This window comes from Oryctolagus cuniculus, chromosome 13, assembly GCF_964237555.1.
Source record: "Oryctolagus cuniculus chromosome 13, mOryCun1.1, whole genome shotgun sequence".
NCBI classification, from domain to species: domain Eukaryota; kingdom Metazoa; phylum Chordata; class Mammalia; order Lagomorpha; family Leporidae; genus Oryctolagus; species Oryctolagus cuniculus.
This window is the reverse complement of record NC_091444.1, coordinates 87,915,564-88,157,039: the sequence shown is the minus strand read 5'-3', so window position 1 is coordinate 88,157,039 and position 241,476 is coordinate 87,915,564. Positions and strand designations below refer to the sequence as shown.

The following is a 241,476-nucleotide window of genomic DNA, read 5'->3' as shown; positions in this document are numbered from 1 at the left end:
CTCAATATCATAAATTATTAAAGAACATTGAGGAAACCCTGCATAGGCAAAGCCTTCTTGGAAAAGACCCCAGTAGCATGGGCAATCCAAGTCCAAACTGAAAAGTGGGATTACAACAAATTGAAAGCTTCTGTACTACAAAAGAAAGGCTCAGCAAAATCAAGAGGCAGCTGACAGAACAGGAGAAAATATCTGTAAATTTTCAACTGTTAAAGGGTTAATATGCAGAATCTATGAAGAGCTCAAGAAACTCAACAATAAACAAATAAATCAGTTAAGAAAAGGATAAAGGAATTGAATAGGCATTTTTTAAGAGAGGAAATTTAGGGGCCAGCACTGTGGTATAACGGGTAAAGTGCCTGCATCCTATATAGGCACCATTTCGAGACTGGCGCTCCACTTCCCACTCAGCTCTCTGCTATGGCCTGTGAATGCAGTAGAAGATGGCCCAAGGCCTTGGGCCCCTGCACCCATATAGAAAGAAGGTCCTGGTTCCTGTCTTCGGATCAGCAAAGCTCCAGCCATTGTGGCCATCTGGGGAGTGAATCAGCAGATGAAAGACCTCTGTCTCTGTGTGTGTGTGTGTCTCTCCTCTGTGTGTAACTGTGAGTTTCAAGTAAAATAAATCTTTTTTTAAAAAAAAGAGAAAATTTATATGTGCAATAGAACCATTAAAAATTCTCAGTATCACTAGCCATCAGGGAAATGAAAATCAAAACCACCATGAGGTTTCATCTCACTCCAGTTAGAATAGCTCTCATACAGAAATCAATAAACAATAAATTCTGCAGATGATGTGGGGGTAAGGTACCCTAATCCACTGTTGGTGGAAATGTAAACTGGTGTAGCCACTGTGGAAGACATTATGGTGATATCTCATAAATCTGAATATAGATCCAGCCTTCCCACACCTGGGAATTTTCCCAAACCAAAAGAAATCAGCATATTAACCAGTTATTTGTACCCGCATGTTCATTGTAGCTGAATTCACAATAGCTAAGAAATGTAATCAAACTAGATATCCAATAACTGATGATAGAATAAGTAAATTATGATACACACACACACATACAAACACACACAATATAGTATTGCTTAGTTGTAGAAAAAATGACATTCTGTTTTTTTCAAAAAATAAAAAAATAAAAAGGATGCAACTGAAAACAATCCAGTCCCCAAAACACAGATATTATACAGATTCCTTAATGTGGGGTAACTGATAGAGTATGTAAAATGTAATTTATTGGAGTGAAATTGATGCTTTGAAATTTGAAGATTGATTACAGCTCTTGTCTCTTCTGTTGAGGGACTGTGTTTTTTCCGTCACACCATTTGTTGAACTTTTTTACTTAGTATAGCTTTAATCTTACTGGTATTGTGTGAACTGAAAATAGATCTTTGTAAAAATTAATAATAGGAACAAGGTAGGGGAGAGGAAGAAGAGTTGGAGTGTGGGTGGGAAGGAGGATAGGGTGGGAAGTACCAATATGTTCCTAAATCTGTTATATAAAATCATAAAACTCACGTAACTTAAGCAAAATTTTTTAAAAGAGAAAAAATTCAATTATCAATAAAAGGTATAAAACAAGTAAAAAAAGTTTTTTTCAGAATCTTAAACTACAAATGGGGACTGAGATGCAAGTGGCTTGAAAATATCTAAGCACACATAGCTGCTGGGCCTGGGGCACCTTCATCATTGTGTGGTTGGGATTCATGCCTTGGATAGAGCTAAATAGTTTTGGAATTTATTAGTGAAGAGTGAAATCTAGTTATGTAACAAATTTGTGTTGGCTGATAGATTATCAGTTAGGGATGAAAGATTACCAGGTTAGGGATATAAGGTCTTGTAGAGCCAAAATGAGGATATTTAAGGAAAAACATTACTAAATATACAAGGGGGTGGCATATGTGTATTTGATAAATAAACATAAGCATATGCATATGCTTTTTTTGAGTGGTTACTTGTTTCAGGAAGTATTAATTGAAAGGCCACTCATCACAAAACATTGCTTAGATTTGTGAAGGGCAAAAAGAGAAAACATGTCTCTCCAGTGGAATGATTTCTCAAACTTATTGGATTGTGTTTAATGAGTGATAGTTTTCCCTATGTGTTCACTATAGGTGCCACGTATTTATTCCAATAATACTCATTTCTCTAAGCTCTTCTCTAGCTAGTCCTCTTGAATTCTTTATAGATTTTGTCTTGGATAAACTCCTTGTGGTTAGATTGTTTTTTTAAGGTGATTCTGAATATTGAAGTCCCAGTAGAATGGAGAATACTGTTGATTAAATTCAATGAGTTATGTCAGGGTGAAGAGAAAAAAAAAACATTATTTTGTGTGAAACCAAGTGTTAGGAGTCATATATTTGTTCAATAAAATGAGACTCCACTGACTCCAAGTGAAAATAATTAAGATGGCCCAGGGAGAATTAATTCAAATCCTTCAAGGATTTAAACTTACCATGCACAATCTAATTAACCAAGGGAAGATTATTGCCCCTGTTTTCCCAAGCACATATGTTCTCAGCCTAGATATAGATTTTAACCTTATAGTTCATAATACTAATGCTAATACTATGCCATAATTATGTCCCCACACACCTTCTACCAAACACTAATAATTTTTAACCATCCAATAAAAAATGAGTAAATGTCTTGCTATGTCAAATCAGGGCAAAACACTTTCGTTTTTTTTTTCTTTTTTTTCAGTGATTTTGTAGAGGCCTCAATCAGGTTGCCTTCCTCTTGAAAGGACACAGTTACACCTTTACAATTTTATACTTTGATACCTCAACAGCTTTACCATTATTTATAATCTTTGCAAAGACATTAACTAAACTTAAATTTCATCAGGAGTATAGATATGGCATCAGATTATTGTCATACTTCCTCAAAGTATTCATTTGGCACAATCAAAAAGAACAGACATGTCTAATACCTTTTTGTCTTGAGTTTTGATGGCAATGTGCTCATGTTTGCAAATGAAGATTAATCGTGATGATGCTACTTTAAAAATCAGCACATACTAAAGCCCCCTTAAAATTAATGCCCCAAATCAGTTAAAATGAAAATCAAGAGGTACTGTCATTACTGGTGTCAATTACTTGTTCTCTGTAAATTTCAACAACTTCCTCTCATAATTTTTGTATTCCCTGAAATACCTATGATGGCCATCAGTTCTCAAGGGATGTGATGCAAGAAACTGCTTCCTTGTAACAATGATGCACACAACTAAAGTAAAATTGATTTTAGGAATAGTCTCCTACATGTCTCAAGCCTATCTTTCCATGCACAGTTGCCAACTATGACTTTGGCGACTGAGACAGGAAGCAGAAACCTTAACATGGTTACTGAGGTTTCCTTAATATATGATGGAGCCAAATCTGGGAACTCTAGAATATTCTACCTGACAGATATGATGGCCTCCAATGTCTGATGTCTCTGCTTCATCACCCAACACCCAAAAGCAAACATCCTTCAAAAACAGCTGCACACCATGTTCTGGTCTGAAAATATGCATTGACTTGCAATAAAATGACCCAAGCATTAAAGGAAAGCCATGAAATGAACCAAAGATCACAACCAAAAGCAATTAATTTTGGCAAATACAAACCTCATCATTCAAAGATTTTGTGACTAGACTAATAACTTCAAAAGCCAGAACAACTAGCCTAATGTTGTCTATCAGAATGTCAAAGATTTAGTTTTTGTTTTTCAAAGATTTATTTGCTTGGAAGAGTTAGAGGGAGAGATGGAATCCTATATCTGCTGTTCACTCCTGTGATAGCTGTGACAATGCATGTTAGCTCAGTCTCAATCTGGGAGCCAGGAACTTCAGACAGGTCTCCCACGTGGGTGACAGGAGCCCTAGCACTTCTGCATTTCCCAAACCATCAGAAAGCAGCTATATTGGAAGTAGAACAGCTGGGACACAACTTGGTGCCCATATGGGTTGCAGGTGTCACAGACAGTGGCTTTACCTGCTATGCATCAATGCCAGTCCTGGCAAAGTGTGTTTTTTTTTTTTAAGATTTATTTATTTGAAAGACAGAGTTACAGAGAGTTAGAGACAAAGAGAGAGGTCTTCCATCTTCTGGTTCACTCCCAAGATGGCTGCAATGGCTGGAGCTGGGCCAATCCGAAGCCAGGAGATTCCTCCAGGTCTCATGTGGGTGTAAGGGCCCAAGGACTTGGGCTATCTTCTACTGCTATCCCAGGCCACAGCAGAGAGATGGATCAGAAGAGGAGCAGCTGGGAGTAGAACAGGTACCCATATGGGATGCCAGCGCTTCAGGACAAGGCTTTAACCCACTGTGCCACAGCACCAGCCCCTTGGCAAAGTTTTTTTTTTTTTTTTGACAGGCAGAGTGGACAGTGAGAGAGAGTGAGACAGAGAGGTCTTCCTTTTGCTGTTGGTTCACCCTTCAATGGCCGCCATAGCTGGTGTGCTGTGGCCGGCGCATCGCGTTGATCTTAAGCCAGGAGCCAGGTGCTTCTCCTGGTCTCCCATGTGGGTGCAGGCCCAAGGACTTGGGCTGTCCTCCACTGCACTCTCAGGCCATAGCGGAGAGCTGGCCTGGAAGAGGGGCAACCGGGACAGAATCCAGTGCCCCGACCGGGACTAGAACCTGGTGTGCCGGCACCACAAGGTGGAGGATTAGCCTATTGAGCCATGGCACCGGTTGGAAAAGTGTTTTAAAACCTATTTGCAACAGAATTCCTCTCATCACATCTTTGGACCAAAATTCCACATTATGGCTTCTCGAGTCCTGAGCTACAACAGTAACACAGACATCAATATTGGCTTTACTAGCTATGTACACTTAAAGCCACTGGATTTCAGAGTAAGTTGGAAAACAATCTTCCAGATTCAATATTGCTTAAGTTTTACAAAATTGTTTAAGGTCTTGGGATAGTTCTTGAACTCCCCCAAAAATGGGAATCCTATTCTATGCCTAAAAGATAAACCTTGCAGAGGTTGCTACCATCTGTGCCCTTCTAATGACCAGTGAAGATTTTTTTTTCACCAGGAGTCAACTCCGTGTTGTCTGTGAGTGACTCCATTCCCTGGGAATTTATGTTTCCTGTTTTTCTCTTGCTGTCCTATTGTAGCTTTTCATCATGAACATCCACCCACCACGGCTCAAACAATTATCACGACAAATGCATCTTCCTGTAAGGTTATGGACAGAATGTTTATATCTCCCATAGTTAAATACATTTGTGGAAAATGGAACAAAAATATAGGTTTACTATGCAAAAATGTTAAAAATATATGGGGTTAGGGGCCGGTGCCATGGCTCACTTGGTTAATCCTCCGCCTGTGGTGTCAGCATCCAATATGGGAACCGGTTTTAGTCCCGGTTGCTCCTCTTCCAGTCCAGCTCTCTGCTGTGGCCCAGGAGGGCAGTGGAGGATGGCCCAAGTGTTTGGGCCCTATACCAACATGGGAGACCAGGAAGAGGCACCTGGTTTCTGACTTTGGATCAGTGCAGCGCCGGCTGTAGCGACCATTTCGGGAGTGAACCAGTAGAGGGAAGACTTTTTTATCTGTCTCTCTCACTGTCTGTAACTTGTCAAATAAAAAAAAAAAATATGGGGCTAGTTAATAAGTATATGTGAAAATATATTATGAAATACTACATGTAGTTTCATGTTTCTTTGCATCAAAATAATCTTTAATTTGCACAATACATCATAGCATCTCCATTCACTCTTCCATCTTCCTCATCTCATTCCTGAAGTTTGCAGACTCAAGAACTGAGACCCAGAATTGAGACTATACTCTTACTCTCTTAGAATGTTCCCAAGTTCACTCAAATGCACACTTCCATCCCTTTGTGAGCTAATTCTCATTGGAATTTGGAAGTCCCCTGACTACCCAAAGATGACTCTATGTAGAAAAGTGTGGTTACTGCAGCCAGTAAAAGCCTACTCTTCTGGAAAGAAGCTCCAGGATGGGACCAGTAATAGACCCAACACATAATTCCCAGGGTTGTACAGAGCATGGACTCTGGCAAACTCTCATGTATTTAGAATTTAACTTCTCCTTTAATGTGGGATACTTCCTGTGTTTATGGATTATACTTTGCTGGCTTGGTGGGAAAAAAATCAACGAAAGCAAATATTTGGAGCTTGTACTTTGATAATAATTGACATGGTTGCATGTCCACATATTAGATATCTGTCTAAATCCCACAGTGAGAGGTGACTGTGTCTCCCACTATGATTTGTCTACCTCATTACACTACCCAAAATCATTTTATTTATGGTAGGATTCAGCTGGGTCAGCAAACACTGTTTATAATACTTAAATCATCCTGATAGTTTGAATCCTTTATCAATACTGAATGTTCTGTTTCTAAAAATGCTTTGATGTTAAAGTCAACACTTTCTGGAATAATATTACAATTTTGCCATTATTTGGATTATATTTTCAATGCAAGCATAGGTTTCCCTTAAAATGTTTATTTTTGGATTTGAGGTTTGCAGTTCATGAATAGCATTAGAATATCCCCATGGGCTATGCCCAGGGCCAATGCAGTGTCTCAACTTGTTGCATTTTAAGTGGAGAGAATCACTTGTAAGACTGTCCTCAGGATACTAAATAAAAAAGGTAGAGATGGGGCTGGTATTGTGGCGTAATGCATAAAGCTGGCGCCTATAGTGCCAGAATCCCATATGGGGACTGGTTCAAGTCCCAGATGTTCCACTTCCAATTCAGCTCTCTGCTATGGCCTGGGAAAGCAATAGAAGATGGCCCAAGTGCTTGAGCCCCTGCACCCATGTGGGAGACATGGAAGAAGCTCCTGGCTCCTGGCTTCAGCTTGGCACAGTTGTAGCTGTTGCAGCAATCTGGGAAGTGAACCATCAGATGGAAGAACTCTCTCTCTCTCTCTCTGCCTCTGCCTCTCTGTAACTCCGCCTTTCAAATAGACAAAATAAATCTTTAAAAAAATTTTAAAAGGTGGACCTGCCAACAGAGCATCTGTTATCACATTTGTACTCCAGTCACCTAGAAATGGCCTTTCCATATGGTTGAAGTGTCCACTTTGAATGGGCACAAGATGAGATAGGAATTGAATGTAAATCCAGTTAGAGTCCAGCCAGAAAAAACTTTGTGAGTTGGGAAATTCACAGAGATTAAAAAAAAAAAAGACAGGGTCACCTGGAAGGGAGAGGATAATGAAAAAGTAATGAAAAAGAGAAACAGAATCTGAAGCTACCATATCAGACAATCCTGAAGCTCTGTACTAGTGTCTACATTAAAGAAGGAATTCCAAAACTAGATTGTGCTCCAAGTTCCTATTGCCAAATGTGAAGAAATTCCAGGAACAGAAGTAAATTAATGATAAAAAGGAACGGAACACTCCCAGATAAGAGGGTGAGCAACCTAAGAAGAAAATGATTGTTGCAATACAAGATTGGGCATTTTCCCTTTCTAGAGTTAGGATGGTTCTGAGGCAATTCCTAATCAGATATTCAAATGAGTTGGAGTTTTGGGTGGGATTTGAATGCTGCTCACATTTATGTTCTTTTTGGGAAAATCTCAGGACTGCAAAGGTATTTAGTTGATGTGTTCCTATAGAACACATGGAGACTGAACAACATGCTGCTGAAAGAACAGTGGGTAACAGAATAAAAAATAAATAAAATTTCTGGACATAAATGAAGGTGACAACACATATCAAAACATATGGGGTACAGGAAAAGTTTGTAATAACTGGTGTAACACTTGGTGCCTACATAGAGAAACTGGAAAAGTACCATATAAAGGAGCTATCTATGCATCTCAAGAAACTAGAAAAACAATAAATTGAAACAAAAAATACAAAAAAAAATCAGTGAAATGAAGAGCTGTTTTTTGAAAAAATGAACAAAAATTGGCACACCATTGGCACAACTAACCATAAACAAAAGGAAAAGACCCAAATCAACAAAATCAGACAAAAAATAAATATAACAGATACCACAGAAACAAAAAGTGTCATCAGAAATTATTATGCATGCCAATAAACTAGGAAACCTAGAAGAAATTGATAGATCTCAAGAAACATACAACCTATGAAAATTGAGTCATGATGATATAGAAAACCTAAACAGACCAATAACCAAGATGGAAACTGAATCAATAATAAAGACTCTCCCAATAAAGAAAAGCCCAGAACCAGATGGTTTCACCACTGAATTCTACCAGACATTAAAGCAGAACTAATCTCAATTCTTCTCAAGCTATTCAAAACAATTGAAAGGAACCCTCCCAATCTCCTTTTATGAAACCTGCATCACCTTAATATCTAAATCTGAAAAAGATGCAATCTTACACCTTAAACAAAAATCCACTCAAAATGGATCAAAGACCTAAATCTATGACTGGAAACCACCACATCATTAGAAAGCATGGGAAAAACTCTACAGACATTGACACAGGCAAAGACTGCTTGGAAAAGGCACCCAAAACATATGCAATCAAAGCCACAATTGACAACTGGGATTACATCAAGCTGAGAAGCTCCTGCAATAAAAAAGAAATACTCAGCAAACAGAAGAGACAACCCATAGAATGGGAGAAAATATTTGCAAATTATGCAACTGAGAAAAGGTTCACATCCAGAATCTATGAACAGCTAAAAAAATTCAACAAAACAAACAATCCCATGAATAAATGGGCAAAAGACTTAAAAATGAGTTTCTAAAGAGAGAAAATTCCAATGGCCAACACATTTTTGAAAAATGCTCAGGATCACTAGCAACAGGAAAATACAAATCAAAACCACAAAGTCCCACCTCACTCCAGTTAGAATGGTTTAAGTACTGAAATAAACAAATGACAAATGCTGCAGAGGATGTGGGGAAAAGGTACCCTGATTGATGCTTGATGGGAATGTAAACTGGTGTAACCACTGTGGAAAACGGTATGTAGAAACATCAGAAGGCTGAATATAGACATACCATATGATCCAGACATCCCTCTCTGGGAATTTACTCAAACCAAAGAAATCAGCATCTGAAATAGTTATCGGTAACCCCACATTCACTGCAACAAAACTCACAATAGCAGAGATACAGAGTCAACCCAAATATTTATCAGCTGTGGAGCGTATAAAGAAATTATGGTGTATATACACTATGGAGTACTACTTAACTGTAAAAAAATGTGAAATCCTGTCTTTTACAACAAGATGGTTGCAATTAGAACCTATTATAATTAGTGAAATAAACCAACCTCAAAAAGACAGATACCATATGTTTCTTCTGATCCAATGTAACTAATAGAATAGTTGAAATATAATGCATTGGAGTGAAACAGACATTTTGAGGTCTGAGGACTGTTTATAGCCCTGCCTCTTCCATTGAGTAACAGTATTTCTTTACTTCTGTTTGTCGCTCCCCCTCTTCGTGGAGGAACGACACAGGACCCTGCGCTGTTCTTTCGTCTGCTCGGCCCTCCCCGGGTTTGCTGCTGGTTCTTCCCGGGTTGGCTACTATCCCTTCCACCTCCGTGGAAGGGCAGTTCCCCCTGGCCACATTCCCCACTTCCGCAGGGGAGCGGCACACCGCCGGCCGGCTTTCTCGGGGGCTGCACAGGTGTTCCTTCAGCTAGATGTTCCCCTTAGATGTTCCCGGTGCATGCCGTCTCTCTCCTCCTTTAAAGTCCTCCTCCGCCAATCCTAACTCGGCTGCCCACACGCCGAGTACACTGCTCTCCAATCAGGAGCAAGTCCTACAGTTTATTGGTTGAACTGGAGGCAGCTGTGCGGAAGTTGTTTACTTCTCTCCCAGCGCCATATTGTGGGAGAGCAGATGCATAGAATAAGTCTTAATCCCAGTAACTCAGTCCAGTCCGGGCTGCTCCCCACAGATCCCCCTTTCTTTTTATTTTTTGGCGTTGATACGCGCCTGTCTTCAGTGTCCCGCGGCACACACTCTGCTCTACTTGCTAGAGTTGCCACAGGTTCTTACAAGTCCTAATCAGGCAAACCGAATCCGGGTCCTCTCTTCGCCATGTTGTGAGGAGGTTTTTTGGCGCTGATGTGTGCCTGTGTTCGGTGACCTGCGGCTCACACTCTGGTCGAGCCGCCTGCTGGCGCTTACCGCCTTAATCAGGCAGACCGAATCCAAGCTTTCTCATTGCCGTATTGTGGGGGAGACTTATTAGTGTTGGTTCGTGCCTATCTTCGGTGACCTGCAGCTCATACTCTGGTCGAGCTGCTTGCTGGTGCTTACCGCCTTAATCAGGCAGACCGAATCCAAGCTCTCACATTGCAGTGTTGTAGGGAGGCCTTTCTATTTCTCTATTTCTCTATCTCCGGGCATTCCTATTTCTCCCATTTTACTTCTGTCTGCCAACATTCCTATTTCTCTTTTACTTCTAAACTTCTGTTTCTCTTATTCCTGCGGCTTTCTGGCGCCTCGCCCCGCCGGCGGGTTCCCGGCTCTGCGCCGCTTCAGCCCGCGCCTCCCTCATCTGCGCGGCTCGGCTTTGCGCGCCTTGGCTTTGCACGCTCCGCGGTCTCCATGCCCTTCGCGTCTGCACCACGGCCTCGCGCCAGCCCCGTTCCCTATCTACTTGTGCCCCGCACGCTCTCTCTGCGCACGGCAGCCTCCGCGAGTCACACAGCGTAGCTTACGTGTCCGCCACTAGCATTCAATCTAAGTTCCCCGGGCTAGCCTGGCGAATTCAACCCAGCATATGTCTCCGCCCCACGGTTTGGCTTCCCGTCCTTTGCTCCCCGGGCTAATCAGACGGATCCCAACCAAGCTTAAGTTTCAGCTTCTGGTTTCAATTTTTCGCCCCCTATTCCCGGGCTAACTTGAGAACCCCAAAGTGGCTTCCGTTTCCGCCTCGGCCTGCCCCCCGCGGCTTCAATTTCCCTAACAGTTTTCTCTACCCGGTATGTTTCCCCAAGCTTTCCTCCAACAATACTCCTCCCTCATTTCTCCTGGCCTCTCCCCACAGTCCGTATCCGAGTCTGTTTGTTCTAGCTTTCACTTTCGCTTTCGACCTTAGAGATTTCTCCCAGCTTCCCCCCGTAGTCCGTATCCGAGTCTATGCCTAGGCTTTCAATAGCTTCTTCCGGCACCCTTTTCGTCCGGCTTTTCCCTAGGCTGTTTGCTAGTCTCTCTCTCCGATATTTTCCACTTCTTCCCATTTCTTCCCTCCTAAGTTTCCTATCCGTCCTAAGTTTCCTATCCGAGCTAGGTTTCCTATCCGAGTCACGGCACCATTATGTCGCTCCCCCTCTTCGTGGAGGAACGACACTAAACCCTGCCTAGGCTTCATATCCGAGTCACGGCACCATTATGTCGCTCCCCCTCTTCGTGGAGGAACGACACAGGACCCTGCGCTGTTCTTTCGTCTGCTCGGCCCTCCCCGGGTTTGCTGCTGGTTCTTCCCGGGTTGGCTACTATCCCTTCCACCTCCGTGGAAGGGCAGTTCCCCCTGGCCACATTCCCCACTTCCGCAGGGGAGCGGCACACCGCCGGCCGGCTTTCTCGGGGGCTGCACAGGTGTTCCTTCAGCTAGATGTTCCCCTTAGCTGTTCCCGGTGCATGCCGTCTCTCTCCTCCTTTATAGTCCTCCTCCGCCAATCCTAACTCGGCTGCCCACACGCCGAGTACGCTGCTCTCCAATCAGGAGCAAGTCCTACAGTTTATTGGTTGAACTGGAGGCAGCTGTGCGGAAGTTGTTTACTTCTCTCCCAGCGCCATATTGTGGGAGAGCAGATGCATAGAATAAGTCTTAATCCCAGTAACTCAGTCCAGTCCGGGCTGCTCCCCACACTGTTCTGTATTGTTTCTCTCTCTCCATACTACATGTTGAATGCCTTTACCTAGAGCAGGGTTAACTATATGATCATTAAGTATACTGGAAATAGATTACAGTAAAATTAAGACTGGGAATCTCAGAGGCAGGGGCAGGAAGGATTGTACTGTGGGGGGAGGGAGAATGCAGGGAATCCTACTATAGTTCTCAATATGTACAATATGAAATACATGAAACTTGTTTAACAAATAAAATTAAACATAAATAAAAAAGTAGAAATAGGAAAAGCACAGAAGCTGGAAAAAGCAGCAGTCTAGAAGACATACACAAAATAAAGATTGGGATTCTGCTGGCTTCAGAGACTCATGACTACAGGAGACTCACTCCCTACCCTAGGCAAAATACTCATTATCCAAAGCTAAGAATAGAGCATTATGGCGTGTAAATGAGTGAGGTGATGTGGCTGTGATCACAACACTGTTCTGTACCAGAATAATGTAGGGGAAAAATCATAGGCAGACAACACAACATCTGCATCAAGTAACTTTGTAAATGAGAATGGCACCTTAAGTAAATATTATAGGCAATATTTATTAACACTCACATGTGAAAGCAGAGCTCATTTCCACTGTCCTACGCACAGTAGGGAAGCTAAAAATGCAGGTTGTATGACACAAAGGAAGATGATTTTGAAGAACATATAGCAGGTCTTCATACCTTGTTACTTCCTCCTGTGAAAACCCTAAAATCTGTTGAAGTTTGATTTGCAAAAACATTTTTTTTCACATCCAATACATATATACAGTGCATTCTTTGCAAAATTCAGTAACTTTTGCTGAAGATTGCCTTTGAGTAAATGGATTTTCCACTTCCATTGCATGTGTAGAGATTTTCCTCTGTAAGTTCTCTGATAGATAATAACAGCTGGCCTATGGTAGAAAATTTTCATCTATATCCATGTATCTTTTCTCCTGTGATTTCTCTCATGTGTGCTGAAGACTTCTGTCAAAGTAATTGTTCACAAAGATTCCATTACCATGGTTTTCTTCTTTGTGTGAATTCTGTCATATATGCTGACATGTATTCCCGGAAAATATGTCCTTTTTATATTTAGTCAATTTAAAATGTTTCCTTCTGTGTGAATTTTATGACTACTGAGCCTTGAATTCTGGAAAAATGTTTCTCCACATTCTTTGCATTTATAAGATTTTTTTTTTCCCTGTGAGCATGCTCTGATGAAAAATTAGTTGGGACTTCTGGCAAAATGCTTTTCCACATATATTACATTCATAAGGTTTCTCTCTTCTGTGAATTCTGATAGTTAATGAGGGCAGACCTGTGGCAACATGATTTTCAACACGTTACAATCATGGTTTCTCCTTTGTATGATTTCTCTTACAGCTAATGAGGGCAGTCCTGGGGCAAAAGGGTTTTCCACAATTATTGCATTCATGAGATTTCTCCCTTGTGTGAATTTTCTGATGTATAATGATACTTGACTTCCAACGAAAGGCTTTTCCACATATATTGCACTTATAAGGTTTCTCCGCTGTGTGAATTATCTGATGTTTATTGAGGACTGAACTCTGGGAAAAGGCTTTTCCACACTCATTACATTTGTAAGGTTTCTCCCCTGTGTGAGTTCTCTGATGCATAATGATATGTGACTTCCGATAAAAGGCTTTTCCACATTCATTGCACTCATAAGGTTTCTCCCCTGTGTGAATTTTCAGATGTGTACTAAGTTGTGAATTCTGGCAAAATGCTCTCCCACATATCTTACATTCATAAGGTTTCTCTCCTGTGTGGATTCTCTGGTGTTTAATGAGATATGACTTCTGATAAAAGGCTTTTCCACACACACTACATTCATGAAGATTTTCCATTGTGGCAATGCTCTGGTCTTTAGTGATGTCTGACTTCTGGTAGATGCTTTTCCCACATTCAATGCACTCAATGAGATCTTCCCCTATGTGAGTTCTGTGGTGGATAGTAAGGCAGGATTTACAGCTGAAAGACTTCCCACAGTGCTTACATATATGGACAGTTTTCCCCATATGTGTTCTCTGATACATTGTAAGATCTGATTTGTAATTCAGAGATTCATCATACTCAAAAGATCCATGGAGATTCTCTCCTGCTTTTTGATATTTACTGAGATAGACATTTTTATGGAAATTTTTACTTTCAACCAGAGTTTTGTTTCCTGAAATGACAGTTGATTTATTAGAGGTGTGTTCCACACAGATCCTCTCACATTCAAAGGATAGTCTCTTCCTGTTATAGCATTTCCCTTGGCCACTGTGTTCAAAAGCCTGCTGTATATTCTGAATCTGGTGATGTTGACTAAGATGTTCCAAGTATTGGAGTGAGTTCCCAGTGACATTAGGTCCATGAGGTTTCTCTCCAGCTGGTATTTCATCAGGTCCCCTAGAGAGTAGAACATTCAATAAGTCATATACTTCAGGTTTCTTTCCTAAACTATTTTCCTTTTATATATTCAGGTTACAAATATGTCCTGAGGTTAAATTAAATCTTTTCTTTTTTTTTTTCTGAATTCAACTCTGTTGGGAGTTGAGATACTTTTGTAATTACAACTTGCCTCAAATTTACTTCTTCACTTTTCTGGTTGGTTTTGATAAGGTCATCCTTTCTGTTAGCAACTGCAATGAGAAAAAAGTAACCAAATTCATGAACCATATCAAACTGTTTCTTTTGGAATGCTTGTTGAAAAGCAAGTTTATTGTTATCTTAGTTGCATGGATTTAACATCAGTAGAAGTTATTCATTTATGATCATTTGGTGGTTTTTACAATAGTTTTCCCAATATTCAAAAATATTCTTAACTACCTTAAATATTTATATACACTTGAAAAGTCTAGATATCATTGCAGACATTTTGCTTCAGACTGGTCTACTACTAATGGTTCAGGAAATTTGGCAGTAGATCAAAGAATGGAAGATATTACTCTCTCCTGCTCTCACTGACATTCTTTCAAGTGGATGAAAATAACTAAAATAATTTAATTTGTATATTTTCAGATTTATTGGGGCTAGCATTGTGGCGCAACAGGTAAAAACACCACCTGCTATGTCAGTTCAAGGCCATGCTACCCCAGTTACAATCCAGCTCTCTGTTACTGTGTCTGGGAAATCAGTGGAATATAGTACAAGTGCTTGGGTCCCTGAACTCTTAGCTTCACCCTGGCTATTGCAACCATTTGATGAGTGCACCAGTAGAGGACATGATTCTATCTCTTCCTCTGTGTAACTCTGACTTTGAAAATTCAAACTTTGAAAAGCAGTTAAAGAGAGAGAATAGGAGAGAGAGAGAGATCTTCCATCTGCTGGTTCACTTCCAGATGGCCATAATGCACATGGGCCACACCAGAAAGAAGCCAAGAGTCAGGAACTTTGGGTCTCCCACATTTGTGGCAGAGTTACAAACACATGGGCCATCTTCCACTACTTACCTAGGCACATTAGCATGTAGATGGATAGGAAGTAGAGCATCCAGGACACAAACTAGCCTCCAAAGGGGATGCCAACATTGCAGGTGGTATCTTTACCCACTACGCTGCAAGAATATTCTGATAAATAACCATTTTTGAAGGTGGAAAAGCATTTCATAAAAATATCCACTCACTTTCTAAATGGAATAGTATGTTGAATACTTTCCAGTGGACATTACTTTTCCCTATTATTTTTCTTCTATACACTGCTGTTTGATAATTTGAAGTTTTGAATGTTTTTGATTTCTGTGTTGGAGGATTTCTTGTCAACTCCTTTCAAAGAAAAGCTGAGTCCCTTATACATTTATCTCTTTCCCATTTCAGAATTATATTTTAAAAAAAGAGAGGGTTATTATGGCACAGCACAAGCTACTTTCTGCAATACCAGCATCCCATATTTGCAATGCTAGTTTGAGAACTAGCTGCTTTGCTTCTGATCCAGCTCCATGCTAATGGACCTGGGAAAGGAATGGAAAATGACTCAAGCACTTGGTCCCCTGCCATGCATGTATCAGACCCAGATGGAGTTTAAGGCTCCTGGCTTCAGCCTAGTACAGCCCTGGCCAATATGGCCATTTGAGGAGTGAACCAGCAGAATGAAGATCTTCCTCTGTCTCTCTTTCATTCTGCCTTCAAAAAATAAAGTATATCTTTTTAGAAAGAAAAAGAAAGAGGAATTCTAAGTTCAAACTCTCCTCCCAAACAAACGTGAGCTGCTCAATAAAATTCACAGGTACACTTGTCCTTAGATGTCAATCTCCTGGTGAGCATAGGACCACCAATTTTCATGTTCCTATGTAAGGTCATGCTTAGTATCATGATTTCTGATGTCACAATACAAAGGCTCTTTTTTTATTTACTTATGGGTCAGAGAATGAGAGAATGAGAGCCAGAAAGAATAAGGACAGAGCCATTTCACCTTTTAAATATTTGCAAAACCTATTATTTTCTTATTTATTTGACAGAGACAATGAGAGAGCTCCCATTCACTAGTTTCATCCACAAATTTGAGCAATAACAAGGCCTGTGTCTGTTCAAAGCCAGAAGTGGAAATTCAATTTCAGCAAGTAGTAAAATATTGTCTATGAGCTGGCCAATTAATAAGCACTGAAAGAATGAATAAATAATTGAATAAATGTCACAGAACAGGCTTTGAAGGTAGGAAGAAAGAAAAGTTAGAATTCAGGGGATGTATCAAACTGAGAAAACAGCTTTATAAAAGCCAGAAAACACTTGCATTTTGGTTAATCTAAGAAAATATTCAGCAAGAGCAGGAAAGCAGCTAGATGGATATACGCAAGGCAGCCTTACTTGGAGGCTGTAGAATGACTTTGTTGCATGTATGATACCAGCTCGCAGAAATTCTGGGATTTAGGAAAAGTTAGTGAGTAATGCTGCAGTCAGCATCTGCTGAGCTTTCTGTCCCAGTCACCCTGACCAACATGTGCTCACTTACTTGAAAGGCTCTGGTTCAGGGGTTTTTCCACCATCCATGGTTCTGCTCCTTGTTCCAACTTGAAGATCACCTCAGGCTTGTTTATGCAGTGCCCTTTTAATAGGAAATCATGTTTGACTTTGTGAAACCACTAACTTTGGGTTTTGAGGGACAACAGCTTGGGCCCAGAAGCAGTGCCAGAAAAAGGCCAAGTTGAATTGCTTTCTAGAGGGAAGAATTTTTCACGGCCTGAAATCCTATACCAACCAGATATGAAACCTTATAAATTGTTGAATTCTCAACTGAGAAAAAATAATTCTACCTGGGTACAAGCTGGTTTTTACTTACCCAAGGACAGTAGGATGCTATAGATTTCTAGCATCACATCCCTGTATAGGGTCCTCTGAGAATGATTCATGTTCTGCCATTCCTCCTTGGTGAAGTCCACAGCCAGGTCTTCAAATGACACCAACACCTGTAACAGCACATTCATCTTCAACATATCAGTCCTGGATCACTAATCACAAAGACTGGAAGTGGATTTTTCTGAGTGTCTTATTTGCTACTTATATATAACAGTTTCCTCTGTAATCTATATGGCAACAGAGAGCAAAATCACAATGAAACTACCCTACCCTTAAAATAATTTTAAAATTCCAAAATCACAATAGAGTTTCCCTTAATATTCTAGAACTGGGGTTTCTTCTAATGATTCTGAAAGCTGTTCACATGGTAATCAGTAAACATAAGTATAAATGCAAAACAAAACTAGCATGCTAGATGAACTAAAAAAGACACATGCTCAAGATTGACCAAGGTGAAAAGAAAATTCCTTTAAAATAGATTTGGGGAGGGAGCAATGTTTTGTCTCAATGGGTTAAGTTGCTTCCTGTGATGCTGGCATCCCTTAAGGTCAATGTTTAAAGTTATGGCTGTTATACTTCCAATCTGGCTTCCTGCTAATGTGCCTGGGAAAGGAGAAGGAGCTGTTGCAAGTATTTGGGACCCTACCACCCATGTGAGAGACACAGTTGGAGCTTTAGGTTCCTGGCTTTGGTCTGGCCCAGAGCTGGCAATTGTGGTCATTGGAGTAGTTAACCAATGGATTGAAGATCTCTCTTTAATTATGGTTCAAGTAATATAAATCCTTTTTCAAAAATTTAAAGCAATATATTTGTCTCTATTATCTGATTACTGTTCATTGAAACACCATAGATGGTGACATCTTATGCAAGAATGTGTTTATGTTAAGATGCAACAAGAATGGTGGTAAATAGCAAAGAACACAGGCCAGGTACTGGGGAAAAAAAAAAAACTCCACTACATCTAGGTGAGTGGTCCTGGGCTATGATGAGATGAAGACAGTGAAAGTGTTCAAGGAGAGCCTGGCACTATGATGTAGTAGGTCAAGCCTCTGCTGTCAGCACTGGCACTCTGTATGGGTGCTGGGTGGAGTCCTGGATGCTCCATTTCTTTTCCAGCTCTCTGGTGTTGGCCTGGGAAAGCAGTAGAGGATGGTCCAAGTGCTTGGGCCCCTGCACCCATGTGGAAGACCCGGAAGAAGCTTCTAGTTCCTCATTTCTATATTGACCCAGCTCCAACCATTGTAACCATTTAGGGAGTGAACCAGTGGATAGTAAACCTGTCTCCTCATCTCTCCCTCTCTCTGTAACTCTACCTCTCAAATAAATAAATAAATCTTTTTAAAAAATTGTCCAAGGAACTGATAATTAATATTTATATACTTGACCCAATAAAATTTTTGTGCTACTTTTGTAAACTTGTTTATAAAGTATGTTCATAAGCATCATAATGTATCCTGCAACAATTAGAATAATTATTATTTTTACATGAAAATGAGTACTCACTCCCTCAGGCACAGGGTGCTTCAATAGAATGTGGTAGTTACTTAAAGATATTTGCACTCTAAAGTGCAAAGAAGACTCCAATGGAGGCAAATGGGGCAGGACTAAATGGCTATTTAGAGGGGAAGAGACCAAAGAGAAACATTGCCAGAGGCCAGGTGGAAAATATCACTGCAGCCATTTGAGGAATGCAGCAGAATGAAGCTGGGAGTTATGTGAACAGTCTAATCTGGGATGTTGCAACTTGGAAAGCCAGCAGTGGGGCACGGCCCACTCACCTCCAGGGATGTAGCAAGTTCAAGGAAATTTTTTACTCAAATGTTCTATTCTCTTCCTCTTTCTGGGTCAGGTGGTGATCACATGATATCTGGTCAAGATCTGCATGTAGAGAATGCTGTTTTTAGTTAAGCAGAGGCTTGTCCTGGTGTCACCAAGGGTATCTGGCTGAAATAGGGCCAGCACCATGGTTCACTTGGTTAATCCTCTGCCTGCAGTGCTGGCATCCCATATGGGCACTGGGTTCTAGTCCCAGTTGTTCCTCTTCCAGTCCAGCTCTCTTTTGTGGCCCAGGAAGGCAGTGGCGGATGGCCCAAGTGCTTGGGCACCTGCACCTGCATGGGAGACCAGGAAGAAGCACCTGGCTCCTGGCTTTGGATCAGCACAGCACCAGCCATAGCAGCCATTTGGGGGGTGAACCAATGGAAGGAATACCTTTCTCTCTGTCTCTCTCTCTCACTGTCTGTAACTCTACCTGTCAAATAATTTAAAACAAAAAGGGCAAAAATAAAAGCCACAGGGCAAGACAGAGAGAAGTTCCTGCTCCTTGCTTGGAGAGAGTCCTGCTGGCCCCTACTTTTCTATAATCTTTTGTTTTCCTTTCATTGCACACCATCACCTCTTCAACCTGCATAGTTGCTGCATGGTTCACAGCAAGGGGCACCTGAACAGGGACCTGATGAGGAAGGATCACCTCAAACAAATGAAAATGAAAAGTTTAATGGAGAAGAAGGCTGCCCAAACATCCAGTCATGACCATAACTTTTGTGAATGGAGATTATCTTTACCCAGAGTAATGGGGTAGGATTTAAAGATCAAGACTAAACAGTATTGTAAAGTTTTAAAACAATTCTTGAAAGGGAGAGGAATCATTGTATCAGAAAAAGTTGTACAGGAATTTTAGTCAACAGTAATATTATATATTCCTAGATTTCCAAAGCATGAAACTAGATATCCAAGGGAAAACGTTGGGGATATGTTTAAAAAGGAATAGAATTCACTTTTGATTTTTTTATGCAGTGGATGAAATGTGAAATCCAATGAATTAAAGAAATCCATATATAACTTGGAAGAAAAACATATCTGTGAAATAGAGATTTAGAAGAGAAACCAAAGAAAATATTATAACTAAAGAAGTTAATGTCAAATAAAAAATACAGTGGAATTCTTAACAACATACGTGTAAAGCAGAGTAAAAAGTATCTGAGTGGGAAGGTAAATCTTAGGAAATGTCATGGATGAGAAAAAAGCATGAAATTGTAAGTTAAAAACTTTTTGATGGGATACTATCAAACGACCCAACATAAATAGATCTTTGGATTTTCTAAAAGTATGGAAAGAGAGATTACATTGGAAGGTGTATTCAGTGAAGTAATTATGGAAAAGTCCCCTAACCTGGAGAAAGAAAGGGACACTCATGTACAGGAAGCACACAGAACTCCTAATACACATGACCTAAAAAGATTTTCACCATGATACTTTGCAGTCAAACTTTCAACAGTAAAGCATTAATAAAAATTATAAAATGTACACAAGAGAAACATGATTACGTTCAGAAACATATCCAATTAGACACAGATGATTTCTCATCAGAAACTCTACAGGCTAGGAGAGAATGCAGAGATTGTCACCCCTGAATACTATATCCTGCAAAGCTCTCATTTATGAATGAAGGTGAAAAAAAAAACTCTCCATAACAAACAGAAATTGAAAGAATATGTCATCAGGGGCTGGTGCTGTGGCATAGTGGGTAAAACCACCATCTGCAGTTCCAGCATCCCATATGGGTGTCAGTTCAAGTCTTGGCTGTTCCATTTCTAATCCAGCTCTCTGCTATGGGCCTGAAAAAGTAGCAGAAGATGGTTCAAGTCCTTGGACCCCTGCACCTGTGTGGGAGACCTGGAAGAAGCTCCTGGCTTCAGAATGGCTCAGCTGTAGCTGTTGAGGCCAACTGGGGAGTGAACCAGCAGATGGACAACCTCTCTCTCTCTACCTTTCCTTCTCTTTGTGTGTAACTCTCATTTAAAGACACAAAGAAGGGTACTATGCAATAATTAAGGGATCAATTTAACAGGAAGACGTGACTATAATAAATATCCAATATATACACCAAGGCCAGAGCACCAGGCTATTTAAAATAATTTTTAATTGGCATAAAGGGAAACATGGAGTCCAATAATGGAGGACTTCAACATCTAGTTTCATCAATCGACTGATCAACTTGACAGAAAACCAACAAAGAAATATCAGAGCTAATCAACACTATGGGCCAGGGCCAGTGCTATGGCACAGCAGGTTAACACCCCAGCATGAAGTGCCAGCATCCCATATGGGTGCCAGTTCTAGTCCCAGCTGCTCCTCTTCCAATCCAGCTCTCTTCTGTGGCCTGGGATAGCAGTAGAAGATGGCCCAAGTCCTTGGGCCCCTGCACCCAGCAGAAGCTCCTGGCTCCTGGCTTCAGATTGGCACAGCTCTGGCCATTGCAGCCAATTGGGGAGTGAACCAACAGATGGAAGACTTCTCTCCCTCTGCCTCTCCTCTCTCTGTGTGTAATCCTGACTTTCAAATAAATAAATCTTAAAAAACAAACACTGTGGATCAAATGGACTGAACAGATATCTACTGAATATCTCACAGTTGCAGAATACACATTATTTTCATCACTATGTGGAACCTTCTCTAGGATAGACCATATGCTAGGCCATACAGCAAGTCTCAGCAAATCCAAATTATTGAAATCATACCATGTGTCCTTTCTGACCACAATGGGATAAAGCTAGAGATTTAGAATGTAAGAATCTCTAGAAAATATGCAAATATATGGAGACTGAATAACACAATATTGAATGATGAACAGTGATTCACAGAAACAATCAAATGGGAAACCAAAGAATTCCTGGAAATGAATGAAGCTGACACTACAACATGCAAAACTTATGAAATGGGGCCAGCACTGGGCTGTAGTGGGTAAAAGCTGTCGCCTGCAATGCCAGCACCCCATATGGGTACCAGTAAGAGTCCTGGCTGCTTGTTTTCTGATCCAGCTCTCTGCTGTGGCCTGGGCAAACAGTGGAAGATGATCCAAATCCTTGGTCCACTGCACCCACATTGGGGACCCAGAAGATGCTCCTGGCTTCTGGTTTCAGATCAGCACATCTCCAGCCATTGTAGGCATCTGGGGGAGTGAACTAGCAGATGGAAGACCTCGCTCTCTCTGTCTTTCAAATTAATAAATAAATCTTAAAAATAAAAAAGAAAACAAGAAAGCAGAACTGAGATTCAAAAAACAATGATACAAAATTGAAAATAGATCTACCACATGACCTAGCAATCCTAGCCCTGAGAATTTACCCAAATGAAATGAAATTGGCATATGAATAGTCCATGTTTACTGAAACTCAATTTTCAACAACCAAGATATGGAATCAACCCAGATGTCCTCAATTGATGACTGTATTAAGAAATTGGGGTACATATACAGTATGTAATCTGACTTAGATTTAAAAAAGAATGAAATCTTATCCTTTGAAACAAACTGGATGAAACTAGAAGCCACTATAACCAGTGAAATAATCCAGTCCCAGAAAGGCAAATGCCATATGTTTTTCCTGATCTGTGGTAACTAACAGAGTAAAAAAGTAGTGAAATTCACATTTTGAGATTCAATGATTGTTTACAGCCTTTGTATCTATTGTTGAAAAACAGAGCTTTTGTTCTTCTTACTACTTATTGGATTCTTAGTGTAGGGTTAATCTTCTGAGTATAAAATAAACTGAAAATAGATCATGGTAAAATCATTGTACAAAGGTAATTGAAAATGGACCTTAATGCAGAATGGGACTGGCCAGGGGAAAGGAAGAGGAGGAGGAGAGAGGGAGTGTGGTTGGGAGTGTGGGTGTGGTGGGAAGAATCACTATATTTCTAAAGGATACTCATGAAGTGTGAATTCCTTAAATAATAAATTTTAAAAAAGGGAAGGAGAAGTAAGTGCAGAGACATGAAAGGGAGGGTATAATGAGAAACATCACTAAACTCCTAAATCTATACATACAAAATATGCATGCTCTAAAAAGTGAGAAAAATTTAAAAGCCAAATGTATATATACTTCTTTATAATGCATCAGTAAATAACACATAAATAATAAAAATTAATAAAACAACAAATAAATACATCTAGCAAGTATTACTGTGATGTTTAAAAAACCTACAAATAATCAAAATAAGATAGTAATCTGAGTAAATACATATAGTAGAAATAGTAAATGAGGGTACAAATACTTTGCCCTTGCATTTTCAAACACTGTATGTCAATGACCATTTGAACAAAGATTAAAATGTGTAGGGTCGTTTGTCATATGTATGAGAAAAATATACTACAAGCATAATACAGAAACTGGAAAAAAGATAACTGAAAATAAGATACTATGAAGTTATATGGTACATGAAGAGATATAATACTTCTTGGAAGTAGAACACAAATCAAAGGTGATGAAGAGAAACAAACAAAAAAAAAACTATTTAAAAAGTTATAACAGGGGCTGGCACCTTGGCTCACGCGCTTAATCCTCTGCCTGCAGTGCTGGCATTCCATATGGCACCAGGTTCCGGTCCCAGTTGCTCTTCTTCCAGTCCAGCTCTCCGCTGTGGTCCATAAAGGCAGTGGATAATGGCCCAAGTGCTTGGGCTCTGCACCCTCATCAGAGACTAGAAAGAGGTACCTGACTCCTGGCTTTGGATCGGCACAGTGCCGGCCATGGTAGCCATTTTGGGGGTGAACCAATGGAAGGAAGACCTTTCTCTCTGTCTCTCTCACTGTCTAACTCTGTCAAATAAATAAATAAATAAATAAAAATTATAGCAGTTAGCCAATAAAGGTGCCTACAGGCTGTACCAAACAGGAACTGCACTAAATCTGATAGGAAGAAGTGTTTCTATTTTCTGTAAATTGTACCTATATGGTAATGACCTGGCTTGCATAGTAACATACATACATACATACATAACACAACTATCTGAAGTCATATCCAGGATACAGAAAATGAAACAAAAGAGTTGAGATAAAAAGAGTAGAAAAGAGATTTTCTACCATAAGTAACTCAAAAGTATCATGATCATGACAAAGTATTTGAAAAGATGAACTTTTGAAACAAAAGAAAGCTATGAAATTAAAAAAATATATAACACATATATTTGAGGACTGGAAAACTGTATAGGAGAAACTCACTGATTTTGAACATTTTACAAGTGGATCCTCTGTTGCTAACACACAAATCGAGTCAATAAAAGCTATACATTTGGTAAATCAGGATGTTACAGTAAAGAGTTTATGAAGTAGAACAGAAAATAGGAAATGAGAAAGATATGACTCCAACATAGTGAGCCAAAGAACTTAAACCTTAAATCATCATTGAAAAACCATCAAAATCATTGGGTGACTTCAACACTACACATGCATGTAGGAAACTTCATCAGGACCAAAAGAAAAGGAGTCACTGGAACCTAAAGTAAATAGTTACTGGTCATTCAAAGAATATGAAGTTGGAATTTGAATGCATCAATTAACAATCTTGTAAAAAAAATCATTCTGATCTTTACTTAATGTATGCTAAACTGATCTTCTGTATATAAAGAGAATCGAAAATGAATCCTCATGTGAATGGAAGGGGAGAGGAAGTGGGAAAGGGGAGGGATGCGGGTGGGAGAGACGATATGGGGGGAAAGCCATTGTAATCCATAAGCCGTACTTTGGAAATTTATATTTATTAAATAAAAGTTAAAAAAAATCATTCTGAGGAATATTAGTATCCACAATTTCTGTAACATATGCTTTACAATAGTCATGATAAAAAAGGAAAATTTGACTCACACTCAAGGGAAAAAAATACCTAGAAAGAAATTTAAGTCATGTGTTTCAGGAAGACAATATGGTTAAACAGTCTACAAATTTCTTCCTATAGTTAAAAATTATATGCAAGTTAGATAAAGAATGCACCCATGTCAGAGACCTGGAAGAAGATCCTGGCTCCTGTCTTAAGCCTGGTCAGTCTCTGGCTGTTGTGACCATTTGGTAAATGAATCAATCAGTGAATGGGAGATATTCTGTGTGTGTGTGTGTGTGTGTGTGTAACTCTGCCTTTCAAATCAATAACATTAAAAAAAAGAAATAAAACCTACTTGTAGGCTAAATCAACATACTGGAAGTGGAATAAAAATAATCTAATGGAACATGAAATATGGTAGAACCTTAATATAGCTCCATAAAGCAAGCTTTGGAAACTTAATCCTCATTCAAGTTTCTGTCTAAGATCTAAAGCTATGAGTTTTACTTCTTAGTTTCTCTCACCATGTGATGTCACTGGCCACATTATGATCCAGGAGGAAGGCCCTTTCTGGATTAGTCCCCTTAACTTTAGACTGCCCAGCTTCCAGACTCTAAAAAGTAAGATTTGTTTTCTTGGGGTTGGTCGTTGGCACAATAGTTTATGTCACCATTTGTGAAGCTGAAATTTCATAACACAATGCTGGTTGGATTCCTGGTTGCTCAACTTTCAATTCAGCTTCCTGCTAATGCACCTAGGAATGCAATGTATAATTGTCCCAGTACTTAGATTCCTGCCACCATGTCAGAGGTCCAGACGGAGCTCCTGGCTCCTGGCAGTGGCCTTGCCCAATAGTAGCTATTGTAGCCATTTCGTGAGTGAAAGAATGTTAGAATCTCGAGCCAGCACCATGGCTCAATAGGCTAATCCTCCACCTTGCGGCACCGGCACACTGGGTTCTAGTCCCGGTCGGGGTGCCAGATTCTGTCCCGGTTGCCCCTCTTCCAGGCCAGCTCTGCTGTGGCCTGGGAGTGCAGTGAAGGATGGCCCAAGTCCTTGGGTCCTGCACCCCATGGGAGACCAGGATAAGCACCTGGCTCCTGCCATCGGATCAGCGCAGTGTGCCGGCCGCAGCATGCCAGCCACATCGGCCATTGTAGGGTGAACCAATGGCAAAGGAAGACCTTTCTCTCTGTCTCTCTCTCACTGTCCACTCTGCCTGTCAAAAAAAAAAAAAGAATATTAGAATCTCTCTCTCTCCTTTTTCTACTGCTCTGCCTTTCAAGAAAATAAATTTTGAAACATTTTTTTCTAAATGACCTATTGTATTACATATTTATTACAAAACAGACTGAGACAGAAAATAGACCAACAGTTTGTTTTTTAACTTATGAAAAAGAAAAGATGAATATTAAGCTATTTAGAAGCCCACAAAACAATTTAGAAAGCAAAGCATTTTAAATTAGAAAGCTTGAAGAAATTGAAATTGAAAAAGTTCATGGGGTCAGCATTGTGGTGTAGTGGGTTATGCTGCCACCTATGATGTCAGATTCCCATCTGGGCACCAGTTTGTGCCCCAGCTACTCCTGATCAAGTGCTCTGTTAATGTTTCTGGGAAAGCAGCATAGCCCAAGCATTTGGGCCCCTTCCACCCATGAAATTACAGGCTCTTGGCTTCAACCTGGCCCAGCATGACCACTGCAGACAACTGGGTAGTAAACCACTGGATGGAAGGTCTCTCTGTCTCTCCTCTCTTTCAAACAAATTAATCTTTAAATCAGAAACTGAAGGAAGTCAAATGCAAAAAAAAAAAAAAAAAAAAAAAAAAACCTAAGAAGTAGTTAATGAAACAACAGCCTATTACATACTGGCTGCCATTGCCCATGAATGATGGCATGCTTTTCAGGAAAAATTAAAATAAATTTTGAGTGTCTTGAAGGAAAATATTCATCCCTGGTTATCTAGTGAAATTCTAAAGTATGAGATAAGCAAGGGCAGACATTTTGTCTCATTGTGATAAGCTGTTTCTTGGGATACTCACGTCCCATATCAGAGTACCCGCTGCTGCTTTTGGCTTAGTTTCAAGCTAATTCACACCCATGGTGGCAGCAGGTGATAGCAATTACTTGGCTCCTGGCTGGATAGACACATGGGATTTCTGAATTGAGTTTCAGCCTCCTAGTTTTGGCCTGGCCCTTCTGCAACTATTGCAAGGATGTGGGAAGTGAATGATCAGACAGAAGATCTCTCATTTTGTCTTTCAAAAAATTAATATATAAAGGTGGACAAAAGACAATTTTCTGAACAAAACACTAACAACCACTAACATGTAACAAAAACCTACTATGCTATATGATGTTAAGTTCTCCAGGCTGAAAGAAAATGATTCAAGATGATTATTTGGATTACCAGGGATTGGGTACCATTTTTCTGCCAACCGTCATTTGGATATTTATAACATTATTTTAAGGCCATACAGAATTATCAATGTAAAAAGTAGCCAGCTATAGATTTACTGAATTAAGATTACCACCTGGGATTGTCTTGGCTGAACCAGATCAAATGATTTCATGGGCTGTATATGGGTAACAGGTCAGATATCTACCACCCCTGATTTACAGGAAAGAATTAGGACCACTAAAAATGGTAATAATATCTGTAAGTATAAAGATCTTCAAGCATTTTTATTCTCTTGACTGATTAAAGACATGATTATTTGAAGTGATTATTACAGAATGTCAAACATTCACATCTTGATTCAATATATAAAGAGACAAAAATAGTACAGTGTATAGGAGACATAAATAGAATTATTCAAATGTAAGTTGGCTGTAGATGTTTGGATTGATTTCTGGTGTTTCAATTCTGTTCCATTGGTCTATACATCTATTTATGTACCAGTACCATGCTGTTTTGATTATAACTGCCCTGTAGTATGTCTTGAATTCTGGTATTGTGATGCCTCTGGCTTTGCTTTTGTTGTACAAAATTGCTTTAGCTATTCAAGGTCTCCTGTCTACAACCCAACACCATCAAATTATTAGAGAACATCAGAGAAATGCTTCAAGATATAGGCACAGGAAGACTTCTTGGAAAAGACCTCAGAGGGGCAGGGAAAGCCAAAATTAACAATTGGGATTACATCAAATTGAGAAGTTTCTGTACTGCAAAAGAAACAGTCAGGCAAGAGAACAGGCAGCCAACAGAATGGGAAAAAAATATTTGCAAACTATACAACCGATAACGGATTAATAACCAGAATTTACAATGAGATCAGACAACTCCACCACAACAAAACAAAAAACCCACATAAGAGATGGCCCAAGGACCTAAATAGACATTTTTCAAAAGCAGAAGTCCAAATGGCCAACAGACACATGAAGAAATGTTCAGGATCACTAGTCATCAGGGAAATGCAAATCAAAACCACAATGAGGTTTCACCTCATGACAGTTAGAATGGCTCACATTCAGAAATCAACTAACAATAGATGATGGCAAGATGTGGAGAAAAGGGGACACTATTCCACTGTTGGTGGGAATGCAAACTGGTAAAGCCACTATGGAAGACAGTCTGGAGATTCCTCTGAAACTTGAATATAGCCCTACCACACAACCCAGCCATCCAACTCCTTGAATTTTACCCAAAGGAAATTAAATTGGAAAATAAAAGAGCTGTCTGCACCTCAATGTTTATTGCAGCTCAATCATAATAGCTAAAACATGGAATCAACCTAAATGCCCATCAACAGTAGACTGGATAAAGAAATTATGGGGCATGTACTCTATAGAATACTATACAGCAGTAAAAAAAAAATAAAATCTGGTCATTTGCAACAAAATGGAGGAATCTGGAAAACATGCTGAGTGAAATAAGCCAGTCCCAGAGGGACAAATATCATATGTTCTCCCTGATCGGTGACAACTAACTGAGCACCTAAAAGGAAATCTGTTGAAGCAAAATGGACACTATGAGAAACAATGTCTTGACCAGCCCTTGTCCTGACTGTCGAGGAACAACTTAACTATTTTATTCCTTTTAGTATTTTTTTCTTTAACTTAATACCATTGGTTGAACTCTGTAATTAACACACAATTATTCTTAGTCATTTAAATTTAACTGAAAAGTGATCTCTGTTAAATATCAGAGTGGGAATAAGAGAGGGAGGAGATGTACAGTTTGGCACATGTTCGCTCAGACTACCCCTAATGGTAGAGCTAGAAACGTGCCAGGAGATTTCAATTCAATCCCATCAAGGTGGCATGTACCAATGCCATCTTGTTAAAGCAATCAGTTTAAGTTCATAATTGATCAAAAAGATAGGATTAATTGTCAAAGGGATTACATAAATAAGACCAGTGTCTGCAAATAATAATTGATAGAATTAAAAAGGAGAATAATCCTACATGGAAAGCAGGGTACACAGCAGACTCATAGAATAGCACATGCCTTAAACAGAACTCTGGCCTCAGAATCAGCCATTAAGGCATTCAGATCTGGCTAAAAAGCCCATGAGAGTTTCACTGGCATGGAAAGCCAAGACACTGTGGCAAAAAAAAAAAAAAAAAAAAAAAAACACTAAATGAAAGATCCCTGTGAGTGAGATCCCAGCAGAAAGAACACGTCAAAGAAGGAATTACCTTTCTCTGAAGGGAGGAGAGAACTTCCACTTTGAATATGGCCTTGTCTAAATAAGATCAGTTTCTGAACTCAAGAGGCTTCCATAGCCTTGGCAGCTCATGACAAGAGCCTTGGGTGATTACAGACATCATAAATAAGAGTGTGAACTGTTAAATCAACAACAGGAGTCACTGTGCACCTGCTCCCCATGTAGGACCTCTGTCGTTAATGTGTTGTACTATGCCAAGTAATGGTAAAACTACTACTCAAACATTACTCTATACTTTGTGTGTCTGTGTGGGTGCAGTATGTTGAAATCTTTACTTAGGATATACTAAGTTGATCTTCTGTGTATAAAGTGAAAAAAAAAGTGAATTGTGATGAAGAATGTGGTGGGTACAGGAGTGGGAGATGAGATGGTTGCAGGTGGGAGTGAGGTAATGGGGGGAAAAGCCACTATAATCCAAAAGTTGTATTTCGATAATTTATATGTATTAAATAAAAGTTGGAAAAAATTGAATTATTCAATAGAAAAATCTATATTCCATATGAAGCAGTACAGTATTTCTCCAAAGATATTGGGATAAATTATTTTCAATGTAATTTTTAAAGCTATGAGTAACAAAGCATATCAGTATTATGCATCAAAGTAAATTAATGCAACAAAGTAGTGTATTCATTTAACAGAGATGCTATAATACTATGCTATAGAGAGGGCAACTTAACAGAAATTTATTTTCTCATGATTCTGTAGAATGATGGTTTAAGAATGAGATACTGGGGTTGGCACTGTGGTTTAGTGGGTAAAGCTGCCATCTGCAGTGTGGGCATTCCATAAGGGCACCAGTTAGAGTTCTGATTGCTCCACTTCCCATCCATCTGCTATGGCCTGGGAAAGCAGTTAGAAGATGAAGATAGTCCAAGTCCTTGAGACCCTGTACCTGCTTGAGCGACCCAGAAGAAGATTCTGGTTCCTGGCTTCAGATCAGTGCAGCTCCAGCCATTGTGGCAAACTGGGTAGTGAACCAGCAGACGGAAGACCTATCTCTGCCTCTCCTTCTCTCTATGTTTAACTCTGACTTTGAAATAAATAAATAGATCTTTAAATTAAAAAAAAAAAGGTGCTTGCAGATTTAGTTTTTTCTGAGGTCTTTTCCATTTAAGAATAGCCAACTTCTCACAATGTCCTCATATGGCCTCTTCTTTGTATGCTCTCATCACTGGTTTTTCCCCGACAAAGACCAAGTTGAATGGGATTAAGGCACACCTATAGAATCTCAATCAACCTTAATTATCCATTTGAAGCTCTATTTCCAAATGCAGACACATGGAGTTTAACATATCCAAATACAGATTTGTGGAGGTACACTCCTTAGTCTATGACACTGAGTGAAACAATCAATAGGAGCACTACAATTAAATATTTAAAATGTTTTATGGATGTACACATTTAACATAGAATTTAGAGTATCAGTCAAGATGTCTATGAATCACACTGGAGGTTTGATGCCCACTCTAGTTCCTGATTCCCACTTCCTGCATGCGAATAACCTAGTGAAGATGGCTCAAGGAATTAGGTTCTTGCCACACACAGGAAAGATGCTGACTGAACTCCCAGCTCATGGATTGAGGCAAACCCAGCCCCAGCCATATTCCCATACATTGCAGTTATCTGGGAAGTAAACCCATAAGCAAGACTTCTCTCTCCCTCCCTATCACCCTATCTCTAACTATCTATCTACCTACCTACCTATGTATATCTGGAAGTGTGTATGTCTTCTCTCCCTCCCAAATCAATAAATTAAATTTAAAAGGATACACAATAAAAACACTAATCATAAAAAACTCAATTGGATGCCTTATTTAGCAGCAAAGTATCAAGAAGAAATAGAAGACCAGAGGTATTAAGAGACTTTTTGTCATAATAAATAATATTTCATGATAACATAATTATGTCAGTATGCCTAAAAACAACCTCAAAGGACATGAGACAGAATTCACAGAAGAAAAAAAATTTTAAAAATCAAATATTATCTGATAATTGATACTAAGTTTATAGTAATATATGAAATAATTGATAAAAAGATGAATCAATCATAAATGTGAGTGACAAAATGTTGACCTAATTAATATTTTTAGACCACCCTGTGGAGCACACACAAAGACAGCATATATGCTGACCCATAAATAAGACTAAAATCACAAATTATTCTACCTAATCACATGGAATTGGTTACAAATTGATAAGAAAAAAGAAATCCAGACCTGATTGGATGAGGAAAGGCTGGGCACCTATGCTTGTGCCCTGTCTGATGTACCTGGGCATTAACTTGAGGTGTTTTAGCAATGTTGGTTGGAGATTCTGGTGCAGTGTGCCCCTGTAACTACCTCCACCCCACCTTCCACTGTCCCCTTGAGCATGGTGGCTGGGTCATTAGGGATGACAAAGTTGCAGATCTCTCAACTCATGTCATGGATAAAGGTGGTTCCCACATCCACAGGGAGGTGTCTGTCTGAAATAGAAATGGTCCAATCATTTTTGCCACCCAGCTGTGGAGCTCAAGGCAGGTGATAATAAGGGGGAGGAGGAGATGGTGGCCCAGCGCCAGAGGTGGAAAACTGTGGGTTATGCAACTGATTGAGCATAATGACAGTGAAGACATGTTTGGTGATTATGACAGCTTTACTGAAAACGTTTTAGGTCATGTTGATGACCTGGAACAAAAATATATGGAAATTCCTGAACATAGGAAACACATTACAGACTTTGTCACTGGTGATCTTTGTTAAGAAAGTAATGAAAACAAACTCAGCATCCCCACTGTGGGCAACTTTACTGAATTAAAAACTGAGGAGCACACAAAGAACCAGAATAGACCTAAAGATACCCCTGTTAAAAATGGAACTGGTTTTTTGTCACATATGCCTTCCTCACAGGTTTTATACTTTGATAATTTGAATAACAGCTGAAAGAGATTCTCCTATCTGAAGAAATTAATGTTGCTAAGAAAACAACTGAATCATCATCAGATAACCTTGGTCCTTTCTATTCATTGCTCAGCAAAGTGAGACCTTTATGTTCAGTTCAAAGGAATTGAAAAGGTATATGGTAGTACTTTTTGCTGGAATGAAAGCAAGATTTCTGATTGCTATCATAGTATTAGTACACATCAATAGAAACAAAGGCTTTCAAGGTCATATTTCTTGAAAACAAATCAAAAGAGCAATTGTCTCTCAGCCTTCCATAAATATCCTGCTAGTACTAAAACCCTCCCTGTGACTCCCCTCAACAGTCACACTTCTCAAACCAGTTATCCTTGCTGTCTCTCATTCCTCATCTCAAATAATTCTCCAGCTTAATCCAGTTATAGGTTCTGTACTCTTAGGATATAATGACCAGGGCACCTAAATGAGTTTTTTTTATTGCATTTTTTGTCAGATTTCTCAATTAGATACCTGATGCTATTGACTGCACCATTCTTGAAACTCCTTTCTCAACTTCTTGACCCTCCACTCCTGTTGTTTTCTGATTATTTAGCTCTTCCACACTTTTGAAAACTGGTGCTTCTGTGACTGTCTCTGTCTTCTCTATCAAAAAGTTGTTGAAATTCCTTTGAACACTCATGTCTTGAGTGAAGTCAGGAATACTGTATATTAAAATAAACATATTTGGGGTGAGTGACACAACACTTAAGATTCCACTTGATGGGGCCAGTGCTGTAGTATAGTGGGTTAAATCTCCAGCTTGCAGTGCCAGAATTCCATATGGGTGTGATTCAAGTCTGGGCTCTCCACTTCTAATCCAGTTCGCTGCTGATGTTCCTGGGAAAGCAGTGGAGGTTTGCATAAGTGCTTACACCCCTGTACCCACATGGGAGACCTAGAAGAGGCTTCTGGCACCTGGCTTTGACCTGGCCTAGCCCTGGTGGTTATGGCCATTTGGAGAATAAACCAGTGGATGGGGTCCTCACTCTCTCTGTCTCTACCTCTTTCTGTAACTCTTTCAAATAAATAAAATCTTTAAAATAAAAAAAAAAGATGCCACTTGAGAAACCCACATTCTATATTTCAGTGCCTGGGTCCAAGTACCAGCTCCACTTCCAGTTTCATTTCCTGCTACTGTACAACCTGGGAAGGAGCACATAGTGGCCCAAGTACTTGGGTACTTAACACCACCTATGTGGTGGATCTGAATTGGGTTCCTTATTTCTGATTTCAATCTGGCCTAGCCTAGACTATTGTGGACATTTGGGGAATGAGCCACTGGATACAAGATGTTTCAGTCTCTACCTTTCAAGTTAAAAACAAACTAACTAAATATCCTTTTCTAAGATTTAATTTTATTTTTATTTGAAAGGCAGAGTTACAAGGAGGGGTAGGGAAAGAGAGAGAGAGAATGAATCTTCCATCTCATGGTTAACTCCCCAAATGGCTGTGACAGTCAGAGCCAGGCCAGGCTGAATTCAGAAGCCAGGAGCTTCATCCGGGTCTGCAACATGGGTTCAGGGGCCCAAGGACTTCAGCAATATTCCATTGCTTTCCCAGGCACATTATCAGAGAGCTGCAATAGAAATGGAACAGCCAAGACTCAAACTGATGCTCATATGGGCTATTGGCACTGTAGGCAGAGGTTTTACCTGCTATGCCACATAATACTGACACCCTAACTAACCACCCTTAAAGACAACTGTAGTTGCAGTACTTACTGTGGCAGCACATATACTAAAATTGGAAATATTTAAGTGAGGAGAGGTAGTAGTAATAAGAATATTATGTTTTTCAAAAAAATTGGTCCTTATTTATAAGAGGGCACTTCATAAAGTTTGGACAATGCATATTACTAAAAAAAGGCATGGACTTCAAAGTCTGTGCATCAAACTAAATTTGCCTTTTAATTCCATCTTTTATGAATTTTCTGAAGTACCCTCCCATTTCAAATACATTTCTTTTTGATTTATTTCGGAAAGAGAAGTCTTGTATCCACTGAGTCACTTCCCAGAGGTCCACAAAAAAGTGAACTAGCTGCAGCTGGGTGCCAAGAACCTAACTGCAAATCTCTTATGTAGATAACAGACTGGATTGCTTGGGCTGTCCCTAATGCTTACAGGAAGCTGGAGTTGGGAGCCAGGGACAGGTGTCAACCTCAGGGGGACACAGGCTTCTTAACCACAAATGTCCACACCCAAGTATGTGTCAGATAAACAAGATGGACTGGAAGATCAGCCCATCAACTTGTCATTTTATAAGTATTTCTAGAACTCCATTCAGAATCTTATGAACTTTGCAAATATGGTTCTTATCTCAGAAAAGACCATCAGGTTTAAGAAGTAAGACTACTGGAATCAAAAGTCAAAAAAGAATCTAATAAATTATGAATAGTGAAGTTCATAGTTTAATCACTAATGGTGTTTACTGACCTTGAAGTAGACATGAACTTTCTTCCATCTGCTTTTATTTTGTGCCTTATTTTTTTAAGCTGCATTTCCTGCCAGAATGAACATCTGAGTACAGGCCTCTGTGTAATTCATCTTTTTCTTATGTAGCTGACACTGTTCCAGGCACATTCTGGTATGTTCTCAACTGCTAGACTGTAAGCCTAGTGAATTATAGTCCTGTCGCTTAGCTTTGGCATGCTCAGCCTTAGTTATTCATCATGAAATAGGGTAATTGTCTTGCAAGTTACATTCTTTGACAAGGACATGCCAAATTAGATGTTGGTAATAACTGCCAGTAATCACATTGGTATTTCTAAGTAAAGACTTTAGTAAATAACAGCTTTCCGGTTCCTTTTTTACTTGTGAGATGGCTTAATAATATGAACAATTTAAAGCAGAAATATTTGTGCTACTTTTCAGAAAGCTAAAGCAGTAATTCTCAAGTTGTGGCTCCTGGACTGCAGCACTGACCTCTCATGCAAATTTGCTGCAATGCATTGTTAGGCCCTGTGCAATCCTGTCACTTGGAACTCCCTTATGGGATCTGGCTATCTGTTTTTCTTCTTTATTTTTTTTAAAGATTTATTTATTTATTTGAGAGGTAAAGTTACAGGCATAGAGGAAGAGAAAGAGAGAAAGGTCTTCCATCCACTAGTTCACCCTTCAACTGGCCCCAATGGCCAGAACTATGCTGATTTGAAGGCAGGAGCCAGGAGCTTCCTCCAGGTCTCCCACATGGGACAGGGGCCCTTGAACCTGAGCCATCTTCTACTGCTTTCCCTGGCCATAGCAGAGGCTAGATAGAAGGAGGAGCAGCCAAAACATGGATGGTGCCCATATGAGATGCTGTTGCATCCAAAAGTTGTACTTTGGAAATTTACATTTATTAAATAAATTTGAAAAAATTTTATTAAATAAATTTGAAAAAAAGAAATAACAGACTTCTAAATAATCTATGAATGAAAGGAGAAATCACAAAGGAAATTAGAAAATACATTTAGCATATTGAACCAAGCAATGACATTAGTTGTACATTTGTAGTGTACAAAATGTCTTCCCTATTCCTATCTTTGAGGTAGAACCTAATGCACATTCAATGTGGGCTGGGCTTAGCAATTTGCTTAGCTAACAGAAGTTAGCCTATTTGGAACAATGAGAAAGTTATTATGGGTAAAGAATAGTACTCTGACTGAACAGTTTAATTTATTTTGATTTTTAACTTCAAATAACAATCACCTCAGAGTTTATGTCATGATATAAAGTTATGATTATGAATTTAAATTGTTACAAGTAAACACTGGGTGGCTGGGGCTGCAGCTGTGGCTCACTAGGCTAATCCTCCGCCTGTGGTGCCACCACCCCAGGTTCTAGTCCCAGTTGGGGCACCGGTTCTGTCCCCGTTGCTCCTTTTCCAGTCCAGCTCTCTGCTGTGGCCCAGGAAGGCAGTGGAAGATGGCCCAAATCTTGGGCCCTTCACCCACATGGGAGACCAGGAGGAAGCACCTAGCTCCTGGCTTTAGATCAACACAGCAAGCTGGCCGCACCCGGCCACAATGCACTGGCCTTAGGGGCCACTTGGGGGGTGAACCAATGGAAAAGGAAGACCTTTCTCTTTCTCTCTCTCTCTCTCTCACTAACTCTGCCTGTCAAAAAAAAAAAAGATTCAGTGAATAGCACCTCTTCTTTTCCACACTGCATACAAACATTGAAATAAAGATTGAAAAACAGAAACAGAAATAAAAGTAGCAACATTTGACACCAGATGAAATTAAACATGAGAAAGTTGCAGGAGACCAGGAAAAATATTCTATTTTGTGATTTGGCAAAGGCTTGCTCATAGTAACCCCTTAAACAAGTAAATGGAGAAATGAATGATATAGTTTTTTGGGTTTTTGTGTGTTTGTTTTTGACAGGCAGAGTTAGACAGTGAGAGAGAGACAGAGAGAAAGGTCTTCCTTCTGTTGGTTCACTCCCCAAATGGCCACTATAGCTGGTGTGCTGTGCTGATCCAAAGTCAGGAGCCAGGTGCTTCCTCTTGGTTTCCCATGCAGGTGCAGGGCCCAAGCACTTGGGCCATCATCCACTGCACTCCCAGGCCACAGCAGAGAGCTGGACTGGAAGAGGAGCAACCAGGACTAGAACCCAGAGTACCAGCACTGCAGGCAAAGGATTGGGCTAGTGAGCCGTGGCACCGGCCTGATGTAGTTTTAGTTTTAGATTTGTTGATCTTGAGTTGCAAATTGCATAGCTACAAAGAAACATCCAACAAGAAGTAGAGACTATAGTCTGAAGGCTGTGAAAGAGGCCCATGATGGAGGGAAACAGGATTTTCAGAGTACAAAGGGTCAGATTCATTAAGGACAATTACAGAAATTTATTAATGAGAGATCACATGGGATACTTGCATGAGTGATGAGAAATAGAAGAATTCAAAGCAAAAAAGAAACCATCAATGGTATCATGACAAAGAGAAAACAATTTTCAGTAGAAGATCATGTACAGCAGTTGAGAAAAGCAGTTTAAATTAGAAACAGGAATTTAGCCTTTTGCTTATGATGTCAGTCAAGATAACCTAATCATATTACAGAGTGCCTTGATTTGATTTCCAGGTATAGCTCTTGATTACAGGTTTCTACTAATGCTGGAATCTTTCTACTTCTCAAATATCACAGTTCAAAATATGGCAAAGATTCAGTAAGGCAAAGTCTAGAGAATAGTCTTCAGCTTAGACAATACTTGACAGTATTAATACATTTTTTGGGGAGTAAAACATCTTTATTCCTTGTTACTCATTTCAAATTCTCATGGGTTCTTTATTTGCACAATAATTTATTTCTCAAGACTATATAAAATCAGCTATAAGTTAAAACAAATGATGATTCCACTAATGTGATAACATGATCTAAGCTATGTGTATTGAAGTTTTTAGACCATTTGCATTAATGTCAGCAGTCAGATAAATCAAAAACATTTCTCATAAAAATTTTTCCAGTTTGAAGTAGGACAAGTTAATACAGAATGAATATGAAATCTATCTATCTAATGGCATAGAACCAAAAGTATTCAGCACAGTCTTTTTCCATGTTCTTTAAGTTACACATTACATTCAGGGCATTTCCTATTTCTATGTATATAACAAGCATTGAAAACCAGGAACAGAAATAAAAGAATTGTTCATTGCTAGAAGATAGGTTGTGGATAATGTTTGAGTTGCAATGAAGAAGGGTGTCACAAAATTAGAAAAGTGACCTTAAATATGAAAACAATGGTGACTGTAAGAGAAACTAGGGAAAGAAAGAAAATAAGGGAAGGAGATGCTCATTTTTCAATTATTTTCTAAGAGAAAATTTTTAAAAAGTATTTTGACTTTCATGGAAAAGGAATTTATTAGCCATAGATTTGTCAGCCAATGGTCTTTACCTAATCTTACCTCTTACTGTATAGCTCTTAGTTGATGACAGTGATGGAAAATTAATTAAAATCCCCTGACCTTTGGGCTTCAGATAATGAAGAAACAAACTAGATACAGAGAAGCTTTCATATAATTCTTCTAATTTCAATTAAACAATCTTTCACTGAATAACTTATTACAGTATGTATAGTGAAATATTGACTTTCTAGAAGCATGTGAAGAAGTTAAATGAAAGCATAATTAAATTCTTTTTGCAAATGGAGAGAGAACTGCACATAATTTTTTAAAGGATATACTCCAGTCATTTCTGACTGTATTTGTTCTATGCAAAATCAAAAATGTTCAGGAAAATGTAAATTAAAGTTGAATACAGTGCTCAAAAGAATTAGAGTTTGAGGGAAGGCAATATGAGGATTCACTCTCTAAAGTCAGCGAAAAGGAAGTGTGTTGCAATTGTAAAAGCATAAGCGCCTCATGGATGGAAGAATATACTCATGATACTTCAGAAAACTAGACCTTTGGCTCAGCCTTGGGAGTAAATTAAAAATCAATATCAAGACATATGTCCACACAGCAACAGCAACAACAAACTTCAATATTTCTCTCAAAAACGTTTCAGGGACAGATTGCTCCAGAACAATATTTATAGCATTTTTCATAATAAATTTTATCATTTGGAAAATCTGAAAGTGAAGCTAAGAAACTTGTGTGATATCTATACTTAATGAACTGGGTAGATATACTTAGTTTATATATGTGTTAATATATGTGCTATGTAATGCAATATTCCACAGATTTATCAACTATTTTTAAAGTGTAAAATTATAATATAGAAGTGTTTTGTTAGATATTAACTAATATTTATTTTTTTGAAATTCAAAGAGGCAGAGAGACAGAGGCAGACAGATCTTTCCATTTGCTTGTTCACTCACCAGGTGCTTACAGATCCAAGCTAGCAGTGAGTCAGATCCAATGTAGGAGTCCAGAATTTCATTCAGGTCTTTGATGTCCTTGTAAGGGACCCAAACACTTGATTCATCACCACTGCCTCCTAGGGTACTCACCAATAGCAAGCTCCCCTTCCAGCGCCGATGTGTGGACTCAGAGCCCTGGACGTCCCAACTCTCCCCGCTGTTGTCTGTGTGACATGCACTCCCCTTCCTCAGTATTAATACATTTAATAACTGAATTAAGGGGCCAGCTCTGTGGCTCAGGGATTAAAGCAACTGCCTGTAGTGCTGGCATCCCATATGGGCACCAGTTCAAGTCCTCGATGCTCCATTTCCAATCAAGCTCACTGATAATGTGCCTGGGAAAGCAGAGGAGGACGGTCAAAGTCCTTGGGCCCCTACACCCATGTGGGGGCCCCAGAGGAAGCTCCTGGCTCCTGCATTTGGATCAGCTCAGCTCTGGCCATTGCAGCCATTTGGGTAAGGGACTAGGATGAAGATATCTCTCTCTCTGCCTCTCTGTAACTCTGCCTTCCAAATAAACAAATAAATCTTTAAAAAAATATTCAAATTAGGACTACTTTGAGTAGCTTAAAGTACACATGTAGAATGAAATTATTTGCCTGAGTATATACTTTAGGATAGTCTGCACCACAACCTGCTGGGAGAAATATATGGAGAGTTAAGAACATCCAAATACAGTTAAGAGTTAGGAAAGAGCTTGAATAGATATTTCTCAGAAGAAATACAAATAAATGGTCAATAAGTATGTTGAGAGATGCCAATATCACTTGTCATAAAGGAAATGCCTACCAAAATATACTGAGTGGGGAGGGTTGATGCCATGGTGTAGTGGGCCAAGCCTCCATCTGCAGTGCCAGCATCTCAGATGGGCATGGGTTCTAGTCCCGGCTGCTGCTCTTTCAATCCAGCTCTCTACTATGGCTTGGGAAAGCAGTGGAAGATGGACTAAGTCCTTGGGCCCCTGTACCCATGTGGGAGACCTGGAAGAAACTCCTGGCTCCTGGCCTCAGATCAGCCCAGCCTCAGCCATTGTGGCCATTTGGGGAGTGAACCAGTGGATGGAATACCTTTCTCTCTGTTTCTCCCTCTCTCTGTCTAAAACTCTATCTCTCAAATAAATAAATAAAATCTTAAAACATATACACACACACACACACACACAGGAATATCATCTTACTCCAAAAAGAAAAAAAAAAGGGTAGGGGAGGGGCCTAGTAATAATGCAGATTTTTAAAAGTCATTATATATTGTTAATGGGAATGGAAATTAGTACAGGAATTATGGAAAACAGTATGGTCCTTCGTAAAAGAAAAAAACTAAAAATCAATCTACTATAACATATAACTATTCTATTCCAGGGTAAAAAGGAAACGAAATCAGCATAGCAAAGAACTACCCACAATACCATGTTGACTAAACACTGCTGACAACAGCTAAGATAATACAGCCATAAAAGAATGAAATATTGTTTACTGCAAAATGAATGGAACTGGAGATCATTAAGTCAATGGAAATAAGCCAGATACAGAAAAAAAAAAATGTTCTCTACATTAAACAATAATGGATCAAAATACAGGATAATGTAGTTGGTACTATATGCACCTTGAGTTAAGCTGTTCCTGTAGCACCAGCATCCCACATGGACACTAATTCAAATCCTGGATATTCCACTTTACTTTTTTTAAAAAAAGATCTATTTATTTATTTGAAAGGCAGAGGAAGACACACGCACACACACACACACAGAAAGAAAGAGAGGTGTCTTCCATCTACTGGTTTACTTCCAGAAAGTCCACAATGGTAGGAGCTGGGTCAATCTGAAGCTAGGATCTTCTTTTGGGTCTCCCATGTGGATGCCGAGGCCCGAGGACTTGGGTAATCTTCCACTGCTTTCCCAGGCCATCAGCAGAGAGCTGGATCAGAAGAGAAGCAGCTAGGACTCAAACAGCTGCCCATATGGGATGCTGGCACTGCAGGCAAAAGCTTTACCCAGTATGCCACAGCACCAGCCCTCTGGCTATTCCACTTTTGATCCAGCTCCCTGCTAATGGTTTGGGAAGGTAGTGGAAAAAGGCCAACATATTTGGGACCCTGCACCTATGTAGGAGACCAGATGAAGCTCCTGGCTCCTGACTTCAATATGGCCCAGTCTTGGCCTTTATAGCCTTTTGGGGAGTGAACCAGCAGATGGAAGATCTTTCTTTCCCTCTCCCTTTATCTCTCTCTCTCTCTCTATAATTCTGCCTTTCAAATAAATAAAAAAACAGAATTATGATTACTAGAGACTGGGAAGAGTGAGGGCTCTGGGTAGAAGGAGTTTGAATAGCAATCACCAAAACAAAGTGAGACAGAAGTAACAAGTTCCAGAGTTTCATAACACAGTATGGTGCCTGTAGTTCACAATATGATGTTCTGTAAAAAGAGCTGGAAGAAAGGGGAAAAAAAGCACTGGAAGAGAGCAGCTGGTAAGACCTAAACACAAAGAAAAAGGTATTTAAAAGATAGTTCTCTGGTTTGTTCAAATCCTGTTGCGTGTATGTTTTCAAATCTAATATTATATAAGGAATACATGTTGGCTCAGTACTGTGATGTAGTGAGTAAACCCACCACCAGCAGTGCCAGCATCCCATATGGGCACCAGTTCAAGTCCCAGATGCTCCACTTCTGATCCAGCTCTCTGCTATGGCCTGGGAAAGCAGTAGAAGGTGGCCCAAGTCCTGGGGCCCCTGTACCCATGGGAGACCTGGAATAAACTCCTGGCTCCTGGCTTCAGATTGGCACACCTCTGGCTGTTGCAGCCAATTGGGGATTTGATTCCTCTTTTTTATGTTTTTTTTTTTTTAATTTATTTATTTGAAAGGCAGTAACAGAGAGGTAGAGGCAGGGAGAGAGAGAAAGAGAAGTCTTCTATCCACTGGTTCACTCCCCAAACAGCCTGGGCCCATCAAAAGCCAGGAACCAGGAGCTTCTTCTGGGTCTCCCCTATGGGTGAAAGGGCCTAATGACTTGGACCATCTTCTACTGCTTTCCCAAGCCACTGTAAGTGACTCTTTGTGACTTGTCAACACTGGAGAGAGTTGGATCGGGAGTGGAGGAGCAGGGACTCAAACCCATGGCCATATGAGAGGCCAGCACTGCAGGCAGGGGCTTTACCTGCTACACCACAGAACCAGCCCCTCCTTGGTATCTTAACTGAAGACAGAAAATGGACTCCTCCAGAATCCTCAATTAAAATAGGAGAGGTGTGGGCTTTCACATAGTGGTAAGGAGGTCATTTTGAATGCCCTCCTCTCACCTTGGTGTACTTATACTTGAGTCCTGGCTCTACCCCAAATTCCAGGTTTCCACTACTGCATACACTGGAAGAAAGCAGAATACTCAAGTACTCAGGTCTTTGCTAACATGATCTGGAATATATAAGTTCCTCCATTCTGGCCAGGGCCATCTCCAGATCTTGCAGGCATCTGAAGAGTAAAACAAGAGGGTAGATCACTGTCTCTTGCTTATTGTGTGTCTGCGCTTTATAAATAAGATAAATGAATAAAACAATTTAAAAAACAAAAGGCTGGAATTGTGGATAACTAACTTTGATTCCAGTATCTGATATCTGAACACCAGTTTGAGCCCTGGTGCTCAGCTTCTGATCCAGCTCCCTGGGAACATGGTCTAAGTCCTTGGGCCCCCATCACCTATATAGGAGACATAGATGGAGTTCTTAGCAGCCCTGGCCATGGTGACTATTTGGAGAATGTACCAAGGAGATAGCCTTTCTCTCCCTCTGTCTCTGACTCTCCATCATTCAATTACATATTAATTACACTATATCAAAAGTATTTAAAATATGCATTATCTAAATAAATCATTTAAAAGGTAGAGACTGACACATGAAAATTAAAATCGAGATCCAGCTTTTTGTTGTCTCCTGGAAAACCATTGAAATATAAAGAATTACAGAGGAAATCTGAGGCCATTTTGGTCAAAGAACAACAAATTTCTTTGGCATAGGAGAAATAAAGAAGTCTGTTGTACAACATGGTGGCAATATTTAATCACAATATACTCTACTATGGCAAATAACAAAGAGATTAGATTTTAAGTGTCCTCATCATTAAAAAGAGGTATGTGATGTAATGAATGTGACAATTGATTAGATTTATTCATTACCAGTGCATGAATATCTTTAAACATCATTTTATGTGCTGTATGTTCAATTCTGTCAACATAAAGTGAGTAAGTACGTATTTAAAAGGTCAACATGAAGGCATAGATGATTAAACATAAACATTCAGTCTATTATAGCACCTTTACAATGATATCTGGAAATTGAATATTCATTTCAGACTAATTAGTGTTTAAATCAGAAAAATTACAAGTGAAGCAGCAGCCAGTCCTCCAAGAAGATATTACAATGAGTCTACCAAAGTACCTAATATCAAACTACATAAGAAAAAATAGAGCATCAAACTACATAAGAAAAAATGTACAGAACTCCAAGGAGAAATACATCCACCACTGGTAATCAGTATAAATAAATACAATAGTATACATGCTTAATCAGTGGCTTTTAGCAGTTAGCAATATGCAATCATACAGAAATATCAATTAACAGTGGATGGAGAAAATAAATAAGGTCACCCCAAGTGTTGGCAAGTCACAAATAAGTAAACACATGAAAAGTTAGACAGTTAATCCATCTACTGTATCAACACTTCCTACAGAATCAGAATTTAACCACAATCTCTAACCTAACAATATTTTCCCATTATTTTAAATAATTTACCATAAACTAGCACTTGAGAAACATGAACCAGGAGATACTGTCAGGGCCAGCATTGTGGCAAAGCTGGTAAAAATTTTGTCTGCAACACCAGCACTAGCATCCCATATGGGCACCAGTTCGAGACCTGGCTGCTCCACTTCTGATTAGCGCCCTGCTAATGTGCCTGAGAAAGAAGCAGAAGATGGCCCCACTGCCTGTGTCCCTGCACTCACATGGGAGACTGAGAAGAAGCTCCTGACTCCTGCCTCTGACCTGACTCAACCCCAGCCATTGCAGGCATTTGAGGAGTCAATCAGCAGATGGAACATCTATTTCTCTCCCTTTGTCTCTCCCTTTCTGTCTATAACTCTGTCTTTCAAATAAGTAAATCTTGAAAAAAGAAAAAGAAAGGTGGGGCTGGCAGGGTGGTACAGTGGGTTAATGGCCTGGCCTAAAGCGCTGGCATCCCTAATGGGTGTCAGTTCAAGACCCAGCTGCTATGCTTTCTGTCCAGCTCTCTGCTATGGCTGGGGAAAGCAGTAGAAGATGGCCCAAGTACTTGAACCCCTGTACCCATGTGGGAGACTCGGAAGAAGGTCCTAGCTCCTGGCTTTGGATCGGCACAGCTCCAGGGGTTGCAGCCATCTGGGGCGTAACCATCAGATGGAAGACCTCTTTCTCTTTCTCTGCCTCTGTGTAACTCTAACTTTCAAATAAATAAATAAATCTTAAAAAAATGTATTGTCACCAATGTAAAAAAATTAATTTCATATTATTCAAGTCACATGTAGTGAAAGCACTAAATGAATTGGCAGAATCACACCCTCAGACTGTGGTATGCGTGGATGAAACTGAGGCAAAAGAAAAAAAAAGGAGGGGGGAGGGGCTGTGGCATAGAGGGCTAAGCGCTGTTTGCATTGCTAGCATCACCTGTAACCTTTGGTTCAAGTCCTGGATGTTACACTTCTGATCCAGCTCCCTGCCAATGTGCCTGGGAAATCAGTATAAGACGGCCCATCTTAACCACTGCTTTTTTTTTATTTTTTACACTGTGGTGTCAGGTAGGCATTCTTTGTTTCCCTAGTCATATGTAACATAAATAATATATATGTTCTCAGATATAAAATAAGTCTTTTAAAGAGTGACAGAATTTTCTTGTGGAAAAAATATTAATAATAATATTTTACCTGAAGCTGAATGAAATGTGACATAGGTTAAATACTTGGTAGTACCATGAACTTCAGAGGACAGTTGGCATTTGGCAACGTGGAAGATCTAGATATTTAGAGACTTTTTTTTTTTTTCCAGGCTTAATGCTTCCCATGAACACAGTTTATCCTCCTCAATCTAATGGAAAAATTTAATCCCAATTTTAGAAATTAAGAGGTGGGACCTCATAGGTGATGACTAAGACAAATCCATTCACGTGATGAATGGGGTAATGGGGTCACCTCCCGGAGGCTCTGTTCTGTTAGATACCTTGGATTGGCCTCCCTGCTCTCCCTTTATTTGGCCACGTGGTCTCTGTGCTACCCCAGGCCTCTGCCACAAGACCATCACCAGAGGCTGCCTTGGAACTTCAGAGGAAAAACCACAAGGCAAATACTATTTCTAATAACTTACCCAGTCTATGATACTGGGTTATTATCAACAGAAAGGAGACTCGGGTTCCCAGGAAGAACTGCACTGACCAGACTGGTTACCAACATGAAACCCTGTTTCCAACTCAGAAGAATCAGGTCACCCCGGGGCAGAAAGGTGGCACAGAGGACCCCAGGTCACAGCCCCCCCCCCCACACACACACAAAGGCTAGATGCAAAGTCTGGAGTCTAAGGACCCTCCTAGCACAGAGGACCCCCAGATCACAGCCCCCCCCCCCACACACACAAAGACCATATGGAAAGTCTGGAGTCTAAGGACCCTCCTGTCCTTTGCACACATTTGGGGAAGATGCAAGACTTGAGAACTGAGCCAAAGCCACGGACTGCAGTGATGGGAGGAGATGCCCAGGGCCCAGCTGCTGGCCCAGCTCAGAGGGAACTGGGCCCACACTCACCATTTTCCAGCTGTGAGGCGTCTGGTTGTCCTGAGAACTCGGTAACGACCCTAACGATCGAAGCTCACAGAGAGGCAAAGCGGAGCCACCTGGAGCCACCACCAGAAACAGCACCGGGAAGCGGAGAATGGCGGCTCTCAGAAGGAAGACGCATGCGCAGTGCTCCCCAGGTGAGGCTGAAGGAATGGATCATTCACACAGCCAGTGAGCATACGCAATGAAAGAGAAGACGCAGCCAATCAGTGTCGCCTGTGGTAGGAGGGCGCTCTATGGGGATTGTGGTGTCTTGGGAAACTAAGGGTTGTGGCTTGAGCGCACAGCTGCGGCTGACTCCGATTCTTTGGATGGATACTCCCAACAGTAGGTGGCGCTGTCACCTCCTGACGAGCTCCCCTCTTGAGATAGCTCCTTCCTCCGTTTTCTCTGATCCTGCTAGGCTCTTGTGACTTCTTAAGGTGAGTTATACTTGACAAATATTTACTGGATTCTGGGTCTTTCCTTTATATATTTTTTCAGGGAGTTTATTTAAGATTTTTTAATACCGACTTGAAGACTACTCGATTCATCATTCTTTGCCTCGTTTCTCTTACATTCATTTCCTACTCTATATTTTGTTCCTTAAAATTGCTTTCTATTTGTTTCTTGGTGGTGTGTAGTAACACCCCTGAGGATAGGTATTGCTGTCGTATCCAGTAATAGTGCTTAATTCTTTTTTAATAAAACTTTTATTTATTTAATTATTTGAAAGATAGAGCTATAGACAGGCTGAGACAGAGAGGGGTCTTCCATCCCCTGCTGCACTCCCCAGATGGCCACAATGGCTGGAGTTGCACCAATCAAAAGACAGGAATCAAGAGTTTCTTCCAGGTCTCCCACACAGGAGCCATCTTCTGCTTTCCCAGGCCATGGCAGAGAGCTGTACTGGAAGTGAAGCAGTGCCCATATGGGATGTCTGCACTGCAGGTGGCGGCTTTACCCACTACACCACAGCGTCAGCCCCAATGCTTAATTCTCTTATCAGCTTGTTTTTAATTTGATTGTATCTGATTATCCCTATGTATAATAGTGTCATATTTTAAAGATTTATTTATTTGAAAAGCTGAGTTGCACAGAGAAAGAAGGGGAGAGAGAGAGAGAGAGAGAGAGAGGTATTCCATCCACTGGTTTACTCCCCAATTGGCTGCAACAGCCAGAGCTGCACTGATCCAAATCCAGGATCCAGGAGCTTCTTCCAGGGCTCCCACATGGGTGCAGGGGCCCACGGACTTGGGCCATCTTCTGCTGCTTTCCCAGGCCATAGCAGAGAGCTGGATTTAAAGTGGAGCAGCCAGGATTCAAACCAGTGCCCATATGGGGTGCCTGCACTGCAGGCAGTGGCTTTACCTGCTATGCCTCAGCATCAGCCCCAATAGTGTCATTCTTGTATAGAAATTTAGTTGTGCCGCAGCTCACTAGGTTAATCCTCCACCTGCAGCGCCGGCATCTGGGGTTCTAGTCCCAGTTGGGACACTGGGTTCTGTCCCAGTTGCTCCTCTTCCAGTCCAGCTCTCTGCTGTGGCTCAGGAAGGCAGTGGAGGGTGGCCCGAATCCTTGGGCCTTGCACTTGCATGGGAGACCAGAAGAAGCACCTGGCTCCTGGCTTTGGATCAACACAGTGCGCTGGCCACAGTGGCCATTGAGGGTGAACCAATGGTAAAAGGAAGACCTTTCTCTCTCTCTCTCTCTCACTGTCAACTCTGCCTGTCAAAAAAAGAAAGAAAGAAATTTAGTTGCTTGGGAGACAGCGCTGTGGCATAATGGGTAAAGACTCTACCTGCAGTTCTGGCACCCCATATGGGTGCCAGTTTGAGTCCCAGTTGCTCCACTCCCAATATAGCTCTTTGCTATAACCTAGGAAAGCAGTAGAAGATGGTCCAAGTCCAGAGCCCCTGCAACATGTGGGAGACCTGGAAGAAGCTCCTGGCTCCTGGCTTCAGATCTGCACAGCTCCAGCCATTGTGGCTATTTGGGGAGTGAGTCAGCAGATATAAGATTGATCTCTCTGTCTCCCTTTCTGCCTCTGCTTCTCTGTAACTCTGCCTTTCAAATAAAATAACTCTCAAAAAAAGGTCACTTAAAAAAACTGAGCCTTGTACCTAATTTATCTGTTTCTTGTTTAGTTTCATTTATTACAACTTCAAAACAATATTAAGGAGAGATAGTGAGAGGACGCAGCCTTGCCAGGTGTGTGGGATCCCAAGAAAGCATCTTTAAATGTTCTGTGTTTATTATACTGTTTGTTATAGATCTATTGTAGACCATTTTAACCATAATAAGAGAATAGCTACTTCTGTTTTTTAACATTTATTTATTTATTTATTTATTTATTTGAAAGAGGTACAGAGAGAAATATTGATTTTCCATCTTCTAGTTCACTGCCCCAAATGGCTGTAGCAACATGGACTGGGACAGGCTGAAGCCAGTAGCCAAGAGCTTCTAGGTCTCCCAAGTGGGTGCAGGAGCCCAAATACTTGGGTCATTCTCTGCTGCTTTCCCAGGTGCATTAGCAGGGAGCTGGATCAGAAGCAGAGCAGTCGCATCCATATGGGATGCTAGCACTGCAGACAACTGCTTAATCTGCTGTGCCATGTTGGTGGCCCTAAGAATTGTTCTTTTTTTCTCTTCTGCTAACAGTTTTTTTTTTTGCTGGATGCTTAATTTTATTAAATACATTTTAACATTTAATCCAGATGATCATGTTATTTTCTTGTGTTTTTCATCCACATGATTTATTTTGGAATGCTAATTACTTTTGCATTTTGTGGTATATTTTGCTTGTTACATATCTATTATGTTTTCATATTTGGTTAAATAAAATGGTTTTCTCAAAATATGTGTATCTGCCTTTATAAAAAGTGATATTTTATTCTACCTTTTTATTTCATGTTGATATGACCATATCATCTATGGAATGCTGGATTCAGAAAAGAATTTCAAACTTAGTTCCTACTTATTGCCACTGTGGGTAAACCTGGGAAGTTGAGAACTTTTTCTTCCTCAATTATTTAGAATGCTCTGTAAGTCTGAGTATGAAACTGGACTCTTTTTCATAAATTTTGCCTTTAAATATTTCAGAAAATGCTCTTACTATCTTGTTGACACCAATCCATGCCTTTTCTTATGTATCTCAGACAACACCACAAGGGACTTCTGTGTCCTTATCCACTGTTGTACATCAAGTGCTCCCACGTTCTTTGACAGTTTGGTCATCTGTTCATTTACTGAAGTACATCATGATTTCATACGAGTGAGAGCTATTATAAATAAAATTGTTGCATGCATTTTTTTGCTCAATTGTACGTGGGTATGTTTTCACACCAACTGAGGAACTTTATAGGGACATCTTTTTTTAAAGATTTTATTTATGTATTTTAAAGACAGAGTTACATATAAGGAAAGAGAGAGAGATCTTCCCTCTGCTGGTTCACTCTCCAAATGGCTGGGACTTGGACAGGCCAAAGCCAGGAGCCAGGAGGTTCTCCCAGGTCTCCCACATGGATGCAGGGGCCCAATAATGTGTAACATCCTCTGCTGTTTTCTCAGGCACATTAGCAAAGAGGTGGATTGTAAATGGAACTTCCAGGACTCCTAACCAGCACCTATATGAGATGCCAGTGCTGTATGCAATGAATTAACCTGCTGTGCAACAGTGCTGGCCCCAGGGACAACATTCTTTTAAAGATGTATTTATTTGAAAGGAGAATTACAGTGAAAGAGATCTCCCATCACTGGTTCACTCACCAAATGGCTGCAACTGATAGGTTTAGGCCAGGCTGAAGCCAGGAGCCAGAAGCTTCTTCTGGGTCTCCCATATGAGTAACAGGAGCCCAAGTACTTGGGTCATTTTCCATTGCTTTCCCCAGGCAATTAGCAGGGAGCTAGATCAAAAGTGGAGTAGCCACAACAAAAGGCTCAGCCCATATAGGATGCCGGCATCACTTGTGGTGGCTTAACCCACCGCACCACAAAGCCAAACCCAGAAGGACATCTTTGCTGTGTTGCAAGGTGATACTGTTGGATGTTTTACAATATCATCACCAGATGTCTTGTAAATTGCCATTATGTGTTCTGACTGATAATGAATGAATTTTTTTAATATTCCATATTCACAAATTTTGGCACTACCACGTTTTTTGCTCTTTATAACCATTTTAATGTATTTGTCTAATTTCTTTTTTAATTTGCATTTTAATTCACAATTCAGTCTTTTATCTCATATTTTCTAATGTTCAGTATATTCTGTGTGCCTATTTTGCATCTGTGTGTATTCAATATGAAGATTATTCTTTATTAATTTGGTGTTTTAAATTGGAGAATTTATTGCTTTATTGCTGAGTTTTACAAGCCCTTAATAAACTTTGCATTCAATTCCTGTAAACAAGTATTTTGAAATATTATGTCCTAGTGTGAGCTCTAGCTTCCATTTTTTCAATGGTATTTTTGAGAAGGCATTTTTAATTTAACAGACATCACATGACATTTTTATGGATAATACATTCAGTGCATTACATAACAGAAATTTTCTCATGGTTTTCTACTGGATTTAGCATTTTTTTCCACTCTACATGGGAGTCTCTACATCGTGCTGAATGAGTTTATATGTTATGCACAAAGCATTCATCTTTTTTTTATTCACATGGTCACCCATTTGCACCATCTCCATTTATTGGAAAGACTACATATTCTAATATTCTCTAGGGACTGACTCTGTTCCTTTGACTAAGATCAGTTAAACATAAGTATTTATGCCTTTCCACTTATCCATATGTCTAATCTTTGTCTAGTATCATGTAGGCTCACAAAAAGCCATGAAATGAAGAAATGTAGATTCCTCAAGGTTTCTCTACACTTCTCAGTATTGTCTAGACTTCTGAAGTTTGGACAAATGTTTGTCATTTTCTCCAGAATAGCCTGCTATGATTTTTATTAGATTGTACTGAGTCTGTTGGTCCAAATGGGAAGAAGGAATATCTTAATAATATTTTGTCTGTCAGTCATTAAGAAAGCATCTATTCCATTTATTTAGATTTTCTTTTATAGGTTTTCATGATTTTGCCACACATAGTTGTATACATGGCCCTGAATTTATAGTTCACTTCTTATTCTTTACTTCATTGTCATCCTTGTTTTCTTTCTCTTTCTCTTTCTATAGATAGAGATGACATGTCCCCTTTTTCTCATTTTTGTTATTGTTAATGCTATTATTTTTCTTTTACACTCTAAGTTTTCCTTCCTGGTATTTATAATAGTAGTTTACTTTGTGTGTGAACATCTTGCTTAATTTCCTCCATCAGTTCTCATCATGATTTGGATTATGGACTCTATTTCTGCTTGAGTATCTAAAATGATATTATTATTTAAATTAAAATGATTTAGTGAAAGGACATAGAGTGAGAGCCCATGGCTACCAATTAAATATATCCTCTTATTGTCCTGCACTGTGCCTTAGAGCTAATAGAGGGTATAATAATATGCCTTTCTTGCCTGCCATGTGTTGCCTACAATTACCTGGCTTGAAACATTCACCTCATCCTTAGTCACTCCTGAACTGCTCTGAAGTAGAATAAAGATTACATCAGGTTTGAAATAACTATGTGCTTCATGTAAACTTGTCAAGAGTAATTGCTTTGGGAGGCTGTCACTGTGGCACAGCAGGTTAATGCCCTGGTCTGAAGTGCTGGCATCCCACATGGGCGCCAGTTCAAGACCCAGCTGCTCCACTTCCAATCCAGCTCTCTGCTATGGCCTGGGAAAGTAGTAAGAAATGGTCCAAGTCTTTCAGCTCCTGCACCTATGTGGGAGACCTGAAAGAAACTCCTGGCTCCTGGCTTCAGATAGGCACAGCTCCAGTCTTTGTGGCCAATTGGGGAGTAAACCATTGGATGGGAGACCTCTCTGTCTTTCTCTCCCTGCCTCTCCTATAGTGATTGCTTTGGTTCATGGATATGGAAATGAACATGTTAAAGTCACACAAAATTTCAGTGTAAATGCATATTCAGTCTCTTCAGATTTTAAAAAACAAAACCTAATATTGTACACAAATGACATGACTATGAGGAAAGCATGGTCTGAAATAAGGAAACATAAACCTCATTACTGTGTGGCACAATTTTGCAAAACTGTCATACATGTGTGCTGGGCATTGAAATGTAGAAGAATTATTGGGATAGAGTTGTTTATTGTTGGATCTGAGGAAGCAGTGGTGTGTGTTTAGAAGACGAGCTGTTAGCAGAACACTGTATATGTGAATTTTGACAATGTGTATGTGTTTGAGTGTAATATTGAGGTTTAACATTTGATTTAGGAGTCTTCATGGCCGGCGCCACAGCTCAATAGGCAAATCCTCCACCTAGTGGTGCCAGCACACTGGGTTCTAGTCCCGGTCGGGGACTAGAACAGATTCTGTCCCAGTTTCCCCTCTTCCAGGCCAGCTCTCTGCTGTGGCCCAGGAGTGCAGTGGAGGATGGCCCAAGTCCTTGGGCCCTGCACCTGCATGGGAGACCAGGAGAAGCACCTGGCTCTTGCCTTCAGATCAGCACAGTGCGCCGGCCACAGCACACCAGCCATGGTGGCCATTGGAGGGTGAACCAATGGCAAAGGAAGACCTTTCTCTCTGTCTTTCTCTCTCACTGTCCTCTCTGCCTGCCAAAAAAAAAAGAGTCTTCATGAAAATATACAGTAAAGCACTTTCATATTTGATCTAATGATGTGAAATATTATATATATATTTTGACAAAATGTCCAAATTCTTGAAAGAAAAGGGCAGATGTTAGAACACAGCAGGTTAAGCCATCATGTGGGATGCCTGAAACCCTTATCAGAATGCCAGATCATATCCAGCTATTCTGCTTCTGATCCAGTCCTTGGTAATGCACTCTGAAAGGCCACAGTTGATGAATTGTTTGAGCTCCTACAACCCCTATAGAAGACCTGGGTGGAATTTTAGGCTCCTTCTTTGGTCTGGCCCAATCCTGGTTATTTTTGGTTATTTACACATTGAGCTAGTGAGTGGGAGATTTCTACCTGGTCCTACATCTGTACCTCTCTGCCTTTTAAATAACAAAAAGAACATTTTATTGTGGTGTAACATAATTTTGAAATCAATTAATATGAGGATTCTTCAAAATACGCATGAAGTGCGTATTGAGAAAGGACTATTTATGACATAAAATTATATATATATATATTTTAAAAGAGAAAGAGAGACAAATATCCCAGTTGCTTGTTCACTTCCCAAACACCACAACAGCTGGATTAAGCCTGGCTAAAAAAGAACTTGAATCATCACCTGTTGCTTCCAAGGGTGCACATGGTCAGGAATCTGACATTGGTATCCGAGACGAGATTTGAATGGAGGCATTTTGTTATGGGATGCAAATTTCCAAAATACTAGATTAAATTATTTCCCTTAAACTTGTATCTCATTTCTGTTTTTCATGGGGATTTTTATGTGCCATCATACTTCCTTTTATGGCCTCTAATACACATCTTAATACTAATCTTAAAACGCAAATCTAAAATGAGTTTTTTGACATTTACTTCATAGAGATAACAAAAGAAGTTGAAGCAACTGAATAAATGCATGAGAATGTCAAGATAGCATATAATCAAAGGAGAGGATCATGGATAGGTGGAGTGTTTGGCTGTACCAACATTGTTGTTGCCAAAGACACTATGAAAAAATGTTGGATTACTTTAAAGAGCCAGGAACTTTGAGATGTCAAAGACACTTGAAAAAATGATGATCCCAAAGATAATCATGGGTTTTCTTTTGGTTAAAGTAAGAAACCCATAAGAATATTTGACAGAATTATTTATTTAGAAATAACTTATATTTTAAGATTTGCTAATAAAGAGACCCAGGGAAAAGTCACTGGTGATTATTTTAAATCAAAATATGAATGTATGAGGAAAAGTCAATTCACTAGAAACCAGCTATAATCCTGGACTGCCCTCTCTGAGGCAGATGCCTGGTGTGGAAGGGAGACTTATTAATGGTGATGTCATGCTCTCCATAACTGAGTATGTAATTTAAAGATACACAACCTAGGGTGAAGCACAGAGCCAGAGAAATTTATAAACCTAACAAAGGAATTTTCTCCCCACACAATCCAACCTGGACACATATTCCTAGTCTGGTGACTCCTCTCTTCCTTGCTTAGAGAAATTGGCTGCTCTGTTGAAAGCCAAAGATGAAGTGGATGGTAAATACCAGCTGGAATTAGGAGTTAAGAGACTCAATAAGGAGGCCATGCCAGGGACATACTCTAAATGGGATCCAAATAAAACCCAAGGAATAAGAAAAATTGGGACACTTTAGGGTCCTCTACCTGAAGGCAATGTCGCTGCTCACCCACCCACCCATCAACTGGCCTCAGCTGAGAGAGGTCCAGCTGCACCCTAGAGAATCTCCTCACCTTTTTACAGAGCCTGAAGGACCACCTCAGACCATATGCAGAGAAGGCATCTGAGGTCCAGGAAAGTGCAGTGGCTTTTTAAACAGACTTATTTATTTATCTTAAAGGCAGAGTAACAGAGTTAGAGATCTTCCATATGCTGATCACTCTCCAAACAGCTGCAATAATCAAGGCTACAGCAGCCTGAAGCCAGGAATCTGGAACTGATATAGGTCTCCTACATGGGTGCTTGGGGCAGATTCCGTTGATTCAGACACATTAGTAGGGATCTAGAAGAGAAGTGGAACAGCCAAGACTACCAAGTACTTCAATATGGGGTGCTGGTGTAGTAAGTGATGGCTTTATCCATTGCACCACAACACTGGCCACAATGTTTATATGTATTTTGTATCTCAGAGTATCCCACACATCTGGAGAAAGCCTCAATGATTGATGATAACCCTACTCAGTTGAGGTGCTCTTTAGTGTTTAGCAACTGAGGTGTGACTGAAGAAAAAGAAGGCAAAAAGATAATACAGAAGAATGCTACCCTGTTATCTGTGGCCCCCATTCTATTGAAGATAACAGAGACAGAAGAGATGCCAGGGGTGAGTGACCATGGCCTCCACCAAAGGATAACAAGGAAGGCTACTAAAAAGTTGAGAGATAATCAGGTGCTTATTGCAAACAAAGACAGTGGGAACTGAAATGCTCACCCAAATAGGTGAGGAATCAGGTAGGACTGAGTCATGCCAACTTCTTTTGAATGAAAAGAGATGTGACAGGGCTTTGGGACTCTCCAGTTGGCTCTAGACCACTAGATTCTCACCTTCTCTGAGGATCCGATGTAAATTTAGTGGGTAGCAAAGGTAAAGTTATGCTCAATACTGGTGCCATGTCAGCAGTGTTAAATACCTTAAAGGAATATCTCTGTGATAAAACAAATAATATAAAAAGACTATCAGGAAAATGAGAGACTAACAGGTTTCTGGAGGTCTTTACCAGGGAAATAAGGGTAAAAACATGAATGCCATCCTTCTGCATACACCGGAAGCTCCTGCTCTCTTTAAGAAAGAGACATCATCTAAGTTAGGGGACTCAATAAACTGGGACTAGGATAGCACTGAGATTCAAGTCCCTAAAACTTAAGGGTTTCAGTTCATGTCTATTTTGTGAATATACTGGTCTCTGAACAGGAAGAGATTCCTCCAAGCATCCTGAGCAGAATTAACTTGGAAGTATCAGCACAAGCTGTGTGACGAGTAGCCAGCTCCATTCCAGTAAGAGTAGAATTAAAAAAGATGGATTGGGACCGGCGCTGTGGTGTAGCCATTAAAACCGCCTCTTGCAGTGCTGGAATCCCATATGGGTGCTGGTTGAGTCACATGTCTTCCACTTCCAATCCAGCTCTCTGCTATGTCCTGAGAAAGCAGTAAATGTACCCATGTGGGAGACCTGGAAGAAGCTCCTGGCTCCAGATTGGCCCAGCCCCAGCTGTTATGGCCACTTGGGGAGTGAACCAGCAGATGGAAGACTTCTCTCTCTGCCTTTCTGTAATTCCACCTTTCAAATAAATAATAAAATAAATCATTAAAAATAAAATAAAAATACAGGGGAGGCTTTTAGCATAGTGGTTAATATGCTGCTTGGGGTACCTACAAGCTATATGGGAGTGTCTGGGTTCAAGTTCCAGCTTTGTTTCTAATTCCAGATTCCTGAGAGGCAGCAGGTAATAGCTCAAGTAGTCAGGTGCTTTCCACTCATATAGGAGACTAAGATGAGTTCCCAGCTCCTAGCTTTGCACTAGCCTAGACTGCACTATTGTATGGATTTGGAGAGTAAATAAGCAGATGGAAGATCTATCACAAATAAAAATTAATTTCAAAGGCTTTTTTAAATCCAGGAACTTGGCTGGCATTGCAGTACAGTGGGTTAAACTGCCACCTGCAATACTAGACCTCATTTAGGAGTGCTAGTTCAAGTCCCAGCTGTTCTACCTCTGATCCAGCTTCCTGCGAGTGTGCTTGGGAAAGCAGTGGTAGATGGCGCAAGTACTTGTATCCTTGCACCCATGTGAGAAGACCAAGATTGAATTCCTTACTCTTGGGTTTGGCCTGGGACGACCCCAAATGATCATGGCCAATGGGGGGAGGGGTGAAACAAAGGATGGAAGATCTCTTCCTTTCTCTGTCCCTTTCTGTCTCAGATAAATAAAAAAAAATCTTTTAAAATAATCCATAAATTCAAGAATAAAGATCTATCCAAGATCTTCGGAATTTCAGCAATATGGTCTTGACATACATCTTTTTGTACCTAATTCCTACACTTTTTTGGCAAGTCTACCCAAGGATAGTGAGTTCTATACAATGTTGTATTTAACAAGAAAACTTTTGTTCATACTTTTACATTCTGAATCCCAAAGGAAATTTGCTATAGAGTGGGAGGACCTAGACTCCCACCAGAAGCAATAGTACTGCTGGACTGTCTTACCCAAAGTGTTTGACAATTACTATCTTCAAAGAAATCCTAGGTTTTTCATTAAGAGAAGTAAAATACACAGAACTGGGGCTGATGCTGTGGAATAATGGGTAAAGCCACTGCCTGCAGTGCCGGCATCTCATATGGGCACCGGTTCGAGTCCCGGCTGCTCCTTTTCTGAACCAGCTCTCTGCTATGGCCTGGAAAAGCATAGAAGATGGCCCAGGTCCTTGGGCCCCTGCACCCATGTGGGAGACCTGGAAGAAGCTCTGAGCTCCCAGCCTCAAATCAGCACATTTCTGGCCATTGCAGCCAATTGGGGAGTGAACCAGCAGATGGAAGATTTCTCTCTCTCTCTCTCCCTCTCCTTTTCTCTCTGTGTAACTCTTTCAAATAAATAAATAAATCTTAAAAAATACAAAGAACTACATTTCAGTATGTAGATAATATCCTGAAAGCCACTGATACTAAGGAAATTTCTGATGAGAACATTGTAATCATGTTAGGTTTCCTGAATTAAGTGAAAATTCATCACCAAAGTAAGTAATGAAAAAAATACCTTTTTTTATATCTTCAAGCTGTCTCATATGTTGTGCTCTTTTTTTCTATTCTTATTATTAGTTTGTATATATACTTCTATTTAAAGATTGTATTTATTTGAGAGGTAGAGTTACAGATAGTGAGAGGGACAGAGAGAAAGGTCTTCCATCTGCTGGTTCACTCCTCAAATGGCCACAATGGCAGGTGCTGAGCCAATCCAAAGCCAGGAGCCAGGAAATTCTTCTGGGTCTCTCACACAGGTGCAGGGGCCCAAGTACTTGGGCCAACTTCTACTGCTTTCCAAGGTCATAGCAGAGAGCTGGATCAGAAGTGGAGCAACCGGGACTAGAACCTGTGCATACATGGGATGCCAGCACCATAAGTGGAGGATTAACCTTCTGTGTCACAGCACCAGCCTCTGTCCTGTATATACATTTAAAAAATAGGTAGGAGAAAGGAAAGAAAAAGATGGTTAGTTAGGAGGCACCCATAAATATGACCTCAAGTGGGCATCATAGATGATAGACTACAGCAGCAGCAGACCTCTTCAGGGATTGAAAATGGAAGACATCATGTGCCTGCTCAGAGCACTAGATCTATGTCCTAGCATCTCCAATGTCATGATGATTCATCTTGTAATGTTGCCATTTTAGCTTCTTCCAGGCAGAAACTACAAAATAGGTGAATTAAGATAGTGAAGAAATCCCGAGTGCTATGTAAGTGAATTGAGTGCAGATTAAAAAAAAAAAAAAAAAAAAAAAAAAAAAAAAAAAAACTTGATGATTATTAGTTTGGTTTGGAGGCACTACATTCTGCCTGCAATGCAGTGTTCCTCAATGGAGGAGCTATCGAATAAGTGGGATAATTCTTCCTGGCACATGTAACAGACAGTCCCCCCCAAAGATGTCCAAATCCCCCAAACCTGTTAATGTATATGGCAAAACAGAGTGCAGGGCCCAGTGCTGTGGCACAGTGAGTTAACACTCTGGCCTGAAGCACTGGCATCCCATATGGGTGCCAGTTCAAGACCCAGCTGCTCCACTTCTGATCCAGCTCTCTGCTATGGCCTCAGAAAGCAGTACAAGATGGCCCCCAAGTCCTTGGGCCCCTGCACCCATGCGGGAGACCTTGAAGAAGCTCCTGGCTCAGTTCCGGCCGTTGCAGCCAATTGGGGAGTGAACCATTGGATAGAACTCTCTTGCACGCTCTCTCTCTCTCTGCCTCTCCTCTCTCTGTGTAACTCTTTCAAGTAAATAAATAAATCATAAAAAAAAGAGTGCAAATGTGATTGCATTAAGTCTTTGGAGAAAGGAGGTTAGCCTGGATAAAGTAGGTGGACCAAATCAATTATGGGTGTCATTAACGGCTTTCCCTTCTGTAACTACAGAAGGACAATGAAAGTTATAATTTTTCTACCTTCAAAAATGGTGGAGCTGTAGCAGGTAAAGCTGCTACCTGCAGTACTGGCATCCCATATGGGCACCAGTTCGAGTCCTGGCTGCTCCACTTCCAATCCAGCTCTCTGTTATAGCCTGGGAAAGCAGTAGAAAATGGCCCAAGTGCTTAGGCCCCTACATTTGTGTGGTAAGCCTAGAAGAAGCTCCTGGCTCCTGGCTTTGGATCAGTGTAACTCGGCCATTGTAGCCAATTGGGGAGTGAACCAGCAGATGGAAGGCCCCTCTCTCTCTCTGCCCCTGCCTCTCTATAAATCTGATTTTTAAGTAAACAAATAATATCCTTTAAAAATAGATTAAATGCTCTCTAACAAGATAATATAGGAATCTTCTGGGAGCTGGGAAAAGCAAGGGAATAGATACTCCCCCTAGACACTCTCAGAAACTCTGAGAAGAAAGGTAGTCATGTGTGGTGGAATGAGAAGGCCATGCCAAGGTGGCCACTGGCAAGCGAGTGTCAGTTACTCAGGAATGGCTTTGAAACCCACCTGGTAATGGAGCCTGCCTGGCAACAGGCTGTGATTGGATGGCTTTGGAAACTGCCTGACAACAGGCTGTGATTGGATGAATTTGAAACTGCCTGGCAACAGGCTGTAATTGGATGGATTTGAAACTGCCTGGCAGCAGGCTGCAATTGGATGGCTTTTTAAACTGCCTGGCAACAGGCTGTGATTGGTTGGGACATAGACCACCCCTTGACCAGATTGGCTGGTCTTGGCTATATAAGATGTAGTTCCAACTGAAATAAATGAGACTGTGGGCTGCTCGCCTCAAGCCTGCTTTCACCTGACTCCTGGGGTCTGTGTGGTGACTCCGTGCCTCTTGCCCCCACCACGCTGCTCCTCTCATAAACTAATCCACTGCAACATTGTTCAGAAATCAACAGCAACAGTCATGCTCACGTCGATGTTAAACACATGAGCTCTCTATTGGACTCCTACAGAACTGTAAGAAAATCAATGTGTTGCTTCAAGGTACTCAGTTTGCATAACTGGTGACAGCAGCAATGTCCTGAAACACTGCCTGATAATGAGAATCTAGTGCTGCCAGTTTCCTCAGTCACTGCCAGGTTTTCAGTATCCCTGAGGTATTGCAACACTCGCCCCTGCTGAGACTCACTACATTCATGAATAGTGACTTGTCAGAAAAATGGAGAATGGGGCCTGCACCACAGCTCACTAAGCTAATCCTCTGCCTGTGGTGCTGGCAACCCGGGTTCTAGTCCTGGTTGCTCCTCTTCCAGTCCAGCTCTCTGCTGTGGCCCGGGAGGGCAGTGGAGGATGGACTAAGTGCTTGGGCCCTGCACCTGCATGGGAGACCAGGAGGAAGCACCTGGCTCCTGGCTTCGGATCAGTGCAGTGCACTAGCTGTAGCAGCCATTTGGGGGGTGAACCAATGGAAGGAAGACCTTTCTCTCTGTCTCTCTCTCACTGTCTAACTCTGCCTGTCCAAAAAAAAAAAAATGGAGAATGGAATAATTAGATTCTAAGATAGAAATAACATATTTTGGTTAGCATTAATATCATCTTTGATACATTTGTAGGCCTTACTTTCTACCATAAATAAAATTGTCAGGCAAAATAAGTTCACACTATATTATTTATATCTTTCAAATGAAATCTATGTAGCAAGCAGTTTGATTTCTAACTTTCTTTTTTTTTTGACAGGCAGAGTGGACAGTGAGAGAGAGAGACAGAGAGAAAGGTCTTCCTTTGCCATTGGTTCACCCTCCAATGGCCACCGCGGCTGGCGCACCGCGCTGATCCGATGGCAGGAGCCAGGAGCCAGGTGCTTTTCCTGGTCTCCCATGGGGTGCAGGGCCCAAACACCTGGGCCATCCTCCACTGCACTCCCTGGCCACAGCAGAGAGCTGGCCTGGAAGAGGGGCAACTGGGACTAGAACCCGGTGTGCCAGTGCCGCTAGGCGGAGTATTAGCCTAGTGAACCACGGCGCCGGCCTGATTTCTTTCTGAACAATATCAATTTATTTACCTGTATATCCATGCATGACTCATCACTAGCAGTAAATTTAATGGAGTCTAAATGGAAGGGAGGTATATTTTTGATTCTAAAAGAATATAAAAGGGTAAAACATGTCACAGCAGGTAAAGCCACCACTTGGGAACACTGAATCCCATGTTGTAGTGCTGTCTTGAGTTTCAGCTGCTCTTTTTCTGATCCAGCTTTCTCATGATGCAGCTTAAGAGGCAGCAGATATGCCTAGGCCCTTGCCATCTGTGTCCAAAACCCAGATGGAATTCCAGGCTCTTACTTTTTACCTATCCCAGTCCTTAGAGTTTCAAAACATAACTCTCTCTCTGTTATTCTGCCTCTCAATTAGAGGATTTTTTTTATTTTTTAAAGATTCTTTTTATTTATTTGAAGGGCAGATTGAGGGAGAGAGAGAGAGAGATCAATCTTCCCTGGATCACTCCCCAAATGGCTCCAATAACCAGGGCTGGGCCAGACCGAAGCCAGGAGCCAGGAGCTCCTTCCAGGTCTCCCAAGTACTTGGGCCATCCTTCCTTGCTTTCCTAGGCATATTAACAAGAAGCTGGATCAGATGTGGAGCAGCTGGATCTCAAACCAGCACCCATATGGGATGCCAGAGCTGCAGACAACAGCTTTAACAACTGTGCCATGTGGCCAGCCTCAAAGGAAATAATTTTTAAATGAAGTACAGATATTTATTTAAAATAACTTAATAAGAAATGTGGTACCAAAAGCTCAATTTTGTTATTGTGCAAATTCTTCATTTCATATATAAAACAAAAAATATTTATTGTATTTGAATGAAACAAGGAATCACACTTTGGTAATATTAATAGTATAGGTAATATTTTTTTAGGATATGAGTCTTCAGGAACTTATTGGAAAAATGCATGTTTTCCATAAACTTACTGATGGAAATTTAATTTATGCCCGTATATTTGTATAATTTTCAAGTAGTGCAATCATATGTTAACTTACATTAATGTGATTTGAGTGGTTTTGCAAATACTCAGACTTTGAGGAGCTGTAAAGAGGCTAGAGGGGAAAGGACAGGAGGCAGGATGAACATTGCAGAACACTAGCAAAGAAAGACTCAACAACAACAACAAACCCAACATTTTGGGCCTTTGATTGATACTGCTGAGTTCTAGTTCTAGTTCTTTCAAGATTGTGGTTTCTTTAATTGTTCTTGTTACTGCAATACTATGCTAACTGAATGTGGAGGTAGAAAACAGCATGAGACAGAGGACCAGGACATGAGTTCTCACCCCTGGCTACATGTTATATTTCAACTTGGAAGCCTTGGAAATATTCTGACCTGACTCCTCTGGCCAATATTGTAATTTAAATAGTCCGGGTGAAGGGCTGGCATTGTACAGTGCAGTGGATTATTTTGGCCACATAAGTAATTCTTTCCTTTTGCAATAACTGGTGTCTCTCACTTGAGATATAGAGAGAGTCAGGTGACGGATGCCCTGCATTCATCCAATAACATTGACTTTCACATTAAGTTCTTTATTTGCAAGATGGATTTCTTGAGGCATTTTCTATTAAGCAATGCAATTTATGTTTTATTTTTAAAATTATAAAATGAATTAATTACACATCCTGGCAAAGGGACAGCTTTGCAAGAAGTTTCTTGATTTTATAAAAATGTTTATTTATTTATTATTTGAAAGGCAGAGTTACAGAGGGGCAGAGACAGAGAAAGAGGTCTTCTATCTGTTGATTTACTCTACAGATGGCCACAATGGTCAGAGCTGCACTGGTCCAAAGCCAGGGGCCAAGAGATTCTTCCAGGTCTCTCACTCAGGTGCAGTGGCCTAAGGACTAGGGCTGTCTTGTACTGCTTTCCTAGGCCATAGCAGAGAGCTGGATCAGAAGTAGAGCAGCTAGCTGGGTCTCCAACCAGTGCCAATATGGGATGCCAGCCCTGCAGGTGGTGGCTTTTCCTGCTGTGCTACAGTGCCAGTTTCCTTGATGTTAACATCTAATTTATTGAGATATTATGTAACAAAATTCACAGATAGGCTGAAATGATTTCAGATGCTGATTTTTTTCTTCTGGAATCATATAGTTTTGAATATTTATTCTTTTTTTAAAAAATTTTATTTTATTTATTTGACAGGTAGAGTTACAGACAGTGAAAGAGAGAGAGAAAGGTCTTCCTTCCATTGGTTCACTCCCCAAATGGCCACAATGGCCGAAACTGCGCCGATCTGAAGCCAGGAGTTAGGAGCTTCTTCCTGGTCTCTCACACGGGTGCAGGGGCCCAAGCACTTGGGCCATCTTCTACTGCTTTCCCAGGCCACAGCAGAGAGCTGTATTGGAAGAGGAGCATCCAGGACTAGAACTGGAGCCCATATGGGATGCTGGTGCCACAGGCGGAGGATTAACCTACTGTGCCACAGCACTGGCCCTGAATATTTATTCTTAAATGCCTCAATTTGTTGCATTTGAATTAAAAATTTTATGAATGAATGGATTAATGCTGAAAAAAATTATATCAAAATGTCATGTTTGCATCTTTTTGGAAATAAAAATAAAATGTAATGAAAAATGATGCTGGCACTGGATGAAATCAGAAATTTTATACTTAACTGATTACCATGATAGTTTAGTAACTATATCAATAGCAAATTATCAAATTCCTAATGATTCTCCCTAAATCCTTGAAGTTTTTGAACACATCAGGAATTATACACCTCATCCACTGTGGGAGGCAACTTTGCAATGCCTCCTCCAGCACAGAACCGTGGAGGACCTATGAGGACAGATCTGTGCTGTCTGCAGGACTGGGGGTAAAGGGGATCAGCATTTCCTGTAGGGTGTTAACCCCTGATCATCCAATGATCATCTGCTTCCATACGGTCAACTCATCCTGAACAACATGGTGGCTGAGACCAGGGTAGCAGTGAGGGCCCCAAACACCATCAAGGCCACCAGATTAGCCTCCCCTAGGCTGGCTTCTTGACTTCAAACTACCTTCTTGACATATCTGTGGTAGAACAGCACCTGCATGGTGGGGGACTGACCTCATGATAGTTTTCCACCAGAGCTGAGGTGAGCCTTAGGTGTGTATCTACAGAGGTAGGGGGATTTGTTAAGGTAAGATAAGCTCACAACTCTTGCCACCATATATGCTGGGCAGAGATAGTCAAAAGCATGAACTTGGTCCCAACAGCAGGCCCCTCTGGAAAGAACAGCTGATTTTTTTTTTCTATTATTATAGTGTTTTTCAACTTTTGCTTCTGAAACCAAGGCACTCACTATTTTACAAGTGGATTTGGTTCTAAAACAGTCTTATAAACATCTACAGCCAACTTATATTTGATCAAGGATCTAAAACCAATTCCTGGAGCAAGGACAGTCTATTCAATAAATGGTGCTGGGAAAACTGGATTTCCACGTGCAGAAGCATGAAGCAAGACCCCTACCTTACGCCTTACACAAAAATCCACTCAACATGGATTAAAGACCTAAATATACAACCTGACACCATCAAGTTACTAGAGAACATTGGAGAAACCCTTCAAGATATTGGCACAGGCAAAGAGTTTCTAGAAAAGACCCGGGAGGCACAGGCAGTCAAAGCCAAAATTAATTATTGGGATTGCATCAAATTGAGAAGTTTCTGTACTGCAAAAGAAACAGTCAGGAGAGTGAAGAGACAACCGACAGAATGGGAAAAAATATTTGCAAACTATGCAACAGATAAAGGGTTAATAACCAGAATCTACAAAGAGATCAAGAAACTCCACAAAAACAAAACCAACAACCCATTTAAGAGATGGGCCAAGGACCTCAATAGACATTTTTCAAAAGAGGAAATCCAAATCGCCAACAGGCACATGAAAAAATGTTCAAGGTCATTAGTAATCAGGGAAATGCAAATCAAAACCACAATGAGGTTTCACCTCACCCCAGTTAGAATGGCTCACATTCCGAAATCTACCAACAACAGATGCTGGCGAGGATGTGGGGAAAAAGGGACACTAACCCACTGTTGGTGGGAATGCAAACTGGTCAAGCCACTATGGAAGTCAGTCTGGAGATTCCTCAGAAACCTGAAAATAACCCTACCGTTCGACCCATCCATCCCACTCCTTGGAATTTACCCAAAGGAATTTAAATTGGCAAACAAAAAAGCGGTCTGCAGCCTAATGTTTATTGCAGCTCAATTCACAATAGCTAAGACCTGGAACCGACCTAAATGCCCATCAACGGTAGACTGGATAAAGAAATTATGGGATATGTACTCTTTAGAATACTATACCGCAGTAAGAAACAACGAAATCCAGTCATTTGCAACAAAATGGAGGAATCTGGAACACATCATGCTGAGTGAAATAAGCCAGTCCCAAAGGGACAAATACCATATGTTCTCCCTGATTGGTGACAACTGACTGAACACCAAAAAGGAAACCTCCTGAAGTGAAATGGACACTATGGGAAACGGTGACTTGATCAGCATAGCCCTGTTTATGAACAAATTAATACATTATCCCTCTTAGTAGTTTTTTTGTCTGTTCTACTTAATATGACTGGTTTAATTCTGTAATTAATACACAGTTATTCTTAAGTGTTGAAAATTAACTGAAATGTGATCCCTGTTAAACATAAGAGTGGGAATAAGAGAGGGAAGAGATGTATAATTTGGGACATGCTCAAGCTGACTTGCCCCAAATGGTAGAGTTAGAAACATACCAGGGGATTCCAATTCAATCCCATCAAGGTGGCATGTACCAATGCCATCTCACTATTCCAAGTGATCAATTTCAGTTCACAATTGATCATAACGAAAGGACTAAGAGTCAAAGGGAGCACATAAACAAGTCTAGTACCTGCTAACACTAACCGATGGAATAAATAAAGGGGAGAGTGATCCAACATGGGAAGTGAGATACTCAGCAGACTCATAGAATGGCAGATGTCCTAAATAGCACTCTGGCCTCAGAATCAGCCCTAAAGGCATTCGGATCTGGCTGAAAAGCCCATGAGAGTATTTCAGGCATGGAAAGCCAAGACACTCTGGCAAAAGATCTCTGTGAGTGAGATCCCAGTGGAAAGAACAGGTCTTCAAAGAAGGAGGTACCTTTCTCTGAAGGGAGGAGAGAACCTCCACTTTGACTATGACCTTGTCTAAACAAGATAAGAATCGGAGAACTCAGAGGGCTTCCATAGCCTTGGAAACTCATGACCGGAGCATAGGGAGACTACTGATGCCATAGACAGGAGTGTCAATTGGTAAAGTCAACAACAGGAGTCACTGTGCACTTACTCCTCATGTAGGATCTCTGTCCTTAATGTGCTGTGTATTGAGATTTAATGCTATAACGAGTACTCAAACAATATATTTCACTTTGTGTTTCTATGGGGGTGCAAACTGTTGAAATCTTTACTTAATGTATACTAAACTGATCCTCTGTAAAAAAAAAAAAAAAGAAAAGAAAGAAATTATCAACTCCCAACTTGACTCTCACTGGGATTAAACATGACAATAGGTCTGATTTCATCATCACTTAAAAAAATCATCTATTATTTTTCACTTTATGTTTCTGTGTGAGAGCAAACTGTTGAAATCCTTACTTAATGTATACTAAGCTGATCTTCTGTATATTAAGATAATTGAAAATGAATCTTGATGTGAATGGAAGGGGAGAGGGAGTGGGAAAGGGGAGGCTAGTGGGTGGGAGGGACGGTATGTGGGGGAAGCCATTGTAATCCATAAATCGTACTTTGGAAATTTATATTCATTAAATAAAAGTTAAAAAAGAAAAAAAAACAGTCTTATAAATGGTGGTGAGTAGTTGAGCTGCTCATTTATGAAACCTATTTGATATATTCTGTACCTCAAGAGATTCAGCTTAAGAGAAAAATCCAGTCTGATGAAAAATTCATATGAGAGAACTTCAAAAATTTCCTAGAAAAATTTAAAAAAGGATAATTTTATTTTGGTGCAAAAATGTTTGAAATGCATGCATTTTTTTCATAATATGTATTTTCTGTGAATGCTCTGGAGACCTTATGTATTCAGGGCAGTCTTCCTTGCTTATTTATTAGGGCTGGACAGTTATGCAGAAGGTCATTTGGTCTCCACTCAACAAACATCCAACCAGCCCTGCTTGTTCACTAACCATCTTCTCACATCCTATATTGTCTCTTTTTTTATTTAGTAAATATAAATTTCCAAAATACAATTTATGGATTACAATGGCTCTCCCCCCATAATTTCCCTCCCACTCACACACCTCCCATCTCCTGCTCCCTCTCCCATTCCATTCACATCAAGATTCATTTTCAATTATATTTATATACGGAAGATGGATTTAGTATATATTAAGTAAAGATTTCATCAGTTTGCACCCACACAGAAACACTAAGTGTAACATACTGTTTGAGTACTAGTTATAGCATTACTTCACAATGGACAACACATTAAGGAAAGATCCCACTGAGAAGTAAGTACACAGTGACTCCTGTTATTGACTTAACAATTTGACACTCTTGTTTATGGAGTCAGTAATCTCCCTAGGCTCTAGTCATGAGTTGCCAAGGCTATGGAAGCCTTTTGAGTTCACTGACTTTGATCTTTTTTCAACAGGGTCATAGTCAAAGTGGAAGTTCTCTCCTCCATTCAGAGAAAGGTACTTCCTTCTTTGATGACCTGATCTTTCCACTGGAATCTCACTCGCAGAGATTTTTTTTTTTTTTTTTGCCAGAGTGTCTTGGCTTTCCATGCCTAAAATACTCTCATGGGCTCTTCAGCCAGATCCGTGTGCCTTAAGGGCTGATTCTGAGGCCAGAGTGCTGTTTAGGACATCTACCATTCTATGAGTCTGCTGTGTATCCCGCTTCCCATGATGGATTGTTCTCTCCCTTTTTGATTCTATCAGCTAGTATTAGCAGACACTAGTCTTGTTTGTGTGATCCCTTTGACTCTTAGATCTATCAGTGTGATCAATTGTGAACTGAAATTGATCACTTGGACTAGTGAGATGGCATTGGTGCATGCCACCTTGATGGGATTGAATTGGAATCCCCTGGCATGTTTCTAACTCCACCATTTGGGGCAAGTCCAATTGAGCATGTCCCAAATTGTACATCTCCTCCCTCTCCTATTCCCACTCTTATATTTAACAGGGATCACTTTTCAGTTAAAATTTGAACACCTAAGAATAATTGTGTGTTAATTACAGAGTTCAACCAATAGTGCTAGAATAAAGAAAAAATACTAAAATGGATACAGCATTACACTGTACATCAACAGTCGGGACAAGAGCTGATCATGTCACTGTTTCTCATAGTGTCCATTTCACTTCAACAGGTTTCCCCTTTGGTGCTCAGTTAGTTGTCACTGATCAGGGAGAACATATGATATTTGTCCATCTGGGACTGGTTTAATTCACTCAGCATAATGTTTTCCAAATTCCTCCATCTTGTTGCAAATGACTGGATTTCATTGTTTTTTACTGCTGTATAGTATTCTATAGAGTACATGTCCCATAATTTCTTTATCCAGTCTACTGTTGATGGACATTTTGGGTTGGTTCCAGGTCTTAGCTATTGTGAATTGAGCTTAATAAACATTAATGTGCAGACAGCTTGTTTGTTTGCCAATTTAATTTCCTTTGGGTAAATTCCAAGGAGTGTGATGGCTGGGTTGAATGGTAGGGTTATCTTCAGGTTTCTGAGGAATCTCCAGACTGACTTCCATAGTGGCTTAACCAGTTTGCATTCCACCAACAGGGGGTTAGTGTCCCTTTTTCCCCCAAACCTCTCCAGCATCTATTGTTGGTAGATTTCTGAATGAGAGCCATTCTAACCAGGGTGAGATGAAACCTCATTGTGGTTTTGATTTGCACTTCCCTGGTTGCTAGTGATCTTGAACATTTTTTCATGTGTCCGTTGGCCATTTGGATTTCTATTTCTTTCTTTAAGGTTTTGTAATTTTCATTGTAGAGATCTTTAATGTCCTTGGTTAAGTTTATTCCAAGGTATTTGATAGTTTTCGTAGCTATTGTGAATGGGATTGATCTTAGAAGTTCTTCCTCAGCCATGGCATTGTCTGTGTATACAAAGGCTGTTGATTTTTGTGCATTGATTTTATATCCTGCTACTTTGCCAAACTCTTCTATGAGTTCCAATAGCCTCTTAGTAGAGTTCTTTGGATCCCCTAAATAAAGAATCATAACATCTGCAAAGAGGGATAGTTTGAGTTCTTCCTTCCCAATTTGTATCCTTTAATTTCTTTTTCTTGCCTAATAGCTCTGCCTAAAACTTCCAGAACTATATTGAATAGCAGTGGTGAGAGTGGGCATTGAACAGCTGATCTTAACTACTAGGCAAAAATGCCTGCTTCACATTATCTTCATTAGAAAGCAAATCATATGTACACACATCTTGAAAGCTAAACTGTGAGTGGAAGTATAGGATCTAGCTATGTTCCTTCCACATATGGGGCTGAGAGTCTGCAAGACCCCGGCTCACCATTGATGCTGGGCCTGCCCACACCAGAGTTCCCTAGCCCAGGGTTGGGGACAAGTGGAGAGCAGTGGGCAAGGGCCAGGGTATTGCTGGATCACGTGACTGTGGAAGTTCCCCTGGGCAAGGCTGATGGAACATGTGGCTTATTTATTTTTTAGGACTTATTTATTTATTTGAAAGGCAGAGTTACAGAGAAGCAGAGGCAGAGGGAGAAAGAGAGAGAGAGCAAGAGAGAGAGTGAAGTCTTTTATTCGTTGGTTCACTCCCCAAGTGGCCACAACACCCAGAGCTGGGCCAATCTGAAGCCAGGAGCCTGGAGCTTCTTCCAGATCTCCCATGTGGGTGCAGGGACCCAAGGATTTGGGCCATCTTTTACTGCTTTCCCAGTCCATAGCTGAGAGCTGGGTAGGAAGTGGAGCAACAGGTCTTGAACCAGCACCCATATGGGATGCTGGCACTACAGGCTGCAGCTTTAACTGCTAAGCCACAGTGCCAGCCCAGATATGTGACTCTTGAGTCTATGTACATGCTCCACTGATAACAGATTCCCATTGCCTAGTAGCTGAAGACCATGCATAGCTGCACCAACTCATTGGCCAGTACTTCACATACCTTTGACACTGGTTGGCTGGCCACAGGCTCTGTCTTCACCCACAGCACAGGACAGTGAAGCAGCTACCAGAATGAGAGAGCAGATGTCACTCAGTGTAGCTGTAGGTGGAATGGAAAACAATAACTCAGGAAGCACCTATGAAACCAGGCAGCCCACAGCCCAACAGGAAGTCAGCTCACCAGAAGTTACTAGGCAGCCAACCATGCTCAACTTTAGTGCTTCTCTCCAACAAGCAATGGAGGAAAGAATTTCTGAAAAGTCAGAAGAGAGTTTGTATTGCTGGAATGAAACTGCAGAGAAAGTGCTTTTAGAGCACTTAATGACTTGCAACTGGGAGTCCTATTTTAAGAAATACCTTGAAAACAGTTCCCTATATAAGTATTTTATACATCAGAAGAGAGCCTGTTTCCCAGCTGATTTTCATCCCCATGTTTTGCTGCCTCCACATTACAGCCCCTCTGACTTTGTACCCTCTCAAATGTAAAGTTAATCATGCCCAAGCCATCTACTAAATACTAAAAATCATTCCAAGAGATATTCAAGCTTCTCACTTCTGCACCATTCAGAGGAAGAAAAGGGCCCAGTGTCTCACTCCAAATTCCACAACATTCAAGCCATGTGTGCTGCATTGTACAGCTGATGTCTACTTTCGAACCACAGATCCTCCCCAGAAAAAGCAGCTAGCATCTCCAACACCAAGCTAACCTCTTTCAAAGAGTCCACCTGAATACTGAGACTGCAAGAAAAAATACCTGTGCAGCTGAGTCATCACACAGACTGAGATGTGAGCAAAACAGTGGCAGATGTTGATGATAAAGTGGGTGCTGCCCTTCATAAGGTTTCTATGCCCGCCTCAGAGACAGGTGTCTGTAGGTCTCAGTCAGTCCGTGTCCCCACAACAAGTCTATATTTCTATCTCTACATGCAGCTCTCAGGTGCTCAAAGAGGTTGTCATGGTTGGTGTAGCCCAGGGCATTATGTAGAGCCCAAAGCTGCCAATGATGAGAGCAAATGATACCAAGATCTCCTCCACTTTCCCTGCTCCTGTGTCTCCCCTTAAGTAGTCAAAGTCACTACTCAAATTCACTGATCCAGAATAAGAAGCCCCATATGTAGCCTCCCAGGATGTAGCAAGATCTACTTTATAAGTTCTCATATGATGCCCCCATGAGAACACATAAAGGAGAAAAGCCTTTTTGATGTAGGTGGAAAGATTGTGAAAGATATTTTGTGTGTTCTGATGAACTGTCCAGACACAGCAAACCCACACAGGGGAGAAGAAATTTGCCTTCCCATGTGTGACCAGCAGTTCATAAGAAGTGACTGTTTGAACAAGCAGGCCTACCTCAATTTATCAAACAAAAAGCTGCCATACTGGCAAAATAAAATCAAGCAAGTTAAATGACATTATATGCCTCCAATCTCTGCTCCAGCATAGTGAGACAGAGGAAGCTGAAAAATTAGAACTAAATTTGGTCACAATCAGGAACCCTTTTTTATGTACTTTAATATAATTTTAGCTTATAAATAAGAATAATATTTCATGTTCTATATGAAGAACACTCCTAGGGTATGCTCTTCGACTACCATGGTTTGTTGTCAATATTTTTAACTCAGTCAATATTTTAGTTCCAAAATTCTTTTGATAAACATTTTCATAACTCCATTGAATTAAATCACACTAGGAAAGAATGGGACAAATTAGAATTGACTTATCTGCCTAGCACTTAAATCTATCAAAAGAAATTGCAACCTCCCCACCCAGCATGTGGCTCAAGTACACCTAGAAAGTGAGGTGGCATATAGATGAAATCCTTCCTGATTTGCTTGTTGAAAATGCAGTAGCCTTAATTAAACCAAGCAGCATTGTGGGTTGAGGAAGACAGCTCCTCTCTGCAACAGAATAAGGCAATACTCCCTAGTAAACATTGGGACCTGCCTTTCCTCAAAAGGTTCTGTGCATGTGTAGTGAAACCATTTTGCTCTATTAGAAATTGATTTCTATGTTCCCAAAGTTGTATTTATGAAGTGCATGAAGCTTGTATACCTTAATAAAATGCTTCTGGGAAAAATAAAACAACAGTCTTTATTAAAAGAAAAAGATATTAACTCCTGTGGGCAACACATATGAACTTATATTTAGTAAGCTTTTGCTTTAGAAGAATTTCAGACTCACAGTGCTAAAGAAAACAAAAAAAAAGCAAAAGATGATACAAATGTGAGCTTTTGTACAAATATCTATTTTTCTTAGATTGCATGTTTTATAAAACACAGAGATATACCACTGACAAACACAAGTCAATTGGACTGTTGTTTTGTGATTTGAAGTCTAGGAAAACAATCCTTTATTTTTCCTACAGACATTATCAATTATGTTGTGATACCAAACTCATTCTAAGTTTAGATACCCCATGGTAAAGTTTTTTGCTCTAGTGGAAACAAAATGAATACAATCCCTAGGACCATTTGCCACAAACATCCCACTATCTATAAAATAGTATCTTTGCCATAAGTCATTATACAGAAAACATAGTTATGCTTAAAAATGTAAGCTCAGCTATTACAATTTTTTTTCAGCAAAACTATTAATTCAAAAAATTGTGCACGTTAATATTCTGAGTGAAATATTTTTCTCTACTTCCCAATAAAAATGTGATAGTTTATTATCTTGAGAATAAGAAGTGAGAGAGTGTATAAAAAAATACATCTTAAGAATGTATTTATAATCTACATTTTTGAGAAAAAACAAGAAATTTTCACTTCTTGGTTTGCCTTTTAAATTTATAGCATTATTGATTTTTAAGTATTTTCATTCATTCTCACTGGTTAACTGCAATTTACTACCTACCAGAATTCATGGCTCCCCAACCATGTATGATTTTTTTCTTCACTTCAAAGAAAAATATTTGATTGTGTTTCTTTCTTTTTTTTTTTTGACAGGCAGAGTGGACAGTGAGAAGAGAAACAGAGAGAAAGGTCTTCCTTTTCCATTGGTTCACCCTCCAATGGCTGCTTCTATAGTAAATTACAGAGGTGGTGGATTTACCAACATCTATATTTCTAATTAATATCCACATCTATAATTATATCTATGGATGATTTGACAGAAATTTGTGACCCTTGGGAATCTGATGATATAAACATACTTGGATTTGATGAGTTCAGACCAATTATCACACCTAATATTTTAATGCAAAAATCAAACAAAGATAATAAAATTGTAAAGCAGCCCTCCCTGCACAATCTTATAATAATTTTATTTATATAAGTGTGAGGTTTCAAATAAATTATTACTAATCAAAGATATTTTTAAAGTACATATAATTCTATATAAAATAAATTAATAATATTAATGACTTTGAAACAAATTGTCTCTACACACAAACAATGTTCTCCAAATTGTTTTCAGCTTGCAAATTTTTTATGTAAAATAATTAATATAGGCAGGTAAATATTATGTAAGTTAATATATATGTAAGCTTTTCAATAACTTAACTTTTCAAATGTCTTCAATAAACTTTATTTAAGCAAGGCATAGAAAAAATATAAGAAATTACTATATCTCAGCAATTTAGAATAGGAATTCAGTGTGTACTACTTGTGTATATTCAAACAGCTAGATGTTTTTTAAATTTTATTTGGGCAATGTGAATTGAAATAAAAGTGGATAATTGACTTTTAGCATCAGAATGAATTCAGTTTGTGTTAATTCACCCCATATTCATCAATTATAAATGTGAAACAAGTAAATGAACTAAATCCTGAAGATCCCTGATCTAAAAGGACAGAGATAATAATTCCTTTATAAGGAAAATGTAAAAACATCACATTGATATTTATGACATAGTAATGTAATTAACTTGACAGCATTTATCATATACCTTACTTGGAGATTAAGCTATTTAGGTTCAAACATTATCTTATATTGCCTATTCTTGGGAATATAATTTAAATTTTCATTTTTCCTTTATTTTCTAAATGTGAGCAATAAACTATTATAATTTTTCTGACACTAGCATTTCTTTGAGAAAGCATGCTTGATTTAAAACCTAAATAAATTTTGAGTTGGAAAACGTAAGTAGGTAAATACATTAAATTTATTTCCACATAAAAACTAGTTTGGGTTTTGTATAATTTCAGTTTGTTTTACATTTCATAGAATGCAGAAAAATTCTTTGTGAACTTCTTCTATAATATAAAATTGAATACTTATGTGATCACTGAATCTGCTGCATTTCATAAAAACACATTTTGCTGGGTTTTTTTAAAGATTTTATTTATTTGAGAGGTAGAGCCACAGACAGAGGAAGAGACAGAGAGAAAGGTCTTCCATTTTCTGGTTCAATCCCCAAATAGTCACCATGGGTGATCCAAAGCCAGGGACTTCCTCTAAGTATCCCATGGGAGTGCAGGGGCCCAAGACCTTGCCATCTTCTACTGCTTTCTCTGGTCATAGGTTGGATCAAAAGAGGAGCAATTAGGACAAAAACCAGCATCCTCTGAGATGCTGGCACTGCAAGCAGAGGCTTAGCCTACTAGACCACAGTGCTGGCACCCATATATTGTTCTTAGTAAGTCTATTATAAACATTTTAGAATGAATAAATGAAAGCATTTTGAAATGGAAGGCATGGATTTGTGAATGAATGAAGAAAACAACAAAGGCACACTGAAGTAAAATATAAATTAAATGCTCTGTGTGCTCTTAAGATTATGTATTATGTCAACAGTGTAATAACTAGAATTTTAATTCATTTTGTGAATATAATATCAATGTTTTATCAGTTATTTTATGTTAAAGAGTACAAGCATCTTTCAAGAAGGTTGTAGAAAGTGGAATTAGGGAATGAATATTTAGCTTCATGGTTAAGATGCCCAAGTCCTACATTAGAGTACCTAGGTTTCATTTCTTTCTTCAGCTCCTGAATATTGCTTCTGTTAATGCAGATGTTGGGAGACAGTTGTGATTATTCAAGTAATTGAGGCTCTGCCATCCATGTGGGAGACATGAATTAAGTTCCAAACTCTCAGATTTAGCCCTTACAATACCAAGTGTATTGTGGGCATTTGAGAACCTAGCTTTCAGATGGAAGCTCTGCTCTGTTTCTATCTTTCAAATAAATAAATGAATAATTTATTTTGGTGAAAATAAATTCTGTTGTGGATGCAGCTTCATACTACTACCTCTATTATTTTTATGAATAACTTTCAGATAAGGACATATAATTCAATTCAAATAAGGAAACAAAATTTATAAATAATTCAAAACCTCACATATTTTGGAGTTTAAAATACCATTTCGAATAAATGTATTATCAGCATAAATTAAGAGTTAATATACTATAGATGTTGGTATCAAAGTAATGCTGGCTTCATGGAAAGTGTTTGGCAGAGTTACATCCTGTTTGATATTTTGTAATAGTTTGCAGAGTATTGGAGTTACTTCCTCTTTGAATGTTTGGTAGAATGTAGTAGTGAAGCCATTCAGGACTTTTCTTTGTTAGAAAATTTTTGATTACTGCTACAACACCATTACTTGTTTTGGGTCTGTTTTAATTGTCTTTATCTTCTGGTTTTAATCTCAGTAGGTTATATGAATTCAGGAATGTATTCATCACGTCAAGGTTTTCCAGTTCATTAGCATATAGTTCTTCATAGTAGTTTCTTACGATCCTTTGTGTTTCAGCAGTGTTGGTTGCAATGTCTCCTCCTTCATCTTTAATTTTCTTTATTTGATTTTTCTTTTTTTCTTTGCTAGTCTGCCTAAGGTATTTCTATTTTGTTTATCCTCTTTGTTTTATCAATCTTTTATATTACTTTCATAGTTTTAATTTCATTTATCTCTGCTCTGATTCTTATTGTTTTTCACCTCCTGATTTTAGTTTGTTTTCTTGTTTTTCTAAGTCTTCAAGATGCATCATTAGATCCTTAATTTGAAACATTTCATTTTTTAATGTAAGCATTTAATGCTACAAACTTCCCTCTTAATACTGCTTTTGCTGTATTCAACAGGTTTTGATATATAGTATTTTCATTTATTTCAAGAAGGTTTTTGATTTTCTTTTTAATTTTTTCAGCTACCTGTTGGTCATTCAATAGCATGTTGTTTGATTTCTAAGTAGTTATGAGTGTTCTATTGTTTTTATTATTGATTTCTAGTTTTATTCCTTTATAGTCTGAGAAGATACATGGTATGATTTCAATCTTTTTAAATTGGTTATATCAAAACAGAACACAATACATGAAATCTACAGACCTATACCCTTAATAAACCTAAATGCAAAAGATTCTCAACAAAATACTGCAAATCAAATAAAAAATCACATCAAAACGATGATACATCATGATCAACTGGGATTTATCCCAGAAACACAAGGGTGGTTCAACATTCACAAAACAATAAACATCCTCACATCAATAGAATGAACAAAAAGTGTATGGTCATCTCAATAGATGTAGATAAATCATTTGGTAAGATTCAACACCTCTTCGTGATAAAGACCCTCCATAAATGACGCATAGAAGGAACGTCCCTTAATATTATAAAAGCAATATATGGCAAATCAACAGCCAGTATCATACAGAATGGGGAAAACCTGAACCTATTACCCCTCAGATCTAGAATGAGACAAGGGTGTCCACTTTCACTATTTTTTTTTAGCGTAGTACTGGAAGTTTTAGCAAGATCAGTTATGGAGTAGAAAGAAATAAAGTACATCAAAATGAGAAAAGTGTGGTCAAATTTTCCATGTTTGAAGATGACATGATGTTGTAGATGGAAAAACCTAAACATTCCACCAAAGAACTGTGTGAATTGAGAAATCAAGTCAATAAAGTTACAGATTACTAAATAAACATTAAAAAAACCTCCATAGGTTTATTTTTGTATGCTAATGATGAACTCACAGAAAGGGAAATCAAGACAGAAGTCCCATTCACAACATCCACAAAAAATCGAATGTTTAGGAATAAATTTGAACAAAGAAGTCAAAGATCTTTATGATGAAAATTACCAAACATTAATGAAAAAATCATCAAGGGCACAAAAAATGGAAAGATGTTCCTTGTTCATGGATCAGAAGAAACACTATCAAAATGTCTACGCTACCTAAGGCAATCAGCAAATTCAATTGAATCCCTATCAAAAAATCCAATGATATTCATTACAGAACTAGACAAAGCAATCTTAAAATTTATATGGAATCACAAAAGACCCAAAATAGCCAAAGCAAAGCTTAACAAGAAAAATCAAGCTGAAGGCATCACAATATATGACTTCAAAGCATGCTACAAAGCTATAGTAGTTAAAACAGCATTGTGCTGGCATAAAAACTGATACATTGATCAATGGAACAGAATAGAGAGCCCAGCCCAGAAATTAATTCACATACATACAGACAACTGACTGTTGACAAAAGTGCTCAGACCATATGTTGGAGTAAGGATAATCCCTTGAAGAAATGATATTGGCAAAACTGGAGATATATGTAGAATAGTGATATTATATCCACTCCTCTCACTGTACACAAAAATCAATTCAACATGGGTCAAAGACCTAAATTCAAGACCTGAGACTAGGAAGTTGCTGGGAAAATGTAAGGTAAACCCTCCAAGGCATTGGTGTAGGGTATAGTTTCTTGGCAAGATACCCAAAATACAGGCAAAAGAAGCAAAACTAAATAAATGGGATTATACTAAACTTAGAAGCTTTTGCACAGCAAGGGAAATGATCAAGACTGAAGAGACACCCAATATAATGGAAAAAATATTTGCAAACCCCTATCTGACAAAGGATTAATATACTGAATATATCCACAACTTAAAAAATTAAACAACAGCTACAACAAAAAACAACCAAACCAGTTGTGAAATGAGCAAAGGACTTCAGCAGACAGTTCTCAAAATAATAAATGCACATGGCTAACAAATGTATGAAAAATGCTTAGTATCACTTGCCTTCAGGGAAATGGAAATCAAAAGCACCTCATCCATGTAGAAGGGCTAAAATCCAAAACAATGAGAGTACCAAATGCTGGTGAGGATGTGTACAAAGGAGAACACTTATACACTGTTAGTGGAAATGTAAATTAGTGAGGCCACTGTGGAAAACATTGTTGAGATTTCTTTATTTAGTGCATGTGTTGCCAAAGCAAGCACCAGTGTGGAGATTTCCTAAAAACAAACAACAACAGCAAAAACTAGAAACAGACTTGCCATAAGATCCAGCAATCTGATGACTGCGTATATACCTAAATTGTATTTTTTCATTGATACTACACATTTAGATGGAAAGATGAAAATGCCATGTTATAGGCAAACATAGTTTTGAGTCTAAGATAATGATATACTAAGAGAATAACTCTTTAAGTATAAAAGTACATATTTCTTTATAAATAATTTTTTACTTCAATGTATCACAAATAAGTAAAACTATTTTCTAATTACCAAAGTGATTATATTCCAGTAACAAATCTCTGATACTTGACCTAAAGTTATAGTTTTGTGGTCTGGCATTGTGATGTGGTGAATTAACCTGGCTTGAGTTCTGGTTTCTTCACGTCCAATATGGATCCTTAGTAATGTGGTCCAGGCCCTTTGGTCTTTGCAATCCACGTGGGAGACCAGAATGGAGTTCCTAGCTTCTTGCTTTTGTCTGGCCCAGACCTGGCTGATGCTCATGCCGCTATTTGTGTAGTGAACCGAGTGGGTGAAAAGTCTCTCTCTCTGTCTCTCTCTCTCCCTCTCTCTTTTTTCTCACTCTCCCCTTTTACCTCTCCATCTTCCTCTGTTTCTCTCTCTTTGAGAAGCAAATCTTTTTTGTTTTTTGTTTTTTTTTTTTTGTTTGTTTGTTTTTGGCAAAACCAATTTTAGAAATCACTTTCACAAAAAAACAAGAACAAATGTTTTGGCAAATAAAGCATATGGTTTCTGGTAAACAACTAAGTATATAAAAAGTTTTTAACATCATTAATAATCACAAAGACTCAAATTAAGTCCACAATGTGAAATTACTGTACATTTATTCAAATAGCTAAAGAAGAGGACAAGGAGGAAGAAGGAGAGGGAAGTATGGGAACAGTAAAAAGACCAATGATTCTCAATAGGTGAGGGTTGGAGGAATTAATAGGAAGAGAACAATTCGTAGGGCAGAGAAACTATTCTGTGTGATGATCAAATTGTGGGGCATGTCCACCCAAATGTGGACTATCCCAGTGCAGTCTATCAGTTATATCTAGTGTATCACATGGTACAGGATATGTGTCTGGAAGGAAGAGATATAAGGGAATAATTTTCTTTAGTTTTGTTATAAGCACAAAATTGCTCAAAAAATAAAGTCTGCCAAGTAAAATAGGAGAAAATATTTGTAAATTATTTATTTGGTAATGGGCTTAAATGGAATTCATGATATAAAACAATTTAAAATGAACAAAGATTTGAATACTTTTTCAAAGAAGATATACACATGGCAAATAAATATATGAAAAGTTGCTCAACACATTAGCCACAAACAAATGAAGATCAAAACCAGAGTAAAGTACCACTTCATACACACACACACACACACACACACAAAGTGTTGGTGAGGAGGGATAGAAATTGGAGCCCTCATGCAGTACTGGTGGGACTGTAAAATGCTGTATACATTTTGGAAAACAGTCTGACAGTTCTCTAAAAGTTAAATATAGATTTAGCATATCCAGCAGTTCTATTCTTACATAAAAAACCAATAGACACTAAAATAAATCTACTCAGCTGCTTGCATTCAAATTTTTGTTAACCAGTGAATGAACAAAACTGATATCCATACAGTTGGAGTATTTCAAGTCAAAAGAAATGAAGTACTGATATATGATATAACATGAGAATGTGGCAGATACAGTAAGTGAAGAAACCATTCTCAAAGAACTACATTATATGTGTCCATTTACATGAAGTGTCCAAAAGAAAACAATCCATATAGATATAATATAATTATATATTCTGTAGTAGGTGGTTCGGAGGAAATATATTTTTATTTGCAATGAGAGAGAGAGAGAGAGAATAAAAAAAACTTGGACTGGGCCAGTGCCGCAGCTCACTAGGCTAATCCTCTGCCTTGCGGCGCTGGCATACCAGGTTCTAGTCCTGGTTGGGGCACCGGATTCTATCCTGGTTGCCCCTCTTCCAGGCCAGCTCTCTGCTGTAGCCAGGGAGTGCAGTGGAGGATGGCCCAAGTGCTTGGGCCCTGCACCCCATGGGAGACCAGGAGAAGCACCTGGCTCCTGCCATCGGATCAGCATGGTGTGCTGGCTGCAGCACATTGGCCATAGCGTGCCTGCCACAGCGGCCATTGGAGGGTGAACCAACAGCAAAAGGAAGACCTTTCTCTCTGTCTCTCTCACTGTCCACTCTGCCTGTCAAAAAAAATAAAAACAAAAAAAGCTTGGACTGCAGTCAAAGGGGTTCTAGAGGCATAAGAAAGACAATGGTTACAGTAAAGGGTATGGAAACACCTGAGGGAAGATGGAACCTCAAACAAAGGGCAGAGAAATACCCAAAGGCTCTCATGAACCAGAAACACCTGTAACCACATCACTTCATGTAGCAACAAAATGACTCTGGACAAGGGATGCAGACACTTGAGAGAAGATCAGGCCTGGTGCAGAGGAGCTTCAGAATATGGACATTGCCATGGGATGCAGGTACAAGGAAGACATTCAAAGAAAAATTTGGCAGAGACACAGGACTGGAGACTTACGAAGCTGGCACATGCTGCAGGTGCAAGGACTAGACATTGAAAGTTGACATGGATGACAGAGATTTTACAAACTACAACTTATGAGGGAAAACATGAAGACTGAAGTGGCTGCAGGAACATGTACATTTATTTCTCACCTATCTGTCAATATATGGGGCAGCCAGGGCCTGAAAATAAAGAGTTTGGAAATGCACAAGGGAATAAAGGGAATGAAGACAAATCAGTGCTTGGAGAGAATTTACATACTTAGGTTAAAATTTTATAATATTGAAAACAATCATTCTGGCTTCTTAAACATGAAAAAGCTGGAAGAAAACATAACAGCAGAAATCAATGAAATGCTGGTAGTAACAGGAGTGCCCCAGAAGGAAATAAAGAAGGATAAAATGAATGTTAAAACATGCAGCTCAATTCACAATAGCTAAGACCTGGAACCAACCCAAATGCCCATCAACAGTAGACTAGATAAAGAAATTATGGGATATGTACTCTATAGAATACTATACAGCAGTAAAAAACAATGAAATCCAGTCATTTACAACAAGATGGAGGAATCTGAAAAACATCATGCTGAGTGAATTAAGCCAGTCCCAAAGGGACAAATATCATATGTTCTCCCTAATTGGTGACAACTAACTAAGCACCAAAGGGGAAACCTGTTGAAGTGAAATGGACACTATGAGAAACAGTGACTTGACCAGCTCTTGTCCTGACTGTTGATGTACAATGTAATACTGTATCCATTTTAGTAGTTTTTTTGTTCTAGTACTATTGGTTGAACTCTGTAATTAACACACAATTATTCTTAGGTGTTTAAATTTAAACTGAAAAGTGATCCCTGTTAGGAATTTGGAAAACATTATGCTGAGTGAAATAAGCCAGTCCCAAAGGAACAAATATCATATGTTCTCCCTGATCTGTGACAACTAACCGAGCACCAAAAAGGAAACCTGTTAAAGTGAAATGAACACTATGAGAAATGGTGACTTGATCAGCCCTGGCCCTGACTGTTGATGAACAACTTAATACGTTATCCCTCTTAGTATTTTTTTTGTTTGTTCTACTTAATACTTTTGGTTGAATACTGTAATCAATACACAGTTATTCTTAAGTGTTGAAACTTAACTGAAAAGTGTTTGCTGTCAAATATAAGAGCGGAATAAGAGAGGGAAGAGATGTGCAATTCGGGACATGCTCAAGCTGACTTGCCCCAAATGGTAGAGTTATAAACATACCAGGGGATTCCAATTCAATCCCATCAAGGTGGCATGTACCAATGCCATCTCACTAGTCCTGGTGATCAATTTCTGTTCACAATTGATCATACTGATAGGCCTGAGAGCCAAAGGGATCACATAAACAAGACTAGTGTCTTCTAATACTAACTGATAGAATAAAAAAGGGAGAGAACAATCCAACATGGGAAGTGAGATACACAGCAGACCCATAGAATGGTAGATGTCCTAAACAGCACTCTGGCCTCAGAATCAGCCCTTAAGGCACGCAGATCTGGCTGAAAAGCCCATAAGAGTATTTTAGGCATGGAAAGCAAGACACTCTGGAAAAAAAATGACCTAAATGAACGATCTCCGCGAGTGAGACCCCAGTGGAAAGAACAGGTCATCAAAGAAGGAGGTACCTTTCTCTGAAGGGAGGAGAGAACTTCCACTCTGACTATGACCTTGTCTAAATATGATCAGAGTTGGTGAACTCAAAAGGCTTCCATAGCCTTGGCAACTCATGACAAGATCCTAGGGTGATTACTGATGCCATAAACAAGAGTGTCAATTTGTTAAGTCAACAACAGGAGTCACTGTGCACTTACTCCTCATGTAGGATCTCTGTCCTTAATGTGCTGTACATTCTGATTTGATGCTATAACTAGTACTCAAACAGTATTTTTCACTTTGTGTTTCTATGTGGGTGCAAACTGTTGAAATCTTTACTTAATATATGCTAAACTGATCTGTATATAAAGAGAATTGAAAATGAATCTTGATGTGAAAGGAAGGGGAGAGAGAGTGGGAAAGGGGAGCGTTGCAGGTGGGAGGGAAGTTATGTTTGGGGGGGAGACATTGTACTCCATATTCTGTACTTTGGAAATTTATATTCATTAAATATAAGTTTTAAAAAAAGAAAACTAATATTCCATTAGTAAAAGTGATTGAGGACAAGAGAAAGTAACACAAATTTCAAGAAATTGAAACAACCATTCTCTACAAAGCTTATAGACTTCTCCAGAGACCAAGAGGATTTTGTAGAATTCTTAGAAATAAAACTTGGCTACATAGATCAAAGTCCATCTCATTTTGAAAACTATTTTCTCCAAATACAAATACACCATAAAATAGAAAAAATAGCCAAATAATTTGAGCTAATTTTTGTAAAACCAAGCAAGCCAAAGAAGGAAACTCCACAAGGAAAATAAAAGATCCAGACATGGAATTGTTTCAAGTCCAATTTTAAGTTTCTCACACTCATTCCAAGTAGAAATCAAATGAATTTTAAAGTTCATTTTTGGAAGGCAGTATGACAGAGATTATGAAAATTGGAGCAGGATATTAAAAAAAATGAAACTAAAAGAATCTGTCATAAACATATAATTATTCTAAACAAAATACCTTTATATGAATTAAACCACATATAAAACCCTACTATATCAGTGTGAACCAAGATACACTACAAATGTGGGAATTTTTAATATTCTCAAGCAAATCATATACATAAATGAAAAATGCAAGAAACTGTATGATAATTTACATAAAATGTAATAAAAATATTTAATAAAATGTAGGATCCAGCCATAATAAAATCAATTGTCAGAAAAATGATTAAAAATGATTTCCTTACATATATCAAAATTATCTGAAAACACCTACAAAAAACTACTTAATGCAGGATCACAGAAATATATTTCCCTGGAATCTCACACAGACAATGCTATCTCCTCTGATTTTCTCCTGGAGATGTGCCAGGGAAACAAATACAAATGTGTGAGTACCAAGTGTAAGCCTCAACTTCTAAGCAGTACATCTGTCAGCATATGTGGCTGACACTATTACATACAAAGATAATTCAACATAATCAAAAAGCAAAAAACAAACTGATAAGTTAATTTAGTGAGGCCTCTGGGTAGAAGATAATTAACTGGATTTGACTGCTAATAAACAAACAGAAAATACTGATGTACCAAAGACAAAGAAAAACATATTTACAAGAGAAATTAATCAAAAATGATAAAATTACATAATATCTTAAACATTTTCCACATATTTTTAGAAAAGACACAACAGAGAAATGTCCTGAGAATAACAAAGAAAAACGAAGGCCCAGGAGTCAATAAACAATCAGTAAATTAACTCACCAGAAGTGGGCTACCACAAGTTGTGGATCACGGGATCCCAGCAGAAACACGAAGGTGTCTGCCACCGCTGCTGCTGGGAGAGCCAGGGCCATGGACCGTGAGCATTCAGACTCGAGCCCCAGCCAGGACTTTCAATCTGTAAACTTGGTACAATCACAAGCGAGCACATCCCCTGCTATGGAGGATACCGATTGGCTATATCTGTGGGAGTTCACTGGCTTTGCAAACTGTCCAATCAGGCGTGCCGGTGGCAAGATTGCGTAATCCCACGGGATCTTCACATCACAGTCGTATCCAGGCTGCAGAGATGATCTGCTCAGATTATTCATCCTTTGCTGCTCTGGGACGAGGAAGCCAAACACCTGAGAAGCTGAAAAATGGTGAGTCTGTGGGGCTGGGTGTAGCAAGAAAGGGGAGATGGAGCTGGCTGAACTGCTGGACCTGGCTGTAGGGTGATGTGGACTTCCTCATGGTCAGCTCTGGAATTGGGGGATGCTTGTCTGATATTGGGGCAGCTCTCTTTTTGTCTCCTGCACCTGTTTGGTGAGATCTAGCCCCTGCCCCTCCTCCAGGCCTCCAGACAACCTGTCCTGCCCTGTATACAGCAACTTCAGCTTGGCCCTGGATCCCTCAGGAACTTTGTGTCCACTGCCGTCTAGCTGATTTTACTGCCTGGAGCACCAAGTACAATTTTGTTCAGAAACAGTGAGAGTACAGCCCATTGCCCTGTTTCTGATGTTAGCCTTCCATCTGGTGCTTACCCATAGTAGCAAGCATGGTGTTACCTACAGGGCCACATGTATGTAATTTATCATGGTGAGGAAGTTTCCTTCAATCCAAATTTTGTATCAGGAATGTTAGACTTTGTCAAATGTTTTTTTTCTGTATTCATATGATTGTGAGTCTTTTGACTGTTACAGAATTTATTGATGTTCATTGGTTCTTTAGTGTAAGATAAACTTGCATTTCTGTGATAGCTTATGCAGTTATTCTCTGTTATTCATACAATTATATTTATATTTGTATTTGTTTTCTGTGGCTGCTGGAACAGAGTTTGATGGCTTATAATAGGAAATTTGTTCTTACAGTTCTAGAGGTCAAAAGTCCAAAATCAGTATCACTGTGAAAATCAAGGCTCTCCAAGGTTCTAGTGCAGCAGCCATTCTCTGGTGCTTCTGACTTCTGGTGGCAGCTGGCATTACTGGGCTCTTGGTCACAACTCCACAACCTTCAGGGCCAAGATCTGCACAAATCTTTCTTCTCTGGATTCACAATCCTTTCTCTTCTGTTTTCATTGAGTCTACCTCTTGAATTTACTCCATAGCAAACAATGGTGGGTTTTAGGGAACACATGAATCCAAGATGATCTGTACAGCCTACAGCCTTTTTTAAAATTTTATTTTTTAAGGTTTATTTTATTTATTTGAAATTCAGAATTGCTAGAGAGAGAGAGAAAGAGAGAGAGAGAGAGAATCTCACATCTGCTAATTCACTCTCCAAATGGCCCACAATGGATGGGGCTGGGCAAGGCCAAAACCAAGAGCCAGGAGATTGTTCCTGGTCTCCCACATGGGTGCAGGGATCCAAGCATTTGGACTGTACTCCACTGACTTCCCAGACACATTAACAGGAGGCTGAATCAGAGGTGGAACAGCTGGAACTTGAACCATTGCCCATATGGGATGCTGGTGTCACAGGTGGTGGCTTTACTCACTTGCCATGATTCTGGCCCCTAAAACCTTTTATTTAATCACATATGCAGACATCTCTTTTCCTCAGTAATATAACATTTACAAACTGCAGGTATTGGGACCTGATAACTTTGGAGTCCATTGTAAGCATACACCTCATGTGGTTGAATTTAGTTTGCCAGCATTATTTGAGGATTGTTTCCATATTCATGAGGGAAAGTTCTCTGTAGTTTTTTTCAAAGATTTATTTGTTTCAGAGTGATGGGGGATGGAGGAAGGAAATCTTTTCAGTTACTCAACAAATGCCTGCAATAGCTGGTGTTGGCCCAGGCCAAAGCCAAGAGCCAGAAATTCCATCTGGATTTCCCATATGGAAGGCAGAAACACAAGCACTTGGGCTATCATCTACTGTCTCCCAGATGCATTAATCTGAAACTGGATCAGAAGTACAGAGTAGTCAGGGCTTTAACCAGGCACTTGAATACAGTATGTGGTCATACCAAGTGGGAGCTTAACTTAGTGCATCACCATATTTCCTGGAGCTGTAGCTTTCTTTTTTATGTATCTGTTTATAACTGTGGTATCTGTATGATATTGACCTCAAAAAATGAGTCCATAAATATTTTGTATACTTTGGGAGAGATTACAAGATATTGGTATTATTTTTTAAATGCTTGGTAGAATTCACTAAGGAAAATATATGGGTCTGGACTTTGAGTAATTTTTTTAAATTATTGATACAGTTTATTGTTATTTTATTGTTATTATTTTAGGATACTAACATTTTTAGTTTCTTAAGTAAGTGTGATAGTTTATACTTTTCTAGCAATATATGTATTTCATCTAAATTGTCTAATCTGTTGACTTACAATGGTTCACAGTATTTGTTTATAATAAGTTTAACAAAAGATTTTATTTATTTATTTGAAAGGCAGAGTTACAGAGAGAGAAAAGGAGAGAGAGAGAAAGAGACCCTCCATCTGCTGGTTCATTCCCCAAATGGCTAGAATGGCTAGGGCTGGGCACCAGGCCAAAGCCTGGAGCCAGGAGCTTCTTCCAGGTTTCCCACATGGGAAACCTCTGCTGCTTTCCCTGGGGGCATTAGTAGGGAGCTGGATCAGAATTGGAACAGTTGGTGCCTCTATGGAATGCCAACAATGCAGATGGTGTCTTAATCTACTTACCACAGTGCTGGACCCTGTTTATAACCTTTTAAACTTCTGTAAGACTAGTGTAACATGCCCTTTACATTTCTTCATTAGTGATGTGTCTGTTTTTGTCTGCATTATTCTACCAAAAACCTTTCCATCTTATTGACCTTTACAAATATCCACCTTTTGATTTCTCTGCTTTTCTCTATTGTTTGGTACTTCGTATTTAAATAGGCTTTTGGCAAATTAAATTATTTCTGGATGGACAGCTATATCATATAACTAACTGTGAAAGGCAAAGAATGCCCAGGAAATGAAATTCAAGTCCCTGAAGGCTGTATCAAAAAAAAAAAAAGAAAGAAATGAGCAGATACTTCTAATGGGTGAGGGCATTGTGGTAGAGCAGGCTAAGCTGTTGACTATGATGCCAGGTTCCAAAATGGGTGCTGAATCAAGTCTCAGCTGCTCTGCTCCCAATTTAGCTACCTGCTAATGTATCTGGGATAGCTGTGGAAGATGGCCCAAGTATTTGAGAGCCCTGCTACCCACGTGGGAGACCTGGATATAGCTCCTGACTTTGGCCTGGCCTGAACTTGGCCATCTGTTAGTGAATCAGCAGATGGAAGATAACTCTCTTTCTCTCCCCCCCTCTCCCTTGCCCTCTCTCATTCCACTGCCTCCATCTTCTATAACCTGACTTTCAAATCAAATAAGTAAAACTTAGGAAATAGTAATGGGAACATGAATAATTTCAGTAAACTATTTTTACTGCATTTGTACATTAAAAAGTATAATGTTCTGTACTTTAATGTATGTAGCTTATTGTTGGTACCTCAACTAACTCTTCAAAAATAGTGAAATCATGTCATTCACAGATTGGCAATAAATGCATTAAGATATTTCTAAAATAAGAAATAGAAAGAAAAGGTGGCAGAACTGAAGGATTGTAGGCCCAGGAAAAGGGAATAGGAGGATGATAGAAACTGATAAGGCCATATTAACCATTTTCTGCAAATTTATCTATCAGTTCAGGGCATGCAGCCCATTGATATGTTAAAATGATTTTGTATTTGAAAATAAATGTTCAAATTTCATAATTAAAAGTTTATATTGCTCTTTCATAGAACATGAATGTAAGTCCTGAGATTTACTAATATTTAATAAATTTTATCAGATTCACACCATTTCAGTTTGCTTAATGACAAATGTCATTGAATTGTAGATGACTGACAAGAATTACAAAGCCGTGTAAGTTCATAATTTTATAGAACAATAAAAGTTGAAATGAACTGAAACTGTCCATATCAGCTAACAGACAGGTTTTTATTTGTCTAATATCTGCATTCCAGAACATCTTCCCCCCTTTCCAGGGTGTGTGACTGTAGCCCAAGCTTCTCCTAGTAGGAGAGTAACAGGCTTTGTATTAAGATAATTTCTTATATTCACTCAGTCTCCTGCATCCCTTTACTAATGATGTCTGGATAGATCCTTGTTCACTTAAGGACTTTAGGTTATGAACCGATCCAAATTTTACCTATACTGAATCTATTTAAAATGTCTCCCATGTTTTTCTTTCCTGAAAACATTCATTAGTCAGTTGATTCTGCCTTTTTCAATATTCACACAGGATAAACCTGGTGTTTCTACTATGTAAGTCACTAAAGGCATTTTAGTTTTGCCCAATATACCCAATGCACTTATGCTCATAAGCCATTGATAACTCCCAAGATTTCTGCTTCCTTTGGTTTTGCCAAAACCCCACTCCTGTGATTTCATTGTGGCATCAAGCATTGCTGAGTTTCAAATCAATCATATTAGCTTCTACCCATGAAAATAAAAGAACAAATGTGCCATTGAAAAGGATCCTTTTACCTATAAGAATGTTCTTAATCTCCTCATTTTTGTAAATGATGAATATGCAAGAAATGTGTAACTAATGTAGATGGGCATTCACAGGTGAATTATTTTCACAAAATAAGTTAAGATGAATAAAATCAGGAAGCAATTCAGGGTCTCCCATGTCAATGGCACTACTAAGCACTGTTTATGTGTAGGGGATGGGGATTGGAGAAGATTGGCCATTTATAATTCACACTTTATCTTGTAAAACTGCAATGGATGAACTCCTTGAATGTTTTTATGAGCATGTTTACTCATAATCATGACAGAAGATAATTTTATATATATATATAAATTACTAAGCATATGTGCAAAATCTAGTGAAATCATCAGTAAGTATATCATTTACACAAGAAAATTGTTTGTAAAATTATTTATTTATTTGAAGACAGAATTATGGAGACAGAGGAAGAGATAGAGAAATCTTTCATCCACTGGTTCACTCCTCAAATGGCTTCAATGGCCAGGCTGGGGCTTACCTAATCTAGGAGTGTGGAACTCCATCTGGGTCTCCCACTTGCATGAAAGTGGCCAACTACTTGAATCATCTTCTGCTGATTTCCCAGGTGCACTAGCAGTGAGCAGGATGGGAAGAGGAGCTGGCAGTGTCCATATGGGATGTTGGCATTGTTAACTCACTGCACCACAACACTGGCTCCCTGCAGAACTTTCATCGACAAACAGCATAAACAGAAGCATCCATTATTATTGTTTAAAAAAATAACTAAAATTTATTTTACACAATTGTTCCTGTACATGTCTTTAATCTTATCATACAACAAATCTAAGCTGTATTTAAACATACTACAATGTTAAATTCAAATTTTGGTGTGTTCTTTTGAAAACATCTTACAGTGTGTCACTTTACTCAATGTTGAAATAAAGTTAGTTTTACCATACAGAATAAATATTTCTAAATGCAAAGTGCAAGATGCAAAAGATTTAGTGTTTGTCTCTGGGACAAATTACTCACCACTCCTTTAATTTAGAATAGACAATGTGTGAAATATATTTCTTTGTGGATTTTCATCAAAATAAAAATCACGATAAGGGAGAAGATGGCGGAATAGGAAGGGAGCACACTGATAGTCCGGGGAGAGACAGTTTAATAAACCTGGAGATACTGCAGATTCAAGGAAGAGTAGGGGAGGAAACAGCAGAAGAAACTCTTCCAGAACGCGTGATTCACAGTGGACCTGCATGGAGAGCATGGGAGCCCACAGTTCGGGACACCAGCGGCAGACTCAACACACCAGCGCTGGAACGCGAGGTGAGCCGAACCTCAATAGCCCGAGACACCGGCAGGCAAGCGGAGAGAGGAGACTAGAGGGAACGACCTCGGGGGGAAAAGTTCACCAGGCTAACTGGGAGAGAGAGAGAAAAAAAAGGTGACTGGTATGGACACGGGTTTCTCTCTCTCTGCTCACCTCTCAAGGGTGAGCAAGACAAAGAGCAGGCACCATCTTGGACATACGTCATAAGCAGAGTGACCTCAGGTCTGCACCGGCCCTGAGCCTAGCAGAAAAACCTGACTCTGGGTGGGGGGAATTAACAGGAGATTAGGACCTAGTAAATTTGTGGTGCTACTGAACTGAGACTGTGAAAAAAGAGACGGTGGGGCAGAGAACTCACAGAATTCACGTGAGTACTCTCCAGAGACGCTACAATTCCGTAACTTTGGCAACCCAGTGGGAGACTGAAGGAGAATTTGAGCCCACCCTGAGGGCAGAACAGATTCCCTGTGTGGTCCTTGGGAAAGAGCTTCCGATCTCTGGCTCCTGTGGGTATATCATTTGCAGGCTAACTACCTCCAACTTCATTCAGCTGTGTGGAATTACTTCCCTTTTGAATCAAAAATAGAAAGAGAGAGAGAGAGGGAGATCTACCACGCCTAACATGGGAGTGTCACCTTTGGCACACCAAACAGAGCTCTCAGGCCACACCCATCTCAAGCCTCTAAGGCTCCATCAAAAACAGTCCACTTAATCTAGAGTCATAGTATAACAAGAAACAGCACCACAGTGAAGAAACCAAATATCTCCAATATGCCAAATAACAAATGCAAAAACCGAGGTAATAAAAACAAGGAAGTCACCATGACGCCCCCAAATGAAAAAGACACCCCAAGATTATGAAGATGATGAGTTAGAAGAAATGCACGAAGCAGATCTCAAAAAATTGATAAGAACTTTAAGCAGTTCTCAAAAACAAATTCTTGAACTACAGAAATCCTTAATGGACAAGATAGAAAATCTCTCTCGTGAAAATGAAATATTAAGGAGGAATCAAAATGAAACGAAACAACTAGTACAACAGGAAACTGTGATAGTGACGAGAAATCATAATGAAGTGAAGAATTCAATAGATCAAATGAAAAACACAATAGAGAGCCTTACGAACAGAATGGGTGAAGCAGAAGAGAGAATTTCGGACTTAGAAGACAGAGAACAGGAAAGGATACAGTCAGACCAAAGAAAAGAAGAGGAAATTAGAAATCTAAAACATATTGTCAGGAATCTGCAGGATACTGTTAAAAAAACCAACATTCGGGTTCTAGGAGTTCCTGAAGGCATGGAGAGGGAGAAAGGATTAGAAGGCCTTTTTAGTGAGATATTAACAGAAAATTTCCCAGGTTTGGAGAAGGACAGAGAAATCCTAGTACAGGAAGCTCACAGAAACCCTAATAAACATGACCAAAAGAGATCCTCACCACATCACGTTGTAATCAAACTCACCACAGTGAAACATAAAGAAAAGATCCTAAAATGTGCAAGAGAGAAACGTCAGATTACTCTCAGAGGATCTCCAATCAGACTCACAGCTGACTTCTCATCAGAAACCCTACAAGCTAGGAGGGAATGGCGAGATATAGCCCAGGTGCTAAGAGAGGAAAAACTGCCAGCCCAGAATATTATATCCTGCTAAGCTCTCATTTGTGAATGAAGGTGAAATAAAGACTTTTCATAGCAAACAGAAATTGAAAGAATTTGTTGCCACTCGTCCAGCCCTGCAAAAGATGCTTAAAGATGTGTTACACACAGAAACACAGAAACATGGTCATCAATATGAAAGAAGGTAAAGGAAGGAAACCTCACAGAAAAAGATCACAGGGAATTCAAAGCATATATTAGAATTTATCTTTGGCAAATGGCAGGGCAAAGCTACTACTTACCAATAGTCACATTGAACGTGAATGGCCTGAACTGTCCAGTTAAAAGACACAGATTGGCTGATTGGGTTAAAGAACAAAACCCATCTATTTGCTGCTTACAAGAAACACATCTTTCCAACAAAGATCCATGCAGACTGAAAGTGAAAGGCTGGAAAAAGATATACCATGCCAACAGAAATGAAAAAAGAGCGGGTGTAGCCATCTTAATATCGGACAACATAAACTTTACCACAAAAAGCGTTAAGAGAGACAAAGAGGGACACTACATAATGATTAAGGGATCAATACAACAAGAAGATATAACAATTATCAATGTATATGCACCTAACTACAGGGCACTGGTTTATCTGAAAGATTTGTTAATGGACTTAAAGGGAGACTTAGACCCCAATACAATAGTATTGGGGGATTCAATACTCCACTCTCAGAAATAGACAGATCAACAGGACAGAAGATCAACAAGGAGACAGTAGATTTAAACGACACTATAGCCCAAATGGATCTAACAGATATATACAGAACTTTCAATCCTACAGCTAAAGATTTTACATTCTTCTCAGCAGTACATGGAACCTTCTCTAGGATTGACCACATACTAGGCCATAAAGCAAGTCTCAGCAAATTCAAAAGAATTAAAATCATACCATGCAGCTTCTCAGACCATAAAGGAATGAAGTTGGAAACTAGCAACTCAGGAACCCCTAGAGCATACGCAAGCACATGGAGATTGAACAACATGCTCCTGAATGAACAATGGGTCATAGAAGAAATTAAACGAGAAATCAAAAATTTTCTGGAAGTAAATGAGGATAACAGCACAACATACCAAAACTTATGGGACGCAGCAAAAGCAGTGTTAAGAGGAAAGTTTATATCAATAGGTGCCTACATAAAGAAATAGGAAAGGCACCAAATAGATGAGCTTTCAACGCATCTCAAGGATCTAGAAAAACTGCAGCAAACCAGACCCAAATCTAGTAGGAGAAGGGAAATAATTAAAATCAGAGAAGAAATCAACAGGATTGAATCCAAAAAAACATTACAAAAAATCAGCCAAAAGAGGAGCTGGATTTTTGAAAAAATCAACAAAATTGACACCCCATTGGCCCAACTAACTAAAAAAAGAAGAGAAAAGACCCAAATCAATAAAATCAGAGATGAAAAAGGAAACGTAACAACAGACACCACAGAAATAAAAAGAATCATCAGAAATTACTAAAAGGACTTGTATGCCAGCAAACAGGGAAACCTATCAGAAATGGATAGATTCCTGGACACATGCAACCGACCTAAATTGAACCAGGAAGACATCGAAAACCTAAACAGACCCACAACTGAGACAGAATTTGAAACAGTAATAAAGGCCCTCCCAACAAAGAAAAGCCCAGGACCAGATGGATTCATTGCTGAATTCTACCAGACATTTAAAGAAGAACTAACTCCAATTCTTCTCAAACTACTCAGAACAATTGAAAAAGAGGGAATCCTCCCAAATTCTTTCTATGAAGCCAGCATCACCTTAATTCCTAAGCCGGAAAAAGATGCAGCATTGAGAGAATTACAGACCAATATCCCTGATGAACATAGATGCAAAAATTCTCAATAAAATTCTGGCCAATAGAATGCAACAACACATCAGAAAGATCATCCACCCAGACCAAGTGGGATTTATCCCTGGTATGCAGGGATGGTTCAATGTGCGCAAAACAATCAATGTGATACACCACATTAACAGACTGCAGAAGAAAAACCATATGATTATCTCAATAGACACCAAGAAAGCATTTGATAAAATACAATACCCTTTCATGATGAAAACTGTAAGCAAACTGGGTATGGAAGGAACATTCCTCAATACAATCAAAACAATCTATGAAAAACCCACGGCAACATCTTATTGAATGGGGAAAGTTGGAAGCATTTCCACTGAGATCTGGCACCAGACAGGGATGCCCACTCTCACCACTGCTATTCTATATAGTTCTGGAAGTTTTAGCCAGAGCCAGCAGGCAAGAAAAAGAAGTTAAAGGGATACAAATTGGGAAGGAGGAAGTCAAACTATCCCTCTTTGCAGACGATATGATTCTTTAGGGGATCGAAAGAACTCTACTAAGAGACTATTGGAACACATAGAAGAGTTTGGCAAAGTAGCAGGATATAAAATCAGTGCAAAAAATCAACAGCCTTTGTATACACAGACAATGCCATGGCTGAGGAAGAACTGATAAGATCAATCCCATTCACAATAGCCACAAAACAATAAAATCCCTTGGAATAAACTTAACCAAGGATGTTAAAGATCTCTACAATGAAAATTACAAAACCTTAAAGAAAGAAATAGAAGAGGATACCAAAAAGGGAAAAATCTTCCATGGTCATGTATTGGAAGAATCAATATCAAAATGTCCATTCTCCCAAAAGCAATTTTTAGATTCAATGTGATATCAACCTAAACCAAAGATATTCTTCTCAGATCTGGAAAAAAATGATGCTGAAATTCATATGGAGACATAAGAGACCTCGATACCTAAAGCAATCTTGTACAACAAAAACAAAGCCGGAAGCATCACAATATCAGATTTCAGGATACTATAGGGCAGTTGTAATCAGAACAGCATGGTACTGGTACAGAAACAGATGGATAGACCAATGGAACAGAATAGAAACACCAGAAATCAATCCAAACATCTACAGCCAACTCATATTTGATCAAGGCTCCAAAGCCAATCCCTGGAGTAAGGACAGTCTATTCAATAAATGGTGCTGGGAAAATTGGATTTCCATGTGCAGAAGCATGAAGCAAGACCCCTACCTTTCACCTTACACAAAAATCCACTCAACATGGATTAAAGACTTAAATCTATGACCTGACACCATCAAATTATTAGAGAGCATTGGAAAAACCCTGCAAGATATAGATACCGGCAATGACTTCTTGGAAAACACCACAGAAGCACAGGCAGTCAAAGCCAAAATTAACATTTGGGATTGCATCAAATTGAGAAGTTTCTGTATGGCAAAAGAAACAGTCAGGAAAATGAAGAGGCAACCGACAGAATGGGTAAATATATTTGCAAACTATGCAACAGATAAAGGGTTGATAACCAGAATCTACAAAGAAATCAAAAACTCCACAAGATCAAAACAAACAACTCACTTAAGAGATGGGCCAAGGACCTTAATAGACATTTTTCAAAAGAGGAAATCCAAATCGCCAACAGGCACATGAAAAAATGTTCAAGATCACTAGCAATCAGGGAAATGCAAATCAAAACCACAATGAGGTTCCACCTCACCCCAGTTAGAATGGCTCACATTCAGAAATCCACCAAAAATAGATGCTGGAGAGGATGTGGGGAAAAAGGGACACTAACCCACTGTTGGTGGGAATGCAAACTGGTCAAGCCACTATGGAAGTCAGTCTGGAGATTCCTCAGAAACCTGAAGATAACCCTACCATTCAACCCAGCCATCCCACTCCTTGGAATTTACCCAAAGGAAATTAAATTGGCAAACAAAAAAGCTGTCTGCACATTAATGTTTATTGCAGCTCAATTCACAATAGCTAAGACCTGGAACCAACCCAAATGCCCATCAATAGTAGACTGGATAAAGAAATTATGGGACATGCACTCTATAGAATACTATACAGCAGTCAAAAACAACGAAACCCAGTCATTTGCAACAAGATGGAGGAATTTGGAAAACATCATGTTGAGTGAAATAAGCCAGTCCCAAAGGGACAAATATCATATGTTCTCCCTGATTAGCGACAACTAACTGAGCACCAAAGTGGAAACTTGTTGAAGTGAAATGGACATTGTGAGAAACAGTGACTTGATCAGCTCTTGTCCTGACGGTTGATGTACAATGTAATACTTTATCCATTTTAGTATTTTTTTTGTTCTAGTACCATTGGTTGAACACTGTAATTAACACACAATTATTCTTAGGTGTTTAAATTTTAACTGAAAAGTGATCCCTCTCTGTTAGGAATTTGGAAAACATTATGTTGAGTGAAATAAGCCAATCCCAAAGGGACAAATACCACTTGTTCTCCTTGACAGGTGACAACTAACTGAGCACCAAAAAGGAAACCTGTTAAAGTGAAATGAACACTATGAGAAATGGTGACTTGATCAGCCCTCACCCTGACTGTTGATGAGCAGCTTAATACGTTATCCCTCTTAGTATTTTTTTGTTTGTTCTACTTAATACTTTTGGTTGAATACTGTAATCAATACACAATTCTTCTTAAGTGCTGAAACTTAACTGAAAAGTGATTGCTGTTAAATATAAGAGTGAGAACAAGAGAGGGAAGAGATGTGCAATTCGGGACATGCTCAAGCTGACTTACCTCAAACAGTAGAGTTAGAAACATACCAGGGGATTCCAATTCAATCCCATCAAGGTGGCATGTACCAATGCCATCTCACTAGTCCTGGTGATCAATTTCTGTTCACAATTGATCATACTGATAGGCCTGAGAGTCAAAGGTATCACATAAACAAGACTGGTGTCTTCTAATACTAACTGATAGAATAAAAAAGGGAGAGAACGATCCAACATGAGAAGCGAGATACACAGCAGACTCATAGAATGGCAGATGTCCTAAACAGCACTCTGGCATCATAATCAGCCCTTAAGGCATGCGGATCCGGCTGAAATGCCCATGAGAGTATTTCAGGCATGGAAAGCCAAAACACTCTGGGGGGAAAAAAACCTAAATGAAAGATCTCTGTGAGTGAGATCCCAGTGGAAAGAACAGGTCATCAAAGAAGGAGGTACCTTTCTCTGAAGGGAGGAGAGAACTTCCACTTTGACCATGGCCTTGTCTACATATGATCAGAGTCAGTGAACTCAGGGGGCTTCCATAGCCTTGGCAGCTCATGACAAGAGCCTAGGGTGATTACTGATGCCATAAACAAGAGTGTCAAATTGTTAAGTCAACAACAGGAGTCACTGTACACTTACTCCTCATGTAGGATCTTTGTCCTTAGTGTGCTGTAGATTGAGATTTAATGATATAACTAGTACTCAAACAGTATTTTTCACTTTATGTTTCTGTGTGGGAGCAAACTGTTGAAATCTTTACTTAATGTATGCTAAACTGATCTTCTGTATATAAAGAGAATCGAAAATGAATCTTGACTTGAATGAAAGGGGAGAGAGAGTGGATAAGGGGAGGGTTGCGGGTTGGAGGGACGTTATGGGGGGGAAGTCATTGTAATCAATATTCTGTACTTTGGAAATTTATATTCATTAAACAAAATTTTAAAAAAATCACAAAATAAAAATAGTTAGCTCTGATCTATCTTGAATTTATTATTTATTTTGTATTTATTATATAATCATTTTCTCTAGTATTACTTTTGTAAACATGTTTCAACAATGACCTTAATACAGTTTTAGAAATACAATTCTAAAATAAAAATTATTTTTATATAATATCTTTTTTACAAAGTGACAGTAACATTGGTAAATGAGCAAATTCATAGATAATGATATTTTGCCTTTTTTAGGCTATAATTCTTTTATATATAAAGAAAACTGAAAAGTACATTTCTCTCTGAACATAACGTATTGTCACTACCACACAGTAATGGAATTACCTCAGACAGACAGACTTTAAATTTTAATTCTTGGATCACAAACATTAACTCAAATGTCTGTTGTTTCACTTTCTAAATGCTACAGAATTTGTGATCACCTTTATTATCTAACTTTGCTGTGCTTCTCACCAATACATGGGAACTGTCTGGACAAGTACATGTCCTCACAACCCCTACAATGGAATAGAATTTTTAAGCCCAATCTTATTGAGGAAGCAGACACAAAATAAATAGGAAATGAATCTTTTTAAAATTTCATTTTAAGAGCTTTGGATATGAAAGATACAAGTTGAATATATAAATATGTTTTTTCCAGATATCGAAAAATACCTGAAATCATATACACTAGAATTCTGGACCCCTCAAGTAAGTCTGGGGAAAGATTTTCACCTATGTTATGTCATTCCAAAAAGAGGCATTTGACAGGTCCACAGCATGAAGAGAGAAGCAAAAGAATACATTTTGATGCAATTTTCCCATTGTGTTGTGATTCTTGTTTAAAAATGTTTCTCCCATCTGTTTTATTAATTGATCAAAACCAGAAGAGCCATAAAAATTTAATGATATACATTTGTTTTGAGCAATAGTTGATATTTATAAACATTTTCAAGCATTTTAGAGGATATCAGAAAATTACTTTTTGGTGGACAATTAGCGTATAGAAAATAAGTAGTAGAAGATAGAAAAATTTAGATACATGTATATTTAAGTCTGTCTGTCTGCCTGCCTGTCTGTCTGTCTGTCTGCCTATCTATCTATCTATCTTAGGAAAGTGATTTCACTCCCCAAATCTATCTGTCTGTCTGTCTGCCTATCTATCTATCTATCTATCTTAGGAAAGGGGTTTCACTCCCCAAATCCCTGCAATGGCCAGCTGTAGGCCAGTCCAAAACCAGGAGCTCAGACTTCACTCAGGGTTCCTGTGTAGGAGGGAGGGACTCAAGCAACTGTATCATCACTTGATGCCTCCTAGGTTGCCCATCACCAAGAAAATAGAATCAGGAGTGGACCTGGGACTCAAACCTACACACTCTGATGTGGGTGTTCCAAGAGGTGTCTTTTTTATTTTATTTATTTATTTATTTATTTTTGACAGGCAGAGTGAACAGTGAGAGAGACGGAGAGAAAGGTCTTCCTTTGTCGTTGGTTCACCCTCCAATGGCCGCCAGGGCCAGCACACTGCGGCCGGTGCACCACGCTGATCCGAAGGCAGGAGCCAGGTGCTTATCCTGGTCTCCCTTGGGGTGCAGGGCCCAAGGACTTGGGCCATCCTCCACTGCACTCCCTGGCCACAGCAGAGAGCTGGCCTGGAAGAGGGGCAACTGGGACAGAATCTGGTGCCCTGACCGGGACTAGAACCCGGTGTGCCGGCACCGTAAGGTGGAAGAATAGCCTAGTGAGCCACGGCACTGGCCCCAAGAGGTGTCTTAACCATTAGACCAAATTCTCACCCTATGCCTATTTTAAATATACCTGACTGAATAATTGACTAATTTTTATTATTTATGGCTAATTTTTTAGGATTTATACTATTAAATATATATGCTTTAATATTTAATATTTTGCCTGAAAACAAGCTACCTGTAATTAGCAATCCAGAATAATAGATAAGTATTTTTTCTCATTTTCATAGAGCATTTCTAGAAATAAATCCTGTTTTATAACAACACTTTAAAAATTTCATTCAGCTTTAACTATAGAATTAAAATTGCATGAACATCAAGCAAGAAATGTATTTTTAAAAATCATACTAAAAACATGATCAAACAGCCCCAACCAATTAGAAAAATAATTCTGTATAAATAAAAACCATGTAAAGATGAACAGCAAAAATAAAATTACATGCCTTTTTAAATAGCAAGAATCATCATTTCTGTTAAAATAAAGCTATGGAGTAGAATAGGCATTTGGCATAGGGGTTAAGATGCTGCTTGGGAACTTTGAGTCCCATATCAGAGTGCTTGTGGTTAGTCCCAGGTCCATTTCTGATTTTAGCTTCTTGGTAATGTAAGCTGCATGTGGTGGTCCAGTAGTTGAGTCACTGCCACCCTGAGGGAGATCTGGCTCCTAGCTTTGGTCCATGCTGGCCCTGGCTCTTAGAGTCTTTTGGGATCTGAACCAGCAGATAGGAGTCTCTCTCTCTCTCTCTCTCTCTCTCCCTCTCTCTCTCTCTCTCCTCTCACTGTCTCCTTTATCTCTTCTTCCCTGCCTTTCAAATAAATTTAAAAATAAATTTAAAGATATATTAACAAAGGAACCAGTAAATAAGCCAATAAAAACCTCAGTCAAAAATTTCAATATTAGAAAATAAGAGAATAAAACAAGAAAGAGAAAATAATGAGAAATGTCTTGTTAAAACAAGAACAAATGCATCCCAGGGCAGGCACTGTGGCATAGCAGGTAAAGCTGCCACCTGCAGTGCTGACATCCCATATAGGTGCCATTTCAAGTTCCAGCTGCTCCACTTCTGGTCCCGCTCTCTGCTATGGTGTGGGAAAGCAGAAGATGGTCCAAGTTCTTGGGCCTCTGAAACCATGTGGGAGACCTGGAAGAAGTTCCTGGCTCCTGGCTTCAGATAGGCACAGCTCCAGCCATTGCGATCAACTGGGGAGTGGGCCATCAGATGGAAGACCTCTCTCTCTCTCTCTCTCTCTCTCCTTCTCTCTCTGTGTAACTTTGACTTTCATTTAAATAAATAAATAAATACACCCCTCATGCTCAGGAGGTGATATAGAAAGAAACAGAGAGGAACAAACCTTAAGCAAATCTAACTGAGGAAAGTACAAATTACTAAGTTAGCAATGGGAATATATTGGTAGATACTGAAATTTAAAATATATTAGTGGTGTATGTATGAAAAGACTCCAGTTTTACTAAAAAAATGAATGTGTGGGGCCAGAACAATGGCATAGCAGGAAAAGCCGCTGCCTGCCATGCCAGCATTTCATATGGTTGCCAGTTTGAGTCCCCATGGCTATACTTCCAATTCAGCTCCAGCTAATGGCCTCAGAAAGCAGTGGAAGATAACCCCAACTGTCGGGTCCCTATCTTCATGTGGAAGATTCATATACAGGTTCTGGCTCCAAGCTTCAGACTGGCACACCTCCAGTCATTGTAGCTATTTGGAGGAGGGAACTAGTGAATGGAGGAGTCTCTCTCACTCTAACTCTGCATTTCAAATGAAAGCAGATATTTTTTAAAGAAAAGCATGTACAGATGTAGGAATAATTCAAGAATGATTTTGTGATTTCTTTTTTTTTCTGTTTTATATGTTTTCCTAATTGTCATCATTATAATGTTTATAGTGCAAATAATTGTTAAAGAAACAAAATATTAAAAGGAAAACATGAGCTGAAACAACTCAATAAAAAAACCAAAATTATTAAAATGGGCAAAAAACCTGGAGAGACATTTTTCACAAGATAGAAATGTCCAGGTATATGAAAACATGTTCAACATCACAAATCATTAGGATCATTAGGAAAATACAAATTAAACTATAGGGAGAAATCTCAAGCCTACTAAAATAGTTAATTACAGAACACAAAAGATAATGTTGGTGAAGATGTGAAAAAGGGGTATCTTTTTATCTCCTTGACAAAAATGTAAAAGTACATGTCTGTTATGAAAAATCCTCAAAAATATTAAAAAGAGATCAACCATATAATGCAACCAGAACATCCAAAGCACAAAATTGTTGAACTCTTTACTTAGTGTAGAGTTGGTCTTCTGTGTATAAAGTTAAATGAAAATGAATCTTAGTGGAGAATGGAACAGGGAATGGGAGAGAGATGAGGAAGAGAGGTGGGAGAATGGGTGGAAGGGTGGGTATGGTGGGAAAAAAAAGAATCACTATATTCCTATATTCCTAGAGCTGTATATGAAATGCATCAAGTTTGTATTCCTTAAATAAAAGGTTGTCAAAGTAGGAGAAGAGAAATAATTAAAATCAGAGAAGAAATCAACAGATTGAATCAAAAAAAAAAATAACAAACAATCAGAAAATGAGGAGCTGGTTTTTTGAAAAAAAAAATTGACACCCCACTGAGCCTACTAACTAAAAAAAGAAAAGGACCCCCAAAAAAATAAAATCAGAAATGGAAAAGGAAACATAACAAAAGAAACCACAGAAATGAAAAGAATCATCAGAAATTAGTACAAGGACATGTATGCCAGCAAACAGGGAAATCTATCAGAAATGGATAGATTCCTGGACACATGCAACCGACCTAAATTGAACCAGGAAGACATAGAAAATCTAAACAGACCCATAACTGAGACAGAAATTGAAACAGTAATAAAGGCCCTCCCAACAAAGAAAAGCCCAGGACCAGATGGATTCATTGCTGAATTCTACCAGTCATTTAAAGAACTAATTCCAATTCTTCTCAAACTACTCAGAACAATTGAAAAAGAGGGAATCCTCCCAAATTCTTTCTATGAAGCCAGCGTCACCTTAATTCCTAAACCGGAAAAAGATGCAGCATTGAAAGAGAATTAGAGACTAATATCCCTGATGAACATAGATGCAAAAATTCTCAATAAAATTCTGGCCAATAGAATGCAACAGCACATCAGAAAGATCATCCACCCAGACCAAGTGGGATTTATCCCTGGTATGCAGGGATGGTTCAATGTGCGCAAAACAATCAATGTGATACACCACATTAACAGACTGCAGAAGAAAAACCATATGATTATCTCAATAGACACCAAGAAAGCATTTGATAAAATACAATACCCTTTCATGATGAAAACTGTAAGCAAACTGGGTATGGAAGGAACATTCCTCAATACAATCAAAACAATCTATGAAAAACCCACGGCAACATCCTATTGAATGGGGAAAAGTTGGAAGCATTTCCACTGAGATCTGGCACCAGACAGGGATGCCCACTCTCACCACTGCTATTCTATATAGTTCTGGAAGTTTTAGCCAGAGCCAACAGGCAAGAAAAAGAAGTTAAAGGGATACAAATTGGGAAGGAGGAAGTCAAACTATCCCTCTTTGCAGACGATATGATTCTTTAGGGGATCAAAAGAACTCTACTAAGAGACTATTGGAACACATAGAAGAGTTTGGCAAAGTAGCAGGATATAAAATCAGTGCAAAAAATCAACAGCCTTTGTATACACAGACAATGCCATGGCTGAGGAAGAACTGATAAGATCAATCCCATTCACAATAGCCACAAAACAATAAAATCCCTTGGAATAAACTTAACCAAGGATGTTAAAGATCTCTACAATGAAAATTACAAAACCTTAAAGAAAGAAATAGAAGAGGATACCAAAAAGGGAAAAATCTTCCATGGTCATGTATTGGAAGAATCAATATCAAAATGTCCATTCTCCCAAAAGCAATTTTTAGATTCAATGTGATATCAACCTAAACCAAAGATATTCTTCTCAGATCTGGAAAAAAATGATGCTGAAATTCATATGGAGACATAAGAGACCTCGATACCTAAAGCAATCTTGTACAACAAAAACAAAGCCGGAAGCATCACAATATCAGATTTCAGGATACTATAGGGCAGTTGTAATCAGAACAGCATGGTACTGGTACAGAAACAGATGGATAGACCAATGGAACAGAATAGAAACACCAGAAATCAATCCAAACATCTACAGCCAACTTATATTGGATTAAGGATCCAAAACCAATCCCTGGAGTAAGGACAGTCTATTCAATAAATGGTGCTGGGAAAATTGGATTTCCACATGCAGAAGTATGAAGCAAGACCCCTACCTTTCACCTTACACAAAAATCCACTCAACATGGATTGAAGACCTAAATCTACAACCCGACACCATCAAATTATTAGAGAGCATTGGAGAAACCCTGCAAGATATGGGTACCAGCAAAGACTTCTTGGAAATGATCCTGTAAGCACAGGCAGTCAAAGCCAAAATTAACATTTGGGGTTGCATCAAATTGAGAAGTTTCTGTACAGCAAAAGATACAGTCAGGAAATTGAAGAGGCAACCGACAGAATGGGCAAAAATATTTGCACTATGCAACAGATAGAGGATTAATAACCAGAATCTAAAAAGAGATCAAGAAACTCCACAACATCAAAACAAACAACCCACTTAAGAGATGGGCCAAGGACCTCAATAGACATTTTTCAAAAGAGGAAACTCAAATGGCCAACAGACACATGAAAAAATATTCAAGATCACTAGCAATCAGGGGAATGCAAATCAAAACCACAATGAGGTTTCACCTCACCCTGGTTAGAATGGCTCACATACAGAAATCTACCAACAACAGATACTGGCGAGGATGTGGGGAAAAAGGGACACTAACCCACTGTTGGTGGGAATGCAAACTGGTAAAGCCACTATGGAAGTCAGTCTGGAGATTCCTCAGAAGCCTGAATATAACCCTACCGTTCGACCTAGCCATCCCACTCCTTGGAATTTACCCAAAGGAAATTAAATTGGCAAAGAAAGAAGCTGTCTGCACATTAATGTTTATTGCAGCTTAATTCATGATAGCTACGACCTGGAACCAACCCAAATGCCCATCAACAGTAGACTGGATAAAGAAATTATGGGACATGTACTCTATAGAATACTATACAGCAGTCAAAAACAATAAAATCTGGTCATTTGCTACAAAATGGAAGAATCTGGAGCAATCATGCTGAGTGAAATAAGCCAGTCCCAGATGGATAAATATCATATGTTCTCCCTGATCAGTGACAACTAACCAAGCACCAAAAAGGAAACCTGTTGAAATGAAATGGGCACTATGAGAAATAGTGATTTATTGGCCCTTGTCCCGACTATTGATGTCAATTTAATACTTTATCACTTTTAGTATTTTTTTGATCTACTTAATACTATTGATTGGATTCTGTAATTCACACACAATTATTCTTAGGTGTTTAAATTTAACTGAAAAGTGATTGCTGTCAAATATAAGAGTGGGGATTAGAGAGGGAGGAGCTGTACAATTTGGGACATGCTCAAGCTGACTTGCCCCAAACAGTAGAGTTAGAAATGTGCCAGGGGATTCTAATTCAATCCCATCAAGGTGGCATGTACCAATGCCATCTCACTAGTCCCAGTGATCAATTTCTGTTCACAATTGATCACACTCATAGGTCTAAGAGTCAAAGGGATCACACAAACAAAACTAGTGTCTGTGAATACTAACTGATAGAATAAAAAAGGAGAGAACAATCCAATATGGGAAGCGGGATTCACAGCACTCATAGAATGGCAGATGTCCTAAACAGCACTCTGGCCTCAGAATCAGCCCTTAAGGCAATCGATTCTGGCTGAAGAACCCATGAGATTATTATAGGCATTGAAAGTCAAGACATTCTGGAAAAAAAAAAAAACTAAATGAAAGATCTCTGCAAGTGTGATCCCAGTAGAAAGAATGGGCATCAAAGAAGGAGGTACCTTTCTATGAATGGAGAAGTGAACCTCCATTTTGACTTTGAATTTGAGCTTGTCTAACTAAGATCAAAGTCAGCAAACTCAAAAGGCTTCCATAGCCTTGGCAACTCATGACATGAGCCTAGGGAAATTACTGACGCCATAAACAAGAGTGTCAATTTGTTAAGTCACAACAGGAGTCACTGTGCACTTACTTCCCATGTAGGATCTCTGTCCTTAGTGAATTAATGCTATAACTAGTATTCAAACAGATTTTACACTTTTACACTTTATGTTCTGTTTGAGTGCAAACTGTTGAAATCTTTACTTAATATATACTAAACTGATCTTCTTTATATAAAGATAATTGAAAATGAATCTTGATGTGAATGGAATGGGAGAGGGAGCAAGAATTGGGAGGGTTGTGGGTGGGAGGGAAGTTATGGGGGGAAAAGCCATTGTAATACATAAGCTGTACTTTGGAAATTTATATTTGCTAAATAAAAGTTAAAAAATACTTTTTCAGTATTGTTAAGCCATAATGGCTGTACTGGCACTATAACACCAATTTTACCAATTTTTTTTCAAGATTACATTTAATTAAGATGTCACAATGATGTGTTACCAATAGAACAATGTATTTTCTTTCAGATCATTTCAGCAGTTCCTTCAGCAAAGGTAATGCCTTCTGTAAAATTCTAGAATCCAAAGGAGAAATATAATGGGATTATAGATGAGACATTATTTGTTAATGTATTTTCAAAAAAGAGCTTTTTTTAAAATGAAAAAAAAAATTACTGTGCAATTAGGATTTGTGGTGCCCCAGGTTAATCACCTCTAAACATACTTCGGAAAATAGAAGTTGACTGTAAGTAAGGAGAACAGTGTTCCCACTGTGGTTACGTGTGGCTGGAAGAAGCACAGTGGCTGTTGATCAGCAGGAGGGAGTTGACAAGACCAGCACCACAGTGCAGCAGGTTAAACCACCAACCATGATGCTAATATCCAGTATAAGTGCTGGTTTGACTCCTAGATGCTCTACTTCTCATGCAGCTCCCTGCAAATATGCTTAAGAAAACAGCAGAAGATGGCCCAGTGCCTGGGCCCCTGACATTCGCATAGGAGACCCAGATGGATATCAAGGCACTTGTCTACCACTTGGCCCAGCCCAAGCCATTGTAGCCATGTGGGCAATAAATCAATAAATGGAAGATATCTTTCTCTCTCTCTCTTATTCTGTTTCTCCTTTTCACACTCTCAGTAATCTGTAGCCCAGTCTTTCAAATAAGTAAATAATTCTTAAAAATAAAAAAGTTTCTGATTTCTACAATTTTGACTGAATTTAGTTGAGAAAATGAAATGGAGATTAAGACATACCATTTTATCTTAATATTAAATTTCAAAGTAAAATAAAGGATGGCATCTTACATCTTCATCAGGATTTCCAGAAGGGCCCTCTGAACCACATGTGATAATACAACTCTAAAAATAAAAGTAGTAAAAAATTAATTTTGGCTGGCACCGTGGCCCAATAGGGTAATCCTCCATCTTGCGGTGCCAACACACCGGGTTCTAGTCCCGGTCGGGGCGCCGGATTCTGTCCCGGTTGCCCCTCTTCCAGGCCAGCTCTCTGCTGTGGCCCGGGAGTGCAGTGGAGGATGGCCCAAGTCCTTGGGCCCTGCACCCACATGGGAGACCAGAAGAAGCACCTGGCTCCTGCCTTCGGATCAGCGCTGTGCGCCTGCCTCAGCGCACCGGTGTGCAGTGGCCATTGGAAGGTGAACCAATGGCAAAAGGAAGACCTTTCTCTCTGTCTCTTTCTCTCACTGTCCACTCTGTCTGTCAAAATAATAATAATAATAATTTTACTCCTACCAACACAATAATACAGTTATAGACATAAATGAAAAATATCAAAGAAAATTAAATCAGTAATGTTTGGAATATTATGTAGTATCTCTCAGATCATATGTTCAGCAGGAAATTTTAGCTGCACAAATACAGATATCTTAGAAGTATACACTGGGTACATTCTAAGCATTTAAATACAAATACTCTGCCAAAAAGAAGATATTCGTAAGCCACAGTCCACAGGACAGAGGTCCCAAACAGGATTGTCATTTCTTGCTACATGAGGATGGGCCTACAAAAATAAGTTGTAATGGCTGAACCTTATATAAATGGGTTTCCATGTTTCCTTGATGTTGCTCATTGGTACACTGGTTACACCAGGTTCACAAGGAGGCCCTTTAGATCTTACATCACCTTAAAATTGGGAAGAAATTGTATTCAAAAATCAGTGAAAACAAAAATACTAAAGCCTCAATTCTCTGCAATTATATTGTCTAGTTTTCATATGACTAGCTCATGCCTCCCAAGTCTGTGAGTTTGGGAAAGTTATTTAACCTTTTTCTTGTACAGTTTCTGTTTTTTAAAGGTTTATTTATTTATTTGAAAGTCAGAGTTACACAGAGGAGAGGCAGAGAGAGAGAGAGAGAGAGGTCTTCCATCCGATGATTCACTCTCCAGATGGCTGCAACAGCCAGAGCTGCGTTGAGCCACAGCCAGGAGCCAGGAGCTTCCTCCAAGTCTCCCACATGGGTGCAGGGGCCCAAAGACTTGGGCTATCTTGTACTGCTTTCCCAGGGTATAGCAGAGAGCTGGATCAGAAGTGGAGCAGCCGGGTCTCGAACCACCATTCATGTGGGATGCTGGCACTGCAGGCTAGTGCCTTAACCTTCTGCGTCACAGCGCTGGCCCCTGCACAGTTTCTTAATCTGAAAAAAAAAGTTGAAATAATCATGGTGCTTACCTCACTAGCCCACTATGGTTGTGAAGATGATTAATGAATATGAAAAACCCCAAAGTGTTCTGGCACAGAGAAAATGCTCACCCAGTAGAGATCAGAATAATCACCATCAACTTGCTCTTCATCACTGACATCAAAAACTGCCTTTTTTATTCACTAATCTCTTGCAAACTCAACAAATATTATGATGACAGTGTGGTAACTTTTGTTAACCTAATTGCTTTTTATTTTTTGGAAATTATTTTCTAATGCTTATTAAATGACTACAAAAATAAAATAGTACTATGTCACTATTTTATTGGTATTCAATAATTTGCTAATTTATTAAAAAAAACTTTGTTATTCTCATTCAATATTTGGTAATTCATTCTATTCTGTTCTTTTAAAATATTTCATGGATGTATAACCTTTTATTTCTGATAATATCATGAGGTTATGATCTTCTATGAAACTATTTCTTAACTTCAAAGTTGGTATATAATCCATTATGAGAGTTTTCATCATGGCATGAAATAAAAATCTGCTATTTTGGAAGCAATGGCACATAATTCATGGTATTGGAAGGCATTCTCATAAAGGAACCAAATGATAACACTTTAGGCACTGAAGAAACTTTGAAAAATATTGCATGCATTTCTGTAAAAATTATTTAACACAGCTTATTCACATTGATATTGTTTATTTTCTTATTGCTACATAATGAAATTTAATTATAAAATCTTATTTGCTCCCCATGTAAACCTTGAGGTCTCCTTACAAAAAAGGAATCTTTAAAACAAACAAGAATAAGAGCTACACACTGTTTATGACATCTCATTCTCATATTTCTTTTTTTTCTCCCAAAGAAAACTTTTATTTAGGGACTACAAACTTTATTCATTTCATAAATACAACTTTAGGAATATAATGATGCTTCCCATCGTACCCACCCTCCCACACTCCCACTATTCCCCCTCCTCCTCTTCCCATTTCCAGTCCCATTCTCCACTAAGATCCATTTTCAATTAATTTTATACACAGAAGACCAACTCTGTACTAAGTAAACAGTTCAACAATGTGCACAAAAAACTGTTCCTCAACAGTGCAGACAAGGAGTGTTCAAAGTCATTGCATCTTGTAGTTAATTTCACTTCTTTTTTACAGAAACTTAATTAGCTTTAAAGAAGCATCCAAGAATTATACAACTTTTGTGAGCACTTAAGCATAATTATAATACAACTATTTGAGGACAGAAGTCCTGCATGGGAAATTAGTGCAGAGTGAACCCTGTTGTTAATTTAACAATTAACACTCTTATGTATGATGTTAGTGATCACCAGAGGCTCTTGACCTGAGCTGCCTAGGCTATGTAAGCCTTTTGAATACACAAACTCCCATCAGTATTTAGACAAGGTCATAAGCAAAGTGGAAGTTCTCTCCTCCCTTCAAAGAAAAGTACATCCTTTGATGATCACTTCTTTTCACTGGGGTCTCACTGAGGTCCTTCATGTAAGAATTTTTTTTTCCTGAGTGTCTAAAGCTTTCCACATCTGAAATGCTCTTATGGGGTTTTCAGCCATAGCAGACTGCCTTACTGGCTGAATCTGAGGTCAGAGTGCTATTTAAATTGATTATCATTTTATGAGTCTGCTGTGTGGACTGCTTCCCATGTTGGAACAGTCACTGCTTTTGATTCTATCTGTTATTATTACCAGATACTTAATTCTATCCATATGATCACTTTAACACTTAAGGTGGTATTTTTTACCACCCAGCGTAAGGGAATTTGGGGTTCCAAGGCAAGTTTTTAAACTGTACCCTTAGAAATAAGTCCTTAGGAATGAGTTCAGAGCTATACAACTTTAGTTACAAACTTCATATACTTTATAAATACAACTTAGAAATATAATGATTTTTCCAACCATGTACCCTTTCCCACCTGTACTCTCACCCTCATCCTTTTCCCTCTCTTATTTGCACTCATTTCTTTTTTCTTTTTTTTTTAACTTTTATTTAATAAATTTCCAAAGTACAGCTTTTGGATTATAGTGGCTTTTTCCCCCCATAACCTCCCTCCCACTCTCAACCAACCCATCTCCTGCTCCCTCTCCCATCCCATTCACATCAAGATTCATTTTCAATTATCTTTATATACAGAAGATCAGTTTAGCATATATTAAGTAAAGATTTCAACAGTTTGCACCCACATAGAAACACAAAGTGAAAAATACTGTTTGAGTACTAGTTATACTGTTAATTCACATAGTACAACACATTAAGGACAGAGATTGTACATGAGGAGTAAGTGCACAGTGACTCCTGTTGCTGATTTAACAATTGACACTTTTGTTTATGGCATCAGTAATCACCCTAGGCTCTTGTCATGAGTTGACAAGGCTATGGAAGTCTTTTGAGTTCACCAACTCTGATCTTATTTAGACAAGGCCATAGTCAAAGTGGAAGTTCTCTCCTCCTTTCAGAGAAAGGTGCCTCCTTCTTTGATGGACCATTCTTTCCGCTGGGATCTCCCTCACAGAGATCTTTCATTTAGGTCATTTTTTGCCACAATGTCTTGCCTTTTCATGCCTGAAATACTCTCATGGGCATTTTAACTGGATCTGAATGCCTTAAGGGCTGATTCTGAGGCTAGACACACTCTTATTTCTTACTGAGCTCTATTTTCAATTGACTTAACACACATATGTTTAACTCTATATTAAGTAAAAGGTTCAAAAATAGTATGAAGAAAAACTGTTTCTCAACAATCAAGACAAGGGCTTCTCAAGACATTGTTTCTCAAATTGTCAATTTCACTTCTACAGATTTCTTTTTAGATGCTGTGTTAGTTATCACAGGTCAGGGAGAAATTATTGTATTTGTTCCTTTGGGATTGGCTTATTTTCTAAGTATGATGTTTTCCATATGCATCCATTTTGTTGCAGATGACTGGATTTCATGTTTTTTTTTTTTACTGCTGAGTAGTATTCCATGGTGTACATATCTCATAATTTCTTTATCCAGTCTTCTGCTGACAGCATTTGTATTTATTCCATGTCTTAGCTATTGTGAATTGAGCTGCAATAAACATGGGAGTGCAGATAACTCTTTCATATGCTGATTTAATTTCTTTTTGGTAAATTTTCAGAAGTGAGATGGCTGGGGCATATGCTAGATCTATATTCAGATTGCTGAAAAATCTCCATACTGTCTTCCATAGTGGCTTTTCCAGTTTACATTCCTACCAACAGTGGATTAGTGTTGCTTTTGCCCCACATCCTTTCCAGCATTTGCTTTTCATTGATTTCTGTATGAAATGGGGGTGAGGTGAAACTTCATTTTGGTTTTGACTTGCATTTCCCTGTTGGCTAGTAATCCTGAGCATTTGTTCATGTGTCTGTTGGCCATTTTGATTTCCTCTTTTGAAAAATGTCTGTTTAAGTCCTTTGCTCATTTCTTCACATCGTTGTTTGCTTTGGTGTCTTTGAATTACTTGATCTCTATATATTCTGGTTATTAATCCTTTATCAATTGCATAGTTTGTTAATAGTTTCCCCCATTCTGTCAGTTCACTTTCACTTTCCCGAGTGTTTCTTTTGCAGTACAGAAGCTTTTTGAATGGATGTAATTCCATTTGTGAATTTTGGCTTTGGTTGCCTTTGACTCTGGGATTTTTTCCAAGAACCCTTTGCCTGTGCTAATGTATTGCAGGTCTTCCTCAATGTTCTCTAATAATTTGATGATAACAGGTTGTAAATTTAGGTCTTTAATCCATGTTGAGTGGATTTTTGTGTAAGGTGTAATGTAGTGATCCTGTTTCATACTTCTGCATCTGGAAATCCATTTTCCTCAGCACCATTTGTTTAAGAGACTTTGTTCCAGGAATTGGTTTTAGCTTCTTTGTCAAAAATGAGTTCCTTGTAGATGCTCAGGTTGATTTCTGGCATTTCTCTCTGTTCCATTGGCCTATCTTTCTGTTTTTGTACCAGTACCATGTTGTTTTGGTTGTAACTGCCCTGGAGTATGTCTTGAAATCTGGTATTGTGATGCCTCTGGCTTTGATTTTGTTGTATAAGATTGTTTTCACTATTCAAGGTCTCCTGTGTTTCCAAATGAATTTCAGCACCATTTTTCCTATAGCTGAGAAGAATGTCCTTGGTATTCTGATTAGCATCACATTGAATCTGAGTTAACTTTTTTTCTCTTAAGACTTGGAATATATCTCGCCATTCTCTCCTAGCCTGCAGGGTTTCTGGTGAGAAGTCTGATGTGAATCTAATAGAAAATCTTCTGAAAGTAATTTGGTGTTTCTCTTGTACACATTTTAGAATCTTTATGTTTTACTCTGGAGAGTTTGAGTACAGTGTCTTGGTGATATCTTTTCTGGTCACTTCTATTAGGAGTTCTATATGCTTCCTGTGCTTGAATGTCCATTTCTTTCTCCAAGTTAGGGAAGTTTTCTGTTATTATTTTACTAAACGGTTCTTCTAATCCTTTCTCTCTTTCCATGCCTTTGGGAACTCCTAGAATCCATAGGTTGCATCATTTGATTGTATTTTTAGATTTCGAACACTGTTTTTTAGTTTTCTAATTTCTTCTTCTTTTAATTGTGACCAAAAATTTGCTATGATTTGTCTTCTAATTCAGATATTCTTTCTTCTGCTACACCGATTCTTCTGTTAAGGCTCTCCACTTCATTTTTCATTTGTTCTATTGAACCCTTCATTTCTAAGATTTCATTTTGCTTTCTCTTTAAGATCTCAATTTCATGGGAGAAATTTTCTTTAGTGTAATATAAGGATTTTATTATTTTGTGCATTTGCTTCTGATTACTTCTAAATAGCCATCTGATCAATTTTTGAATTGCATTTCTGGCATTTCTTCTTTTATTTTTTCCAAAGAAACATTTTATTTAATAAGTACAAATTTCATAAGAATAACTTAGGAATATAATGATTTTTCACACCATACTCACCCTCTCACACCCACTCCCACTCCACCTCTTTCATTCCCATTCAGAGTCCCATTCTCCATTATGATTCATTTTCAATTAACTTTATACACAGAAGAACAACTCTATATTAAGTAAAGATTTAAATAATTTGTACACACACACACATACACACACTAAAAAACTATTTGAGAACAAGTTTTATAGTTAATTCTTATAACACAACTCATTGAGGAAAGAAGTCCTGCATGGGAAGTTAGTGCACAGTGACTCCTCTTGTTAATTTAACAATTAACATTCTTATGTATGACTTCAGTGATCACCTGAGACTATTGACACAAGCTTCCAAGGCTATGGAAGACTTTTCATTGCACAACCTTTGTCGGTATTTAGACAAGGCCCTAAACAAATTGGAAGTTCTCTCCTCTCTTCAGGGAAAGGTACCTCCTTCTTTGATGACCCCTTCTTTCCACTGGGGTCTCACAGAGACTCTTCATGCAGGACTTTTTTTTCTGGCATTTCTTCAATTTCTTCATCTTCATAATCTAGTATTGAACTGTTGTATGCTTTTAGGGACATCATGTTGTGTTCCTTATTCTTATTTTTAAAATTGGTGCATTTATTATCTGCATCTGTGGAGATACTGGTTTATTCCTTTTTTTTTTTTTTTTTTTGCTGTGACAGCTTTGTACTATGCCTCTGGATTAGTGAGTGTCTATTTTTCAGTGAATACCTAGAGATATAGGATTGGTGTGGCCAGGGAGCTCTGTTCAGTGCTCCAGGGTGGATGCAGTGTCTAAGGTGACACCCAGGTTGTGTGGTAAATATTTTTCTAATCAGAGGGGAAGTTTATTCTGTTGGCATAGACCCAGCTTACCTCCACAAGGACTACATAAAGGATCTTTGCAGTCCTCAGTGTAAGCTCACTTCCCCAGCAATATTCCTCACCAGCGAACCAGGAAGCCCTGAGAGTGTGGAGCCTCCCATAGTGACTGCCCAAAGGTCCAGGCACATACTGAGCCTTTCCATGTAGTCTCTGTGTTTTCACAGTCCCAGAACACAAGCTTCCCACAGTCATAAGCTCCCAGCCCCCTGTCAGTTCTCCTTGCCAGACTCAGGAGTCTCCACTCAGCTGGTTGCTGGGCTCAGACATGAGCTGGCTCAGCTGTTACGTATGTCCAAAATGACACCTGCTCTCTATTGGCTTGTTACAGGATGCTGTTGCAGGGTGACCAGGGAGAGAGAGAAGTGCTCCCTCCTTTTTTTCTCCTCTAGTTTGGCAGGTACATTATCTCTCACAGATATCCAAGCCAGAATCCCTCCAGGCTCTACCTGCAGCTTTATTGCCAGTGGCTTGGGCTGCTACAGTCTGGTCTTGCCTCCCTCTCCAAAGCTGCTGTGGAGGCTCTTGACTGCTGGGGTCCTGAGTCGTGTGTGTCCATGCCCTCCACGTTGGTCCATTGTGTCCCTTTAATTTGTGTGGAGTTTTCTCTGCTGTTTTCTCCTTAGATCTTCCCTGAGACTGCATTCTCTCCACTTAATTTTAAGCTATCTTCTCCTGGACTAGAGAAGTAAGCTGCCTCACTACTCCATTATCTTAATTTCTCCCTCATTCTTACATTTCCAAAAACCTAACCTAGCTTTAGAATCTGGACAGTGAAGCTTTGGCAGAGGGGTTGATGATATTCTCCGGCATTCACTTGGAGGACAGCTAATCCCAAGGCTAGAAATGTTCAGACAAAATTTGGGATTTGGTAATGCCATCTGTGTCATAAAGGAAAAGAAATAACATGCCTGGACACACCCAGTCTTTAGTACACTTGCATGTTTAAAAGATTATTAATTGCCTCAGCTTCGATGTCTCAGCCCAGTCTCTCATCAGCCCATGGCTGCCTCTCCTGAAGCCTTTGTCCCTGTTATGTTGCTGACAGACCAGAATTTCCTGAGGAACATCGTCAAGAGCTCTGGTCAATAAACACAGGAGCAGGAAAATATCAGACAATGAGCTTAAGCCAGTGGTGTCCAGTGGCACATGGACAACTTTTAACTCGGTTACTGTCAGGTAAATCATATCCATGTTTGACAGGGACTGACAATGGCATGGACTTCAGGGAGTTCAGTTGTGTGTGGAAGTGCATCATACCTGGCAGAATGTCTTCTGCATCTTTAACAGGGAAACTTCATGATAATCAACAACAACCAGAAGCAAACACTCCTAGCTTTGGGCTAATGGCTCTCTAACACATTTCATGATATCCTCACTTGAATTGTTAACAAAACATTACAAGGCAGATAGCACTGCTACTTCATTCAGAGGTGCATTTTCCTTCACTGGTTGATGGATATATTCTAATGCTTCTATATGGATCAGGAGGGGAGGAACCAGGTGTCTTATGGCCAGTACATTTTCATGGCCTTCATAATTTGGTAACATCAGCCTTTCATGAATAGCAACACAATTACACAAGAAAGACTGAAATGCCAAGGATCTTGCCAGAGTGCAGATACTAGATATTATATAACTAATAACTGGGGACCTGTTTGTTAATATGTGGATAGGTGATTTTAAAATTACCATTATAATGCAAAAATCACAGTTATAAAGGAATCATGATAAAAGCATTGAGTCTGATAATTATTTAATTGTATCATTGCACATATTGCATTGGAAGTAGCATGTGAGTATCTGTACTCAGATAAAAACAAGAGAGCATAACAACCATAAATATATATTCACCCAACACATCAACAGCAGGGTGTGTATATATATATATATAGAGAGAGAGAGAGAGAGAGGGAGAGAGAGAGAACATATTATTAGACCTAAAGGAACAGATTTATTCCAGTAATACAATAGTGGGGGCTTCAATTCTGCACTCTCATCAATGGACAGATCATCTAGACAGAAAATCACTAAAGATACATCATAGTTGAGGCATACTATTGAGTAAATGGACCTAACAATTACAAAACATTTAATCTAATAGGTACAAAATACACTTTCTTCTCATCAGCACACAGAGGATTTCATATATTAGGCCTCAAATTGAGACTCTATAAACTTTAAAAGATTCTAGTAACCCCATGCAGCTTCTCAGACCATAAAGGAATAAAACTAGAAATCAACAAGAACAATAGAACATTTACAAATACATGGAACTTAAACAACATGCTACTGAATAACTGGATTCATTGAATGAATTATGAAGAAAATTTAAAAAGTCCTTGAAATAAATGAAAATGAAAATACAACATATGAAAATCTGTGGGATACAGCAATCACAATATTGAAATGAAAGTTCACAACAGTAGTGCTTACATTAAAAATTAGAAAAATTGCACATGAATGACTTATGCATGCATCTAAACTTAGGAATACAAATGCAAAATTAGGAGGAGGTGAGAAATGACAAAATCAGAGTAGAGATAAGTGATATTGAAACTGAAAAAAAAACTATGAAAAACTGACAAAATTGAAAACTAGTTTTTACAAAGATAAACATAATAGACAAACTTTTAGACAAAGAAAAACAGGGAAAATTAAATTAAATAAAATTAGAAATGGAAAGGAGATAACTGTTTCCACACAAATACAGAGGATCATAGGAAAATACATGAAAAAGTGCATGCCAACATTTTTTAAATTTATATATTTTAGTGGAGTTACACAAGTTATATATTTCATATATTTTCCTTGTACTAATTTAGGAACAGAGTGGCACCTCCCACCCCTGCCCTCCTTACCACCTACACATCAACTCTTGCTCCCCCTTCTTCTTGGATTTCCATTGTTAATTTTTATCATGATCTTTTTTCAGTACACTTAATGATTAGATAGTTAGCCCTACCATAAGTAATAGAGCTAAACAACTAGTATAAAAGAGAAAACAAAACAAAACACTGTTCCTCAATGAAAGAGATAAGGGCTATAAACAATCATTGTTTCTCAAGATGTCTATTTCACTCTGATATGTATTTTAGGTATTCTGTTACTTACCAACAAATTTTAAGATCTCAAAAAATAGATGAATTTCTGAATACATATATTATAGCAATGACAATTGATAGTTTGGTTTCTGAAAGTTTTTTTTAATTTATTTGAAAGAATGTCAGAGTGAGGAAGAGATAACAGAAAAGGAGATCAATGATTTGCTGGTCCACTCCTCCAATGACCTCAATGGCAGATGCTGAGCTTGGACAAATCCAGTAGACTGGAAATATTTGGGGTCTCCCACATGGGTGGCAGGGGCCCAACTACTTGGGCCATCATCCACTCACTTCCCAGGTGCATAATCAGGGAGCTGGATTGAAAGCAAAATAATCACAACTTGAACAGTCACTCAGATATGTAACAACAGTGTCATAGGCAGTGCTTTAATCTGCTGTGCCACAATCCTGGCCCCTATACTTCGATTTTAAGCAAGCAAGACTGATCATCAGATTTAAATTTTTGAAAATATATCAGAGTAGTTGAAGGTATGACCAAGGTTTTGGGAAGAAGGATAGCAAGTAACACATTTCAAAGGTTACAGCAGGATTCCTGGTGGTATGTGATGGTAATCTGACCTTGTGTAAAAATGTAGGAAAAGGGGTAGGTGCTGAGGCATAGTGGGTAAAGCCTCTGCCTGCAGTGCCTGCATCCCATATGGGTACCAGTTCCAGTCCCAGCTGCTCCACTTCCTACCCAGCTCTCTGCTATGGCCTGAGAAAGCAGTAGAAGATGGCCCAAAACCTTGGGCCCCTGCACCTGTGTGGGAGACCCAGCAGAAGCTCCTGGCTCCTGCCTTTGGATCAACACAGCTCCAGCCATGGTGAACAACTGGGGAATGAACCAGCGGATGGAAGACCTCTCTCTCTGCCTCTCCTCTCTCTGTGTAACTCTGACTTTCAAGAAAAATAAATAAATCTTTAAAAAAAAGTAGAAGCAGAATTAACAAAAAAGATCAGGAATGCCATTCACTATTAGAACAGTATCCTGTGACTTATATAAAATTTTTGGCTGAAAGTTGCATTACACAACAATCCTCATTCAACTTAAACATAAAGGATATTTCTGAGATAGATAACACTATATTATATCAGCTCTTGATATGCAGATATTACTAGAATTATAGGTTATGTAAAAAGGCCTTATAGTCATACAACAATCTTACTTTTACAATGCATTTTCAAATTGTTCAACTAGCAGCATACGATTTTTAGAGTAAAATTGCTCATAATCTTATCAGGTTATTTCAGATGCCTACGTGATATCATCATGGCCATTTTTAAAAATTATTTTGGTTTTGGCCTTTAAAAATTCTTGTACTGGAGCTGGCACTGTGGCATAGCATGCTAAGCCTCTGCCTGCACCACAAACATCCCACATGGGTACCGGTTCATGTCCTGGATGTTCCTCTTCCAGTACAGCTCACTACTATGGCCTGGGAAAGCATTAGAGGATGGCCCAAGTGCTTGGACTCCTGCACCAATGTGGGAGACTGGGAAGAAGCTCCTGATTCCTGGCTTCAGATTAGCTCAGCTCTGGCCGTTGTGCACATTTGGGGAGTGAACCAGTGAATGGAAGACCTTTCTCTATCTCTGCCTCTCTCTGTCTGTAACCCTACCTCTCAAATAAATAAATAAAATCTTCTAAAAATAAAAATATGCTTGTACCATATACTAAATATATAGAAGAGTTAATCATTTTTATATGGACAAATAATTCTTAAGAAATAATTTCTTGTCAAATAATAATTTTTTAATCACTCTTCAAAATAAATCCCTTTACAAGTCAAAATATTATCTTTTATTTTACTTTTTATATTTTAAATTTGTATTTGGGGTTTAAAGATAGCTATTTGTTTATTTTCATCTATTTGGAAAGAAGAGCAAGACAGAGAAAAGTGATCCAGACACAGATAATCCATCTGCTGGTTCTTGCTCCAAATTATCAGGTTTCGATGAACTATCAGGTTTCGATGAAGCCACAGCCCAAGGGCTCAAGGTCCAGGAACTCCATCTGTGTCTCCTATGTGGGTGACAGAAGCCCAACAGTTGAGCCATCATCTGCTGCTTTCCAGGAAGCATTAATTGAAAGCTGGATGAGAAGTGGAGATGTCAGGACACAAGCCATCACTCAAATATCAATGTGGATAACCCAAGTGGTGGCTTAACCCATTTTACTACACTTTCCCCTAACTTATATTCTTGCAATATATCACTTTACCTTTATAAGTTATAGGTTGAGTGAAGTAAATTGCCCTTCATTTGTAAGATACATGTTACTTAAGTCACAGAATTTTGTTGTGAGGATTAACAAGAATTTAACATTTTCTTACTGTTTATATTGCCTTTATTAATTGCAAAGTAAGTCCTGAAAAATCTATCAAAATCATCATTTCCTGGGATTTTCTGCAAAGAAGAACTTAAATTGTATTTTACAAATAGGTCTCAGTACCCCCAAGCTTATTTTTATAGAAATGTCTTCAAGGGTGGGCATTTGGTTTAATGGTTAAGACACCACTTGGTACAACTGTATCCCTCTGTCAGAGTGCCCAGGTTCAAATACTGGGTCTGCTTCCAATTTCAGCTTCCTGGTAATGTATACCATGGATGACAGATTATGGCTGAAGTACTCAAATCTCTGCCATGGATGTGGGGGACCCAGATTGAGTTTCTTTCTTCTAGATAGGCCCTAGTTCATCCCCGAATGTTTCAGGAATTTGGGGAATGCACCAGTGGATGGACCATCTTTGTCTCTTTGTCTTTCCAATCAAAATGAATTAGAAAAAATATTAAACTTCATTTCTATCAAAGATGATGAGAAACTTTATGTTTTTCCTTTGTAATTGACAATTAGAAAGCTTGATCTGAATTTCTTTATGCTTTGGGTTATAATGTGTGGCATAATTTTCTTTGTAATGTTACTCTTTCTTTTTTAAGTTTGTTTCTCATTGTAAAATATATTATACTTGAAATAACTTATAAACTTTATTAGGAGGAAAAGTAAATTACAAATGCATAAATTATATGTAAAGAGGTAGTACTTTATTTTTTAAGGTGAACTTTTACCTATTTTTGTTTTTGTCTATTTTTCCCTGAAATTTTTTCCCAAAAATTTAATCCCTAGACCATAAGCTGTGAACACTTAAGTCTGAACCAAAAGTTATTTGTCTCACCATGAATTCTCCATAATGTATACAGTATATAAAATAAAATATGTACATTAAAAATAAACTACTGGAATTTGATGATTGTGTACAGCCCTTGTCTCTATTGTTGAGGAACAGTGTTTTTTTCTTCATACTATTTGTTGAACTCTTTACTTAGTGTAGTGTTAATCTTATAAGTACAAAGTAAACTGAAAATAGATCTTTGTAAAAATTAAGAGTGGTGGGGCTGTTGCTGCAGTGTAGTGGGTGAAGATGCTGCCTGCAGTGTTGGCATCCCAGGTGGGTGCCGGTTTGTGTCCTGGCTGCTCCGCTTCCCGTTCAGCTCTCTGCTGTGGCCTGGGATGGCAGTGGAGGATGGCACGGGTTCTTGGGCCCCTGCACCCACGAGGGAGAACTAGAGGAGACTCCTGGCTCCTGGCTTCAGATCTGCGCAGCTCTGTCTGTTGTGGCTAACTAGGGAGTAAGCCATCGGAGGGAAGGCCTCTCTCTCTCTCTGTCTCTCCTTCTCTCTCTGTGTAACTCTGAATTTCAAACAAATAAATACATCTTTTAATAAAAAAAATTAAGAGTGGGAATAGGAGGGGGAGAAGGGTTGGAGTGTGGGCAGGAAGGAGGGGAGGGTGGGAAGTATTACCATGTTCCTGAATCCGTATATATGAAATACATGAAATGTGTGTACCTTACATTTTTTTGAAAAGCTAAGATCATACATTTTATTTACATTTTCCAAACAAGCACACAATTAATCATTATTTTGTTTGTTTTTTGTGAGGATAAGATGAAATGATCTGGGTAAACTGCTTATTAGAGGCCTCGAACCAGGTAAGTGTTCAATAAATATTAATGCCATCCTCAATAGTAGTAAAAGTATATATTCTAATGTGGCAGGCATTTGGTCCAGCTGTTAAGATACTTGTGTCCCACATCATGGTGCCTGGGTTTGACTCCAAGCTCTGGTTCCTGACAGCCTTCATTCATGCTGAGTCAGATTATGCTTCCCAGCAATGTGAGAGACCTGGATTGGGTTCCTGGCTGCCCATCTTGGCCCTCATCAGGGAGTGCTATTGAATCACTGCATGGAAGCTCTGTCTCTCAAATAAGTAAATAAATGAACAAATAGGTATACATTTTAAAAAATACTCAACAGAATTATTTTTGTTAAATTGCTTTTTGTTTGTCAGTGAAGTGCTTTATCAAGGGGATTACAATTAACTTGAAAACTGGCTGGAGTTTCGACTTTGCTTCTGCTGATCATAAAGGTGGGCAGTTTCTCCAGCTCAGGTGCTGAGGAGCCTATGGGGACTGGGAGCCGAACATTCCTGGTTACCAGAGGGCCTGGCCTCTGTCATCCCCAAGTCAGGGAAGTTGAATATTTCTCGCCATCTGCCTGGCCCCTCACTCCTGGCTCCCAGTCCCTGTTTCCTGGTGGTCTCCATGAAAAAAAGTGAATAATCTGATTCATGAATGAAAAATAAAAGGAATTTTTATCAAAGCTTCAATGTGGAAGTGAATGAGCTGAGTACGGTATAGATGTATTAGACTATTTTGCTTTCTCAACTGTTACAGTTTCAATTTGGAAAAAAAAAAATAGTGTGACTGAAAACTTGAAATATATTCTACAACTTGAAATAAAATGTTTTAAACAAATTCTCCTTTAAAGCCTTTCAGAAGTCAGAAAAAATAGCTAAGTTTCAGTCAAAAGACCATTCAATTGGGGCCAGCATTGTGGCATAGTGGGTAAATCCGCTGCCTGCAGTGCCAGCATCCCATATGGATGTTAGTTCAAGTCCCAACTGCTCCACTTCTGATCCAGATCTCTGCCATGGCCTGGGAAAGCAGCAGAATATGGCCCAACTCCTTGGGCCCCTACACCTGTGAGGAAGAACTGGAAGAAGCTCCTGGTTCCTGGCTTTAGACTGGCGCAGTTCTGGCCATTATGGCCAGTTGGGGAGTGAACCAGTGGATGGAAGATACCCCCCACTCCTCTTCTCTCTCTTTGTAACTCTTTCAAATGAACAAATACTTTTAAAAAAAAAAAAGGCCATTCAATTTTGGGAAAATTTCTAATAGCAGACATGAAAATAAGAAAAATTCATTAACAAAATTGTTTAAGAAACTGTCCACTAAGAAAATAGGAGCTAGGAAAGAGATGTTTCATTTAAAATTTTAATACTGAAGACCTACAAAGATGACAAATGAAATTTAAAACTGTTTGTTGTTGCCATTAAGAAAACAGCAAGCCTGTTGAGAATAAACACAAATAAAATGAAATTTCTTTGGAAAACAGTAAAGTTGAAGTAGCTGACTTCAGATTTGTTGGAAATATCTTCTCAAGTTCAGGAAAAACTTAAGCTTTATAGATGTTCATGAATAAGTGTAGTTAAAATGCTTTCAAGGCATTTTTGAACAGAGGAATTATGGGTAAAAGGACACTTTAATGTTTTTTTTTTCTGCCAAAAATGCACTTTTTGAATGGCCAATGTACTTTGATATTTCCACCCTGTCACAACTGTACATCCTTTGCTTCAGTTCCCCTCTGATTACTCAGCTGTGGGAGAACTCTACTGTCTTCCTGATGCTAAGCTGGCTCATTCGTGCTTCCAGCACAGGTCCACCTGTCAGTTATGCCACCTGAGTAAAAAGGACAAGCTGCTACCCTGGTGATCAAAGTGGAATACGATCTAGCAGTCAATCCTCATCTCCAGTATTCTTCAAGCTGGTATCTTAAGCTGCAAGCCACAGGAAGAGGCCAGGAACACACAACAACCATAGCAACATCAACACCTTGGGGGCCACTGGGTCAGTTGCACTGACTCCCATTACTCTGCCTTGTAGTTCTGGAACACCAAGTATGACTTGATGTCCAGCACAAAGATGTACAGCAGAAGGCAGTCGTATAGCCATGATTCACCATGAGCATAATGAAGACCCAACCCTACCACCTTCCCACCCTGGCACCTGGCACCCAACATCCACCCAGGAAGCAGGATTGCAGCCCAGAAGACTTCAGAGCTCTGGCCCTTTGGGATGGTGCCCAGAGTGCTGTGCTCAAGGCTTGCCAACCTGACTCCCTGAGCACAGGTTTGAAAAGTTGGGAAGTAACATGCAAATGGTTAATGAAAGATTTGAGGAGTATCTACATCTCACCCAGGTCAAAGCCTGCACATCTGCTCACATCTCCCCATGTAACCCCATTCCAAGAAAACCCACCTGGTGAGATGAGGTGATTGCAAGCAGGCAAACCAAAATCCTCAAGCCTGGCAATGGCACCCACTTGAGACATTTTGAACATGGCCATTTGAAACCAGCCCTATACTAGATTTTTACATCCTGTTAAGTTTGCTTGCACCCTTGACACAATTTTTTTTGCTCCTGCAGGACCCCAAGCACTTTAGCATGCCACAGGGGCCTGAAATATGTTGCTCCCAAAAATCACCATGGATGCAGATGGCAGGAAAACAGTCAGAGGTCTGACATGCTGGAGTATGGGCTGAGGTCACCATCAGTTAAAGATATCTTCAGATTGGGAGTGCTCACTCAGGGAAGGCATGCAGTGCCAAACTCAGCCTTTCAGGAAATTGAAATCTAAAGGACAAGAAAAGAATCCATAGTCCTTTGGTGATATTCTCAAAGCCAGAGCCTGGCAGCTGCTTCCTCTAAAAACAGAGTGAAGGTGGAAGTGCTTGCTAAACTATAGAGTGCACATGCACATGTGTGAAGGAAGATTCCCTATGTTGCCTATCCCCCTTGCCCTTTATCACTTGAGGCTTTGTTTACCCCCAGAATCTATAAACCCGCTGAGGCTCTAAACTTTAGCTCAGTGTCCATGGAAGCTAGAAGAGGTCACAATCAGAGGAAGGATTACAAGTGCATGAGATGGAAACTGGCACAAGAGGGACATTCTCTAAAAGCCAGTCCTGTTTGCTTGCAAAGAGAGCCTCTGACAGAAAACCTGTGAGAAAAGACCAAGGCAGCAATGTGGCCAGCCTTAGAGCCTCGTGTTAGATTGCTTTTTCTTTATGGACTTCACTTACTGGTTTTGCTTCTTTGTCATATTTTAAATAAAAACATTTTTCTGAAAATGCAATACGCTGCTTTTGCAAGGGTCATAACACCAAATAGATGAATATGCAATTTTTCAAGGACTTACACACTTTGTGGCTTTCGGTCTTATTTATTAGCTCAAGGGAAAACCAACTTTCAGTGAGGTTTCTGTTACTGCATGCACAGACATATGCAGACAACTGGGAAAGAGGCTGGTTGTACTTGAATCTGTGAGGAAGGCCCTGGGCCAGGCAACTGTCAGACTAGTTTCCACAGACACAGGGAAGGGTTGGTGACCACACTGAGAATGAAATCCCCTACTATAAGCATAGGTGAGGCATTATTCATTGCCACACATGCATGATACGATTCCATTGTGGAGATGGCACTGGGTTCGCTCAGATCACTTTCAGTGTGGGTGTCAGAAATCATGGCTGACATGTAGCAAGCTGTTTTTAAGTCAAGTCAATGTGCCACTTTCATATGAATTCCATGAGACTTTCTTAAAGTCTCTCCAGTCTTGAATGAGATAACCCAGTCACTTTCCCCCTCAATATTAATTTCAAAAAGTTACTCATGAAATGCACATGGACCTGCTGTTCTGGAGAGTTGAGATAACTCTGCTGGGCACGTGGGAATGGGCAGATAGATGGAGAGATGGATGTGTAATTGTGAGAGGCCAATGCCAACATGACATTGTCAACTCGTGGGGGTAAATGTAGATAATTTAGGAAAACAAATAATTCTTCTTAGAGCTCCACTACCATGGAGTGGAATTGCATAGATTTAAATCCTACTCCTGCTACCTCTGAGCTGAGTAACCTGAGGCAAATGACTTTCTGTGTCTCACTTTGAGGTTTATAATAGTATCTACCACTGGTAGATAGAACTACCACACCACATCCTGCACCATCCAGGAATATTAGCTGAGAGAGGGACTGTGCTGCTCTGAGTGCCCTCACTGAGCACAGGCAGAACCACTGATTCTTGCCTGAGAGCTTCATGCCCTGACTTACACAAGAACACAGTGACAGAGTCCAATTGAAACAGCACTTGCTGGCTGGGATACCGGGTCTGTGAGTGGCCAGGAGCTTGTCCCAGTCCCCAGCCTTGCTGCCTCCTTTCCCAACTTCCAGCCTGTGGCAGTGGGCAACAGTGTGCAGCCTTCCACATCTACACTTGCTACATGAGCCATGCCAGCTGACCTGGTGCTCAGGGTGAGTAGGCAAGGTAGGTACCAGGACCATGTCCTGGTGGCCACGCAGCACTGGCTGGAGCTTGGAGCCATTGACAAGTCCTCCACATTCAAACAGTTGCAGACCTACTGGCCAATTGATTCTCCTGGAATCAGAAAGTGGTGCCTTATCCCTCCAATCATGCACCCCAGTGGTAGGTTCCTTTTTCTCCTATTCCACCTTCTCACAGTACCAGGAGTTCCACAGGGTCCAATCATGTTAGGATTACAAGCCACCACCCACGCCTCAGTGTCTACTTCACTGGCACACACAGCCAAAGAGAGTTGCACTCTACCCTGGGCACCAACTTGGGGCTGCTGCCCCCGGGTCACTCATGGCTCCTTTGACCTCAGCCCAGCTCCCTGCCACTGCTGCCTGGGTGGCTCATACTTGCTCTGCCTGGATCACATGCCCAGGCTGCCTGGGGATGAAGCAGAGAAGAATCAATAACTCCCAAGTGATGCCACCAACAGACACGCAACAAGGAGAGGAACTGGGAGGAGCTGAGAGAAGCAGGGGCAGGGAGAAAAAGTTCAGGCAGATCATGGCTCACTGCTCCTGGCACATGTAGGACCCCCTCCAGGAAGCTGATCTCACAGGCCTGCAAACCTAAGACCCCAGCCTTCCTTCCTAGTGTGGTGACAGGGTTGGAGCTGGAATCGAGGCAGCACCAAGACTTCACACTGGATCCACATATCAGATGTCCCCTCACTGTCTCAGGCCACTCATGAAACTTCCTTAATGTGCATGGGGAGCATTCCATGGATGGGGTGAGTGCCTGTCCCAGACCCCATGGCACAGCAGGAGCTCCCTCTGTAAAGACAGCAGTGTCTGCCGGTCAATGCCTGCAGCTCCTGGGCCTGGGCATTACAGGGATGCCTGATCCTGTTTCCCCAGATTGTGAGCTGAGGCTGTCCAGTGGGGCTGGGGGGTGTCTGTGGGCCCCTCAGACATAGGTAGAATATCCTTCGGCAGCAAGCTGTCAGCTGTGGCTGCAAAGGTTGTCTCCAGGCCAACTGGCATCTTCCCCTCTAATAGCTTTTTGTATGGCATGTGTGACCTTGGGGCTTTAAATCACACCCTCAGGGTGTGTGCAATCTTTCATTCAGAGCTGGCAGAGGAGGGGGTTGAGCCCCTGGGAGAATGGGACTGGCTCCAGGAGATCCAGGCTACCTTGTGTGACCTTATGGCTTTGAGATCACTCTTCCAGGCTGGTTGCAGTCTTTTACCAGATGCTAGCAGAGGAGGGGGCTGAGCTCCTATGGAGACCTGGTCTATTACCATGAGCCCCAAGCCAATCAACATACCTGTGTGAAACTCCCTGTCCAATGGGCACCCCCAATAGGATAACCCCATGAACAGAGAGCAATGCCTTAAAAACTAAGGACACTTTCTCAAAGCCAGTGGTCCCCCACTTGGGCACAACACCTGGTCCCCTCTCCTTTCCCTTTGGACCAGGTGCTTTCTCTGTCATTTGCCAATCAAATAAAAGTTTCTCTTCTGTCTATTAAGAGTTTCTGCCTCTTTGCAAATAGTTCCACAGCATTTTATTTCTATACTAAGCTGAGGAGAAGAACCCACGAAACTCACTCCTGCACCCACCCTTCCCTCCAGGCCGGTGATACGAGGGACAGCTGGAGTGCATACTTCACCAGGCTATACCCTTCCACAGTGCCACCACACCACTTCCGGGCATGCTGTCCCTCATCCTCTGTAGCATGCCTTCGTGCTTGGGAATCCAAGCGTCGCAGGCAGGCAACTGTTCCAGCTGGCTCCCCAAGCATGCTGAGTTCCTGGAGCATGGCCAGGACCTGTTGCAAGGGATGCTGCACTGGGAGTGGAAGAAGCTTTGAGTAGTAAGAGTCCAGTGGCCCACCTGCAACCTGACTGTGCTAGGTGGGCTCCTAAATTGTTTGCCTGGTTCGCCATTGACCAGGACTCCTAACACCTGGTACCACTGGTGCCTGTCACCCCTAATGCTCAGCCTGAAGCAGATGAGCCCTGCAGGTGTGAGCCCTAAGCCAAACCCCTTCAGCCCCTTCTGGTCACCCCCACCCCAGCACCTGATGGCCTGAAGGCCAGGAGACCCTGTGGCTCTGGCTCCATGGGAACACACCCAGCGCAGTGCTCAGAGCCCAGCATCAAGCAGCATTAACCTGACTTCCCTAGGTAGTGCAGCCTGGAAATGTTGGGGCATGGCATGCAGATGGAGAGTGAAGAGTCTGAGCAGAAACTTCCCCCAGCCTATAACCAACAACCACATGTAGGCCTGAGTCTGGGATGGGAGGAGAGGCCCCTCCCCATCCCCTTCCAAGGAAACTCCGCTGTTGGGCTGTGGTGATTGCAAACAAGGAACCCAAACCCCCTCAAGTCTGGCAGTGACCACCCGCCAGATACATGGGGAGGAACTTGGGTGTCTGCAGCACTCTCATACATTGATACTTATGGCTATGGCACCAGTAGCTAGGGGCGCCCTCTGGCGGGGTTTTTGCACCCCGCCAAGGCGTGTCTCTGGACTTGCATGTATGCTCTTGTGGGGCCCAAGCTCCTCTGCCTGTCGCAGTGGCCTGGAAGCAGCTGCTCAAGCCAGCCATCAGGGCAGCAGAGGACAGGGAAGCAGCCAGGGTCCTGACACTTTGGACTGGGCTAAAGTAGCTATCAGTTAAAGAAAAGACACCTCCAGTTTGGGAGGGTTCATTCAGACGAAGCTTGGAGCGCCAAGCCAGACCTTCCTTTCAGGAAGCTGAGGTCCAAAGTCCAAGCAAAGAATCAATAGTCCTCTGCACAAATTCCCATAGCCAGAGTCCACAGCCTCTTCCTCCAAGCTACTGGGAGTGGAACTGGAGGCACTTCCAACACACAGGTGTGTCCTGACACTGCTTCTCCCCTTTCCTCTTTACTGCTTAAGAATCCATATATCATCAGAAGTTATGAGCAGTCCTGAGGCCCTGAACGTTAACTCAACACCCATAGCAGCTATAGCAGAGGTCAGAATTGGAGGAAGAACTACAGCTGACACAAGACAGGCACTAGCAGGAGAAGGGCATTCTCTAAAAGCCCATCTGTCTCCTGGCAAAGAATGCCTCTGAGAAATTCTGACAGGAAAGATTAATGCAGCATTGAGACCAGCCTTAGACTCTCAGACAAGGATGATTTTTCCATATAGACTTTACTTTTGTTCTTTTAATTTTTAAACAAAACATTTTCCCCTGAAAATACAAGCTGATTTTTGCAAGGTTCACTATTCCTAACAAACACTGATGCCATTTTTTAATGTCTTATATAGATTGTGGCTTTGGAGACAATTTATTAGCTCCCAAGTAAAGCCTTCTGTCAGTGAGATTTCTATTACCAGGATAACTGCAGGCAGAGACACAATGCAGACACAGCTGATAGAGGCCTGACTGTGCTTGAGGCTGCAAGGAAGGCCCTGGGCCAGGCAGCTGTCAGACCAGAGTGTGCAGCAGGTTTCCACAGACACAGGGGAGGGTCTTGAAGCACTGAGGGGTAAATCCCCTTGTGGCTGCACCTACTTCCCTTTTCCTCTCCTCCCTACAAGCAACCACATGATTCTGTTAATGAATTCTATTGGGCCTACTAAGACCATTTTCTTTTATTTTTTACAGATTTATTTATTATTTGAAAGAGTTTACACAGAGAGAGGGGGAGAAAATGAGAGATGTAGAGAGATCTTCTATCTGCTGGATAACTCCCAAAATGACTGCAATGGCTGGAACAAGGTTTATAAGAAGCCAGGAACCAGGAGTTCTTCTGAGTTTCCCACATGGATGCAGAGACCCAAGCACTTGGGCCATTTTTTGCTGCTTTCCCAGGCACATGAGGAGGGAGCTGGATTGGAAGTGAAGCAGCTGGGACTCAAGCAGGTACCCATAGGAGATGCTGGCTTTGCAGGTGGTCGCTTAACCCACTACACCATAGCCTTGGCCCCTCATATCACTTGCCAATACAGACATCAGAAAGCACTGCTGACTTAGAGCAAATGCTTTTTAAAGAAAATCTTCATGCTACTTTTAAAAAAGATTCATTCATTTATTTGAAAGGCAAAGAGAGAGAGGAGAGAGAGAGAGAGAGAGAGAGAGAGAGAGAGAAAGTAAGTTATCTGTTCTACCTGCTGGTTCACTCCCCAACTGATCACAATGGTCAGCCCGGGGCCAGGCCAAAGCCAGGAGCTAAGAACTTAATATAGGTCTCCCACCCATGTGCAGGGGCCAAAGCACTTGGGGCCATGTTCTGCTGCTTTTCTAGGCATAGCAGGGAGTAGAATTGCAAGTGGAGGAGCCAGTATATAAACCAGTGCCCCATAATGAGATGCCCACACTGCAGACAGCTGCTTAGCTCAGTATACCACAAAGCTGGCCCCTTGGTGCTAATTTTACATATGAATTCCACAGGGGACTTTCTGAAGGTCTTTCTACATGTGCCAGAGGGTCATTTCTCCCTCACCATGGATTTTCAAAAAAGTATCCATGAGTTGCAGATGGTCCTATTGTTTAGGAGAGATGCAAGGGCACCCCAACACCAGGCACATGTGAACAGGTAGATGAATGGATGATTGCATGTAGAGCCACCAGAAAGTGCCCTATTGGTACTGGCAAATCCTGGGGTCAGAGAGAAATGCAGATAACTTGGAAAAGCAAGCTATTTCTACTTGTATGCCCAGTCCTAGTGTACACGTATTTGAAAAGATTTATTTATTAAAATCAGAGTTACAAAGAGAGAGGGAATGACATAGAGATCTTCCATACACTGGTTCATTCCCCAGATAACCACAATGGCAAGGGTGAGCGAAACTGAAGCCAGGAGCCAAGAGATTCATCTGGTTTTTCCATGTGGGTGACAAATCACACACACTTGGGACATATTCTGAAACTTTTCCCAGATCATTAGCAGGGAACTGGATCAGAAGTGGAACTGCCAGGACTCAAATGAGATCCTAGTTTAGCAGGTTGTTGCTTTACCAGTTATACCACAATGCTGTCTCTTTACTGTGTACTTCTTAATTTAAAAATGACTAATTACAAAGCTTAAATTATTTTAGACATTGCAGTTATAGCAAAATTTTATTTTTGAAATTGAAGCAAAAACTTTCCAAATAATGATTGTTCATATTATTTTATAACCTCCTTATATGACAAAGAAAGGAATATTCAATACTGAGCTATTTGATTAAACAGTTAAGATTGTGTAGAGTATAAACATATTAGCCAATGAGGTGAATTCAAGTTGAAGAAGCAATCATTTCCAGAGGTCAAATTTGCAGTTTCATATCTCAGATAATTCCCTAACTTATTTCATTGCAAGCAATAAATGCACTGTGAATTTAATTTATGGATACTGAGGCAAAAATCCTTTAAGCTGAAGAAACTTTTCTAATAGTGACAACTGCCTTCAAATTCATTATTAACAAATTTAGGCATAATTTTAGTCTAAACAATCACAAATTTAAATTTTATGTTAATGTTTTTGTTGTATTTTAGGAAAGGATAATTTATTTTTCACTTGATATTAGCATTAAAGTAAACATGAATTTTAGCAGCTAAATTTGGATTATTTAATAAGTTTTATCTGTTCATATTTGATAATTTAAATTTATTTTTTCAAAACTTATTGATTTATTTGAAGATCAAAGTTACAGAAAGGGAAGAGAGACAGAAAGAGATCTACTACCTACTAGTTCACTTTCCAAATGGCCAGAACGGCTAGGACTTGGCCAGGACAAAGCCAGGAGCCAGTATCTTCTTCCAGTTGGCAGGAGCCCAAGGACTCAGGCCATCTTTCCCTGATTTTCCAGGTTAATTAGCAGGAATCAGGATCACAATTGCAGCAGCTAAGACTCTGATTGATGCCCATATGGGATGTCAGCATTGAAGAAGGTGGCTTCACTCACAGTGCCACAGTGCCAGTTCCATTTACTTGCTGTTTTTAGATCTTGTTTAGATGCCTGTGGAAATGTGGTCTTTCTAGTTTTTACTTTTTGAATACTATCATTAGTGGTACATTAAGCCTGTGATCATAGAGTGGATTGAGATTGTGTTTTACTTTTTCAAAAAGTAAAATAGAAATCAAAAAGAAAGGAAGGAAGGAGTGAGATTGAGGGAAGGAGAGAGGGAGGAAGCTTATCATCTTAGAATTGTACCTAGGAAACACATGGGATCTGTTCTCTTTATATTAATAAAAATTTTAAAACAATGTTTTATCACAAGGGAAAGATACAATATTCTTTGCACATTATTGTAATGAATTAATATCTGGCTTCTCTGCTCTATGAGGTCACAGAGAGACATGTTTTCATGTTAACTACTGTAACCCCCAGTACCTTTCATGGTACCGTGCACATAGCAGGCATTCAATAAATACTTGTTGATTGAAAAAAAGTTACTTTTAAAATATGCACATGACTTTTGTCCAGAGGCAAGACACTAGCTGCCCTATGAGAAATAATATGCTCAATGACCAAAGCAGATTCCAGAAGGAAATATTGAATCATATGATAACTATAATATCAATTTGTCAAATGAGTATTGGTAATAACTCTCTGTGTTGTGGTTGGTAGTTGTTTGAATTAGTCTTGAAAAACATGCCATCCTAGATGTTAAAACAGTTTAAACAGTAGTTTGAACCACCATTGTGTTAGTACACATGGGATCCTGCAGCACTGCTCAATCACATGAAGCTCTCAAAGTAGATAAAAGTCAGAGTCACTGTGATAATTGCTTCTTTTCTGTAACTTGCACAGCCAGGTGTGGTCCTAGCTCCATGCCTAGAGATGACCCTGGAATGTGTTCCGATAGACAGCAAGATTCAGGGAAAGAGGTATAATATGAAGATGACCAAGTCCTTTTTTTGGAAACATAGCCCTGCTACTCAGGATGGTGTGTGAAATTTGGAGATGTGGAGGACTGACTGCCCAGCACCCTGTTCCATGGGCAGCAGGGCACAGTAGTGAAAACTTAGTAAATAGCCAATGCAAAATGATCACACAAAATTAACTGAAAGAGTGGAGTCACACTTCTGCTGTACAAATATATAGACTGCAGGGTTCCTCCAGAAAGGGCAGAGTTGAGAGCCTAGTATCAGATAGCAACTCTGGAGCAAATTTCAGGGTAACACATAGATCTGGATTAACATCTAGTCAGATGTGAGGGGCCTCAGATGTACTGTCTCAGCCTGTCAGCCATGCCATGGGGGGTGAACATAACAGGACCACCAGCTTACAACTTTTTCCTTCCCATGATTTCTCTCCTTAGGTACCCATTCACCTCACACACAACAGGAGAGAGTGGCACTGCCCAAGGGGGCTCCCAGTGGTGGCCTGCTCCTGAGAGGCCTGTCTTGCATCATCCTTTGATCTGGATTATTTTTAGGGATTGTGGGATGGTGGCCTAAAATGACATCTGGAGAAAGTGTTGGAAAAATCTCTAACCCCATGGCCATCTAAGGCTATAACCTCTGGAAGTAGGGGTTCAGTATGAGAATATCTTGTCCCAATTGTCTCTGATCAAGTTAGCTAAGTGACGACTATCTCTTGAATAGCTGCTTAATCACCAGGCTTCTAAGTTCTGTTGTGTTCTATCACTAAGGAAGTGATGTCAACCCAGACTCCCCTTACCTGACCACTATCTCTGGCAGGGTCTCGAGGGTGGAGTGGCCAGGACAAGTCTGGTTTATTGTGAGCAGTATCTCCACTGCCAGCACACCTCAGTCCTAGGTATAATGAGTGACAGAATGATCGAGGCATGGAGGACTCAGTGGCAGAGTGCTGAGTGGAAGGGAGGAAAAAATTTCAAGCTGTGGTTGCAACCAGAGGACTCCTAGGTGGGCAGGAAAGGACACAAGAGGTCTCCTTAGGCAGTCTATGGATCCAGATGGTGTGAAAACCAGGCTAGTCGCTGGGAACAGGTACTCAGGGAGCTTTGAGGTGGTCGGGTGGTCGGGTTCCCTGTGTGTGGCTGTGAGGACCCCTAGGAGCTGGTGCTGAGTCCCACCACCGTGTCACCAGGGAAAAACTGAGTGCTCCACTGTCACAGCTGATATTAATTTTTATGTCTTTGTGAGTGTGTATGCTGTAGGCCTAGGGTCAACCTAGCCTATGTACCTGTGGAAGGGTACAGAAGTGTGGGGAGGGAGGAGGTATGGTTGTTGTAAGGCAGGGCAGGGGATGTGTGGGATGACCCTTGATCATAGGTGGGAATCCTGCCTGGAGCCGGGTCCCCTTCTGGGATGCCACATTGGGCCTTTTGTGACTCTCCACTTAGCAGAGGGAACAGACCTGTCTCCTCCAGGACTGATGGCACCCCCAACAAGAGGGGATTTGGCTTCTACCACCACCTAGGGAGGGGCAGTGGTACGGGCATAAGAGAAACAAACACCAGAGTTTGGGAGAGGTGGGTAGCAACAAGAAGCTACTTCTGTTCCCTTTCCTTCCTGAACATGATGGGAAGGGGGTGTCTGTCCCTCAGGTGGGCCCACAGTGCCTCCTGGAAGCACTGTGCACAGGCTCCAGTTCCCCGCCATGTGTTGGGCACTTTGGGTGCCTGACATGGAAACAGTGCCTATTGCAGGAGACACAGCATGAGGCTGGGAGTTGAATGCCTGGCCAAGAGGTGGGACTGGTCTCTTCTGTTCAGATTCTGAGCTTGCCTGGTGGGAGTTTTGGCACTCTAGGGGGCAGCTGGACTGGCCCAGCACCCGGCCATGAAGCTCTATGCCTGCAGCCTGATCACTGGCATGCACCATGCACCCAAGGCCTCCTCCCACCTTACGTGGATCCCACCAGCCTAGACTGTGATTCCAGCAGGTGATCCTGTGGTTATGAAATAATTTGTCCTATTATGATAAACTATTTTCCATTTTAAAAACCTGACAAATTTTCTGTTCTTTAGATGATGTTAATGAAGTATCAAGCTATATTAGCCTTTTTTTTTATTTTAGAACAGCTTTATTAAATTTACAAAACTTTTATTTAATGAATATAAATTTCCAAAGTACAGCTTATGGATTACAATGGCTTCCCCCCATAACGTCCCTCCCACCTGCAACCCTCCCCTTTCCCACTCCCTCTCCCCTTCCATTCACATCAAGATTCATTTGCATTTCTCTTTATATACAGAAGATCAGTTTAGCATACATTAAGTAAAGATTTCAACAGTTTGCTCCCACACAGAAACATAAAGTGAAAAATACTGTTTGAGTACTAGTTATAGCATTAAATCTCAATGTACAGCACACTAAGGACAAAGATCCTACATGAGGAGTAAGTGCACAGTGACTCCTGTTGTTGATTTAACAATTTGACACTCTTGTTTATGGCATCAGTAATCACCCTAGGCTCTTGTCATGAGCTGCCAAGGCTATGGAAGCCCCCTGAGTTCACTGACTCTGATCATATTTAGACAAGGCCATGGTCAAAGTGGAAGTTCTCTCCTCCCTTCAGAGAAAGGCACCTCCTTCTTTGATGACCCATTCTTTCCACTGGGATCTCACTCGTGGAGATCTTTCATTTAGGGTTTTTTTTTTTTTTCCCAGAGTGTTTTGGCTTTCCATGCCTGAAATACTCTCATGGGCTTTTCAGCCAGATCCGCATGCCTTAAGGGCTGATTCTGAGGCCAGAGTGCTGTTTAGGACATCTGCCATTCTATGGGTCTGCTGTGTATCTCACTTCCCATGTTGGATCATTCTCTCCCTTTTTTTATTCTATCAGCTAGTATTTGCAGACACTATTTTTGTTTATGTGATCCCTTTGGTTCTTAGTCCTATCATTATGATCAATTGTGAACAGAAATTGATCACTGGGACTAGTGAGATGGCATTGGTACATGCCACCTTGATGGGATTGAATTGGAATCCCCTGGTATGTTTCTAACTCTACCGTTTGAGGTAAGTCAGCTTGAGCATGTCCCGAATTGCACATCTCTTCCCTCTCTTATTCCCACTCTTACATTTAACAGTGATCACTTTTCAGTTAAGTTTCAGCACTTAAGAAGAATTGTGTATTGATTACAGTATTCAACCAAAAGTATTAAGTAGAACAAACAAAAATACTAAGAGGGATATCATATCAAAAGCTATATTAGTCTTTAAAAAAGTACTTTTAGGGTTGGTGCTCTGGTGTAGTGAGTAAAGCTGCTATCCTTGGAACAAGCATCCCGAATGGGCACCAGTTCGAGTCCCACTTCCTCTACTTCCAATATAGCTCCCTGCCAATGCACCTGGAAAATCAGTGCAATTTTCCCAACTGCTTAGGCTCCCATGACCACGAAAGAGACCCATAGGAAGCTCCTGGCATTGGAATGGCCCTGCTAAACCCACTATGGCCATTTGGGGAGTAAACCAACAAATGGAAGCCTTCTCTATCTCTCTCCCTCTCTTCCTCTCTCTCTCTCTCTCTCTCACCTCTTTCTCTCCTCTCTCTTACTTTCAAATACGTAAGTCTTTAAGCATACATTTTTGTGGTGCTGGGAAAACTGGATTTCCATGTGCAGAAGCATTAAGCAAGGCCCCTACCTTTCACTTTACACAAAAATCCACTCAACATGGATTAAAGACCTAAATCTATGACCCAACACCATCAAAGTATTGGAGAACTTTGGAGAAACCATGCAAGATATAAGCACCAGCAAAGATTTCCTGGAAAAGACCCTGGAGGCACAGGCAGTCAAAGCCAAAATTAACTATTACATCAAATTGAAAGTTTCTGTACAGCAAAAGAAACAGTCAGGAAAATGAAGAGGCAACTGACAGAATGGGCAAAAATATTTGCAAACTATGCAACAGATAAAGTATTAATAACCTGAATCTACAAAGAGATCAAGAAACTCCACAATAACAAAACAAACAACCCACTTAAGAGCTGGGCCAAGGACCTCAATAGACATTTTTCAAAAGAGGAAATCCAAATGGCCAACAGACACATGGAAAAATGTTCAGGATCACCAGCAATCAGGGAAATGCAAATCAAAACCACAATGAGGTTTCACCTCACCCCAGTTAGAATGGCTCACATATAGAAATCTACCAACAACAGATACTGGTGAGGATGTGGGGAAAAAGGGACACTAACCCACTGTTGGTTGGAATGCAAACTGGTAAAGCCACTATGGAAGTCAGTTTGTAGATTCCTCAGAAGCCTGAATATAACCCTACCATACAACCCAGCCATACCACTCCTCGAATTTACCCAAAGGAATTTAAATTGGCAAACAAAAATTTATTTAATATATGCTAAATTGATCTTCTGTATATAAAGAGAATTGAAATTGAATCTTGATGTGAATGGAATGGGAGAGGGAGCGGGAGAGGGGAGGGTTGCGGGTGGGAGGGAAGTTATGGGGGGAAAAGGCATTGTAATCCATAAGCTGTACTTTGGAAATTTATATTCATTAAATAGAAGTTAAAAAATACATTTTTGGCAGAAAACCTTGAAGTATCTTACCTAGAATGCATCTGTTCAAAGGTGTCTTGAAAACATTTTAACTCTACTTCTTCATGAACATCTATAAAGCTTAGCGTTTTCATGAACTTGAAAGAATATTTTAAAGACATCTGCATATATCTGCTTCATTTCAGCTTTATTTTAATCTGTTGGCTGTTTTCTTAATGGTGACATAACAAATTATAAAATTATACTTGTCATCTTTTTAGGTCTTCAATATTAAAATTTGAAGTGTAATATCACTTTTCTATCTGCCACCTTTCTTAACACTTTCCAGAACAGTTGTCTTAATTTATTTCTTTTACCTGATGCCTCCTTCTAAAAATTATTCCTGAATTATTATTCCTGATTATTATTCCTGATTTCTGAAAGAAATGAGGGAAAGTGTTTCCTTAAATAAGCCCAGTTCCAGTGCTATAATGTATTTTAAATTTCAAAAACACTATTTTTCCAAATTGAAATTATAAAATTTGAAAAACCAAAATAGCCTCATTAAAACCCTCTGTTACCATTCTATATTCACTTGTATATCAAAGTTTGGGAAAATTCATTTTTCTTTTCATTCTACAATTTAGTTAATAAACTTTTTTTCTAACCAGATAAGAAAAACAATGGTTTAAATTAGCATGCACTATGAAAACCGAATATAAACTCTCTTTCCATATATGAAAAACATGTATTTGCCAGCAGAATTTTCTGTTGTTTTTGCTCATAATGTTTAATTACTTCTGCATTCATAATAGTGTTACAAAATTAAATGATAATTATACAAATTCTACTCTATTTATTGCATAGGATAGTATAAGACATTTACTGGGGCCGGCACTGTGGCATAGTTGGTAAAGCTGCCGCCTGCAGTGCCGGCATCCCATAAGGGCGCCAGTTTGAGTCTCGGCTGTTCCACTTCCTATCCAGCTATCTGCTATGGTCTGGGAAAGCAGTGGAGGATGGCCCAAGCCCTTGGGCCCCTGCACCCACATGAGAGACCCAGAAGAAACTCCTGGCTCCTGGTTTTGAATCGGTGCAGTTCCGGCCATTGCAGCCATTATTGGGGAATGAATTGGTGGATGGAAGACCTCTCTCTCTCTCTCTGCCTCTCCTTTTCTCTGTGTAACTCTTTCAAGTAAAATAAATAAATCTTTAAAAAATATTCATTTACAGATAAGATTTCTGCAGTTTCAGAAAATAAAACTGGTAAGATGATAGAACATTTCAAGAGTAGAAGTAAGTGTAGCATCAAACTAGAAAAGAGACGAAAAGTTTTTGGAAAATTAGCTAAATACAAGCAAGTTATTTTTTAAAGACTTATTAAAATCTTCAAACACTTTGTTTATTTTTTTATTTATTTGAAAGGCAGAGTTACAGAGGGAGCAGAGGCAGGGGATGGGGGGAGAGAAATCCTCTATCTAGGTTAATCCCTGAATGGCCATAAAAGCTGGAGCTGGGCCAATCCAAAGCCAGGATACAAGAGCTTCCTCCAGTTCTCCCACATGGATAAAGAGGTGCAAGCATTTGGGAGACCTTCTGCTGCTTTCCCAGGCCATAGTAGGAAGCTGGATTAAAGGTAGAGTAGCCAAGTCTTTAATCAGCACCTATATGGGATGTTGGCATTCTAGGTGGCTGCTTACTCACTAAGCCACAATGCCAGAACTCTCAAAGAGTTTTAAATCTCTTCTGCATTACAGAGTCTAAGCTTATTATATTTTATGTGATGTACAACACATAAAATTATCTATACACAGGAATTTAGGTAGAGGGATTTCTTTTTTGATTATTTTAAATGTATGTATCTCATAAATACAACATTCTTCCCACTGCACCTGCCCGCCCACCTACTCCTGCTGTCTCCTGTTTTGCCCTAGAAAGAAAAAGATTTTATTGATTAGGGTCTCTTCTCTTCTTTTTTTAGTTAGTTGGGCCAATGGGGTGTCAATTTTATTTTTTTCAAAAAACCAGCTCCTCCTTTGGCTGATTTTTTGTAATATTTTTGGGTTCAATCCTGTTGATTTCTTCTCTGATTTTAACTATTTCTCTTCTCCTACTAGATTTGGGTCCGGTTTGCTGAAGATTTTCTAGATCCTTGAGATGAATTGAAAGCTCATCTATTTGGTGTATTCCCAATTTCTTGATGTAGGCACCTATTGATATAAACTTTCCTCTTAACACTGCTTTTGCTTTATCCCATAAGTTTTGGTATGTTGTGCTGTTATCCTCATTTACTTCCAGAAAATTTTTGATTTCTCTTTTGATTTATTCTATGACCCAGTGTTCATTCAGGAGCATGCTGTTCAATCTCCATGTGTTTGCGTATGCTCTAGGGATTCCTGAGTTACTAATTTCCAACTTCATTCCTCTATGGTCTGAGAAGCTGCATTGTATGATTCTAATTCTTTTGAATTTGCTGAGACTGCTTTATGGCCTAATATGTGGTCAATCCTAGAGAAGGTTCCATGTACTGCTGAGAAGAATGTAAATGCTTTCTGTGTAGGATGATAAGCTCTGTAGATATCTGTTAGATCCATTTGGGCTATAGTGTCATTTAAATCTATTGTCTCCTTGTTGATCTTCTGTCCTGTTGATCTGTGTATTTCTGAGAGTGGAGCATTGAAGTCCACCAGTACTATTGTATTGGAGTCTAAGTCTCCCTTTAAGTCCTTTAACAAATCTTTTAAATAAACTGGTGCCCTGTAGTTAGGTGCATATACATTGATAATTGTTATATCTTCCTGTTGAATTGATCCCTTAATCATTATACAGTGCCCTGCTTTGTCTCTCTTAACAGTTTTTATGTTAAAGTTTATGTTGTCCAATATTAAGATGGCTATACCCACTCTTTTTTTCATTTGTGTTGGCATGGTATATCTTTTTCCAACCTTTCACTTTCAGTCTGTATGCATCTTTGTTGGAAAGATGTGTTTCTTGTAAGCAGCAAACAGATGGGTTTTGTTCCTTAACCCAAAAAGCCAATCTGTGTCTTTTAACTGGACAGTTCAGGCCGTTAATGTTCAATGTGACTATTGATAAGTAGTAACTTTGTCCTGCCATTTTACCAAAGATATTTTCTAATATATGCTCTGAACTTCCTGTGATCTTTTGCTGTGAAGTTTCCCTCCTTTACCTTCTTTCATATTGATGATCGTGTTTCTGTGTTTCTGTGTGTAACACATTTTTAAGCATCTTTCGCAGGGCTGGATGAGTGGTGACAAATTCTTTCAATTTCTGTTTGCTATAAAAGGTCTTTATTTCACCTTTATTCACAAATGAGAGCTTTGCAGCTTTTGCAGGCTGGCAGTTTTTCTCTCTTAGCACCTGTGCTATGTCTCAGCATTCCCTTCTAGCCTGTAGGGTCTGAGAAGTCTGCTGTGAGTCTAATTGGAGAATCTCTTAGAGTAATCTGATGTTTCTCTCTTGCACATTTTAGAATCTTTTTTTATGTTTCACTGTGGTGAGTTTGATTACAACGTGCCGTGGTGAGGATCTCTCTTGGTCATGTTTACTAGGGGTTCTATGAGCTTCCTGTACTAAGATGTCTCTGTTCTCTCCAAACCTGGGAAGTTCTCTGCAAGTATCTCACTAAAATGGCCTCTAATCCTTTCTCTCTCTCCATGCCTTCAGGAACTCCTACAACCCGAATGTTGGGTTTTTTAATAGTATCCCGTAGATTCCCAACAATATTTTTTAAATTTCTAATTTCCTCTTCTTTTCTTTGGTTTGACTGTATATTTTCCTGTTCTCTGTCTTCTAAGTCCGATATTCTCTCTTCTGTTTCACTGACTCTGTTTTTAAGGCTCTCTAATGCGTTTGTCTTTTGATCTATTGAGTTCTTCATTTCATTTTGATTTCTCTTCACTATCACACTTTCCTGTTCTACTAGTTTTTGCATTTCATTTTGATTCCTCCTTAAGATTTCATTTTCATGACAGTGATTTTCTATCCTGTCCAGTAAGATTTCCGTAGCTCAAGCATTTGTTTTTGAAAACTTCTAATTGTTCTTATCATAAATTTTTTGAAATCTGTATCTTTCATTTCTTCCATCTCATCATCTTTATAATCTTGGCTTAGGGTGTCTTGTTCATTTGGGGGTGTCATAATGTCTTCCTTGTTCTTGTTTCCTTGGTTTCTGCATTTGTTTCTTGGCATTGTGGAGATATTCTTTAGATTCTTCTTCCCTCACTGTGGTGTTTTTTCTTGTTTTGCTATGACTGTATTAAGTGGACTGTCTGCTTCTGATGGAGCCTTGGAGGCTTGATATGGGTGTGGCATGAGAGCTCTGGTTCCTCAGGGTTAAGGGTGTGCCAAAGGTGACACTACCAGGTTAGGCATTGTAAATCTCTCTCTCTCTTTCTTTTTTTCTTTTTTTGATTCAAAATGGAAGTAATTCTACACAGATGAGCAGAATTGGAGGTAGTTGGCAGGCAAATGATATACCCACAGGAGCCAGAGATCGGAAGCTCTTTCCCAAGGACCACACAGGGAATCTGCTCTGCCCTCAGTGTGGGCTCAAATTCTCCTGCAGTCTCCCACTGGGTTGCCAAGGTTACCGAATTGTAGCATCTCTAGAGAGTACTCACATGAACTCCCTGAGTTCTCTCACCCACCATCTCTTCTTTCACAGTCTCAGTTCATTAGCAGCACACATTCACTAGGTCCTAATCTCCTGTTATTTCACACACCCCCAGAGTCAGGTTTTTCTGCTTGGCTGTGGGTGGGTGCAGCCCTGAGGTCACGCTGCTTATGATGTATGTCCAAAATGGTGCCTGCTCTATGTCTTAAGCCACTATGGAAGTCAGTCTGGAGATTCCTCAGAAACCTGAAGATAACCCTACCATTCAACCCAGCCATCCCACTCCTTGGAATTTACCCAAAGGAATTTAAATTGGCAAACAAAAAAGCTGTCTGCACATTAATGTTTATTGCAGCTCAATTCACAATAGCCAAGACCTGGAACCAACCCAAATGCCCATCAACAGTAGACTGGATAAAGAAATTATGGGACATGTACTCTACAGAATACTATACAGCAGTCAAAAACAATGAAATCCGGTCATTTGCAACAAGATGGAGGAATCTGGAAAACATTATGCTGAGTGAATTAAGCCAGTCCCAATGGGACAAATATCATATGTTCTCCCTGATTGGCAACAACTAAATGAGCACCAAAGGGGAAACCTGTTGAAGTGAAATGGACAGTATGAGAAACAATGACTTGATCAGCTCTTGTCCTGACTGTTGATGTACAATGTAACACTTTATCCATTTTAGTATTTTTTGTTCTAGTACTATTGCTAGAATTCTGTAATTAACACACAATTATTCTTAGGTGTTTAAATTTTAACTGAAAAGTGATCCCTGTTAAATATAAGAGTGGGAATAAGAGAGGGAGGAGATGTACAATTTGGGACATGCTAGTTGGACTTGCCCCAAATGGTGGAGTTAGAAACGTGCCAGGGGATTCCAATTCAATCCCATCAAGGTGGCATGTACCAATGCCATCTCACTAGTCCAAGTGATCAATTTCAGTTCACAACTGATCACACTGATAGGTTTAAGAGTCAAAGGGTTCACACAAACAACACTAGTGTCTGCTAATACTAACTGACAGAATCAAAAAGGGAGAGAACAATCCATCATGGGAAGCGGGATAGACAGCAGACTCATAGAATGGCAGATGTCCTAAATAGCACTCTGGCCTCAGAATCAGCCCTTAAGGCATTCAGATCTGGCTGAAAAGCCCATAAGAGTATTTCAGGCATGGAAAGCCAAGACAATCTGGGAAAAAAAAAAAAGAAGACCTAAATGAAAGATCTCTGTGAGTGAGATCCCAGTGGAAAGAATGGGACCATCAAAGAAGGAGGTACCTTTCTCTGAAGGGAGGAGAGAATTTCCACTTTGACTATGACCCTGTCAGAAAAAGATCGAAGTCGGTGAACTCAAAAGGCTTCCATAGCCTCGGCAACTCATGACTAGAGCCTAGAGAGATTACTTATGCCATAAACAAGAGTGTCAAATTGTTAAGTCAACAGCAGGAGTCACTGTGCACTTACTTCTCATGTGGGATATGCCCTTAAAGTGTTGTCCAATGTGAAGTAATGCTATAACTAGTACTGAAACAGCATTTTACACTTTATGTTCTGTGTGGGTGCAAACTGATGAAATCTTTATACTAAATTGATCTCCTTCTGTGTATAAAGATAATTGAAAATGAATCTTGATGTGAATGGAATGGGAGAGGGAGCGGGAGATGGGAGTGGTGCAAGTGGGAGGGTAATTATGGGGAGGGGAAAACCATTGTAATCCATAAACTGTACCAGTGCCACAGCCAGAGGATTAGCCTGGTGATCCATGGCACCAGCCCATAAATTTTAATTTGAGGGTGTACATTATATCACTAGAAAATATTTTAAGTGGTTTTAGATATGAAATTTCATCATAACCATTGCCAATCTCATTCCCCCTCTGTTTAAACGTGTTACTTATTGAGTATCTAAGTCACTCTTTGAAATACCAGATATGTGTATGTTTAGGAAACTTAGAGTTCTTATAAAAATTTCACAGATGATATATGTAGCCAACATAAAAGTACAATGGAAATCATATATTCTCTGAAGACATGGGGTATTTTTATCCTGTTAGTAGTTCTACAGCTTCTACAAGTGCAACTTTGAATAGATTATCAGTTTCTATACAACTTTATTTGTATATCTGCTAAAGGAAATAAAGTAAAATTTATGTTTTTTAAAGGAAAGTGAGATAATATATCTTTTTTTTGACAGGCAGAGTGGACAGTGAGAGAGAGAGACAGAGAGAAAAGTCTTCCTTTAGCCCTTGGTTCACCCTCCAATGGCCGCCATGGCCAGTGCATCGCGCTGATCTGGAGCCAGGAGCCAGGTGCTTTTCCTGGTCTCCCATGCGGGTGCAGGGCCCAAGGACCATCCTCCACTGCACTCCAGGGCCATAGCAGAGAGCTGGCCTGGAAGAGGGGCAACTGGGACAGAATCCGGTGCCCCGACCAGGACTAGAACCCGGTGTGCTGGTGCCGCAAGGCGGAGGATTAGCCTATTGAGCCACAGCGCCAGCCAAGATAATATGTCTTAAAAATGTGTGTAAACTTGCTTTTGATCCTATATCCAAATGAGTACCTTACATGAACTCAAGTAGAGAATTTATATGTGGTTCCTGTTGTCTTTTCTATTTTCCAATTCTCCACTAATATGTTTATGTTACTCTTATGTTAAAATGAAATATTAAAATACCATTCTAACAGTAGCTGCTTTATAGATAGGCATATAACAATAATTCCTTTTTAAATTGCTTATAAGAGCTAGGACTGTGGCACAATGGGTTAAGCCACCATCTGCAGTGCTGACAATGCACATGGGCACAGATTTCAATCCCTGCTGCTCCACTGCTATTGCAGACATTTGGGGAATGAACCAGCAGGTGGAAGATGTGTGTGTGTGTGTGTGTGTGTGTTTGTGTTTGTGTGTGTGTATGTGTATCTTCCTCACTGGCTGTAACTCTGCCTTTTAAATAAAATAGAATAAATATTTTAAAATGGTATATAAAATGCAAAACCTAAACATCATCCCCATGGATCTTTCATCAATTAATTCACTTTAAATATTTATGTTATTTTCTGAATATCTATGTTCTTTATCATGTGAATACTTCACTTTAAACAAATAATTGACTCATATAGATTTATCCTGTTCACTCAACAATTGGGCTTTACTTCAGTGTTTAGAGGATTCAGTGAGATAATATATAGGTAGTGGGTAGACAATCGCTTTGGAATTATTCAAAGTGCACCAGAATAAAAGTAAAAGACCATTAAACACATGAACTACATATTATTGGTAAGAATCCAGACTTCAACATCAGGTATACCTGTATTCAAATTTCAGTTCTGTCACTGACATCCTGGGTGCTTCTATAATATCTCTTTCCAATATCTACCTTCTGCATCAGTGATCATAGGACAATGACAACCTGTCTCAGAGTGTTAGTGAAAATTCCGTGAGGTAAGTAATACTTAGCAATAAGAGTGCCTGATGAAAATTTGGGACTCATTCATAGAATATTTTCTTGTGTAATCCATTTGAGATCATTTCTGAGGTTAATACAGCAGAATGGAGTTCCAAGATAGGTGAATAAGGAAAAGATGTGCTTAGTTTGACCACAGGATGATAACAGAAGTGAAGCAAAATAATTATATTCCAGGGCTGTGCTGGAGAGTTTTCAGTGGAAATTCTACAGAAAGAAGGGAGTCTCTATGAAGTAGTGTGGGCACTACAAACATGGAGCAGTGAGCAGTGACACCACCACCGACTTCCACAAGTGAGAGGCTGGAAGAGAAGCCATCTTCTTGGGACAAGGTGAGAAGAGTCTGTGCCAATCCATGTCACTGGTGATATTGCCTGATTGAGAACTTTGTGGACACACTGACTTGGGTTCGGGTTTGTAACTCTTGTGGAGAGTATATAAGTTCCCACCTTATCCCATTAAAGGAGAGCAGACTGCCCTCTTCTCATTTCAGAACAAGGGTGCCTTGCAACTAGTTGGGGGGGAGGGTGTGTGCTACCTTAATAAGGTGAGTAGAGGCTGCAGCAGCTCAGATGCATGTGACCAAATAATTTTATCACAGAGATAAATCCAAGGTTCCCATTGACTTTGAGTCTGGCCTGGTGGATTGGCAGAGGGCAGGCAACCTAGGAGGTATTCCCCTTGCTTCACTCTATCATGGGCACCCAGATATAAACTTCCAATATGCAGCACTGAAAATCAGTGGTTATGGAAATGCCTTTGCTCTCTATGTGAATGGGGCAGGATCATAAGGCTCAGTGAAGCCACTGCTCCCCATAACCATAGGAGCCCTGTGCTCTATGAGTGGGGGAACTCTGTGACTGTATGGTAAGGTGTGAGGTTAGCTGAGTCTCTGGGCAATCAGTGTGTCTGGATTCAGAGGCTCATAGTTGCCTGAATGTTTGGGGTGGGTCACTGCACAGGGCCGCAGGCTTATACTGAGGACATCACAGATACTTGGTGTGGTCCATGCACCTATGGGGTGGGGTTGTGTAGCTAGTATTGGCTCATCTTGGGCATTGATCATCTTGGTAAAGATGAGTTGAAGCTATGATCATGTCAGGTGATATGATCATACTCTACTCCCTTCAAACAATAGAGGAGATCTACCATACCCAGCTTGGCTATCATCCTGGATTCCTGCCCTACAATTGAGCACTGACTGGAACTCTAAGGTGCCACCCAGCACATGCCTCTGGATACCCACTCAAGGAAAAGACACCACACTAAACCACAGAGCATATTTCAAAGATAAAAGCCAGCAGAGTAGAAAACCAATAAGTGTTTCCACAAATGCCTACAGATAAATGTAGAAATACAAGAAACATGAACAAGGAAGACAATCTGACTCCTCATAAGGAATACCACAATGCATCAGTCATAAAGTCTGAAGACAAAGGATTGATAAATTGCCTGAAAAAGAATTCAAAAATTGGCCATAAGATTACTCAAAAACACAGAGAAGGAAATGCATGAGTTAAAGGCATTCATACATGACATAGCTGAAAAACTTTGTCAGAAGATAGAGAGGTTGACAGGAAATCAAACTGAATTATTAGAAATGAGAATTCAATATGTCAAATAAAAATACAGTAGAAAGCCTTAACAACATACTTTATAGGGCAGAAGAAAGAAATAGAAGACAAATTTTTTGAAATATCTAAGACAAATTAGAAACATTGAAAATAGTATATGAGAATTATGTGACACTATCAAATGACCTAACATAGATTCTGAGGGCTTCGTGAAGATGTGGGAACAGAGAATGGACTATAAAAACTATTCAGTGAAATAATAGCAGAAAATGTCCCTAATTTGGAAAAAAAAATATTGACAGCAATTACACGAAGCACGTAAAACTCCTGACAGGATCATAAAAGATGTTACTAAGACACATTATAGTCAAACCTTCAAAAGTAAAACATTAAGATCCTAAAGTGTGTACAAAACATGCCATATTACCTTCAAAAGATGTACAATTAGACTGGCAGATGATTTCTCATGAAACCCTACAGGGTAGGAGAGAATGGAGAGACGTAGTCCAAGTCTTCTTTTTTTTCTTAAAGATTTATTTATTTATTTGCAAGTCAGAGTTACTCAGAGAGAGAATGAGAGGCAGAGAGAGGGAGGTCTTCCATGCAGTGGTTCAATCCCAGGTTGGCTTCAATGGCCAGAGCTGTGCTGATCTGAAGCCAGGAGCCAGGAGCTTCTTCCAGGTCTCCTACATGGGTGCAGGGGCCCAAGGACTTGGGCCATCTTCCACTGATTTTCCAGGACATAACAGAGAGCTGGATCAGAAATGGAGCATCTGAGACTCAACCTGCACCCATATGGGATGCCAACATTGCAGGCGGAGACTTGGAATTCCAAAGCAAATAATAGAAATATTTATGGAAAAATGGTAAGACCTGGTCATTACTTATAAATTATAACTTTGAATGTAAGTAGCCTAAATTATCCAATTCAAAGATACAGGTCAGTGGAAACTCAGATACATATCAAAGAAAACTCAGCTATCTGTTATGTACAAGAAACACACATCACCACAAAGATACTCAGATTGAAAGTGAAAGATTAAAGGTCTTCATGATATCAGAAAGTAAAACAAGCAGGAACAGCAATTGTAATATCACACAAAATAAACAGAAAAATTGTTAAAAGAAACAAAGAAGGGCTTTGTGCAATTATTAAGGGACCAATTGAAAAGGAAGATGTGCCTGCAGTAAATATATATCACCGATACCATGGTGCCTGGCAATTTAAAACAAATATTAAGGGTCTAAAAAGAGACAGAGACATCAGTACAATAATATTAGGTGATTTTAACATTGCACTTTCATCAGTGAACAGATCAACTGAAAAAAAAATCAACAAAGAAACAACAGCACTAATCTAATTTGTGGATCAAATAGTCCTAATTGATATCTACAGGACATTTCATAAAATAGCTGCAGAATACATATTCTTTTCATCAGTAAATGGAACTTTCTCAAAAGTAGACCATATGCTAGCCCATAAAACAAGTCTCAACAAATTAAAAAAACTGAGATCATACCATGTATCTTTTCTGAACCCAGTGGGATGAAGCTGGAATTAACAATATAAAAAAACTATAGAAAATATGCAAACAAGTAAAGTCTAAAAAAACATGCTCATGAATGAAGAGTGGGTCATAAAAGAAATAAAAAATGAAAAAAATTCATTGAAATGGGTGAAGATGACAACACTTCAAAATTTAGTACACAAAAGTGGAAGTATGAGAGAAGTTTGTAGAAATTAGTGCTACCCTGAAAAATTAGACAAGCATCAAATAAGTGATTGAAAAATGCATCTCAATGACCTGAAAAAACAAGAATAAAACAAACCTGAAATTAGTAGTATGAAAAAAATAATGAAAATTAGGGAAGAAATAAACAAATTTGAAACCCCCAAACCAAAAATAGGTACAAATGATCTCTGAAATGAAAAGTTGAATTTTTGAAAAAATAAAATTGATGCACCAATGGCCCAACTAGCCATAAAGAGATAAAATCCAAAATAATAAAAGCAGAGATGAAGCCAGTGACGTGGCTTACTAGGCTAATCCTCTGCCTGCAGCACTGGCACCCCAGGTTCTAGTCCCAGTTGGGGTGGCAGATTCTGTCCCGGTTGCTCCTCTTCCAGTCCAGCTCTCCGCTGTGGCCTGGGAAGGCAGTGGAGGATGGCCCAAGTGCTTGGGCCCTGCACCTGCATGGGAGACCAGGAGGAAGCACCTGGTTCCTGGTTTCGGATTGGTGCAGCATGCTGGCCATAGTGGTCATTTGGGGAATGAACCAACGGAGGGAAGACCTTTTTCTCTGTCTCTCTCTCTCACTGTCTAACTCTGCCTGTCAAAAAAAAATCAGAGATGAAAAAGTATATGCTGGGGCCGATGCTGTATCACAGCAAGTTAATACCCTGGTTTGAAGCACCAGCATCCCATATGGAAGCTGGTTTGATCCCGGCTACTTCACTTCCAATCCAGCTCTGTGCTGTGGCCTGGGGAAGTAGTGGAAAATGGCCCATGTGATTGGGCCCCTGCAACTGCATGGGAGACCCAAAAGAAGCTCCTGGCTCCTGGCTTTGGATCAGCACAGCTCTGGCCGTTGCAGACAATTGGGGAGTGAACAATCTGATAGAGGACCTCTCTCTATCTCTGTGCTTCTCCTCTCTCTGTGTAACTGTTGCAAATAAATAAAAAAAATCTTTAAAAAAATGATATGCTACAAGAGATACTGCAGAAATAAAAAGAATCTCAGAAATTACTACAAACAGCCTTATGCCAACAAATAGGAAAATCTAGAAGAAATGGAAACATTAATGGACACAATCAACAAAAATTGATGCAGAAAGATGTAAAAAACGTAAATAGACAATAACCAAGTCAGAGATTGAATCAGTAATAAGGACTCTCCCAGAAAAGAAAAGCCCAGGACCTGATAGCTTCATCGCTGATTTCCATCAAACTTTTAAAGAATAACTAAGTCATGTTACTTTCAAACTATTCAAAACAATTGAAAGGCAGGATATCCTTCCAAATTGAGCCTCTTCTATGAAACCAGACTCACCTTAATTTCAAAACCAGGAAAATGTACTCAAAGAAAAAGTACAATAAACCAATATCTCTGATGATCTCAGAGGCAAAAATTCATATTAAGACGCTAGCTAATCAAATTAAACAATGTATCAGAAATATTATTCACCTAGATCTTTTGGGATTTATTGGTGGTATGCAAGGATGGTTCAACATAACAAATAAATAAATGTGATACATCACATTAACAAATTGAAGATTAAAAACTATATGACTATCTCAATTGATTCAGAGAAGGTACTTGATAAAACTACAACATACTTTCATGATAATAATCTTAAGCAAATTGGGTATAGAAAAAACATTCCAGGGGCCAGTGCCATGGGTCACTTGGTTAATTCTCTGCCTGTGGACCAGGCATCCCATATGGGTGCTAGGTTCTGGTCCCGGTTGCTTCTCTTCTAGTCCAGCTCTCTGCTGTGGCCCAGGAGGGCAGTGGAGGATGGTCCAATTCTTGGGCCCCTGCACCTGCATGGGAGACCATGAAGAAGCACCTGGCTCCTGGTTTTGGATCAGTGCAGTGTGCTGGCTGTAGCGGCCAGTTTGGGGGTGAACCAATGGAAAAGGAAGACCTTTCTCTCTGTCTCTCTCTATCACTCTCTATAACTTAACCTGTCAAATAAATTTTTAAAAAAAGAAAATGTGGGGAGCAATTCGGACTATACTGTTACTGGAATTAAGATTTATTCTATGCATCTGCTCTCCCACAATATGGCGCTGGGAGAGAAGTAAACAGCTTCTACCCAGCTGCCCCTCACCAACTTGACAAGCTGCAGGAGCTGCTCCTGATTGGAGGAGAGCGGCATGCTCGGCGTGTGGGCAGCCGAGTTGGGATTGGTGGAGAGGACTATATAGGAGGAGAGAGACGGCATGGTGGTGTGGGTTGGTTGGAGAGTGCGTTGGAGAGTTCGCGGGGAAGTTCGTTACTTCGTTCTTTCTCATTTCTCTCTACTCATTCTTGCTTTGGGAGTTTGCTGTTTACTTATTCTTACTTTACTATAGAAAGGACTTGTAAAAAAAGGGAACAACAAGCGCCCGGTCCGGTGCGGCTCCTCCGCGTGCGGAGGAGCAGCAAGTGGTGCCGTGACTCGGATAGGAAACCTGACTCGGATAGGAAACCTAGGAGGGAAAGACCGGGAAGAAGTGGGAAATTACTGGAGAGAGAGACTAGCAAAGAGCCTAGGGGAAGGCCGGACGGAAAGAGTGCCGGTGAAAAGCTAGTCAGAACCTAGGAAAAAAGCCGCGGGGGAAGAAAATTAGAAGCTAGGAAGGAGGTATTAACTGGGAACGTCTGGGAGACTCAGTCTTCCATTACGCTCACTGCTCCAACATGTCACAGACGGTACAGACAATGGAGTTCTTTGGCTACTCTTTGCCCACTGGCTACCTCTTCCTCCTCCTGGGCACCATCCTCTGTTTCTCCCTAAAGATCATCTATGGGCTAAATATGGTTTCTCTCTCTCTCTCTTCCTACTCCCCACCTCGTCGCAGCTTTTCCTCTAAGCAAGGGAAACGAGGGGGGAGGAAAATTCATGCATTCGTAAGAGCAATCGTAGAGACGTCCCCCTGGTTTCCACAGCAGTGGAGGCAGGTGGGACGGAAAATGCGCGAGGCTGGGGAACCGATAGAAGTGCTGAAGCTGTGGCAACTCGTTGATCAGGTGCTTCAGAACCCCACGGAAGGGATCGAGTTGTTGCTTAATGAGGGGAGTGAAATGCAGGAAGAATTATGGCAGGGCAGCCAGGCGAGCAACTATTGTAACGAACAAGTGAGAAGAAAATCAAAGAAGGATTTAGAGAGCCAGGAAGCTTATGGGGGGGAGAAGGAAGCTGAGGAGGGAACCTCGCCCCCGAGAGAGATGCCTGGCCATACAAGGCTGGCAAATTCAACCATAAAGGATGAATCACCACCCCGGTATCGCCCATTGGTACTACCAAAGTTTCCTCCTGTAAAGAAAAGCCCCTTTTTTCCACATGAGATTGAAGAAGAGTGGGAGGAAGAAGGAGTGATGGAGGGAGTAGGTATGCAGGAGGAGCTAGAAAGGCCAAGAACCGAAAACAAGCAAAGGGGAGCTGTTTATAGAAAACCTGCTTGGGAGCAGTACCAGGAACCAGGCCAGGTGTTTCCTGTAATTCAGGATCCACAGGGAAACAGGGGATGGACGCCTCTTGACCATAAATTACTTAAAGAGTTGCAGCAATCAGTACAATTGTATGGGCCCCATGCAAGTTACACTCAGGCAATCCTTGATAACATCGGGCAGCAAGGCCTAATACCTGAGGATTGGAGAAACTTAGTAAAGGCGGTGTTAGGCGGGGGTGACTTCCTCTTGTGGTTAGCTGCCTATAAAGAATTTGCGCGAGAATATTCAAAGCAGAACTATCAAACAGGGAATCAAGCATGGGATGAGGAAATGTTAAATGGAGAAGGGCGATTTGCCTGTCCCGATGAGCAGGCCCGATTACCAACAGCTGTCCTCTTACAGGTGAGAGAGATAGCAAGAAGAGCCTGGAAGGTGATACCCAGAAAAGGAGAAGTAAGACACAGCCTAACTAAGATAGTACAGGGCCCTACCGAACCTTACGCTGATTTCGTGAACCGATTAATGGAAGCAGCAGGAAACATTTTCGAAACCGTGGAAGAAGCAATGCCCTTAGTCAAAAGATTGGCGTATGAACAGGCCAATAAAACATGTCGGGAAGCTCTTAGACCATGGCAGCATAAGGACATCCCTACCTTTTTGAAAATCTGTAGGGATGTCATGGATGATGTAGTTTCTGGATCACATGCTGCAGTAGCAGTAACCCGACAATTTAGACAGAACATGAGGGGACGTATATGCTTTAGATGTGGTCGAGAAGGGCATCTAATGAGGGAATGTAGGGCCAGATTTCCAGCCCGAGATCGGCAGGGCATAGAGAACTCGAGAAGACCAGGCCTTTGCCCACGCTGTAGAAGAGGAAATCATTGGGTCAGTGAATGTTACTTTAAAATAAACAGTGCAGGCAATCCCCAGAGGATGCCAAATGAGCCGGGCCCCATAAGAAGATCAGGTGTATATGGTCAACAGCAAAAAAACGGAATGTGGGCCCCTGCACCCCGGGGCCAAAACAATCGGTGGGTGCCACGGTCCCAAAACCAAATATTTACCGCGCAGAGTTACGAGCCACCGAATATTCGGTACTGACACCTCAAATGGGGCCACAAGCCATAGAGGTGAGGGCAGAAGCAATTTCAGCGGAGCATAACGGACTTGGAATAATCGTAGGAAAAGAAACAAATGCTTTGAGAGGCCTAATGGTCATCACCGGAGTCATTCAGTTACCTTTTGATAAGTTAAAAGTGCTAATACAATCTACAAAGGGTATTATTCAAATCAAACCAGAAGAACCTGTGGCTCAAATACTGATCATGATTGGAGCGCAGGATGTTCATGGACCCCAAGGGGAGAAATTTGCAGCCTTGTCCCTATCTCTAGCAGATCGACCTCTGTGGACCTTAACCATTAGAGGAAAGTCGATTCAGGGCCTGCTAGACACAGGTGCGGATGTAAGTATAATTTCGGAAAATGATTGGCCGAAGTCATGGCCCCTTCAGCCAGGAGATAATACTTTAGTAGGCCTAGGTGCGGCCATGACACCATCAAGGAGTGCTCAGGTGCTTCATTGGCAGGATCAAGAAGGGAACAAGGGAAACGTGCAACCTTATGTTAGTGCACTCCCCATCACATTATGGGGAAGAGACATTTTAGAACAATTGGGACTGACGTTAACAAATGAGGATCAATTGGAGAGTTCTACAGGACGGCGTATTATGTATAAAAAGGGATATCAGGAGAGAGGATTAGGCTCCAGAGAAGGCAGAAGGGACCTAGCCCAGCCCAAAGACGATTTTAAAAGACAGGACACGGGTTTTTCGTGGGGGCCACTGAGATGCAGCCGCTGCCATTGTCATGGCTGGACAACAAGCCAAAGTGGATACCACAGTGGCCCCTTACCCAGGAAAAGCTGGCTGCGGTAAATGATATAGTGTCACAACAATTAGAGGCAGGCCATTTGCAACCATCAACCTCCCCATGGAATACGCCAATATTCGTGATAAAGAAAAAATCAGGGAAATACCGGTTGTTGCATGATTTACGGGCTGTTAATCAGCAGATGCAACCCATGGGGGCATTGCAACCCGGACTCCCGGTTCCTACTATGATCCCAAAGCATTGGCCACTAATAGTACTCGATCTGAAGGACTGCTTTTTTAGCATACCTCTACATGAACAAGACACTCAGAGGTTTGCTTTCACCGTACCTTCCATTAATCATCAAGGTCCCGACAAAAGATATGAATGGAAGGTGCTTCCCCAAGGAATGACTAACAGTCCTGCCATATGCCAGCTATATGTTGACCAGGCAGTAGAGCCGGTTCGACAACAGTGCCCAAAAGTACAAATTTTACACTACATGGATGACTTGTTAATAACGGCTGAAAGTGAAAGTCACCTAATGGAAGCATATAAGCTGCTGCTATTATATTTGGAAAAAGTTGGGTTACAAGTAGCGCCAGAGAAGATACAAAAAGGGGAAGTAGTACAGTACTTAGGACTTAAAGTAACTTCTGAAAAGGTAACCCCATTAGAATTTGAAATTGCAATAGATGGGTTACAGACCCTTAATGACTTCCAAAAATTATGTGGCAATTTAAATTGGTTGAGGCCCTATTGTAAATTAACTACCGAAGATATGATGCCATTATTCAATATCTTAGAAGGAGATGCCCAGCTTGATTCCCCTCGTAGATTGACAATAGAAGCCCGCTTGGCGTTACAGAAAATTGAAAAACAAATTAAAGCAATGCAGATGGAAAGATGTGATCCACAACAAGCCCTAGAAATATTAATTTTTATGGAACAGCTGTATCCCTTCGCAGTCATTTGGCAAGGAGGACCCTTGTTGTTTGTATACCCACATTCACATGCACCGCGTGTACTATACACCCAAGGCATTGCGGTGGCCGATTTAATATTAACAGCAATAAAAAAGGCGACAGAAATGGCGGGGAAGACTCCAAAGCGATGTGTAGTTCCCTTTGCTCAAGAGGCAGTAGAAGCCTTTACAAGGGAATGCTGGCAATGGGCATACATAGTTCTCATTCTACAAATAGAGATTGACAATCACTACCCTCGCCATCCATTTGTTAACTTCTGCACACAGGTTTCAATAAAACGGGTGCAGAAGGTGCGAAGGGATCCAATTCAAGGGGCAGTTACCGTATTTACGGATGGAGCTAAAGGCGGAACAGGAGCAGCTATATTTAACAATCAACGATATTTCGTTTTAACAGCATCCCCTTCTCCACAACATGCAGAATTAGCTATTATCGCAACAGTATTACGCAGAGAGAGTGCACCCATGAATATTTTGTCTGATAGTGCATATGTGGTGAATGCAGTTCAGATGCTCGCTACACAGTGCCTTATTCTTAAATCCTCCTCAGTCTATTCTTATCTAAGTGAAATTCAGGGGTTATTAAATCAAAGAGAGCATGCTATTTACATAGGCCACATAAGAGCTCATTCTAATTTACCTGGCCCACTTACTCGAGGAAACATGATGGCAGATCACTATTCAAGATTCTTGCTTGCATGCACCGCTTTGGAACAAGCTAAAGAATATCACTCTAAATGGCATGTTAACACCCACACTTTAAGTTTTAAATTTAATATTCCCCGCAAGCAAGCAGAAGATATCATTAGATCCTGTGAAAAGTGCGTTGTTACCATAGTTCCAAAGATTCCTGCGGGAGCCAATCCCCGTGGCCTTAAACCAGGACATATCTGGCAGATGGACGTTACACATATCCCCTCTTTTGGGCGACAAAGCTGTGTTCACGTCACTGTAGATACATACTCAGGTGTAATTATGGCCACAGCCATGAATAAAGAAGGAGTACAACAAGTAATCCAACACTGCTTGCAGGCTTTTGCAGCCTGGGGAGTTCCTCATGTGATCAAAACGGATAACGGCCCAGCGTATACATCAAAGCGTTTTGCTGCATTTTTGAAAGAATTCGGAATCTCCCATATTACCGGTATTCCATACAATCCACAAGGGCAAGCTGTGGTAGAACGCGCTCACTTATATTTAAAAAATTTAATAATTAAACAAAAAGGGGGAATAGGGGAAATGGCCACATCCAACAAGGATGTCTTGGCCCTAGCTCTTTATACAATTAATTTTTTGAACAAGAAAAAGAACGGTAAAACACCTGCAGAAATGCATACTCAATCAGTTGATAAGGAATCAATACAGTGGGTAATGTGGAAGGATTTACAGGACAACCAATGGAAAGGCCCGTTCCCCTTACTCAGAAGAGTACGAGGCGCCGTTTGTTTTTTTCCACAGGGTGCGGCACAACCAATATGGACCCCTGAGAGAAGAATTCGGTTGATAAACCTGCCAGCAGAAGATCTAGAAGAAGAAAACTCCATTTGAGGAAGAAAACAATGAATAACCAATCCCTGGGATCTTTGGAATACGGGACATTTTTCAACAAACTCTGAAGTAGCACGACAAACAAGAGTCAATAGCATGAAGATCACACTGAACTTTACACAGGCGCGTATCAACGCCAAAAAAATAAAAAGAAAGGGGGATCTGTGGGGAGCAATTCGGACTATACTGTTACTGGAATTAAGATTTATTCTATGCATCTGCTCTCCCACAATATGGCGCTGGGAGAGAAGTAAACAGCTTCTACCCAGCTGCCCCTCACCAACTTGACAAGCTGCAGGAGCTGCTCCTGATTGGAGGAGAGCGGCATGCTCGGCGTGTGGGCAGCCGAGTTGGGATTGGTGGAGAGGACTATATAGGAGGAGAGAGACGGCATGGTGGTGTGGGTTGGTTGGAGAGTGCGTTGGAGAGTTCGCGGGGAAGTTCGTTACTTCGTTCTTTCTCATTTCTCTCTACTCATTCTTGCTTTGGGAGTTTGCTGTTTACTTATTCTTACTTTACTATAGAAAGGACTTGTAAAAAAAGGGAACAACAAGCGCCCGGTCCGGTGCGGCTCCTCCGCGTGCGGAGGAGCAGCAGAAAAAGAAAAAACATTCCTCAACACAAGCAAAGAAATATGTGACTAACACAAAGCAAGTATTATATTGAATGGAGAAAAGCTGGGGGCATTCCCACTGAGATGTGGAACAAGACAAGGATGCCCACTTTTATGAATGCTATGCCATGTATTTTCTGGAAGATTTAACCAGAGCCACCTGGAAAGAATCATAGTATATATGTTTGTGTACATAATATCTGCATACTAAATTAATATAAAAAAATAAAATTTTAATTTTTTTTTAATTTTTTTTTTTATTTTTTTGACAGGCAGAGTGGACAGTGAGAGAGAGAGAGACAGAGAGAAAGGTCTTCCTTTGCCGTTGGTTCACCCTCCAATGGCCGCCGCGGCCGGCGCGCTGCGGCCGGCGCACCGCGCTGATCCGATGGCAGGAGCCAGGAGCCAGGTGCTTTTCCTGGTCTCCCATGGGGTGCAGGGCCCAAGCACCTGGGCCATCCTCCACTGCACTCCCTGGCCACAGCAGAGGGCTGGCCTGGAAGAGGGGCAACCGGGACAGAATCCGGTGCCCCGACCGGGACTAGAACCCGGTGTGCCGGCGCCGCTAGGCGGAGGATTAGCCTAGTGAGCTGCGGCGCCGGCCAAAAATAAAATTTTAATTTTTAAAACAAAAAAAAATTAAAAAGAAAATAACACACTATATTCCATTCTCTACAGTTATCCCTTAAAAGAAAAATGCTTAGTTGTTAAGGTAAAACTGGAATAGATTATGAAAAAATAAACTTTAGAATTAAATTATCAGCAATTATATACCTGTGATATGCTAATTTTTGAATAATTTTGTAGCTTGTGCACTTGTTTCTTCTTTCATTGAAGGATGAAGGTCATCTGGAAAAATTCCTTGATGATGCCAACTCTTCCCTTAGTTCCAGCAGTAGTGAGTCCTTCTCCACTCAGGTCATTCAGTTGGCAAGCATGGGAATTTTCTTAATGATATCTGCTTTCCATGTTGAGTAGTCACAGTTTCACAGAAACTCATGATGAGCAGACTTCAAGACTTAAAAGCTTAAGACCTTGGGGCTGGTGCCATGGCTCACTTGGCTAATCCTCCGCCTGCAGTGCCTGCATCCCATATGGGCACTGGGTTGTAGTCCCGGTTGCTTCTCTTCCAGTCCAGCTCTCTGCTGTGGCCCAGGAAGGCAGTAGATGATGGCCCAACTGCACCTGCATGGGAGACCAGGAGGAAGCACCTGGCTCCTGACTTTGGATTGGCACAGCGCTGGTCATAGTGGCCATTTGGGGGGGGGTGAACTAGTGGAAGACCTTTCTCGCTGTCTCTCTCTCTCACTGTCTAACTCTGCCTGTCAAAAAAAAAAAAAAGCATAAGGCCCTAGTTTGTAGTCTGAGGTATAAAGAAACCAGCAGAATCTATCTTCAGTAAATAATAAATCCAGATTCAAAAATTACCCTGGAATCAGCTTTGGCTTCTTTTTTTACATTTTTAATTTATTAATATAAAGACAACAGATTTTCTGTATTTCCTAGATAAAATTCTAAGAATATATTTTCCTTCCCCTTGTATCCCCCTCCTTCTTACTTCCCTTTTTTAAAGTTTTTGTGATACTATAATTTCAATTTGACATTAAATCATAAAACTTTAAAAAGAGATTAAGCACATGATATTTGACAAAAGGCTCAATTCAGCAAGAAGACATAACAATTATAAATATTTATGTATCCAACAGAGTATCACTCAAATATATATAGATAATATTATTTTAACTAATGAGAGACTCCAATACAATAGTATTGTCATCCAGACAAAAAAAAATTAATAAAGAGACATCAGAGTTGAAACCTACTGTCAACCAATGGGTCTAACCTATATTAAGAAGGACATTTCTCCCAACAGCTACAGAATATACTTTATTCTCATAAGCACATGAAACATTTTCTAGGACAGACCACATATTAGGCCACAAATAAAGTTTCAACAAACTTAAAACAATTGAAGGCATAGCATGCATCTTCTCATGTCATAAATAAATAAAACTAGAAATCAACAATAAGAACAATGGAACACTCATAAACACTTAGAAATTAACATTCTACTTAATGATCAGCGGGTCATTGAAAATATTGAAAAGATAATAAAAAACTTTCTTTTTTCCCCCATAATGCATAAAATTCTTATTATTTAGGTCAGTTATCACAGTGCAGAAAAACTATAATTAAAAGGATTAATTAACTCATGACATCAGAATCTTTAAGACTAGAAGAGAAAACCTTTAGGTATTGAATCAACCATGGTTTGTTAAAAGACACAGCTCCCTCTTAGTAGTTTTTTTGTCTGTTCTACTTAATATGACTGGTTTAATTCTGTAATTAATACACAGTTATTCTTAAGTGTTAAAAATTAACTGAAATGTGATCCCTGTTAAACATAAGAGTGGGAATAAGAGAGGGAAGAGATGTATAATTTGGGACATGCTCAAGCTGACTTGCCCCAAATGGTAGAGTTAAAAACATACCAGGGGATTCCAATTCAATCCCATCAGGGTGGCATGTACCAATGCCATCTCACTAGTCCAAGTGATCAATTTCAGTTCACAATTGATCATAATGATAGGACTAAGAGTCAAAGGGAGCACATAAACAAGTCTAGTACCTGCTAATACTAACCGATGGAATAAATAAAGGGGAGAGTGATCCAACATGGGAAGTGAGATACTCAGCAGACTCATAGAATGGCAGATGTCCTAAATAGCACTCTGGCCTCAGAATCAGCCCTAAAGGCATTCGGATCTGGCTGAAAAGCCCATGAGAGTATTTCAGGCATGGAAAGCCAAGACACTCTGGCAAAAGATCTCTGTGAGTGAGATCCCAGTGGAAAGAACAGGTCTTCAAAGAAGGAGGTACCTTTCTCTGAAGGGAGGAGAGAACCTCCATTTTGACTAAGACCTTGTCTAAACAAGATAAGAGTCGGAGAACTCAGAGGGCTTCCATAGCCTTGGAAACTCATGACTGGAGCATAGGGAGACTACTGATGCCATAGACAGGAGTGTCAATTGGTAAAGTCAACAACAGGAGTCACTGTGCACTTACTCCTCATGTAGGATCTCTGTCCTTAATGTGCTGTGTATTGAGATTTAATGCTATAACGAGTACTCAAACAATATATTTCACTTTGTGTTTCTATGGGGGTGCAAACTGTTGAAATCTTTACTTAATGTATACTAAACTGATCCTCTGTAAAAAAAAAAAAAAAGAAATTATTAACTCCCAACTTGACTCTCACTGGGATTAAACATGACAATAGGTCTGATCTGATTTCATCATCATTTAAAAAAATCATCTATTATTTTTCACTTTATGTTTCTGTGTGGGAGCAAACTGTTGAAATCCTTACTTAATGTATACTAAGCTGATCTTCTGTATATTAAGATAATCGAAAATGAATCTTGATGTGAATGGAAGGGGAGAGGGAGTGGGAAAGGGGAGGGTAGTGGGTGGGAGGGACGGTATGTGGGGGAAGCCATTGTAATCCATAAATTGTACTTTGGAAATTTATATTCATTAAATAAAAGTTAAAAATAAAAGACACAGCTCCATAAATATAATTGTAAACATTTTCAAGAATTACAACTAGAAGACAAAAATAGATCTTCACAATAACTGAACAATTTACACCATTTTGGAAAGTACATCGAAGTGTCAGACTTTTATCATTTCAGGACTCAGGACCTATGATGGAGGGCAGTGATGATTGGAGAACTCTGAGTTTAACAAGTTTAACAAGGTATAAATTGGCCTAAACTGCAAAATAGAAATATCTTAAGTTGGTAGACAAAAAAACTTCCATAATTTAGCAAGTGAGAGAATGCGAACACTTTGGGTGGAAGGACCAGGGGGCCCACTATTGTTGATTTAGAAAAACTTAACAGGGAGTTAGAATCCACGGTTCTGCAAGGATTTGGTGGTGGTTAAAAACAGCAGTTGAAAACAAACCATGTTATTAAAATGGAAAACTAGGAGGGAACAGAAATGAGGCACCAGGATCCCTCCAACAGGGAAGGCTGCCTGAGGCCAGGCACTGGGCACTGGTAGCCAAATTCAACACTTCTCCAACTTCCCAACGTAAGAGACAAAGGAGAGGGGCAGTGAACAGACCCTGGACTCATCAACCAAGCCTGGCCAAAAGGGCCCAGTCAGGGAGTGTACAAGAGAGTGTTGCCCTCAGCCTCTTGTAGGATGTTCTTCTTGCATGAGTAGACACAGTCTGCGGCTAGCAGAGAAAGGTTGGAAGTTGTATTCCTCAAAATGAATATGTTATCAGGAATCAGTTGTTTGGGATTTTTGTCATCACATAAAGGAATCAGATGAGACAGAGAGTAGTGATGAGCTTGTTAGCAAAGTTTAATGAAGAGAAATAATGAAGAGAGCACACATAACTGACCAGGTTGACATCTCCGTAAATAAATGAGAGCAAAAACTTTCTTGAAATAAATGAAAATAAAAACACAACACATAAAAAACTGTGAAATACAGCAAAAGCAGTATTAAGAGGGAATTTATTGCTTTAAGTGCTTACATTAAAAAAGAGGAATGTTTCAAGTTAAAGATCTAATGATACATCTTGAAGACTTAGAAAAATAAGAACAAACCAATTTGAAAATCATCAGGAAGCCAAAAATCACTCCCTGGTAAAGGAAAGTCTTTCCAGTAAATAGTGTTGGGAAAATTGTATCTTTGCAAACGCAAAAGTATGAAGCAAGACCTCTACTTTGTACAAGAATCAATTCACAAAAAATCTAAATCCAGACTGATACCACTAAATTGCTGGAGTAAAACGTTGGAGAAATGCTGCAAGATACTGGCATAAGCATAGACTTCTTGGATAAGACCCCAGAAGCACAAGCAACAAAAGCAAATATAGAAAAATGGGATTACATCAAGATAAGAGGCTTTTAAACTACAAAAGAAACACTTATCAAAGTGAACAGGCAATTTACAGAATGGGAAGAAACATTTGCAAACTCTCCATTTGATAAAGGATTAATATGCAAGGTCTATAAAAAGCTCAAGAAACTCAACAACAACAAAGCAATCAAGCCAAGAAATGGGCAAGTGACATGAATAGGCATTTGTCAAAGGATGAAATTCAAGTGGCCAACAGACAAAGGAAAAATGCTCAGGATCACTAGCCATCAGGGAATGAAAATAAAAACCACAATGAGGTATTACCTCACCCAGTTAGAATGGTTATCATCCAAAAATCAACTAATAACAAATGTTCACAATGATGTATAGAAAAAGGTACCCTAATCCACCACTGGAATGAATGTAAACCAATATGGAAGACAGTAGGGAGATTTCTGAGAAATTTCAAAGTAGTTCAAATTACCCAGTCATGGGGCTGGAGCTGTGGCGTAGTTGATAAACTGCTGTCTGTGGTGCCAGTATCCTATATGGGCTCCAGTTCAAGACTCTTCTGCTCCACTTCTGATAGAGCTCTCTGCTATGGCCTGGGAATGCAGTAGAAGATGGCCCAAGTCCTTGGGCCCCTGCACCCACATGGGAGACCTGAAAGAAGCTCCTGGATCCTGACTTCGGATAGGTGCAGCTCCGGCCATTAGGGACAATTGGGGACTGAGTCAGTGGATGGAAGACCTCTCTGCCTCTCCTTCTCTCTCTGTGTAGCACTGACTTCCAAATAAATAAATAAAACTTTTAAAAAATCACCCAGTCATCTCCTCTGAATTTATTCAAAATAAAATGAGTTATTTGTACTCTGTTTATATCACATCAATTCACAATTGTTATGCTATAGAATCCACCCAGATATATCAACTGATGAATAGATAAAAAAAGTGTTGTATATACAAAATTGATTACTACTCAGTCATAAAAAATAATTAAATGTTATTTTCACAACAAAATCGATGCAACTGGAGACCATTATGCTTCATAAAATAAGCCAGCCCCAAAAAGACAAACACCATATATTTTCCATGATATGTGGTAGTTAACATAAAATAAAAAATATAATAATGAAACTGACATTTTATGATTTCATTATTGTTTTTAGCCCTTGTTTATATTGCTGTGGAACAGTGGTCTTTTTTATTACTTGTTGAATATTATGGTTAGTGGCTCATTAAGTCTGTGATTATAAAGTATATTAAAATTAAATTCTCCCAAAAATTAAAAGAAGAAAAGAGAAGACATGAAGGGAAGGAACAGAAAGGGAAGAATGAAGGTTACCTTCATAGCATTATGCCCATGAATACATGAAATCTGTCCTCATATTAATAAAAATTTAAGAATAAAAATATTTTTAAAGAGGCATTTATGACTTGTGAAAGGAACTCAAAACATCAATATTGACGGGAGTTTGGGAAGCTTTAATTGCAACTCTTATGTATGATTTTGATGGGCTCCAGCCTCACTGGAATAATATAATTGCAAGGGAATTAGAATTATAAGTGAAGCCAGAGGATGCGATTGAATTGCTGCAATCCCATGATAAAACTTTAACAGACGAGGAGTTGCTCTCATGGGTAACCAAAGAAAGTGGTTTCTTTTAGTTAATTAATAAAGCATTTGAGATACAGAGAATTCCCAGCAGTGAGTTCAGTTCCCCAATTTCCATAATCGATGGGGCTCAGATAGATAAAAGCTGGAAGTTAGAAAAAATCTATGTCTCCCACATGGGTGACAGGGACTCAATTACCCCAGCTATTGCCTGTTGCACTCCTGAGTATACATTAGCAGAAAGTTGAATTAGGAACAAAGCCAGGACATGAATACAGTCTCTGATGTGGGTTATTGGGGTCTTAATTTCTAGGCCAAATGTTCACTACAAAAAGTGGATTCTTGAGATAGAATCTACTTCTGGTGAAGATATAGTAAAAATTGTTGACATTACAACAAAGAATTTAGAATACTACAAAAAATTAACCACAAAAGCAGCAGCAGTGGTTTTGACAAGTGGTTCTCACTTTGAAAGAGCTATCACAAGTCTATGAAGTGCTATGAAATTGTATTAAATATTATGGAGAGTTTTTTTTAAACTTTTATTTAATGAATATAAATTTCCAAAGTACAGCTTATGGATTACAATGGCTTCCCCCCATAACGTCCCTCCCACCCGCAACCCTCCCCTTTCCCACTCCCTCTCCCCTTCCATTCACATCAAGATTCATTTTTGATTATCTTAATATACAGAAGATCAGTTTAGCATACATTAAGTAAAGATTTCAACAGTTTGCTCCCACACAGAAACATAAAGTGAAAAATACTGTTTGAGTACTAGTTATAGCATTGAATCTCAATGTACAGCACACTAAGGACAAAGATCCTACATGAGGAGTATGTGCACAGTGACTCCTGTTGTTGACTTAACAAATTGACACTCTTGTTTATGGCCTCAGTAATCACCCTAGGCTCTTGTCATGAGCTGCCAAGGATATGGAAGCCCCCTGAGTTCACCAACTCTGATCATATTTAGACAAGGCCATGGTCAAAGTGGAAGTTCTTTCCTCCCTTCAGAGAAAGGTATCTCCTTCTTTGACGACCTGTTCTTTCCACTGGGTTCTCACTTGTGGAGATCTTTCATTTAGGTTTTTTTTTTCCCCCAGAGTGTCTTGGCTTTCCATGCCTGAAATACTCTCATGGGCTTTTCAGCCAGATCCGCATGCCTTAAGGGCTGATTCTGAGGCCAGAGTGCTGTTTAGGAAACCTGCCATTCTATGGGTCTGCTGTGTATCTCACTTCCCATGTTGGATCATTCTCTCCCTTTTTTATTCTATCAGCTGGTATTTGCAGGCACTATTTTTGTTTATGTGATCCCTTTGGTTCTTAGTCCTATCATTATGATCAATTGTGAACAGAAATTGATCACTGGGACTAGTGAGATGGCATTGGTACATGCCACCCTGATGGGATTGAATTGGAATCCCCTGGTATGTTTCTAACTCTACCATTTGAGTTAAGTCAGCTTGAGCATGTCCCGAATTGCACATCTCTTCCCTCTCTTATTCCCACTCTTATATTTAACAGCGATCACTTTTCAGTTAAGTTTCAACACTTAAGAATAACTGTGTATTGATTACAGTATTCAACCAATAGTATTAAGTAGAACAAACAAAAAAAAATACTAAGAGGGATAACATATCAAGTTGCTCATCAACAGTCAGGGTGAGGGCTGATCAAGTCACCATTTCTCATAGTGTTTATTTCACTTTAACAGGTTTCCTTTTTGGTGCTCAGTTAGTTGTCAGTGATGTTGAAAAATTCATTTGTTTTTCTTTTCAATAAATGGATATAGCCACTCAAATTATCAGCACCAATCATTGTAGTGAACATCCATCAACACTGAGGAAATCCCTACAACATCAACAGTATTACAAACCACTGAAGTCTCAAATGTTCATTTGCATTTGATAAAGCATTTTAAGGTTTTTACCTTTTAAATACTTAATGATGCTATGTATGTCATAATCTTCAGTGTAGCATGTTTGTATGGACTAGAAAATTTCCATGTGCAATTATTCATTGCCATATTTGTTTTAGTATGGGGACTGAAACCAAATATCAATATTCTCAAGTTATGCCTGTACATGCTAATTCCATAGAGGTCACTAAGAACAAAAATGACAAGTTGGACAAAAAGTGCTTTTAGACATTTTTTATCACCTGGCTAGCCTGCATCAGGTGCACATATGTGAGTCTAACAAACCTGGATGTTTGTTCTGTTATCAATGTGCAATAAAAAATGAAGAAAAGAAACTGTTCCAAATGAGATAATAAAAGAAATCTGCATTAGCTTACCCTAATTCAATGAAGATGTGTGACTTAACTAGTGGGGAATCACTTCCAGTGTGAAAATGTATACAATTGTGAAACCCACTAGAAAAAGAAAAAAGTGATTGAAGGTCTATATATAAAATTTAAAAATATAAAGTTCTAGAAGGGAACATTCAAGAAATACTTCAAGGCATTGGCACAATCAATGACTTTCTGGATACCATCCTGAAATCACAAATATAAAGAAAAATCTGATGAATGGGATTTTATCAAACAAAAATCTCTCCACAGCAATCAATAGAGTGAGGAGACAGCATACATAATGAAAGGAAAATGTTAATAAAACATGTATATGATAAAGGATCAGTATCCAGAACATAGAAAACTTAAAAAAATCCAACAATAAAACAATTAAATTAATAATGGAAATAGAGACTTGCATCATCAAATTACTGGTTTAGATACCCATATCCCATATGTAAAGTAGAGTATTACCCACTCATACAAATAACAAAATTTTGACACAACATAAAAGATAGAATCTGAGATGATTATGCTCAGTGAAATAAGCTAGTCACAGAAAGAAAAACACCATTTTTCTTGCTTGTTCATATATATACATATGAGTGTGTGTGTGTGTGTGTGTGTGTGTATGTTGTGTATAGTAATTACTAATTACTAGTGGATGGAAATTAGGGAAGGGGGAGTTTTGATAATAAGTGACAAATGCAGTCAGGCTATGGTAATGGATTTTTAAAAAAGATTTATTTATTTGAGAGGCAGAGTTACAGAGAAAGGGATATATATATATATATATATAGAGAGAGAGAGAGAGAGAGAGAGAGAGATCTTTCTTCCACTGGTTCACTCCCCAAATGGCTGCAACTCTAGAAGCTGAGCCAATCTTGAGTCAGGAGCCAAGAGATTCTTCTGGGTCCCCCAAGTGGGTGCAGGGGACCAAGCACTTGGGTTATCCTCCATTGCTTTACCAGGACATTAGAAGAGATCTGAATGGGAAGAGGAGCATCCAGGATATGAACTGGTGCCTATATGAGATGTCAGTGCTTCAAGCCAAGGTTTAATCTACTGCATTGCAGCACTGGCCCTGGTAATGGATTCTTGTGATATGTACAGTAGACTTTTTTCTGTGTATATGTTAAAATATTGTTCTATGCTCCATAAGGTGTATATATTCTTTTAAAATTTTATTTAAGTTATCCAAGTTTCAAATATTTTCATATATACAGATATAGGAACAAAATAGGGCTTCCCCTTCCTCCTGCCCACATTCTAACCCTTCCCCCCTCTTGGATTTCCATTCTTAATTTTTATAGTGATCTATTATCAGTTTACTTAGTGATCATATAGTTAATCCTACTTTAAGTAGAGAGGTTCAGTTATTAGTGTGACATGAAATAAAACAAAACAAAATAAAGCAAAACTAAAGATTGTTCATCACTGGAAGTGACAGGGCTATAAAATATCATCCATTGTCCAAATGTCTATTTCACTCAAATACATTACATTTAAGGTTCTCTATTACTTGCATCATATCAGGGAAAACATGATATTTGTCTTTTTGGTCTGGCTTATTTCACTTAGTATAATGGTTTTTAGTTGTGACCATCTTGCTGCAAGTCAGGATTTTAGTGGTTTTTTAGGCTTTCCAGTTTTATCCATTTTCTTCTAAAAGATTGGATTCTGTTGTTTCTTTTTTACTGCTATGTAATATTACATAATGTACATATCACATAATTTATTTATCCATTCTTCAGCTGATGGGTATTTTGGTTGACTCCATATCTTACCTATTGTGAATTGAGCTGCAATAAACATATGGGTACAGATAACTCTTTTATTTTCTGATTTCATTCACTTGGGTGAATTCCCAGCAGTAGGATTGCTGGATTGTATGGTAGGTCTACCTTAAGATTTTTGAGGTATCTCCAGACTCATTCCATAGAGGCTTTATCATTTATATTCTGACCAAAAATAGATTAGGGTACTTTTTTCTCACACACTCATGAGCATCTGTTGTTTGTTGATTTCTGTATGAAAGTCATTCTAATGGGGGTGAGGTGAAACCTCATTGTAGTTCTGATTTGCATTTCCTGACAGCTACATTTGTTGAGCATTTTCTCATGTATCTGTAGGCCATTTGAATTTTCTCTTTTGAAAAATGCCTGTTTGTGTCCTTTGCCCATTTCTTCACTGGGTTGTCTTTTTTGTTGTTGAGTTTCTTTTATCTCATTATAATATGATTATTAATCCTTTATCAGTTACATAGTTTGCAAATAATTTTTCCCATTCAGTTGGTTACCTGTTCACTTTGCTGTGTTTCTTTCGCCTTACAGAGGTTTCTGAGCTTAAAATAATTCCATTAGTCAAATTTGGCTTTGACTGCCTGTGCCTCTGGGAGCCTGTCCAAGACTCTATGCCTATGCCAATGTCTTGCACGGTATCCTCAATATTCACTAATAATTTGATGATATCAGATCATAGATTTAGGTCTTTCCATTTAGAGTGGATTTCTGTGTAAGGTGTAAGGTAAAGGACTCCTTCATACTTCATATTTCTGCACGTGGAGATCCAGTTTTCCTAGCACCATTAGTTGAAGAGACTGTCCTTGCTCCAGGGATTGGTTTTAGCTCATTTGTCAAATATATATTGGTTGTAGTTGCTTGGATTGATTTCTGGCATTTCTATTCTGTACCATTGGTCTATCCATCTGTTTTTGTACCAGTGCCAGGCTTTTGATTATAACTGCCCTGAAGTATTTCTTGGAATCTGGTATTGTAATACCTCCGGCTTTGTTTTTGTTGTATAAATTCTCTTTAGCTGTTCAGGTCTCCTGTGTTTCCATACAAGTTTCAGCGTAATATTTTCTATATCTGAAAAGAACATCCTTAGTATTTTGATTGGTATCACACTGAATTTATAAATTGCTTTTGGTATTATGGATTTTTTGATGCTGTTGATTCTTCTAATCCATGAACATGGAAAATTTTTCCATTTTTGTAACTTCTTCTATTTGTACTTTAATTTTTTGTAATTCTTATAATAGAGATCTTGGACATTCGTGGTTAAAATTATTCCAAGGTATTTGAATTTTTGAAGCTATTATACATGGGACTGATCTCAGAAGTTCTTTCTTACCTGTGACATTGTCTGTGTCAACAAAGGCAGATGATTTTCATATGCTGATCTTATGTTCTGCCACTTTACCAAACTCTTTTATGAATTCCAATAGTTTCTTAGTGGACACTTTTGGGTCCCCTATATATGGAATCATGTCATCTGCAAATAGGGGCAGTTTTACTTCCTGTTTCCTAGTTTGTATCACTTTCTTTTTCTTGCCTGATGGCTCAGGCTAAAACTACCAGGACTATATTGAATACCAATGGTGAGATTGGGAATCCTTGTCTGGTTCTGGATAGCCTGGGAATGCTTCCAACTTTTTTACTATTCAATAAAATGCTGGACATACGCTTGTCATAAATTGCCTTGATTGAGTTTAGAAATGTTCCTTCTATACACAGTTTGCTTAGAGTTTTCATCATTATAGAGTGCTGTGTTTTATCAAATATTTTCTCTGCATCTATTGAGATATTCATATGGTTTATATTCTTCAATTTGTTAATGTGATGTATCACATTGATTGATTGGCAAGTGAAGAACCATTCCTGCATATCAGAGACAAAGCCCACTTGGTCTAGGTGGATGATTTTTCTGATGCTTTTGGATCTGATCATCTAGTATCTTGTTGAGGATTTTTACATCTGTGCTCATCAGGGATATTGGTATACAGTGCTCTTTATTGTATCTTTTTCAAGTTTAGGAATTAAGGTGATGCTAGCTTCAAAGGAAGACTTTGGGAGTATTCCCTCCTTCACAATTGTTTTAAATACCTTGAGAGAAGTTGCTGATTTCCAGCTTCATTGCATTATGTTCTGAGAAGATGCATGGCATGATTTTGATTTTTGTTAATTTGCTGAGACTTGCTTTATGGCCTAGCATGTAGTCAGTCCTAGAGAAGGTTCCATGCACTGGTGAGAAGAATGTATATTTTGCAACTGTAAGATGAAAAGTTCTGTAGATTTCTGTTAGGTCCGTTTGGTCTATAGTGTCAATTAACTCTGCTGTTTCATTGCTGATTATCTGTATTGTTGATATGTCCATTGCTGAAAGTGGGGTACTAAAGTCCTCCATTTCTATTGTATTGGATTCTATGTCTCCCTTTAGATCCCTTAACATTTCTTTCAAATAGCCAGGTGTCTTGTAATTAGGTGCATATACATTTATAACACTCACATCATATTATTGAACTGATGTCTTAATCATTACATAGTGCCCTTCTTTGACTCTTTTAACAGTTTTTGTGTTGAAGTCTATTTTTCTTGTATTAGGATGGCTACACCAGCTCTGCTTTGGTTCCTATTAGCATAGAATATCTTTTCCCATCCTTTCACTTTCAGTCTGTGTGCATATTTTTTAGTGAAATGTGATTCATGTAGGCAGCAAATAGATGGATTTTGGTTTTTAATCCATTCAGCCAGTCTATGTCTTTTAACTGAAGAGTTGAGGCTATTTACATTCAAGTTGACTATCGATAAGTAATGACATTGCCCTGCCATTTTCTCATAAATATTCCCATTATTTACTTTAGGTTTCCTTTGTACTTTTAGTCAGAAATGTTCTTCTTTACCTTCTTTTGTAGTGAAGACCATGTCTCTGTGTTTCTGTGTGTAGCACATTCCTATGAATCTTAGTAAGGCTGGATGGGCAGTGACAAATCTTTAATTTCTATTTGAATTAGGAGGCTTTTTTTAACTTTTATTTAATGAATATAAATTTCCAAAGTACAGCTTATGGATTACAATGGCTTTCCCCCATAACGTCCCTCCCACCCGCAACCCTCCCCTTTCCCACTCCCTCTCCCCTTCCATTCACATCAAGATTCATTTGCATTTCCCTTTATATACAGAAGATCAGTTTAGCATACATTAAGTAAAGATTTCAACAGTTTGCTCCCACACAGAAACATAAAGTGAAAAATACTGTTTGAGTACTAGTTATAGCATTGAATCTCAATGTACAGCACACTAAGGACAAAGATCCTACATGAGGAGTAAGTGCACAGTGACTCCTGTTGTTGACTTAACAAATTGACACTCTTGTTTATGGCCTCAGTAATCACCCTAGGCTCTTGTCATGAGCTGCCAAGGCTATGGAAGCCCCCTGAGTTCACTGACTCTGATCATTTTTAGACAAGGCCATGGTCAAAGTGGAAGTTCTCTCCCCCCTCAGAGAAAGGTATCTCCTTCTTTGATGACCCATTCTTTCCACTGGGATCTCACTCATGGAGATCTTTCATTTAGGTTTTTTTTAGGAGGCTTTTATTCCACCTTTATTCATAAATGAGAGCTTCGTAGCGTACCGTATTTTGGGTTGACATTTTATTCTCTCTTAATACTAGGAATACATCTTGCCATTCTCTTCTAGCCTGTAAGGTTTCTGATGAGAAGTCGGCTGTAAGTCTAATTGGAGATCTTCTGAAAGTAATCTGCCATTTCACCCATGCACATTTTAGAATCTTTTCTTAACGTTTTATCCCCTAGAGTGGGATGGCTGGATGATATTCAGGTTTCTGAGGTATCTCCATACTGTCTTCCACATTGGTTGCAACAGTTCACATTCCCACCAGCAGTGGATCAGAGAACCTTTACCCCACATCCTTGGCACCTTTTGTTGTTTACTGATTTATGTATGCAAGTCATTCTTACTGGAGTGAGGTCAAACCTCATTGTGTGGTTTTGCTTTGCATTTCCCTGAAGGATAGTGATCCTAAGCATTTTCTCAAGGGTCGTTGGGCCATTTGAATTTCCTCTCTCGAAAAATGCCTGTTTAAGTCCTTTATCCATTTTTTTTTACTAAATTGTTTGCTCTGTTGTTGAATTTCTTGAGCTTTTTTATATTATGGATGCTAACCCTTTATCAGTTGTGCAGTTTGCAAATATTGTCTCCCATTCTAAAAGTTGACTCTTCATTTTGATGAGTGTTTCTTTTGCATTGTAGAAGCTTCACAGCTTGATGTAATCCCATTTGTTAATTTTGGTATTGATTGTCTGTGCTTCTGGTGTCTCTTCTAAGAGATCTTTGCTTAGGCCATGTCTTGTAGAGTTCTCCCCACATTCTCTAGTAATTAGATGGTATCAGGTCATAGAATTGATCCATATAGAGAGGATTGTTGTGTAAGGTGTAAGGTAGGGATCTAATTTCATACTTCAGTACATGGAGATCCAGTTTTTCCAGCACCGTTTGTTAAAGAGACTGTTTCTGCTTAACAGATTTGTTTCAGCTACTTTATCAAGTATAGGTTGTCTGTAGATGCATGGAGTGATTTCTGGAGTTTCTATTCTGTTCCATTGGTCTGTAAGTTGGTTTTTGTGCCAGGCTGTTTTGATTGTAACAGCCTTGTACTATGTTTTGAAATCAGGTATTGTGATGCCTCCAGGTTTGTTTTTGTTGTATAAGATCAGTTTAGCTATTCAGATTCTTCTGTTTTTCCATATGAAGTTCAGCAGTTTTCTCTAGATCTGTGAAGAATGTTGTTGGTGTTTTGATTGTGATAGCATTGAATCTGTAAATTGATTTTGGTAGTATGGATATGTTGATGACATTGATTCTTCCAGTCCATGAACGTGGACAATTTTCCATTTTTTCAAAGATTCCTTTATTTATTTTAAAGGCAGAGTAACAGAGAGGCAGAGGCAGAGAGAGAGAGAGAGATCTTCCATCAGCTGGTTCACTTCCCTGGCTATCACAATGGCCAGAGCTGGGCTGATCTGAAACCAGGAGTCAGGAGCTTCTTCCGGGTCTCCCATGTAGGTGCAGAGGCCTAAGTACTTTGGCCATCCATTGCTGTTTTCCCAGACTATAGCAGGGAACTAGATCAGAAGTTGAGCAGCCAGGATTCATACCAGGATGCTAACACTGCAGGCAGCAGTTTTACCCACTAGGCCACAGTGCTGGCCCTGATTCTTCCATTTTTTAATGTTTTCTTCTATTTCTTTCTTTAGTGTTTTGTCATTTTCATAGTAGAGAACTTTGACATCCTTGCTTAAATTTATTCCAAGGTATTTGATTCTTTCTGTAGTTATTGTGAGTGGTACTAATCTTAGTTACTTCTCAGCTGTGGCACTGTCTATGCATACAAAGGCTATTGAGTTTTCTGTGTTGACTTTATCATTCCATCTTAGCAAACTCTTTTCTGAGTTCCAATAGTCTCTCAGTGAAGTCTTTTGCATCCCCTGTATATAGGATCATGTCATCTGCAAATAAGAGTTGTTTGACTTCTTCTTTCTTATTTGTACCCCTTTGACTGCTTTTTCTTGCCTGATGGCTTTAGCTAAATCTTCTAGGACTATATTAAATAGCAATGGTGAGAGTGTGCATCCTTGTCTGGTTCTGGATCTTAGGGGGAATGCTGTCCACTTTTCTCCACACAACAAGATGCTTGCCATGGGTTTGTCATATATTGCCTTGATTGTGTTGAGGAATGTCCCTTCTATACCAATTTTCCTTAAGGTTTTCATAAAAAGATGTTGTGTTTCATCAAATGCTTTCTCTGTATCTATTGAGATAAACATGATTTTTGTTCCTCGGTTTGTTAGTGATGCATCACATTGATTTGTTTCTGAATGCTGAACCATCCCTGCATTCTGGGGATAAATCCTACCTCTCCAGGGTGGATGATCTTTTTGATGTACTGTTGGATTCTATTAGGTAATATTAGTTGAGGATTTTTGCATCTATGTTAATCAGGGAATATTGGTCTACAGTTATCTTTCTCTGTTACATTTTTCCCAGGTTTAGGTATTAAGATGATGCAGGCTCACGGCCAGCACTGTGGTATATCAGGTAAAACTAATGCCTGCAGTGCCAGTATCCCTTATAGATACCAGTTTGAATCTCAGCTGCTTCACTTCTGATCCAACTCTCTATGATGGATGGGAAAACAATACAATATGGACCAAGTCCTTCAGCCCCTGAACTGTGTGGGTGACCCAGAAGCTCCTGGATCCTGGCTTCAGATCAGCCTAGCTTCGTCTGTTGCAGCCATCTGGAAAGTGAAACAGCAGATCGAATAAATCTCTCATTCTCCACAACCCCCCCCCCAACCCCTGCCTCTGCTTCTCTGTAACTCTGCCTTCCAAATAAATCAATAAACCTTAAAAAAAAAAAAAGATGATGCAAGCTTCCTGGGAGGAGTTTGGGAGAACTCTCTCTTTTTCAATTGTTTTGAATACTTTGAGAATTAGAATTAGTTCATTCTTAAATGTCTGGAAGATTTCAGCAGTGAAGCCATCCAGTCCTGGTCTTTTTATTGTTGGAAAGGTCTTTATTACTGATTCAGTCTCCCTAATGGCTATTGATCTGTTTAGGTTTTCTATACCTTCATGACTCAATTTTGGTAGGTTATCTTTCCAGAAATCTCGCCATTTCTTCTATTTTTCTGAGTTGATAGCCACACAGCAATTTGTAATAATTTCTGATGGTTCTTTTTATTTGTGTGGTATCTGTTGTTACATTTCCTTTTTCATCTCTGAGTTAACTGATTTGGATCTTTTCCTTCTTTTTTGATTAGTTACAACAATGACATATAAATTTTATACATTTTTCATGAAAATAGCTTTTCATTTCACTAATTTTGGCTTTACTTCTGTTTCTTTCTTCTCTAATTAATTATTTATTCTCTCCTACTAGTTTTGGGTCTGGTTTGTTGTTGATATTCTAGGTTTTTGAGATGCATCAATAGCTCATTTATTTGCACCTTTCCAGTTTCTTCATGTAGAACCAATTGCTGAGGCCGGCGCAGTGGCACACTGGGTTAATCTTCCGCCTGTGGCGCTGGCATCCCATATGAGCACTGGGTTCTAGTCCCGGTAGCTCCTCTTCCAGTCCAGCTCTCTTCTGTGGCCTGGAAGGGCAGTGGAGGATGGTCCAAGTGCTTGGGCACCTGCACCATCATGGGACACCAGGAAAGAAGCTCCTGGCTCCTGGCTTTGGATCAGCATAGCTCTGGCCATGGCGGCCATTTGCGGAGTGAACCAATAGAAGGAAGACCTTTCTTTCTCTCTCTCACTGTCTATAACTCTGTCAAATAAACAAATAAATTTTTTTTAAAAAAAAGAAGCAATTGCTATTAACTTTTCTCTTAAAATTGATTTTATTGTATTCTATAGATTTTGATATGATGTATTCTCATTTTCATTTGTTTACAGACGTTTTATTTCTCTTTTGATTTCTTTTATGATCCATTGTTCATTCAGGAGCATGTCGTTCAGTCTCCATTCTTGAGTTGTTGATTTCTAGCTTTATTTCACTGTGGTCAGAGAGGATGCATGCAATGATTTTGATATTTTTTTAATTTGCTGAGACTTGCTTTGTGGCCTAGCATATGTTCAATCCTAGAGAAAGTCCTATGCACTGATGAGAAGAATGTGTATTCTGCCATTGTGGGGTGAAAGGTTCCATAGACACCATTAGATCTATTTGTTCTATTGTGTCAATGAACTCTATTGTTTCCTTGGTGATTTTCTGTTTGGTTCTTCTGTCCACTGAGGAAAGTAGGGTATTGAAGTCTTTCATTACCATTGTGTTGGAGTCTATGTCTCCCTTTCAGTCTATTAACATTTTTAAGTAGCCAGAAGCCCTGTAATTGGGTACATATACATTTTTTGTAGTCACATTTTAATCATTACATAATGTCCTTCTTTGTTTCTATTTTTTTTAACTTTTATTTAATGAATATAAATTTCCAAAGTACAGCTTATGGATTACAATGGCTTCCCCCCCATATCGTCTCTCCCACCCGCATCCCTCCCCTTTCCCACTCCCTCTCCCCTTCCATTCACATCAAGATTCATTTTTGATTATCTTAATATACAGAAGATCAGTTTAGCATACATTAAGTAAAGATTTCAACAGTTTGCTCCCACACAAATATAAAGTGAAAAATAATAGATGATTTTTTAAATGATGATGAAATCAGATCAGACCTATTGTCATGTTTAATCCCAGTGAGAGTCAAGTTGGGAATTGATAATTTCTTCTTTTTTTTTTTTTACAGAAGATCAGTTTAGTATACATTAAGTAAAGATTTCAACAGTTTGCTCCCACACAGAAACACAAAGCGAAATATGCTGTTTGAGTACTCATTATAGCATTAAGTCTCAATGTACAGCACATTAAGGACAGAGATTCTACATGAGGAGTAAGTGCACAGTGACTCCTGTTGTTGACTTTACCAATTGACACTCCTGTTTATGGCATCAGTAATCTCCCTATGCACCAGTCATGAGTTTCCAAGGCTATGGAAGCCTTTTGAGTTCACCGACTCTTATCTTGTTTAGACAAGGTCATATTCAAAGTGGAGGTTCTCTCCTCCCTTCAGAGAAAGGTACCTCCTTCTTTGAAGACCTGTTAGTTCCACTAGGATCTCACTCACAGAGATCTTTCATTTAGGGTTTGGTGGTTTTTTTTTTTTTTTTTTTTTTTTTTTTTTTTTTTGCCAGAGTGTCTTGGCTTTCCATGCCTGAAATACTCTCATGGGCTTTTCAGCCAGATCTGAATGCCTTTAGGGCTGATTCTGAGGCCAGAGTGCTGTTTAGGACATCCACCATTCTATGAGTCTGCTGAGTATCTCGTTTCCCATGTTGGATCACTCTCCCCTTTATTTATTCTATCGGTTAGTATTAGCAGGTACTAGATTTGTTTATGTGCTTCCTTTGACTCTTAGTCCTTTCATTATGATCAATTGTGAACTGAAATTGATTACTTGGAATAGTGAGATGGCATTGGTACATGCCACCTTGATGGGATTAAATTGGAGTCCCCTGGTATGTTTCTAACTCTACCATTTGGGGCAAGTCAGCTTGAGCATGTCCCAAATTGTACATCTCTTCCCTCTCTTATTCCTACTCTTATGTTTAACAGGGATCACATTTCAGTTAAATTTCAACACTTAAGAATAACTGTGTATTAATTACAGAATTAAACCAGTCATATTAAGTAGAACAGACAAACTACTAAGAGGGATAATGTATTAAGTTGTTCATTAACAGTCAGGGCTATGCTGATCAAGCCACCATTTCCCATAGTGTCCATTTCACTTCAACAGGTTTCCTTTTTGGTGTTCAGTCAGTTGTCACCGATCAGGGAGAACATAAGGTATTTGTCCCTTTGGGACTGGCTTACTTCACTCAGCATGATGTGTTCCAGATTCCTCCATTTTGTTGCAAATGACTGGATTTTGTTGTTTCTTACTGTGGTATAGTATTCTAAAGAGTACATATCCCATAATTTCTTTATCCAGTCTACCATTGATTGGCATTTAGGTTGGTTCCAGGTCTTAGCTATTGTGAATTGAGCTGCAATAAACATTAGGGTGCAGACCGCTTTTTTGTTTGCCAATTTAAATTCCTTTGGGTAAATTCCAAGGAGTGGGATGGCTGGGTCGAACGGTAGGGTTATCTTCAGGTTTCTGAGGAATCTCCAGACTGACTTCCATAGTGGCTTGACCAGTTTGCATTCCCACCAACAGTGGCTTAGTGTCCCTTTTTCCCCACATCCTCGCCAGCATCTGTTGTTGGTAGATTTCTGCATGTGAGCCATTCTAACCGGGGTGAGGTGAAACCTCATTGTGGTTTTGATTTGCATTTCCCTGATTGCTAATGACCTTGAACATTTTTTCATGTGCCTGTTGGCCATTTGGATTTCCTCTTTTGAAAAATGTCTATTAAGGTCCTATTTTTTTAAAGATTTTATTTGAGGGGTAGCGTTATAGACAGTGAGAGAGAGAGAGACAGAGAGAAAGGTCTTCCTTTCACCTTTGGTTCACCCCACCAAATGGCTGCCGGTCCAAAGCCAGGAGTTCCTACAGGTCTCCTACATGACTGCAGAGGCCCAAGGACTTGGACCATCTTATACTGCTTTCCCAGGCCTTAGCTCAGAGTCGGATTGAAAGAGGAGCCACTGGAATTAGAACTGGCACCCCTATGGGTGCTGGTGTGCGGGTGGAGGATTAACCTTCTGTGCCATGGCACCGGCCCCTCTTTGTCTCTTTTAATACTTGTTATGTTAAAGGCTATTTTGTCTGATATCAGCTTTTTTTAGTTTCTGTTAGCAGGAAGAATCTTTTTCTATCCTTTCACTGTCAATCTGCATGTATCTTTGTTGGTGATATAAGTTTCTAGTAAGCAGCAAATAGATGAGTCTTGTTTTTCAATCCATTTGGCCATACATTGGGTAGTTTGATAGTATCTCATAGATCTCCAACACTGTTTTTAAGTTTTCAACTTTCTTGTTTGGTTGGTTTTTGTCTGACTGTAAGCTTTCCAAAGATCTGTCTTCCAGTTCAGATACTCTTTCTTCTGCCTCATCAAGTCTGCTGTTAAGATGTTCCACTGCATTTTTTATTTGATCCACTGAATTATTCATTACTGAAATTTCATTTTGATTTCTCTTTATATTCTCAATTTCCCAAGAACAATTTTCATTCATATCATGTGTGGTTTTCTTTAGTTTGTGGATTTGCTCCTGATTTTTTTTAAATAATCCTGAGATTAATTTTCTATATTCCATTTCTGGCATTTCCTCAATCTGTTCATCTTTGCATTCTAATATTGAAATGCTGCTGTGTTCTTCTGGGGGAGGGGTATGGTGACTTCCTTGTTCTTATTTCTTGAATGTTGGCTCTTATTTTTTTTAGCATTTGTGAAGTTGATTTTTTATTTTTTCCTTCTGTTGGCTTTAATCTTTGGGGCTATGCTGCTGTGGCCTCATGGAGTGTCTTCCCTTTCAGTGACTACTAGGAAGTGTGTGGTGGATGTGGCCAGTGGACTCTGGTCAGTGCTCTAGGGTGGGGTGAGTTTCCTGCATAACACCAAGGTTGGGCATGGTAGAACTCAATACCCAGCTATGCCTTACCCCTTTTCATGTAGCCACTAAAGCCCCAAGGTCTCAGCACATACAAGGCTCCCACAGATCCCAAGACCAGAGGGGCTGCTGGTGCAGGCACCCTCCTGTCCCTTGTAGTTGCTCAGCTACCTCCCAGCCGAGCTCTCAGTCGGGGCTTGGGCCATCCCCTCCACTCATAGTTCTGGATCACACAGGTACACTAGAATCACTGGCCTATTGCCTGCTCACCACTGCTGCCAGCGTTACATTCAGGTGCTCTGTTTCAGTGAGCTGTTATGTGCATGCCTGCAGGCTTCAGTATTTGTAGTTCTGTTTTAAAATGGTGCTCACTCTCTCTCAGCCAGATCACTTTTCCTTTGGGAAGATTGGTTTGAATTGATTTTCCAGTTCCACTTCCACTAGGACTACAGGTGACTACAAGCAACTGCCAGCCCCACAGGCTCCGGTCTGGGCCCATACCACTCTCTCTCCGGTTCAATCCCATGGATTGACCCTCCCCCATCTCAAAAATGCTGCAGGATTTGGCTCTCCATGGCTCCAGTTCTCAGAATTCTCTGGGTGCCCATCAGCACTTACCATGCTGTCTCAAGCCATTTCCCCTCCTCCTGTGGGCTCCCATGGCTGTTTTCTCTCCAATTCTCTACCAAGTATGCACCTTCTGTGCTACTCTCCTCATTGTTTATCCCTAGTCCTGCAGAGTGTGCCACTCCCTAATCCACGATTTTTTCTCTAAAGTGTATATGTTTTTCATGTTAATATTTTATTTTTAATTTAAAAATAAATTTAGAACAAAGTAAGAAAAATCCCCAAACAAAAAAACCATAAATATGTTAATCTAGTTAAGGAAATCAATGGATGAAAAAGTGAGAATTTCAATGGAAAAAAACATTAAAATATGCCAAACCAGTATAACTTAACAACATTTAAAAATAAAAATTCAATGCAGGTATACAGTAGTAGGAAATTTGAGGAAGCCAAGGGAATGATCAGAAAAAAATGAAAATATCCAATTGAAAATGACACAAACTGAGGGGTAAAATAAACACTAATATTAAAGAGTGAAGACAGTCAAAGGGACCTATGGAATGCCACCAAGAAAAATAAATCATACATTATCAAAGAGCAGGAAGGAATAGAGATGTAAAATTGTAGCATTTATAAAAGTCATCACAGTTAAATCAGTATCAGCTTATAAAAAGACTGTAATGAGTATTCAATGCTTTACGTAAGCCTCATAGTAAACATGAAGAAAAAGTCCTACTACATATTCCAAACAACAAAAAAGGATCCAGGCATATCTTTACAGAAAAGCATTAAACCACAAAGGAATATATCCAAGAAATAATAGAGAAACAAATGAAGTGCAAAATAATTGACAAAATAGCAACAATAAGTCCTAAGTTATAAATAATTACTTTGAATATAGATTAAATTATTTAACCAAAGCCATTAAATGTCTTAAAGGATAATCCTAGATTCAACTATTTGCTGCTTATGTGAGATTTATTTCACACATGAGCTGAGAGATAAATGGAAAAAAAATTCCACAAAGAATGGAAACAAGAAGAGAGTGAGATTAACTACACTTATTTCAGAAAAAATATACCTTATGTACCAAAAGCCATTATGTTATGTTATGATAAAGGGTTCATTTCATTAAGAAGCTATAATAGTTGCATATATATTGAAATGTTTCCTATTGGCTACAAGGGAAGCTCAAGTAGTCTCCTTTTGTGCTGTTAAGTAGATATTATGTACTTTTGAAGAAGGCAAAAAGAAGAGCTCATTAAAATGATTCCAACTGTATAGTTTGTTCATTGTATGCAGAGTTCCACTTGCTTGGGGTCCACTGTAGGAAGAAGTCCATCCATCTGTGGTGGGGAACTGTCTGTAACAACTTTAGAAGTGATTCCTTAGGGCCGGCACTGTGGCACAGCAGGTTAAAGCCATGGCCAGCAGTGCCAGCATCCCAAATTCAAGTCCTGGCTGCTCCACTTCTGATCCAGCTCTCTGCTATGGCCTGGAAAAGCAGTGAAAGATGGCCCAAGTCCTTGGGCCCCTGCATTCATGTGGGAGACCCGGATGAAGCTCCTGGCTCCTGGCTTCAGATCAGCTCAGCTCTGGCCATTGCAGTCATTTAGGGAGTAAAACAGTGGATGGAAGATTTTCTCTCTCTCTCTCTCTCTCCCCACCCCAGCTCTACCTTTCTCTGTAACTGTCTTTCAAATGAATAAAATAAATCTTTAAAAAAAAAGAAGTGATGCTTTAGAATTTATTCTTTCTGTTTCCAAGTTGCAGGACTCAAAGACTGATTCAAAACTGGCAACTATGATAACAGTTACAGAAATTTTGTTTCTTTACTTCTAAAATCCTTTCAGTCAATTTTCTTTCCAAAAGGAGATTATTTTTCTGTCTTCTTGTCTTATTTTTATGTTGAAATATTTTAGTTTTTGTTTCTCTGCAGGCTTAAATAGTGTTTCAATTCAGTTCACTAGACCTTAGAGTCAGAGAAACAGTAAGCCTTTGCCCCTTTTGTGATGTCTCAGCTCTTTATGTACCTGGAATGTTCTAGTGGAGCCCCAGACCCCAGATATCTTTACTTGTGGCTGAGCCAATGGTCACACTGACAGTTAAACCCACAGGGACACAAATGAATCCAGAACATGTAGCTAATAAAGAAAGCAAAGGACTCTGTTTTTTTGAAACTTGAAAGCTGCAAACAAAATAAACACATAAAAATAACATTTGGTGATACTAATATAGATATGAAGGGAGAGAATGAATGTAATACAATAAGATAAGGAGGATTCAGTACCCAACTTGAAATAATAAACAACCATCTAGATAGAAAAGAAAGAAGGAAATATAGGACAAACAATATTTTAGACAAAATGAGCCTATTGCACATTTTCAGAACACTCTGTTTGTGGGGAGCAGCTCGGACTAGACTAAGTTACTGGAATTAAGACTTATTCTATGCATCTGCTCTCCTCTGTGGGGAGCAGCTCGGACTAGACTAAGTTACTGGAATTAAGACTTATTCTATGCATCTGCTCTCCTACAATATGGCGCTGGGAGAGGAGAAAACAGCTTCTACCCAGCTGCCTCCAGTTCAACCAATAAACTGTAGGACTTGCTCCTGATTGGAGAGCAGCGTACTCGGCGTGTGGGCAGCCGAGTTAGGATTGGCGGAGGAGGACTATAAAGGAGGAGAGAGACGGCATGCACCAGGAACATCTAAGGGGAACACCTGTGCAGCCCCCGAGAGAGCCGGCCGGCGGTGTGCCGCTCCCCTGCGGAAGTGGGGAATGCGGCCAGGGGGAACTGCCCTTCCACGGAGGTGGAAGGGATAGTAGCCAACCCGGGAAGAACCAGCAGCAAACCCGGGGAGGGCCGAGCAGATGAAAGAACAGCGCAGGGTCCTGTGTTGCTCCTCCACGAAGAGGGGGAGCGACATAATGGTGCCGTGACTCGGATATGAAGCCTAGGCAGGGTCTAGTGTCGTTCCCCCATGAAGACGGGGAGCGACATAATGGTGCCGTGACTCGGATATGAAGCCTAGGCAGCGTTTAGTGTCGTTCCTCCACGAAGAGGGGGAGTGACATAATGGTGCCGTGACTCGGATAGGAAACCCAGGACGGATAGGAAACCTAGCTCGGATAGGAAACTTAGGAGGGAAGAAGTGACTCGTATAGGAAACTTAGGACGGATAGAAAACTTAGGAGGGAAGAAACGGGAAGAATTGGGAAAATATCGGAGAGAGAGACTAGCAAACAGCCTAGGGAAAAGCCGGACGAAAGAGGTGCCGGAAGAAGCTATTGAAAGCCTAGGCATAGACTCGGATACGGACTACGGGGGGAAGCTGGGAGAAATCTCTAAGGTCAAAAGCGAAAGTGAAAGCTAGAACAAACAGACTCGGACGCGGACTGTGGGGAGAGGCCAGGAGAAATGAGGGAGGAATATCGTTGGAGGAAAGCTTGGGGAAACATACCGGGTAGAGAAAACTGTTAGGGAAATTGAAGCCGCGGGGGGCAGGCCAAGGCGGAAACGAAAGCCACTTTGGGGTTCTCAAGTTAGCCCGGGAATAGGGGGCGAAAAGTTGAAACCAGAAGCTGAGACGTAAGCCAGATTGGGATCCGTCTGATTAGCCCGGGGAGCAAAGGACGGGAAGCCAAATCGTGGGGCGGAGACGTACGCTGGGTTGAATTCGCCAGGCTAGCCCGGGGAACTTGGATTGAATGCTAGTGGTGGAGACGCAAGCTACGCTGTGTTACTCGCGGAAGCCGCCGCGTGCAGAGAGAGCACGGGGCGTGAATAGATAGGGAACGCTGGCGTAGGCCGTGGTTCAGACGCGAAAGGGTTAAGCGTGGAGCCCGCGGAGCGCGCGAAACCGAGCCGCGCAAAGCCGGGAAGCTGCGCAGATGAGAGAGGCGCGCGGGCTGAAGCGGCGAGGTGCCGGGAAGCTGCGGGGATAAGAGAAACAGAAGTTTGGAAGTGAAGTAAAAGAGAAATGGGAATGCTGGAAGATAGAAGTGAAATGGGAGAGGTAGGAATGCCCGGAGATAGAGAAATAGAGAAAAATAAGGCCTCCCCTCAACATGCCAATTAGAAGGCCTGGATTCGGTCTGCCCGATTAGTGAGGCGATGAGCACCTGGGCGGCTAGCCGCAGGTCACCGAAGACAGGCACGAATTAACATCAGTAAAGCTTCCCCACAATGCAACAATTAGGAGGCTTGGATTCGGTCTGCCTGATTTAAGGCGGTAAGCGCCAGCAAAGCTCGACCAGAGTATGAGCTGCAGGTCACCGAAGATAGGCACGAACCAACACTAATAAGTCTCCCCCACAATAAGGCAATGAGAAGGCTTGGATTCGGTTTGCCTGATAGGTTTTGTAAACACCTGCAGGCAGTTCTAGCAGAGCAGAGTATGCGCTGCAGGGCACCGAACACAGGCACGCATCAGCGCCTAAAAACCTCCTCACAACATGGCGAAGAGAGGACCCGGATTCGGTTTGCCTGATGGATAGGACTTGTAAGAGCCTGTGGCAACTCTAGCAAGTAGAGCAGAGTGTGTGCTGCGGGACACCGAAGACAGGTGCGTATCAACGCCAAAAATAAAAAGAAAGGGGGATCTGTGGGGAGCAGCTCGGACTAGACTAAGTTACTGGAATTAAGACTTATTCTATGCATCTGCTCTCCTACAATATGGCGCTGGGAGAGGAGAAAACAGCTTCTACCCAGCTGCCTCCAGTTCAACCAATAAACTGTAGGACTTGCTCCTGATTGGAGAGCAGCGTACTCGGCGTGTGGGCAGCCGAGTTAGGATTGGCGGAGGAGGACTATAAAGGAGGAGAGAGACGGCATGCACCAGGAACATCTAAGGGGAACACCTGTGCAGCCCCCGAGAGAGCCGGCCGGCAGTGTGCCGCTCCCCTGCGGAAGTGGGGAATGCGGCCAGGGGGAACTGCCCTTCCACGGAGGTGGAAGGGATAGTAGCCAACCCGGGAAGAACCAGCAGCAAACCCGGGGAGGGCCGAGCAGATGAAAGAACAGCGCAGGGTCCTGTGTTGCTCCTCCACGAAGAGGGGGAGCGACATCTGTTGAGCAATAAAACATGCAATATTCTCAGATATACATGGTGACTATTTTTCATGATAGTATGTTGTGTCTCAAAAAGCTTACAATAATATTTAGAGTTTTTTCTATCATACTACAAAACTAGAAATCAGTAAGCAAGGAATCAGAACAATTCATAAATATGTTGAAATTTTAAAAATTGTTCTGAAAACTATTGATATTAATAAAAAGAAATTATTAAAATGATTTAAAAATAAAAATAGAAAACAACATACACAATTTTATGCATTGTAACCAAGGCAGTTGTGAGATGGATATTCATATGGATAAACACATTTAAAACAAAAAATTCTCAAACAGCATAAAATTACATTTCTAGGAAATTAAATAAATGACAAAATTTACCAAAACCTAGCAAGAAGAAAGAAGATGACAAGATTAGAACTGAAATAAAAGAAATAGCCTAGAAAAACACAAGAAAGGATTTTAAAAAGTAAAAATTATCTTAAAGGGACCAATAGAATCAATGAACCTCTATTTAGAGTAAAAAGGAAAGAGAAGAGTCAAATAAAATTATAATGAAAAATAGACACTACTACAGGACAAGCAAGAAAAAAGGAATAAGAAGAGATTAAGGGAGCAGCTCTGTGGAGCAGTGGGTGAAGCCAGCATCTGAAGTGTGGCATCCCATAAAGACACCAGTTCTGCTCCACTTCTAATCCAGCTCAATGACATGGCCTAGGGAAGCAGTAGAAGATGGCCTAAATCCTTGGGCCTCTGCAACCACTTGGGAGAGTCAGAAGAAGCTTCTGGTTCCTGGATTTGGATCAGCACAGCTCTGGACACTGCAGCCACCTGGGGAGTTAACCAGTGGATAGAAGACTCTCTCTCTCTCTCTTTCTCTCTCTCTCTTTCTGCCTCTCTTCTCTGTAACTTTGCTCTCAACTAATTAAATAAATTTTTTAAAAAGAGATGAAAATGAAAAATTACACCAAAAATATTATAATCTTGAAGATGTAAATGAAATCCTAGAAATTTGAAAATTTCCAACACTGAATCAGGCAGAAGTAGAATATATGGTAATACCAATAACAAGGCAAGAAACTGAATCAGTGATAAAAATTCTTCCATCTTAGTCAGGGCATTTGTCCCAGTTTTTCAGAGCCTACAACTCAATTTGGAGTGTCCTGGTTTGAGTCCTGACTCTGCTTCTGATTCTAGGTTTCTGTTGATATGTTACTTAGGAGAACCTGACAAAGTAATTAGATTTCTGATGTTTATGTGAAATCCATTAATTGATTTTTGGGTTGCTGGCTTCTGCTGGCTTATTCTAATCTCTTGCAGGCATTTGGAAAGGGCATTGTGGATTAGAACATAATCCATTATCTCCCTTTTAAATTAAAAAAAAAATAGATGTATCCATTTAAAATATCTTGAGTTAGAGTAAAACCCAGGACATGAACAGTTCACTGCAAATGCTTCCAAACATTTTTTTTTAAAAATATAATAATCATTTTCAAATTCTTCCCAAAAATTGAAGGGGAGGAAATACTAAACTCATTTTACAAGACCAACAATACACTGACAACAAAGCCAGGTATAAGTCACACAAAGGAAAAAAATGCAGGCCAATATTTTAATGAACACAGAGGAAAACTACAAAATACTAGTAAACTGGGGACAGGATTGTGGTGTGCCAGGTTATGCTGATGGGATCCTGTACTGCAGCACCAATTCAAGTCCTGGCTGCTGCCTTTCTGATCCAGTGCCTGAACAAAGCACCTGGGATAGCTGAGGAAAACCATCCAAGCACTTGTCCCTGGTCATCTGTATAGCAGACATAGATGAATTATGGGTTTCTCACTTTGGCCAAGCCTAGCCCCAAATTTGGGCATCTGAAGAGTGAACCAGCAAATGGAAGATCTCTTTCTGCTGCTCCCTGTCTCTGTCACCATCTTTCCCCATGAAATTGAGATATGAAAGGGAAATCAAAATGAAAAATTAGAAATGAAGAATTGAATACACCGGATGAAAAATGTCATGGAAAGTCTTCACAGCAGACTTGGTGAGGGAGAATAAAGAATATCTGAACTAGAAGACAAATCTTTGGAAATTGTACAATCAGAATAAAAAAGAAGAAAATAGAAAACTTGAAAAGAGTGTTGGAGATCTATGGGATACTATCAAACAATCCAACATATGAATCTTCCTGAAGGTGAAGAAAATGAGAATGGACTAGAAAACCTATTTAGTGAAATAATTACAGAAAACTTCCCCAACACAGAGAATAAAGGGTCATCCAAGTACAGGAAGCAACATAGAACCCCTAGCAGACATGACCAGAAAAGATCTTCACCACATCACATTGTAGTCAAACTTGATGGTTAAGTGAAGATGAAAGATTCTAAAATGTTCATGAGAAAAATGCCAAATTTCTGTCAGAGGATGTCTAAACTCACAGATGACTTCTCATCAGAAACCCTACAGGTAGAAGGAAATGGTGATGTATACTCCAAGTCTTAAAAGAAAAAAAAAGTCAACCCAGAATATTATACCCCACAAAGCTCTAATTAATGAATGAAGGTAAATTAAAGACCTTCCACAACAAACAGAAATTGAAAGAATTTGTTTCCACTCATCCTTACAAAAGATGCTTAAGGATGTGCTACACACAAAAGCACAGATAGATAGCTACCGTTATGAAAAAATGAGGTGACCATAAACCTCCCAATAGAATAACAAAAGAAATCCAAATTAAACAATAAGAGTAACTAAGAGAAAATGATAGGGTCAAGTTGTTACTTAGAAATAGTCACCTTGAATATAAATGACCTCAACTCTTCAGTAAAAAAACTGGGAAAATGGATAAAAACAGACTCACCTATTTGCTGCTTACAAGAAACACATCTCATAAACAAAGGCACATGCAGACTGAAAGTGAAAGGATGTTAACAGAAATTGAAAAACAGCTAGTGTTGCCATACTAATGTCAGCTAAAATGGGCTTTAACATAAAATCTGTTGAAAGAGACAAAGATAGGCACTATGTAATGATTAAGGGATCAATTCAAATGGAAGATGTGACTATCATAAATGTATATGCACCTAATTACAGGGCACCGGGTTATTTAAAAGAAATGTAAACAGACCTAAAGGGAGGCATTGACTCCAATATGATAGTAATGGTCAACATCAATAACTCATCTCAGCAATCGGAAGATAGAAGAGACAGAAAATCACCTATAAGCAAAAGTTAGTTGACACTATAGACCAAATGGACCCAGGTCTAGGGAACTCTTCACTCCACAGTGGCAGAATACACATTGTTTTTTTCTCAGTGCATGGAACTTTCTCCAGGATAGACCCTATGCTAGGGCACAAAACAAGTCAATAAATTAAAAAAAAAAATAGAAATCATTCTATGCATTTTCTCTGATCACAATGGCAAGAAGCTGGAAACCAACAACTCAAGGATCTCTAGATCATATACAAGCATACAGAAACTGAACAATATGTTCTTGAATGAACAGTGGGTCATAGAAGAAATCAAAAAAGAAATAAAAATATTTGTATAAACAAATGAAGAAGATAACACATCATACCAAATCTTTGAGGAAACAGCAACAGCAGTGTTAAGAGGGAAGTTTATAGCAATCGGTGCCTAGATGAAGAAACTGGAAATGTACCAATTAAATGAGCTAGCAGTGCATTTCAAGGAACTAGAAAAATAATAACTAACCAAATCCATAATTAGTAGGAGGAAACAAATAATTAAAATTAGAGAAGAAATAAACAAAATTGGAATCAAAAATCAGTGAAATGAAGAGCTGGGTTTTTGAAAAAATAATCAAATTTGATACACTATCAGTGAAACTAACCAAAAAAAAAAAAGAAGAAAAGACCCACATCAATAAAATCAGAGATGAAAAAAAGGTAAGAACAGACACCACAGAAATAAAAAGAATCATCACAAATTACTACAAAGAATGATATGCCAACAAATTAGAAAAGCTAGAAGAAATGGATAGATTCCTAGAAACATACAACCTACCAATTTTGAGTCATGAAGATACAGAGAAACTAAACAGACCAATTACCAAGACAGAAATTCAATCAGTAATGAAGATCCTCCCAAGAACGATAAGCCCAGGACTGGACAGCTTCACTTCTAAATTCTACCAGACATTTAAAGAAGATTTAATTCTAATTCTTCTCAAGCTATTCAAAACAACTGAAAAAGAAAGAACCCTACCCAAACACCTTTTTTGAAACCTGCAACACCTTAATACCTAAACCTGAAAAAGATGCAGCAGAGAATGAGAGCTAAAGACCAATATCCCTGATGAACATAGATACAAAAATCCTCAACAAAATACTAGCAGATCAAATCCAACAACACATCAGAAAAATCATCCACCCAGAGCAAGTGGGATTTATCTCTGGTATGCAGGGATAAATCAATCACACATCAATCAATGTGATATATCACATCAACAAATTGAAGAAGAAAAACCATATGATCATCTTAATAGATGCAGAGTAAGCATGTGATAAAATACAATGTCTTTCCATGATGAATGTCTTAAGGAAAATGGGGATAGAAGGAATATTCCTCAATATAATTAAGGCAATATATGACAAACCTGTGGCCAGCATCCTACTGAATGAGGAAAAGCTGGAAGGATTACCCTTAAGACCCAGAACCATAAAGATGCCCACTCACAAAATTGCTATTTAGGATAGTCCAGGAAGTTTAGCCGCAGCCATTATGAAAGAAATTTAAATCAAGAGTATACAAATAGGAAAGGAGAAAATCAAACTGTATCTATTTTCAGATGACATTATTCTATATATAGGCGATCCAAAATCCTGCGTTGAAAGACTCTTGGAACTCATAAAATAGTTTGATAAAGTGGCAGGATACAAAATCAACACAGAAAGATCAATAGCCTTTGTATACACATACAATGTCATGGCTGAGAAAGGTTTTAAGATCAGTCCCATTCACAATAGCTCCCAAAATAATCAAATACCTTAGAATAAATTAACCAAGGAGATCAAAGAGCTCTATGATGAAAATTACAAAAAACTAAAGAAAGGAATAGAAGAAGACATTAAAAATGGAAAAATCTGCTTTTTCATGGATTAGAAAAAAACAATATCACCAAGATGTCCATACTACCAAAAGAAATCTACAGATTCAATGTGATCCTAGTCAAAATACCAACAACATTCTTTGCAGATCTAGAAAAAAGTATGCTGAAATTCATATGGAAATATAAGACCCCGAATAGCTAAAACAATCTTATACAACAAAATCAAAGCCAAAGGCATCACAATATCTGATTTCAAGAATACTACAGGGGAGTTATAATTAAAACAGTCTAGTACTGGCATAAAACAGATTTGTAAATGAGTGAAACAGAATAGAAACTCCAGAAATCACTCCATGCATCTACAGCCAACTTATATTTGATAAAGGAGCTAAAATCAACCTACAGTGCAAGGATAGTCTCTAATAAATGGTGCTAGGAAAACATGAGAAGCATGAAATTAAACCCCTACCTTACACATTACACAAAAATCCACTCAAAATGGATCAAAGACTGAAATCTATCATCCAATACCACCAAATCATTAGCAAACATGAGAGAAGCTCTATAAGACATTGGCATAGGCAAAGACTTCCTGGAAAGAGCCTCAAAAGTGCATGCAAACAAAGCCAAAATTGACAAGTGGTATTACAACAAGCTGAGAAGCTTCTGCACTGCAACAGAAACAGTAAACAAAATGAAGACACAACTGACAGAATGGGAGAAAATATTTGCAAACTACACAGCTGATAAAGGATTAACTTCCAGAATATATAAAGAGCTCAAGAAATTCAGAAACAACAAAACAAATGACCCAGTGAAAAAATAGGCAAAATGCCTTAAACAGGCATTTTTCAAGAGAAGAATTTCAAATGGCCTACAGACACGTGTGAAAATGCTCAGGATCACTAGCCAAAAGGGAAATGCAAATAAAACCACAGTGAGGTTTCACCTCACTCCAGTTAGAATGGCTCACATACAGAAATTTTCAAATGACAAATACTGGTGAGTATGTGGGGAAAAAGATACCTTGATCCACTGCTAGTGGGAATGTAAACTGGTGCAACCACTGTGGAAGACAGTATGGAGATACCTCAGAAATCTGAATATAGACCTATCATATGACCCAACCATCCTAATCCTGGGAATTTATCCAAACCAACAGAAATCAGTATATGAAAAAAGTTGTCTGTACCTCAACGTTCATTGCAACAAAATTCACAATTGCAAAGATATGAAACCAGCCCAGATATTCATCAACTATTGACTGGATAAAGAAATAATAGTATATATACTATGAAATACTACTCAGTTGTAAAAAAAAATGAAATCTTGTCTTTAACAACAGATTGTCACAGCTGGAATCCACAATACATAATGAAATAAGCCAATCCCCCCCAAAAAACAGATATCATGTTTCCCCTGATCCAATGTAACTAATACAATACTTGAAATGTATTGGACTGAAACAGACATCTTGAGATTCAATGACTGTTTATAGCCCTTGTCTCTTCCACTGAAGAACAGTGTTTTGTTCAGTTTTATTTTATTTTATTTTCTTACTGTTTGATGAGCTTGGTTATTTAAAGCAAGGTTAATTATATGATCATTAAACACTGAAAATAGATCATGGTAAAAGAGTGGGGATCCAAGAAGGAGGTAGGTGAGGGGTTGGAGTGTGAGGGGTATGGAGGGCAAAGATGAATTCCACTACATTCCTAAATATCTCTCTCTATATAGATAGATAGATAGATAGACATATATATATGAAACTTATAAAACTTAAATAAAATTAAAAATAATAGTAATTGGAATAGGAGCATAATGAGGAAGAAGGGTGGAAGCATGGGCAGGAAAGAGGAAAGTATCACTATGTTCCTAAATCTCTTAGGAAATACACTTAATTTGTATACCCTAGGTTAAACAATTTTAAATGTGATATAAAGTATTAAAATAAAGAATAAAAATCACAAATTTATCACAATATCAACAGATAAGTAGAAAAATAACTCATGAAAATTCAGGTGAATTCTCAAAAAATTGGCACAGAAAGGACATATCTCAACATAACAAAAGCCATAAACAGCAAAACCATAGCTAACATTAAAGTCAATGGTGAAAAGTTTAAAGCTTTTTCTCTAAGACCAGAAAGAAAACAAGTATGTCCATATTTATCATTTCTATTCCACATCCTGCTGGAAGTCCTAGAGAGAATTATTCGCCAAACACCAGGAAATCATCATTATGAGAAAAGAAGAAATATAATTTTTTCTATTTGCCAATGATAATAAGAAATCCAATAAAAATGTCAGAAAATAAATAAACTCAAGAAATTTGCAGTGCCGGCATTGTGGCCTAGTGGATAAAGCCACTACCTGCAGTACCAGCATCCTATATGGGCACCAGTTCAAGACCTGGCTGCTCCACTTCTGATCCAAGTCTTTGGGCCCCTTGACCCATATGGGAGATCCAGAAGAAGCTCCTGACTCCTGGTTTTGGATCAGCGCAGCTCTGGCCATTGAGGCCAATTGGGGAGCGAACCAGTGGATGGAAGCTCTCTCTCTCTCTCTCTCTCTCTCTACCCCTCCTCTCTCTGTGTAACTTTCTCTCTAACTTTCAAATAAAGAAACAAATCTTAAAAAAAGAAATTTGCAAGTTCTATGGTCAGTATACAAAATTATTAATGTTTCTACAGACTAATAATATATTATCTGGGAAATATACAATCATTCTAAATACAGCACAATGAAGAAAAATATTTTAAGAAATAATTTATCCAAATAAGTGAATGTTTTATACACTAAAATTATATAACATTGATGAAAGAAATTGAAGAAGATGAAAATAAAATAAAAAATAACCTCATCATAAGTTGGGGTAATATGATTAAAACAGGCATCTGATCAAAGCAATCTATATTCTCAGTGCAATTCCTATAAAAATACCAGCAGTCTTTTACTCAGAAATAAAAGAAATTTCTAAAATTTCTTTGGAACCAGAAAATATCATTCATAATTAAAGTAATTTCTATCCAAAAGAACAAAACTGAAGCTATTGCACTTCTCACTTTGAAAATATATTATCAAGTTATTGCAATTAAAACAGTATGATATCAACATAAAACAGATACACAGATCAAGAGAATAGAATAGAAAGCCCAGAAAAAGTTCAAGAATCGATAGTCAACTGATTTTTGGCAGAGGTACCAAGAACAGACAATGTGAATAAGATAATCTCCCAATAAATAGTTTCAGAGAAACTAGAAATTCAAATGTAGAAGAATGAAATTAGTCCCCTTTCCACTGTCATATACCAAAATCAACTAAAACTGGATGAAATATTTAAATAAAACACCCAAAAGTATAAAGCTACTAGAAGAAAACACATGGTGGAAACCTTACTGTTCTGAGCATTAATTTCTTGGATAGCAGAGATCGTCAAATGAGATTGTGCAGTTGGTGGGAATGTAACTAGGACACTCATTGTAGAAAACAAAGCCATGACCAAAAAAAAAAAGAACTGCCATATAATCCACTAATGTGTTCCTCGGTATATATGCAAAGGAACTAAAATCATCACGTTGAAGTGATATCCTCACTCCCCTGCTCATTTCAGCAGTTAACAATAACTAACATAGGGAAGTCACCTAAGTATCCATCAAAAGACAAATAAATAAAATAGTATCTGAGCATACAGATAATGAAATAGTATTCAGCTTTAATAAAGAGAATGATTCTCTCGTTTGCGGAAACATGGGTGAAATTACAGTACATTATATCGTGAAATAAGCTGGATAGACAAAGACAAATACTGTATTATCTCATGTATATGTGAAATTTGAAAAAAAAAAATCTCATAGAAACAGAGTAGAAAAGTGGTTACCGGAGGCTTAGGGAATGGGTCAGGATGGGAAAAGGAAAAGTGTTGATTGATCAAATAGTACAAATTTTCAGTTAGGAGGGATATGTTTTAGTAATCTATGCAACCATTTGGTTGGCATAATTTTTTTAAAGATTTACACAGAGAAAGAAGGGGCAGAGGGAGAGAGAGAGAGCGAGCTTGCATCTGCTGGTTCACTGCCAGATGGCTGCAACTGCCAGAGCTGCGCCGATCTGAAGCCAGGAGCCAGGAGCTTCTTCCAGGTCTCCCATGTGGGTGCAGAGGCCCAAGGACTTGGGCCATCTTCTACTGCTTTCCCAGGCCATAGCAGAGAGCTGGATCGGAAGCAGAGCAGCCGGGACTGAAAATGGCACCCATATGGGATGTCGGGGCTTCAGGCCAGGGCATTAACCCGCTGCACCACAGCTCTGGCCCCTGGTTGCCATAATTGATAATGCATTGTATATATAACATTGCTAAAAGAATAGATTTTTACCATATCAAAAGATAATTTGATAATTAGCATAATTAATCTTTGTACAATACATGCATAACTTTCAAAGGTAGTATTAGGGGCCAGTACTGTGGCATAGTAAGCTAAGCATCCCCCCCATGGTGCCAGGATTCCTTATGGGCACCAGTTTGTGTCTGGCTGCTCCTCCTCTAATCCAGCTCTCTGTTATGGCCTGCGATGGCAGCAGAAGGTGGCCCAATTCTTGGGCCCCCGAGCCTATGTGGGAGAAATGGAAGAAGCTCCTGGCCCCTGGCTTCTGATTGGCCCAGCTCTGGCAATTGCTGCCATTTGAGGAGTGAACCAGCCATTAGAATACCTTCTGTGTATCTCTACCTCTTTCTGTCTGTAACTCTACATCTCAAATAAATAAATAGCATCTTTTTTTTAAAAAAAAAAAAAGGTAATATTCACCTCCAGAAAAATACAGAATTATTTTGTCAATTCAAAACAAATACATAACTAAGAAATTAGCTGTGAATGCTATTCAGCATTTGACCCTGGGGATATTTTCCTCCCCCTCTCTTGTCATCACTCACTGCATTCTAGTCATGGCTTTGGTTGTTACTCACACCCTCCACACTCATGTCTCCAGGGGTAAATCCAGGCTATGCAAATTCTCTCCTTATCCTGAAGAGCTTACTCCAGGTGTCTCCACTGTTTAAATGTCCCTTCCTCAGTGGCTCCATTGCTGACCATATTTGAAGAAAAAATTTTCCACTACATCAAACATCAAACTCTACCTGAATGTTTTTGTTCTCTGTCATTCTTATCACTCCCTGAGAAGTTGAGTCTTGTCTTTAAGTTTATTGTTTACTATCTGCTTCCTCAAAAGTATTATCTCCATGATGTTAAGTTTTTCCTTTTTAATATTATTTGATTTCTAAGCTGAAGTAGACTTCTTTATGAAGTTGAGTAAATATTATTTACCTTATCACGATGCTATCTCTGTTCTTAACTTTTTGTGAGTACCTCTGGTACCAGATTCAATATGGTTTGTAGATGCAATTCTAAGAATGTAATTTATACCCATTCTCCTTCCTTTCCACTCTTTCCTTCTTGATTTCTTTGACTTTTTTTTCAGATTGAGACAATATTTTAATTTACATTACACTAAAAAGGCTTAATGATCCAAGGAACAATTTTAACAAGGAAAACAGCAAAAATATCTGAGTTTAGTGGAAATAGACAGTGACTATAAACAATATTTGAACAGAAAATGTGAAGACATTAAATGATAAATCAATATCTTTTCAAATTCCTTTTCTAAAAGTCTCAGAGCAAGTGTTTTATTATTTACCAGATGGCAGTGCAAAAACATGGATTTATATGATTCCTAAAAAAAAAAATCAATTAATTTGTGTGTAGTAAAGAGGAACTTTTCTCAAGTTTTCTTAGTCTCACAGAAATGCCTATATTCATGGTTTGGAAGAATTAATATCATCAAAATGTCCATACTACCCAAAGCAATTTACAGATTCAATACTATCACAATCAAAATACTGATGACATTCTTCTTAGATGTAGGAAAAAAGATGCTAAAATTCATATGGAAACACAAGATATCCAGAATATCCTAAGACAATCTTATACAAAAAAAAAAAAAAAAACAAAGTTGGAGGCATCACAATACCTGATTTTGGGACATACTACAGGTCAGTTATAGTCAAAACAGCCTGGTATTAGCTTAAAAATAGATGTGTAGCCAATAGAACAGAATAGAAACTCCAGAAAACAATCCACACATCTACAACCAACTAATGTTTGGCAAAGGAGATAAACTCAATCCCTGGAGCAAGGTCAGTCTCTTTGACCAAAGATGCTGGGAAAAATGGATCTCCACCTGCAAAAGTATGAAACACAAACCCTGCCTTACACTTTACAGAAAAATACACTTAAAATTGGTCAAGGACACAAATCTACAACCTGATATCTTCAAATTAGTAGAGGACATTGGGGGAAATTCTGCAAGGCATTGGCATAGGGAAAGACTTCTTGGAAAAAAACTCTAGAAGCAAATGCCACTAAAGCCAAAATTGACAAATGAGAATACATTCAGCTCAGAAGCTTCTGCACTTCAAACAAAACACTCAGCGAACTGAAGAAGCAACTGAAAGAATGGGGAAATATTTGCAAATTATGAAACTTGATAAAAGAATCTATAAAGAACTCAAGAAACTCTAGGAAGAAAGGAGGAACCGAAGACCCCATAAATGACAGCTCCTGTCCCACATGAACCCCATACACATAGCTCGATGTCTCCCTGGTGACTACCCCATCCCCAATTCACGGTCAGGGAAACGCAGGACCACCACCACACAGGTGGCTCTGGGGCCCATTAGTCTCTGAGACCAGGTAAAGGACAGGGCTCGTGGGGTTCAGTTGCCAGTCCAGTCCCCACCTTTGAGGTCCAGAGGGGACCCAGGGAAGTGCTGTGCCAGCCACGGGATGAGCCCCCCCCCCCGATTACAGAGATGCTTCTGGGAGCCCCGCATCCTGCCGGCATGTTCACCAGGTCCATCTTCCCTACTCTGGCCTACTGGACCCATACACTGAACATTTCCTGGCTTCCGATGTGGGTGGTGTCCTGTGGTGAAAAAGGTCAAAGAACGGCTCACGTTACCTTAACTTCAGAGTCTCCCAGCAGCAGAACGGCTCCTTGGATCTTTCTCCATGGCGGAACTGGACCACTATGGCATCAGGATCCCACGAGATTATCGAGTGTTTTCACCACTGGGTCTGATTGGACAGCTTGTAAGGCAGTCAGCATGCTGCGACTATCAACGTTCTCAATAGCAGGGATGTGTAATTTCAGGCCGCTCCAGATGGATGGAGAGGCGAGGCCTGGGTTCAGATCGCAAACTGCCTCCTCTGTGGCTGCAACTTCCCTGCAGTGGGAGGGCCTTCTAGGTCCTGGATCCTGCCCCCTGCTTCCTTCCAGGAGCCTACCTGGAGGTTGTGGTAACCTACTTAAAGCGAGTCAGAGTTTAATACTTGGTTATCTGACTTCTAGACCTTTTCCTTCTTTTTCATATTTACGACTCCTCTGTGGGGTCGATTGTGGTGCTTTTAATATTTTAAGAATGCTTAAAATACTCATAATTTAATCATTTTTTCACCTCTCTTGTAGATATTTGTTTTCTAGTCTGCTTCTTGTCCTTTAATATTATTTTCTATTTATTTCTCGCTGACACTTAGTAATTAGTGAAAATCTTTCCAGTAATCTCATCAAATTTGTTTATCAGTTATATTTTTTTAGATTTTATGACTTATCTCTATATAAGTGCCATCCTATATAGCAATTTTATTTCTTGGAAATTATTTTGACACCTTTGATTTACTTTTTGCTATTTTATTTCCCTGACAACCTCTTCAGAAGAAGTTGAAGAGAAACAGTGCTGACATCCTGATCTAGACTTACTTGCAGGGAAAAAAGCTTTCAGTGATCCTGTATTAGTTTTATTGCTTGTTGTAGGTTCCTTTTGGTCTTGATCAGATTGAGGAAGTCATTATTTGTTTTTACTGATAGGAAGCTTTTTTTTTTTTTTTACTAGATGCTGAATTTTATTTAAGACTTTTCAACATGTGATCTAAATGATCATGTGATTTCCATTTCGCATTTTTCACCTGCTTGGATGATCTATTTGGTAATCTTAACAAATCTTGTATTTTTTAGTATCACTTGCTTGCAATTGATCTATTATATTTTCATACATGATTTAATTTATTACAATAATAAATTGCTTAGAATATTTGTATCTCTGTTTATAAAAGGGATGTTTTTCAAAATTATTTGAAGTCTTGGTCCACTTGCCTAATCATTGATGTAATGTTAGCTTCACAAAAGAAATTTAAAAATAGTCTCTGCTTATTTCTACTTTGCATAGGTCTGGGAAACAGCATTTTTTGTTTGTTTTTTGGTAGGTTAGATCAGGAATTTTGATTGTGTGTAACTTTTTTTCTCAGTTGATTGTTTAGAGTTTCCAAACCTGATTCAACATACTTGATTATAAAAGAGTTTTCCTATTTTATGTTACACAGAGAGAATAATTATAATGATACAATATAAGCAGCAGTTTGTCATCATTCCATTGATTAATTTGAGAAGTTTTTATGTGTCATTTGAATAATGTGATCAGATTTAGTAAGAAAAATGTCACCGTTAAATTAGAATTTAAGTTAAACAGCATAAATTTTAGTTTGATGATCTTCCACACGGTATTAGGGTGCCCTACATTTTATCTGGAAGACCCTCTCTTGTAGTTATGCAATGTGAAGTACACATATTACATATACACATTATCTCCCAAACATGTTTAACTTGAACCTATAAGGATGTTGCTTTAATACTGTGCTCCTGAGGGGCTTTCAGAGTACAGAGAATGCAGACAAAAAGATGACAATAAGGTGGGATTTGGGACAATCGGCCTTTGTTTCTAGTAGGTCAATGAAATTTTAAAGACTAAATGACAGAAATTTACTAAAAATAGATGCAGTCATTTGCCCTGCTTTGTTCCCTTGGCATGTCTGATATGTGGAGAAAAAAGGTTGAAAGTAATTGTTATTAAGTAAATTATACAGAAATGCAATGTTGAACAAAAATAAATATTTGTGAAATGAGATAACTGTGATACATGTAGAATATTCTCATATTGGAAAAAAAGTAATACTGTATTTCATGATAAGACCTGGAATGAAATGAGTCTTAAAAATTGATAGAAAATATCCACCATAAAAAAACTATGCATAGATTTACATATTTTTGCACAAAATACTTATCTTTTAATTCTATTTTCCTCAAATCTCAATATATCCTTGTATAGGTATGCTAAGCAATCACTGATGAATCCCATGTTGTTTTTGTACTAGCCAGTATTCAAAGTGAGTCTTACCCTACTTGTTCTAAGGTTGTACCTTATGAATAAAAAGAAATAAAACATTATATCTGCAGTTGTTAAATTTTGGACTTTTTTGTTTTCAAAGGTTTATTTATTTGAAAGGCAGAGTTACAAACAGAGAGGGAGAGACAGAGACCTTCCATCTACTGGTTCACTTCCCCAGATGGACACAGTGGCCAGAGCTGGGCTGATCTGAAGCTAGAAACCAAAAGTTTCTTCCAGATCTTTCACTTAGGTGCAGAGGCCCAAGTAGCTGGGCCATCCTCCACTGCTTACTCAGGCATTTTAGCAGGGAGCTGGATGAAAAGTGGAGTAGCTGGGACTCAAATTGGCACCCATATAAGATTCCAGCACTATAGGCGATAGCTTTACCTGCTATGACTCAGCACCAGCTCAAAATGTTGGACTTTTAAATCAGAAATTTCATTGATTGGAAATTAAAGATGTTCATCTGTTAAATTAAAGATGGTCATCTGTTCTCTCACAGATTTTTGGCACTGATTACTGATAAACTCAGAGTGTCAAACCTCACTATTTGGATTACTGTCTATTTTTTTAAACTTTTATTTAATGAATATAAATTTCCAAAGTACAGAATATGGATTACAATGGCTTCCCCCCATAACGTCCCTCCCACCGCAACCCTCCCTTTTCCCACTCCCTCTCCCCTTCCATTCACATCAAGATTCATTTTCGTTTCTCTTTATATACAGAAGATCAGTTTAGCATACATTAAGTAAAGATTTCAACAGTTTGCTCCCACACAGAAACATAAAGTGAAAAGTACTGTTTGAGTACTAGTTATAGCATTAAATCTCAATGTACAGCACACTAAAGACAAAGATCCTACATGAGGAGTAAGTGCACAGTGACTCCTGTTGTTGACTTAACAAATTGACACTCTTGTTTATGGCATCAGTAATCACCCTAGGCTCTGTCTATTCTGATATGCATCCATTTCCACCTCTTTCATGTGAAATTTGATTGTAAACACAAAATAACACAAATACCAGCACTGCTGACACACATGTAATTTATTGTTAAATAAATAGCTAAACCTTCAGTTGCAACAGTCTGTAGTTTCTGTTTCATCCTGTAAATTTTCAAAGCAGCAAAGCCAACAAGAATAAAATGAGGAACAATAAGACTCAAAGACAATAATTAGCAATACTACTAATTTCAATGATGTTAACATTTTAGTTACATGCCCTGTACCAATTAAGTTCTTTCAAATTCTGACCCAAGCATACAGACCCCTAGAACTACCTTAAAGTATACTTAGAAATCTGGAATCATGTAGAAAAGTATTAATATAACCCAGCCCACATTTGACAAGAGAAGGCATGAGAGTCTACAAGGTATACATGGATATAACACAGAAACAGTGAAAGAAAGCCAAGGCAAAACAGTCCAAATGAGAAAAATTCTGCTTATTGTGATTTCTGATAATAAACTTAACAATTATTTTCATAGATAATTTACACATACATAATTATCTTTCACTTTCATAGATTTCATTTCTAAATGAGGACAAAATAGTATCAGTAAGCTTTTTGAAGGGCATTGCAAAATCTGCTAGCCAATCTTTTATGTGAATATAGTCTACACATTCAATTCTCCAAGTTGGGACAATGAAGATACTTAACTAGCAAATGATCTGAATCAGGACTTCTAATACCCATTAAAAGCACTTAAGTTGAATTATTTGCCTAAACTTTATTTTTGAAAGTCAAATTAGATAAAACTCAAAACAAAAAGGCTACTTTAAGCTTCTCTCCACTCTCACACTATTCTAAATTCTCCACTCGGGTTTTAAAACAAAAGTGCCTCAAAAATTTATTGTCAACACAATAATACTAAGAACATAAACCAATGATGCACAGGAATTTGATTAGCTATATTACATTTTTTTAAAGAATTCAGAATAAGGAAAATACTGAAGGGGCAGCAGATGATATGGTTATGGTAGCCTTAGATTAGTCCTGTATATGATTCACATTCACAAATAGGCATACATGTGGACAAAGCTCTAAAATAAACCTTAAATCTACATGTATTTATTTTTATACATGTAAGTTTGCTATGCTTTTAATCTTATTTTAAGAAAATATCCTTTGCAGGCCTATATTCATTCTATTACTTGTGTGATGCTGCATTCTTAATTTAATACTTATGGTTCTCAGCACATTCAGCATTTTTAGATCCCTTTGTGAGCAGCTGTTATTGCCTTCTCATTAAAGTTAGCTGGAAGGAGAGAGGGAGTGGGAAAGGGGAGGGTAGTGGGTGGGAGGGACGGTATGTGGGGGAAGCCATTGTAATCCATAAATCGTACTTTGGAAATTTATATTCATTAAAAAAAAGTTTTAAAATAAAAAAAAAATAAAGTTAGCTGGAAACATCACTCTAAGCTCCGCACTTAACTTTTCCATCATTTATGGTTTCTGGTCTCAAGGGTTTTGCTATTTTCTGTTTTCTATTCTTTTAGGTTTTATTGTACCATTCAGAATTTTTATTTTGCCTTTTTTATTTGTTTCTCAAATAAAATATTTTTTTAACTTTTATTTAATGAATATAAGTTTCCAAAGTACAGAATATGGATTACAATGGCTCCCCCCCCATAATTTCCCTCCCACCCGCAACCCTCCCGTCTCCCACTCCCTCTCCCCTTCCATTCATATCAAGATTCACTTTCGAGTCTCTTTATATACAGAAGATCAGTTTAGCATACATTAAGTAAAGATTTCAACAGTTTGCTCCCACACAGAAACATAAAGTGAAAAATACTGTTTGAGTACTAGTTATAGCATTAAATCTCAATGTACAGCACACTAAGGACAAAGATCCTACATGAGGAGTAAGTGCACAGTGACTCCTGTTGTTGGCTTAACAAATTGACACTCTTGTTTATGGCATCAGTAATTTCTATTTGTTTTTCAAATAAAGTGTCTTTCACTTTATTTGAAAGCCACAGACAGGAGAGACAGAGATCTCCTATTAGCTGGTTCACTACCTCAAATATTCATAACAGCCAGGGATGAACCAGATTGAAGTCAGAAACTTGAAACTCTTTCTTGATCTTACATGTGAGTGACAATGATACAGGTACTTGCGTCATCACCTGCTGCTCTCTTCACCCGCCTGGGAGACCAGCAGGAAGCACCTGGCTCCTGGCTTCAGATCAGTGTAGTTCTGGCTGTAGCAGCCATTTGGGGGGTGAACCAATGGATGGAAGACCTTTCTCTCTCTCTCTCTCTTTCTGTCACTCTCTAACTCTATCTGTCAAATAAATAAAAAAGAAAATAGTAGTTTGATAATACAATTATTCATGGGCAATTATAGGCATTATAACTTAGTGGTTTGTTTTTAAATAAGGTGTTTTCATTCAACTGTTTTATCAATACCTTTAAATTTTATTAATGATGTTGTCATTAAAAGTTTTAGAGTTATCAAACTAAATCCTTAAATTTATAAATGTATTTTACATTTGAACACATGAATAATCTTTGATATTATGTTAATATGCTTTTTGGAAAAGTTAAATTGAGGATCTTCACCAAACAGTAATAAAATCCCAATATTTCAATATATTTCCTAGAAATATGTACTGTACTGTGATTCTATACTGCATAAGCTTTCTATTTCTTTATTTTTGTATAATTTTCTCTATTTCCATTGTTGTCAACCTGCTTGGGAGTACAATAATCAGTTATACAGTTGTAATCATTGATGTCAGGTTTTGTTTTCTGATATGGTTGAAATAATTTTGCCCATTTAGGTCTTCCAAAATTATTTATTCTACAACTTCTTTACTGGTGAATAATACATTAAGCAGCCCTATTCTTTATATTCATTTTGTAAGAGTAAACTGTGCTGTGTCATGACACATAACGTTCTACACTTAATTTGTGGAGGGATTTTTTTTTATCATGAAAGGGAGTTGAATCTTATCAAATGCTATCTCTTCATCTATTGATATAACCAATATCGATTTTGTTCTTCATTCTGTGGATGTGATTTTTAACATTTATTGATTTGCAAATGTTGGGCATCCTTGCAGTTCTGGGAAAGTCCCACTGAATTGTGATGTATGGTTTTTCTATGTGGTTTTGGATTCAATTTGCTAATATTTTGTTGGGATTCTTTGCATCTGTGTTCATTAAGGATATAGGTTTGCAGTTTTCATGTTGTGTTTGTCCATTTTTGGTTTCAAAGTGATGCTGGCCTCCTAAAAAGAGTTCAGCAGAGTTCTATCCTATTCAATATTTTTAAGAGTATGAAAAGTATTGGAGTTACTTTCTCATTTAATGCTTTGTAGAATACAGTGAACTCCTGAACTCCTGAACTCCTGAACGTTTTCTCAATGGCAGTCTGTTAATTAATGCTTCAATCATTTTGCTTGTTATGGGTTGGTTTACATTGTCTATATCTTCTTGACTTACACTTTCTATGTTATTTTTATCCAAGAATGTATCAATCTCATTGAGATTCTCTAGTTTATTATCTTATAATTCTTTATAATAGTTTCTTATGATCCCTTGAATTTCAATGGTGTCAGTTGTAGTGTATCAATTTTAATCTCATATGTTGAGTTTTTTCTTTGTTAGTCTGACTAGAGGTTTATCTATTTATCTTAAAAACATTTTCTTTTCTTGATCTTTTATTTCATCTTTTATATTTATTTAGTTTCAATTTTATTTATTTCTATCCTGATCCTCATTATATATTGCCTCCTATTGATTTTGGGTTTGATTAGTTGTTTTATAAGTATGTGAGATGCATCATTAGATCTTTAATTTGAAAAATGTCTCATTTTTAATGTAAGTACTCAATAGTATAGAATTCCCTCTTTATGATGCTTTTGCTCTATCCCATAGGTGTAGATACATTGTGTTTTCATTTCCATTTATTTCAAACTTTTGATTTCCTTATTAAATTATTTGAAGACCCACTGACTTTCAGTAGTATGTTTAATTTCCAGATAGTTACGAGTGTTCTATTGTTCTTCTTGTTTATTTCTAGTGTGATTGCTTTATGATCTGATAAGATGCATGGTATGAATTCAATCTTAGATTTACTGAAACTTTATTTGTGGCCTAATTATCTGTCCTGGAAAATTTTCCATGTGCCGATGAGAAGAATGTATATTCTGTAGTTGTAGTGTGAAATGTCCTATAAATATCTGTTCATTCATTTCTTTGATATAATGTTTCAACTCCAATATACATTATCCATGTATGAGATTGGGATGTTGAAGTCTCCCAATATTACTGTATTGGAGTCTACTTCTATTAGGTCTAATAGTATTTTCTGTATATATCTGGATGCTCTTGTATTGGGTGCATATATATTTATGATAGTTAAATCATCTTGCTGAATTGAACATTTTAATAAAACAAATGTCTTTCATTAACTCTTTTTTTTTTCAAAGTGGTAAGATTTTATTAGGGATATAGCATCCTCCAGAATGGAAGGGACAGAGAGAGTGCCCAGTCACTCAGACTGGGAGAGGGCAAAGTTACATGGTTGAATGGAGCGAATACACCTAGGAAGGCCAGGTGGGCTACTCAGCAGAGAGGCAGAAGGGTGAATGCCTCTCACTCTGGCCTCATAATCAGCCCTTAAGGCATGTGGATCCGGCTGAAATGCCCATGAGAGTATTTCAGGCATGGAAAGCCAAGACACTCTGGGGGAAAAAAAAAAAAAAAACCTAAATGAAAGATCTCCACGAGTGAGATCCCAGTGGAAAGAATGGGTCATCAAAGAAGGAGGTACCTTTCTCTGAAGTGAGGAGAGAACTTCCACTTTGACCATGGCCTTGTCTACATATGATCAGAATCAGTGAACTCAGGGGGCTTCCATAGCCTTGGCAGCTCATGACAAGAGCCTAGGGTGATTACTGAGGCCATAAACAAGAGTGTCAATTTGTTAAGTCAACAACAGGAGTCACTGTGCACTTACTCCTCATGTAGGATCTTTGTCCTTAGTGTGCTGTACATTGAGATTTAATGCTATAACTAGTACTCAAACAGTACTTTTCACTTTATGTTTCTGTGTGGGAGCAAACTGTTGAAATCTTTACTTAATGTATGCTAAACTGATCTTCTGTATATAAAGAGAAACGCAAATGAATCTTGATGTGAATGGAAGGGGAGAGGGAGTGGGAAAGGGGAGGGTTGCGGGTGGGAGGGACGTTATGGGGGGAAGCCATTGTAATCCATATTCTGTACTTTGGAAATTTATATTCATTAAATAAAAGTTAAAAAAAAAGAAGGGTGAATGCCTCTTAATTTCTTTTTATGCCTTTTAATTTAATATTTATTTTATATGATACAAGGATAGCCACTCTGGCTAGTATTTTGGTTTCCATTGGCCTGGTATGTTTTTCTAGCCCTTCACTTCTTTCAGTCTGTGTATGTATTTGTTTCTGAAGTGTGTCTGTTATAGACAAAACATAGCAGGGTTTTTTTTTTTATCTATTCATGCAACCTAAGTCTTTTGGTTGGAGAATATATTCCACTTAAATTCAAGGTTAGTATTGATAGGTAAGAACTAAGATCTGGCATTTTGTTGACTAGATGCTGCTTATATATGGTCTGTCAGTGAATTTGGTGGTGTTGTGTGTTTTCAAACTGTTTACTTCTAATGCAAGATGTCCTTACCTTTTGGACTTCTTGTAAGTCTGGTCTGGTGGTGGTGAATACTCTGAGCTTTCACTTATCTGTAAAAGACCTTATTTCTCCTTTACTTTTAAATGATAGCTTCACTATATATAGTATTCTTAGTTGGAAATTTTTTTTTAACTTTTATTTAATGAATATAAATTTCCAAAGTACGACTTATGGATTACAATTGCTTCCCTCCCATAACGTCCCTCCCACCCGCAACCCTCCCCTTTCCCACTCCCTCTCCCCTAGCATTCACATCAAGATTCATTTTTGATTATCTTAATATACAGAAGATCATCTTAGTATACATTAAGTAAGGATTTCAACAGTTTGCTCCCACACAGAAACATAAAGTGAAAAATAATAGATGATTTTTTCTAAATGATGATGAAATCAGATCAGACCTATTGTCATGTTTAATCCCAGTGAGAGTCAAGTTGGGAATTGATAATTTCTTCTTTTTTTTTACAGAAGATCACTTTAGTATGCATTAAGTAAAGATTTCAACAGTTTGCACCCCCATAGAAACACAAAGTGAAATATACTGTTTGAGTACTCGTTATAGCATTAAGCCTCAATGTACAGCACATTAAGGACAAAGATCCTACATGAGGAGTAAGTTCACCGTGACTCCTGTTGTTGACTTTACAAATTGACACTCCTGTTTATGGCATCAGTAATATCCCTATGCACCAGTCATGAGTTTCCAAGGCTGTGGAAGCCCCTTGAGTTCTCCGACTCTTATCTTGTTTAGACAAGGTCATAGTCAAAGTGGAGGTTCTCTCCTCCCTTCAGAAAAGGTACCTCCTTCTTTGAAGACCTGTTCTTTCCACTGGGATCTCACTCACAGAGATCTTTTTGCCAGAGTGTCTTGGCTTTCCATGCCTAAAATACTCTCATGGGCTTTTCAGCCAGCTCCGAATGCCTTTAGGGCTGATTCTGAGGCCAGAGTGCTATTTAGGACATCTGCCATTCTATGAGTCTGCTGAGTATCTCACTTCCCATGTTGGATCACTCTCCCCTTTATTTATTCTATCGGTTAGTGTTAGCAGGTACTAGACTTGTTTATGTGCTCCCTTTGACTCTTAGTCCTTTCATTATGATCAATTGTGAACTGAAATTGATTACGTGGAATAGTCAGATGGCATTGGTACATGCCACCTTGATGGGATTGAATTGGAATCCCCTGGTATGTTTCTAACTCTACCATTTGGGGCAAGTCAGCTTGAGCATGTCCCAAATTATACATCTCTTCCCTCTCTTATTCCCACTCTTATGTTTAACAGGGATCACATTTCAGTTAATTTTCAACATTTAAGAATAACTGTGTGATAATTACAGAATTAAACCAGTCATATTAAGTAGAACAGACAAAAAAAATACTAAGAGGGATAATGTATTAAGTTGTTCATTTACAGTCAGGGCTATGCTGATCAAGTCACCATTTCTCATAGTGTCCATTTCACTTCAGGAGGTTTCCTTTTTGGTGTTCAGTCAGTTGTCACCGATCAGGGAGAACATATGGTATTTGTCCCTTTAGGACTGGCTTACTTCACTCAGCATGATGTGTTCCAGATTCCTCCATTTTGCTGCAAATGACTGGATTTCGTTGTTTCCTACTGCGGTATAGTTTTCTAAAGAATACATATCCCATAATTTCTTTATCCAGTCTACCGTTGATGGGCATTTAGGTTGGTTCCAGGTCTTGGCTATTGTGAATTGTGCTGCAATAAACATTAGGGTGCAGACTGCTTTTTTGTTTGTCAATTTAAACTCCTTTGGGTAAATTCCAAGGGGTGGGATGGCTGGGTCGAACGGTAGGGTTATCTTCAGGTTTCTGAGGAATCTCCAGACTGACTTCCATAGTGGCTTGACCAGTTTGCATTCCCACCAACAGTGGGTTAGTGTCCCTTTTTCCCCACATCCTCGCCAGCATCTGTTGTTGGTAGATTTCTGTATGTGAGCCATTCTAACCGGGGTGAGGTGAAACCTCATTGTGGTTTTGATTTGCGTTTCCCTGATTGATAGTGATCTTGAACATTTTTTCATGTGCCTGCTGGCCATTTGGATTTCCTCTTTTGAAAAATGTCTATGGAGGTCCTTGGCCCATCTCTTAAGTGGGTTGTTGGTTTTGTTGTTGTGGAGTTTCTTGATCTCTTTGTAGATTCTGGTTATTAACCCTTTATCTGTTGCATAGTTTGCAAATATTTTTCCCCATTCTGTTGGTTGTCTCTTCACTCTCCTGACTGTTTCTTTTGCAGTACAGAAACTTCTCAATTTGATGCAATCCCAATAGTTGATTTTGGCTTTGACTGCCTGTGCCTCCCGGGTCTTTTCCAGAAATTCTTTGCCTGTGCCAATATCTTGAAGGGTTTCTCCAATGTTCTCTAATAACTTGATGGTGTCAGGACGTAGATTTAGGTCTTTAATCCACGTTGAGTGGATTTTTGTGTAAGGTGTAAGGTAGGGGTCTTGCTTCATGATTCTGCACGTGGAAATCCAGTTTTCCCAGCACCATTTATTGAATAGACTGTCCTTGCTCCAGGAATTGGTTTTAGATCCTTGGTCAAATATAAGTTGGCTGTAGATGTTTGGATTGATTTCTGGTGTTTCTATTGTGTTCCATTGGTCTATCCATCTGTTTCTGTACCAGTACCATGCTGTTTTGATTACAACTGCCCTGTAGTATGTCCTGAAATCTGGTATTGTGATGCCTCCAGCTTTGTTTTTGTTGTACAAGATTGTTTTAGCTATTCGAGGTCTCTTGTGCCTCCATATGAATTTCAGCATCATTTTTTCTAGATCTGAGAAGAATGTCTTTGGTATCTTGATTGGGATTGCATTGAATCTGTAAATTTGTTTTGGGAGAATGGACATTTTGATGATGTTGATTCTTTGAATCCATGAGCATGGAAGATTTTTCCATTTTTTGGTATCCTCTTCTATTTCTTTCTTTAAGATTTTGTAATTCTCATCGTAGAGATCTTTAACGTCCTTGGTTAAGTTTCTTCCAAGGTATTTGATTGTTTTTGTCGCTATTGTGAATGGGATTGATCTTAGCAGTTCTTTCTCAGTCACGGCATTGCTTGTGTATACAAAGGCTGTTGATTTTTGTGCATTGATTTTATATCCTGCCACTTTGCCAAACTCCTTTATGAGTTCCAATATTCTCTTAGCAGAGTTCTTTGGATTTTCTAAGTACAGAATCATATCGTCTGCAAAGAGGGATAGTTTGACTTCTTCCTTCTCAATTTGTATTCCTTTGATTTCTTTTTCTTGTCTGATGGCTCTTTCTAAAACTTCCAGAACTATGTTAAATAGCAGTGGTGAGAGTGGGCATTCCTGCCTGGTGCCAGATTTCAGTGGAAATGCTTCCAACTTTTCCCCATTCAATAGGATGCTGGCTGTGGGTTTTTTATAAATTGCTTTGATTATATTGAGGAATGTTCCTTCTATACCCAATTTGCTTAGAGTTTTCATCATGAAAGGGTGTTGAATTTTATCAAATGCTTTCTCTGCATCAATTGAGATAATCATATGGTTTTTCTTCTGCAGTCCGTTAATGTGGTGAATCACATTGATTGATTTGCGAATGTTGAACCATCCCTGCATACCAGGGATGAATCCCACTTGGTCTGGGTGGATGATTTTCCTGATGTGTTGTTGTACTCTATTGGCCAGAATTTTATTGAGGATTTTTGCGTCTATGTTCATCAGGGATATTGGTCTGTAATTTTCTTTCAGTGCTGCATCTTTCTCTGGCTTAGGGATTAAGGTGATGCTGGCTTCATAGAAAGAATTTGGGAGGATTCCCTCTTTTTCGATTGTTCTGAATAGTTTGAGAAGAAATGGGATTAGTTTTTTAAATGTCTGGTAGAATTCAGCAGTGAATCCATCTGGTCCTGGGCTTTTCTTTGTTTGAGGGCCTTAATTACTGTTTCAATTTCTGATTCAGTTATGGGTCTATTTAGGTTTTCTATGTCTTCATGGTTCAATTTTGGTAGATTGCATGTGTCCAGGAATCTATCCATTTCTGATAGGTTTTCCTGTTTGCTGGCATACAGGTCCTTGTAGTAATTTCTGATGATTCTTTTTATTTCTGTGGTGTCTGTTGTTACGTTTCTTTTTTCACCTCTGATTTTATTGATTTGGGTCTTTTCTCTTCTTTTTTTAGTCAGTTGTGCTAATGGGATGTCAATTTTGTTTATTTTTTCAAAAAACCAGCTTCTCGCTTGGCTGATTTTTTGTAGTGTTTTTTTAGATTCAATCCTGTTAATTTCTTCTCTGGTTTTAATTATTTCTCTTCTCCTACTAGATTTGGGTCTGGTTTGCTGCAGTTTTTCTAGGTCCTTGAGATGCGCTGAAAGCTCATTTATTTGGTACCTTTCCAATTTCTTGATATAGGCACCTATTGCTATAAATTTGCCTCTCAATACTGCCTTTACTGTATCCCATAAGTTTTGATATGTTGTGTTGTTGTCTTCATTTACTTCCAGAAAGTTTTTTATTTCTCTTTTGATTTCTTGAATGACCCAGTGTTCATTCAGGAGCATGTTGTTCAGTCTCCATGTGTTTGCATACTTTCTGGGGTTTCCTGAGTTGCTAATTTCCAGCTTCATTCTGCTGTGGTCTGAGAAGCTGCATGGTATGATTCTAATTCTTTTAAATTTGCTGAGACTTGCTTTATGGCCTAGTATGTGATCAATCCTAGAGAAGGTTCCATGCACTGCTGAGAAGAATGTGAAGTCTGTAGATGTAGGGTTGAAAGTTCTGTAGATATCTGTTAGATCCATTTGGGCAATAGTGTCAATTAAATCTGCTGTTTCCTTGTTGATCTTCTGTCCGGATGATCTATTTCTGAGAGTGGAGTATTGAAGTCCCCCAGTACTATTGTGTTGGAATCTAAATCTCCCTTTAAGTCCCTTAACATATCTTTTAAATAGACCGGTGCCCTGTAATTAGGTGCATATACATTTATAATAGTTACATCTTCCTGTTGAATTGAACCCTTAATCATTATATAGTGTCCCTCTTTGTCTCTCTTAACAGTTCTTGTATTAAAGTTTATTTTGTCTGATATTAATATGGCTACACCTACTTTTTTTTGGTTTCTGTTGGCATGGAATATCTTTTTCCAACCTTTCACTTTCAGTCTGCATGCCTCTTTGTTAGAGAGATGTGTTTCTTGTAGGCAACAAATAGTTGGGTTGTGTTCTTTGAGCCAGTCAGCCAAACGGTGTCTTTTAACTGAAGAATTCAGACCATTAATGTTCAACGTGACTATTGATATGTAGTGACTTTGCCCTGCCATTTTCCCGGAAATATTTTCTAGTATATGCTTTGAGCTTCCCATGCTCTTTTACTGGTAGGTGTTCTTCCTTTCCCTTCTTTCATATTGATGGCCGTGTTTCTGTGTTTCTGAGTGTAGCACATCTTTAAGTATCTTTTGCAGGGCCGGACGAGTGGCAACAAAGTCTTTCAATTTCTGTTTGCTATGAAAGGTCTTTATTTCACCTTCATTCACAAATGAGAGTTTGGCAGGATATAATATTCTGGGCTGGCAATTTTTCTCTCTTAGCACCTGTGCTATGTCTTGCCATTCCCTCCTAGCCTGTAGTGTTTCTGATGAGAAGTCTGCTGTGAGTCTGAATGGAGATCCTCTGAGAGTAATCTGATGTTTCTCTCTTGCACATTTTAGGATATTTTCTTTATGTTTCACCGTGGTAAGTTTAATTACCACGTGTCGTGGTGAGGATCTCTTTTGGTCATGTTTATTGGGGGTTCTATGAGCTTCCTGTACTAGGATGTCTCTGTCCTTCTCCAGACCCGGAAAGTTCTCTGCTAGTATCTCACTAAAAAGGCCTTCTAATCCTTTCTCTCTCTCCATGCCTTCAGGAACTCCTAGAACTCGAATGTTGGTTTTTTTTAATAGTATCCTGTAGATTCCCAACAATATTTTTTAGAGTTCTAATTTTCTCTTCTTTTCTTTGGTTTGACTGTATGTTTTCCTGTGCTCTATCTTCTAAGTCCGATATTCTCTATTCTGCTTCACCCATTCTGTTTTTAAGGCTTTCGATTGTGTTTGTCATTTGATTTATTGAGCTCTTCATTTCATTTTGATTTCTCTTCACTATCACACTTTCCTGTTCTACTAATTTCTGAGTTTCATTTTGATTCTTCCTTAAAATTTCATTTTCATGAGAGAGATTTTCAATCTTGTCCAATAAGGATTTCTGTAGTTCAAGGATTTGCTTTTGAAAACTTCTAAATGTTCTTATCATAAATTTTTTGAAATCCGTATCTTGCATTTCTTCTATCTCATCATCTTCATAATCTTGGTTTGGGGTGTTTTGTTTATTTGGAGGCATCATAGTGTCATCATTGATCTTGTTCCCTCGATTTCTGTGTTTGTTACTTGGCATAGTTAATTCTTCTTGCATCACTGTGCGTTTTTTTTTTTTTATTTTATACTATGTCCGTGTTAAGTGGACTGCCTGCTGTTGGAGGAGCCTTGGAGGCTTGAGATGGGTGCGGCCTGAGAGCTCTGCTTGGTTCTTCCTGGTTACAGGTGTGCAAAGGTGACACCCTCAGGTTATGCGTGGTAAATCTCTCTCTTTTTATTTATTTATTTATTTTATTTATTCAGGGGGTAAGTAACACTGTACGGCACAGCTTTGCAGAATTGATGGTATTTAATTTCCAGTCTCTGGCTTCTACCTACAGAGTCCCTTTAGGCTCCTCTGGACTCCCACTGGGTTGCCTAGGCTACTGAATTGTAGTGACTCAGTTCCTTAGCTCTCGCCCGTTGATATGTAAATCCAGAGAGGGGGCCTGCTCTTTGTCTCTTGCGAATTCTTCAAGCCTTGCAGCCTTGCAACCTTTGCAAGGTTAGGGGGAAGAGAAACCCCCAAGCTTTGTTTTTCCTTCTTTCCGGTAGTGAGTTTGCTGCACTTTCCGGCCCCCCTCTAGATTCTGACCCCCGTTTTCCCACCAATGTCTCAGGTTATTGAGCTCACCTCCCCTTCCAGCATCGATGTGTGGACTCGGAGCCCTGGATGTCCCAAGTCTCCCCACTGTTGTCTGTGTGGCATGCACTCCCCTTCGAGCACTGGCGTGCAGACCCTGTGGCTTCCGCGGCTCGGTCCCGCTTCTCGGCTTCCGCGCAGTGGGCGACCTTGTTCTCCCAGTAGGTCCTCCGATTCACAGCCACTCAATCCAGAAGAGTTTCCTCTGCAATATTTTCCTGGTTCTTTTTTCTGAGGCTACCATAACTCCCCTTTTATTAAACTAAATTTTCCCAGATTATCAGTGTGCGCCCTCACTATTCCGCCATCTTGGCTCTGCCCCATGTCTCCAGAAGTTTTTTTTTTTTTCTTTTAAGACCTTGAATATATCATCCTGCTCTCTTCTTGCTTACAGGAAGAGAGAATCTGATGTTAATTTCATTGGTTTTCTTTTATATGTAACTTTTCTTCTCTTATTCTCTTTAGAATTCTCTCCATGTCTTTAATTTTTGACAATTTCATTACAAGATGTCTTGGATAAGGTCTTTTTTGGTTAAATTTGTGCAAGGTACTTTGTACTTCTTGTATCTGGATATCCACATCTCTTTCATGAACTGAAACATTTTCAGCTATTATTTCAATTAGGAGGTTCTCATTGCTCCATTTCCTTTTCTTCTCCTTCAGAAATACCTATAATATGAATATTTGGTCATTATTGGTATCCCATATTTCACACAGAATTTCCTAGTTCTTTTAAATTCTTTTCTTTTTATTTTTGTCTGATTGGATAGTTTCAGAAGCCTTGTCCTCAAGGTCAGAAATTCTTTGCTCCTCTTGGTCTATTCTGCTGTTAAAGCTCTCAGTCATTCCCTTTACTTCACTAGAGATTTCATCTCCAAAACTTACTTGATTCTTGATGATTTCTATTTCCTCAGCAATATTTTCATTCATGTCCCTCACTTATTTCATTTCTTTGATCCATCTATATTCTCTTACATCACATTTAGTTTCCTTACAATTGTTATTTTAAATTCTCTATCTGGCATTTCATAGATTTCCTTCAGTTTAGGGATTTATTTGTTTTCTTTTGGAAGCATCACGCACCCTTGTTTCTTCATGTCTCTTGTGTTCCTACATTGATATCAGTGCATCTGGTGTGCTTATACTTTCTTCTTTGAGGAATAGATTTTATTGGGAAAGTGTTTATGGTTTGCCTGGAGTGCACAATGTCACTTGGTTGGTTGTCCTATCTTTGGTTCTAAGTGAGTCCAGAATGTGGCCTGTAAGTGATGTCTTTTGTCTTTGTGTCAGTTATATCTTCAACTGACATAGGATCTAGTCTGCTGCAGTTCATAGGGATGAAAGCATGGGTTAGAGAGGAATATTTTCAGTCCACAGAGAGTTTAGTGTCAGTCTCCCTTGGGATTGTGAAAGCCAGGCCTTGTTCCTGGTGCTTAAGGAGAAAGAGGTGGCTATCTTCTTGTCCCACTGGCATGTCTGAAAGCTCCAGTGGCTTGTGGAACCAACTGCTATGATTTTATGTCTGTGTGATATGGATGGGCTCTTTCTCAAGTCCTGCTAGGGCAGTCCAACTGGTCTTGTGGCTTATAACAACAGCCCTAGTCTTGAGATGAGGGGATGTGAACTGAACCATGTTCCAGGCCTACGGGGTGAGTACAAGGTATACAGGAGGTTTGTGCTGGAGGGTATGAGTTCAGACAGATGGAATATGGGTAGGTTATTTCATAGTTCCAGTGAGTAGATTCCAGTGAAATTGAGAAGTTTAAAACTAAGTACAGTTACAGTCATGGAGCTGCAGAGTACAGTGTAGTCATTTCCCAGATCTCCCAGGGTGGAATTGTATTTTTAGGGGAGGTTTTTGGTGTTAGCATTGAGAAGCTAATGGCTCATGTGGAGTAAGCACAGCTCCAAAGCTAATGCCCCAAACTCCCACAGTTGCAGGATGTGGGGAATCTGTGCTTTGTCCCACAAGTTGCCCTGATTCTGACTCTGATTCTTACAGGAATGCACCCCACTACATGTTTTTTCACTGCCAAGTTTGGTGCTCTGCCAGGATGGGGAGGGGAGAGAAGCAATGTAGCTTCCCCTTTCAAAGTTCTGCAGTTGCTCGGACAGCAGTCAGCTCTCTAGGCTGAAGTAAAAGTTTCTGGGTGACTGTGAAATTCCCTCTCTGCTGAAACTGTCAGTAATTTCTTCCTGCTTTGTTATGATAAGATGGAGGAAGAGGTTCTTAATCCAGCAGCTGGCTGCACTGCATGACAGACAACAACTGAGTTTCTGCCTTCTTTCCTCTTGTCCCACAGAATCTTCATTGTTTTGTCACTGCTCCATCAAAAACTTCTGCCCCTGGAAACATAGTCTTTCCTTAATTCCTCTCATATCCCAGAGCAGCTAAAGTCAGCATGGCTATACCCTATTTAACCATCTTGGATTTCCATCTGAATGGATTTCTGCCATGTTGTTTTGATTTACAGCTTTGGAGAAATATCCAACATTTCTAGCTGTTCAAAATTGCAAACTTAAACCACAATGAGATATTCTCTCCATGTTAGATTGGGTGTTATCAAAAAGATAAATGGTAACAGGTGTTGGTGAGAATGTGGAGAAAAACAAATCCTTGCACACACTTGGTGGTATTATATGTTAGGATAGCCATTTTGGAAAGTATGAATATTACTCAAAAAATTAAAGATAGAAACCCCATACAATCTAGCAATCCCACTACTGGCAACACTCAAAGGAAATGAAATACTGATGTTGAAGAAATATTTGCACTCCCACGCTCATTGCAGAATTATTCACAGCAGCTAGGAAGCATTGTACCTGTCTATCAGTGGTTGAAGGGATATTATAAGGATATATATATATATATATATAGTATAGTATATATGTACATGTGTATATATATGATACATACATATATATACATACATATATATATATGTACATATATACTATTCAGCTTTTAAAATAAACAGAAAACTCTATTTGAGACAAATGAATGAACCTAAATGACACAAGGTTAAATGAAACAGATGAGGAATAGAGTGGCAAATGCCACCTTTCTCATTTATGTGAGAAATCTAGAAAATCCAAACTTATGAGGAGTACAGGCCAGACCAGGGGAAGTGATGAGGAGACATGAGTGTTTTGGTATCAAGTTACAGTTAGAGAGGAGGAAAAGGTTCTGGTGCTCTACCATGTGGCAAGTTGGTTATGGTTAACAGTAATGAATTGTTTACTTCAAAATATCCAGAAGAAAGGATTTCAAATGTTCCCACCACCAGGAAATAAAGGATACATACCTGAGGTAACAGATATGGTAACTACACTGACTCAAGCATTCCATATGTACATATGTATTGAAACATCAATCATACTTCATAAAAATCTAAAATTATAATTTTAATTAAAAATAAAACATTTTAGAAAGAGAGACTATTATTTTTTACAGCAGGGAGAAAGGAATGCCTGGGACTAGGGTGTTAGGGAGATGGAGCTAGGTAAGACATGAAGCAGAATTTATTCCACAAGTGGAAATTCCACAGGCTGACTTTAGCTCACTATACAGAAGTATTTTCCAACAAGTAGCACTATGCCAAAATGCAACAGGCTGTCCTTCAAAGCAGTGCACTCTGTTTCATTGGAAAGATTCTAGAGTCTCTAGGTGATCATACATGAAGGATGGATGCACACATAGAGGAACAGGACTAGATGGTGTCTAGGAAAATCTGATCTCTGGTATTCTTAGCTAAAATCAACATAAATGTCATGTGGCCTGAACAACTCAATGCATAACACCTCAGAAAGAGAGATTGGGTGTGTGTATGCAACTGTATTATCTTCTCTCTCAGTTTTCTTTTATGTTCAAGTTATTTCTTACAGAGAAGTATATTGATAGGTTGCTTACATCTTGTCATCCAGGTGGTGAGAAAATAATGCTATACATCTGTTTCTCATAAAGAAGTAGTATTTATTCAAGAACCAGTTAAGTATCATTTATCAAAAAATGCTTAGGACAAAAAAGTGTTTTTATTTGGGAATTGTTTTGGCTTTAGAATATTTGGGAATTCTTCTCTAGAAAATTATCTTTGATTTGCTCTGGAAAATAGCTGTAAGGGATAGTAGGTTTAATTGGGTTTCATTTGATCATCTTGTTTTGAAATCCGAGAATTTTTTAATCTAATTGATTGTAAAATTTGGTAAATAAGAAGCTAATGCTTGTTTCATGATTGAAGATCTAAGAGATAACTGCTCCCATTCCTTCTCTCAAATTTAAGTCAGAGCAGAAAGATATAGAATTCTCAAGAGCCCCAGAAACTGTTGGTAGTGTAAGGATACTAAAATATCAGTAACTCCATTATTGGCACTCATTGATATTGACACAATGTCCAGAACATTCACCAACCTCTACCACCTGATCTTCAAGTGTTAACTTACTCTGTAAAAGTGTATTTGCATAACTGTGGCTTTCAAATAAATAAATTTTTAGTAAAATGTATTTGCATGCACAATTTTATTTTTATTTTTATTTTATCTAAATTTTAAGTAAGTTTTATTTTGATTGACAGTAATTATATATTAGTGGATATGATGAGTTTTATTTTTCATTTTTCCATTTTTATCATTACAGAAAGGACATAAATTTCATGTGCTTCATGTATACAAATTCAGGAGCAGAGTAATACTTCCAACCATACTCTCCCTCCTGCACACACTCCCACTCTCCCTCCTCCTTTAGTCTTTATTTGTCTTTTAATTTTTATCATGACATATTTTCAGTTTATTTTATAATCATAAGATTAACCCTCCACTAAGTAAAAAATTCAACAAACAGTAAGAAGAAATAAACACTGTCCGTCAATATAGAAACAAGGGCTATAAACAATCATCAAATTTTGCTCATTAGACAATGTATTTTGGGTACTTGTATTAGCTACCACAGATCAGGGAAAACATATGGTGTTTTCTTCTTTGGACTGGCTTATTTCACTATGTATAATGGTTTCCAGTTGCACTGATTTCATTGTAAAAGTCAGAATTTCATCCTTTTTTTACAGCTGAGTAGCATTTCATAGTGTGTACATATAATACATTCTCTTTATCCAGGTTGTTGGACATCTGGGTTGATTCCACATCTTAGCTACTATGAACTGAGCTGCAATAAACATGGAGGTAAAGGTAACATTTTTATATGCTGATTTTGTTTCATTTTGGTAAATTCCCAGGAGTGGGATGGCTAGATCTTATTGTATATCTATTTTCAGCTTTCTGAGGAATCTCCATACTGTCTTCCACAATGGCTGTGTTAGTTTGCATTCTCACCAACAGTTGATTAGGGTACTTTTCCCCCCACATCCTCACTAGCATTTGTTAGTTTTTGATTGTTGTATGGGAGCCATTCTAACTGGGGTGAGGTGAAAACTAATTGTGCTTATATTTTCATTCCCTTGATGGGTGGCATGCACAATTTTAATAACAAAAGAAAGATGAGCTTGAATTTTTGAAAGGATATTTCAGACTCACAACCTTTCTAAAAAGTAGTTTTAAAGAAGTTCCCATTTATGTCCAGAGATAGTGAAAGTAGCTGTATTCTGAGGTCTGCCACTAAGTTGCTCAAAGACCTAGCTGCTCCCAACAACAAATGAAACACTCCAATATGCTAAGGAGACATGGCATATAATCATATGTGGGTGCTGGATTTTTCTTTTTTTTTCTTTTTTTTATTTGACAGGTAGAGTCATAGAGAGAGAGACAGAAAGGTCTTCTGTTAGTTCACTCCCCAAATGGCCACCATGGCAGGTACTGCACTGATCTGAAGCCAGGAGCCAGGTGCTTTCTCCTGGTCTCCCATGCAGGTGCAGGGGCCTAAGTACTTGGGCTATCCTCCACTGCCCTCCCGGGCCACAGCAGAGAGCTGAACTGGAAGAGGAGCAACTGGGACTAGAACTTGGTGCCCACATGGGATGGTGGTTCCACACGTGGAGGATTAACCAAGTGAGCCATGGCACTGGCCCTGAATTTTTCAATTATTATGTTCCAAATGGGAGTTTAGAAGATACTCATGGCTGCAACCCTAGAACCTCGCATAGTTTTAGGCATATAGTTGACACAGAATATTTGATTGGTGAATACCTGATGGCTATTTAAAAATAAAATCCAGCATTTATACAGGTATCCATACTTTTTAATCAAGCATCTACACATATATTTTTGAAAGACTGGACCAGGAGACAAGGCAATGAAAACCAAAGAGGAAAATTCTCCAATCAAGACATTAAGACTAGAGTGGAACCCCTTTGGTAGGGAGGTCCTGGCATGGGATTATATGGCCTTACAGAGTCTGTGAAGTCTCCATGCTAATACCTCTCTATACTAGTTGTCAAGTGTCATGTTGACTTATCAAAACTGGAGAATTTGAGGAGAAATGGGATACTGCAGTCAACAGGAAATAACTTGAGAACAGTGTTCTTTATTAATTGGGGGGGGGGGGTTCTGTGGCACAATGAGTTAAAGCCGGAGCCTGCAGCGCCGGCATGCCAAATGGGCACCAATTGGAGTACCAGCTACTCCGCTTCTTTTCTGGCTCTCTGCTATGGCCTGGGAAAATAGTAGAGGATAGCCCAAGTCCTTGGGCCCCTGCACCCAACTGGGAGATCCAGAAGAAGCTCCTGGCTCCTGGCCTCAGATCAACTCAGCTCTGGCTGTTGCAGTCATTGGGGGAGTGAACAAGTGGAATGGAGGACCTCTGTCTTTCTGGCTCTACCTCTCTCTGTAATTGTCTTTCAAATAAATAAAATGATTCTCAAAAAAAAAAAAAAAACGCTGAGGTATGGAATGTCAGATCAATTGCCTTTCAAGGCTTCTGCAGAATCTATCACTTTATAAAGGCCTGGCCAATAGAAGGGACTTTCACTGGAGCAATGTGACCCTTTAAGGTACAAGTTCCTGCTGACTAGCTAAGAATGACAAAATTAGCTGACAAAATGCACAAAAAGGCATGGGTCAGGGCTGGTGCTATGGCTTAATCTGTAAAGTCACCACCTGCTGTGCTGGCATCCCATGTGGGTGCCAGTTCAAGTCCCAGCTCCTCCTCTTCCAATCAAGCTCTCTGCTTTTGCCTGGGAAGGCAGAGGAAGATGGTCCAAGTCCTTGGGCCCCTGCATCCACACAGGAAGACCTGGAGGAAGTTCCTGGTTTCTGGCTTTGGATCAATGCAGCTCCAGCCATTGTGGCCAGCTGGGGAGGGAACCATAGGATGGAAAACTTCTCTCTTTCCTCTGCCTCTCCTCTCTCTGTGTAACTCTGACAGTCAAATAAATAAATAAATATTTAAGAAAAAGAAGGCATAGATCAGGACCAAGATCAGGAACATTCATTCACTTATCAGAATCAGAGGCTAATTCAAAGCAGGGATGGACTTCAGACCCAGGATAGGCCAGCTCATGAGGCCTAGGACCACCCATGTTTGCCACCTCAGCACCCATGTTTGCCATCTCAGCCATAGCTCCATAAACTACTCCAGCATGACAAATGACACAGACTTTGCAGATTCTTGAAGTTGCAAGTTCTGGCCTAGAGCTGAGCACTCTAGGGTTATCCCTCTTCACACCAGCAGGATGAGAGCAACTGCTAATAAACATGTGTTTGTCTGAAGAAGTAATCAACTTGACCAAGGGAGATTTCAAAAAACAGAAAAAAATTCAAACTCACAGTAAGTCAAGGATCTAAATCTGAGACCCAAAACAATCAAATTACCAGAGGAAAAGTTATGGGAAACACTGAACGACATTCACATCTGTAAAGACTTCTTGAACAAGATCCTATAATCATGGGCAGTAATGCAAAAATACACAAATGGGGTTACATCACGCTAAGAAACTTCTGAACAGCAAAGGCAGCACTCAACAAAGTAAAGAGGCAACCAACAGAATTGGAGAAAATATTTGTTAACTATATATCTGATATCTGATAAAAGGCAAATATCCATAATATATAAGGAGCTTAAAAATCAGCAACTAAACAAATCATCCAGTTAAGAAATGGGATAAGGATATGAACAGGCATTTTTCAAATGGTGAAATACAAATGGCCCACAGGCATAAGGAAAGATGTTCAGGATCACTAGGCATCAGGGAAATGCAAGTAAAAGCTACAATCATGTTTCACTATACCCCAAAAGAAATTCTGGTATGGAGCTGGCTGGCAAGAGTGTCCAGGGCCACAAACAACCACAGAGGACTGTGCCCCAAAGGAGAACCCTGGGCTTCAGAATGCCACACCATCCAAATCTGTCAGGAATATTAGCAACCAAGTGCATTTGTTGAGGGACAAAGGCTCAGTGCCCACTTTGTCCTCTGTCTGCAGCACTCCAAGCACCACTTGAGAGCTTCCCAGGCCACTTACATGAGACCATAGGAAAGGCTTCCAAGTGCAAAAGTATCTCAGATGATCTGCAGAAAACCCGAGGATTCCCATCTGTTGCCTCTTAAATTAGTAAATCTGTTATGATGTAGTTTAGGTACAATCAGAACAACAAAAATAGTGAGATTAATTTTATAGCTGTTTTAGGATTATTTCTTTCACTTTAAAGTTAAATGCAAATAGCATGGCCATCAATAAGTCTCTGCCCTGGTTTCTGTGAGCAGACCAAGTAATGTCAGGATTATATCCACAGAGAGCCCGCTGATGCAGAACAAGGTTTCTGATCATGCTTTCAGTTGTGCTCGAAAGACGTTCAGATGAGGAAACCTCCTTAGGACTTGACCCATCAGTGTCCTGTGTACACAGTAACAGCTGAGGAAGACAGAAAAATGCCATGTGGTGTTTTCCACTTGTGTCCAGCCCCCATCCTAAAGGGCTACAGTCCCCAAGACCAGGTCTGGTCATACTGCAGAAATGGGTATTTATGGAGTATGTTCTGCTGGACTTTAAGTCTTGTTTAGTGCAGGATAGGCCATAATCATTTCTGCCATTATCTTGGGTGGAATTGTGGTCCGCAGCAAAGTTTGATTTCCTTACTCACACCCCTTCCTTCTACCTGCATGCAGTTTGATGGTGACCCGTCAACAGGAGCTGCAATAAGAAACTTAATTTTGGGATCATCATCCCTAGCTGAGAACTTTAGCCATGTGGCCCTAAATGAAAACAGATTGAGTCCATTGGGTGTAGCATGGTACTGAGAAGCAAATCAAGAGATTCCCTTACAGAAATCTCTCCTGTCTTAGGAATTGTGGTATCTTTTACACTGATGATTTATTATTTATTTATTTATTTATTTAAAGAGACCCAGATTATTTTGGTTTCCTAGTCCTCTTCAGGGCTGAGACATCCCTCTGCGGGGATGTGCGCTCATTGAAAAGAGGGCTCTGGAGATCTGATCCAACTGTGGGTTGCAAGAGAGAAGGACAAGAGTCAGAGCCCCAGAATGGCTCAGACTCGGGGGTGGAGAGACTCCATAGCTGGTACAGACTCCAACAGTGACCACAGCGGCAGGATTCTGAGACATGGGCCTGCACAGCACTCTGCAGGGGCACTGCAAGGAGGGCATTAGCAGACCTCGCCATGGCGCAAATCTGGTGAGCACTGGGCCTGCACTGCCTCCCAGATAGCATGGCAGCATCAGCCACACTCAGCATTTCATATGGCCAGGCATCTCCTGGGATGCCAAGGGCTACAGGACAGTCCTGGTTATAGCACTGCCACCAGCTGCAGGTGCAGAATGTCGGCAGCCTAGGTGGCCTGGCTGAAAAAGACTGGAAGGAGTGTGGAATCCCAAAGGCCACACATGCAGAGACATGCTGGGTGGGAGTGGCAGCGGTCACAGTAGAGGCCTCCAGTGGCCGGAGCCTGCTGTCCAGACCCAGGCCTGTGTATGCTGGAGACTCAATAGCACGTGGTCCTGTTAATGCCTGAGGCAGGTGGTGGTCTCGGCACCAGACAGTAGCCCTCAGTGAACAATAGGTGGTAGGCAATGGTGGCGGCCAGAGGGTCAGTGGGGTAAATCCCCAGCCTTGGCCAGATGCTCTTCTGCAAAGCAGGACTCAGGTCCGTGCAGTTCCTGTAGTTCAGGCATGCCAAAGGAAAGCAGAATCCAACCCAATTCATGCTCCTGTGGGACCCAGAACACACTGAGCTCTGCCCTCCTGTGAACCCCACAGCCACAGCTCTCTAAGGTTTTTCCCTCTGTTGTTCATGGCTAACTTTTTTTTTAAATATTTATTTATTTATTTGAAAGAGTTACACAGACAGAGGAGAGGCAGAGAGAGAGAGAGAGAGAGAGAGAGAGTGAAAGAGAGAGGTCTTCCATCGCTGATTCACTCCCCAATTGGCAGCAACACCTGGAGCTGGGCTGATCCAAAGCCAGGAGCCAGGAGTTTCTTCTGGGTCTCCCATGTGGGTACAGGGACCCAAGGACTTGGGCCATCTTCTACTGCTTTCCCAGGCCATAGAAGAGAGTTGGATTGGAAGTGGAGCAGCCCGGACAGGAACCGGCCTCATATGGGATGCCAGCACTTCAGGCCAGGGTGTTAACCCCTTGCACCACAACACTAGCCCCTGGCTTTCATTTAAAAGTTCATTTAAGTGTAAAAGACTGGTGCTTTAATGTAGTAGGTTAAGCCTCTGCTTAGAGCACCAGCATCCCAAGTAGGCACCACTTCGAGTCCTGTCTCTCCCTCTCCCTCTCTCTGTAACTCTGCTTCCCAAATAAATAAATGTCTTTTTAAAAAGGAGGTCCAACTCTATTCTGGACAGAGTAAGGACAGCTCATGTCTGGCCTTATCTATCTATCTATCTATCTATCTATCTATTTTTTGCTTTTGAGGCAGAGCCAGTCAAGGGTTCAGCTGAGGCTCCTGGGAACAAGAAAGGGCTTCCAGTGAGGGTGGTGCTGGGGCAGTGTTTGGCAGATGGTAAGCACTACATGCTTCAAATGCTGGCCCAAGGCCTGCTCACCAAGTAATGAAATTACTGTGGGAAATCTTCACACCGCACTTTGATATGGCCTGAAATGGTCTATCAGCTGAAGTAGTTTACCTGAGGAAGGGGAAATGTGTATGTATTTGGAAAGTTAATTTGCTGGACAGCTTAGCCTCATCACCAGCACAAGTTCTTAGGGACACTCAGGGCTTGCACCAACAGTCCCTGAGTCAGCAACACCACCATCTATTGACTCAAATGCAAATTGGATACTGGAATTGGAAGGCAACTTACTTATGTCACAGAAACAGTACTATGAATGATGATCTGGGCCTTGTTTTAACACCAAATCCACCTGAGTTAGTGGACAACCATGCTGAGAACACCAGAAATGCCCTATTTACACAGGGACATTTGTCCCTAACCCACCCCAAGTTCACATGCTCCCCTACGCATTTATTCACTGAACAGTCATGAGATCTCTCTATCACTCTGCAAATCTCCATGTCCACTTGCTCACTCAGCCATTCTCAGCCTGGGTTAGGATGGTACCAGATTAAACCAAGGTGCATGGACAGGTACAAGGGCACTTTTAAAGTGCATGGAGGGCGGCATTGTTGTTAAGCTGCCACCTGCAATGCAAGTATCCTATATAGGTGCTGGTTTGATTTCCAGCTGCTTTACCTCCATGTCAGCTCTCTGCCAATGCAACTGGGAAAGTAGCAGAAGATGGCCCAAGTCCTTGGGCCTCTGAACACATTGGAGTTGCCTGAAACATTAATAATTTCAATCAACTATTACTTTTGAGAAATAATCCTTCACTTGGTTTAAGAGATGCCAAAGTTCTTGGTTTCCCACCTACATTTTCTAAATACTTTTATTCAACTTCTATTCCTGGATCTTTGTTTGTTTGTTTTCTCCAGCATCTTCCAGGCTCTGAGTTTGTGTTTGTAATGCTACTTTCTGCTGGAGCTTCCATTTCTATTGATAAGCCAATAACTTCCAAACCCATATCTTCAGCTGAATACTTCCCACAAGTTCATAATTTCCCTTGTTCCTCCCCTAAACTTACTCCTGTGCCATTACGTACTATCTCAATACTATCTCAATAAATGACATCATCATCTCTATTCAGCTGCTCCAGTTGGAAAATTTTTAAAGTTGTTTCTGATTCTTTTTTAAAGATTTATTTATTTATTTGAGACATAGAGTTACAGAGAGAGAGAGGGAGAGAAAGAGAAAGGTCCTCCATCCACTGCTTCACTCACCAAATGGCTGTAATGGTCAGAGCTGAGCTGATGCAAAGCCAGGAGCCAGGAGCCTCATTCAGGCCTCCCAAGCAGGGGCAGGGGCCCAAGCACTTGGACCATCCTCCAATTGCTTTCCCAGGACACAAGCAGAAAGCTATATTGGAAGGGGAGCAGCTGAGACATAAACTGGCACCCTTCTGGAATATCTGAGCTCACAGGCAGAGGCCCAGCCTACTATTCTTTTTATGTGATTAAACTTATTAATTTATGATAGGAAATAGGTGCACAGTCAAATCTACTGAAATCTGCACATTTTCTCACCTAAAGATATCTAACAGTAGGCCAATTTATTTGTTTTTATCATTATACACTTAAAAACCTAGTCCTATTGATTTAATGTTAAATATCTTCCATATCTGCCTATTTCTCACATCCCCCTACTTTCACCTTAACCCAAAGCACAATTATTTTTCATTTAGGCTCCTGTAGAGGCCTCCAATCTAGCCAGTTATCAACATTCCCATTTTTATGTAGCATTCCCAAATCTATTCATTTTACAAGCAAAAAGATCTTTCTAAAATATAAATTTGATCATGTTACTACCCTAGCCCATTACCTATGGCTATGTAAAACTTTTCACTTAGGCTCATTTTTTAGAGTAATATTTTAAACACCAAAGAATCTTATAGAGCCCACATTCCTTCATACTTAAAGCATATTTTCCATTCTGCTTAATATTCTCCAGTGTTTCTCCATGTGGCATCAGCTCTCCAGTTCCTTGCATTGACATGTAACTCTTCCGTTATCTATATATTTTTCTTTCCCCTGAAATTCAATGATGTTCATCATATCTTTAAAATATCAGTCATGGGAGGGCAGTGCTGTGACTGTAGCAGGTTAAGTTGCCATCTGTACTTCTGGCATCCAATCTGGGGGCCAGTTTGACTCCTGGCTGCTCCACTTCTTTTTTTTTTTTTAAAGATTTATTTATTTATTTGAAAGTCAAATTACACAGAGCGAGGAGAGGCAGAAAGAGAGAGAAAGGTCTTCCATCCATTGATTCACTCCCCAATTGGCTGCAACAGCAGTAGTTGCACCGATCTGAAGCTAGGAGTCAGGAGCTTCTTCCAGGTCTCCCACATGAATGCAGGGGCCCAAGTATTGGGCCATGTTTTACTGCTTTCCAAGCCATAGCAAAGAGCTGAATTGGAAGTGGAGCAGCTGGGTTTCAAACCAGTTCCCATATGGGATGCCGGCACTTCAGGCTGGGGTGTTAACCCACTGTGCCACAGTGACAGCCCCAGGCTGCTCCACTTCTGATCTAGTTTCCTATTAATGCATCTGAGGAAACAGTGGAAGATGGCCCAAGTGTTTGGGCCACTGAACCCCCTTGGGAGACCTGGGTAAAGCTCCTGATCCATGGCCTCAGTATAGTCCAGTCCCAACTATTGTAGCCATTTGGGGAGTGAACCAGCAGATGGAAAATCTCTCTCTCCATATATATATATATATATATATATATATATATATATATATCCCTCTTTCCATAATTCTGATTGCCTTTCAAATAAATAAAATAAATCTTTTAAAAAATAAAGCATCAGTCATTCACAATTGACTGTAAACACTAGGAAAATCTGAGTTATCACTTTCACTATTGTAGCCCCATGTCTTAGAAAAATGCCTGACAATAGTAGATGCTTAAAACACATTTATTAATTTGAACCTAGAGGGAAACTACTGTGAGTGCTTGATCTGAAGAAAAACAAAGAAAGTGAAGAAATATAAGTTCTAACATAAATTTATCCCCTGAACCTATAGTTTTTGTCACTCAAACTGTATCAAATTGACTCTCATTCTTTGCAATTTCTTTTTTCAGAAAAATGATATATTTATTTTGACAATAAGAGTTACAGAGAGAGAGGGAGAGACAGAGAGGTCTTCCATCTACTGGTTCACTCCCCAGATGGCCACAATGGCCAGCACTGGGCTAGTCCAAAGACAGGAGCCAGGAGCTTCATCCAGGTCTCCAACATGGATGACATGGGCCCAAATTCTTAGGCCATGTTCTGTTGCTTTCTAGGCTATAAGCAGAAATCAGGATCACGAGTCAAGCAGCTTGGACATTAACTGGTGCCCATATTGTATGTTGTCATCACAGGAGGCAGCAAGTGACAATGCAGCCATTTGTGTGGGCCTTGCTTCTATATAACATGTAATTCAGTCCAGTAGCCAAGATTCTTTGGATGCATGCATTTTAATAATTTTGGTCTCATAATTCCTATCTACACTAACACAGAGCACATTTAGGAAAATTCATCCAGCAGAAAAAAGATCAACAGCTTATTGAACTCGTCAAGAATGAACCATCAATAAGGGCAATTCATGACATTAAAGCCACAGGTTTGAGGTTAGGTAAAATGAGGTTTAAGGTAGAGATACATTTCCATGGATAGGTTATTACAAGATTTTATTTACAAAAAACTAAGATCTTGACCAAATGATATATGACATTCAAGAAGTGAAAACTCTGGAACAACTAGGTACCTGTATACTTTTTTTTGATTCTTTTTTTTAATTTTTTATTTAGTAAATATAAATTTTCAAAGTACAGTTAATGGATTGCAATGGCTTCCCCCCATAATTTCCCTCCCACTCACACACCTCCCATCTCCCGCTCCCTCTCCCATTCCATTCACATCAAGATTCATTTTCAATTATCTGTATATACAGAAGATTAATTCAGTATATATTAAGTAAAGATTTCATCAGCTTGCACCCACACTGAAACACAAAGTGTAAAATACTGTTTCAGTATTAGCTATAGTATTACTTCACATTGGACAACACATTAAGGAAAGATCCCACATGAGAAGTAAGTACACAGTGACTCCTGTTGTTGACTTAACAATTTGACACTCTTGTTTATGGCGTCAGTAATCTCCCTAGGCTCTAGTCATGAGTTGCCAAGGCTATGGAAGTCTTTTGAGGTCGCCGACATTGATCTTATTCCGACAGGGTCATAGTCAAAGTGGAAGTTCTCTGCTCCTTTCAGAGAAAGGTACCTCCTTCTTTGATGGCCCCATTCTTTCCACTGGGATCTCACTCGCAGAGATCTTCCATTTAGGTCTTCCTTTTTTTTCCCCCCAGGGTGTCTTGGCTTTCCATGCCTAAAATACTCTCATGGGCTCTTCAGCCAGATCCGAATGCCTTAAGGGCTGATTCTGAGGCCAGAGTGCTATTTAGGACATCTGCCATTCTATGAGTCTGCTGTGTATCCCGCTTCCCATGATGGATTGTTCTCTCCCTTTTTGATTCTATCAGCTAGTGTTAGCAGACACTAGACTTGTTTGTGTGATCCCTTTGATTCTTAGACCTAACAGTGTGATCAATTGTGAACTAAAATTGATCACTTGGACTAGTGAGATGGCATTGGTACATGCCACCTTGATGGGATTGTATTGGGATCCCATGGCATGATACTAACTCCACCATTTGGGGCAAGTCCGATTGAGCATGTCCCAAATTGTACATCTCCTCCCTCTCTTATTCACACTCTTATATTTAACAGGGATCACTTTTCAGTTAAAATTTAAACACCTAAGAATAATTGTGTGTTAATCATAGAGTTCAACCAATAGGATTAGAACAAAACAAAGAGAAAGTACTAAAATGGATAAATTATTACATTGTACATCAACAGGACAAGAGCTGATCAAGTCACTGTTTCTCATAGTGTCCATTTCACTTCAACAGGTTTCCCCTTTGCTGCTCAGTTAGTTGTCGCCAATCAGGGAGAACATATGATATTTGTCCCTTTGGGACTGGCTTAATTCACTCAGCGTAATGTTTTCCAGATTCCTCCATCTTGTTGCAAATGACACAGTTTCTGGTACAGAAACAGATGGATAGACCAATGGAACAGAATAGAAACACCAGAAATCAATCCAAACATCTACAGCCAACTTACATTTTATCAAGGATCCAAAACCAATCCCTGGAGTAAGGACAGTCTATTCAATAAATGGTGCTGGGAAAATTGGATTTCCACGTGCAGAAGCATGAAGCAAGACCCCTACCTTTCACCTTACACAAAAATTCACTCAACATGGATTAAAGACTTAAATCTATGACCTGACACCATCAAATTAGAGAGCATTGGAGAAACTCTGCAAGATATAGGTACTGGCAATGACTTCTTGGAAAACACCCCAGGAGCACAGGCAGTCAAAGCCAAAATTAACATTTGGGATTGCATCAAATTGAGAAGTTTCTGTACTGCAAAAGAAACAGTCAGCAAAGTGAAGAGACAACCGACAGAATGGGAAAAAATATTCACAAACTATGCAACAGATAAAGGGTTGATAACAAGAATCTACAAAGAAATCAAGAAACTCCACAACATCAAAACAAACAACCCACTTAAGAGATGGGCCAAGGACCTCCATAGACATTTTTCAAAAGAGGAAATCCAAATGGCCAACAGGCACATGAAAAAATGTTCAAGGTCACTAGCAATCAGGGAAACGCAAATCAAAACCACAATGAGGTTTCACCTCACCCCAGTTAGATTGGCTCACATTCAGAAATCTACCAACAATAGATGCTGGCAAGGATGTGGGGAAAAAGGGACACTAACCCACTGTTGGTGGAATGCAAACTGGTTAAGCCACTATGGAAGTCAGTCTGGAGATTCCTCAGAAACCTGAAGATAACCCTACCATACAACCCAGCCATCCCACTCCTTGGAATTTACCCAAAGGAAATTAAATTGGCAAACAAACAAGCTGTCTGCACATTAATGTTTATTGCAGCTCAATTCACAATAGCTAAGACCTGGAACCAACTCAAATGCCCATCAAGAGTAGACTGGATAAAGAACATATAAATAATTATAAAGAATAATAAATAATAATAAAGGGACATGCACTCTATAGAATACTATACAGCAGGGACCTGTATACTTAAACATGAAAAATATTATTACTACCTGAGCAGCTGAAGCCCGCGGACTTGAGAAGGAGTTAAAAAACAAAATCCTGAAATTCAACATGTAGGTATGGTGAGATTACTAACTGATACAATGAATCATCTTGGAAGCATTTTACTCAGCTTCACTGTGAATTCCATTTCCTACTTTTCCACACTGACTACAAAGCCATTCAGAAGACATATTTTCTAAGGAGAACGCATGTTTTGAAGAGCAATTGTACAGGCAACAGAACTAGAACTACTTCCAAACTTAGGGAATATTTTGGTACTAACATTGTTCACAGTTTCTCATTTTAGTCTGTCAATGTGCTATACCTTGAAATGATGTTACTATTGTTTACATTGGTGAAAACAAGTGGCATCTCCTTGATTATTGGTTTCATTTGTATTCCTACTCTAAGATTTCATTCCATCAAAATCAAAAGCCTTGAGTATGCCTGTTGTATCTTAGCATGTGATTTTTATTTATTTTTGAAAGATTTATTTATTTATTTGAAAGAGAGAGAGAGAGAGAGAGAGAGAATTTTACATCAACTGGTTCACTCCCCAAATGGCCACAGTGACTGGGGCTGTGCCAGGCTGAAGTCAGAAGCTAGGAAACCTTTCCATGTCTCCTGTGTGGGTGCAGAGGCACAAGTACATCAACCATCCTCTGCTACCTTCCCAGGTAGATTAGCAGGGGGCTAGATTGTAAGTGGGGAAGCCAGGACTTGAACTAAGGAACAAATGGGATGTCAGCACCAGAGGTGGAGGCTTAACCTTCCATATCACAGCACCAGGTGTTTGTGATTTTTATAAACAATTACTGTTTCAGGGTCAGTCTTTATAAAATGCTTATATTATTTCCACATACTTTATGACTTTGCTAACAGAAGCACTCTCCAACCCTAATTATACAGTGTTCAATCCAGAAATGACTTACTGAATTGAATATTTCAGTATATTTTTAGGCCATAGTTGTTCTAATTTTGTAAAATTTCTTGTTTCTCTTTTAATTCTGTATTTCATTTAATTTTTCTAATGTTAAGAGATATAAAATAATCCTAGGCATTTCTATGGGCCAGTGTGATGACTTTTTCCTTTTGTGTTGTAGCACCATGTTTATTTACTGGGAACTAATGCATTCATAAGCACTTTAATAATCTGTAAAATGAACTAGTACAACTTTATAGACAGGATATCATTTATTTTTATTTATTTAAAGAGGTACTACTTATATAAATCTCAACTGTGGATGTTTCTTGCTTTATGAGAGAGATTCAAATTTCTTACACTGAAACTAGGTCATGATTGTTTAATATATTCAATAGTATGCCTATAAGCACCTTGCAGATACACATGGGAATAATATATTATGAAAATAAATAGCTTTCTAATGATGTAAGCTGCCATGTGAAAAAATGCAATTCAATAATAGAAAGTTTACTGTAAAACTACAGCTGTCTCCATTGAAACAGCTCATACAGACTTTGAAGTATTCAGGTAGCAGTGAGCACTGCTCCTGAGATTCGTGGTTGGCAACCTCTTTTCTGAGTAAGTTCTTCACTTGTGGACCTTTTTGACGTAAGCAACTTCAAGTTTACTCTGATGGGAACATACAAAGTATAGTAAAATGTGATTCCAGAAACAAAAACAAATTTTTATTAAAAGTTTAAAAAATAAAAATGAAATCTATGTGAATGAATGATAACTATGTATGCATGGACTATCCATGAGAACATCTATAAAGGTTATTACCTGAAATCTAAATGAGCACATTTTTCCTTTTGGACTACTTTTCCTTGGCTTTATTTTCCCCTTACTCTGATAAGTCAGTGTACATCTTATAGACTTCCAAGAGACTCTAATCAAGTGAGACTTGAGCTACTAGCACTTTTCTACATAGGATCCCAGGTTTTTAACTGTATGTAAAGGTAGTTATGGGAAATGGTGTGCTCATGTCCGAATTTGAAATAACTTAATTGGTATAGTGCATGTAACTAAAAAGGTAACATCTCTGACATTAGCACTATTGCTAAGCATTTTCTTTGAGCCTTATTGCTTTTCACTTTATTCTTACTAACTTCTAATGTTTTGAAAATTTACTGAAGGTTTATACAACATTTATTTAACAATAAATTGCAGGCCTGTGAGCAGCGCTGGTATTTCTTTTGCTTTGTTTTAAGTGGAACCAAATTTCACAAGAAAGTGCCAGCTGTCAGCTATGCATCTCCAGCACAGAGTAATCCAAATAGTAAACTGAATACCCCAAGTTTATAGGTAAACAGTGCAAAGTATCTAGGAGAGACTAGAGGATTAACATCTTTAACTTCCAATAGATGACATTTCTGATTTTGAAGTCCAAAATTTAACTACTGCAGATGCGAAGTTTTATATTCTTCTTAGTCATAATGTACAGCCTTAGAAAAGGCAAGTAAGTATCACATTGAAAATGGAGTCATACAAAAACAACATAGGGTTTAAAAATATTTCTTAGCATAATATACAGGGCATTTCAAGAAGCTTTTGCAAGAATTCAATTAAAATAAGATTTTGAAGCAAAATATATTTACATCCATGCATGGCTTTTCCATAACATATATTTTCTATGAAATGTAAAAGACTTATCATATCATCCCAGATTCCATCATGTAGGGTTGGTGCTGTTGCATTGCAGGTAAAGTTGCTGCCTGCAGTGCCAGCATCCTATGTGGGTGCTGGTTCAGGTTCTGACTACTCTACTTCTGATCCAGCTCTCTGCAAAGGCCTAGGAAATCAGTGGGTTGGGGCACCTGCATAGGATACCCAGAAGAAGCTCCTGGCTCCTGGCTTCATATCAGCCCAGCTCTGGTTGTTGCAGGCATATGGGGAATAAACCAGCAGATGGAAAACCTCTCTCTTGTCTTTCTCTCTCTCTGCCTCTGCCTCTCTGCTTTGACTTTCAAATAAATAATCTTTAAAAAAAGAAAATATAATATTGCCTTTTTCCAATATGTCAACATTTTATGTGTACAATAGTTGCCGGATTTTATAATATTTTTGTTCAGCAATGCATTTCCATTCCCTTTAATAAGCAATGATTACTTCAATTTTTCCTGTGTCAGACACATCCAGGGGACAATGCAGGGCAACTGACTCGATTCTCTCTTTGACCTTTCACTCATTTAGTTTTGCTCATTCCCATTAACAGTTCATGATGTGTTGGAGACAAAGGCCAGCTCTCCCAAAGCCCACCTCATTCTCTACTTTTTGTCTGAATTCTCTTGGGTTGCCTTTGACTAATTCAGTCAATCTCTTGAATATCCTTGAAACAGGAATACAAGTCTATGGGTTCAAATTGAATATGTTTGACTCGAAGACAATGTGTATATGCAATATGTGCATCACACATTGCACTGCTACAAGAATTGGTCTGCCAGGAACAGACACAGACATCTTCACATGATGTTCCTTCCAGTGTTTTTTATGGCAACAATCAATCAACAAATAAATAGGAAAAAGTTGGAGGTCAAAATTCAAATCTCCACCAGAAGAAAACAGATAGGTTGTTGTTGGTGCACCCAAAGAGATTAGTTTCCAAACTGGATCCTAAAGTACAGTGTCAAAAAGATAAGTGATCTCTTTTTTTTCTTTTTTTTTTGACAGGCAGAGTGGACAGTAAGAGAGAGAGAGACAGAGAGAAAGGTCTTCCTTTTTTCCATTGGTTCACCCCTCAATGGCCACTACGGCCGGCGTGGTGTGGCCGGCGCACTGTGCCGATCTGAAGCCAGGAGCCAGGTGTTTCTCCTGGTCTCCCATATGGGTGCGGGACCCAAGGACTTGGGCCATCCTCCACTGCACTCCCAGGCCACAGCAGAGAGCTGGACTGGAAGAGGAGCAACTGGGACAGAATCCAGTGCCCCGACCGGGACTAGAACCTGGAGTGCCAGCGCCGCAGGTGGAGGATTAGCCTATTGAGCTGCGGTGCCAGCTGATAAGTGATCTCTTAAAACCATCACAAACAGAAAAAGAACTCCATGCTTAAAATCCACCAACAGTCTCATTTTATGTTTCTTATTTATTTGAAAACATAAAAATAGATGTCAATTAAAATAAAAATTAAAATATATACATTATATATCCATTTATTATTCACAATAGATATTTTGAAAAGTCTGAGGTGAATGGAATTCAAAGGTAAGTTTATTTTGGTGCAAGATAATTTGAAATTCATGAATATGAGGGATTTTTTTTTTGACAGGCAGAGTGGACAGTGAGAGAGAGAGACAGAGAGAAAGGTCTTCCTTTGCCTTTGGTTCACCCTCCAATGGCCACCGCACTGCGGCTGGTGCACCACGCTGATCCTGTGGCAGGAGCCAGGTGCTTCCTCCTGGTCTCCCATGCGGGTGCATGGCCCAAGCACTTGGGCCATCCTCCACTGCACTCCCAGGCCACAGCAGAGAGCTGGCCTGGAAGAGGGGCAACCGGGACAGAATCCGGAGGCCCGACTGGGACTAGAACCTGGTATGCTGGTGCTGCAAGGCAGAGGATTAGCCTATTGAGCTGTGGTGCCGGCCTAATATGAGGGATCTTTAAAAACTCAAGGGCAGTAAGGGAAATAAAACAGCAAGAAGAAATTATATGGTGTAAAGATCAATTTATAAGTTGTAAAATGTGAATATATTGGATGAGGTTTATATACAGAGATAATCCAGGAAAAACTAAAAACAAATACAATTGATAAATGAGATTACTGGAAAGATTGTGTGTGTGTGTGTGTGTGTGTGTTTCTACTAAGTACCAGGAAGAAGCAAATAGAAAATAATATTAAAGGACAACAGGCAAACTAGAAATAAATGTGCAAGTAAAATTGGAAAAAAGGATTAAATTACGTTATATACGTAAACATTCTTTAAATCAATATTAAAAATAGTATAGAAGATTCATTAGACGAAAAGTGTCACATATATGATAAAAAAAACAAAGGCTCTTAAGTCAATAAACAGCCATTAAATTGTAGCTGACCTGAATTACGTTCAACCCCCAAGCAGAAGCCACTCAGGAAGATGCAGGAGGGATCCAGCGGCTGGCAGGACCAGAGAAGAGAAGAGAGAATTCCCCTGCGCCCACCGCAGGGAGGTGGAGCCCAGGAGGTCCTAGTGTCAGAAATGAACCCAAACTCCCTCTTGTTTTCCCATCCAGAAAGACCTGAAGTTATACGTCAATGCTATGGAGGATGTTGATTGGCTGCGTCTTTTATGGCGTGATGCTTCCCCTGGTATGCAAGCTGTGCAATCAAATCATGCGGGATGTTTACGCCATAGTAGTCCTCCCGTTCCACTGAGGAGAGAGGGCCCAGGAGGGGGCTCCAGCACTCGGAACACTGCGGGTAGCCGGCGTCCGCTGCTCTGTCTGTTCTCTGCCCCTCTTCCATCGCAGGACACCACCCCCTCGGATCCGGGACATGGTGAGTGTGTGGGGCCAGGTCTGAGGAGCAGGGAAGGGGAGCAGGTGGACGTTGCTAGAAAAGGCTGGTGGGATGCGGGCTTCCCAGAGGTCGGATCTGGGGTCTGTGGGCCCTCTGTTGCTGGCATGGCTCTTCCCTCTGTGTGGGGCCAGTGTGGAGGCTGGACTGCAGGATGGGGGCTGGACTGGCACCCAGGACTCCAGGCGTCCTGTCCTGTTCCTGCTCACAGCACGACCCTTCCCTCAGTGTGGGGCCAGTGTGGGGGCTGGTCTGCAGGATGGGGCCTGGACTGGCACCAGGGACTCCAGGCGTCCTGTCCCATTCCTGCTCACAGCTCGACCCTGCCCTCAGTGTGGGGCCAGGATGGGGGCTGGACTGGCACCCGGGGACTCCAGGCTTCCTGTCCCATTCCTGCTCACAGCACGACCCTTCCCTCAGTGTGGAGCCAGCATGGGGGATGGACTGCAGTATGGGGGCTGGACTGGCACCCGCGATTCCATGCATCCTGTCCCGTTTCTGCTCAGAGCCATCACACAGGCACAGACCAGGTAAGTTAACCAAAGCAGCTTTATTTCAGTCAGGGTTTTAGTCTAGGTTTTAGGGGGTCACGAGGACGTTGTATTTTGCTACCTCGATGTCATCTTAGCATTTATATGTTCGCTAGACAGACTGCGATGTGTCTCTGTACTTAAAGTTGGAAATTTTAGGTAGCCACATTTACGAGTGTTTTAAAACTCTTTCTGTTCCACCATGTCTTTCCAACCACAAAGATATCAATCTACTTTCCTAAGTTAATTTTAATTTTGATGTAGGGTGATTTTTCAAGGTTATTGGAGTATAATTGACAAACAAAATTTGTATGTATTCGAGGCCTGCAACCTGATATTTTGATTTGTGAGGGGACTTTTTTAAAAGTTTATGGAAAATTCCCTTTATCTTTTAATCTAGTTTTTCACAAATCTTTTGGAGTTCCCTTGTGCATGTACATTATGAAATGACTAGGACAATCAACCTAACAAGTCCTTCACCTTACACGGTTTTTAAAAGAATAATTAATATCTTTACAAGTGTGAGTACCCAGTAGTGTATTCATTTTGATTCTGTGCTGTGTATTATGTCTCAAGGAGTTAATTTATCTCCTAGTGATAAATGGGTGTCATTCAACTAACATCTTACCATTTCCTTTACTCTCAGCCCCTGGAAACCACATTACTATGATCTGTTCTTAAATTTGATTTTATTAGGTTCCACAAATGAGGGAAATTGCATGATATTTATCTTTCTGTGTCATACTTCAATCAACTTAATGTCCACATTCATACTTTTGAATCCAGGTTATGACAAAATGTCAGGATTTCTTTTTTAAGGTTGAATGTGATTCGTGTGTGTGTGTGTGTGTGTGTGTGAGTGTGTGGCATTTTCTCTATTCATTTTGATAGACAATGTATTTATATATCTAGTTCTTGTGAATAGTGCTCACATGAACATGGCTGTGCAGATGTGTCTTTGAGATATTAATTTTATTTAGATACGCATCCAATTATGGGACTGCTTTCTCATTTATCAGTTCCATTTTTAATTTTGTTTTAGGCAACTCTGTAGTGTATTTCATAGTAATTATATCAGGTTACATTCCCAAAAAGAATTTATCTGTTCCCTTTCTCCAATTCTGGTTCAGTACTTATAGTTTCTACTTTTTGATAATAGCCATTTTTACATATGTGAGATCATAACCATTGTGCTCTTGATTGGCAGTGCTGAGAGCCCCTTTTCAAATACCTATTGGCTGCTTGTGGAAAGACTGATCAGATCCTTTGTCCATTTTTTATTACAGTATTTCCCTTTGAGTTGTGTAAGTTCTTTGTATTATTCCTTTAATCATACTATGGTTTACCAATATTTTCTCCTATTCCTTGCTTTCACTTTTCAGCTTTCCCTTTAGTACACATAATTTTTTTAATGTTTTTTGCAGTCCTACTTCTTTATTTTTCTTTTGTCACCTGTGCTTTTGATGTTATTCCTAAATCATTGTTGAGGTCTGTCACAACCACAGTTGTAGGCATTTGTGAAGTGAACCAGTGGGTGAGAGTGTTCTCTCTCCCTCTCTGTTTTTCTATATGTCTCTTTTTCCTTAAAACTAATTAATTACATAATTTTTAAAAACTACTTGGAGGGCTCCTCTCTTTTTGGAGAAGTTAGATGATAGATGAGTTGGATGGTAGGGGTGAGTTCCTAGTGTTACATAGCATGCTTGTGTGACTATAGACTGTAGTAATCTATTCTATATTTTATAAGCAAACAGGAAAGGTGCTCAAAGGCTGTGATCATGAAGTGTAATTTCAGAGAAGGGAAAATGTTGTTTACCATGCTTTGTTCAGTACACATTGCATGCATCAATTAAAATCTCACACTGTAGCCAATAGGTATATATAATTATTGTCAATAAAAATAAACTCAAAACATCATATTTCTTGGTGTATAAGGTTAAGGGGTGTTAAATTAGTATTGCAACTAATAATATGATCTTTGGAAGGAGTTTATTAAGACAAACATACTCTGGAAATAAGTATATTGGCATTTTGTCATTCTAAGTGGAGTGATTAGGAGGCAATACTTTATCTTAAATTGATGATTAATACATCTTTTAAATTGTTTCATGTAACAAAAATGAAGTATTTCTTTAAGTATGTATGCAATTAATTTGAATTAGGGCAGTATCAAACAAGAAATATGGAATTAAATCACTTGTTGAAGTATAAAACAAGACCAAAAATCCACTCAACATGAATTAAAGATCTAAATCTATGCCACGACACCATCAAATTAATCGAGAGCATAGGGGAAACTCTTCAAGATATTTGGGCTAGTTAGATCCTTTGACATTCCATATGAATTTCCTGTATGGTTTTTTAATTTTTTTTCTAAAAATAACTATTAGGATACTGTAAAGAATGATTTGAATCTAAGGATCACTAGGATCATATTGATTTCTCATATATTTTATAATCCATGAACACAGGATATATTTACATTTATTTGTGTGACATAGTTTTCAACATTTAGATATTTTATTTCCTTGGTTAAGTTTATTTCTAAGTATTTTATTCCCTTTTATGATTTTGAAATTGAATTGTTATCTTTATTTCCTTTTGATTTATTTACTTATTTTTACATTTTATTTATATAAGGGGAATAAATTTTATGCATTTCATATATTCAGATTTTGGAGCATAGTGATCTGCCCTAACCTCTCTCCTGCCCAGGCTCATAGCTTCCTCCCTCCTTCATTATTAGTTTAATTTTTACAAGGACATACTTTCAGTTTATGTTATAATCACAAGCTTAACCCTCCACAAAGTAAAGGATTCAATAAATAATAGAAGGAAACTTACTGTTCCTGAAGAGTATAGAAAGAGCTATAAACAATAATCTGAAATGTCAATTTCATTCCTATACATAACATTTTTGGACTCTGTATATTAGTAACCATATATCATGGAAATCAGGATGTTTGTATTTTTTGAGACTGGCTTATTCCACTGATCATAATGGTTTCCAGTTGCATCCATTTTATGACAAAAGACTTTATTTCTTTATTCAGTTATTAGTTGATTGGCATCTGGGTTGATTCCAAATCTTAGTTATTGTGAACTGAGCTGCAGTAAACATGGGGACACAGATAACTCAATTATGCTGATTTCACTTCCTTTGCATACATTCCCAGGAGTGGGATGGCTAGGTCATATTGTAGATCTTTCTCAGATTGTAGAGGAATCTCTACACTGTCTCTAGTGATGGTTGTATAAATTATATTGCCACCAAATGTGTATTAGGGAAGTTTTCTCCTCACATTCTCACTAACATTTATTGTTTGTGTGTGTGTGTGTGTGTGTGTGTGTGTCATTCTAACTGGGGTGAAGTGAAACCACATTGTGGTTTTTTTTTTTTTTTTTGGACAGGCAGAGTGGACAGTGTGAGAGAGAGACAAACAGAGAGAAAGGTCTTCCTTTGCCATTGGTTCACCCTCCAATGGTCGCTGCGGCCGGCACACTGCGGCTGGTACACCGTGCTAACCCAAAGGCAGGAGCCAGGTGCGTCTCCTGGTCTCCCATGGGGTGCAGGGCCCAAGCACTTGCGCCATCCTCCACTGCACTCCCTGGCCACAGCAGAGAGCTGGCCTGGAAGAGGGGCAACCGGGACAGAATCCGGAGCCCCGACCAGGCCTAGAACCCGGTGTGCCAGCGCTACAAGGCGGAGGATTAGCCTATTGAGCCACGGTGCTGGCAACTCCTTTCCTTTCAAATGTGGGACTCAATAAGTCCAATCAGACAGAACTGTGTGTACTAGTACATGTAATACCTCAGGTGTGCTATTATTTTGGGGAAAGTGGAAGGGAACATCTGGGATCCCTCTGCAGAGAGAAGAGAGCCCCAGTACTGGTCCCTCTGCTGGTTGGATTAGGGATTGCAGACTCCACTGCAGTTGGAACATTGCCCCTGGTCACCAGTCAACAAAATTTCAAAATCCTAAGCAGACAGGTGGATGGTAGCCTAGCAGAGTTAGAGAAATCTATAACTCATCTTGAATCTTCACTAGACTCTTTGCCTGAGGTAGCCCTACAAAAATCAAAGGGGCTTAGATCTTCTATTTCTAGAACAAGGAGGGTTATGCATGGCCTTGGGAGAAACTTGCTGTTTCTATGCTAACCACTCAGGTGTGTGATTAGGAACAGTGTAGCACTGGTCTGAAAACAATTGAGAGAGAGAGAACAACAAAGAGAAAGTGGAGATAATTGGTATCAAAACTTCTTCTCATGGTCACCTTGGCTAACAACACTTATCTCAGCAATTGTTGGAGCCCTGACCATCATACTTATAGGACTTTTTATAGGACCATGCTTCCTAAATTATCTCTCAAAGTATATTACCAGCAGGTTAAATGCAGTCAAATTATTAATGCTCTGAACTCACTAAGTCAGGAGGAAAGAGAAGGGCCATGCCAGGTGTTGGGTCAGCAAGGCAAGTCAATAGTTTGACTCCTGAGTAAAACCAGTGGGGAATGTGACAGCATGTCTTTAAGTTTAAGGTTTTCTTATGGGACATAGCCTGCCCAAGTGGTTATAGGTTATCTTGGTTGGTTGTTTCAGAGCAGGGACTGTTCCTCTGAAAGAAACAAGTTATAGATATCAGTCTGCTCTTCCAGCTGTAACCAGCATATTTCTGGCTTCTGTATTTCTGCTTGCTTGCTTGATAATGGTTAAGACCACTAAAATGTAGTTTCTGCCTTTAACAACCCCACCACCACCACTAAAACTCTGGGCTGCCTTCTCCAGACTTGTTCTGTGAGAGGGCAATCGCCAGCTGGCTAATAAAGACTCCTAATGTACTTCAAAGGTCTCACTATGTTTTAATCCATGTACGCACAACAAATGCAGCTTACCTCTCACATACTTAAATAAAATTTAATGAGGTTTGCAATGTATTGTTTAGTTCTTGTTTATTTGGTGCAACTCACTTGATGACAATAATTGGGTGGAATGATGTGTTTTGTACCCTAACTGGAAGTGAAGTTTTCCCCATGAGATAAAGAATGACCAGCAATTCGGTCTAAGTATAGTTGTATTATTTGATGTAGAAGAATGACATTTATTTATTTCAAGTTTACATCTGGTTTAAGGACATAGTATGCATTCAGCATTGATAAAGAAACTATTGTAATCAACAACTCAACTTAGTCAACTTAGTTGCACTGTTGTGATGAATTTGGCAAAACAGTATTATTGATATTGCTATGTAGATATTTTGTAGATGTGAATAACATCTGTCATTGAATAAGTAAGGAAGATTATGTTCGTTAATGCTATTAAGAACCCAGACTGATATAATAAATAAATACTGACAAGAAAATATAAATTTAAATTAGTAATATGCATATCTGCATGCTCTCTGTGAAATGGAATGTGGGAATAATTAGAAAGCCTATGGACTCTTAAGAATGAGTTTATGGGGCTGGCACTGTGGCATAGTGGGTAAAGCCACTGTCTTCAGGGCTGGCATCCCATATGGGTGCCAGTTTGAGTCACATCTGTGCCACTTCTGGTTAAGCTCTCTGCTATGGCCTGGAAAAACAGTAGAAGATGGTCCAAGTGCTTGGGATCCTGTGCCTGTGTGGGAGACCTGGAAGAAGCTCCTGGTTCCTGGCTTTGGATTGGCACAGCTCTGGCCATTTTGGCCATCTGCAGAGTGAATCTGCAGGTGAAAGACCTCTCTCTCTCTCTCTCTCTCTCTCTTGCTCTCTGTGCCTCTCTGTACTCTTTCAAATAAATAAATTAATATTTTAGAGTTTACTATTCAATTAATTAAATATTTTTACTCTGTATAATGTAAGTTTTTAATAATGCATTCTAGACTGTTGCTACAACATTGCTGTTCAAGCCACCTGTAGGAAAGGACCAGTATTTTCCCTAATGCATTGTGGATTGATATTTTGTAACATTTAATACTAAGTAAAATGTAAATTAGTTACTAGAAAGATGAAATTCTGAAAGGACAGGAAATATATAATCCTGCTATTTCATTTTAAATCAGATGCTCCTACAAAATTAACCATTCTTTCTAATGATAATTACCATATTTTATTTTAAAATATCTGCAAACTTTATGTTTTGTGCTGTCTTTGAATATATATAACAATTACAAATACAGATTTAATGTCATTTTTATGGGCTACTTTTCTGCAACTTCTCTTATCTCCTGGCATTTGTATTGTTTCTAACAAAGTACTCATTTCTTCTCATAGTAATGACAGTAAATTGCTTTTCATTTCATAATATTTGCAGCACATTTGAACTTTTTGTTCTTTGAATTTCTACTGACCACCTGTACATACCTTTAATATCCAAGTTTAAGTCAGTATTTGCCTGGTGGAATGGAGGCCAGAAGTTCTGTAAGCTGTCCTGGAAACTTTCATGTACACAGTTTCTCAGAGAGACTTAGAATGGGGTAATCATTCACCACTTCCAAGTAATATATTTTGTACATTTTATGGATGTTTATGGGGCTTAAATTTTCCTTTAGTTGTGAAAGATAAAGAAGTTGAAGACTATTCTGGTAAGTGCTACTGTC

At 39.4% G+C, this 241,476-nt stretch overlaps 1 protein-coding gene across 3 annotated transcripts; it reads right to left on the bottom strand.

The window, feature by feature from the left end:
- Nucleotides 1–12,339: 12,339 nt before the first annotated feature.
- On the bottom strand, nucleotides 12,340–198,550 carry LOC127486149 (zinc finger protein 33B-like). Of its 3 annotated transcripts, XM_070055846.1 has the most exons (4): nucleotides 195,801–198,550; nucleotides 17,064–17,190; nucleotides 14,371–14,431; nucleotides 12,340–14,198 (listed from the first exon to the last, which is right to left on the bottom strand). In XM_070055846.1, the coding sequence occupies exons 2-4, from the start codon at nucleotides 17,131–17,133 to the stop codon at nucleotides 13,136–13,138; spliced, it is 1,194 nt and encodes a 397-aa protein (XP_069911947.1). In that variant the 5' UTR covers nucleotides 17,134–17,190; nucleotides 195,801–198,550; the 3' UTR covers nucleotides 12,340–13,135. The 3 variants fall into 3 exon arrangements, with proteins under 3 accessions (XP_069911947.1, XP_069911946.1, XP_069911948.1); XM_070055845.1 differs by lacking the exon at nucleotides 195,801–198,550 and having other exon boundaries at nucleotides 17,064–17,416; XM_070055847.1 differs by lacking the exons at nucleotides 14,371–14,431; nucleotides 17,064–17,190; nucleotides 195,801–198,550 and adding an exon at nucleotides 16,737–16,824.
- Nucleotides 198,551–241,476: the final 42,926 nt, after the last annotated feature.

Bases quoted from the DNA above. Each gene is read 5' to 3' on its own strand.
- LOC127486149 (XM_070055845.1), bottom strand. From the start codon at position 17,217: ATGTTGAAGATGAATGTGCTGTTACAGGTGTTGGTGTCATTTGAAGAC. The intron at 14,432-17,063 runs GTAAGTAAAAAC...TTCTCATTGCAG, and splicing joins TAGCATCCTACTGTCCTTGG to TTGCTAACAGAAAGGATGAC. The intron at 14,199-14,370 runs GCAAGTTGTAAT...TCTACTCTCTAG, and splicing joins AGTGAAGAAGTAAATTTGAG to GGGACCTGATGAAATACCAG.